Source organism: Lissotriton vulgaris, chromosome 7 (assembly GCF_964263255.1).
Source record: "Lissotriton vulgaris chromosome 7, aLisVul1.2, whole genome shotgun sequence".
NCBI lineage: Eukaryota > Metazoa > Chordata > Amphibia > Caudata > Salamandridae > Lissotriton > Lissotriton vulgaris.
In genome coordinates, this window is record NC_141695.1 from 39,432,761 (window position 1) to 39,721,118 (window position 288,358).

The 288,358-nt window shown below is 44.5% G+C and overlaps 3 protein-coding genes across 3 annotated transcripts; all 3 read right to left on the reverse strand.

The window, feature by feature from the left end:
- Positions 1-39,701: 39,701 nt before the first annotated feature.
- Positions 39,702-40,658, reverse strand: LOC147700645 (olfactory receptor 5V1-like). The gene has a single exon (XM_086929159.1). The coding sequence runs from the start codon at positions 40,656-40,658 to the stop codon at positions 39,702-39,704; it is 957 nt and encodes a 318-aa protein (XP_086785285.1).
- Positions 40,659-73,407: 32,749 nt separating this feature from the next.
- On the reverse strand, positions 73,408-180,860 carry LOC147700646 (killer cell lectin-like receptor subfamily F member 1). The gene is made up of 6 exons (XM_086928464.1): positions 180,589-180,860; positions 131,207-131,302; positions 128,210-128,383; positions 100,290-100,441; positions 77,557-77,669; positions 73,408-74,187 (listed from the first exon to the last, which is right to left on the reverse strand). Exons 1-6 carry the CDS (start codon positions 180,755-180,757, stop codon positions 74,058-74,060), a joined length of 834 nt encoding a protein of 277 aa, XP_086784590.1. The 5' UTR covers positions 180,758-180,860; the 3' UTR covers positions 73,408-74,057.
- Positions 180,861-233,228: 52,368 nt separating this feature from the next.
- Positions 233,229-234,161, reverse strand: LOC147700647 (olfactory receptor 1G1-like). The gene has a single exon (XM_086929160.1). The coding sequence runs from the start codon at positions 234,159-234,161 to the stop codon at positions 233,229-233,231; it is 933 nt and encodes a 310-aa protein (XP_086785286.1).
- Between the last annotated feature and the right edge of the window lie 54,197 nt (positions 234,162-288,358).

Sequence of the window (288,358 nt, forward strand, 5' to 3'; positions counted from 1 at the left end):
GAAATTTTCCAGAGTCAGGGGATTGACGTGGTGCCGTTTACCGCCACATGTGTTGATAATCATATTGTGAATAGTCACCATAGGGGATTGGGTCAGGTTGGTCTCTCTCAACCTTTTGATGACTTAAAAATTCGTGTCTCAAAAACAAAAGGGATAGTAACACATGTTATTCCTCCCCCAATAACAATAAATAGGGGTATAACTGAAAATGAACAGCAATGAAATTGGTTACCTGGTGCCCTGGCGACTAAGGTGACGAACAACCCTAGATTGTTCTCTCACCTTTAGCAGTATCTTTTCTGTTATCTCCTGGAATGCTGCCGGCATCAATAACAATCCTGAAAAATTATCATATCTTTTTTCTTTGAATGCCGATATAATCTGCATCCAGGAAACCTGGTGTACTGATAAATTGAACATAGCGAAGGATTACTACGTATTGGAGGTGGCGGCAACCCCCTCTAGTAGAGGTCATGCAAAAGGGGGAATTGCTTGCCTATTATCCAATACAATAAAGTGGAGTTTCTCTCACCATACAGATCCCAGTAACCTTTTTCAGGCAGTGACTCTCTCCAACTTAGATAAAACTGGGGAGAGACACCCCCTTGTTATAATAAATGCCTATATTCCGCCAGGTGATCTTTTTAATACTTTGATGAAGAACATTTTTATTTTTATTAGACAAATTAAAAAAATAGCTCCTCTCTCTAATTTTTTGTTAGTTGGTGACTTAAATTGTAAAGTGTCCAATCATAGTTTGGAGCTATTTAGGAATAAAGAAAACGAGGAGGTTTTACTGATACCCCAAGCCCTCTTTCCAGATAACATAAAAACAAATAAACGGGGTAAATTGCTGCTGGAAGAACTATATAGCACGGAGGGACTTATAGTTAATGGTAGGCTCCCATCCAATGTTCCTGCAAACTATACTCATAGCTCCTTCAATAGCAAATCAATTTTAGACTACATATTCGTTGACCACCCTATTTTCTCTCTCTTAAGGGATTTGGTTGTTATGGACACTACCCTTAGTGACCATAATGTCATTATACTAACGCTTTTTTTAGAGCCCCCTAATTCTGACACCTGGGCGTTTGATAGGGATGTAGTCACCTTCCAAAAAACAGGAAGATGTTTCTGGGATTATAAAGCTATGAAGGGTTTGGAACCTCTTCTTGAAAAAACACTATCCAATTTTAGCAATTGGCAGGGGGTGGAACAGTCCTCTTTTGATGCTTTCATAAAGGAGATCATCTCTGCCGTTAAAAAATCGAATTTAATTAGGAAAAAAAACACCCTCCCTAAGGCAGTTGTTTCCCTTAATAAGGAAATAAATAAATTGGTGAGGGAACAATACATATGTGGTGCAGTAGAAAGATCTCAGAAAATATCTCTCCTTAAAAGGAGGAGAAGCAGGATAAAGAAAAAAAATGAAAAGAGAAAAAGAGGACCTGTTATGGATTGGATTACGGGAAGCCGCTGTTCATGGGAACTCTAGACAATTCTGGACCCTTATTGGGGAGGGATGTGGTTCTAGAGTGCGTCCACTTCCAATCCCTATCTCCGAACAAACCTGGGTCCATTACATCTTAAGTCTGTATGCTAAGAATGATCTGCATGTGAAACTTAGGGGAATTGAGGAAGATACTATTTCTATAACTGAATACCCCTCAGAACTATCTATAGAATTGGCTATAAGGGACATGCGTCCATCAGGTGCCATGGGTCCTGATGAAATCCCGATATCAGTCTTGAAACAAAATCCAGTATCCTGGAGTAAAATCCTATTTCCCCTTTTTAGGATTTGCTACATCAAAAAATTTATTCCAGCATCCTGGAAGGGGAGTATTTTGGTTCCTATGTTCAAAAAGGGCGATAGAAACTTACCCATTAACTATCGCCAAATAGCTCTTCTAGACGCCATTGGGAAAGTGTTCTGTAAATGTTTATTATCCCTAATTAATGATTGGGTGGCGCAAAAACAAATCTTACCCTTAGAACAAGTAGGCTTTTGTAAGGGTCACGGAACACTGGATAACCTTTCCGCTCTTCAGACAATTATAGATAAATATATAAGGGTACGTGGCGGAAGAGTTTATGTGGCCTTTATAGACTTCTCCACAGCATTTGACAAGGTTGACCGTCCACTGCTGTGGAGAAAGCTCTCTGCTATGGGAATGCCGCCTTATCTTCTAGATATGATCCAGTTGCTACATACAGACACCTGGTGCCAGGTCCTGCAAGGAGGAGATAGGGGGCTCTCCAAGATTATCCCCTCATGTAATGGCCTTAAGCAAGGTGGTCTCCTTGCCCCGTTACTTTTTTCGTTATATATTGCTGATTTACCTGCTTCTCTCTCCTCCTGCGATGGTATAGCTCCAATCTTGGGCGGAAAACACATTTCATGTATGTTATATGCGGATGACATTATAATAATGGATCTCATGCCCAAAGGTCTCGCCAAACGCCTCCTTGCTCTACATCAGTATGCAGTCGCTCATTTTTAAAAAATTAATGCATCCAAGAGCAAAATTATGTGCATCACAGGCCGGAAAAAACATAAATTTATGAACTTTACCTGGTCTGTGGGAGATGACAAACTGGAGGTAGTAAAGAGTTATGTTTTCCTCGGAAAATTAATTTGTGATAATCTAAGCGCTAAACCCCATACCGATAGCAGTGCCCGGAAGGCCTTAGCTCAAGGGAGAAGCTTAAGTGCACTGTACTCGGCATTGGGAAGAAGGCATTTTTCACATTTATTGGAGGTCTTTAGGGCAAAAGTCCCTTCCACCCTTCTATATGGTTTAGATCTAATTGATATTAAGCACTGGGATTTCTTAAATAAGGTGGAGGGAAAATTGCTAAGAAGCATATCCACCGTCAGTTCTGCCTGCTCTGTGGCAGCTTGCAGACTTGAGTTTGGCTTGCGCAGCAGCTGGGTGCAGGGCCTGGCAGCTGTGGTACGTTGGGTCGCAAGCATAGCCAGAGGAGAAGAGGGGACTATGAGGTTCCTACTAAAGACTGAACTACTGGGAAGTCTACAGGAACACTCCCCAATTGTTAACAACTTTAGAAAAGCTGTATCCCTCTTGCAGCTGGAAGAGAGTACTCTTTTTTCTCTTCCTGTATCCCAGCTAAAGTCTGTCCTGAAAGAAGCTACTTGGGATCTTAGCTATAGACTAGACTTTACTTCAATCTTTGCTAAGAAGGGTGTTAATTTTCTTACCGATTCATTCGCAAGAAAATCCGTCCAACCCTACGTTACTTGGAATTTACCTCATGGTATTCGGAGATTTTGGTTTTTATTGAGACAAGACTTGTTACCCCTAAATGATCTTTTGTTTAAATGGTATGGAGTATCTGCAATTTGCAGTTTCTGTCATCAATCTATTCAAGATCGAATACATGTACTCTTTATATGCCCAGCGCTGCGTCCTTATCGCAGCAAATGGTTAAGACAAATATGTCTGCAAATGGGCATTGTAAATGTGAATTCTTTCATGAGTGCCTTACATAGTCCCCCTAATGAGAGATTTTGCTTCTATATTTATAATTTTTTTAAATGTTTTTTAGAAATTTTTTGAATATTGGCATGCCTATCAATGTGTCACTTTGTGTTCTAGTAATTGCTATGATTTGTCTACCCTCACTGTGAATGGTATTTTTGTATTGTACTCTTTTCTTATGTGGACCTCTAAGGAGTTCCAAAACATAATAAAGATTGAATTGAATTGGTAATACCAAGGTTTATTTGCGGTAAAAATCGCCGCAGCTCAGCGGTAAATTTTTGTCTCTAACCAAGCAATAGCGATAATTATCGCTATTGCTTGGTAATATGCCTCTGCATCTTTTACAGAATGTGGATATGCACTTGTGGCATGAAGATTACTATTACATGCCATTTCTTTCCAATAGATTTTACTCTGTTTCTTATTTTGTACTACATATAGCTACCTATTCAAAAATGCATTCTGTCTTCATGGGTATTCATGCCACTCAAACCAATCCATAATAAAGTGGGAATAGAGGGTGCAAAGCTTGACCCCATCCCAATATCCTGTTATATTTAATGTATAGAAATGTTTTTATGGTACTTATTATCTCAACAATTTCCAATATGATTGATGTGTGTGTAAAGTATTTAGCTTTGAAGGTACAGAGATAATATATTAATGCTGTCAAACCAAATCTGTCCTCAATACATGCCTCAAAGCTTGTCACATCTAGTGTTACAAGCAGCAAGTTATAATTATCTCGAACCACATCATTACATTTGTTTAAAAGCCTCAGTGTCATAGCTGTATGATGACATTTTATGATCAAAAGGCTTTAAGTATTGGTCAACAGGCATATGTTTAGTGGAGAAACTTTTACCTGAAACTCCCAGTCTCCAGAGAAAAAGTGTGCCTTTCACGAAAATGTATGAATTTTGGGAATCATATAAAGACACAAAATCTCAATGATTCTATATACAAATACATGTACTCAATTTCTGACAATAACCCTTAAAGTTTCTAGTTCATTAGCTTGAATGAACTTGATTTTAAGTGGTGGACTATCTCAGTAATTGGATTTAACCAATTTTTCATAACAGTTTCATATATCAACAAGGAGTGGAACGTTGGGTGGACTTTGTTTAACGGGGTCCAGTGTACGTTTCCGAATGACTAGTAACAAAAGAAGGGTACAAAGTTCCCCGGTAGGGCTAAGAAGAAAGGAGTGTGCATGTAGCATAGAGGGAGGGGTATTCCCTCTTTGGAACTAGAACCCTTACACACCCAGCAAGCTAGATGTCATGCTTCATCATTTGGGTTCTGCTCCTCGTCAGACTGGCACTGCAAGGTCTGACGGGCACCCACGAAGGGGCTCTTTATCGGAGATCTTTTGTTCCAGCCATATGGTGCATGTGTGTGAGAGGGCAAGTGAAAGTGTAGTCGTGAAGTGGTGGTGAATTAAAAGGAGGTGGGTCAGTCCACAAAAACCTTTCTTTGCGTGGCTGACTCCCTTAGTTAAAATAGTGGGAGGGGAGATAAGTGCCAGGCGGATTAGCGGCAAAATATCTACAACCCTCTGTTCAGGTCAACATGTTTCTTGCATTCATAGCAATTCTTCAGGACCTCAGTGCTCAGTACTACACAGTGAAAATAGAAAAATACAACCTCAAGTCTTTAGGTCTGTAAGGACGCAGGCCAGCTGGTCCTGCCTTTAGTAATGCAACCTAGAGGGGAAAGGAGAGTACACAAACGGAAGGGTAGTCAGTGTGGGACTCCAATGCAAACTAGGTACATTCATCTCTACGCAGTGACAAGACACTCGTTAGGAAGAATAAATAAAAATAAACATAAAACCAGTGGGTATCATTTGAGACAGTGGACATCCCTGGTAGTAATTAAAAATGGGTAAAAGACCCAAGTGAGCTTGCAACTGGTAGGAGATTGGTAACATGGTGTAAAGCTTACCCTAAGTGTTTCCCTAAGGTGCCCCGCAGTCTGCTCCTGTGGGACCAGCACCATTGAGTAAGGTACCTACAAGAAGAGAAATGCAAATGGGGGAGGGAACCTCAGTGGGGGCCGGTATTTAATGGTAGTTAATACGACGTAACCAGGCTGGATGGGCAAAGTTCACTCCTATGTGTATCATACTCCCTGCTGAGAGTGGTACAACAAGCAGCCCAAGCATTTAGACGTCAACAGCAATCCCCCTGTAAAAGATCAGAGGCTGAAGGTGGAGGAGAATAAGGGAAGACAGCGTACACGCTTGCCTGCCAGAGAGCAAACAGGTTCGGATAACTGTGCCCACCATAGACTACAAGTGCTAATGAGCCACGCGTCCGCCGGCAAGTGGTAAGTTTACACATCTGCGAACCGGCACAAGAAGTCTGGATCGTGGCTGTTGCAAAAATCGAGTCTGGCAACCAACTCGGTTGTGAGCAAAAACACTTACCCATGCGGTCTGCGGTCACTGCCAGCAAAACCTACCCCCACGTGTAATCCTGTAGGGATCTGGAGCGACTGGTAGGGAGTTGTGGAATGCACAACCCTCTTGTAGCCATCACTTCCATAGTCCATGGGTCCCGCGGGGGGTGTGGTGAAGTGGACTGTTCTCGCGCATGCGCAATGTCGGAAAATGTAGGCTAGCAACAACTCGATGGAGGCTGACAGCTAGACAGTGCCAAAGCTGCGGCCATCTTGAGTGTATGGATGTGTTATACAGAGGTTTTCAGCGAGTAAGCTGCTTGATTGGGCTAAGTAAAGGGATCCAATCCTTTAATGTGCGCTTTCATTAAAAGAAAGTTTCTCATTGAGGAAGCGCGTAGACTAAAGTTATGATGTGTACTATACAAAGAAACTCTCTAGCGTAAGCTCTACCCCTCCTCATGTTAATGGCTATGACTCGAAAAGACGGTGTTATACCAATGTCCTAGTTATTAGTGTAAGTGCCATGAGTCACGGGCTGCGGTAGGATAATGTCCGCTATCCGGAAAAGATGGTGTCGTATTTGTTGGTAGGTGTCTAATGTATACTAGATGTCCCTAGTGTCTTCATAGGGAGGGTTATGCAGGTATATAGGGGTTAGTAACTACCATCTAGTTCCCAGGACAGGAACAGTTGCTGTGGGGAGCCCACTAAAGAGCCCACGATACATCAGTGTTTGCAAGGTTTGAGAAATTAGCTGCAGGGTAGCAACAGGTGGTTGGCCTGTCCCTGAGCCAGTGCTATCTGCAAAGTAACACAACTCAGTCAATGTATGGAGATGTATCCCCTCGCCTGTTCTAATGAGTAAAGGAGGACCAAGGGACAGCATCATTGAGACCCACTGTATCTATTCTCAAACGATGCACCCATCTTTGCTCAATCCTGAACAGGACTTGTGTGGTAATGTTGGGGTGGGATTCTAGAACCAGCCAGTGGATACTGTCGGCTGGATGTCCTTGTTGTGTATAGTGTTGGTACAGCCTGGTGTGTGTGTCTTAAGACATCTGATGTTGCTTTTATGTTCCTGGATGCGCAGCTTGACTTGTCTCATTGTCATCCCAATGTAATGTTTATCACAGGGGCAAGTGAGTAAGTAGATGTATTTTGTGCTGTTACAATTGGTATGCCTTCTGAGGTGCCAGATAAATGTGTCGGTCAGCTTAATCTCTTTAGTTTGATGCGTCTGTGGACACACTGTACAACCCCCACATGGAAAATGACCCTCTACTGGGGGGAGGCCCTACAGTGTACTCTGGGTGTTAGTATTCTGTTTTTTTGGCCTTGTATGAATCAGCGAGTTCTTAAGATTGGAAGTGCGTTTGAACGCAAACCTGGGACGTGGGAAGTCTAGATCACTGGAGTTGATAATGTTCCAGTGTTTGTTTATCGTTTGCTTGATGAAGGCTGAATTTCTTGTGAAGGAGGTCACACAGGTGATCAAATCCTCTGGCTCTTTCAAGTGTGTCTCCAACAATGTTTCCCTAGGATTGTTGGAAGCCCGTTTGTAAGAGTTGTGGATCAGTCTTGTCGGGTATCCCCTGTGTTGCAGTTTCATAAGCTGTAATTGCCTCAATATCTTGGCATTCTGATCTCTTGATATGAACAATGTTACCTCCCTTATCTTTTTCCCCCATCCTCTGTTATTCTACTAAGGATACCCACGTCCTTATTGTCCTCTCCTGTCAGGTTAATAAGGATGTCTCTGTTGATAAAAAACAGTGCTCCAATACAAACAAATCTTCTGTTACTTTGGTCATGAATAATTCAATATTTATGTCAATTGGATGAGTCAATATGAATTTATATGATGCTCTGAGTCCACTTTCTTGACTTGAAGTCGACTTCAGCCAGAATCGGATCCATATTCTTTACATATGCTTAATCATTTATAGATAATAATGTTCCTTTAGCTCAGATTTTGGCAATTGTCAAAGGGGATATTTCTGGGCTACAGATAATGACAACACAATATTCAGATGTTTGTTTAAGGTAATTCTCTAATGTACGTTTTCTAGTGAGTTTGAACAAGTCAATATGATCATCAGTGGAATTAAAAGTTTTCACTGTACAAAAACCAAGACCTTTGTTCAAAACATTTTTTTCATGTTCATTCAATCCTCAACACATTAGCAATAAAATGTTGATCCTCTTTACTTCTATTAATTGAACCACAATTATCCTGATTTTCTACATGATCTATACTAGATACTCTATCCCATTTCACAATGTTATTGCCTCTTCTTTTCTTGAAATCAGGCTTCCACATCTAAGTTTTTACACATGGTTGAGTTTCTTCCCACTCAAAGGGTCTTCCTTCCTCTCTGTCCACTCTCTGTTATTTGTTCCCTATTCTGTACGTCTTCTAAAAAACCAAAATAAAGATTGCAAGGGTGCTGTACAAATAAAACCCATTAAAGCACCCAGAACAGAATTGGAGAAATGGCACTGGAAGGAATTACTTGAGGCAGTGAAAACTAAAAATACTAAAAGATTCTAGCACAATGTTGCACAGAGGGAACATAATACCCCCAATACACATCCAGAGTAGAGATTAGGTTGTGTAATGTGAAACTTTCCATATGGATCCAGCTGACAAACCTAAGCTTTGATAAGGTGACCTTTAGGGCCCAGGATGATGTTGATGATGTTGATGTCAGAGTGGCCTCGAAAACAGTCCCTGTTGGACACAGAATAAACTACAGAGGTCCAAGCCTCCTAGCCTTGACAACATTCCAGGTGATATTTTTTTACTTCTGAACTGGTGTCTGGGCTCCAATTTAAAAATGATATATCAAATGTCATAGCGCCTGGTGCGCTGATCCTTGCTACATGGAGCAATACACAAAAAGGACAAAACACGTTCATGCTGTGCACCTGACAACTATTCCCCTATTAGCCTAAAAGATAGCCTGCAGAAAAGTCTTAGTAGGCAGGTTTCGGACAGGCTGATATCTTAGATATTAGACATTCTTAGTCATCTCCAGGTGTGTTTTATGGCAGGCACTAGCATGGTCAACTAAGTCTTCTGTTTCTTCCTGATACAATAGAAGATGGTCAACGTCAATGGAGACAGGCTCAATGCAGCCTTCGTTGACCTCCGTGTAGCGAGGGACTTGGTACCAGAAGACAAATTGGTGGAATTATTAGTTTTGAGAGGGCGGCTCCATACCAATACTTTTGTGCATGTCGGGTGGGCACCCAATTTACAAGGGAATTTATGATAAAGTGAGGGGTTCACCAAGGAAGCATGTTTGCCTTTACTCTGTTTCTCCTTTTCATCAACAGTTGTTTGATTCTTTTTAAATGTAATTGAATGAATGATGGTCCTATTCTGGCTGACAAAAAGCTCTTTATTGCGGGTGATACCTTGTGAATTTTGAAGATTAGGAGTGCCTAGAGACAAAACTTCAGAGATTTGCCCTGGTTGCTCTACCCATGGGTTCCCAAAGAGTCCCAAAAGTCTAAGCTAATTGCATTTACCCCCCCCCCTACGAAATATAAATGTAAAATATTGATACATGAGAGCAATCTAGAAAGAATGAGGGAGATTGATTATTTGGGGGTAAGGATATCTGACTCTCACTCTTGGTCTGAACAAAAATTAAAAAGTGCAGCTCTATCAAAGCCTATGGAGATTGCCGTAAGAAAAATATTTATTGTTTGAGGGGGGTGGAAACCTCACTAAGTTGACGACCACAGTCCATGTCAGGATGAACTATACAATTCACTAAATTAAGCTGTGCTTATCCCTTAGCAAGCTTCGCACAAAAGCAGTCAGGCTTAATTTATATATAGTATTCATGTAGTACGCAAGCAGTAATAAACTGAAAACACCACACAAGTAAAAATCCCAAATCAATATAGAAAAATAGAGAGAATTTTAATAAGCAAAGTGATACTAGAGTGACAAAAATCCAATCAGTAGAAAATATTGAATTTTAAAGTTTTATCTAAAAATAGCACCTATTGGCACAGAGTGCTGCCTGTGTGTATCTGGTTGCACTGGACAGGAAGAAAGTAAAAAAATCAGTCTGAATATGTCTGGAAAACTGGCAGGGCACAGGACTCAGTTCGACCTGCTGAAAGTTGTACCTTATAACCTTGTTGAGAGGTCATAATGGTGGTGCTTTGGGAGGTCTCTTTTCTCTGCAGTGGTTCCCATGAAGCTTTGAGCTGCATGGCAAGGCATTGTGGGGCTTTGTCGTGCTCAAGGTCAGTTACGATGAAGCTCTCAGATATGTGGAGAGGCTTTGTGGGGCATTGTGATGCTGAGCATTTGGTTCTGATTAAGTTCTCAGCTGTGTTGGGAAGCTTTGCAGGGCTTCGCATCACCCTGCGACAATTCCAATTAAGCTGTCTGCTGGGTGGCAAGGCTTTGTGGGGCTACATTTCACTGTGCATTGGAACTGGTGCAGCTTTCAGATAGGATCCGTGCAGTGTGGCCCTGTGAGGATTTGCATCGCTTGACCTCAGTTCCGATAAAACCTTTGGTTTATAGTGGCACAGCTTCACTGGGCCCAACATCACCTGGCCTCTCATTTGATGAAAATTAGGCAGAGAGGAGTGCTCTCTAATGGTAGCCAATTGTACACGACCTGGACTGCAGCTCCTAGGGATCAGTACTCACTCCAGGAAAGGCCAGCAGCAGGGCTCAACATGTCCAGTTGGTGCTGGGCAGCTGGGCAGTTCACGTATGGCCTCTAGAAACTTTTTGTCTCCCTGTAGCTCAAACAGGAGGCCAGCTAGCTGACCCCTGGAGTCACTCTGAGTAGCATGGGAGTCAGGTAGGCCGGTCCAATCTTCTTTCTTCAGGCAGTCTTTCAAGCAGCAGTGCAGTCCTCCTTTTGAATTTTCCAGAGGTCTAGGAGTGTTCTGGTGAGTGGATGTTCAATATTTACACCTGGTGCCAGACTTTGTGTGGGGGGAATTCCTTGTCCTGCCCCCAAAGTTCTTTCCCTTCTCTGTCAAACCTCCAAACTGTCTGTGGGTGACAAAAGGCAAGGTAGGAATGGTATGAGGTGCCTTTGTGTGCAGGCAGCAAAGCCTTTTGAAGTGTAAAGTGGGGCTAGGTGTGTCCCCTACCCAGTCAGCCTGTCAGGAGGGCTCATCCTGTCCAAACCTAAGTCCCCTTTGTGTTTCTGTCTGGAAGCAATACACAAACCCCAAAACCCCATTGCCCCAATGGCAGTGTCATTCATAAACATGTGATACCAGGACACTGGCAGAAGGCACAAATGGTTGCAACAAGACAATGGCAACTTTCTAAAAGAGGCATTTTCATAATTATAACTTAAAATACAACTTCACCATTAAAAGGGGTAATAAATGACATAACTTCAGTGCAAACAGCATATCTCTACCCACTCCCAATCAATGTTTAGCACTTATTAGATGTAACAAGGTAACACAGTTTTAGCCAATGGAAGGGACAGGCTTTACAACAGTAAAAAAGGACTGTTAGAGTTTTTCACTGCCAGGACATGTAAAATCTAATTACATGTGGCCTACTTTTTAAATGCAATGTGTCCCTCCCTTTGAGCACTTTAGGGCCTAACGTGGGCACTAAAAATATTCAAAAGGAAGGTATAGGCCTGTTTTAAAGGTTTTTATTATGCCAGATCGGAATGGAAATATAAAACTGCACACACATGATGGAGTGGCAGGCCTGAGACCGGTTTTACTGTGATACATTAGTGGGTGGTACAATGAATGGAACCGTCCACTAGTGGTATTTTATGTGCAGGCCCATGGTACTGGTAGATCATTAACTAGTACTAGACCTGTCAGTCTCAGGGGGTCTCCCCCTTTTTTCCTGCTTGCCTACAATTTTGCTAAATACATTTTTGTTGGCCTTAGGACTCTAAGTACTTTACCACTGCTAGCCAGTGCTAAAGTCCTTGTGCTCACTCCTCTATACATTGTTTGATGAGTATTTGTCAAATTGACATGTTTAATTTACTTGTAAGTTCCTTATAGAGTGGTATAATATATACTCTGGGCCTAAAATTACATTATACCAGGGGGCCTGCAGCACTTATTGTGCCACTAACTTAGGTAGCCCTTTAAAACATGCCCCAGGTATGCCATTGCAGCTTGAATGCAGTGCTATACTGCCATGCCGATGTAGGGCCCAATTCACAGAACTAACTTAAGACAAGATCCTAAACCTACTACCATTTTGGTATTCATAGAAGGCACTTGTAGGAGAGTAGGGTCTACTATCCTATGGTCACCCCAAATTTTTGCTTTTTGCTTCACTGGTTTATGACTTAATGTGGCTGTGGGCCTGCTAATCAGACCCACAGCCTGCTGTTCTCTCTCTAAATTAATGCCAATGCACTCTAGGTGCATTACGAATAGGAACTGGTTCACCTTATAGGCCCCTTTAACAGTGTACCCTAGGTACCCAGAGCATAGGTGTAGCCAAGGCCTACCAAGGGCTGTAGCATGTATTGTGCCACCCCAGGCCTGGCCTCCATATTTAACACAACTGGCTGATCACTCAGCTGGGGTAAGTTGGTGTAATCACCTCTTACTTAGATATAGTATCCCTATATCTAACCTTAACTGGACACATGTTAACTAATAAGCCACTCCTATGGAAGGCCTCTGCAATCCTGGAGGCAGAGTGTGTGGTTACATGTGAGACGGTGCTCTAGCATGAGCTGAGCCTGTCTGCAGCTGTTGGGAACAACTCCCTTAGCTGTTCTGGGATATTGCCATACCATATACTCTTAAGTGCATTATAATCCTCGCGGTTATATGCTAACTTTGGTTTGGCTTTATCAAAACATGTCGAGTAAGGTGTCATACGATTTGGAATACTATCCCATCGACAGTTCTGTCGACGGGGATAGCATTCCACCCTTCTAGAGGGACACGACATGTACATAACCTGGACCCCGGTTATAGTTAAACTCGAGCCTCAGCATCACAAAATGGATGCTGCCACCACAGACACAAGTCTGACCTCCTGCTGCTGGGAGTCCTTCCAGCGAGGGAGGCTTGGACAAAGGGTTTCCTGCCTTGAGAGGTGCGAGCACCATCCCAGACAGGATTTTGTGTATTGGGTAGGACAGGGCTGAATAGAATCAGACATGCCCGGGGCACACAAGGTGTCCTCGTGCATAAGCCAGTCCAAACCGGTACTGGGGCTTTCCAGCCCCAGTCCTGGCATGGAGCTGGACAAAGGAAAGGGGGTGTAACCACCCCCCTTCCTGGTCCCACCCAGAGGAGGGACCTAGCAGGTGATCCACCCCTCACATTGGGAATAAGAGTGGGAGCAGTGCCATAGCACCTCAGATCATCCTGAATCAACTTGAAACTAAGAAGACGACTGGACCTCGACATTCTGCTGCACAGAAGACTGAAGAGCATCTCCCTTGTGGCCTAGGAGTGGCCACCCTGTGAACACAGGCACCATCCAGCAACTCGGCGTCTGCTTTGCTGCCGCCTCCTGCCGGAGCCCGAGCCCAGAGCCTGACAAGACCCAGACTCCCAGACTTCTCACCGCCCGATCCACAGTCTCTGCAAAGAAGGGACATGTGGAGGCACCGAGAGACGTGGGACCGGACATCTCGAAAGACCCCCAAGAAGCTGACTGCGCAGCACCCGAGGCCCCCTCGGCACTGTGCTTTGGGGTTTGAGAAGCCCAACAACTGAGCAACCCTTGCACCGAAGATCATCCCCCCAGCATCTCCACAATCTGCGTGGGGTCCTTTTGCATTGAGCCACTCGACGCGCCATCCCGGCCACTTGCCACGTGGTCAGCGGCCATCTTGGTGATGAAACCTAAAATTTACACTGCAGGTCTGGTTGATCCAGACTTGCCCTCGCTCCTGTAAAAAGGAGCACCCACTCGGACCTTGCTGGTACCAGTGAGAAGCTTGCATCGATTCCTGCGTGGCTTGCATTAGCCAAGGCCTGTTTGCTCCAATCAAGAAGCCGACACCGCCAACAGCTATAACTTTTGTGGGACAGTTCGTGACCAACATCTGGACGTCCTTGACCTCTTCGTGTCCACGTGGCTGCAGAGACAATCTTCACCTCATCGCCTGTTTGCACCCGACATCGCATGGTTCCATCCTGGTTTCACAGTAGTCACTGGCTAGTGACTTTGAACATTGTCCCCTCTGCTTTCAGGTCTTCACCACTTCAGATCCACCCTTGGATCCACCGGAACTCTTCTCGTCTCGACGCCTGCAGCACCTTCAGCTCCAAGCGCCATCGACCAGCGTGACGAAACCTGACACTACTTTGCACCTGTGCACCCGCTTCCTGTGGGTGAGGTAACTCAGCAACGCCAGTGTTCCTACACTGGTATACACCTCTAGTGACTAGGTCTAAAGTTTTGTCCTTCTAGGTCAGCCGGAAGGTTACTTAAACACTAACTTTGTAACTTTTATGAACCGTTGACTTTACATTGGTATATGCGTGCACTTTCCGCACTGCACACGAGTCCCGCGGGACTTTCCCGACTTCTTCACTGTTAGTCCCAAACAGCTCCAGCGATTCCCAAGGCCCTAGGCCTACTTCCTTTCAGCTAGGTGGTTCTTATACCACTATTTTAGTCTATGGTTTAGGTGGCCCCTATGGCTGATCCATATTGTGCAACTTTTGTGTATTTAAACTGTGTTTTGTTTTAACGCATTTGCTTCTGTGTTCATAAAGAGTATAGGGGATTTTGTAGTAAATAAATATATATATTTTCAATATATATCTGTGTGGTGTCCTTTCATTTGGTATTCAAGGGGATTGTGTATGGTAAAACAGCTCGCTTCACATGCCTTTACAGAGTTTAGCCTAAGACTGCTTTGTCCACGCTACTAGGATAGCTGGTCTATAAGGTTTACTTACAACCAATCATCATAAGGGTTGCTTGGCATGGTACAAGGTGATCACTAGAATTAGTGAGCATCACATACCAGGCCAACTTCTCACAGCACTTACTCATTTTGGTATTCACAGAAGGCACTTACTCATTGATTTTTAAAATGCCACTTTTAGAAAATGTGCATTTTCCTGCTCTAAGCCCTGTGTTCCTACAGTTATCTCTGCTTGCTTGTTTGGGTTTGGTGACAACTGTGCTCTATGTATTCCTCCTAGACAGCCACACACAATGGGAGCTTATGTGTGACGAAATGGGCCTTGATGGGCCATCCTGGCAGGATGAGAGGGAGGCGCTGGACACAGCCTCCTACGTACACCTGAAAAGGCTGTATCATGTCCATACACAAAGGGCTGCCTGTTCCCCTGTAGTGAGTCTGGGCAGGCGGAAGGAAGGGAGGACCTCTGTGCACATCAAGGACCCTTTGTTGTAGTCTCTTCTACTTCAAAGGCACTACAGGGTGTAAGAACTGGACAGACTGACACTCAGCTGGAATGCTGCTCTGGAAGAACTGCTATCTTGCTGTGCTGCCCTCAAAGTCTGGGTGAGAAGGACTGGACCTGAATCACTTGACCCCCAGAACCCAGAGTGCCTCCAAGGGTAGCTGGATGGACTCCTGATCTGAAGTCTCAGGTACATTAAAGACTTCCAAGTATCCTACTTCTTCGCCTGGACTATTCCATCTGTGAGTCTCTCCTGCCTACCTGTACCACCCAGTCCTTGACCCTTAGTGGTGGGCCTAAGGTGCTTGCTTTGCTCAAAACCTATGCAGCCATTCAAGAATAAGTGCATTGGTGCAAATGCAGGGATTGTAATTAGTGCATTGCCCCTGTTGCATTGCCAGAACCAGAGCATCTCCTCTGCTGCGAGGATTAACATCAATGCATTGCCTTCAAAATCAGCATTGCAAGACTCTCACCCCCGGTTCAAGGTCTTTGCATCTCTGTCAATGGTGGCCATGACAACGACGTTGATAACTCAACATCAATGCCCCTGCACCCATTCAAACCAGTGCATTGCCGCTTCTGCATGGATCAGGACCAGCGCATTGCCGTCACTGCGAGAACTGAAACCCATGCATTGCTTTGGCTGCATCCTGCATCCTCCTCATCGACAGGATCCTTGATTTAACCTGGACTAAGGTACTTTTATTGAGTGAGGTCAGTGTATTAAGCTTGTGCTCCATTGCGGGCAGCCTGAACCTTTGACTTTGTCCCAGTCTAGAGTGACCAGATATCCCTTGTTGGCGCTTAGTATATTTTGCTGCAATTTTCAATTATTCATCTAAAATTCTATATCTCCGGTTGTATCCTTTTGATGTTTGGCGTTTTGATATTGTTTGATTTGTTATATAATAATAATATTAATAATAATAATAATAATAATAATAAGTGATTTGTGAAGCGCACAGCTGCCCCAACGGGGTGTCCCGGCGCTATAGCAGACAGAGAGCGAGGCATATGAAAATGCAGCAACTAATCATGGTGGCTAAACAGCCAGGTTTTCAGAGACTTTCAGAACTCAAGTTCTGACTGAATCAAATGTAAATGAAGGGGTAGTTTGTTCCAACAGGTAGTGGCGCCCACCTCGAAGGATTTACCTCCCAATCAGGTTTTTAAGAACCGGGGGATAGGATCTGGATTGAAATTAAGGACGGAGTCTCCTCCTGGGGTAGACCGGCCCTATTCCTTTGCCTGCCCGAAAAGCAAATGTCAGAGCCTTGAATTCTATTCGCTTTGCACTACATAGCCAGTGTAGTTGTAGATAGGGAGAGATGTGGTGTCAAAGCTGAGCGCCGCAAACTAATCGGGCAGCAGCGTTTTGTACGGTCTGAAGTCTGCGGAGCAAGCCTAGTGAGAGACCCAAATATAAGCCATTCGCATAATCTAGATGGGAAATTATCAGCACATGGACCACGGTTTTTCAGGTTGCATTGGGCAAATAGTTACTGAATTTTCAGATAATTTTAATTTTGCCAAAGCAGGCAGCCAAAACCATTTGAACCTACGTAGAAAGGGACATATGTTTGTCCCATCTAACGTCCAAATTCTTAACCGAGTCCATGGGTAATTGGGTGATGCCTAGTTCCTCAGGCCACCACAGATTAGAAGAGAGGGGAGAAGATTGGTTGAAAAATAAGATCTCGGTCTTGTCTGCATTGAGTTTTAAGAAATTGCGGTCCATCCAGGCCGCAGTATTCTTAAGACAATCTTTTAGTGGTTAAAAAGTAGTGGCAGATACAGCATTAAAGGTGAACAGTAGCTGGGTATCATCAGCATATGATATAATTTTGATCCCAGTTTTGGAGTTCAACTCTGCCAGAAGGGTTAAGTAAACATTAATAGAAAGCGGGCTCAGGGCAGAGCCCTGCGGCACACCCCATTTAAGTGGTTTAACAGGCGAGAGGAAAAGGTGGGTCCGGACCTGTTGTTTGTGGTCAGATGAAAAAGATGATAGCCAGGTCAGCACTGTACCCTGAAGCCAATGGTCTTTAGTCGATTCAAGACGATCGGATAGGAAACGGTGTCAAATGCTGCAGACAAATCTAACAGCACTAACACCGCCTTAGATCCTCCATCGACCGCCCAGTGTTTTGAGTCCTCCATTTCAATTAGGGCTGATTCCGTACTATAACCGGAACGAAAGCCGGACTGGGAGTCATGGAGAAGGCTGTTAGTCTCAATAAAACCGGCCAGTTGCTGATACACTAATTTCTCCTAGAACTTTGCAGGAGTGGGTAATATAGAAATAGGTCTATAGTTACTAGGGTATTCTGGATCTGCATTTGGCTTTTTTGAGAATGGGCAAGAGAAAGAGATGTATGACGTGACAACGCATACTGTTACCACGCATACCTTTACAACGCGGTATTTACAACGAATACTGTTACAACGCATAGCGCTTAGAGGTGCTTGATAGTGGTAAGTATAATTTTCTATTCCAACTCCAGTCCCCGTGGACACTAGGGAAGGTGTTGGATAGAAAATTATACTTATTCCCTATCCTAGAGCACCCCCAGCGCAATGCATTGTAATGGTATGCGTGGTAATGCCTGCGTTCTAATGGTAGTGCGTTGTAAAAATTCCGTTGTAAACGTTGCATACCAGAGAAAGGCATGTTTCCAAGCTGCAGGGTAAGTACCCTCTCTAAGCGATAGGTTCCAGGTGAGATTTAAGTGAGGGCGATATAATGTGTGGCTGGCCAAGAATCACTCGGAGAACTGGATTTGCACTTCTGCAATTTGAGGAGTGAGGCTTCAACCGATATTTCAACAAAATCTGAGAGCACAATACTTTGAGCCTGCTCCAGATAGTGGTCCTTAGTGGTCCTTAGAAGTCTGGGATACTTCATGTGGCTCGGTGAAGGAGGAGTAAATCAATGCAATTTGGTCCTCAAAGAACGCTGAGAGTTAATGCATTGGTTCTATGAGGGTGGGTGAGTGGGAATAAGTGCAAGTCGGTCAGTAAATGATTCAACAATTTTTTAAATCTCCCTGGAAGAGTTTTTAGCATTATTAATTCTGTTGGCTTTAAAGTCTCTTTTATTTTCAATAAGAAGTCTGCTGTATTCTTTAAGAGCTGCACGATAAACTAATTTACTTTCCACAGAATAAGTAAGTCTCCAGCTACGTTCTAGTTTTGTACAATCTGACTTTTTTAATCTAAGCTGATCCGAGTACCAAGGTGCCGAAGGGGATGATCTAAGAGACTTTATTGCTTTCAGAGGAGCCTGGGAATCAAGCGTGTCGCCAATCCACTTGTTCAAGTTTGAAATGCTGACCTCAAGATCGTTGGAGGGAGTGGGCTTAGAGTCCTTCAGATGTTGCGTTAGAGAATCCGAAGTGACTCTCCTCCAATACCTTCTAAATTTTTTAGGGATAGAAGTGGCTTTAAGGAAGGTGCGACTGAAAGAAGAACAGTAATGCATGATAAATTTCAAGGAGCTAAAAGAGGGATGCAATACGACCGGATAGGCAGTGAGATAGGGAATGCTAATTACCATTCTTAACATCAGGGAGGCCCCACCAGAATGGCGCAGTAACAAGCAATCAGGACAGAGAATAGTAAATAGGGAACTAATAAAGTCAATCAGGCATCAAAATAAAACCCTGGAATGTTGCCGCATTCAGAGAGCACTAAAGCATAAATCTGCCAAGAAGATGCTGCAAGACAGGGACATTGTCTACCTACAAGAAACCTGGGCAACCAAGCTCACACATTTGGAGGGCTTTGCAGGCTTTCATGAACCAGCAACCAGAAATCAACAGTATGGCATACCATCTGGTGGAATTTCAACCCACATAAACACGCAACAACCCTCACAGCAAAAAAATATAATACCAGACTTGGAAATACTGCAGGTGCTTATAGTGGGAAAAAATAGGACAAGGAAGGAAGATATTCACTACTAATAATAAATGTGTACCTCAACGTCCAGGGCAAGGGAAAACTAGAAACAACAAGATCCACGATCACCACACTAGAGGAAATTCTAAGCACGCATCCATCTACTGCTAAGGTGATCATAGGTGACTTCAATCTCCACCATCTAGGAATTGACAGAAGCAGAACAATGCATCTAACATACTCAGAAAAAGTCTTCAACAACTTTTTATAAAAACATCACATCTGCTGAGGTATTACATTTAAACCAAAATCCAAACTCATCAGAAATGTTTACATACAAAAACTGCACAACAATTGACTCAATTTTCCTGTGAAAATTTCTTAGCCACAACATAGCGCATTTTGCAATGGTGATGCATGAAACAAGTGACCACTCAATTCTTCAAGGGATCTAAGTATCCATAGCAAACAACGCAAGCGAACTAGCACCCACACCAGAGGCATTGAAGAGCATTAATTATTCAGAAGGGTTAGATGAAATGAACTTTTGGCGTTCACATTAGCAGCACTGAAACAAGCAAAGGAATGCTGAGACAATTGCACTAGCCCCAAATACACGATAAAAACTTGGGGAGCATGGTTATTGGCCCAGACAACAGCCCTACTGGTAGTAGCCAGAAACAGCTCCTTAGTAAATAACTTAGCCACTATGCAAACCTGGCAAGATATTAAATCACTAAGGGAATCAACCCGTAACTTAAAGTGGGCAAAAAGGAATCACCTGAAAACTGGCACACAAATCACCATGCAAAAGTGGAGAGCTGCATTTGGAAAGCACACATCTGATAAGGACCTTAAAACAGAAGCACCTTGAGGAAGAATGGATTGAGATTCATGAGCAATCCAAGAATCATAAGCACAGGCAGTTCCGGCAATATATAGACCAGTTTGAAAATGACAATGTGGATCGACGTAACACTGTTCAAGCTGAAGTATGGCTAAATCAAATAGCCACTATCTACATAGAAAATAAAGGGTGGGCCCAACAGGCAAACAGAGAAGATCCCACAGTTGAAGAAGCAGAAGGCGATGGTGCACCTAGGACAGAAGCCAGAGGCAAAGACCAAGATGTTCCTGCCATCCAGGAGATAAAAAAGATAAGAAAAGACTGGGCCCCAGGCCCTAACGGACTTCCGGGGGAATGTGGGAGGAGTAATATCCACCTTGTTCACCGAATGCCGACTGCAAGCCAATGTTCTGGAATCATGGTGTGGCTCATTGTTACACCCAATATTTAAGAAAGGAGACAACATAGATCCAAAAAGACTACAGATTGATCGCCCTTCTGGACATTGAAGGGAAAGCTTATGCCAGGACTTTATGAGCAGAACCAAATAGATGGATTGAAGATAAAGAGATCCTCCCCCATATCGAGGGTCGACAATCAAAAGTATAGTGGCATTATCTTATTAGAGCCAGCAAGCAAACATCAAAAAACAGTCTTTGCTTGTTTTGTTGACTACTCTACAGCGTTCAATGGGGTCTCTTGACATAAGCTGTGGAACTAGCTAGGCCTCTTGAATGCAGTCATCTTCTTGTATAATAAAACCTGGGTAAGGCCAAACTAGCAGATAATACAGGTTCAAAAAAGTGCTACACATATTGCGGCAAAAAAACAGGGCTGCATTCCTGCCCCAACCATTTTCAACTTATACACAGCAGATTTCGGGAAGCACCCATTGGAAGAGTAAAGAACAGTTAAAACCCATCTATTAAGGGACAATTAACCCATGGAAAATAATATGCAAACACTAGCCCGGAGACACAAAACTGGGGCCAGGAAGGGCTAAGTTATGTGGCAATTAAAAATGCTCTTAACAAACGAATTCAGCAATTATCATGGGATGCAGACTTATTAAATAATACAGCCGGGGGAGGGGGAGCTTTTTAGATTGATTACTTCATACAAAGAACATAGAATACAGCTGTATTTGAAGCAAGCACTGCCCCTTCCAATAAGATAAATAAATCTTGGATTGAAATCCCTGGCTCCTAGAAACAGGTGCAGAATCTGCAAGAACAGAAAGGAGTCGCAGCTGCATTTGGTGTGTTGTGGTCCTGGTCTGCTGCCGCTACGTCAGAAGTTGCTAAATCCGATGTGTCTCTCTAAAGGGATTTGGACACGCAAAGAAGCAGCGTCTGCTTTGTTCTCTTGCACTGCACCAAAAGAATTGGTCACATTTTGGGAGTGTATGTCAAATGTGTGTGCTCGGCTCTCTGAACAAGAAGGGCCCGGCGATACTTTGGTGGTTTGTTTGAAAAATAAGTAAGCACTAGCCATTTAGATCCAATGTTAACTTTATTATGTGGTAAATGTAAATTGTAAATGTAAATTGATACTTGTATAGCACACTACTCACCCGCAAGGGTCTCAAGGCAATTGTACGAATACCGCTGTGGAACCCATCCTGGCTTTCCCTGTGAGGCGTCCACTCCTGGGCACCCCCAAGGTGGAGGCCAGGCATCCTTAGCGTTGTGGGGGCCATTGTGGAGCTTAAGCAAGCTATTGCCCAGAGTTGCAGAGTGGGACTCCATGATTGGAATAGGCACCGAGGCGAGAACTATCAGGTCCGTGGAATTTTTGAGCCCAAGACCCGCTGAGGTGGGGAATTGAACCCTGGTCCCGGTCTTCTCCATCTCTGCACTTGGGAACTTTAAACTTGAGGCGATAAGAAAACCCAGCAGTTTGAATAGATGCCATCACCTTATGAGGGCCTCAAGCCAGGGAATAGACCTTAACTTGTAATCAATGCTGCTAAAGAGATACCTTTATAAGATAAATACGTAATCTACATAATTTTACTGTGCGATGGGTATAGAATTTTAAATATGCTTTTATCGATGTAAGCAATATTGCAAATGATTTTAAGTAGTTTGTGCACACAATCTCTGCCAACCAGAAACCCGATTTTTAACAACGTCAGACTTACAAGTAAAATAAATGTGCCAAAAGAATTTAGGAGTTTTTCAATACCAAGACATGTACATTTTTTAAAGTGCATGTCCAGCGCTTTAAACACACTGCACCCTGCCCTCTGGGCTGTGCTCAGCTGAGTATCGTTTCACAGCTCTGCTGCTTGCTTTAGCCACTTGCTCACTGCTGCTTGATAGTGCCTGACTTATCTGCATAGCGCTATTGTTGGTATCTATGCGCATTTGTAATTACTGCATTGGAATCGCTTGATCTTTTCAGCGCCGCTCTGCTGCTTGCCCCGGCCGCTGCTACCTGCCTGGCATCGCATTTCATTTGCCGCTTTGCTGCGCTGTGTGTCACAGAGAGCGCGGTCGATTTCGGCAGGCTTAGTCCAGCTGATCGATCCCGTAAGGCCGCCGGCCATTTTGTTGTTGTATTGTTGTTTATTGCCCTGCCCTAGTCTCCACCCCGCTCCCGCCTTCCCAGCTGACCCGCCCTCCCACGAAGCCCTTCCTCTGCACTCTGACCCTAACGCGCTGTGACCGTTCTGCTCCCTGCGGACACGGACGCTCCCCACGCTGCTCCCTGACCTGCCTTGCCTCTCAGCTGAGTATCGTTTCGCAGCTCTGCTGCTTGCTTTAGCCACTTGCTCACTGCTGCTTGATAGTGCCTGACTTATCTGCATAGCGCTATTGTTGGTATCTATGCGCATTTGTAATTACTGCATTGGAATCGCTTGATCTTTTCAGCGCCGCTCTGCTGCTTGCCCCGGCCGCTGCTACCTGCCTGGCATCGCATTTCATTTGCCGCTTTGCTGCGCTGTGTGTCACAGAGGACGCGGTCGATTTCGGCAGGCTTAGTCCAGCTGATCGATCCCGTAAGGCTGCCGGCCATTTTGTTGTTGTATTGTTGTTTATCGCCCTGCCCTAGTCTCCACCCCGCTCCCGCCTTCCCAGCTGACCCGCCCTCGCCCCTCCCCCCTCACCACCTTTTATGACAGGAATATCCACGCCAGCGTCTACGCGCAGCGTCCGCGCCCAACCCGCGCCGAAGGTGCGCCAAAGGTAAGCCCGTCTACGCCCGTCCGCGCCTGTACCACGCCCAGCACCAGACCCCCTGGCCCCCGTCCCTCCCAGCCCCCCCGCATTACCTACGATGCCGCCACCCTCCTAGCCCTTAACCCCGGTCGCGCTCCCAACTGCGTCCAAGCCGCCCCTGGACAAACCCATGGACCTTTCTCCTGCTTCTCCTGCAAATTCAGCGGCACCGACAACATCGCCGCTACGACCACACCACAGACTCCCGACCCCAACCACCTACAATGCATCCTTCTCAACACCCGATCAGTCCACAGGCACGCCATTGACCTATGGAATCTACTAGACACCATTTCTCCGGACATCGCCTTCCTTACGGAAACATGGATGAATGCTTCCTCCGCACCAGACATCACCATTGCCATCCCTGAAGACTATAAGATCACACGCAAGGACCGTACCGGCCACACAGGAGGAGGAATCGCTATCGTCCATAAGAAATCAATCCGCATCTCAACCAGCTCTGACGCCAACCTCGCCAACTCCGAACACCTCCACTTCCAAATACACATCGACCCCAAGACCACACTCAGAGGCACCCTCCTCTACAGACCACCAGGACCCCGCGCAAAATTCAGCGAAGACATCACGGACTTCATCACCCCACACGCGCTCCCCTCCAAAGACTACATCCTTCTGGGAGACCTCAACTTTCACCTCGAAAAGATCAACGACCGCAACACCGCCACCCTCGTGGACAACCTCGCCAACCTCGGACTTAAACAACTAGTCACTTCCCCAACCCACATCGCAGGTCACACACTCGACCCCATCTTCACATCCAGCAACCATGTCTCCTTCAGCCACACCACGGACCTCCTCTGGACTGACCACAGCTGCGTTCACTTCACCTACAACAAACCAAAACCCAGCATCCACCTCCAACCTACCCTGCAAAGAAACTGGAACAAAATCACCACGGACCAAATCTCCGCATCGCTCCTTCAAAACACCCCAGCCCTCTCTTCTAACGCTAACGAAGCCGCCGCCAACCTCACCCTATGGTTATCCAACTCCGCTGACACCTTAGCACCACTGAAAAAACGTCAAAACAAACCTGGCAGCAAGAAGGCCTCATGGTTCAACGATGATCTCAAGAAGTCCAAGAAACTCTGCCGCTCCCTTGAAAAGGCCCGGAAAAAAGACCCAACCACCAGCACCAAGGACGCCTTCAAAAACGCCACCTGCACTCACCACCAACTAATCCGAAAAGCCAAGAAAACAGCATTCAAGGATCGACTTGACAACAACGCTCACAACAGCAAGGAACTTTTCAACATCGTCAAGGAATTTTCCAATCCCTCGGCCAACTCCAACGACATCACCCCCTCTCAAACCCTCTGCGACTCCCTAGCCTCATTTTTCCACAACAAGATTGCAGACATCCACAACAGCTTTGACAACCAACCCGGAAACCAACCCACCCTACCATTTGCTGATCATCTTCCCCCCGTGAACACCCTTAACGACTGGAACCCAATCTCCACTGAGGACACCATCCGCCTGATGAATTCCATCCACTCAGGATCCCCCACAGACCCATGTCCTCACCACATCTTCAACAAAGCAGACTCCGTCATAGCACCGCACCTCCGAGACGTCATCAACTGCTCCTTCAACTCCGCCACCTTCCCGGAAGACTGGAAACACGCTGAACTCACCGCCCTTCTGAAAAAACCCACAGCTGACCCCACCGAACTCAAAAATTACCGCCCCATCTCGCTTCTTCCATTCCCGGCCAAAGTCATCGAGAAAGCTGTCAACAACCAGCTCGCCGCCTTCCTTGAAGCCAACAAATCCCTAGACCCCTCACAATCTGGCTTCCGAGCAAAACACAGCACTGAGACCGCCCTCATCGCAGCAACAGACGACATTCGAACTCTACTGGACAATGGAGACACAGTCGCCCTCATCCTCCTGGACCTCTCTGCAGCATTCGACACAGTCTGCCACAGCACCCTTTTACAACGCCTCAATGACATCGGAATCCAAGGAAAAGCACTTGAATGGATCACCTCGTTCCTCACCGGAAGAACCCAGAGAGTCCGCCTTCCACCATTCAAGTCCGAGGCCTCTGAAGTCATCTGCGGCGTACCACAAGGATCCTCACTCAGTCCCACCCTCTTCAACGTTTACATGAGCCCCCTCGTGGCCATCGCACGCCAACACAACCTCAACATCATCTCGTACGCGGATGACACTCAGCTGATCCTTTCTCTCACCAATGACCCCAGCACCGCCAAAACTAACCTACACGAAGGAATGAAAGAAGTTGCAGAATGGATGAAACAAAGCCGTCTGGAACTGAACTCGGACAAAACAGAAGTCCTCATCCTAGGTACATCCCCCTCTGCATGGGACGACTCCTGGTGGCCGGAAGCCCTCGGAAAAGCACCCATCCCGACAGACCACGCACGGAACCTGGGCGTCATCCTGGATTCTTCACTCTCAATGAACAGACAGGTCAGCGCCGTATCCTTTTCCTGCTTCAACATTCTTCGCATGCTCAGAAAAACATTCCGCTGGATCCCCTCCGAAACAAGGAAAACGGTCACCCATGCTCTGGTCACGAGCCGACTGGACTATGGAAACACCCTCTACGCAGGTACTACCGCTAAACTCCAGAAGAAACTCCAACGTATCCAAAACGCCTCAGCCAGACTCCTATTAGACATCCCACGCAACAAACACATCTCTGGTCACCTTAAAGACCTCCACTGGCTACCCGTCAATAAGAGGATCACTTTCCGACTACTTACCCACGCACACAAATCACTCTACGACATCGGCCCAGAATGCCTCAACTCACGACTGTCCTTCTACACTCCCTCCCGCCAACTACGTTCTTCCAGCCAAGCCCTCGCCGCAGTACCTCGCATCAACAAGACCACCATGGGAGGCAGATACTTTTCATACCTGGCTGCTAAAACTTGGAACTCACTCCCCGCTTACCTTCGCCTTACCCAGAACCACCTAGCATTCAGAAAGCAACTTAAAACGTGGATATTTGACAAGTAATCCTCCTCCCCTTCCTAAGCGCCTTGAAACCCTCTGGGTATGTAGTGCGCTATATAAATTCTATGACTTGACTTGACTTGACTGGAGGGTCGACCCTAGGGGTGACGTATATGTATTAAAAAGGAATTTTTGGGCCTGGCAGGAGGTTTATTTTGCCAGGTCGAAATGGCAAATTAAAGCTGCACACACAGAATGCAATGGCAATCCTGAGACATGTTTAATAGGCTATTTTAGTGGGTGGTACAATAAGTGCTGCAGGCACTCAATGCGCATTTATTTTGTAGGCCCTAGGTACATGTAGTACCCCTTCACTAGGGATTTACAAGTAAAGTAAATACGTTGATTGGGTGTAAGCCAATGTTACCATGTTTTAGGGAGAGAGCGCAAGAACTGTACCTCTAATTAGCAGTGGTAAAGTGTACAGTCTTAAGGCCAACAAAACGAGATCAGCAAAAATAGCAGGACTGAATGCAAAACGTTTAGGGGAAGAGCACCCTAAAGCTGACAAGTCTAACATACATACATGCATATAAATATACAAACATACATACATACTTAAATAAAACATACATACATACGTGCATACATACAGACATACATATTGCAGGGCAATATTTTGTCACTCAACATTGTGACATACATTTCATAATTGCCTCTTAGTCACCGCTCCTTCAGTGTTTTTGAAGCAGGATTTTGCTGGAAACCATTTAGCCGGCAGGTACCTCATCTACAGTGTAGCCTGTTGCATTTGCCCCATCCCTTTGACCCTATTTTGTTACCATATCTTTTGCATTGTCATTGATATCAGCAACTAAACATAACCCCTTACACTGTGCCTTCCATAAAGACTTTCACTCTTTTACTAAATTCCAATTTTTCAAAGATACATAGATTGGGAACAAGACAGACGTCCTTCATTTTCCAGAGCTCTTGTGGCCGTTTCGTAGATGGTTCCTGCCCTTAGTTGTCCCCATGGAATCTGTTATTATTTCAAGTCAAGTCATTATACTTTTATTCGACACATGTATCATAAAAAGTACAAACATGAAATACATACATAATTATAAAAATAATTCATTACATACATAATTACAAAACAGTTCATTATTTTTAAAAAAGACATCTAAGAGTTATGCGGAAAAATTGACTTGATGGGCATTTTTTAAAATCTTAGTCCTAATGATCCAGGCACATGATAAGAACTTTGCAACCCCACAAATAGTAACCATCGAAGAGGTATCGGAGATAAGAATACGCAAAGCTGATTTGTAATCTCTAACCCCAAGGATCTTTAGTACTGGTTTTAGCCATTTCTTCCTAGGTAAGATATATGCCTTACAGGCAAAGAAAAAGTGGCCCAATGATTCCTCGGGGTTTGTACACCCTGGACACATTGTATCTTCTTCCCTCCTATTGTTCCATCTAGAAGTAAAAGTTTTGAGGGGCAGTGTTCCATGTCTAAGTTTAAGGTATAAAGTCCTTTCCCGAGGAACCTGAATAAAGTCCAAAAACAGTTCCAGTTTTAGGGTGCATTTATGGGTCAAAAAGGTCTCAGTCAGATGACCCCAGTGTGGGTTCTGTAGCGCATTGGTCTCTATCCAGTCCCAATATAATTTTTTCACCACTTGTTTTGGTGGAGGTGATTGGGATACCCAAGCATCACTTAAACCCACACTTGCTACAAGCTTTTTTAGTTCATTTAGCCATCTGATTTTGCCTGAGGTATTTGATTTTAGTAATTCATCTAGCACGAGGGCATAATTTGCTAGTTCTGGGGTCCTCCTCAAACGAACCCAATATAAGAGGGGACGGAGTTGGAGGATATCCCGAATAGACTTCCTTCCCAGGTCTAAGAATAAAGGTTTGAGTGGGGTAGAGGATGGGAGCGACACCAAGTCCCTCATAAACTTGTTCTCTGATCGGACTAGGTCGTTGGTGTTCTCATTGCCCCACAGTTCCGAGCCATAAACAGCTGAGGCAATTGCTTTCCCCTCGTAAACTGATAAGGCAGGGGCAACTGGCCTACTTATAGAGAGGCGTTGGTTTTTTAAAATAGTGCCGGAGACCCTTTTAAGATTTAAATTCATTTTACATATATGGGGTTCCCATTTCAAGTGGTTATTGATCTTAACACCAAGATAGTCAAACTCATCGACCACCTCTAAAGGAGATCCATTCAGGGTAACGTGGATATTCCTATATTTTCTCTTAGCGGTCATGACCATTAGTTTAGTTTTAGTCGTGTTTATTGTGAGTCCCCGTTCCTGACAAAAAACACTAAACTGATCAAGAAGAGTTTGGAGACCTGTGGGGGTTTTAGATAAGAGGAGGGTATCGTCGGCGAAGAGGAGGGATGGTATTTTCTCCCCCGCTATAATGGGGGCATCGGCCGGTGTACCTTGCAGATGCTTCACAACCCCATTTATAAAGAGGGAAAATAAAGTAGGGGCCATCACACACCCCTGCCGCACCCCTCTGTTGACAGGTATACTCTTAGTGAGTTGCCCCTGCGCCCCCCAGCGTATCTTTGCATATGTTCCCTCATGGAGTTTGATGATAAGATTTAGCAGGTAAGATGGGAAACCCATATCCAATAGGACATTCCAAAGTTTAGCACGGGGTATTACATCAAAAGCCGTTTTGAGGTCAATAAAAGCCAAGTAGAGGCTCCCTCTGGCTATTGATACTGTTTTCCAGAAAACTGCACAGAATCTGAAAACTTGGTCAATGGCCCCAACATTGTTTCTGAATCCGGCCTGGAAGTGGGACAGAATATTTCCTTCCATAAGCCAACCCTCAATCCTATTAACAATTACCCTGCCAACTACTTTTTGAATAACGTCAATTAGACTAATTGGTCTGTAGTTGGCAGGGTCCTCTCTCTCGCCCTTTTTAAAAACGGTAACAACTTCAGCACCCTTCCATGAGTCCGGTACCTGGTGGCCTAAATGGATAAGGTTCAAAACATTTACAATAAAATCAGCCCAAACCAGTGGGTTAGACAACAATAAATCACCCGGTATTCCATCCGGGCCAGGTGCCTTACCCGGTTTTATTTTAAGGATTGCCTCTTGTACCTCACGGGGCGAAAACAGTACATCAATAGAGCCATCATTCCCATGGACCGTACAATCAGTACCTAGTGTAGGGGATACTGGCGCAGCTTCTAGGGAGCCCACGCCATATAAATTTGAGAAGTGGGAATACCATTGGGACTCAGTAATATGGTTTGGTATAGGCTCAGCACCTCGTCTATCCATGACGTTGATCAGTTTCCAAAATGCAGTGGCATTTTTCCCTTGAGCCGCTTCCTTTAGAGCCTGCCAATGTTCCTCTTCCCAATCTTTTTTGGCTTTCACAATACTAGTGCGGTACTCATTTCTAGCTAATCTAGCAGCTGGGGCATCCTTATTTTTAATAGCTAGTAAAATTGCTTTCCTTTTCTCTCTACAGGAGGCAGTGTACCAAGGGTTCCCCTTTTTTTGCGTGCGATTAGACAGATGACAACCCTTTGTTTTTTTTGAGAAAAACGTACTGATCTCCCCTACTAAGTCTTTATACTTAGTTGCCAGCACCGACCCCTGAAGCTGAAGTGCAATTTGGTTCACTGGGGCCAAGGCGGATGAGGCAGCCAACACTAGAACCCTAATATTCTCAAGTGTCCCCTCATTGCACCTAACCACATTCCATTTAATCCTGCGATTACAGTTAGAGGGGACTAGTTCTTTGGTAATCAGCTCATTGTGAACCTCCTCACCACTGTTGTCTCCCCAGAACATACCCATACAAAGGGGATTGTGGTCGCTATCAATCCTCTGTCTGACCTCCATATCAACCAGGTTAACCCATGACCCTACATCCAAAAGGATGTAGTCAATCCGTGACGGGGAACCTAATCGATTGAAGGTCATAGCGCCCATACGATCGGATGTGGTGCGGCCATTTAAGGCACATAGATCATGTGCAGACACCAGAGCATTCAACTGTATGGAACGAGCCGACCATTTCTGAATTGGGGCCAGAGATAAGGATGGAATTAACTGGTTTCCTGGCTTATTATAACAGCCCAAAAATTCATCCTCATCAAGAGGCTCGAATGTACAATTAAAATCGCCTCCCACTAATACTGAAGATTTTGGAGAGAGGGCAGAAAGCGTATTATCTAACAACTCCAGTGTTGGAGACAATTGGCCCCCTGGGAGCCCCCTGGCATAGATACAAAAAAGTTCAAAAGACTTCCTGGCAGACTGCCTTTTAACAGTTATATGTAGAATATCAGTACAGGGGACATAGTTCACAGTAATTTTACAATTCAGATCTATCCTGATCCAAATAAGTAATCCTCCCGATGGGCGCCCCCTCCCAAGCTGTATTGCAGGGACAAAAAACGTAGAATAGCCCTGTTTGTGTTGTGGCTCTACACACCAAGTTTCTTGGAACATGCAAATATGGAAATCATCAACAAAATTGTTCCATTCCGGGTCAGGCAGGTTTTTCTTTAGGCCGGCTATGTTCCAAGACAAGATTTTAACAAGGGAAGGGGACAACATAGGTGTATTCGTGGCGGCCTGAGTGTCAACCTCCCCTAACAAGGGCTCTGGAATAGTGCTACACTGTTCCGGTACTTCTTCCATCGTAGGAACGATAGAACCGCTATCTACAGTGGAAGGAGCCCCACCACCCCCGCCATCTTCAATACACTGGGGTGATGGTCAGTCCACTTCTTCCAACCCCCCAAATCGATTATAGCAGGGAAATAAAGGGTAATTGAGCTGTGGGCCCCACCCTTCTCCATTGAGGTGTGAATCTCCCTTCCACTGGTGCCCCCTCCTCCTATGGACTAGGTTCCAACCTTCCTCTACTGGCATTCCCCATTGTTGTGGATTCTGGTATGTACCACCTCTACCCAAGCCTTTCCTAGATGGCCTCATCCAACTCCATCTCACATCCCCATGGCCCTCCTGCATATAAAAAAAAGACAGAGGCTTAGCTACTACCACTGACTTACTATCACAGGGAGGAGTTGAGCATATAAATTCTACGAGTCGTGGGTCCTCAAACGTGATAACGACACAATCGCCCTTTATACTTTTCTTCTTCCCACCTACCCAAGGAGCCCGTTCAACCATAAGTATGTTCTTGTTTAGGCCGTGTGGTGGAGGGTAATTTTTGTCAAGCCAGTGGCATATTTTATTTTTAATTGCCCAAAAGGGCTCAGAAGTGGATGTTGGCAGCTCAGAAATCCCTGTCAGAACAACCACATACGGACAAGCATCTGGCGGTAAATTGATGTTGCGCCGCAATGTGGTTTTTCTGGGCTGGGACTGTGGAATAATAGGGGCTGGGTTGTCGGGAGTCTTTTTGGTAGCTGCCTTTCTATTTACTGCACTTGGACCTGTGGAAGTGGAAGGTTTGGTTTTATTCACTGTTTTGGTTGCTGTCAGGGAAGGAGCTGGGAGGGTAATTGCAGGTGCTGGAGCACTCCCCATAGATGGATTTGTAACTTCAATCCCAGTGTTAATAACAGGCGGTGAAACAACCGGAATAGAGGGACCAGGGGTAGTCAGCCTAGGGTCTTGTAGCGCAAGAATAGTAGCCAATTGATGTTCTATGTTGGAAAGCCTATTCTCCAGAGGTGAAAGCAGAGTTTTTAACAAACTAGACATAGATTCCATTAAGGAGTCAAGCCCGTCTCCTGAATTAGTTAGTGAGTCAATGCTTCCGCTCTCATCCAGAAGACTAGCCAGACTGCTATCAGGAATTGTATCGTCCGGAACCCCTAAAGTTAGCAGATGGGGGGTAGAATCTAAGGGGTCAGACTCAGTTTGAACAGTATGTGCCTGGAGAGTCACATCATTAGCTGACACCACACCTGTGTTGTCCCCCCCGGAGTTGGAACCCATAGACCCTTGCGAAGTAATGGCGGGATTGTCCATGGGAGGATTTGTTGGAATCACATCAGTTGAAGTTAACGTAATGATATCTGACCCAACCATAGTGGAGGAGTCAGTAACATCATGATTGACTAACACGGGAACATGGGGGGGATTAGAGGGTATTATGCTCGTAACAGGGGCATTAATAGAAATTAGTGATTGACTGCTGGCGGGAGTAGAATCATTAGTGGAATTCCCAGCTGAAGTGACAACAGGGTTTATCAAACTTGGCGGCGGGGAATGCACCATTGCAATGTTGCCCAGTGAAGATCTTTTTGCGTGGGCAAGATCCAATGATACTCTCCTTTCCATGATAGAAATGCCCTCATCTATCAGAGAGTGTGTTCGAGAAATAAAAATTTTCTAGGGTGCCAATTACTTTTTTAGTTTTAGCGTTACCAGCTCTCTGGCTCCTAGTTTTACGAGTAGACATCTCTGGAAGGTTAAAAAAGAAAACAAACTATAATGAAATATCACAACAAATGATCCAAAGAAAACTATAAACACAAGAAGAGCAAATAGACTACTCGAAGGAAAAGTGACCCAAATAGCTTCAAGCAGGAAGGCAACTATAGCAAACAAAACGAACCAATGGTACAAGGGACTAATGAGGGTGCGCCCAGGCCAGGCACTGCAGGCCACGGAGGGCCACAGAGGGCCCGCCCTTTGCCCGGGCTTAGCCCCGGGCGCTCCCGCGCGCTCCCGCGCAGCGAGTAGCTACCAAGTTTATAGTCCGGAACCTATAGGGCGGGGTTGGGGCGGGGCGGTCAGGGAGAGCAGGGCCAGGTGACACGGCCAGAGACACCGGGACTCCTGGGAAAGCGAGTCCCGGGTCGCGCTCGCAGCCCTGCCGCCTCACCGTCTTACAGAACCCCGCAGGAGCAGCTGGGCGTCAAATCCACCGACGAGTCAGGCAGGTGAGCAGCGAAGCGGGACCCGCGGAGCGGGTACCGCGAGTTGTGGGTGGTGGGTCCTGAGGGAACCAGAAACGCCGTCTTCCAAGTCCGTTTACTGCAAAGGAGTGTCCCACTGCTGAGAGATCCTTCCCTCCTTTTCACCTGGGGCTGCTGGGGGCGGGGCGGTCAGGGAGAGCGGGGCCAGGTGACACGGCCAGAGACACCGGGACTCCTGGGAAAGCGAGTCCCGGGTCGCGCTCGCAGCCCTGCCGCCTCACCGTCTTACAGAACCCCGCAGGAGCAGCTGGGCGTCAAATCCACCGACGAGTCAGGCAGGTGAGCAGCGAAGCGGGACCCGCGGAGCGGGTACCGCGAGTTGTGGGTGGTGGGTCCTGAGGGAACCAGAAACGCCGTCTTCCAAGTCCGTTTACTGCAAAGGAGTGTCCTACATTTGCTCTGTCCTATATGTGGTAGTGGCCTCACCTCACCCGGTAAACACTCAGGTGTATGAGACCCCGCCCTCTCTGTCGGTATCTCCGGCTGCACCTCAGTGTGTGGGAAAAAAAAGTTATTATTTCTCTCTTGTCTTCTGAATAAGTCAAATGAAATTCAAGCTGATGTTGTGCTTCCATCCTGCCCTATCCCTCATCAGGAATACAAAGTGAAAGCGTGGCCCTCCCCTGCCCTTCAATGATTGGATGAATAAAGGATAGTGACCAACCAGAGCTACTTCTTGGACAATCCGGGATCATGCACTCTCTTACTCACTGATCCCTTTAAACAGATCCGTGTAGCATAGGCGCAGCCGGCTGATGCTGCATGCACACCTCCAGCTCTTCAGCAAAGTATGGTGCCCCTACTCTTGCTTCTCAGCCATACCTGGCGCACCACAAACAGTTAGTTTACTCATCATGCCTTCATTTCCTTCATAAGATGCACCTCTGCCACAAATATATGTGATCCAAAAATGTATTTTTATTTAAATTCATCATTATAAGTTCATAAAAGATGGATCAGCATAAAGGTTCCTAAACTCCTTCCACTGTGCTCCTGTTTGTTATGCTGTGTTACCTGCCTATGCACTGTGTGTGAGGAAAAATCATCCTGCAAAGGGATAATTCCACTTCATCATCAATAATCTTTATTCGATTTTATAAATAAAATCATAAAAGCCAAGTCATAAAAAGTACAAACAATTTCACATTACCAAATCCATTACTGTTCTTAGTTTCAAGCCCCCGTCAAAAAACGTACCAGAGAAAAACAAATAAAAGGACTCTTTAACAGCTGTGATACTTCCACTTATGAAACCTCTACTACTGAAGTGTATTCACCTTTTTGTATTCTGTAGTAGGGGAAGTCTCTCTGGCTCCAACTATACATTCACCCACGGTGGGCTCTCTTTTTGAACTAACAATGCTTTACCTAAACACGGCAATACAACGCTTATGTATCAGTATGCAAGTACCTGGGCAGGCAACACCTATGCTTCTCATGCTACCCAGCGAGCTAGGCTAGTTTAATAACTCCTACTTTCTAACCATGGAAGGTTGTTGTGATTTTATCTCAAACTCCACTTATAATATTAAAGGTGAGAAGACTTCAGTTCCTTTTAAGTCTGTAGTTTCACTCACCCAGTTCATGAGGCTCTGGGCTATTCTTCATTAGCACACCTCTTATAGTATTACAGATTGCTCTATCTTTCTTCCAGGCATGCCCAAACTGGATTACTAAACATTTCTAATATGTGGCAGTCTCGGTTAAATGTACACCAAAATACTCACATGAAGACTACTCTCGCGCCTATTTCCCATTCATCCACTGATTGATGAATTAAATGTAATCCTGAATGATACCCAAATCACAGAATCCTCTACGTCATGCAAGATGCAGCTACTTCAATGCGTGTCTCTCATCCATCAGAGATCACCTGAAGAATTGGCATCCACCTCATATGTGGAGTGACACCAGTGGAATGCACTCTCTAGCTCAGTGCAGACCCAAGGGTGGACTTGCTTAAGGAAAAGTCTCCATGGAAATCTACTATTCTTCTGTTCATGTGACATAGTAATGAGTCATATGTAACCTTCTATTTATGGCTAGAGTACTCATTGATTAATATAGAATGTCCAACAAATGCTGCTTCCTATTGAAGTAACCTCCATTCCAAAGGCTAGACAGGATAGATTGGATAGCTACCAAGCAGCGAACAGGGAGACGTAGGTGATCCGCCTTTGCTCGCCACATCCAACTAATATGTTGTAACCGGCGAAGCGCCCACCTCCTGCTTGATGCAGCTCAACTAGAGCTCCACTCCAGTTTTTATTTGCACCCTAATTCTTAGGAGTGCTTACCCAGAAGTATATTTTTCTTCTGGATGACCAAGGAATTAGGACTGGGTGCGTCTTTTAGGGGGCACACACCACCCACTTCCTTGTTTTGGTCCTGAGGAATACCGGGGATTTCCCCATATGGTAGAAACATGTCGACCAACACATAAACTGAGATATGTAGGCCGTAACTTCCCTACTACTATCTCGCCCACATTTTTAATATTGTCCAGTTACTTTTTTATTAAAAACTGTATAAAAGCATTAACCAGGACAATTTTAACACTCACACTTTTTTGTTCGCATCCCACACTTCACTACCTGCTCCACTGTAACACAGGTGTTGAAGCACACCCAAGGGACGCTAGGCCACTTGGGTGGGCCCCGATGATGAAGCAAGTCACCACCAGGTGGTGAGTGAGGGGTTTACTAACAAAGGAACAGTGTTTCCTTAGTTTGGACAAAAGCCTTCATTTACCCTCATCGGGTAATACTCCTCCATTTGTTCTTTTGATACCTTGACCAGGGAATCAGGAGTATTCCCCGTCCGGCTACCACAGACGCAACTCCTTTCTCTCCTTTTGTTTCCTAGATTGGATAGAGGCCAACGAAATTCTGAGTCCCCTCCAGGCTGGCTTCAGGAAAAACACGTCCACCATGCACCAGATTTTCCGCCTCGTCCTGCTGTACTGGAAAACGGTGAGGATTGAGGGGGGGAGGCTGTACATGGTGTTCGTGGACCTGAGGTCAGCCTTCGACCTGGTCCCACGTAAGAAACTCTGGGAGGTCCTGAAGAAGCTGGGGGTACCCAACCAACTATTACATGCCATAATTAGGCTCCACGACAGTAATTACGCGCAGGTTAGGTGCGGGAGGGATGGTGCCCTGTCATCAAGGTTCCCTGTTCTCAAGGGGGTGAGGCAGGGTTGCGTCTTGGCGCCGATCCTGTTTTGCCTCTTTGTTAACAGTGTCATATCCCATCTTAACAATGTTAGGGACAATGACGCCCCTTGCCGGGCAGGCAGGGTGCTATCATGTTTGCCAACGACACCCTCCTGCTTTCCAAATCCCCGATGGGGATTCAACGGATTTTAGATGGATTCTGCCTTTTCTGTAGACAACATGGTCTAGAGATCAATACAGAAACGACCAAATTCATGATATTCAATCCATCCCCTAAAACCAGACCTAACCCTACATTGGGTTTAGCCAGCCTTGAGAGGGTAACAACTTTTCTGTATTTGGGGGTAACACTACATGAAAACTTATCTTGGGACCCCCAGATAGTAGGATCCCGGCTTAAGTTGTCCCAACTGTCGGGCGCAATTTTGAAGGTTGTAAACACCTCAACCTTTAAGCCCATTAGCCCGGCAGTAGAAATGTACAAAACCCAAGCTAAGGCGGCCGCAGCCTATGGAAGTGAACTATGGGGGTATAAAGCAGGGCAAGAACTTGCAATAGTGGAAAATAATTTCCTCAGACGTCTTTTGGCCCACCCTCGAGGCACACAGTTGCTGCCCCTAAGAATAGACATGGGTCTCCCCTCTATTGCTGAGGAGCTCGAGTCAAAGCCATTGAGGTTCTGGCACAGGCTTTGGTCTACCAGTGAACTTGTTCACTACAGGCAAGACCTTATCCATGTCATGAACCTGAACCAACGAGATAGAATCCCCTGGCTTGCTTTTGTAAAAAAAGAACTGTACTCCAAGAATTTGTCTGAGTTATGGGAGGATCCTGAACAAGGCTGCCGAAGGGTTTCCCGCAAAAGACTGGTACAAACCTATAAGGAAAAAAGATTAGCACTACTGGTGTCTGCACGAAACAGCGGCACTCTAACTGACCGTTTCCTGGAATCAAAAAATTCCTATGTATTTGAAAGTTTTATGGATTTTATCTTTCCCATTTTAGCAAGAAAATTGTTTATACAATGGAGGTTAGGCACTCTGCCCATTAAAACCTTCACTTGTAAATGGCTAAAGGGTAATGACAAAACATGTCTGTGCTGTAACATTCCTGAGGAAGATGAAATTCACCTCACGTTTTTCTGCCCTGCATATAATAGACCCTGAAAACACTGGCTGGTGCCGCTTTGTAGAAATTTGGGATTTAGGAGCCACCTGCATGCGTATAGAATACTGAAAACCAGTACTCTGTCCCATATTGTGTTTGCAGTTGCTAAATTCTTAATGGCCATGTGGCAGATAAGAAAAAAAATCATTTAACGTGCGGACAATGCTATGAACTGTTTTTAAACCCCTTTTTATGCCTGGATTAATATGGGAAGTAACTGCATGAACTGTATGAAATGTGTTTTTATAACAGGTAAGTCTTTTTATTGTGTATTTGTATTGCAACTTTTATGGTTTAAAGGACCGAAATAAAGAATTTTTGGATTGGATTGGCTAGACAAAAAAGTATTATTTTTGTTTCTAGCCTTCTCTACTGTCTTCAGTTTTTATTGGGCGCTGTTGCTCTTATACTCTTAGGGACCTATTCCCAAAGGTAAATTTACCCATTAAAATGTACTCACTTGTAAATTTACTCTTACATTTTGGAATAATTCGAACTACTTTTGGCTATTCATCATTTCAGGTGTTTACACAAAATATTGAGTCAAAAATATTGCGTGGACAATATATTGTGTCTAGAATATTGGGGACAAAAATGTTGTGAAGGTAGGTTTCTATGGGTCAGCAAACCTTTACTATACATATATGTACCTTGACGATTTACATATCTCTTCAAGTTATGTAGATGTGTGGTTAAGGATAGTAAATCTATACTTATCTATTTGCACTTACATTCTCAATATCTTGGCCTTCAATATTTTTGACTCGTTATTCTGTCCACATGATATTTTTGTCATTGATAATCTAACACACAATCCTATTTCAAGTATAAATGTACTCTGAAAGGGAGACTTACATGTCTCCACACCATGACCTCTTTATTAGAGACCTGCGCCCTGCATTTACTACTTTACGTGGTGCAAAAGTGACACAGAGCTCGCATAAATAAGCCCCTTAATGCTGTCTACAGACAATGCAAGTTAAACCCGCCAGCGTGCATTCTTTATTGTCCTTAAAAATAACGAAAGAAGCACATCCACTTTATAAACTCTGCTCTGTGCATTCGCTGATAGAACTTAGGTAATCTTGTACATTTTCGTTGTTAAAGTGCAACAGCAATAAATATATTCAGACCTTGAAATTCCATTCATTATTTATCTGCTGTGACAGTATTAGAAAAAAAAATGCATATTTTCAGTTGTTTCACTGTTTCTTCACCTATTGCTCCACAATGGCTACGCAGCTGAAGAGATGAAGGAAAGAAACTACATGAGACCAATTCATGAATGGAAAATGAATTACAACTGCCCTAGAAAAGGGTTCTTTTCAGGAAGGAAACAACAAAGATGGCAAAACAATAAAGCTACTGCTTCACACATTGTTTATCAGCTTAGCAACATCAAGAGTGCTCCAACTCTCTTATCATGTTTGCCCAATTTTGACATGATGTAAGGTATGACTTTCTGTTGATCTAAATTTAATCAAATCCTACCAGACTCTTCTCCGTCCATGCCACTGTGTCTTGCAACTACTCAAGAGCATCAAGGCGTGTGACTGTGTCTGAAAGATCTCACTCTTGTGTATTCCTCAACACAAACACCCTTGGGCATATTTATGGAATCCTTGTGTCAAATTTGTACCACGCAAAAGGGTTCATGCATCACGCAAGGCTGTGAGTCAGATTTATGAAGCCACGCTAGGCCACCCTGCATGGCTTTCAGTCCCCTCACAACTCTTGAGTAAGGCAATGCAGGGCAGTTCTCTGTGTTGCCTTACTCTGTTCCAGGGGGTCGTTCCATGGGCTTTGCAGTGGGTGTGCCCATGCAACTCCCATGGTTTTTGATGCATTTGCAGATTTACAAGGGCTTGTAAACATGGCAATGCAACAAAATCTTACGTCTTCGAGGTGAGGCTAACGAGGAGAAATATGTTTGTTTCTCCTTATTTTTACCTCGTTCTATGTGAGCTGCCTTTTGAAGCACATACAGAAAGAGGAAAAGGCCTCTCAGGATTGTTTTTGTGGAGGAAGGTGTCCTTTCCTGCCCAAAATCATCCTGCTGATGACACAGGAACCACCGGCACCCTTGCACATTGACTTTCTGTGCTGCTCTACGTCAAATCCCCATAAATGAAGGCCTCAGTCATTAATGGTAAAGCAGTCGTTCTCACCACATTACTTCTGAGTAATGTCCACTCCTTTTTTCCGCATTTCCTTCTGACATTTTGCCAGCGTATCCCTGAGCTCCTTGTTCTTCAGACTGTATATCAGGGGGTTGAATAGAGGGACAACTGCACAGTACAAGAGGGCAAAGATTTTGTTCTGGCTCAGGGAGTACATAGAGGGTGGCCGCAGGTACATGACGATCAGAGACCCATAGAACAGAATCACTACAGACAAGTGAGAGGCGCAGGTGGAGAAGGCCTTCGCTCTGCCCTCGACAGACTGGATCCTCAGGATCGCCGAGATGATGTAGACGTAGGAGATGAGGATAAGAAGGAAGGAGAACATCCCTACCACCGCCCCGATGGCGTAGATGAGCATCTCAATGCTGCGCGTGCTGGTGCACGAGATCTTCATTAGGGCTGTGATGTCACAGAAGAAGTGGTTAATCTGGTGGGTTCCACAGAAAGAGAGTGCAGAGGTCATGACGGTGTGTGGTATCGGCTCCATGAAGCTGAACATCAAAGTTCCAGCAGAGAGTTGGGAACACACCGCTTTGCTCATGATGGCTGTGTAGCGCAACGGGCTGCAGATGGCAACATACCGATCGTAAGCCATGACTGTGAGGAGGAGGAATTCTGCGGATACCATGGCCATGAAGAAGTAGAGCTGAATGAGGCATTCTTTCATCGAGATTTGGGAGTTTTGTCCAAAAAAGTTGGCTAGCATTTTTGGGAAGATGGTGGTGGTGAAGGTAGCATCGATGAGCGACAGGTTGGCAAGGAAAAAAAACATGGGAGTGTGCAGGTGAGAATCAAGGTAAATCAATGCCATAATCAGAAGATTCCCTCCCAGAGTGATGAGGTAAATGAGTAGAAAAATAGCAAAGAGGGGGCCTTGAAGATAGGGAAAATCAGAGAACCCAACAATAAAAAATACATTTGTGACGGTCCTATTGTCTGTTTTCATTTTTAGAATCTGAAATCTGGTGTCTGCAGGGCTTTAAAATGCCATTGCTTTCAGATCCTGTCATCGGTTGGTTAGTGTTGATGTGCTGACACACAGTGCACACTTGGTGTCAGTGGTGTTGTCTCCAGAGCAGTTTGTACAACATGAAAGTATTTTACCTGAGCTCCACATAGATCAGGAGTGGACACTGGCTGGATTTCCCTGGAGTCTATGTCTGAAACGAGTTTGGAATTTTTGCAGGGGTGTTCAGTTGATCAGAAGGGTTTGAGCTTTACTTTGGGTATTTTAAGGGGCAGTGTGTTTGAATTGTGTACATTAATTCAGGCTGTGAAGCGCGAAAGTACTGCAATGGCGACAGTTAAAGCTGAAAGGTTAAAAAAAATTCGCAGAAACAGCATCCGAAAAAATGTAGATTTCCAGAGATGCATGGACTGTCTGGCCTCAGTTTCTCTTGACAATGTCACAGTGGGGTGGAAAAATAATCTAAAGAGATGGAGACAAATTTCAATTTGAGCTCATTAATTGCTATGTTGTAGAGACACAAAAATGCTACTTCTTCCTAAAAAACAAAATGTAATGCTTAAATGGTGTATGTTTTTAGACTGGGCAAAATGATACTGACATACCAGCTGTACATTTCTCTAATATTTCATCCACTCTGCAGAAGGTATGGTGGAGGTAAAGAGAATGTGTGCCGCACTCCTCAGCTGTGAAAGAGCAAGACGTAACAACTACAATGCATATATATCCTTATATTACATAGTCATGTTACATATAAAGACATTTCATCAATGGATGCTTATGCTGCAGATGGCTCTGTCTTAAGATCATTCTAATCTACTAAAAATGAAAAGAAAAGCAGGGTATAACTTCAAGTCCTCACTTTAATAAGATATGTGTTTTCCTTGTAATATTATGACTTGTGAGAGTCTCTGACTGCCAGTGTAGGTAAACATAATGATTCTGATTTCAACTCCCGATCCAGAGGGTAGAAAAGAGCTCAGGAAGGCATCCTTAGTAACACAACTCGGTGGAGCAGCCACGGTTGTGGGGCTGAGTGAGGGGGAGGGCAGGACAGCGCCATATCTACCGGACCATAGGCGCTTGCACCGCCCTCACAGCCTTGCAGGCTTTAGTGTTCGAGTGCACACAATTATGCTAAGACATAGGGTGACCAACCGTCCGTAAATTTCACGGACAGTCCGTAATTTTGGCTGTCTGTCCGTTGTCCGTGAAGGATTCTTTAACGGACGCCATTTGTCCGTAATTTTAACCGGGCACAGCTTGCCCCCACCTCCCTTCTGGACTCCGATGTTGTATGAAAGCTCCGACCCCCAGAGGCACAGCGGGATGGCAACCCTCACACCTCCAGCCCTTGATGAGCTGTTAAGAGGTGCTTGAAGGTGACAGAGAGGGAGGGGCTGCAGCTTCAGGAGCAGGGGCATCGATTCACATGTATACAGCCCTGAATGCGTCTTGTATCTGCTATTTAGAGGGGGGCTCACACATTTAATTTCTACCTAGGGCCCCAAACATCCTAGATTCGGCCAGATTACACCGCTGATTACACGAGGCACTACCTGCTTCTCTTCACAGAGCTTAATTACTGTCACTAATTTTTAAGCAAACCTCGGTTCTTCAAACATGCATAATGTAATACAATAAAGAAATGGCACAATCGCACCCACACTGATTAACAAAGTATGGAGGACAATCAGTTCAATCAGTTCTCTTAGAGTATCTCCTGTAAGTACTGTATATCACAGTGGGGGATGGCATTTTGGACAGAGAGCCTGTCTTCTCGTTGTCTTGTGCAGGAGGGGGCGAGAAGCCCAAGGTTATACTAGAATACTGCATGCCCACCCCTGTGCCCACCCTGGTGGATCACGTTCCCTCTCCTGTGATGACTCCTGCTTCTGTCCCCCCATGTGGTGGCTCCAGTCACCCCCCACCCCCCGCCTGTGATTGCTCCTGTCCCCCATGTTGTGGCTCCAGTCCACCCCCGCCTGTGATGGCTCTTGTCCCCCCCTGTGGTGGATCCTGTCTCCGCCCTGGGTGGCTTCTGTCCCAGTCCTGGAATGTCTCCTGCAGCGAGGGTGAAGTTCTTGATGGGCCTCTTCTCAAAAGGGCTCAGCTCAAAATTAATATGGAAAGGTGGGCGAGTAAGTAAGTGAAGGGATGTGTGAATGGCTGGATGAATTAGTGAAAGGGTGAATGGATGAATGAAAGATTGAATAAATGGATAATGAGAGAGGATAGATGGATTGATGAGTGAGGGGAAGGATGGAGAGAAAATGTAAATAGCTGGCTGTATGGGTGGAAGGGTAGCTAAATGATTGATGAGGGGAAAGATGGATGAGGGGAAGGATGATGGATGGAGGGGAAGGATGGTTGGATGAGGGGAAGGATAAATGGATGAGGGGAATGATGGCTGGATGGATGGATGGATGGATGGAGGGGAAGGATGGATGGATGAGGGGCAGGATAAATGGATGGGATAAATGGATGGGTGAGGGGAAGGATGGATGAAAGGAAGGATGGATGAGGGGAAGGATGATGGATGGAGGGGAAGGATGGATGGATGAGGGGCAGGATAAATGGATGGGATGGATGGGTGAGGGGAAGGATAAATGGATGAGGGGAAGGAAGGATGGATGGATGGAGGGGAAGGATGGATGGAAGGATGGATGAGGGGAAGGATGATGGATGGAGGGGAAGGATGGATGGATGAGGGGCAGGATAAATGGATGGATGAATGGATGAGGGGAAGGATAAATGGATGAGGGGAAGGATGGATGGATGGGTGGATGGAGGGGAAGGATGGATGGATGAGGGGCAGGATAAATGGATGGGATGGATGGATGGGTGAGGGGAAGGATGGATGAAAGGAAGGATGGATGAGGGGAAGGATGATGGATGGAGGGGAAGGATGGATGGATGGATGGATGAGGGGCAGGATAAATGGGTGGGATGGATGGATAGGTGAGGGGAAGGATGGATGGATGACGGGAAAGGATGGATGATGAGGGGAAGGATGGATGGATGGATGATGAGGGGAAGGATGGATGGATGGATGGATGAGGAGGGGGTGGGTGAAAGGATGGATGATTAGGGAAAGGGTGGATGGATGGATGATGAGGGGGTGGGTGAAAGGATGGATGGATGATGAGGGAATGGATGGATGATGAGGGGGTGGGTGAAAGGATGGATGGATGATGAGGGGAAGGATGGATGGATGATGAGGGGAAGGATGGATGGATGGATGATGAGGGAAAAGGATGGATGGATGATGAGAGAAAAGGATGGATGGATGATGAGGGGAAGGATGGATGGATGATGAGGGGAAGGACAGATGGATGGATGGATTGATGGATGATGAGGGAAAAGGATGGATGGATGATGAGGGAAAGGATGGATGGATGATGAGGGAAAAGGATGGATGGATGATGAGGGGAAGGATGGATGGATGATGAGGGGATGGATGGATGGATGATGAGGGGAAGGACAGATGGATGGATGGATGGTGGGTGGGTGAAAGGATGGATGAGTGGGTGGGTGGATGGTGGGTGGCTGGATGATGGGGGGTAGGTGGATGAGTGAAATGATGGATAGATTGATGGATTGATAAGTGCAAGGGTGAATGAATGGACATATGAGTGAAAGGGTGGGTGTAAGGATGGATGAGTGAGTGTAAGGGAGGGTAGATGGACAAAAGGATGAATAGATGTGTGAAGGAGTGAAATGATAGATGGATGAGTGATAGGGGCAATGGATGGATTCATGAGTGGATGAGTGGATGAGTAGATGGATTGGTGGGTGGATGGATGGATGGAAGGAAGGCTAAGTGAAAGGGTCGATGGAGAGAGAAAGGGAGGATGGATGGATGACTAAAAGAGTGGATGGGTGGAAGGATTAGTAAGTGAAAGGATGGCTGGATTGGTTAAAGGGTAAATGGCTGAATGGATGGATGGGATGAAGAGTGGATGGATAAGTGTACAGATGGATAGGGTCAAAGGGTGGATGGATGGATGGATAATGGAGGATGAGTGAAAGGATGGATGAGGGGATGGATGAAGGGAATGGATGAGTGAAATGATAGATGGAAGGATACATGATGGATAGGTTTGCAAATGGTTGAATATGTTTGGAAATGGCTGGGCTTACTTATATACTATTGCGCGACCTCTGATGTGTCTGTAAAACGTACCTATAGTCCTGAAGTTTTGTCCTGAATTTAGACCTCCTGTCCTGAATTTGTGTCCTGAATTTTGACCCTTTGTCCTGAATTTTTACACTCACCGTCCTGAATTTGCACCAATGCCAGTTGGTCACCCTAGCCTACTAAGACAGCTTTGTATGTGTGCTATGCAGTAGCATGTATATGTAAAGTTTGAAGAAAAATAACTTCTCTCAAATTGTACGCCTGCCTCAAGGAGGTTTTTTGTACAAAGCCATGTTTACATATGCCACCAAATAGGACATTGGGTAGAATTCCATTGGGTGATTGAACAGGAATTCCCACGTGCCAGCTATTAGACCCCCCCCTACCTCCCTTGACACAAAGTTGTGCAAAACAACGAAAAGGGCTTCTTTGCTTTACGTGTGGGCTGCTCTCTAGTGGAGTGTAAATCCCAAATCAACACTTTCTACAAGTTTGCATCAGGTTTATTGGCACTGCGTTGGCATAACGGTTTGATAATGCAGCCCACAAAATCATTGTCACAGACTGGATTTAATGCCGAAAAGAAGACAAGGAAAGGAGTCCAGGGTAACTAGAATCCATGCTTGTGTGAGAAGTTTCAAACGGACACAATTATGTTGTCTGTTTGTGCACCTAGATTAAAACTAATTTATATGGTTTACCGAATATGAAATCTATGCGCGGGATAGTTAATTAAAAACAAATATAACGAGGTGTGAACATTAATAAAACAATAGATGAGGCACGCATCTTTATGACTCTAACTTTTCAGAATGATTAGCAGAGGTAGATTTTAAATGCACCCTTTTTAACTTTAAAAGAATGAATTTATTTATTTATTTATTTATGGTTTTTGTAGAGCGCGACACTCATCCCGAGGGATATCACGGCGCTTATACCAAGTGAACGCTACTGAAGAGTGAGGCAATAGGACCTACCGATGAATAGGAAAGAGGTGGGTCTTCAGCTTTTTTTCCCGAAACAAGAGATCATTTGTGGTGTGTCTGAGGTCATCAGGAAGCTCATTCCCCCTCCTGGCTGCCAGATAAGAGAATAAGAAAATAAAACTATTGTCAGCGGCATAGCCGCTATTGTAGGATACAGAGAACACTCTCGGAAGGGTGCACATTATTGTGTTGATTCCTGGGTGACACATACGGCTCTTCCGGTGACCACAATTGGTGCAGGGTTGAAGAAAAACATAACAACATGTATGGCATCGGTCCTGCGATCTTTGCTACAACACTTCCAAGCCCAGAGCCCAGAACAGGGGTCTGGAAAGGGGTCACCAGGAATCCGCTTCTTTCACCCATGTATCAGAGTGTGACAGGAGCCAGGTCTCTGTCCTTGACAAAGACAGGCGTGAATAGCTTCCTTCATCTAGGAATAATCCCAGCTGAAGAGCCTCCAGACAGTCATCAGCCCTGCCTACTCTTCCTCATGGAGTCTGGCATAACACAGAGACTCGAGGGCTGCACATGTCGATAAAACTTAAAATGGCTAACGCAGCCAGGCAAGCCTCCCTGGTCACGTCATTTAAGGTTACAGATAAATAATTTAGCCGGGGGCTGCCTGCGAACGAGAAGTGGGCGGGGCTCACCTAAGCCAGTGCTACGTCAGTCTGTTAGATGGTGAAGACCTTGGAACTCCTGGTGTCCAACAAAGGTACAGGAGAGCCAGCTACTTTGGGACGCTTTCAATTTAGTCTCATTTAATTCTGTGAATGTCCAAAAAATCTGTTAGGGACATGGATCACGCCCTGGTGGACCTGTGTTGGACACCCCTGTTTATGTCCAATGTTCTGATATCTACAAACACCCGGCATGGTAATTATTTAGGTGATAGTAAGGAAAGTACTCACTGTCACAGACCCTTTAGCGGTAAGTCACTTACCAGCAGACATTCGCAGATTCTGGGACAACGCCGTCGCTGCCTATGAAAATGACGTCAGCAGCAGCCTCGGCGCCCTCTGGGCTGCTGTGCGAGCGGCCCCTCGCCTCCAGGGCAGCCCTGGGCAGGTGCCAGCGACAAACGAGGGGTGCGGCGGCGAGGAGGGGTCGGGGCCGCGAGTTCACTCCTCAGCTGAAGCCAGATGCAGGGGAGTGGCTGCAGGGGGTGTTTGGGTGTGCTACAGCCCCCTAATAAATATACTATTTAATAAATAGTTGGGTAAAGGGAGGTTTCAGGCTGGTACAATAAGATATCTTGGATTTTGCCCGGGATTTTTAAATGCTCCCTCAAACAAAAGCACAGACGCTTATATCCTCGTCACTGTTTTAAAAGTTTTACAACATGGTTATTTTACAAAACACTGTGTTTGAAGCACCTCTCGCACTGCGCACTCCTCTTTCTTTCCACCGCCTCTGAAGCAGCCCCCCAAGTCTTACTGACCCAGCTAGACCCCCGGTCAGATCCCAGGGACTCTTTCCTGGAGTGCGCACGGATGTCACTCTGGTCAGCAGGTCACTTCCGGCCAGTGGCAGCCACTGCAGTCAGCGCGCGGGACACCTTTATATATCATCCGGGTACCCACCGGGCACGGCTCTGACGTCAGCCTGGCTTCGGCTCCACGAGCGAGCTCAGCTGCGCGTCTGCAGGAAGAGTCTGAACTCCACAGGGTGGTGTCTCTGGGGTTCCGAAGTCTGCCAGCAAAGTCCCCATGAAGAGATCTCAGCCCTCACGTGGATTCAGTCGCCCAGCTGGTGCCTGACGCCCGGGCATCACCAGGGGCTAGCTGTGAGGGACGCCCAGTAAGGCTCGAGCGAGTATACGAAGGAATAACGTAAACAATTACTTTTATAGGGAAACAGCTGTGCAATGCCTTAAACTCAACAAACACAACTATTGTATAAAAGTCCTTTATTGATTTACAATTATCCGCGCACCTGTCATTCTTAGCACAGAGCCACGTTGCTAACATCAGTTTTGGTTGTTTATTTAAAAAAATTCAATAGAGAAAATAACTTTCCCCATGACCTCTGTACTGCAACGGATGAGGGGTGAGGGTTTGGTACCCAAGCCTCGAGCCATCATATATATCCCACCCTGACAGGGCATGCTCTATCGTCTCCGAGGACCCTACCACAAGGGCAGGATTCGGGGGTCTGATCACAGCTGTATTGACCTGTTACTACCTCAGTCTGGCTTGACATGATAAAAGCAATAGCTCTTTTCAACTTAAGGGGTCCATGGAGTGGGGCCGAACGCCCCCTGGTTCCAGATGAAAAACGACATGAAACATAATCAGACCGACGCCCACCAAACTCCCAAAGCTCTGTAGACTTGCTGCTTTCAGTCTTGTCTTTAGATCATGATATTTAAATACATCTCCCCGTTGCCGGTTCTAGCCCAGTGAGTGGTTACAAAATAAAACATGTTCGCCTCAACCTCGCAATTGCCCAAAATAAAGCACTGGTAGGGCCACGGCGTGGCACCACCTGCTCCCATGGGTTATGCACTGATGCTGCTCACACCTCCCCCACCCCTCCCAGATGCCCTCACGCTAGAAGGGTGACCTTATATTAATAGTGCTCCGACCTTCGCTTTCAAAGCGCTTCTCCAGGTGAGCAGCAATGGATCTGATAGAAATGAAACACCAGCAACTCCTTGCACTCTTTAATTGACCTCTTTGAGCTTTTCACATGTTCTACATGTGAAATTATCAGAGAAGTACACTCCAAAATCACCTAATGAAGGTACCTGAAGGCACAAACTCTGGCAGAGGCCAGGAGGTACCACCATGTGGAGGCGCTGGCGTCACTGCTGCCATCAGAGGCCATGAGGTGTCTCACTTCAGGAAGGAGGGTGCAGAGGGGAGATGGGTCACTGGGAGAGCACATGACTACCCTGAGAACACACTCCGCAGCAAGCAGCTCTGGGTCTCTTTCTGAGGGGCAGATAAAGGGCCATTTTGTTGTGCACTGACTGTCGGGCGAAATAAGTGTGTAACTGTGGTTGAAAGGCGGGCCAACAATCTGTGATGTTGCAGCCCGTGCTTACAAGGTGGAGAAAATGCTGAGCCATGTGCAAGAGCTAAGACAAGATGATTTAAAGATGATGGAAGTGAATGTCCCATGGTAATCTCTGGGACACTGTGAACTTTGATGACATGGAAACAGTCGTAATGTTTGATTCATATTAAAGAGAAGCCTTTCAATACACGTGTGTAAAAAGCATTCTAGCGGCTAAGTGGGGTTGGGAAAATGGACTTCAGCCAGGAGTGCTAGCGGAAACAGTAGATAAAAAATGAATGGCTATTTCCATGCCTTTATAGAAAATGAGGGGCATTTTAAAGGATGAAGATTTAGGTAGCTATCAAAAGGGGTCGTCACACTGTAGAAAGTATTTTTGGCCCCAAATGTTAATACCCAGATGTAGGTGGGACAAGCTTTGGAAAAATGCAATGCCTTTTCGAAACAGTACCTCAAGCTTTTCAGCACTAAAATGGGTTGCCTGCAAATTTATTCCCACAGAATAAAATTGAAGGAAAGTGCTACACCTCTGGTGGCCAGACTTTGGAGGATGCCTCTTAATATTCAAGATGCGGTGAAGCTGAAGTTGGCGAGTTTATCTGATGAAGGGATTGCAGTGCCAGTTGTGGTAACAAACGTGTTGGCTCCAATGGTGGTGGTGTAAATTGTCAGCAGATAAATAAGACTGTGTGTGGACCTGAGGTGGCTGGTTATGTAGAAGTGGTGGGTTGGTTTTCACTGGCCAGATTGGTGAAAATGCTGTTAATGATGGAAGGTGCTGGGTTCTTTACCATATTGCACGTAGAGTCTGCGTGTCATCTGGTCAAGTTACATGAGAGTACTCCGGAGCCACCACTTTCATCCTATCAGTGGAGTTGTATACATTTCTCAGGATAGTATCATCAGAAAGTGGTTTAGTATAAAGGGAACAATTGCGCTCTGCAGGATAAACAGCTGTCAAGTGGACATAGAACTAGGTTATATGGTGCTAACAGGAAAGGGGTGACCCTACTATCCCCTTATCTAGTGTTTGGAACTTCAAACCCATACAATATTAGCCAAGGACCTGTGCACACATAAAATCAAAAACAGTATGTTCATATTATGTACAAATGGACAGAAAGGTCGCCACAAATGTTCTTGTTTCTTTTAATGCTTGTTTGCATAAAGACCCGCCAGCCGACACGTGTTTCGTCAAAGAACAGCCAACTCTGACTCTTCAGGGCCAAGTCGAAATTGACAGAATGAGTAATCCCTCTTCCGGTGATAATTCAAACCCGGTCGGGGTCTGGGATAGCGTAGAAAGAATGGCGTACAAAATGAAGATACGGGGTTCTCAGCTGATAACATTACTGATATTTACTGGATCCGTATAGCAACATATGATAGGATAAATGATTACGTCAATCAGAGTTCAAGCGTAGAGGATGCTTTACTTACTGGTAATCTGTGTACGATTTCTGGCCGATTTGGGGTCAAAGAAGGACGGATAGGTCCGTAAGGTAATGATCGCTTTACTTAAAAAGTGGTCAGATAGACTTCAAGACACGGGATAAGCGTCAAGGTTAGAGAGAAGAGGGAGACCCAATGTCTCAGCGGTTTTCCAATCAACCAGGAAGCTAGCATATCGGCCAGAAATTGTACACAGATTACCAGTAAGTGAAGCATCCTCTACGCTTTCTGTCCATTTGCACATAATATGAACATACTCTGTTTTTGATTTTATGTGTACACAGGTCCTTGGCTAATACATTTCTCAGGATGTTGCTGAGGTTAGTCTCTGTGGCATCAGCATTTCAGAGGGTCATGAACACTCTGTTTGGGGACCTTGCTGTAATGAGATGCTTTCAGAATTATGCACTGAATGTTGTCAAAACACAGGAAGGACACAGTGAAAGAGCACATCAGGTTTTGAAACAATGGAGATTGCGGGCATGACTTTGAGGGTGTTTAATTGTAAGTTTGGCAAAAAAGAAATCACTTAAATATAGGATACACACGTTCCCTAAATTGCGAAAGACCAAGCAAGAAAGGAGTTTTATGGATGTCATTTGTAATTTAGACTTCCTGAAGAACAAAGAGGTGGCAGTGTAGTTTTTAGGCTATGTCTACTTCTTTCCCAAAGTGTCTATGAAGTCAGTTATCCTGCAAAGGTTGTGCAAGGGAGAGGTGGGGGTTCACTTGCAGTGTTGTATGTGGAGTTGAGTTTGTATTGTTGAGGAAGAGTTTGATAATGACTCCTGACTAGGTGTGGTTCTTTTACAGTAACTGAAGAGGATGAAAGATCATCCCTTGTTCTTCTAGAGTGCTGAAGGGGGCTGAACTGCACGAACCAGTCAAGGGAAAAGACGCACTCTCTCCAAACTCGGCTGTTATGAAATTGCAGGGTTTATTTTGGAACTGTGCTTTTCACCTAAATGTGTGTATTGCTCTAGTGTGGCCCTATTCACTGACTCTTTAACCCTTTTTTGCAGTGCCACATTTCATGTTTCTTCTAGCAAAAGAGAGAAACAGAGCGAGACAAAGAGAGATAGAAGAAGAGAGAGAGTAGGGGGGAGTGCAAGAGAGGAGGTGAGAAAGAGAGAGAGACAGAGAGAGAAATAGAGAGAGTAAGAAACAAAAGAGATTGGTGAGAAAGAAAGAGAGTAAGAGATGAAAGAGAGAGCGACAATACATGACTGGTAACTGTGCAACATTGTCTTGTGTTGCATTAAGGTATTCTCGAAACATCATGTGGCACGAGACAAAATCTGAGTGATTTGGAAATCTTCAACGGATACCTAAGACGGTATTATAGGATAATGTCACACTTTACCTATTGTACATTGTTTCATATTAATTGTTTATTTTCAAGTAGTAAGCATAAAATAGCACTTTTTTCAAAGTTCAGCTATCAATTTGTAATGATTGGAATATAAAAGTTTAGGTTTAGTTGACCAATCACAGATATGTTTTTGCTAAACAAAATAAAAACTACTGATGGCCAGTCACTTTATGTTGCCTTGTTTTAGTAAAGCTGAACATCTTCAAACTCAGCAAGTGTAACATTGAAATGCATGTATACCGAAATGAATACCCATAAAGATGTATTTTACAGGTTTGTCACTTTATTGAAGTGTTGGCTTTTACTCTTTCAGATAATCACAACCCTTTACTCTGGTCCGATTGTGGTCTATCATTTGTGGCTGTGGTTCTGTTCATACTTTGCTGGTCTTGACTGGTCACGCAATGTCTCCCCCAAATACTTCTATTCTGGCATACACTTGAGGCTATACATATGTTGTGTTGATAACTTCCACTCTTACAGTTTAGGCATTATGAGTACAGATTAGTGATTCCATTCAAGATCTCAACAACAAATGTTTTCAGGTGTAATAATGTGAGTCATAATATGAAGCTTGCATAATATATAGAGATGGATGTTTATAGAATAGTGAAGGACAAATATATCCTTATTTATAGATACAACATAAGAGGCTGAGTCCATGCATATGCAATAACGTTATACAGACCTGAAATGTTGAATATTTTTAATCCTTTTGAATTATGATGACAATTTACAGATGGGTAATTAACCTTCTGTAAAGTATAGAAAGTTGAGCGCCTACATGAGTACTTGATCAGATATACTATTTTTATTGGCACATGTGAAGATCTAATGTTGTTTTTTGTAATACCCAAATGTTTTTGAGATTGTATGTGATCAACAAATGAGATAATGTTGAAATTATGAAATGTACTATGTAACTGTATATGACAAATTTAAGTCATTTTGGTTTTTAATTTTTAAATTATATGTATATTTTATCTACAGAATCAATTGTGGCTAGTCCTGAAGAAGGCGTTAATACGCCAATACGCTCGTCAATAAATATTTAACAGATTTTGCCACTTTAAATTTTTTGTTATAAAGTTGAATGCTTATGTCATATGTTTTTAATGTGTAATACCATATGTATTGTGTTAATACCTTCAAGTGGGATTTTTTAACCATTATTAAAAATGTTGTACAATTCTTTTTGAATTACTGATGATTTAGACTTCACTCATTTACTTGTGCCAATTCTTGAAATTGTTCAATGGTCTATAAATTTTAGATTGCCTAGGATTAATATTTTTCAAACATTGGAAAATATATACTGATGTATGCATTAATTGAAATATCATAACAAGGTACAGTGTCAATGAGATGGACCAAAATCTTAAAAGGAAAACAGAAACCGGAGCTTTAGGAAAACAGTCAACCTTTATGAAGTGATATATTTTGGGATTGTGTTTTTAAATGCGAAAAGCCATCCTTTATGGAAGAGGATGCCTCACACACATAATATTGTCATGCTTCATCATTGACATCCTCTCCTCACCGTGCTAAGATTGTACCTGAATCCAGATAGTCTAATAACAATAACTTAGAGTGCCCCAGTTATCACCTTCATTTGTGAGGACTCTTGGAATATCCAAAAAATCTATATTGGGTGGGTAAATAGAGAACAATGACTTAAACCCGTCTTGCAAATGCTAACATGTTTCTGCCCACAATAACTAGCCTATCTGGTCTGGGGTATTCGTCAGGGCTCTAAAATCCCTAAATCTACAAAGTAGGCTCAATATATCTGAAACAGATAATGATACTACTTCACCGATGCAACCACCCAGGTGAGTTTTACCTGAGTTATATGAAACGTCTTACGAGATCAACCTATTAGGAAAAATTAAAAGGCTTAAGCATATTTTATATGATGCAACAGTTAAACCTTTTCATATTAGGCTAATATATGAAAAAGGAATAATACCCAGATAGCTTCCCAAAACTCCCCATAGGCGGGTCATAAAAACCCAACAATTGAACAAACAAGATTGTGTCAATGTACAACATTTCAAGATAACAGGTGTGATAGGTGAGACAAGTCTGCCCCCACATGCAAAAACAAATCACAACACTATTGTTGTGACGTCTATTACTACATCTCATTGAGTCATCGGGCATTAAAAGAAATATGAAAACAACTAAATCTTACTCTAGACTCTTCTCTACCTGTAATCTGCTCAGAGAGAAGATGGTGTCCTTTGTAGTCAAACACAGATTATGAAAGGTGGATTGCTTTAAAAATAAATGCATAAACATTTTTGTAAGCATGCCATACGTTTCAAAATCTTCTGGACTAGATAAATGCCATATTTCAGCAGTGCCATAGTAGCATGTGCCCTACCTAGAATTAGTAGTTGTACATTGAAGCTATCTTGTTTGTTCATGTGTTGTGTTTTTATGACTTGCCTATGGTGAGCTTTGGGAAGCTATCCGGGTATTATTCCAGTACTGTAGCCTAATACGAAAAGGTTTACCGGTTGCATCATATAAAATATGCTTATGTTTTTCCATTTTTCTAATAGGTTGATCTCTCAAGATGTGTCCTATAACTCAGGTAGGACTCACCTGGGTGGTTGCCTCGGTGAATCAGTGATGCAACATCATTACCTGCTATGATAGATTGAGCCTGCTGTCTACATTTAGGAATACTAGAGCCCTGACGAATTCCCCCAGACCAGATAGGCTAGGTATTGTGAGCAGAAACATGTTGGTGTTTGCAAGACAGGCTTGAGTCATTGTTCTCTTCTTACCCACCTGATATAGGGCCATATTATCAAGAACAGCCATTAAATTATTGCCGCTTTCGCGGCAGGATCCTGCAGCTAAAACGGCGATAAGGTGCTTAATAATATGCCCTTGTGAATTCCCATAGAAGACCAGGTTTGATGTCCTTCGCACCAGAACCTGGGCTTCTATGGGAATTCACAAGGGCACATTATCAAGCCCCTTATTGCCGCTTTAGCAGCAGGTTCCTGCCACTAAAGCGGCGATAATGTGAGGCATCCTCTTCCATAAAGGATTGTTTCCCTTTATAAAAACACAATCCCAAAATATATACCTTTATAAAGATTGACCGTTTTCCTAAAGTCTAGATATTTGCATTTATTATGAGATTTTGGTCGATCACATTGGCACAGTATCTAGTTGTGATATCTTAGTTGTGTTGGAGGGATGTACAGGAGCATTTTTCCTCCAACTCTCTAATCTGTTATAATAGTATGTATTAATTGACCTTACAGCCTTGAAAAAGTCATCTAAGATTAGGTTGGCTGTCTCCCAATGTACAAAATACAAGCACTACTTGATCACTGAACCTTCACGAAGAAACTGACCGAATTCAGAAGCAGACTTTCAAATGAATTTGTAATTTGTACAATTTTGTTATGTTAAGAAGCTTTCTTTTTCATGTATATTGTACTCTATTATGGTGGCACAGTGTTGGCCTGTGGAGCACACACAACGTTAAATTGCCTTTACATACTCTGTATTTGCTGTTAGCAGGTAGAGAATATCTCTATACCACTGCTACCAATTTCCTCCATTCATGTAAGGAAGATATGTTATGTGTCTGCAAAAACTGCACCAAAGTTATTTGCAAATAAATGATTCCTTTACTGTCCCATTTATCATAACCATGTGCCCCTTTGTTGGGTCAGCATAGGAGCTGAGATTCCAAAACAGGTTGCAACTTGCTAATAGTTTTCTACTATATTTCACAAAGATGCATTCAATTTTAGCATATTACACTTTAGCCCCTTGTTGTAAATGTCCCCCCTTAAGGGATTGTTACACCTCATATTTATACTTCGTCATCAATACTTTGTGTTCACTGTTGTAGTGTAGTTCCTATATTCCCAATAAGCTCTGCGTATTGGAATAATATATCCTGTAGCTTAGACGTAGGACTGAGGTCTACTAGGTCTCTACCGGTTATATTAGACTTGATTGTGAGTGCCAGCTAGCTCAGAGGTCACTAGAAACTTTCTCGAATAAACAAGAAGGGATTCGTTTCTGACAACCGCATAAAATATGACAACTTTGTTTCCCAAGAATAAGAAATCAAATCTCTAGAGTCGGGGAAACAATATATAACTATTTCACTCATTCAATCGTGCATGCTTAGTTTCACCAGAGGTGCAAGAGGAATAGAGAGATGGGTGTTTTGAATAAAAAGGTATTTATTAAACAGTCTTCTTTCTCAAGCATTGAAAATGAACTGATACAATAGTAAGGCTTACAATGAAGTACAATGCATATAATATGAACAGTATTATAAAGTAGTACTGTAAAAGCATGATATGGTTTCTAAGCCATAAAGTACATAAAATATATAAAATACATAAAATACATACAATGATAAAAGGGTGACTGAAAAACTCAACTGGTGCTTCTAGAATACGCCTACCCCGGTGTACCTAACCTAAGTCTGGTAAGAGGGAGGGAGTATAAGAGGAGGAGTTTAAGTCTAGGAGTTCTCTGCCAGGAATCTGATTCCGATAATTCTCTAAGAGGTCTAATCAGCTCCGTACCTTTGTTCTAGAATGAAGGAGGTCTTGTATCTCGTTCTCGGGACTCAATTTCCCAGATACCCGCAAGGGTAGGCTGGAAACACTGGAGCTAGATTTCTTGGCAGGAGAAATGACAGAGTCTCGCAGTGCGTCTGCTGGAGGGTCGGATTCCTTCGGCATTTGCTGCTGCAGGGCGTCGGGCAAGTAGATAGTCGAAGATGCTGAGTTTGATGCATGTTTAGACTTAATAAGGTCACTTAAAGGCTCATTTCTTGGAAAACGCCAGGAGTTCAAGGAGAACTTAATATTCAAGCAGAGGGAAGTCCCGAGCTGCTGAAGGCGGGTTTTTACTAGAAAAAGTTGTTAATTCTTGGAGCTTAGTGGAAGTATCCATGCCGTATTTGGGCTGTATGGTTTAGGCCAAATATGGTAATGATTTCTATGCCTATATAAGGAAATGATAAAGTATACCTATATAAGGGCATGAATCGGGAAATTTATACTAGGGTCCGAGATTCATTTACACGGATATTAAGTTCAATAAAGCTAACCTACCAAGCACTGAACATATCTAAAGCTAGTGTTTACAATTTCACCCCAATACAAAGAATGCATTTGAACTGGATATGCAGAAAAAAATATTTTTAGCATTTTCTATAGTACACAATATACTTAAGGGAAACATTTCTAAGCATACAGTCTTTAGTCTAATTTATATAATTTGAAAAGAATCATGAGACTACATTTATGATAACGTCTATTAAATACAGAAGAAAAGTCGATCATCATTTCATAACATAAGATGTCATAGCAATCTTTCTAGTAATAGGGATGAGGCCTAAATAGTTATTTTAGTCAGAGTTCAAAAAATGACTTGTTCTCTAAGAATAGTTCTACTTTAAGCAGATTAGTCTGTGCCAAAAGTTCAATGTTTTGGAAAGAGAGAAAAACTACAACTTTGTTGTGAAAAATAGAGTTCCAATTGTTAGAAGTCATTGTTTTGAAAAAATGAAGGCCGAATTTCAAAGTTCAGAGAACACTGTGTGCATGACTCAAAAGTTATTCTCAGTGTCAGGAGAAAATATCAAGTCGTCTAGGCTGGCAAAGAAATCATCTACCACAGTAGGTGAAAGTGGAACTACTTGATCCAGCAGATCAAATGTGCAGAGATGAGAGGCATTGCCGTCAGCGCTTGTTGCTGCGTTAGCAATGGTCATATCAGATGGTCTTGTGTGCCTGGTGTTTCTCGTACCTCACACTCAGTTAGACTTACGGGTGAGATCTCAATGAATGCCGTCATCAGGATCTGTAGCCATTGGGGGCAACACAATGCATGAGCCATTACAGGACCTAGCAAGGCTTTGACATCTGATGGCAGGACTGATGGACGTGTAAGACAAATGTCTAACACACATTCCTCCCTGCAAAGCAGGCATCGTAGATCAGGTAAGATGCAATCTTGCTAGATTGGTCTGAACGATAGAAGCCATGTCATATTCAGATCTCTTATACGAGCCAAGTCGAGAATCTGTGTTATCCTCTCACGATACCTCTGGGCACGGACCGTTTGTTCCATGAGGTTCTGGGTATCGCCGGTTACTGGACTAGCCCTATCGGAGCAGAAGAAATAAAAATAGTATTCCTGCTACTAGTCCCAAGATGAGAGGCAGGCCGCCGAACTCAGAGTGCACGAAATTTGGGAAAATGCCGAGGACTGCTTCAAATGGTGCTAACAGTCCCGAAAAAATTGTCTTAAATACATGTGCGATGCCACTGGTATCAGACATGCTTAAGATTTGACTTAACATTTCTGCGAAATGTACAGGGCAGTTTGTTGATAATAATGCATGTATCTCTGCAGATGTCCTTGCAACTTGCAGATCATACGTTTCTTTTGATGATGTCAGTGGCACAGATTTTTGCAAAAGAATAGACTTTAGTCTGCTTAAAGTATCAATTCGTATAGAAGATATATTCAATGAAGGCCATATTGCCGTCTGACTGTCTGACTTGCGAGTTGGATACAATACTTGCATCAACAAGTGACCATGGACGACACAGTAACCAGATAAACTGTTCCTGGCATGATGCCACAGCAGCTGTGATCATTTAATATAACGTAACTGCCATTGGATAGATGCCTGAAAACGGGATCGATCAGTGTGGAGGGAGTACCGTGCAGGTGGCATGAAAGGTTATTTGCAGAACCATCGCAGGCTCCGTGTAGATTAATACCCGGGCACAGAAGTGTATCACTAAGTGAATTTTTACAATTTTTCCCACTAAGGAATACTTCTTTCCCCTTATTCCAACAACTGTGTGTATACGGTAACGTCCATGTTGACTTAATGTATTCTTTACCCAACCTTCCATATAGGCTTTCTGGTATATGCTGTAGACAATACTGAAATTGGCAAATCGTCACTGGAATCATGATGGTGCCATGAATTATCCATTCTATTAAAGGTTTCTCAGAAACTGTCAATGGTAATCTTTCCAGCTTTTCAATGCTCAGCACCGTATAGTCTGCTTCTCTTTGTGCCAAAGAGATTTGTTTATCTGTAAGGTTAAACCCAGTAAACAATGACGTTGTGTTGATAAACCTCCATGGCATGTAGCCTGAAAGCAGATTTAGCAATGTCCAGCCTAGCTGCATTATAGACCGTATTTGAGACTGGCCATGTTGTAACATTAGCAAGTCTTGTTCCATTATGTCAATTGCAGAGGACACAATACTGTCCAATGAATATATATTCTGGAGGACAGAGTAGTTAACCAATTGTCCACTGCAGAGAGAGCTTTCTCCAAGTTAATGCAATCAATTTCTCGTATTCTTTCTGCAGTTTCTAATTGTGTTATGTTCCAAGCCTCGTTGTACGCAGCATATTTACTGGTGTATATGAAACATTTTTGCCGAGGTTTGCGAGGCCCCAATAAGAAATCTCACAAATCATAGCTTTCTTTAAGTAAAGTCAAGTGTTGTTTAATTTCTGGAAGTGTAGAAGTTTTTAGCCATTCAAGGCATAGTTTCCCTACACTATATGTTGTTACTATCCCTGGATGTTGTCTCTGGGAGTATGTTGGATCTGGCCTGTTAAGAATTAAACCCTGTGTTTTGCTCAGGAATTTATCTTGACAGTTATTGGTGTGTGTGGACCAGATTAACCATTTTTTCCAATCAGGACTAGTTCTGTTCAATTTGAAAACATATTTTACATTTTATCTCCCCTTCTATCGTTTTGTTATTTTCAGGTATGGGTTTTGGTATAGACGGTTTATTTAAATCTTTTATTTTTGCCATGCCAAGACAAGAGGTTTGTTGCACAGTGTCACTTAAAAACATTATTTGTTCAAGTACAATGCAGGCTCTGAATAAAGCTTCCAGACCTTGCACCTGCAATTCTTTTGTGTCCCAGACAGTTTTTGTCTCGATGTTGTCTTTCCAGAAGTCGAAACCCAATGTGGACAACTTAGCATAAAAGTTTGCAGAATAAATTTGTTTGGTATTAGTCAACATTGTTTTGAATCCTGTCTTATTTACATTTTTGAAATAGAACGTTCTGGATCTGTAACATTAAACCCTGAGAAGGAAGGAAACATTTCATAAAATGTTTTAGAGCTGCCTTTTTGTAGTGTTGGACAATGTTCCCATTGATTACACATAAAAACATTTCTCTGGCTTGCAGATTTGTGTAAATAGTGATGACCAAAATGGTTAAAACAATACATTTGTTCATAGTCTGATGACCATTCTAAATAGTCATGTTGAGTATTTTTCGCAGACATTTCTAAATCTGACATCAGATTAATAATTGTCTCAAAGTCCCAATCATCAGAGAATCTGCTGGGTGTTACAAAGTCATTTACAGAAACCTTGAACTGATGTGGAATCCTCAGCATCTCTACCGGGACATAGATATCATAATCAGTGCTATCCCATACTATCCCTCCTGGTATAGGGATGGCTGTGATGTTTACTGATGACAGTTCTCTTTTTTCAACATGTGATGATTTGTGCGGTTTTAGGACCAAGTTGATTTTCAACTTGCTGTGTCCATTGTACTGTATTTTCCATCTATTATTCGCCCCAGGCTTAAAACCAATATTAGCCTGAGCAGGAGGAAAAATGCACCTAAACCAATCCAAAATTCAGTCCATGATGAAACCAGATATATTTTTCAAGTTCATGAAAAAGTTCTGTCGTTATTTATTTGAGAATTGTCTTTGTTGTTGTATATTCAGGTTCACTTGGATCCTCAGAAAAGTTATCAAAGTTGATGAAATATCCAGTTGCATTTCTGTCAATTGTTTGAATGGCATCGGGGTTTGTTGAAATCGCTGGAACTGATTTCTCCTTTGTCATATTAGTGTATTCAGGTGCTACATCATTGTAGACTGGTGTTTCTGGTCGAACAGATATTTGGGTCTCAAGAGGCACGAGTTCCATTGCTTTGTTGCATAGTCCTTCTTTTCTTACTGCAGGTTTATCAAAGGTGATAAGTCTTTCAGTTTGAACCTCTTGGATTGTAGCAAGATTTGGCTGTCTGCTACATCTTGGGAGTCCACTTGGCCTACTACTTATTAATGGCCACATGTTGTGGTTTTACCAGGTCGATGGACACGACTCTGTTCTCCTTTTTACCAGCAAGGGGTGGTAGTACTACTGATCTTGTTCCTTGGATTGCTAAGACAGGTACTGCTTTTCTGTAAGAAGGCCCAAATTCCTTCTTCACCGCTATCTTTTCCCTGACTAGATCCCCAATTTTTGGATTCCAGACAGGTCTTGATGAAACAGGTGGTTTATCTTCAGTGGCTGTTGGCTTTTGTGTTGTGTCACTCAGACTTCTTCTTGTTTCATTTAAGTCCTGTAAGACAGCCAAACGATTTTTGACATCAAAGCGTTTCTGTATTACCACTGAAGTCTGACAATCGAGATCCTCGATTATCATTCTAGTACCAAATAGTAGCTCATAAGGAGTGATTCCCCCAAGAGAATTTTTTGTCACATTGTTAAGACTACGTTGGACACTTATTATATATTTGAATCACCCATCACCCGAACCTAATACCTTTGCCGTTATGGATTGCTTTATGGCATGGTTTTTTCTTTCCACTACCGCATTACCCTCAGGATGGAAGGGTCTAGAATACCGCAATGCAACACCCAAACTAACCATGGCCTCTTTGTAAGCTGGAGAGCTAAACGCAGGGCCCTGTTCAGAATGTAGCGTGTCTATTGCGTATGTGCTGATAAAGACTCGCAAATCCTTTATAACAGTTCTGGCGTCAGCCGAGCGCTGGGGCCATAACCAAATAAGTCTCATGCAGGAATCCACTGTGACCATGATATATTTATAGTTGCCATCCCGTGTTAAGGTACGACAGTGGTCCAGATAAACACACGCCAGTGATTTATCTGAAATCAAAAGGGGCGTTTGTGCACTGTAGAGACTTTCATTTTCTTGCAGATTTCACATTCTAGTACATAGTCTCTAGTTTGTTTCCTCATGTGTGGCCACCAATATCTCTATGTTAATAATTATACCGTAGCGGAAACACCTGCGTGTGCAGAAGCAAGCCCTTCATGTGCTGCAATGATTAGTCCTAACCTGTGTTCCATGTTTGGCATTGCCCTATCCCCCACTCCGGGTCTAGGAATTCGAGCAAAAGGGACATTGTTTGCATCAGTTATATATGAGTATTTTACTGGAAAGCTTTTCTGGAGTGTCTTACCACTGTCTTTGATTGAAGCAGTGACAGCTTGCATTATTTTGCGGTCTAGTTTTGTTTTTGACCAGGTGGTAGCAGCTACGGAAGCCGTTTGCAGAGCTGCCTTCGCGGCTTCATCAGCCAATGAATTCCCTGCAACGTGAACGGCATCCCGCTGATGACTCAGTGTATGTATCATGTGAGTCTTTTGTAGTTCTTTCTGCAAAAGAACCACTTGCTCCCAAAGCAACTTATGTTGGATTGTGCCACCTTTAGCGTCTTTGAATCCGTTTTGAACCCAGCCATGGAGATACTCATTGTAAGATTGGACGCAGTAATATGAATCGCACACTATAAGTGTGGGGAATTCGCGATCAGTATTTTCAAGCACCATCTTGAAAGCCTGTAGTTCAGCTCGCTGAGCTGTACAGTCTCCAAGTGATTGAGTTTTTGTGACCATAGGTTTAAATTTGCCTTCGGGCCAGCGACCTTTAACAATCACGCACGCAGCACTATAGGCTTGTTTACCCCCAATTGCGGGCTCTGCTGATCCATCTGTATATATTATACAGCCATAATGTTGAAGAGGAAGAATTTCGATCGGCAGAGGACATTCGTGTTCATATTGAAGAAATTCTTGTGTCTTTAGAATAGGGTCAAAAAAGTATTGAACGTCTTTTGCAGCAAGAGAGTTAACCCATTGTATCCATCTCGGATGTAGAGCTTTCAAATTAGGAATGCTTGCTCTTGTCACTGCCTCTAAGGCCGGTACAGGTGTAACGATCATTATGCGTTTACCCTGCACGAGAGCTCTCTCTTTTGCTACAGCAGTTTGAACCGCTGTCAGAATTTTCTCCGTAGAAGTGAAATTCATTTCTGATTGTGTGTACAAGTGTGATTTGTAAACTATTGGTACCGTTTCTCTTTCATTAAAGATTAGGTATGTGAATCTGCATCTTCCTGGGCTGACTCGGATTACTAGGTTGTGCACGTTTTCGCGTGTGTTTAGTTTAGTTTATACTAACATGTCTGTTTGGACTGAACACAAAATTTCTGTGTGTGTTTGAGTCCAATGTGTTGGTTGAAAATCAGGATTGATTAATTTGTAGAGAGGTTTAAACCCTCTCTGCGTAATTCAGAACGTACGTTGTTCCAAAATTTAGGAAACCTAGAATTGATTGTAAGTTTTTCAGCATTTTTGGGGGTTGGAGCAGCGCACATTTCCCTAGAAAGTTTGCTGCTAGGCTTTTGCCTTCACTTGACAACTCATATCCCAAGAATATGACATTGAGGTGGGCAATTCTTGATTTTTTAAAATTGAATGTATACCCCTCCGAAGCGAACCCAAGTATTATGGTAATCACTCTTTTCAAGTGCTTGTCCAAGTCGTCATCCGTAAGATAGCTGTCATCGACATGAGATAATGCCTCATCATCGTACGTTTGGAGTAACTCCGTTACTCTTGCTGAAAATAAACCTGGGCAATTCTTGAATCCTTGGGGGAGACGAGAAAATTGTCATTCTGTCCCCAATATTGAGAAAGCGGTAAAATGCCTGCTTTCTGGTGCAATATTTTGAAAGAAAAATCCATTTGAAATATCTAATGTCGTTTTATATCTTTTGAGCACGATGGTATTCATCAGTGCTGCACTGTGTGAGTTTTGTACTGCAAATGTTTTGCAACAGGAGTTTAAGTGTCTGTGATCCAATACTAAACGATACGAATTGTCTGGTTGGGATACAGGAAACAAAGGATTGTTCATAGATGAGGTGCATGTTTCAATCAACCCTTGGTATTCAAGTTGATTTAAAATCTCCCTGACCTGTTTTTTAGCTTCTTGCTTAACCGGGTACTGTCTTTGTGCAGTGGGCTGGTTTTTCAACTGGATTTTATGGTGAGGAGAACCTCATCCCATCCTGAGTGATTTTTATATAATACTGGAGCGTGGGCTACTGCTCATTTTCTGGCATATGTATATTTTTTATGAATCAGAATGTGATTAGAGAAGGCTGGCATAATTATCTCTTTGCCATGTGGGCACTCCCTGACAAATTCAGGTGGCCAGGCTTGTTCAGCTAGAAGAATGTCATAGCCCTTAGAGAGCTACTCCCAAAAGAGTGCTCTTATTTTTCTAGTTATGTCCCTCTCCATCTGTAGTGTTACTTCATATACCTTATGGGGTATACTAACTCTGGTGTCTGCAGATTCAAACTGAATGAATTCATTCAAGTCCACTGTCTCCAGATGATCCTTCAGGATCTTGCGAACTATTGTTACTTCTGCTGCGCTGTCTAGCATTGTCTGAGCCCACTCCCCGTTTTTGAGTTGTGTCCTCATGATCCTCGGCATGGCTAACTTTTATGCTTGCTACCTTCTTTTTGGAAAACTGAGCTTTTTTACTTTGATGAACGGGTTCCTTGTCTTTGGACTTGACGCATTCTTCCTTGTATTCTGCCCGTCCTCTTCTTTCTGATTTCTGCGAGGAACTCTGAAAAGATAGAGAGGGTTGTGTATCTATCAGGTTTTTTTCAAATTATCCCTATTCCTAAGATTATATCTCTTTTCAGAGGGCTCCCTTTGGGGAGACCTTTCTCTGGGTTGAGAATATTTTTCCCTAGGAATTGTTTGTTTATTACTCTCCCACTTCTTTTTTGGAGTAGTGAGATTATTCTTAATAAATGTTTTTTCAGGATTTTCAGTTAGTTGGGGCTTCAATGTTTTTCCACCCAAACTATCTCTACCTAATTCTTCATATGATTTTTCAATAATTCTGGCAAGCTCATAAGGTTGGTCTGCTATATCTGTTTCTTTTAACTTCTAGCGGATTGCCAGGGATGCTGCTTCACCTCTAATGTTAGCTAATAATATAGCTGAGACCTGTTTGAAATCTTTCAGTAATTTCATACCTAAATTTAATGCTGGTTCTGGGCCATATTCATTCTGAATTTGTGTCAGAACGTCTGCTATTACCGGCCTCCATAGACGGTACACCATGTGTTTTTGTGTAGATCGAAGCAAAGACTGTACCCCAAGTGTCAAAGTCCTCCACATGTGGTGCAATCCCAATTGGTAAACAGATTGTCAGAATTCTGTGTTTTTCATGAGGTGTACTATCGATGAATACTGCCTCTATACAACGGCATCCCTGCATACAGCGTGCGGAAGCTCCAGATTGTCCAGAACCAAGCGGCCCGGTTGGTGTATGGTCTCTCCCGCTTTCACCACTCCACACCCCTCCTCAAGGAGCTCCACTGGCTTCCTGTCAAGGAACGCTCCCTTTTTAAAACCGGCTGTATGGTTTTTCAGGCCCGCCAGGGCACTGCCCCCGCCTTCATTTCCTCTCTGATCAACGATTATGTCCCGATCAGAGAGCTTCGTACTTCTTCTAAATCCCTCCTGCAAATCCCACGTTTTAAACGTAAAAAGTGGGGTGGAGCCAATTTCTCAACCTTGGCTCCCACCTTCTGGAACTCCCTCCCTGACCACCTACGTTCTGCCACACAATATTCCTCCTTCCGCAAAGACCTAAAAACGCTATTGTTTCAACAGGCCTTCCCCTCGTAACCTGTCCCTCCTTGCTCTGCGCCAGGTTCACTCCGTCCTCAGTTGCTGGACCTACCACTATAGCGGCAAGAAACCGTACGGTGAACGCTGAGCTCTACAAATGTTTTAAATTCTAAATTCTAAATTCTCTATTTGAGTAATATTTTATGCTAGCCAAAACGGAATTTGTTCCCTTTTGGCTGGAAACTTGCCAATGACTGACTGTGTAGTCTGTGGTGAAATTTTGTTTGTGTTCCCCTGGTACGGGGTGTGTTGCGGAATTGTTATAGCTGGTTGGACTGTTAGAGTCCTCATGACATATTGAACCAATTGTCTATGTATTTTTAATAATTGTTTTAGCTGAGCTAAAAGTTCTCTATCTGACATTTCTTTACTGTCAGGATGTGGTGTATAGCTGGCTAGAACCGGCCATGTAGCTCCTGATCTACCTAGTGGACCGAGCATGGTAATGTGATTTTGATGTTTTAGGGCACCTTTAAACCAGAGCTGATGCTCTTGGTAAGTTACTGGAATTTCAACTTCCTAGAAAGAAGGGTATTCCGCTGGAGGTTCCTCTATTTTGTAGTAGTGGAACTCCCGTGTTACTGGATTTGCTTGTGGAAAAGTAATCCATGAATCGAATACCTCTGTCTGCCGATATTCATGTGCCTCTATCACAAATATAACTTTACCACCTCTCGATGATACCCCATTTTCCATAAGTTTTATAGTTATGGTTTTCCTTATATTTACCGGGATGAATATAGCGTCCGGGTCATTTTGTTGGTGAGTTGTGTCATCTAAGACTGCTTGAGCTGCTATTCTATGCAAAAAAACAATTGATGGACAAAATGCAGAACAATGTCATACATTCACCCCAGTACAGAGATCTGGGCCTAAATCCATCATTTTTTTGCACTCCACACCGCCCTAGTTCAGACATGGCCATATGCAAATCAGCCTTGACCCTGTGCCTCATGGGAACAGTCCAGCCCGAACTGCCAAGCCATGTCTTTCCTGGGCCGGAATCAAGCATCCCAGAACCGGTTTCTGGCTATCAGCCGTCTTCAGCTAGGATAGCTTGACTCCAGTGGTGTGGACAGCATGGGACTCACGTCTGAGCATACCCATCCCTCTCGGGATGACAAATGCAAAAACAACAATTGATAGACAGAATGCAGAAGAATGTCATACATTCACCCCAGTAAAGAGATTTGGGCCTAAACCCATCGTTTTTTTTGCACTCCACACCTCCCCAGTTCAGACATGACCATATGCAAATCAACCTTGACCCTATGCCTCATGGGAATAGTCCAGCCCGAACTGCCAAGACATGTCTTTCCTGGACCGGAATCAAGCATCCCAGAACCGGTTTCTGGCTATCAGCTGCCTTCAGCCAGGATAGTTTGACTCCAGTGGTGTGGAGAGCATGGGACTCACGTCTGAGCATACCCATCCCACTTGGGGTGACAAATGCAAAAACAACAATTGATGGACAGAATGCAGAACAATGTCATACATTCACCCCAGTACAGAGATCTGGGCCTAAATCCATTATTTCTTTGCACTCCATACCACCCAAGTTCAGACATGGCCATATGCAAATCAACCTTGACCCTGTGCCTCATGGGAACAGTCCAACCCGAACTGCCAAGCCATGTCTGTCCTGGACCGGAATCAAGCATCTCAGGACTGGTTTCTGGCTATCAGCCGTCTTCAGCCAGGATAGCTTGACTCTAGTGTTGTGGAGAGCATGGGACTCACATCTGAGCATACCCATCCCACTCGGGGTTACAAATGCAAAAACAATTGATGGACAGAATGCAGAACTATGTCATACACACACCCCAGTACAGAGATCTGGGTCTAAATCCATCGTTTTTTTGCACTCCACACCACCCGAGTTCAGACATGGCCATATGCAAATCAGCCTTGACCCTGTGCCTCATGGGAACAGTCCAGCCCGAACTGCCAAGCCATGTCTTTCCTGGACCGGAATCAAGCATCCTAGGACCGGTTTCTGGCTATCAGCCGTCTTAAGCCAGGATAGCTTGACCAGTGGTTTGGAGAGCATGGGACTCACGTCTGAGCATACCCATTCCACTCGAGGTGACAAATGCAAAAACAACAATTGATGGACAGAATGCAGAACAATGTCATACATTCACCCCAGTACAGTGATTTGGGCCTAAAGAGGTCTAATCAGCTCCGTACCTTTGTCCTAGAATGAAGGAGGTCTTGTATCTCGTTCTCGGGACTCGATTTCCCAAATACCCGCAAGGGTAGGCTGGAAACACTGGAGCTGGATTTCTCGGCTGGAGAAATGACAGAGTCTCGCAGTGCGTCTGCTGGAGGGTCGGCTTCCTTCGGCACTTGCTGCTGCAGGGCGTCGGGCAAGTAGATAGTCGATCTGCTCCAAACCACTGTGTGTTTGCTTAGGCAAATCAAGGCCTATTTATACCTTGAAGGTGCCGAGTTTGACGCATGTTTGGATTTAATAACGTCACTCAAAGCCTCATTTCTTGGAAAATGCCGGGAGTTCTACGAGAACTTAATATTCAAGCAGGGGAAAGTCCCGAGATGCTGAAGCCGGGTTTTTCCAAGAAAACGTTGTTAATTCTTGGAGCTTAGTGGAAGTATCAATACCGTATTTGGGCTGCATGGTTTAGGCCAAATATGGTAATGATTTCTATGCCTATATAAGGAAATAATAAAGTATACCTATATAAGGGCATGAATCTGGAAATTTATACTAGGGTCCGAGATTAATTTACAACACTGTGACATTAATTATAGTTGCATTTCTTCAGCATGTGCTGTGAATTTAATTATGTTGTATACCACATTCCAGTGTGGATCATGTTTTGCATTCTGCCCTATGAGGCAGTTGCTTGCTGATGATCCTCAAGAACAGATGTGAGCCATGCTGTATCCATTAAACCATTTATCTAATTTTATTCTGAATACTTTAATTTCAACAATGGCGACGAGGTAAAGAACCTGAATATATTCCTGTCTACGTTGCAGCACGTGAACGGAGAATACATCGAATTTTTTATTTTTCGTGTTATTTTCATTTGATTGGAATTCGGTATCTACTATATCTATCTGTGCATATGGAGAGTGTTATGCTTGTGAAGGATTTTCAACTATCGCCTATCTTTGGAGTTAGCTGACTCATTGTCATGTCGTCAGGATTCATATCACAACAAGATCAGCGGAGTCTACCTGTTTGGAATCATCGGCACCGGCATAGGAATCCCCACCGGCTTCGGAACAAAGGTAGATCGACAGTCTGCTTTCTCCACCGCATCACTAACACACACTGAGGCAAACGTCAGACATACCATCATTCAACACGCATTCTAGGAAACGAAAGATGTCTATTGTCATCACGCTGCCTGTGCGTATAACGTACTGGCAGCCTTTTTGGTTGCCATTACAATGAGCCACCACGCTATTACAAGCGGTCGGGCAGAGTGTATTTTAAGTATTCGGAAGTGTGTTTTCAATTGTTTTTTAAAAAGAATAGAAAGAACATAATAAGGAAGAAACTAACAGCAACGGAAGGAACATTTTGTGCACATTTAAGCAGGGAAGTTTAGTGTAGATTTGAATACCATTGAATTGAGTGTTATTTTTAATAATTCTTACATTTTGTTTTATTAGTCTCATTCATGACAAAAGCAAGTTGTGAATATTCTTTTCACCACATATTTTGTTATTGACATTTTGGTATTCATTCTCACCAAGAACATTGTAATAGTGGTATATACAAATACATACAATGCAATTTGAACCCCCTTCTAAATTTCTACAGAGTAAAGGGGAACCACCCATACTCTGGGCGAAATGGAAAGAGGAATTTTTCACCCATATGAAGACAATTGATGGGGAACGCATGGGTGCGGAAAGAAAAAAAAAGCATTTTACTGCATTGTTTAGGATCAGAAGGACAGGATATTTTTAAAACTCGTCCACAAATTGTCGAACAAGAAGCAAGTGGAGAAAATATGAATGTATATGTGGAAGCATTAGCAAGATTGGAAAAAAGATTCGAAAGTGTTACAAATATTGCATTAAATAGGTTTAAATTCTTTACCAGAGCACAGAAAGAAGAAGAGTCATTTGATGATTTTTTTACATCTCTTAGATCTTTAAGTTTACATTGTAATTTTGGAGTTATGTCTGACGAAATGATACATGATCAAACTATTGTTCATGTCAGAAATAAAAAAACTTCAAGAGAGGTTATGGGAGACCCTAATCTTACTAAGGCTATTGCCCCAGAAAAAGCTACTGAATAATCCGCAAAGTGGATGGATATTGTGAAACAAAAATCAAATAAGGTTTCTAACGATGAAGAAGTTTGTGTAGTCAAAACTAAACATTTGTTTAAACATGGTGTTTCACATGGAAGTCTTTTAACATTTATCGTAACAAGAGGTATGAGACGGTCAGTAATTTTGGCACATGCTACAGATGTGGGAGCAAATTTCACATGGCATCATTTCCTGGGTGCCCTGCACCTAATAACGAATGCAAAAACTGTGGTAGGTTTGGTCATTTTGGAAGTGTATGCAGGGATATTAAACGTCTTCCTAATCAAGGACGGAACATTGCTAGCACTTCAGAAGGAAACCATGTCACCACAAATAAGGATATTTCAGTACAAAACAAGGGTTTCGTAGTTTCTATGTTAAACAAAGAACCTGGTCTTGACTTAAAATCTCCAAAGTGCATTTTCAGTGTTATGGAAATTGATATAGAACTTATGGTAGACTCTGGATCACCTTGGACAATAATTACCCTACACTATTTCAAAGAAAAGCTAAGTGAAGTGTGTGATTATAACAATTTACAACCATCTGATTTGTGCGGAAAGTTTTGATGGTTCAAGGATCGATGTTGAAGGTTTCCTACATGTTTATTTGTGTTTCAGATGAAGATGCACTCAAAATAAACTATACATTGCAGTGAAAGGGGTAAATGTTCTAGGTTGGTGTGACCAGTAGAAATGAGGAATTATCCTTAACCCACGGTCTAAAGACCCTGTGTCGTTATGGGAGGAACATATTGAGAGTATTGCAGTTACTAACTCAAATTTTAATGGGGAGGATAGAGAAACAAATCTCATCAACACATTTAATAACGTTTTTTGTGATAAGTTAGGTAAGCTTAAACACTTTACACATAAGATTGTCTTGAAGGACAGTGCTTTACAGGTCAAACAAAGATTGAGAGGGGTGCCCATCAACATAAGAGAAGAATTAAGGGACATGTTAAAGGAATTATCAGATGAAGGCATTATTGAACCAATTGAGTCATCTGAGTGGGTTTCGCCCATTGTTTTAGTACGCAAACCAGACCAGAAACTTAGGGTATGTGTACATTTGAGGGCACTTAATGCCAATATTGTAATAGACTGTCACCCACTACCTAATATAAATGAAGTAGTTTCCTTGCATGAAGGTGCCAAGATTTTTTCCACTTTAGACCTTAGATCTGCGTATCATCAGATAGAACTCATAGAAGAATCTAAAAAGTACACAGCATTTATTACTCTAAAGGGTCTTTTTCAGTACACTAGGATGCCTTTCGGGCTGGCTTTAGCAGTATCAGTATTTCAAAGGGTGATGTTCCAAATATTTAGAGATATTGATAACAATATAAAATGTTTCCAGGATGACATTTTCATTTTTCTAAAAATGAGGAAGAACATGTAGAACATTTGAATGAAGCGTGTAAAAGATTATATTGTCATGGGCTTACCCTCAAGGCCCATAAGAGTAAGTTATTTAAACAGTCTGTGGAGTATCTTGGTCACATTCTATCTGGAGATGGTGTAATTCCGAAGAAGTCTAATGTTGATGCAATAACCTATGCTCCCACTCCAATAACAAAAGAACAACTTTTCATATATTACAGGCATGTCTGAATATTACAGCAAATTTATTGAAAATGTTGATACAAAAATTGAGCTACTAAGGAGACTGTTAAGACAAAAAGTTTCTTTTGAGTGGAAAAAAAAACAGCAGTTAGCTTTTGAAAACATAAAAAAGGACATTGTCAAAGCACCCACACTAGGACCTTTTAGAATGAAAAAAGAGTGCACTATTACAGTTGACACTAGTCTGTATTGACTTGGAAGTGTGCTATGCCAAAAATAAGGCATGAATCAGTGGAATGTTGCTATTGCATCAAGGACTCTCAATTATACAGAACGTAGGTATGCAGTGATTGAAAGAGAACTTGCATGCGTGTGGGCTGTTGAGCATTACAGAATTTATGTGTGGGGTAGCAAATTTTTACTCAGAACAGACCACTAAGCTTTGGTGAATATATTGGCCACGGGAGGAGGGTGCAACTCTACATCCAGAATTTCTAGACTTGTCTCGAGACTTCAATTTAATACAGAATATGTAACAGGAAAGAAAAATGTAACTGCAGATTTCTTATCACGCTTACAGTGTGATCACAATGAGGTTAATTTGATTAAAGAAGTAGATTTTGTAGCGAGTATTAATGATGTTGTTCCCCTACAGTACCAAGAAATTACGGAGGAGTTCTGGGTTGAGAGTGAACAAAAGGATGACAGGTGGAATGATCTCAAGAATTTTTTTTTGAAGGATGGCCCAATAGAAATCACGTAAGATCTGATTTGATACCTTTTTATGTGTCAGATCAATTGGTGTTGGAAGGTAACTTCATTCTCAAATCTGGGAAATGTATTCCTCCAAATAGTGTACAAGAAGCAATTTTGAGGTTATCTCATAAAACTCACCCTGGCATATCTGCAATGAAAAGGTTGATCAGGAATTTTTTTAGGTGGCCAGGTATGGACAGATTCATTGACCGGGTTGTTAGAGAATGTGATGTATGTGTCTTGAGTGAGAGAATGTTAAAGTTACATACACTACCTCTCAAAAATGTTGTAGGGCCAAAAGAACCTTGGAGAAAGGTGGCCTTTGATATATCAGGACCATTTAGTAACTTACCTGAGAATTCCGGTTTTGGTCATGTTTGATTACCATTCAAAATGGCCTGAAGTGAAATCTGTTCCCAAGATCACTACCGATGCAGTTATCAGTTTCTTTAAAGAGATATTTTCACGTGAAGGTTGTCCTTCTACCTTAATTTCTGACAATGGTGTGCAACTCACATCTTTTGATATGAGTGTTTTTCTTAAAAAATTGTGGGAGTAAGCACATATTCACTTCCCTTTATGAACCACACGAAAATGGGCAGATTGAGAGCTACAACAGAGTCCTTAAAGGTTTTGTTAAGGATTCTCGCAAAGAAGGTGGAAATTGGTTAAGTGCGTTGAGAGAACGTTTGTGGACTTATCGGATTACTTCACATACTACTACAGAAGTTAGTCCATTTGCACTATTAAAAGGGAGGGATCTGGCATCTGAAGTGTGTCCTTGGTGGTTCAGAGATAAATGCAAAGATTTTGCAAATCAAAAAGAGGATGTTGAAGAAACTGCCAGGAGAGTAGAAGTCAAACAAGGTAAAACTAAGTCATGGTATGATAACAAATGGAAAACTAAAATACATTTTAAGATTGGTGATTAGGCCCCCATTGGCAGAAACCGCCTGTCTTTCCGTGGCAGCATTACCACCACGGAAAGGCACATCCCTGAACACATGCTAATATGGATGGTGGAGTCTCCCAGACACCGCCACCATGTTAGCTGCTTTTCCTCTCAGTTGACTCTGCGACAGGGCGGAAAACCGACAGACGGTCTTTACGTCTGCCGGGGTCCCCCCCACCATGGTAATCTGGCAGGGGGAATTAGGGAGGGGACAGTGGTTTTTAGCGGACGGATCTCCACCGCCATATGGGCGGTGGCGATCCGTCCGTTATCATAATGGGTCCCTTAGTGTCATGCAAGCTTGGTAGAATTCTGTTAAGTGATTTCTGTCTGTAAGGTAAAGCATAGATTCCCAAAAAAAATCAACTTTATTTTTGTGAAGAGTCATTCAGATTCATCAAATGGTGGCAAAGTTATCAAGCAAAACATAAAACACTTTTCAGTGGAAACACTGCCCTAAAACATAATTATCACAATTACTATCATATGAGTTATTTATAACCAAATCACGCAGTGCAACAAATACCACTACACTAACAGATGAAACAATGAAACCATCCACTCCAGTCTTCATTTGTGTCCATACATATAAAGAGTGAGTTTGTGAGGTCAAAGGTACTTTGAGCTTTAGCATCCAATGGAAAATTATAGAGAAGCAATGGGTGTCATCTGTGCAGCAGTCAAATGAAATCCTTAAAGATTGATCACCAGGTGGACAAATGAGACAGCTTCTGAGCAGCACTGCTTGGAGCTTCTGTCGCTGGACATTTCTACTTCTGTGGAACCGTTCACGTAAGCAATGTGTGCAGCATACTAGGGTATCAAGGATTGTCCAGATCCAAGTATGTCCCGGACTCTTCCTGCGATTGAGGATCCCATGGTTGAGCTGCTTCCTCTATTTTTACTTTTGTCAAATTTGGCTGACTGATGACATGGAGCCTTCAGATTTTGGATACCAATCAATAACTAAACCTTTGTTCCTAATATCAACAAAGGGGTTCATAGGTTGAACCGATAGACTCTTTTCTCGCAGATCCATTTCTTCTGGCTGTTGCAAGCCTCAGGATAGATCTCGTTGTTGGCGAGAGAGGCACAGTAGCTGTCATTCTTCCTCTTCTTCACTGTAAAACTGAACGACATGGTGTTAGCAAGAGATGAAACAAGAGCACAGACCACTCATGTTGCCACAAGCCCACCCGGACAGGAGAGAGAATATAAAGGAAAGCGAGCAGGAGAAAGACAGAAGCCGAAGGAGTCCTTTGTAGAAGCCACACGGGTGACACTATAGAACAAGAGTTGATTGGGTTATTGTGGGTGTGGTCATTAGCAGGCCTGACCCCCACCACCACACACAATATAAACCTATGGTTTATGCACCGCCTTGTAAATCATCTTGATTCGCAATCTAGGTCTTTCACTCAGTTTTCAGTGGTGCTTTGTGATCGGCTTATGTATGTGCTTTACAAGTTCAACTACACACATAAATATATACATTCTTATGTACATACATCTATGCAGGCAAGGTTCAATGAACAATGTGTCATTTTTTTTTCTCTCAGCCTTTGTAATTATAATAAAAGAATTTCAAATAAACATCCTGTGGCTGAGACTCTATTTTGCTTCTTGATATTGAATTCAATGCATGTCACCCACTACACCAATATGTTGAACTGCTTCTAAAGACAAGCACTGTCAGATCAACCTATCATATATGTTACACTGTGGTACATCATGGATGTTAACCATTTCATCCACTTAGAATGTTGTATAGATATAAAACAAGCATGGCAAAGCCAAAAGGTGTGACCATTGACTAAGAGGCACAAACTATTTGGTTGTGCCAGCGCTTTATTTATTTCCCCAGATGGTTGCTTGGGGTGAACATGTATGCACAGCAGCCTTCTTGGATTTAATATTTTTAAAGCAAAAGAAAAATCATTCTAAGATTGCCACTGTGCATGCACACAGCCACAGTGGTCATCTTGATATTACGAAAAATCAGTCTATGTTACTGATGCAAAAGCAAGCATATGAATGTCTGCCGTCTTGCTCTGCTTTTTATTTTACATTTAGAAGCAATATTTCCAAGATGGCAGTTGTGCAGGCGACCATAATTGTCTGCATACGTTAGCAACTACCCCTTCAGTCTAGGTAATGCTCCTTTCCTGGCACTGAAACAACTCTACTTGTGCTATCCAATGACCTTTATCACATTCTTTCTTATGTATCCTGCTGAAATATATTGACATCCAAGGACAATTATTTTGTTTCTAACGCATGTTGTGTTACACAATTATTAGTATCTCTAAGGAAGAACCAGAAGGCTGGGTGGTGTTCAGACTATACTTCTCCACTACCTCGCTTTCTTGTCCGTTACTCCGTTCCTCAAGTTCTAAGTTCTACAAATTGTATTCTGAATAGATACTTTGGTTTATTAAATTTAAAAAAGTGTTGTAGTATTACATAATTTAATTTTAGCAATAAGCAGATTTTGCGTCAGGTAAAACACTAAGGGCAGATGTTAAAGAAAGGCACGCAAGACAGCACAGCCCCTATCCCGTCCTGGTGGAAAAGGGTAGGCGTTCTAACAGAGGCACGGGAGACTCAACCTTAGCAATAGAGGCTTAGCTCACCGTTGTCTATCCCGCCAGGCACTGCTGGTACATGTTACCCCTGACCTCTAGGCTTGGAACATAGTACAAACAGGTATTTTCCAGACTATTGATGTGAACACTGATACTTAGACAGATCAGAAACACAGTAGACAGGTATACTTTAGGTCCTGAAGAATCGCGGGAACTTTGTCCTTAGCGAGAAACATGTCGACCACCTTGTAGTATAGTCTTGAGCACGGAATACATAACTTTCCATTACTCCAAGACTAACTATTTTTTTTAATTAACGCATGGGACCATCAGAATAAAATTCCTTCTGGTACTCTTGCGTTATTTTAATTTCACTATCCGTCTACTATCACCCCTGGCCCCTCACCCACACTTCAACCATGGGCAGTTGGAAAAAGATCTCCGCCAAAGAGCCCCTCTTTTGAGGTGTAGCCCGTTGGGTATTGCACCGCCCACCCAACGAGGAGCACCGTCCCATGATGAAGCATGACACCTCCAAGGGTGTGTGAGACCATTACATCCAACAAAATGGATACCCATTGGATGGTTACCATTTAACCACCCTTCCATATCCACATATTTTGACCTGCGCCCACACCGTAGGAACAGCCCAGTCCTCCTTTCTTGTCCGTTACTCCGTTCCTTAAGTTCTAAGTTCTACAAATTGTATTCTGAATAGATACTTTGGTTTATTAAATTTAAAAAAGTGTTGTAGTATTACATAATTTAATTTTAGCAATAAGCAGATTTTGCGTCAGGTAAAACACTAAGGGCAGATGTTAAAGAAAGGCACGCAAGACAGCACAGCCCCAACAGAGGCTACTCTGCGTTGTGTGACAGGGAGGGAGCAGGAAAGTGCCATATCTACATGGATGTAGTACTTTCCTCCCCTTTCCCTAGCGCCAGCGCTGATTTCGGCTTTCATGCACCATGCACACACCTTAGCGACATAGTGTAGCTGAGGTTTTGTACAGGAAGGAACCCTTCCTATACAAAACACAATGCCTAGACAAGTTCAAACACTTTTCCCACTTTGTATGTGTGCTGCACAGTGCAGCAGGCATGGAAAGTAGGAAAAGAAAGGAGAAATTAAAACATTTCTCCTCTTAATGCCTCCTTTCAGATGGGTTAACTTTTGATTCTTAATCCTGTTTACAATTGGTTGTAGATGGGGTTTTTGTCAAAATGTATGATGGGTGAATGGGAACACCCATGTACCACCCCTGTAATGCCCCCTTGTTTTTAAGTAATGCAAAGCAATACTGTGTGCTTCTTTGCATTACTTGTAGGGTACTTTGCAACACAAAATAAGTTTTGCGCTAATAAGTAAATTGGTAAAAAACATTTTGTGCTGTCTAGCACCAATTGTTTGGAGCTAACCAAGTGTTTGAAAATCTACCGTTATTGCCATATCTATGACTTTAGAGGAGCAGGGCAGTGCAGCAAGTTACTGTGCCACGCTGCCCTGCATCACAGAGAAAGGGCAGGAATGGGCCATATTTATTTATTACGATGCATTTCTGTCTTCTTTCCCTTTGCACTGGTGTCATTTTGGTAGCTTAGTTCAAAACAGGCACCTTTACACCATAGTGCAAGGGTGTCTGTTTTGTCAGCAGGATTCCTCTTGGCACCTTCCTGCACAAAAACAATCCTGAGAGTCTTTTTCCTCTTTGTATGTGTGCTGCAAAATACAGCACACCTAGATAGAGGAAAAGACGAGGAGAAATAAAGATAGTTCTTCTGGTTACGCCTTCACTGGCGAGGTGTGTCATTTTGGCACATTACCAGGTTTACAAGGGCTTGTCAAAAACCAGGGCAGATGCGTGGGACCACTGTATTTGCGGTTGGTTGATTTATAGCAAAGCATACTGTACCTGTTCTGCTCCAGAGGCGCACCGTGGAGCCACACCAGCTGCTCGTCTGCCTCCCTGTACACAAGCCCTATCCAGTAATAATCAGAGGCCTCTCCTTTCTGGAGAATTTCGTCCTGTGCAGGGAAAAACAAATTAGACAGAGGGTAAATCTCTGGGATAGCGGGTGGAACTACTTTCAAGAGTTGTAATAATACATTTATAAAATAACTGCGGTGCAACCCATTTTTTCTGCATTTCACCTTTAAATACAGTTCAATATTCAATAAACTAACCCGTGCATAACCCTCACATCTGGGCTGTGTAAAGGGCACGTGGGCTACCTTATTTTCACCCAGTGGTCTTGTATTTATCAGTTCCAAGAGCGTGGCACATGGAACTCTGCTTATCCAGCAAACCCTTGGAAACGTGAAGGCTGCAGGAAAATGCGGCCAATGTCTGGATGTGAGCAGAGATCCCACAGTGCGTAAGTACTAGAAGCCATCCGGATTAACAAGGTTAATAACTATAGTTATTGCCTCACTTTTGTAGCAGGGTCCATGCACTCACGGTATTCTTACAAAACGCATGAGGTACTGTGGGGCAGATTTACAAGCAGTATAAATCACAATAGAGAACGAGGAACTAGGGTAGCTAGTTCACTTCCCCTGGTTATGTGTGTAGTAATCAATAGGAGCTAGCTACATTGATAACGCTCATGTTGTATGTGTCTTTTGAAAAACATATTCGTTTTTTAGAATGCTTTTTAGTTTTTAAGAACGCCCTCACCCACCAACCTAGTTGGTGGCATATTTCATCATCAGGCCCCACCCGAGGCACCGAGTGTGCCTCAGGGTGTGCCTCAGGTGTGCTACTACGCCTGTTTACAGCAGAGCAGGTTGTGTGAAGTGAGTGTGCAGTGATGGTGTTTAGAGTGGGGTTAAAAATCTCTTCCAGAGGTCCCAGTCGATTAATTTATTAGTTGGCCCTAGTCAGAGTTAAAAACAAGGGTTTTGGACGTGGTAGGAGATACTTATGGTCTCCCATGTCCGGTGAGGTCAACTAGTTTCAGCCAGGCCTTGGGTTAAAAAACTGGACTTCTTCAGGACCTATGTGCCAGGTGGTGAAGCAAGGAACTTAAGTGTCATTAAGCACCCTATGTGAAGCACTCGCTAAGGTGCTGTAACTGTAAGAGGACTATTTCCTCTCGGTTTGTACCTGTAAAGGAAAAAAGACGGGACAAACAAGTAGACACATAATTTGTAAAAACAAGCTGCTCAGGCACACGATCTGTGGTGGCGATACAAGTTGCCTAAACAGTGAGCGGGAATACCGGCAATGTTTATGTGGTTAGTGTCAGCTGGAGAAGTATAAGCCAAGTAGTATTGCAATGCGGTAAAAGTGCAAATACCTAAAGGTGGAGAAAACAAAAAGTTGTTGTGTACAAGGTGAAACAGAATTAAAAAGGTAGGAGCTTACTTCCTAGATTCAAGGGACAAACTCCATGAATTTATAGCAGGGGTCTGAGATACTCATGCACTCTAAGTGGGTAAGCAGAGAGAGGGTTTAGGGGGGAGGGTGTGCAGAAAGGAGGTCTCGTCATGCGGTAATAAATGCTCACTCGGGAGTAGCGGGTGGATTTACAAGCCCCTTGAGCCTCATTTGCGCCACGACATAAACCATGCACCACATTGCGCCTTATTAACAACTTGATGATTGTAGGGAGATGCATCATGTTAGTTATAAAGCCCTGTGCCACATGAATCCTGAGCCAGGTTTCATGTGGGCGTTGCGGCGCAGGGGGATGGCTTTCTGCCGTAGGAATGCCTTCGAAAAGTGCCAGAGTGAAATTTTGTAGATTTCACTCAGGCACTTTTCGAAGGCGTTCCTACGACAGAATTATGATGCCGCTGCGTTAAAACCTTGTGCTTGCTTGAAGCAGGCGTAAGGCTTGGAGCACCATGCTGTACATAGGCAGGGTTGGAGCAGTCCTGGAGTTGCGTCGCACCCGTGAAACAACTCCAGCACTGCGCCAACCTTACACCGGAAGATATGACATGCATCTGTTTATCCTGGGCCAGAGTTCACATTACCCATGGCTTAAAACATTTCTGGTGACACTAGTGCACCTGCAGAAGTATGCACAACTTTCAATGACTGCTCCAACTCACACATAGTAAGATTGAAGTTAGTACCCTTATGACCGCTAATTAGTGATAGTGTAGGAGAAAGGTGTCTACCATCAGGTTTCAGAACTCAATACAAGAGCAATATACCTGTCAAATGAACATCTCTTCACAAAACAGAAGCATGGATTCTTTGGGAATTTCTTGTGAAAAAATTCAAGATGGTGATAGTCTAACAAAGTTTACAAAGCACTCTTCTCTTCCTCTCTACTAGTGTACCGTACATGAAAAATGTATGGCTCTGACCCATCAACTCTTCACAAGCAAATTGTGGCAACATTAGTTTGTGGCACTCCTCCATATGTTGGTCCTTGAAGTCTCTAGCAGGTCGTTTGGTCAGTCATGGCTTGACAGCGCATGGTCAGTGTTTGGTCCCCTAGACGACTGCCTTATTCATGACAGGCTGTGGGCTTTTGCTACACCAATGGTGATGAAAGTGCTGAAAAAGATCAAAATGACAACATCATTCCCACCACCTCCTCCCCAAGGCACACAATGGCTTTCACAGAGCCTGCTACAGACAGTGGATGTCCCAAAGGGTAATTTATGGAGTTATTAATCATGGATAAAAGCATAAGGAGTCTGCTTCATGTACTGAGGCAGTAGTGAGTGAGCCCCAGGAGCAGAGATCAAATCAGTCATGGAAGTGCAGTATGCTGGCTATTGAGAGACCTGAGCAACTGCTGCTCAAGCAACACAAGTGCCTGATGCTGAGATGTAGCAAGGAATAAGGCTTTCTTGATTGAGACACAGCAAACAGTAAGCTCAATGTCCATTTAACAAGAGATAGAGTGTAGTGTAGTTCCTAGTTTTCCAATAGGCTCTGCGCATTTGAATAACATAAACAATAGCTTAGACATAGGACGGAGGTCGAATAGGTCTCTATTGAATATGTTAGACTTAATTGTGTGTGCCAGCTAGCTCAGAGGTCACTAGAAACGCTCTCGAGTAAACAAGAAGGCGTTTAGCTTTCCTGAATAGACAAGAAGGGATTCGCTTCTGACAACCATATCACATGACAACTTTGTTCCCCCTGCAATAAGGAATATATCTCTAGAGTCGCGGAAACAATAGATAGCTATTTTACTCAGTCAATCGTGCATGCTTTGTTTCACCAGAAATGCAGAGAAATAGAGAGACTGGCGTTTTCAATGAAAGTGTTATTTATTGAGCAGTCTTCTTTCTCATGCAAGAGAAATGAATGGCCACAATTGTAATACTTGTCATAAAGTAAAGTGTGTACAGTAAAAGGAGTATTATGAAATAATACTGTAAAAGCATTTATATGGTTTCTAAGCCATAAGATACTTAAAATGGATAAAATAAATACAATGATAAAATAATGACTAAACGTACTCAACTGGTGTTTCTAAGATACGCCTACCACAGTGTACCTAACCTAAGCCTAGTACAGGGAATGAGCAGATGAGTTACAGTTTTTGCCAAGAATCTGAATCAAGACTTCTCTTATGGGTCTAATCAGTTCCGTACCTTGTTATAGAATGAAGGAGGTCTTGTATCTCTCTCTCAGGACTCGATCTCCCAGAAACCCGCGAGGGTGTCAGGGAAACACTGGAGCTGGATTTTCTCGGCAGGATAAAAGACAGCGTCTCTCTCAGTGCATCAGCAGGGAGGGTCTGCTTCCTTTGGCACTCGTATCAGCTGGGCGTCGGGCAAGTAGATAGCCGATCTGCTCCAAACCACTGTGTGCCTGCTTAAGGCAGATGCTGGTATATTTATACTGGGAGGGTGCCGAGTTTGACGTAAGGTTGGACATAAGACGTCACTAAGAACTGGCAGTTCTTTCAGGACTCTCAGGAGTTCTAGGACAAATCAAAACAGAAGCAGGGGAATTTCCCGGGCTGCTAGCGGCTTCGTTTGTTTTAGAATGTGTTGTACTTTCTAGGAATCTATGGGAGTAGCCTTGCCGTATTTGGACTATATTGGCTATGACTTAATATGGATATGATACTTATGCCTAGGGATATGATTTATTATAACCACACGAGGGCATAAATCGGGAATATCTAAGTAGAGTCCTAGATACATTCACAACCCCCACTCCACGTATAATGTCCATCATTACTAAATACTAAGCAATACTAAACATATAACAATGCATGTGTTTTCCAGCCCACCCTAAAATACGTAGTTTGCATTTGAAATTTTGTATACACGAAAAATGAGTATAATACTGTATGTTTTCAAGCAGTGGTATCATTCAGAAATTGCATATTTTGTTCATTTTAGAATTTTGCCTGAATGAATCACGAAAATTACATTCATGAAATGGCTCTTAATGCAGAAGAGAAGGTCAAGACCATTTCATCACATATTTATACAAGACTGTACATGTGCTAGAGGCTAAGTCAAAATATTGTCTCTAGGTATTTCTTTATTTATAAATCTTGTTCTCTAAGAATAGTTCTACTTTAAGCAGAGTATCATGTGCCAAAAAAAAGGTAAATATTTTGGGAACTAGAGAAAAATAATTTCGCTTTCGGGAAAAAAATAGCTCCAATGTTTTTAGAAGTTCTGTTTATAAAAACTGAAGGCCGAGTAGAAGAGATATTCAAAGGCCATATTGCCGCCTCCATTTCTGGTTTGCTGTTTGGATACAATACTTGCGTACAACAAGTGACCATGGAAGTAACGCTCACAAGATAGGCTTTTCCTGGCACCATGCCACAACAGCTGTGGTCACTTATTATAACGTAGCTGCCATTCGAAAGCTGTCTGAAAAAAGGCTCTATCTGTGTAGCAGGGGTGCCTTGCTGGTGACATGAAAGGTTATTTGAAGAACCTTTGCAGGCTCCACGCAAGTTAATTCCTTGACACAGAAGTGTACCGCTTAGTGACTTTTTACAGTTATTACCACTAAGAAATACCTCTTCCTTGCCCCCACTCCAACATCTATGTGTAGAAGGTAAATTCCAGGTTGTCTTGATGTATTCTTTACCCAACCTTTCATACAGGCCTGCTGGTATATACTTTTGGCAGTATTGAAACTGAAACTTTGTTATCGGGATTGTAATGGTGCCATGTATTATCCATTCAATGACTGGTCGTTCTGACATTGTCAATGGTAATTTTTCTAGTTTTTCAATGCTCAGCACCGTATAGTCTGCCCCTCTCTTTGCCAAAGAGATTTATCTATCAGTAAGGTTATAGATAGAAAATAATGATGTTGTGTTGATTAGACGCCATGGCACGTTGCCTGAACGCAAATTTTGTAATGTCCAACCTAACTGTACAATAGAACGTAATTGGGACTGGCCATGTTGTAACATTAGCATATCCTGTTCTATTATATCAATTGCAGAAGATACAATGCTGTCCAGTGAATAAATTCTGGAGGACAGAGTCGTTAACCCATTGTCCACCACAGAAAGTGATTTTTCCAAATTTATACGATCAATTTCTCGTATTTTTTCTGCAGTTTCAATTTGTGTTATTTTCCAAGCTTCATTGTAAGCTGCGTAAATACCGGCGTATATGAAACGTTTTTGACGCTGTTTGCAAGGTCCCAGTAAGAAATCTCGTAAGTTAGCACCTTCTTTAAGTAAAGTTAAGTGTTGCTTAATTTCTGGAAGTGTGGATCTCCTTAGCCATTCGAGGCATAGTTTTCCTACACTGTATGTTGTAACTATCCCTGGATGTTGTCTCTGGGAATATCTTGGGTCTGGCCTATTCTGTTTGAACCCCTGTATTTTGTTCAGGAATCTATCTTGACAGTTATTAGTGTCTGTGGGCCAGATCAACCATTTGTTCCAATTAGGATTCGTTCTGTTTTGTTTTAAAATATGGGACACGTCTAACCCCTCATCTGTAGTGTTGTTTCTATCAGCCATAGGCTTTGGTATAGACGGGTTGTTTAAATCTTTTATCTTGGCTAAGCCAAGACAGGTTGTTTGTTTAATGGTGTCATTCAGGAACATTATTTGTTCTGGGATCATGCAGGCTCTGGACAATGATTCTAAACCTTGTACCTGCCATTCATTTGTACCCTAGACAGTTTTTGTCTCAATGTTGTTTTTCCAAAATTCAAAACCAAATGTAGACATTTTTTCTTAAAATTTTTCGGAATAAATCAGTTTAGTATTTGTCAACATATTTTTCATTCCTTTCTTGTTCATAATTTTAAAATAAAACGTTTCTGGATCATTGACATTAAACCCTGAGAAGTATGGGAATTTTGCATAAAATATTTTCGAACTACCTTTTGGTGGAGTTGGACAATGTTCCCATTGATTATGACTGAACACATTTCTAGGATTAGCAGATTTATGCAAATAATGATGCCCAAAATGATTGAAGCAATACATTTCTTCATAATTCGATGAACCCTGTAAATAATCATGTTCTGTAAATTTAGCTGACATTTCTTAATCTGACATCATATTACTAATATTTTCAAAGTCCCAATCATCAGAGAAAGTACTAGGTGATATAAAGTCACTTAAAGAAATCTTGAACTGATGTGGATATTTCAAGAGCTCAACCGGGCCATAAATTTCGTAATCAGTATTGTCCCAAGCTACACCACCAGGTATAGGATTGGCTGTGATGATCACCGATGATAGTTCTCTTTTCTCAACATGAGAGGATCTGTGAGGTTTTAGAACCAAGTTGATGTTCTGACTTGCTGTGTCCATTGTACTGTATTTTCCATCAATCATTCTTCCCAGGCCTAAAACTAATATGAGCCAGAGCAGGAGGAAAAGTACACCTAACACAATCCATAGTTCAATCCATGGTGAAATCAGATACGTGTCTCTAAGTTGATGAAAGAGTTCTGTAAATTTGTCTTTGAAAGTTTTGTTTGCTGGCTTGTCTCGATGTTCACTTGGATCATCGGAAAAGTCATCGAAATTGATAAAGTAGCCAGATGCAGTTCTGTCAATTGTTTGGATGGCATCATGATTGTTATTAATCTTTGCATTCGCTTCTTCCTTTTTCATATTAGAATAGTCCGAGGCTACATCATTGTAGACAGGTGTTTCTTGACGAACTGTTGCTATTTGGGTTTCAAGAGACACAAGATCCATGGCTTTGTTGCATAGTCATTTTTTATTCACTGCAGGTTTATCAAATTTGATTAGTCTCTCAGTTTGAACCTCTTGGATTGTAGCAAGGTATGGTCTTCTGCTACTTCTTGGGAGTCCACTGGACCTACTACTTATTATTGGCCACATGGTTGTGGTTTTACCAGGTCGATTGATACAACTCGGTTCTCCTTTTTACCAGCAAGGGGCGGTAGTACCACTGATCTTGTTCCGCTGATAGCTAAGACAGGTACTGCTTTTCTGTAAGAAGACCCAAATTCCTTCTTCACCGCGATTTTTTCTCTGACCAGATCCCCAATCTTTGGAATCCAGACAGGTCTTGCTGGGACAGGTGGTTTCTCTTCAGTGGTCGTTGGTTTTAGTTTTGTGTTATTTAGACTTCTTCTTGTTTCATTCAAGTTCTGTAAAACAGCCAAATGATCTTTGATGTCAAAGGTTTTTTGTTCTACCACTGAAGTCTGACTATTGAGGTCTTCCATAATCATTCTTGTAGCAAAAAAAAGTTCATACAGAGTGATTCCACCCAGAGAATTTCTTGACAGATTGTTAAGACTACGTTGGACACTTATTAGATGTTTGACCCACCCATCACCTGAACTTAATACCCTTGCTGTTATAGATCGCTATATGTCTTGTTTTTTTCCCTCCACTACCGTTCTACCTTCAGGCTGGAAGTGGATTAGAGTACCGCAATGCAATGCCCATGCTGGTCATGGCCTCTTTGTAAGCTCGAGAGCTAAACGCAGCACCCTGGTCAGAATGTAGGATGCCAATTGCGTGTATGCCATAATAGACTTGCAGATCATTCGATAACAGTTCTTGGGTCAGCCGAGCGCTGGGGCCACATCCAAATTAATCTCGTGCAGGAATCCACTGCGACCATGATATATTTATAGTTTCCATCCCTTTGTAAGGGACCACAGTGGTCCAAGTAAACACATGCTAATGGTTTGTCTGAGATTAGAAGGGGCGTCTGCGTAGGTCGTTTCACTGTTGAAACTTTCATTTTTTGGCAGTTTTCACATTCTAAAACATAGTTTCTAGCCTATTTTCTCATGCGTGGCCACCAGTATCTTTGTTTTAATAATGATAACGTGGCAGAAACACCTGCATGTGCAGAGGCAAGCTCTTAGTGTGCCGTTATGACTATTCCTAACCTGTGTTCCATGTTTGGAATTGCCCTATCCCCCACTCCAGGGATTACGGCAAAAGGAACATTGTTTGTATCCGTTTTGTATGTGTACTTCCTCCCCAGAGGTAGCTGTTCGCGCTCAATAAGTTTCTGTATTATTACTTTACTGGAAAGCCTTTCGGGAGTGTCTTACCACTGTCTTTTACTGAAGCACTGACAGCTAGCAATATATTGCTGTCTATTTTTGTTTTTGACCGGGTGATTGCAGCTACGGAAGCCGTTTGTATAGCTGCCTTTGCGGCTTCATCAGGCAATGAATTCCCTGCAACGTGAACGCCATCACGCTGATGACTCAGTGTATGTATCACGTGAGTCTTTTGTAGTTCTTTCTGAAAAAGAACTACTTGTTACCAAAGCATTTTATGTTTGATTGTGCCACCTTTTGCATCTTTGAAACCATTTTGAACCCAGTTCTGCAAGTAATCATTGTAGGACTGGACGCAGTAATACAAATCGCACACTATAAGTGTGGGGAATTCCTGATCAGTATTTTCAAGAGCCATTTTAAAAGCCTGTAGTTCAGCTCGCTGAGCTGTACAGTTTCCAATTGATTCAGTTTTAGTGAAAATTGGTCTGAATTTACCTAAGCGCCAACGACCTTTAACAATCGCACGCGCTGAATTGTAAACCTTTTTATCCACAACGTAATGTTGTGCAAATCTATCTGCGTATGTTACGCAGGTGTACTGTTCTAGAGGAAGAATTTCGATTGATATAGGACATTCTTGTTTGTATTCTAGATGTTCTAGCTTTTTCATTGTGGAATCAAATTTGTATATTACGTCTGGTGCAGCAAGAGAATTAACCCATTGTATCCATCTCGGATGTAATGCCTTAGCATTTGGAATGCTTGCTCAGGTGTAACAAATATTATACGTTTACCTTGTGCGAGGGCTCTTTCTTTTGCTACAGCAGTTTGTACCGCAGTTAGAATTTTTTCAGTAGAACTGAATTTCATTTCAGCTTGTGTGTACAAGTGTGATTTGTAATCATTGGAGGTAAGGTATGTAAATCTGCATCTTCCTGGAATGACTCGGATTACAAGGTTGCGTTCGTTTGCGCGTGTTTGCAGTTTTGTTTTAGTTAACATGTCTGTTTGTAATGATCTTAAAATTTCTGTACGTTTCTGAGTCCAAGTAGTTGGTTTAAAATCAGGTTTTATTAATTTGTAGAGTGGTTTAACCCTCTCTGCATAATTTAGAATGTAAGTTCTTCCGAAGTTCAGGAAACCTAGAATTGATTGTAAGTTTTTCAGCGTTTTTGGAGCTTGGAGTACTGCACACTTTTCTAAGAAGTTGTCTGCTAGGCTTTTGCCTTCACTTGATAATTTGTATCCTAAGAATAGGACTGTCTGAAAAGGCCTGGAAAAAAGACCCAACCACTAGCACCAAGGACGCCTTCAAAAACGCCACCCGCACCCACCACCAACTAATCCGAAAGGCCAAGAAAACAGCATTCAAGGATCGACTTGACAACAACGCCCACAACAGCAAGGAACTTTTCAACATCGTCAAGGAATTTTCCAATCCCTCGGCCAACTCCAACGACATCACCCCCTCTCAAGCCCTCTGCGACTCCCTAGCCTCATTCTTCCACAACAAGATTGCAGACATCCACAACAGCTTCGACAACCAACCCAGAGACCAACCCACCCAACCATTTGCTGAACATTCTCCCCCCGTGAACACCCTCAACGACTGGAACCCAATCTCCACTGAGGACACCATCCGCCTGATGAACTCCATCCACTCAGGATCCCCCACAGACCCATGTCCTCATCACATCTTCAACAAAGCAGACTCCGTCATAGCACCGCACCTCCGAGACGTCATCAACTGCTCCTTCAACTCCGCCACCTTCCCGGAAGACTGGAAACACGCTGAACTCACCGCCCTTCTGAAAAAACCCACAGCGGACCCCACCGAACTCAAAAATTACCGCCCCATTTCGCTCCTTCCATTCCCGGCCAAAGTCATCGAGAAAGCTGTCAACAACCAGCTCACCGCTTTCCTCGAAGCCAACAAATCCCTCGACTCCTCACAATCTGGCTTCCGAGCAAAACACAGCACTGAGACCGCCCTCATCGCAGCAACAGACGACATTCGAACTCTAATGGACAATGGAGACACAGTCGCCCTCATCCTCCTCGACCTCTCTGCAGCATTCGACACAGTCTGCCACAGCACCCTTTTACAACACCTCAATGACATCGGAATACAAGGAAAAGCACTTGAATGGATCACCTCGTTCCTCACCGGAAGAACCCAGAGAGTCCGCCTCCCACCATTCAAGTCCGAGGCCACTGAAGTCATCTGTGGCGTACCACAAGGATCCTCACTCAGCCCCACCCTCTTCAACGTATAGGAGAAGTGTGGCTCAGGGGTTAGAGGCGGCAGACCCGGAAGCTGAGATCGGTCCTGGACCAGGGTTCAATTCCCCGCCTCGGCGGGTCTTGGGCTAAAAATTCCACGGACTCGATAATTCTCGCTCCGGTGCCTTCTCGACTCACGGGTTCACACTCTGCGACTCTGGGCAATAGCTTGCTTAATCTCCACAACGGCCCCTCGCGGCGGGATGCCTGACTTTCACCTTGTGGATACCCGCTGGGGCTATCACACAGGGGAATATCAGGACGGGTTCCCTAAGCAAGCGCCGGGACACCCACTGCGGGTAGCTGTGCGCTATATAAGCTCAACTACATTTACACATTTACATTTACATGAGCCCCCTCGCGGCCATCGCCCGCCAACACAACCTCAACATCATCTCTTACGCGGATGACACTCAACTAATCCTTTCTCTCACCAATGACCCCAGCACCGCCAAAACCAACCTACATGAAGGAATGAAAAAAGTTGCCGAATGGATGAAACAAAGCCGTCTGAAACTGAACTTAGACAAAACAGAAGTCCTCATCTTAGGTACCTCCCCCTCCGCATGGGACGACTCTTGGTGGCCAGATGCCCTTGGAAAAGCACCCATCCCGACAGACCACGCACGGAACCTAGGCGTCATCCTGGATTCTTCACTCTCAATGAACAGACAAGTCAACGCCGTATCCTCATCCTGCTTCAACATTCTTCGCATGCTCAAAAAAACATTCCGCTGGATCCCCACCGAAACAAGGAAAACAGTCACCCATGCTCTGGTCACGAGCCGTCTGGACTACGGAAACACCCTCTACGCAGGTACTACCGCTAAACTCCAGAAGAAACTCCAACGAATCCAAAACGCCTCAGCCAGGATCATATTAGACATCCCGCGCAACGAACACATCTCTGGTCACCTGAAAGACCTCCACTGGCTACCCGTCAATAAGAGAATCACTTTCCGACTGCTAACCCACGCACACAAATCTCTCTACGGCATCGGACCCGAATGCCTCAACTCACGACTGTCCTTTTACACCCCCTCCCGCCAACTACGTTCCTCCAGCCATGCCCTCGCCACTGTACCTCGCATCAATAAGACCACCATGGGAGGCAGATCCTTTTCATACCTAGCTGCTAAAACATGGAACTTACTCCCCGCTTACCTTCGCCTTACCCAGAACCACCTAGCATTCAGAAAGCAACTTAAAACGTGGATATTTGACAAGTAATCCTCCTCCCCTTTCTAAGCGCCTTGAGACCCTCTGGGTATGTAGTGCGCTATATAAATTCTCTGACTTGACTTGACTTGACTCTGGTGGGCAATCCGTGATTTTTTAAAGTTAAATTTTTACCCTTCAGATGCGAACCCAAGTAGGATGGTGTTCACTCTTTTTAAGTGTGTCTCCAGGTCATTATCTGTAAAATAGATGTCATCGACATAGGATAATGCCTCATCATCATATATTTGTAGTAACTCTGTTACCCTAGCTGAAAATAATCCTGGGCTGTTCTTGAATCCTTTTGGGAGACGACAAAATTGCTTTTGGGCCCCCATGCTGGAGAAAGCGGTCAAATACCTGCTTTCTGGTGCAATGTTTTGACAGAAAAAAACATTTGAAATATCTAATGTTGTTTTATATTTTTTGCGCACGATATTATTCATTAGTGCTGCACTGTATGAATTTTGAACTGCAAACATTTTACAACAAGAGTTTAGGTGTCTGTAGTCCAAAACTAGACGATATGAATTGTCTGGCTTGGAGACAGGAAACAAAGGATTGTTCATTTGGTAGGTGCATGTTTCAATCACCCCCTGATATTCAAGTTGATCTGAGATTTCCCTGAGCTGTTTTTTAGCTTCTTGTTTAACAGGATACTGCCTCTGAGCAGTTGGTTGAATTTTTTAACTGGATTTTATGGTGAGGAGAATCCTCATCCCATCCTACATGATTCTTATATAATGCAGGGGATTGGGCCACTGCCCATTTTCTAGCATATGTGTATTTTTTATGAATTGGAATGTGATTTGAGAAGGCAGGCATAATCATTTCTTCGCCATGTGGGCACTCCCTGACAAACTCTTGTGGCCAGTCTTTTTCTGCTAGAAGGATATCATAGCCTTTATATAGGTTTCCCAGAAGAGACCTTTTATTTTCCTAGTTTTAGCTCCCTCTATACGTAATAATATTTCATATAGTTTATGGGGCACGCTCACTCGGATGTCTGCAGTTTCCACTTGAATGTATTCATTCGTGTTCAATTACTCCAGAAGATTCATCAGGATCTTGCCAGCTATTGTCACTTCTGCTGCGCTGTCTAGCATTGTTTGGGCCCACTCTCCGTTCTTTAATTATGTCCTCAGGATCCTCTGCATGTTTTATTTTAATACTGGCTACCTTCTTTTTGGGAAATTGTAATTTTTTACTTTGATGAGCAGCTTCTTTGTCTTTGGACTTGACGCGCTCTTCTTTATGTTCTGACCATCCTCTTCTTTCTGATTTCTGTGAGGAAGTTTGAAAAGATCGAGAGGGATGTGTATCAATATCTTGATATCTGTCAGGTTTTCTTAAATTTTCTCTATTTCTAAGGCTATATCTTTTTTCAGAGGGCTCCCGTTGCGGAGACTTGCCCCCCCCCCCCTTCTGGAGATCTCTCTCTTCATTGGGGAGACCTTTCTCTGGTCTGAAAATGTTTTTCTCTGGGATTTGTTAGCTTATTACCCTCCCAGTTCTTTCTTTGAGAATTAAGATTATTTTTAATGAAAGTCTTTTCAGGATTTTCAGTTAGTTGTGGTTTTAGTGGTTTCCCACCCAAACTGTCTCTACCTAATTCTTCGTAGGATTTTTCAATTATTCTGGCAAGGTCAAAAGGTTGGTCTGCTATATCTGTTTCTTTTACTTTTTGGTGGTAGTTTGTACCGTCAATTGTCAATTGAACTAATTGCCTATATGCATTTGTTAATTCTTTTATTCGAACTAGAAGTTCTTCGCTAGACATTTTTTCAATGTCAGGATCTGGTGTATACCTGACTAGAACCGGCGATGTGGCTTCTGGTCTACCTAGTGGACCGAGCCTTGTAATATGATTTTGATGTTTTAGGGCGCCATTGAACCAGAGCTCATGCTCTTGGTAAGTTATTGGAATTTCATTTTCCTGAAAGGAGAGTATTCCGCTGGAGGTTCCCCTACTTTGTAGTAGTGGAACTCGTGTGTTACAGTATTTGCTGCTGGAAAATGTATCCATGAATAGAATACCTCTGTCTGCCGATATTCATGTGCCTCGACAACAAATATTACTGTACCACCTCTTGATGATACTCTGTTTTCTATAAGTTTTATAGTTAAGGTTTTCCTTACATTTACCGTGATGAGTATTGCATCCGGTTCATCTTGTTGGAGACTTGTGTCTTCCGTCAAAAGTTGAGCTGCTAGTCTAGCTCTATCCCTTTCGTGTTCACTCTCTGTCATTTTGTTGACAGAAAGTTTGCAGAATAAGTTTAAATGAAACAAAGATTAGATGCACAATATTTTAGAACACTGTATCCTTCAACGTTGACTAAACCAAAAACTAATACATAGAAATCTCTTCCTACTAAGTTTTGGCGGATATTAGCCTTTTACCCACTCCAGACGTCTATTGGAGTTTTTACGGGAAAAGTGGTCTGTGTCAAAAGCACGACTGAGTTACTCTAGTATCTAGCGTTAAATTATCACCTTACCAAACGTTGGGCGCCATGTAGTGTTGTTCCTATTTTCCCAATAGCTTCTGCGCATTGGAATAACATAAACGATAGCTTAGACGTAGGACTGAGGTCGACTAGGTCTCTATTGAATATGTTAGACTTAATGTGTGTGTGCCAGCTAGCTCAGAGGTCACTAGAAACTTTTATCGAGTAAACAAGAAGGCGTTTAGCTTTCCTAAATAGACAAGAAGGGATTAGCTTCTGACAATCATATCACATGACAACTTTGTTCCCCCTGCAATAAGGAATATATCTCTAGAGTCGCGGAAACAATAGATAGCTATTTCACCAGAAATGCAGAGAAATAGAGAGACGTGCGTTTTCAATAAAAGTGTTATTTATTGAGCAGTCTTCTTTCTCATGCAAGAGAAATGAATTGCCACAATTGCAATACTTGTCATAAAGTAAAGTGCGTACAGTAAAAGGAGTATTATGAAATACTACTGTAAAAGCATTTATATGGTTTCTAAGCCATAAGATACTTAAAAAGGATAAAATACATACAATGATAAAATAATGACTAAACATACTCAACTGGTGTTTCTAAGCACGCCTACCCCAGTGTACCTAACATATGCCTAGTACAGGGAAGGAGTAGATGAGTTACATTTTTTGCCGAGAATCTGAATCAAGAAACCCACAAGGGTGTCAGGGAAACACTGGAGCTAGATTTTCTCGGCAGGAGAAAAGACAGCGTCTCTCTCAGTGCGTCAGCAGGGAGGGTCGGCTTCCTTCGGCACTCGTATCAGCTGTGCATCGGGCAAGTAGATAGCCGATCTGCTCCAAACCACCTTGTGCCTGCTTAAGGCAGATGCTGGTATATTTATACCTGGAGGGTGTCGAGTTTGACGTAAGGTTGGACATAAGACGTCACTAAGAACTGGCAGTTCTTTCAGGACTCTCAGGAGTTCTAGGACAAATCAAAACAGAAGCAGGGGAATTTCCCGGGCTGCTGGAGGCTTGGTTTGTTTAAGAACGCGTTGTACTTTCTAGGAGTCTATGGGAGTAGCCTTGCCGTATTTGGACTATATTGTCTATGACTTAATATGGATATGATTCTTATGCCTTTATAGGGATATGATTTATTATAACCACACAAGGGCATAAATCGGAAATATCTAATTGGTGTCCTAGATACATTCACAACAACAGAATAAAGAATCAGATGATGCCAATGGATGGAGTAAATAGTGCTGCACAGGTGATAGGAGCTATCAGGCTGCAGCAGAGTGAAGAGGTATATTCTGCCCCATATAGATTCCCCCCCCCAGAATGGAGCATTCTCTGATGCAGTGCCTGCAGCTCAACATATTAGTAACAACATAATTGAAACCACAATGGCAATGGTGGAACGTCTGTGTACAAACAAGCTGCATTTACCAAAAGCGGCTGGAGGATAACACACATCTTGTGGAGATGGCCAACTGCCAGTAGACAGCTAAACTTGAACTTATCATAAGAGGCTAGGGGATAATATGCATGCTGTGGATATTACCAACATTAAGTATACAGGTAAGAGACAGAAACCCCAGAAGACCTTTTCTCTCTTTCTGACCTCTCCTCTGGTTTTACGTAAAGCAGTGACATTATAGAGGAAGTGGATAACATTATTAAAATAGGACTACACAGCATCACACATTGCTCCAGTCGGGAAAGCAAGGGGTTGTAGTGAATATCTACGCAGCATGTTGTGACAATTAGCTGTGTAGAACCTACTTTATCCCCTATATATCAACTGATGACATCACATCGAAAAGATACTCATAAAGACAGTCAGGTAAATTGTACTGCTACCAGAATAATTGAACTTGAAGATCAAACACTGGGGGCAGAGTCTGACCTCACGCAAATAACCAAACAGATGCACACAGACATCTTTCCAGATTCCCTATTTTCGTGAAGTGACATGGGAATAGTTAAGGATGAATAACTAGATACTTGTTTATTGCATCCATTGGTGTTGGGAAAATGTGTGCCATAACTGAAGTGGGGCAGAGACGAGAATTATGAAGGGATGATTTGTTAGTACAAGTGATGACATTTGTAAGGGATTGTTAGAAATGGGATTTCTGGTTGGCTAGGGCTTGCGCCTAAGCCAGGCAGAAACCACCACACTAGTCAGGGCAAGAGAGTTACACACTGAAGATAACCCCTGCTCACCCCCTTGGTAGCTTGGCACGAGCAGTCAGGCTTATTCCAGAGGCAATGTGTAAAGTATTTGTGCAACACTCACACACACACAGCAGCGACATACTAGGCACACTACAAAAGAAACTCCACACATGGTTATGTAAAAAATAGCCTTTGTATTCCACATCAAACACATTAGAATGCTATCACATATATGTATATATTTACTGGCACTAGGTATTAATTTACAGGAGATTAAATACAGGACAGGGCCAATCGGGCCGCTATTAGCACCATCAGAACAGGTAAGTAATAAAACCACCAGTATCTACTGGTATTAGCATATATCGCATTATGCATCACAAACATATCATTCTCCCTTAGGGATAAAATTGCACTTTACACTGGTGGAGTGCACACATTAGTACAATGACCCTAGTGAGCATGGTACCAACCTTGGCATTGTAGCCCCTAAGCCTAATCACATCAGGGCATAACATAAGTGCTTCATCCCTAGGCCAATCGGGTCATTAGCACATGAGTAGCAAAACAACCAGTTCCTACTGGTAACCCTGTACTTAGCATAAATGCCCTAGGCATACGTTACCACAATAGCATACACCAGTATGCAGACATCATAGTAATACTGCGCATAGGATGGAAAATATAATCAGCAGAAAGGTGGTACATCATAACACATCAGGCCCAGCTTAGGCCTAACCATCATCAGCAGCGGTGTACCCTATAATTATCACTGCCCACATGGGTACTCCGCATTCCACATCATACCTTCGCATCAGGAATCGTGCACAACAGTAAAACATTGGCAAAGTGCATGCCTTTTTAAATTCACCAACCTGTGATGAGGAGTTCATCTAGCAGACCCTGATGCAGAGGTCTAGCCCGGGACCAGGGTTCCATTCCCCGCCTCGGCGGGTCTTGGGCTCAAAATTCCACGGACCTGATAATTCTCACCTCGGTGCCTATTCCAATCATGGAGTCCCACTCTGCAACTCTGGGCAATAGCTTGCTTAATCTCCCCAATGGCCCCCCCAATGCTAAGGATGCCTGGCCTCCACCTTGGGGGTGCCCAGGAGTGGACGCCTCACAGGGAAAGCCAGGATAGGTTCCACAGCGGTATTCGTACAAGCGCCTTGAGACCCTTGCGGGTGAATAGTGCGCTATACAAGTATCAATTTACATTTTTACATTTTTACCTTAGGCCAGCATCCGCCTCAGGGCACTACCGTAATGACTTCACTGATGTCAGGATGCCGAACATAACGCATGTGTTGCCACTAGGGTTAGTATCCCTAGTTTAATTGCAGGAGGCACTGAGGCACACTAGGGGCACTAGCAAAGCAAAGCGGAGCAAGCACACCATCCCTGGGTGCTCGCACTAACTATTGTGGTGGGTCCGCGGCCCCTCGTTCCTAATCACCACGCAACCAGCCAGAGAGAGAACCCCATGCCCCTGGTGCCCCTCGGTAGTATGGCACGCACAAAACTCTCCCTGTTTTGCAGCAGGGGTCCTGGGGCAGCGGGGAGGCTCCTGTCTTCCTTACCCACACCAGCTCCCGGACCTGATAGGCTCTGAGGGGCCCGCGTCGGCCCAGTGTGGGATCGGAGGCTTCCTTCTCTTGTTCTTGGTCTCCGTTGAGACTTCCCACCACAGCACTCATTCACTGGCCGCGGTTGTCTTTCTCGCCTCGCCTCTTCACTGGTTGTACATGGAGACCGAGATGATCCAGCTTGATCGGGAGGCCAGCTACACCCATAACCAGGCACAGACTTAGCCTAACACCCGGCAGCCTCTCCTGGTGGGCTCCTGTTGGCTCACTATGCAGGGCAATGGTCCGGCCCACCTCAAGAGTGAAGTCTCCGCAGTGTCTTGAACCTGGGAATGCAGCCCTGCATACACTGACCGGTCAAGCGCTGCCTAATGCCAAAGACTGCACGACCTCTCTCACGCAGTAAAAGTACAGGAGCTCACCACTCGCTTCCTGTAAATCCTCTTGGGGTCTGGGCAGTGCTTGCGCTCCTTCACATGTGCTCGCTGCCTTGGAGACACAGATGCAGGCCAGCACACCGGAACCTGGGACAGGGAGGCAGTCCCTTCAGTATATCAGCACCCCTGTCAAAGTCACAGTTGCAGTCCTCTGCAAACACATCAGTTCTCAAGTAAGCACCCAACAGGCCATTTTCATGGGGGAACAGATCCATTACATGCACCTCTTACTGTCTTTGCTCTCTCCCTGCCACCCCCTTTGTCAGTGTACGCTCTGGCCCCAGACACACCACAGGCGGGGGAGCCAGCATTGTGGAAGGCAGGCACAGTCCCTTCAGTTCCAAGTGCTACTCCTCCCATCACTCCAAATGAAGATTGTCCTATTCAGCCTAGTGCTGACTCACCCAGCCCCTGTCACTCAAGAGCCAGACAACGCAATACACATCAGGCAGACACAAAGACACATAGTACACAGAAATGCCAACTTCTAAAAGTGGCATTTCAAACATAGTGATAATAAATCTGCGAACACCATTGTGCAGCATTTTTTACCACTATTCAAAACTATTCAAAACATACCAAACGTGACCATTCTACTGCTCTCAGATCAGGAATTACCACTGAAATATTTATCAGGGAATCCCCAATGCATTCCTATGAGAGGGCAGCCTTACAGTAGTGAGAAACAAAAATGGCTGTTTGTAACTACCAGGACATGTCACCCAATTATGGTACATCTCCTAACTTTTTACCTGCAATGCACTCTGCACATAGTGCTAACTAGGGCCTACCTTAGGGGTGACTGATATGTAGTAAAAGGGGAGTCACAGCCGTGGCACTCACTTTATGTGCCACATCACAGCAGCAGTAAACTGCACGCACAGGCCCTGCAATGGCAGAGGCCTAATAGAGGTTTGTTAGACTACTTTGGTGGGTGGCGCAATCAGCGCTGCAAGCCCACCAGTAGCATATAATTTACTGGCCCTGGGTATATGAGATACCACATTTCCGGGGACTGATAGGTATTAAATTAGTAAAACAAGTGAAGACCAATCTTACCACCTTTCACCATAGAGAGCACATGCACTTTGCACTAGACAGCAGTGATAAAGTGACCAGAGTCCTAAAACCACCAACCTCATGTCAGAAAAAAAGTTCAGGGATGACCCTGCAAAAATGGCCAAGTCCAACAGGGAAGAATGGCCCAAGGAGATAAATTTTCCTTATCAGTTTGAAATATTTGGTAAAGTTTTTTTGGCGCTTAAGGTTGAGGACAGAATACTTATAAATGATGAGAGATTGATACCCACTGAAAGATTAAGGAAAAGAATGAAGTGTGGTGCGCATGAAGGACATTTGGGCAGACAGAACTTTGATATAACACAGTGAGTGTGAAAACTTCTGGTGTTCCCTTGTGGATGAAACAGTTGATGAATATGTGGAGGATTGTATTGTATTTAGCAGTGTGGAGAAAGGGTTTAAAATTAGAACTCTGCCTATGCTACAAATTGATTATCCAGCAAGACCTCAGAAAAAGTGGGCATTGACCTGGTTGGTCCATTTAATTAATTACTTGATGCATCTAGATTTGCTGCTGTTGCCAAACAAAGTTCATTATTCTGAGTGGCCCGAACTCCGGTTCATAAGAGAGCCAACATCTAAAAATGTTATAGACTTTCTGAAGGATGTTTCCCTAAGAGAGGGATTTTCATCTTTCGTTATCTCAGATAATGGAGTACAGTTTATCAATCAAGAATTTTAAAAAAAGCCTCCAACAAAGGGGGGATTGAGCACCTTAAATGCATGAATAGAGTCCTGGGTAACTGTGTTCAGTGGGCGATTACAAGTAATTGTGTTGAACACAATGCTGTTCATTTAATTCTTTGGTTCTAACATACCACCTTGCATTCTTCTACAAAAGTGCCTTAGTTTGAATTATTGAGGGGGAGAAAACCTTAATCTAAGAATTGTCCAGGATGTTTGTAGAGATGGGTGAAACTGAATGTTATAAAAGATGTGGATGAAGTGGTTAGACATAATGTTGGTAAAGCACAAGAGGACCAAAGTAATTATTTTGATTCAAGAAAGAAAGTTGTTCCACAACATTTTAAGGTTCGTGATATTGTGGGCATAAAGGTACCTGTTCACATAAGGAAAAGTAGCATGAAATATACCAAACTTATGGATGTTGAGAAGGTGTGCAGAAATGCGATCAGGGTCAAGAGCAAAAATTGGTGGAATGAAGACAGAGGGATTAAGTTTAGAAACTCTCATGGAACCAGGCATGATGACAACACAGAAGATGTTTCCAGGGAAAGTAGTCAGCAGCAAAGTGTTCCACTAGGATATCGTTCAGAAGGTTACAATGTATTGTTTTGCACAATGGTTTATTGACTGTTGTATAATTTTCTTGCTTATGTAAATATTAATTTCTAGTGATATTTATTAATCAAAATTAACTTACCAGTGGAGGTTTTTAGTTTTTTTTATTCCAATTATTTTTGTGTATAGTTTTGTTTCTTTTTCATGCATGTTAGATCATAAGTTCATATCACTTTGAAATATTCTCATCACTTACAAGTATTGCAAAACTATATGTTTTGTTTTTGTTTGAAATATAAGAGGGAGAGGATAATGTAGTAGTTAATGTTGGTGTGATGCTCTGGTCACCCATTAGAATAGTCACCATGTGTTAGAGCTTTATGATGTTGTTATATTCCATTATGGAATGTAATGTAAAGGTGGGCAATTAATGACAGTTAGAAGCCTTTTGTGCTTAGGCTGTTTCCAGTTGTGTTGTTGCACAGTCCCTATTTAATGAATAAACTAATGATTCTTTAACAAACACTTGTATCATAATCACTACATTATCACATTTCTCACTTAATATTGCGCAATCTTGTATAATTCGGCAGTAGTTCGGCATAATTATGCTTCAGCAAATTATGGGAGTTAAATGTCAGCAGGAAGAGGCTGGTCATCTAAACTGTTCCACGCTGCTATTGTATTGGACCTCAATATTGTATAAGCTAAGTAATTTATTCCAACCTAAAATCTGTATTACAGACTACATTATTATTTTAGGACTTGACCACTCGTGTCCTAAAATACATGTTGTGGCAATATTTGAGGAAATTGTCTGGTAATGGTGGACAATATAGTCAGCTTACTATCATCTAGAAATTTCCATATATGGGTCTTGTTTGAAGACCAGATGGAATGTAATTGTAATTAATTTATTAGAGCACAATGCTTGAATAACATGGTGGAGATAATGTGATATTGTGATATTTATTACCATGCAATATTTATGATTAAGTTTAATGTGATGTCATGGTAAATGTTGAATTGCATGTGGCTATTGGTGTACTGTTTTATTCTGCCTTTCTCCAAGTTTCCCAAAAAAAGAATTGATTGTAGTTTCTCTTAACATGAAGCTATCCATGGCAACCTGTGTAGCAGGACCCAACACCAAGCAACTGTCCCTTCACCATTGGGTTCCATTCACAACAAAATGCACAGGATAAAAACCCAAATCAGGTGTGCAAAGAGTTCATCAGATATTTTTCTTTTGATTGCAAACATCCATCTCCCTGAATATATTCTGACCTCCCTGCTTTGGTGTTTGTAAAACCAGTTCTTAGTCTGAGTTGATGGCTGTTAGTCAGTGGAGAATGCCCATACGTATTTCTCTCCCCTGGACTCATTAAGCCGGATGTGGGTGACAACCCTGAAAGTATAATGCCTGCTGACTAGTCTCTTCTTTCTCATGCAGGTATTTGGGGGTCTCTGTGATTTTTCCAGAGGTTTTCTCATGGTTCCTCAACCCCCTTCTCTAAACACCCACTCACCACTTCAGAGCTGAACTGTGGTACCTTGGTCAACCATCCCTGGAAGTGGAAACAGTATGTAAAGCATAAACACAATATAGGAGCCAGAGAAACAATATGTACAAAGTCAGGACAGTCCTGTGGCACTAACATCAAAAGAGATCCGTTCATTCTCCGGTGTCAGTATAAAGCACTTTCCCACAATGCCAAAGACCGGTTGCAGTACATTACCATCTCATTCTTGCTGTCCAGAGTCATCAGCCTAGAGTCCCGGGAGGAGCAGTATTCCTCACTAGAGGCCCAGCTTTGCTTATCGTTTGAGATATAGTAACACCATTCTTGGGTCTGCCTCCAGGTGTTTGGGCAAATCTGACATGTGGAATCTGTGTGAGGGAGAAACAAGAATTCAAATATAGTAAAACGGGCTTATATCTCGATGTGAGCATTGTAGGTGATATGTATGAAATAGAAGATGAAGTATTGATGACTATAGGGATGAAACAGCACTGAAGAGTTCATATTATGTCATTCTGATTCTGACAAAGATATCCTGTGAGATTTCCGATTTCACATTGACCGTGGGAACCTGTGAACATGATGCATGAAAGTAACAAGTGGGAATCTTAATTTAATATACATATTTATACCAAACAAGTGAAAAGAAATGTGGCACAAAAACACATTCTATTTATAGCACTTCTTGTAGAAAAAACACATTCACATATTTATTCAAAATAGAATCTCCAAAATCAATTTGTGTTGTCAGTATTTTTTATGTGCCTATAGTATAATGTGCCATCTGATGGAGCTGAAACCTGAACAGGTCTGCGAAGTAAGATGGGATAATACAAATATCATCTATGGCAAGGTCCACACTGGGAAGCTTTGCAGGGACCAAAATTATGCACTGAGGAATACAGCAAGGTAAGCAAAAATGCACTGCTTATGACCTCACATATTACATCACTAATGACATGGTCAGTGACATCACTGATGACATCAGTGATGACATCTCAAATGATACCACTGATGTCATCATCCAGTGACTGAGTGTTTTAAAAAGATAATGAATGTTAAATAAATATACCAAGGTGTATTGGTGAATCAATGGGTGCATGAGTGATTGTATGGATGACTCAGTGGGTGCTTGACTGACTGTATAAGTGAGTGATTGGGTGTCTCAGTGAATGTATGGATGAGTGACTGGTTGTGTGAATGTGTGTATCTGTCTGTCAGTTGATGTCTAAGTGGGTGTATGAGTGTGTTAGTGGGTACGTAAATGGCTATATTGGTGATTGAATGGTTGTCTGAGTACCTCTATGGTTGTCTGGGTATCTCTGTTTGTGGGTGAGGAGGTATGTGACTGCCTGTATGGATGAGTGAGTGGGTGAGTCTGTGGCTGGATGGGGTACTGTTGCCTGTGTGACAAGTTGTATGGGAGAGTGAGTTTCTGTATTGCTGTGTCAGCGATTGTGTACATGTGTCAGTATGGGTGAGTAACTGAGTAAACTGTGAAATACAGCATAGGTGAGAGAGGGGGTACATAAGTGACTATGCATGAGTGAGTGAACGTGAGAGCGGCTATATGGATGAGTGCATGCTTCTGTCAGTGACTAAACAGCTGAGTGACTATGTGTTACAATTTGTATGAGTCGGTAAGTGGGAGTGTATGTAACTGGGTGAGTAAGTGACTGTGTGATTGACTGTATGGATGAGTGTCTAGGTGTGTGAGTAGTTATATGGGTGACACAGTGTGTGAGTGCCTGTATGGGTGTATGAGTGGATATTTCAATGGCTGTATTAGTGAGTGGGTAGATCTATGAGTGTCACTATGGGTGAGCGAGTTAATGTGTGTGTAGATCAATGAATCAGTGAGTGGGATTGTAAGTACTGGTATGGCTCTGCGAATGGGGTTTTGAATGGTTGTGTGGGAGTGGCAGTGGGTATATAAAATATTCTATAGGGGTGTGAGTGGATGCATCAGAGATGCAGTGGATGATGTCATCAGTGATGTCATGAGTGATGTCATTTGGGATGTCATCAGTGATGTCACTGACATGAGTGATGTAATATGTGAGGTCATAAGCAGTGCATTGTTAGTTAACTTAGCTAACTATAACGGTTGCATTTCTCTAGTTTTGTATGAGTAAAATCTGACCCGAACTATAACGTCCCTGTAACCTTTGTTTTTTTGTGTGAATTTCTAAGGTTTTTTAAATTCTATTTGCTTACCCTAATGACCCTGTAACCTTTGTTTTTTGTGTGAATTTCTACATTTAAGAAAAAAATCTTTTCTCTAACTGTAACGTCCCTGTAACCTTTGGATTTTTTATTGAATTTCCAAGGTTTTATAACTAGCAGTCATGTTTGCAGAGTGGTGGAGAAAGAGGGCTGGGCTCAAACCAGCCTTCCAGAATTCCGCTGCATACGACTTATAGGAGGTACCAGGAGGGCTTATTGGCTCCCAAGTTCCCTCTGGAGCCAAGGGGACTTTATACCCTACTAGTAGTGCACTGGGAGGCACATTTGCAGAGTAGTGGAGGAAGGGTGTGTGGCCTCCGACAACTTCCCAGCAATCCTGCTGTGTGTGACCTACTGAAGGTAACAGGAGGGGTAGGTGGCACCAAAGGACATCTTTGAGGGCCAACTACCCTTCCTATTACCTCCAGTAAGTCCCACACAGCAGAATTGCTGAGTTCTGATAGCAGGCCATGCCCTCTTTCACCACCACTATGCAAATGTGCCTCCTGATGCACTCTTGGTTGAGGGATGAAGTCCCCTTTGCGGCTGAGGGTCCATATGGGCCAACTAGCCCACCTATCACTTGTAGTAAGCCCCACACAGTGTTATTCCTGAGAGCTGGTTGCTTGCCACAGCCCTTCCTCCACCACTCTGCAAACACGCCTCCTGGCACACTACTCTTTGGGGTATGAAATCCCCTTGCCTCTTGAGGGTCCCTTGGGTCCAAGTAGCCCTTCTGTTACTTCCATTAAGCCCCACACAGCTGGATTGCTGAGAGGTGGTCAGAAGCCACTCCCCCTTTCTCCACCTCACTGAAAACACGCCTCCTGGTGCACTGCTGCTTGGGGGGTGAAGTCCAGTTTAGTCTTAAGGTCTTCAGGACACAAGGGGACCTCATCACCCCACCAGCAGTGCACCAAGAGACGTGTTTTCGGAGTGGTGTAAAAAAGGGCGTGGCCTCTGACCACCTTTTAGCAATCCAACTGTTGGGGCTTACTGGAGGTAGCAGGTGGGCTAGGTGCATTTGCAGAGTAGTGGAGTGAGTTGCCGGCTTCAGTTTTTTTTTTATTTTAGGAAGGGGGGCTGTGTGGCCCCCTTTCCTTGACCCTTTTTGACCCCAGGGACCCTATTCCTAGAGTCTGACCCATTTATTTTGTTTTTATTAAAATAAAAAGGGAGGGTCTGTGTGGCCCATCTCCAGAGGCCAACTTCAGTCCCAGGGACCCCATATGCTGGAGCTAGGCTTTTCTTTATATTTTTTGATTATAAAAGGGAGAGGAGTCATGCCCCCCTCCCTCCCCAGGCCTATTTCGGCCCTGGGGACCCTACCCCATGAGGCCCAATATTTTTTTAAGTGTATTTATTTTTTTAAGGGAGTGGGCTTACTGGCCCTTCTCCTCCAGGCCATTTTCGCCCACGGGGACCCCATCCCCTTGGACCAGGCCATTTCTTTTTTTTTAAATTTACTTTATTATAAGGGAAGATGGCCATGCCCCCCCCTCCCCAGGCCAATTTCAGCCCCGGGGACCCCATCCCTGGGGCATGGCCATCTCCTTTGGGACTGTGCGGGAGCCTGAAGGCCCCTGCAGTACTAGCCGGCTCCCGCCTCCTGATGGAGCTAGCCTTGTTTTTTACCCCCAGGGAGCTGCTAAGATGCTGCTCCCTTGGGGTAAAAAGCAAAGTGCCCCACTTTGAACAAGCAAGCGCAAAATGCTCTTTCTTTTTGAAAGTGGAGCCTTTGTTTGTTATGGGTGCTCCCACCATCCCATAGCAAACTGAAATGTCCCAGGGTCTGCTTGAGCCGGCCCAGTGGAGAAGTGGTCCACAGGGCCATTTACAGCCCCAAGCCCATTTGCTCACTCCTCCCAGGGAGGTGGTGGTCTCAGGGGCAACAGGGGGTGTATGTTCCCTGCATTTTAGTAAACCCAGACACTTCTTTTTTCATTATAGCCCCAGGAAGGTGGAGGTCCCCGGGGCTGCAGGGACAGCGCATGCTCCCCCAATTTTAAATAAATTAGCCCTGGTGAGATGGTGGTCCCCGGGACTGCGTAGGGAGGGTGGAGCCCCATCACATATTAAAATCGAATTAAGCCCCAGGGAGGTGGTGGTCCCTGGGGCTGCAAGGGGCCACGTGGCCCACCAAACTTTAAAAAAATTAGCCCCGGGGAGATGGCAGTCCCTAGGGATGTGGAGTCAATATCTTTATTTCCAATTTTCCCCCTGGGACCTGGCCCACCGTGGGCCTAAAGTAAACAAAGCACAGGAGCCCGCGCTTCATTTTTTTTTTTCCTGTCAGATTTGTGGATCCACCTGGAGTCACACCAATTCTATTTTTAAACAGATGCTTTTTTTGGGCCCTAGGGGTCCCTGTGTCCTCTTTCTCTGGCAGAATACTATGATTTAGTTAAACATCAATAAGCAAGAGGACTCCCAGGTGAATATTACCAATAACTTAGCAGACTTTTAAGTAGCCCTCTAAAAGGTTGGAGATTTTTTGTTGCCACCCATAACCAATATAGGTTTCTGACCTTGGGAATGGACGTTGAGACTCTAGTTACATATCATATTCTTAACATAACAATGTATTCTTTTTATCATTTTATGGTTTATACATAAAAAACAAATAAAGAATAATTACATTTTTTAAACCCCTTGGACATGCCTAGGAGGTCAGGGTGTTTCTACGCTGCCCCCTTTTCTTTTTTTAATGTTTTTCGTGTGAATCGGTTGAACTCAGTCACAAAATGGCTGCAAACACTTCCCGGTTTGAAGTGTTGGCAGCCAATATGATCTCAGGTATGAGATCGGGAGAGTTTGCAGATCTACCGTGGCCACAGTTGTATATATGAGAAATTTAAAGATTTCTCAGAAACTACGGAATGGATTTAAACCATTTAACAAAAAGAGTGCTTTCTAGGCCGAGAGCTAACATTCTGCCTAATTTGGTGTAATTACATTCAGCAGTTCAGGCTGTTGCCATGTCTAAAGTTTCCAGTGAAAATTAATATGGAGAAAAAGTGTTTTGTGACCCCCCTCGTTTTCTAAGCTTCCACTTGATTGATCACTCCAAAACCTTCAACACAAAAGCTGAATTGAGTGGGCCATTAGTTTTGAAAATTACAGGAAGATTTGTCAAAAAGCGCCAAAGTTACGGAAAATCAATAAACGATTTTCCTATGGCAACTAGATCCTAGCTATAACTACCTACTTGCGACTGCCAGTAGGTAATTTATAAATATATATGTATATGTGTGTATATATGTATATATTTACACATATATCCCCAGGATTCTGTTTCACCAACAAAGTCCTTTCAAGAACGGATACAGATCAGAGTAGGTGCTTCAGAGTTTTATTTGTGGATAGTCGCCATAACGCGTTTCAGCTTGCTACAAGCCTTGATCACATGACATGGGATAATGGGATGGTCTCACTCATGTGTACAAAATTCCAATAGACATAAAAGACATTCAGAAATATATATCCATATAAATACATTTGCATGATGCAAAATGTAAAACATAAGATGTACAATGGGGTGAATTTCAAACATTGCTTCATAAAAATGTTTTAAGAAAATATGTTGAAATGCTTGTGCTGTTAACATGATGACAACCTAGAATACAGTCATTCAAATATTTTGAATTGTAGCCATTATAGTTCGAGACATTACCAATTGCGTTTATCAGTAGTAGTCCCAAAGGGGTACTGCTATTTTGTACTTTCAATTCTAAAGAGTGCCAAATTCCTGCATAATACATTTGTTTTCTGACGCATTGGTACCATAAAGTTACACCCATCTTCACTATCGGCTCAATTGCCGGTAATTCTTAAATGCCATTGTTGCTATAAGTGAAAGTGCTGGTGCAAAAATGATAAGTGGTTAAAATAAAATAAGTGCATAGTGCAAAGGTACAACACATGTAGTATTTTTATGATCATTTGTATATTTTTTACTGCGTTCGACTCATGTGACGGGTCCAATGTAAATTAAAATGCCCTGGTTAGGAATTTCCTAAACTGGCAGTTGTATTCAAAATGCCTTCTTCTGCATATATTTAAGTTGAATATATTTCTTGTATCTCCGATACTAGCTGGTGTGAATACCACTATGTGGGCTAATTATGCCCAGGTGATGTAGGAAATGATGTGCAAAGCCGCAAAAGTGTCTCCAAGTAAATAAATACAACATTGCATACAGATATAAATATAGATTAAAAAATATATAATTATATCAATGCACAAAATGAAAAATATTTAATATTAGATAAAATGATGGTAAAACTTTCAAAAAAATGAATATTTGTATTTTCAGTTTTCATAGTCATGTGTAAAGATCCTCCGATATATTCAGTCCTCATGGTTGTTTGAAGTCTAGTACAATAATGTAACAGGTTTTTAATTGTCTCAGTTTAGATTTTCGGGTTATCCCCGCCCCTCCTGCTTGGCAGGACTGAATGAATTACTTAATATCGGAGGTCTTAACTATTGGAATTGTGCTTCTCTCTAAAGTTCCGTGCTACCTTTTATGTACGTGTAATTTGGTGCTCCCCACCTATTGTAACTTGCAAGGGCAGGATAAAACATAAACTGCAAATTCAGTTTTACAGGTCAGTAATTTTGTAATTTTGTAGTGCTTGGTATTGAATGGGGTTTGATATGTGGTCATATTTTTACCCTGCTGGCAGGCTTTACAGGATTTGCATTTGAAAAATCCCCTGTGGGTTTGCAGCCAACTTGTTCCCTCTAGGACCTCCGGGCTTGTTTTTACTAGGCCATCTACTGTACATGATAGATGGTCTCAGTGGAAGAGTTAGGCCAATGCTAGGATCATTGAGTATTAGTGGCCAGTTCCGGCAAATGATAGAATGGAACTGTTTCTGCTGTTTGCTATACTCCATAATGAAACCCCAAACACTGAAGATCCCTTTAAAGATGTCTATCCATATTATTCCCTATAGGGGTTCCACTAATGTAACTGATTGAAGACACATTCAGAAGTCCCATATCCAGAGGGCATTTTCCGATACTTAAGTGCAAGCGAACATCCTAACTGGTAATAAAATTTTGTTATAATTTTGAATAGATACTTATGTATGAAAACTAAGAAATACGAAGTCTGTGATTCAGTAATACACATCTCTGTATACTTTATCACCAGACCGTGCATAATATCCACCAACAGACCGAGGCCATGGTCTAGCTGGGTGAGGAAACCTCAATATAAGAGATTCAGATCCCTATTGCAAGGTCAGTAACCCGGAGTGAGTGGTATGACTGAGTAAATAGATCTGGTCATTAACTACGTTATAACGGAGGGAACTGTAAACTAGCCGAAGTCCAAATCATGAGGGGACATTACTGGATTAAATTGTGTAATATCATGAATTCTATGTTTTCCTGAATGCTGATATGTCCTTAACGCATGTTCACAATCTTTTGCCTAGGATTGAATATTAGCTTAAATAAGTAAATGACATTGAACCATTAAAAGTTACTATATATTCATCAATCCTTTTCTAACACACAGGAAGGATACTTGCTATAACCTCAAACGATTCTGAATTGTCCTGATGAAGGTGTGACCATATCCAAGGACCAAGACACCGAAACGCGTCGACGCTTTTTTCTCGTAGAATTCAGGCCTAGGAGTTTCTTGATATTTTGCACATTGCAATACGGGAAACCTGTTCAAGTATGGTATAGGTTGGTGAATCTTACAATCTGTTACAATAAGAAGTGTTACTTTAGAGTAGGGGTTTCGTTTTCATTTCATTTTAGAAAGAAATTGTCATTCCTTTGTTTTCTTTATATATTCTCTACAATTAATGATAGGATTATGTTGACAATTTAAAATGTGTATTCTCTTTCTCTGCTTGATACATTGTATAAAAAATTAATATGTTTTAACATTCTTTTTAATTTACTGTATAATATGAAATGTTTTTACCTTACATGTATTATTGATTTTGCAATGAATTTTTAATCTATGTTTTTTAATAAAAAGACTGTGAATGGTATAAAGTAGTTTGTGACCAGTGACTTAAATATCATCTGTAGTATTCAGTGAGAGTGAGTGAGATAACCTCCCGTAAAATTATCTTCTCCAGGGATAGTTCTTTGACTTTTCATATACTCCATAATGATCCTGAAATCGTAGATTTTGATCAAATCCTGTTCCCCTATCTGTTGTATGTCAGTATCAAGCCTAATCTGTTTTTCTTCCAGTAATATGTGTCTCTTCTGTTGTATAGATTTTTGGAAAGCACAATTAATAACTTTACTCCTCACTCCATAAATCTTTACTGGCATTTAGAGCATCTATCAGATCCATCCCGTTGCTGTGGATACATCTTAGGCGTAACATCTCCCATGGGGAATGCTGTTTATTAGTGTTTGGGATGCGAACTACTCGCATGCAGCGTGGAATTCCCTGCAGTTTTTTTCCTACACAACGTAGTTTCCATTTTTTAATTGTTGATGTACACCTGTGTATCTCAAAAGTTGACCTGGGTGTTGCTGATCATGGCTGTGAAGTGCAGATTAATTTCATTGGCATTGATGACACTCACAAATTAATTTGCTTCATCTACAGTTCCTTCCCACACCACAAAAAGGTCATCTACAAAATGTAACCACAATTTGGTATTCATTTTAACATGTTGGTCATGCTTGGTTCAAAGGACCAGTTCCTCCCACCAGCCCATGTGGAGACAAGCGTAGCTTCAAGAGAAGCTGGCCCCCATCGCCACATCTCTTGTCTGTTGGTATAAAATGTTGTTAAAAATAAAAACATTGTCTCTTAAACAAAAGTACACCATTTTAATCAACACATCATTGTGTTCTGTTCCATTTCCTGTTTTTTTGTTAAGATAATGTTCCAAAGCTCGTATGCCATGGGGGTGTCTATTGCTGGTGTAGAGTTACTGACATCAAGTGCAATGAGTACATATTCCTTTTTCCGTTTAAACTTCCTTAGTTTTCTCAGGAAGTCACTTGTGGCACGTATATATGATGACAATGTTTTGACATGATCTTGTAAAAAATAATCAACATACTGAGGGGTATGTTCCAACAGATTGTTTCTGGCAGAAATGTGTTTTTTTTTAATCGGATCTTTGTGTACTTTGGGAATAAAATAGATTGTTCGGAGTTACTGCATTTTTATTTTTCAAACATTTGTATTCCTGTGTTGTTATCAGGCCCTTGGTCTTCCATGCCAATAGCTTGTTGTAAAATGCTATGTGTATTGTCTTTAAGTTGGAGCCACTGCTCCTAACGTAACATGTCCTGGTATTTAGTTGAGAATAATCCTCTTCTGTATATTCCTCTTTCGACATTATAACAATATTGCCGCCTTTATCTGAATTGTGGATCACTATTTTTTATTGTCCTGCAATTTTTTCATGAGCTCATGATATTTATGATTTTGTCTGTTATACTTTTATTTGGTGTTTTGAGTTTTGTGGTTTAATTGTTTAATCTGATCCACCACCTGCTCATGGAAGATATTAATTGAGTCTCTAAGAGTAATGGGGTTGAATGTGGATTTGGGTCTAAAGGGCGTAGGTTGTATTATTACTTTCTTTTCTCGTGTTGCCCTTTCTATATTTGTTGATATTATCCCCTGTTCATTGAATCCATCATTGTCCTGGATGTGTTGCGTTGCATTACCTCCCCATAGTTCTTGAGTATCATCGATAAATTGTACACCGATTGGGATAAATTGGCAGGTAACTTGACTGTTGTTGATTCAATGACAACATCTTTTTTGGACAAAAAATATAATGTTTTTTTTAAATTTTAGTTTTCTGACGCTTTTATAGACATCCAGTCTTGTTTGGGATAATTAAAATTCCTCGCTGGACAGTAGGACAATCCTAGGCTCAAGATCTGTTTCTCTGTTTCAGTGAGGGTTATATTAACCAGATCCATGATAGTTTGGTTTTGCCTGAATTGTTAGTTACTCTCTTTTTCTCCAACCAGCATTTCATCTTTTTTGATTGGAGGTGTTTCCTGCTGGCTTTCCTCCTTTGTCTTCACCTGAAATTCCTGTTTGAAGACAGTTGGTCTTATGTATCATTGGTCGGAGAGTTTGCCTCCTGTTGTGGCATAAAAAAACTGAAGGTCATCCTCTAACGTATGTTTTTGAGGTGCTTGGTTTCTATTGGAATGTCTTAATTCTCTATGCGATTCGCTGTCAACAACGGAGCTCATCTCTGATAGTGGGGTACTGAATGCTGGTTCCTCATTTTTTAAAATGCCGGTTTTTGGTTCCCCTGCATTTCTGGATTTTGTTGATTTCAGTGCCTCATATTTTTTTGCAAAAAGAAAAGTTTGTCCTAATTCCTAGTCAGTTTTGTCTCTATGACATTTGTACATCTTCCTTTCTTTAATTTTGTCCTCTTCTTTAATCTCAATAACATTTCATTCCGTAACTTTGTTTTTTTTCTGCCTCACCCATACTCTCTAATTCATCATTTATTTTTTCAATTTCTTCCAAAGGTAATGCTCGATCTATGTCCGCATAATTGATCAATATCAATACCAGCTGCTTCGAGGACTCAAGATTACACTCAGCTCATTCTCGCATCATGAGCGTTTCGGGTTCTCATAGCTAGGAGCTAGGAGTATCCGTAAGCCCCTCAGTATCCTTCCCACATCAATGTAACGCTGCAAGAAGCGTGATTTCCACCATTTGCTCTGCTCGGATTTCATCTTTTTTTTTATGTCCTAAATTTTTCTTTTACCAAGTCAGTTTGATTCATTAGTAATGTGTTGTTACTTTTGATACTTGATGTCACTGATGGGTAGTCATTGAGCATTTTCAGTGCTGCCGCCTCTCGATCGTGTACCAAGTCGCTGCCATCACACATGAATTCTTAATTGTTTTAAGCCGTTGGGCAGTTAACCATAAGAAGTCTTATATATCTCCTGTTTCACGTACGATGCCACCCTCTAATGCCTTTTCAGCCTACCTGGTATGTAACTTGATTCCTTTGGGCCCTCCGACTCAGTCTCTTCGAGTACACCCAGGATTTACGGTGTTCACCGGCTCAGGGGGGTCAAACGCCACAATTCCTTCCGGATTACTTTCAACTTCCAGGTTGCCCCAGAACTTCTTTGTCTCTCCAAGTTCGTTGTCCCATTTGGAAAGGGGGTCCATTTGTAGCTGAAAAGAGACTTGTCGTCCAATATTATCCCCAGGATTCCATTTCACTAAAGAATTCCTTTCAAGAACAGATACGGACCACAGTATGTGCTTAGATAGATAGATAGATAGATAGATAGATAGATAGATAGATAGATAGATAGATAGATAGATAGATAGATAGATAGATAGATAGATAGATAGATAGATAAAGAGATAGATAGATACAGAGATGTGTATGTGTGTGTTTATATAAGTATATATATATATTCACTGAAAAAAACATACGTTTTAGCGGTGTTATCGTTAGCCGGACATTTCACTCGTACAAAACAATTGAAATTCCTCCGATATAGTTAGTTGTACTCACTATATATCGTGCACCCGCAATCCACTGCTGATGATGTCACATATTACATCATTCATGACATGGTCAGTGACATCACTGATGACATCTCAAATGACATCACTGATGACATCACTGATGACATCACTGATTACATCATCCAGTGAATGTGGTTTTATTTGTTCGTTATTTAAATATGTATTATATATATAGCAATTTGCATTGAAGAATGAGTGGATATATAAATATGAATATCTGGATGGAGGATTTAGTAGCAGTGTGATTGACTGTTTACTTGACTAATTTATAGTGTCTCACTAAATATATTGGATAGTGACTAAACTGTGTGAATATCTGTATCACTTTGTCAGTTGTTGTGTAAACTGCTTCTCCGGTTGGTTACTAGCTATTTGAAAGTCTATATCAGTTATTGATTATTTAACTGAGTATTTCTATGGGGGAGTAAATGTGTGTGTGGTTCAGTGGGGGGTGTGTGACTGCCCAAAGATGTCTGAATAGTAGATTCAGTAGGTATATGAAGTTAAAAATACATGTTATAACAGTTGTTAGGGTGAGTGAATATCTTTATAGGTGTGGTGATGAGAGAATATCTTTCTCAATGGTACAAGTCCAACAAACTAGAAAAATAAAAGGCAGTGTATGTGTCAGTTGTTGTATATAAATAAGTATACATAAGACTCAGTGATTGTATGAGTGACTGTATGGATAACTGTATATTTGTGATAGTGATGTTATAAATGATGTCCATAAAAGTGATGGAGAAGTGTGGCTCACTGGTTAGAGCAGGCAGACCCTGAAGCAGAGGTCAGACCCGGGACCAGAGTTCAATTCCCGATGCGGCAGGGTCTTGAGCTCAAATGTCCATGGACTCGATAATTCTCGCTTCGGTGCCTGACCTAATCATGGGTTCACACTCTGCAACTCTGGGCATTAAGCTTGCTTAATCTCCACAATGGCCCCCCCCGCGGCGGGATGCCTGGCTTTCACCTTGGGGATGCCCTGTAGGGGCTATCTCACAGGGAAAAGCCAGGACGGGTTCCCAAGGCAAGCGCGGAGATACCCCTTCGAGGGTCGATTCTGGCGCTATATAAGAAACATAATAATAATAATAACACACTAAGTATGAGTTACTATCTATATGGATAGATAAGGTGGTGTTTGTATAAGTGTGTAGCTAAGTAAATGTAAGTATGATCCATTGTTTGCATAAGTGAGTAGGATGACGTCATAAGTGAATAGGATATGTGCTGGTGTGTAATGTCGATATGTAAATGTAAATTGATACTTGTATAGCGCACTACTCACCCGCAAGGGTCTCAAGGCGCTTGTACGAATACCACTGTGGAACCTGTCCTGGCTTTCCTTGTGAGGCGTCCACTCCTGGGCAACCCCAGGGTGAAGGCCAGGCATCCTTAGTGTTGTGGGGGCCGTTGTGGAGATTAAGCAAGCTATTGCCCAGAGTTGCAGAGTGGGACTCAATGATTGGAATAGGCACCGAGGCGAGAATTATCAGGTCCGTGGAATTTTTGAGCCCAAGACCCACCGAGGCGGGGAATTGAACCCTGGTCCTGGGCTAGACCTCTGCATCTCTAATCATTGAGCCACACTTCTCCACAATATAGGTGTATAAGTATATTTGATAGTGTTCTATTGATCATTGACTGCATGTATGAGTGAATCTATAGGTAAGTGATTAAATGTGTGTATAGATCTAGGAATCACTGAGTGGGTTTTTAGAAACTTGTATTGGTGTGTCAATGGATTCAAATATGGTACTCTGTATTTTACAGTGTGAGATATAGATTCTAAAATTGGTCAACTAAACCAGACCATAGATCAATTAGGCACTATGATTGGAAACGGAAGCAGGATCATTGATGAAGGGACAAAACTACATGCTGAATATAGGACCATATGCACTGAAAATAAGGAAGCCAGTCATGTAGGAAAAACTGTAGCTCATTTAAGACAAGAATCTGCAAATAGTGCGGGAATTGTGGGAAAACGAGCAGATCTAGTAGGGGATAGGGAGGCTCTTAGCAAAATTAACTTCCGAGTAGAGAAGAGAATAGACCTAACTGAGAAGAGAATTGATTGCTCCGAAAATGAAATCCCCAGGGTACCAGTTTTTAGCCCAAAATGGACTGACTTAATTCCGAACTCGGAAGTTCTAAACTTACCCCCGATCTGCATGCCCTTACGTTTTAATACTAGCTGGCGTACCAACCTTGAGGAGGGAACAAACCGAAACCTTGCATAACCTTAGAAACAAAGCTGTGGATTGGCTTTAAAGTTTAAAAGGTTTAGCCCTCATAAAATGAACAAAATTTTAATGGTCCGTAGAGTAGGGTGGGAGGGTACTCCCCAAAAGACATACAAGGTGATTGTATAGTCATAAATTTCAGGCGTCCATACACAGTTTGAAATTTATTGAGAGCCCATGAGGAGACACTGAAACAGAACACTAATATTTACACCTTGCCTTTGGGATACTTTTATAGACCTAGAGGAGTATAAACAATTAGGAATCAGGATAATACTTCTTTCCCTCGTACTCCCAACAGCTTCCAAGAATTATCTTCTTTGGAGGCGGTTGATTGACTTCAACCTCCAATAGTTTTGGGAGAAGATACATTGGCATTATCTATAGAAAGGAAATTAGAGGGGAGAAAGGATGCCCAGATTGCTGTACCCTGTGTCAGACTACAAATTGCAAGTGAGGAAGAGGTTGGTGGGAACGGTTCAGTGCCCCAAAAGTTAACATCAAGTGAGGCTGGCAAAACCGTATTGACTAAGGAAATTGTAAAAATAAGCCAAACTCTGGCAGATGGACCCATGACAGTAAAAAGTGTTAGCAAGTTATCAGAACTGAAATTGATTACATGGAATATAGCGGGACTTGGAAAAAAGGCCAGTGACCCCGAATGGAATGAGTATATCGAAACAAGTGAGATTTGCCTCCTACAGGAAACATGGGCGACAAAGACTCCACATAGAGTGGGGTATAGAACATTTCACTTGGACGCAGTTCCATCAGTAAGAGGGAGGCCCTCGGGGGGGACTTGTAATATGGGTGAAAGTAACACTCGAGATTAGAGTTATACAGCTATGTATAAACTCAATGGACATACTTGGAATAAAAATGACAACGAAGGAAGGAATGGTGTTACACCTATTTAACGTCTAGATTAGACCAGGCCCCTTACCCAAAGAGTCATTAATAATAAAACATTTAGTCTCAGTCTTAAACTCATTAGAAACAAAGACAAGTATAATAATAGGTGGTGATTTTAACTGTAATTATGAACCTATTATAGGGCTTGGTGACATTTTTGAAGACGCAGATAGTGTTAATAATATTCCTATATTACACAATAATAATCCGGTTCCATGTACGGTGCGAGCACTTCAAATCACGATACTGAGAGCTACCCATGGGTTGAGAGCTTGTAATGGCCGTTTTCCATCAGACATACTAAAGGCCCCTACATTTTTTAGGAATAATTCTCAGAGCAAAATCGACTATATAGTGGTTTCCCTTGACATTTGGTCCTATCCAATAGATTTAGAAGTCATGCCCAGAATAGAGAGCGACTATCAACCGCTCCAATTATCATTCCACAATAGTTTATTCCCTGGTACAAATATGAATAACGAAGTAGCACATGTAAGTTCTGATGATGTTTTAGCTAGCAACAACCGCTGTTCATTAAAATGGGCTTACATGTTGGAGCATGGTGAAGTATTAGCAAAAATCTACTGTACACTCACTGATACTTTTTGTAGATATTTGACTACACCACTTGAAGAAACTGTATTTGTAGATTTACACAAGGGGTTTTTCAAATCATTAGTCTCATTGGTAACCAAAATGCCAAAAAGACTCACCAAAGATCAAAAATCAATGTAGAGTGGGAAACACTGGTACGACAAGGAGGGTCGTAATAAGAAGGCTAAATTACTTCAAGCCATAAAAAATAATAATATCGCTGAAATAAAAGATGCCAGATGGGATTACAGGAAAATACAAGAGAAAGTTAAACTAAGGTGGGATGAAGAAAACTGGTCAAAATTGCTTATTGTTGCTAAGAACAAGGACCAGGTAGGCTTCTGGAAACTAGTGGCCACAGGGAACAAAATGGGAAGTGTAGCCAAGGATTTTTTTCTTGATGAGATCACTTGGGTTGAAAATTTTACCAAGTTATATAGAGCACCCGATTATGTCCGGGTTATAGACAAGGATGAGCTACTGCTATGCCCTTGCGAAGATAAACTAGAATTTGATCTAGACGAAACAATATTAGCCATTAATGTAGTTAAAAATGGGAAGGCCCCTGGACTGGCCAAAATTCCGGGCGATCTATACAAGCCTGAAATTAGTGTCTGGGGCCCCTTTATTAACTACTTATGTAATGCTGTAGCAGCGGGCGTGGATTTTCCGGAAAGATGGAGGGGTGCGGAAATCGTATTCATTTTTTAAAAGGGCAATAAGAATGATCCAGCTGACTATCGCCCAATTAGTTTAATGGACATTTTACAAAAAATGTATGCAAGGCATATTTTATATCGTATGAACACATGGATTGAGGAAAATGCTGTCCATACTAAATTTCAGGCAGGTTTCAGACCCAAAACAAGTACTATAGACCGGGTTTTTAGATTTTGTTGTTTATGTTGGAAGTATGTAAACATAAGAAAGGGACATTTGTATGTTGCTTTCATAGATCTCAGGGCTGCATTTGATCTTATCCCCGTGAATTGTTATGGGAATCATTACATCATCTAGGGTTGCCAGTCAGTCTTTTACAACAAATTACGAGGCTGCACGAAAACAATTACGCAAAGGTTAGGTGAGGCCCAAGGTGCGAACTGACAAGCCTGATCCCTATAAAAAGGGGGGTTCACCAAGGATGCGTGTTGGCACCCACATTATTTTCATTGTTTGTTAATGACATCCCATCATATCTGGAGTGCTGCAAAAACGATGCACCGAAACTAAAGGGGGAAAGTGAACCAGCCCTTCTTTATGTAGACGATACTATATTAATATCTCAAATGCCCAGAGGACTACAATGTTTGCTAAATTCGTTCCAGACATATTGCACCGAAAAGGGTCTTGAAATCAACACTAATAATACAAAATACATGGCCATAAATCTCCATAAAACTTTCAGGGGGAATTTGTTTCTAAATGGCCAAAAATTGAAACACGTGGAGAATTTTACATACATGGGCGTTTCATTGGATTCAAAATTATCAAGGAAAAGCCAAGTAGAAAAAAGCAAAATGGTTTTTAAATTCAAAGCCCAGTCTGCTGCATTATATGGAGCAGAAATATGGGGGCCCTAGAGTAAAAATGGTTTTATGACTAGTGAGAATACATTTTATAGAGCACTCCTAAGATTGCCCATAAATACGCCATTAGTACCAATCATGCTTGATCTGCATATGAAACAAACTGATCACTTCACTATTTTGAGACCACTGTCACTCTGGGTAAGACTCTGGTCTACACCAGAGCAGGCAGAATATAAAGAAGGTCTACAAGAAATAATGGAGTTGGATCGGAATAATAATAATATATGGCTAAAACACGTTCGAACATGGTTAAACAGGATTGGTCTAGCACAGTTTTGGGATGAGCCATTGACATTGACCCACAACTCGAAAAGGTTACTGAAATCCTCATTTTGGGCATACATTGAACACAGTGTACTAAATGATTGAGCCGGTGGAAGTCTGCCAATCAAGTTCCTCGCGTTCAAAGATAGCCCTCTCTTTGAGCAGTTTTTGGATGAGGTGCAGCCACCCTTGGCTAAAACCCTATATATGAAATATAGGTACGGAATCTTAAAAACAAATGTGACTGTAGCCAGGTGGTCAAGTAACCATATTGAAAAGACTAATGATTTATGTACTATGTGCCCATGTAAAACAAGAGAAGATGAGTCCCATATTCTTTTTTTCTGCCCAGCTTATGAGGTAGCTAGAAAAAGGTGGATAAAACCTATTTGTTTAAATCTAGGAGTGCGATCTTACAAGGAAGTGGAAAGGATTTTAAAAACTGACACTAGTCAGGTGATAATTTTTGGTGTTAGTAGATTTTTGATAGGAATAAACTTTGAACGTGCCAAAGTAGGCCTGAAACTTTAGAGAAATTGCATAATATGAATTAACACTGGAGTAACTTGTAAGAAAAGGATGCAGCTAATCATGTCTAGAATTTCTATATATATTAACTATTTTAGATATTTATTTTGAAATGGTCTTAAGCCTTAAATTCCATGTGTATGTTATTATGATGCCTTTTTAATCTATTTATACTAAGGTTTTAAATATAATGATTTCCTATCTGTATCCGTGGTATCTTGTAAAATCAATTTGTTAGCTCCCTTATAAAGGACTATGTAATAATGTGACCTTATGTTTTATGTATCTTTTATGGCTCTATTGAACCGAAATAAAGATTTTGAAAATGAAATTAAATGAAATGATTAGATGTGTGTATAGATCTAGGAATCACTGAGTGGGTTTTTAGAAACTTGTATTGGTGTGTCATTGGATTCAAATATGGTACTCGGTATTTTACAGTGAGTGATGAAAGATTATACTAGTGTATGATGAGGTGTATCTGATTGTCACATGGATGAAGTCATCAGTGATGTCATCAGTGATGTCATTTGAGATGTCATCAGTGATGTAACTGACCATGTCATGAATGATGTAATATGTGACATCATCAGCAGTGGATTGCGGGTGCGTGAGATATAGTGAGTACAACTAACTATATCGGAGGAATTTCAATGGTTTTGTACGAGTGAAATGTCCAGCTAACTACAACACCCTTAAAACCTATGGTTTTTTCAGTGAATTTCTAAGGTTTTTTAAATGCTAATTCCTAACTATAACAGTCCTGAAACCTATGTTTTTTTCAGTGAATTTCAAAGGTTTTTTAAATGCTAATTCCTAACTATATCAGACCTGAAACCTATGGTTTTTTCAGTGAATTTCGAAGGTTTTGTAAATGAAAATTTTTAAATGTATTAATTGTTATATTTATTTTTTTATACTGATTTACTACAGTTTTTTAACTATTTATTATTAGATATTTTATTTTTTAAATTACATTATTATTACATTTTACATTACATTACAAAATATACTTTCTTAGAATTAATTACTTTAGTTTAAATACAAATAGGCAATAGACTTTTAAGTGCAGTAGTTACGGTTGTTGCAATAGGCAACACAATTTCAAACACAATACAACATTGACCTCAATCAGAATTTCTAGTTAAATGCAATTAGTTACTTTATGGATTACTTTTCTAACCACAGGACTGGATCCTAGATTCAGTCCTTGGATATCTCCTATAAACAGTTGAGTAAAAGTGTTTTGGTTACAGTAGTGATTTTTAAGGAATATTATTGTGTTTTAAAAGTTGACAGAAATTTGTTCACATAGAATCACTAATGTTATCCTATGGCAGGAAATTCACTTAGCAGGTAAGAAGTGCTATTGTCACTTTTTCTAACTCAGTGGTGGATCCTGGATCCAGCACTGGTGCATCTCCTGTAAACAGATGAAAGAATGCATTTAAGTCATACATGCAATTGTTTAGGAATAAATTTAGTTTGTGAAAATAGGCACTTCGAAACTTTTCTAGTGAAAACCAGACAATGGATTCCTATGGAAGGGAATACAAAGTACTGGTAAGTATGCTTAGAATTACTTTTGAAGGTCAGTGCTGGGCTAAAAGATGCAGCACTGGGTTCTCTCCTGATAACAGGTGAGTAAATCGGAATTCATTGTTTGGATGATTTAAGGTGAATATTTTAAAGTTACAAAACTCCACACTTAGAAGAATTTCCAAGTGAAACCAGTCAATGTTTGCCTATGGAAGGAATTTCAAGTTACTGGTAAATATAGTTAGAATTATTTTTTATGATTAGTACTCAAAGATGCAGCACTGAGGTCTCTCCTGATAACATGTGAGTAAATCAGAATTCGTAGTACATCCAGGAAGCACCACAGAGCTGCGTAGCATAGAGATGTAAAAAGGGGCACGGCCTACACCACCTCTCTGCAACGCAGCGCAGTGGTGCTTCCTGGAAGCACCTGGTGGGCTACTTGGCCCCCATGGTCCCTCAAGTTTGAAGTGGAATTTTTTCCCCAACTTAAAACGCGCCACAGGGCGTGTTTGAGCACATCACATAAGGCCCTGTTTCCTCCCTTCACCACTATGTAAACGCGCCCTGTCACCGTTATAAGTTGAGAGATTAAGTCCCCTTCAATCCTAAGGGTCCCTAGGGTCAAACTAGCTCACTAGGTACCTCCAGTAAGTGCAAAAGAGCTGCGTTGCAGAGAGGTGTAAAAAGGGGCGTGGCCGCTGAACACCAGTCAGCAACGCAGTTCCCTGGCGCATACTGGGGATACCTGTTGGGCTGTGCAAACGCACCCTGTGGCGCATTTTAATTTGGGGAAATAACTCCCCTTGAATAGTGAGGGTCCCTGGGGTGCAACTGGCCCACCAGCTACCTCCAGTAAGTGCCACAGAGCTGCGTTGCAGAGAGGTGTAAAAAGGGGCATGGCCCAGAACAACTCTCTGCAATGCAGCCCACTGGCGCATACTGGAGGTTCCTGGTGGGCTAGTTGGCCCCCAGGGACCCCCAGTATTCAAGGGAAATTCTTTTCCCCTCTGCAAAATCCCCAGGGGGCGAGTTTGCAGAGTGGTGCAATGAGGCAGCGTGTTCTCCGAATGATGCCGGTCTTTTTTTTATTTTATTTTTTTTAGGAAGGAGGGCTGTGTAGCCCCCCCTTCTTTTTCAATTTTTTGGGCGCTGGGAAACCCATCCCCAGGGTGGGCCCCCTAATTCATTTTTTTTTACAAAAAATGTAGGAAGGGGGCCGTGTGGCCCCCCTCCCAATGTCATAATGGGCCCCGGGGACCCCATCCACTGGGGCATGGCCTTTTTTTCATATAGGAGGGGCCGGCCATTTTTAATTTATTATATATTTTTTTCATTTTGGGGAGGGGGGCGCATGGCCCACCCTCCCGGGCCCCTTTTAGTCCCGGGGACACCATCCCCCGGGGCTGGCCCACTCCATTGGGGGCATGGGGGGGCAATGCCCCCATAGTCCCAGCCAACTCCCCGCGTCTTACAGGGGTCGGCATTGCTTTTCCACATGGGGAGCTGCTAACATGCTGCTTCCCATGTGGAAAAGCAATTAGCTTTGCTATTTGGAAGAGAGAGCAGGTTTCCCTGCTCTCAATTCTAAATAGCAAAGCAGTTTGAAATGGCAGGTGCAACAGAATTGTCCCGGGGGTGGGTTCACTGCAGGAGCCGACTCTGGGGGTGGCGGTCCCCAGGCCATCAAGGGATCCAGGAGGGGGCCACGCAGCCCCCATCCCCCTTTCCCAAAGCCCAAGGGAGTGGTGGTCCCCGGGGCTTGGGAGTCCATAACGGACCCCCAAATAAAAAACTTAGTGCTCCGGGGAGGTGGCGATCTCCCGGGGCATGTGGGGGGGGGGCTCAAGCCCCCCCACAGGTTTCTTTATTTAAAAAAAGCCCAGGGGATGGCGGTCCCCAGGCTGCGGGGGGGTGAGCCCTGGGATATTTTTGCAAAAAGCCCCAGGGGGTGGTGGTCCCCAGCGCTTGGGAGGGCCTTTGAGCCCCCCACCCATTTATAATGAAAGCCCCAGGGCTGGGGGGTGCTATGAGGGCCCCCACAATTTATAATAAAGCCCCTGGGGTGGCGGTCCCCTGGGGTGGGGGCTCCACTGTGCCCCCCATCACTATAATATAATGCCCCTGGGATTTGGCCCCCCCGGGGGCTAATTATCAACGAAGCCCCAGAAGCCCGCGCTTAGATCTTTTGACTGGGTGTGAGTGTTTGATTGATTCAGATGCTCCGTCCATCTCCACCATCGGTCCAGGGAAGACATGGCTTGGCAGTTCGGGCTGGACTGTTCCCATGAGGCACAGGGTGAGACTGATTTGCATATAGCAATGTCTAAGCTGGGGTGGCAGAGTGGGCTAAAGAACGGTGATGGATTAAACCCAGATCTTTTGACTGGGTGTGAGTGTTTGATTGATTCAGATGCTCCGTCCATCACCACCCCCTTTTGTACCACTTTTGGCCGCCATAAGTGTGGGGGGGTATGCTCAGACGTGAGTCCCTTGCTCACTTTGCCACTGGATTCAAGCAAGCCGGGCTGAAGACGGCTGGAATGCCAGAAACTGGTCCTCGGAAGCTTGTTTCCGGTCCAGGGAAGACATGGCTTGGCAGTTCGGGCTGGACTGTTCCCATGAGGCACAGGGTCAGACTGATTTGCATATAGCCATGTCTGAAGTGGGGTGGCAGAGTGGGCTAAAGAACGGAGATGGATTAAACCCAGATCTTTTGACTGGGTGTGAGTGTTTGATTGATTCAGATGCTCCGTCCATCACCACCCCCTTTTGTACCGCTTTTGGCCGCCATAAGTGTGGCAGGGTATGCTCAGACGTGAGTCCCTTGCTCACTTTGCCACTGGATTCAAGCAAGCCGGGCTGAAGACGGCTGGAATGCCAGAAACCGGTCCTCGGAAGCTTGTGTCCGGTCCAGGGAAGACATGGCTTGGCAGTTCGGGCTGGACTGTTCCCATGAGGCACAGGGTCAGACTGATTTGCATATAGCCATGTCTGAACTGGGGTGGCAGAGTAGGCAAAAGAACGGTGATGGATTAAACCCAGATATTTTGACTGGGTGTGAGTGTTTGATTGATTCAGATGCTCCGTCCATCACCACCCCCTTTTGTACCGCTTTTGGCTGCCATAAGTGTGGCAGGGTATGCTCAGACGTGAGTCTCTTGCTCACTTTGCCACTGGATTCAAGCAAGCCGGGCTGAAGACGGCTGGAATGCCAGAATCCGGTCCTCGGAAGCTTGTTTCCGGTCCAGGGAAGACATGGCTTGGCAGTTCGGGATGGACTGTTCCCAAGAGGCACAGGGTCAGACTGATTTGCATATAGCAATGTCTGAACTGGGGTGGCAGAGTGGGCTAAAGAACGGTGATGGATTAAACCCAGATATTTTGACTGGGTGTGAGTGTTTGATTGATTCAGATGCTCCGTCCATCACCACCCCCTTTTGTACCGCTTTTGGCCGCCATAAGGGTGGCAGGGTATGCTCAGACGTGGGTCTCTTGCTCACTTTGCCACTGGATTCAAGCAAGCCGGGCTGAAGACGGCTGGAATGCCAAAAACCGGTCCTCGGAAGCTTGTTTCCGGTCCAGGGAAGACATGGCTTGGCATTTCGGGCTGAACTGTTCCCATGAGGCACAGGGTCAGACTGATTTGCATATAGCCATGTCTGAACTGGGGTGGCAGAGTGGGCTAAAGAACGGTGATGGATTAAACCCAGATCTTTTGACTGGGTGTGAGTGTTTGATTGATTCAGATGCTCCATCCATCACCACCCCCTTTTGTACCACTTTTGGCCGCCATAAGTGTGGCGGGGTATGCTCAGACGTGAGTCCCTGGCTCACTTTGCCACTGGATTCAAGCAAGCCGGGCTGAAGACGGCTGGAATGCCAGAAATTGGTCCTCGGAAGCTTGTTTCCGGTCCAGGGAAGACATGGCTTGGCAGTTCGGGCTGGACTGTTCCCATGAGGCACAGGGTCAGGCTGATTTGCATATAGCCATGTCTGAAGTGGGGTGGCAGAGTGGGCTAAAGAACGGTGATGGATTAAACCCAGATCTTTTGACTGGGTGTGAGTGTTTGATTGATCCAGATGCTCCGTCCATCACCACCCCCTTTTGTACCCCTCACAATCATGGTGGGATTGTCTACTACAAAGCACCAAATCACCAGTGTGCCAGTGACAAGTATGGCCAGTGTGCCAGTGACAAGTATGGCAAAAGGTATCCTAAATGAGTCCATGCTCTACAAAGCATGTAGTCCATAAAATCTCTAAAGCAGATGCTGACAATCAGAGAATAACGGGCCAGATGTAGGTGGCCAAATACCGGTAGGTAACAGCCGATTTCGGCCGTTACCGACCGGTATTTGGAGTTTTAGATGTAGGGGGCTTACATTTTACAGAATTGGTAAATTTAACGGTAAATTTACTGATTCGGTAAAATACCGAATCGATAAATTTACCAATTCTGTAAATCTAGATGTAGGTGGCACTGAAAACAGTGCCACAGACCCTTAAGAATTTGTTATTTACCACAAAATAATTTTTCTTGGTAAATAACGAATTCCAGTGTACATGCACATCTGTGCATGTACACCTGTGCCATTTGGCACACAAGCCAGAATCAGGGGTGCAACAGGGTGTCAAAGTGACACCCTGTCCCCCTTGACAATTCGGTAATTTTACCGAATCAGTATTTACATTGACATAATTGACATTGATTCCTATGGCCCTCAAGGCCCATAGGAATCAATGGCAATTACTGAATCAGTAAATACCGATTCGGAAATTACGGAATCCTACCGATTCGGTAAAAATTACCGATTTTTTTCCTACATCTCATTTACCGAATCCAGAATACCAATTCGGTAAAATTCGGTATTCTAGAGTCGGTAAATGAGATTTACCTACATCGGGCCCAACATGCTCTAAATCAGCTTTTTTAAAATTTTATTTTGCTATTCTCTCATATGAGGACTAATAAACTTAAAGCTCTTTCTGGCTAGACTAAAAGATATTCGCTGAAAATGAAGGATAGGTGTAGAGTCACTGTAGTGGTAAAACCAATGAAAAACATACCTAGATGTCTTAGGACCAGTGATATAACTGTAGGTAGATATAGTAACATTCATCCATAATGTACCAATTACGAATCCATTGTATCAGTACTGTGAGAGACACACCACCTAACTGGGGAGAGATTAATGTGTCCAGTTTTTCAGTACTGTGACATCCACAGCTAGGGGCAGGTTAATGTGTCTAGTTTTTCAGTACACTGACATCTACACCACATAACTCAGGACAGAATACTGTGTCTAGTTTTTCAGTATTGTGACATCCACACCACATAACCATGAACAGATTTTTGTACTCAAGCACTGTGATTCCAGTGGGTGCCACACACAGTAGCAAGATGGCTGAATTTACAGGTTTTCGTGGTATTATTTGTTATCTTAGGTCACACTTCCATCATTGTTAGTGAGTGTATTCTTCATAAAACATTTACAAACAAAGAAGGCAATGTAGTAATCCATTGTTATCTGCCTGGAGATATTACTGTCACATTGCAAATGAATGTGCCATAACCTACTAAGCAGACTCCTAGGTTTAAAATAATATGTGGTTATATAAGGGTACCTTGGCAAATGTGATGATGTTGGGGTGATCTGCCAGAAGAGAATGCCAAGGGATGATGGTTGCAGCTTGTGATAAGGGCAGTGGTGCTGCTTTCTGGTGTGGCACCAGAATGTCACTGGAATATCTTCTAACATGAATATCCTCTCCAAGATATTATGTGCCAAAATGTCTCTCTCCAGTAGAATATCGCACCCTATGGGTCAAAATCTTTGTAAACAAGATTTAGAACTCAGTATTCATGTCAGATGATATTTTTGTACAGGCTCTTCTGTCCTTCTACTGGGATTGCAGATGTTTCTCTCTGACATGTGGAGTGGTGTGGCTCACTGGTTAGAGGCGGCAGACCCGTAAGCAGAGAACTGCCTGGGACCAGGGTTCAATTCCCCACGTGGCAGGGTCGTGGACCAGGGTCAACGGACTCGATAATTCTCCCCTCGGTGCCTACTGTAACCAGGGAACACACTCGGCAACTCTGGGCATTAAGCTTGCCTCATCTCTACAACGGCCCCTCACAGACACCGGGGATGCCTGGTTTCACCTTGGAGATACCCAGAAAGGGACCATCCCACAGGGAAAACCAGGAGGGGTTCCCCAGCGGTCTTCAGCGCCAGGATACTCCATGGAGTTGCAGTGCGCTTTACAAGTCCACCCACATTTACATGTGGCGTTGTCATGTCAGGCTCTGTGCACGTGTGCTATGACATTCAGAAGCTCACATGTCTACCATCTCTACCAGTGCTTGTTTCTTTGTCTTCTATTTGACGCATTCTCGGATCTTGCAGTGCTTGCCTAACCCCTTCACAGAAGAGCAGGTACATGGACAGCAGAATTGTGCACACCTATCAGCAGCATTTGTTTAGATGGCTCCAATAAATTGGTTTACACATTAAATTGAATTGATATAACGAGAGCCGATAGGCGTCTGTACCTTGGCACACTACAGCAAGCTCTGCATGGTGTACAAGGAGCCATGTATTGAGAAATAGGAGCAAACCAACGTGGGTTCAATGTTCTGCAAGTTCAGCCAATGTACTTCAATCCAAATTTCTAGCTCCTACTCTGTCCCATCTGTGCACCTGTGTAAGTCGCATTCATAGATGGCTGCACCAGAGGGGGAAACTGTCAACAGAACAATGTGGATGCCTGACTCTTGGGCTCCTCATTATGCCTTCTCCTGTTTATGTCAGCACACAAGCACCTACATTGCTGCATTGAACAATGGATTTCAATGGATCTTAGTAGTGCCACCCAAAAAAGTGGTGCATTGAAGAAATGCCATAGTTCTAGTCAAGGTTTTCAACCACCCTAAAATGTGTAATTGGCTCTGAGAAAATGGGTCCCTGGCCTAAAGTGGCACAAGATCATGGTAGATATCTTCAAGTGGGATATTCACATTAAGGGTTATCTGATCCTGAAATATTTTTGGTCATCTTCCCTTGGTTACCTGACTTGCCTTTTGCGTCCCCTTGCACTGGCTTTGGGGTCCCTAACCTCAGAGGTGGCCAAATCATACCAAGAAAAGATGGGCCTTTAAGGACTTCAGTGGCTCTAGCTTTTCCTGACTTTTTTATTATATTATGGGTGATTAGTCATCTATTATCCACCATAAATTTTATAAACAATGAAGCAATATGAGCTCTAATGGAAATATAAATTGCTTTTAAATATATGCTGTGTATGTTTGTAAGAGTGTGTTTATGTGATAAAGTGTGTATGTGTGAGTCTGCATGTTAGAACATATATGTTTGTGTGAGTGAAAGGGAGTGGGAATGAACACGTGACATTGAGTTCCAATGAGAGTGAACGTGTAAGAATACATAAGTGAGAGAAAGATTGAACGCTAGTGTGTGAGAATGAATAAGAAGGACTGTGAGGGGACATGTTGTCCTAGTTAGCCTTTCAATAGATCCCACGTGCTAGATGTCACACTGGTGAAGCCTTTAACTATTTATTTAGAGAAACATTTTATCCCTACTCTGGTGAAGCTGTTGGTCTTTTCCCGGTTGTAGTTGTTTCATGTAAAACAATGAAGCATTTACCCATTCAACCATGTTACCTTTGCACAAGTAATGGCATTTCCCATCCATGGACTGATTCTGCAGCCCACATAATGTAATTTAATGTAAATATGATTTATGAAGCGCAGCTCATGCCTGGGGGTGTCTGGGCGCTATAGAAGTCTAATCTAGGGTAGCAGCAGTAACTACTATGGGTTAAGCAAGAGGGTAGGGTGCTTTATCAATCCTGTGTGAAAAGCCAGGTTTTTAAGGCTTTTCTGAAGTTGAGTAGGAAAGGAGCTAATTTTAGAGTTCCAGACCGTTTGCAGTGGTCCTGTAAAAACTCCCCCCCCCCCCCTCCCCCCAGTTGGCCTTTTTGAATGGGGGGACCGCCATGTTCCTGGCAGAGCCTGAGTGTAGCGCTCTAGGTGGTATGCACTATTTAAGTTTTCTCTTAAACTGGTCAGGCCCGAGTCTGTGCAGAGATTTAAATGCCAGACAGAGGGCTTTGAACTTGCATCGTTGTCTAGCTGGTAACCAGTGCAGTTTTCTAATGGTTTCTCTCGCCGATTCATATTTGGGCATTTTAAGGATGAAACGGGCAGCAGCGTTTTGCAAAATCTGGAGTCTATTCAGAAGACCTGATGCAAGAGTAAGGTAGAGACTATTACAGTAGTTAATCCTTGTGAGGACCATAGCCATGGTCATTGTTTTTAAATGTTCAGGGGGCAGGAATGTTTAGATTTTTTTATCAACCTTATAGAGCAAAAGGATGCAGATGTAATTTTGTTGACTTGCTCTTTGAATTTCAGTTCACTGTCTACCATGAATCCTAGGTTCTTTGCCATGGTTGAGGTTGCAGTTAGTGAGTCCAGCTCTGGCAGCAACCAATCCTGTGTCCTGAGAGTGGGTTTATTGCAGAAGATGATGACCTCGGTCTTTCAGGCATTCAGCTTCAGCCCATCACACTGCTGATATTGTTCTCCATTTCCCACTGAAGCTAGTGTTACTATGTACAGAAAGCAATGTCAAATCACCCCAGTGAATACAATACCCATTCTTGAAATAAAGTTGTTACCTGCTCCACTGTCTGACTGCACACACAGATGCTTCCTTATTGTCTCCAAAGTGTGTGACATGTTTCTGTAGAGCTTCTCCATCTCTGCCAGTGTGCTGTCATTACTGATGGTACTTGGGGTCCTGGGTAGGTCGGGTGGCAAGGCTATCCGAGAAGCCTTGGAAAGCTGAAAAACTTGGAAATATTAGTGTAAATGTGAGAAATGCTAAAACTAGGACTTGTTGACATTACATTCCAAACACAAGTATCTGCAATAATGATGTATGTGCTTGCACAGCTTCCTGTAGAGAATTGAGGTGTTTGGAGGAAGGGTCTTCAGTTTCCATGAAACATTTATGACAATTGCATTGTGAATAAAACAGTAAAGGAAATAAAAAGGCAAAGTTACTCAATGTCAGATAGAGGTAAAAATGAGAAATGACACAATAAAGAATGATGAAAGAAGAATTTGCAATTACTACTGGTCATAATAATTTAAGTTAAGACTAATACATTCCCTTTTATAAAGTATGCTATAATGATGAAACAATGGCATCAACCCTGACTCATAATAACATTTCTACTGACCCTATTCTTAAGGCTAATTCTACATCCACCATATCCTTTCCCTTAGTGTCTACCTCTTCCTCTTTATCTGCCAGTACACTTTCTTCAGCCTCTAAGTTTTCCACTATCTCCACAAATACTGCTACATCTGCATTTACCGTTTCCTTCGCACTTACTGCTACTTCTACATCTCCAATGCATGATACTGGAATACTTCTGCCTACTGCTACACCTACTTTTATACAACCTCCATATCTACCACTTCCTCCTTTACACCCATCTATAGACCTAACTTTACTCTTACCATTCACTTTACATCTAGACCAGTTGGCACAATAATATCACGAGTTTGCACCTTCCCTGAAAGTAGATCTGTATGTATGAGCCCCTAGAAGTCACATTCTGGTGTTTCTGGGATCATTGTAGATGGTGTAGGGGGCAGTCACCATTTAATCTTTGCCAAAGGTCCATTAGACATAAAAGAACAGCAATGGATGAAACTGGTACAAAACAGGCAGCCAAGTAAGACAGGCAAAAGGATGGACATTGTTTGCAGGGCTGGTATTGGACCTCATCCTCTCCACAATGTCACCCCAAAGGTTTACTGCTTTAATCAATGAGAGAGAGAGGACTAGATAGGCTAGACCGTATCCCCTTGGTTATATGTATTTATATGTATGTATCAATAAGGACTAGCTAAGGTTAAGAGAAGTAGGAGACTCAGAGCAGTACGTTAAATAAGGAGAAACATTGTTTTCCGTATAAAGCCCTCACCCACCGACCTAGTCGGTGGCATGCTTCATCATCGGGCCCACCGCAGTGGCACCGAATGTGCCCCGGGTGTGCTTCAACGCCAGGTGACTGCGGAGCTGGTATGTTGCTGAGTGTGCAGTGAGTTGGGTGAGAAGGGTGAAGTTTAAAAGCTATACAGCTGGTCCCAGTACCCGAGGGTAAAATATTTTAATGAACTGGGCCTCTGTTAGCGGTTAAAAGGCGAGTAGACGTTAATTGGAGTGCTAATTATGACGTCCAGCGTCTAGTGTGGTCTACATGTTTCAGCCAGTGCCTTATAGATTTTATACTGGCTTTCCTGAGGACCGTTTTAATATGTGCAAAACGTGCAGATTAAATAATACAAATTAAATTATAGTGGTTGTGTTATCTTTAGGCTAAGTGAAGCTCGCACTAAGGCGCTGTGACTGTTAGAGGAGGATTCCCTCAAGCTTGATCAGTTTTGTCTTGTAAAAAGCTTCATGGGTCGCCGCGGAAGGATGAATAGGTCCAAGGAGGATCCAGACTGCAACACTTGGCCTCTTTCTCTGCCAGGCGACCCATGACTTTCTACACAGTATGAACTTTGACTAACAGGTACTCACAGCTACAAACTTTAAAGGCAATGCCCTAGATTAGATCTGGTCATTGAATATAACCATTATTAACAGCAAGGTTTCCCCATGTACCTGGTCAGATCATCATTTAATAAAATTTGATATAGCTAACTTCACTGCCAGAAAACCCCCTATTAGTGTTGGCACTTACTCTAGGAATTGGACCCGGGTTCACCTAGATCATGTATGAGGCCCTCTAGCTGCAGCCATACCTACATATAGCAACAACGCAGATGATCAGGAAAAGGCTATAACCTCTTGGCTCAGGGAGCCAGGAATGAATAAGCCAGAGACAGAAAACAAAACCACTTTGCCGCAATGAAGCATCAAAATGGTACACAAAAGGACTAAGAAAAGCCAAACTTGAGATACGCCAGTTCAAGCCATAATGGCGTAAAGCATACAATCGGAAAGCATACACTCCGGACAACAAGGGCATTTTCATTGTGTGACTAAAAGCTTACAAACAATCTATTTGGGAGGCTACATCTACCTATTTGATATGTTTTATAAACAAATAGGGAATCGCAATATCTTGGCAAAATGAATACTCTTTTGGAAATGCAAGAATAAGCAAAACGTCTAATATAAGCAGGAACACATTTACTGATCCCAGATTGAGGGGGCAGGGTCTGTCTCGCCAACTGTGACTCTCAGCTGGTGGTGAGCACAAGAGAAAGTGGCTAGGCCAGGACAGTCACAGGAAGAGCATTTAATCGCCATCATGAATTGCCATATCCTGATTATGGACATTTGGGGGTACCTTCACCCATATTTTATTATCACACATCTGAAAAACTGAAGGTAAAAAATGGGTGTTCATGGTGACTGAGCATAAAATACCAATTCTCCTCCTAGTGCCTTGACTCATGGACTACATTTGCTTTAAAATGAGCCGCAGATGAAAGTGTGGTGTGTGCCTTGTTGAATGACAGGGTATAACAGGGAATGTTTTGCTACATCTCCCCTTCATGCTGACACCAGGCTTTCAGACAAAGGTGATTCAATGCAGAATCTAATAAATGATCATGGTACCTCAAGCATGCCAAACAAATGTACTTACTCAGGACAGACAGGGCAATTACAGTCAGTAACAGCAACAGCGTCGTGATTCCCATGGCCAGGGTAAGACGACTGCAGGCTGGACACCTAGAGAGATCTGGAAATGCAAAAGCATAGTGGCATTTAGGAATGCTTCTCACACAGAGCTGTATTATACAAAGATTCTCAGAGGCACCATGGGCATGTGCGCCATTTGTTTGCACTTGCCGGGTACTTAGAAATTACAGAAGGGGGTGAAGACTTTAGCAGGGCTCTTGATCTGGATCAGACCAGTATAGTAGTGAACCAGTGGTATTACAATAGAACATCCTCATTTGCATGGGGGCCTGGTGCCAGGCAAATGAGGGAATGCTTTGCCATTGAGCCTGCACCGCACCACAGATTGGGAGCACTGGCAAAGAAGCTGTCAGGAGGGTCACTGATTGTCTGCCACAGAGAGGATGGTACAGAGTTAAATACAATATTTCTATATTTCCAATGATGTTCCATAGGGAGTCTCCACCAACAGGGCTGGGATCTCCACTTACTAAAATATAGGAAAAAATAAAAAGGTTTATTTAACTAGACAATAAATAGTACATAAACTTTTATGATAAATATTCATGTAAATTCATTTATTTATGTACTTACTTTAAATGTAGGATAAAAAATGTTTCAGCACTAATAAATTTAAAATTTTAAATGATGGAAATATATTAAATCAAATTAAAATAATTTTTCTGTAGTTTATAATAACAAATAGATTCCAATCATAAGTAAGAAAAATTGTAGTGTGCATTAATAACTATTACAATGATGTATAGAAGTAATTACAATAATGTGATTATTGTTTTACTAAAATGTATTGCTGTACTATTTTTGAATCCAAAACAGACCATTAACATGTTTTATAATTAAATAATAATTTGTGCTATTGTATATATTTTTACCATTAATGTATATTTAGTTACATTTTTAAGTATTTTAAATCATTTAAATAAATGTAACATTATGTTCTATCCATTTTTATTTTAAGTCCCCACCTCCATTACTTTCTGTGGGAGGGTGTTGCAGTACCAGTGGCTGGCCATACGTATTATTGCATTTATTACAGCTTTTTTAAAACAAATTCTTTATAAAACAAATTGTAGTAACATGCACTCGGAGTTAGTGAACAGTGAAAAGTAGTAAACACACTCAAAAGTACTCAAAAGTGTAAGGTACTTTTGGGTATCAGGCCCCTAGCTACCAAAGAATTATGTTTCCTTTAAGAAGCTCATGGTTCGAACTGTAGGATCGATTACTGCCTAGTACAAGGACAACACTCTCTGGCATAGTGGCTTATGATTTCTTGGAGTGTTGACTATCAGCCACACACCAATATGTCTGGCCCTCGACATTGGCTGAATGCCACCACCAGAAAGGTCATGGTGCATGAGTGTAGCAAAATACACACTGCAGAAGAAGAAACAGAAACTCCATACCCACACTGATTCCTACCCATCACATAATGACGAAAATGTGTCCTAAGCGACAATCATGTGATCGACTGAGAAGGCTACTCAGAGAATTAATCAAAAATAGTGCTATGACATGGAAAATGAACAGATAAGCAGTGGGATATACAAAGCCCCATTAGAGAACTTACACACGGATGTAGCAAACACCCCAATCACAGAATAGTTGAAGGCCCTTGTAAAAGAAAAAATTGTCTTACACACCAATCAGAATACACATTACATAAACTCTGCCACAGATATTTTGAACAGGGACAAAGCCAGCCATTAACTGGTTGCCCAGATTACGGAAAGGGAGTTCCAGATGACAGCACTCTCTATAGGGGATGCAGAAGGCCATTTTACCCACAATAAGAGATATAAGGCCTGATTATGTGGATGTGGAGATATTGCAGCAGTGGTGAGTAGTTTTTCCAAATATATCAATACCCGTGTGAGCATTTCGATTGCATATGTGTCAGAAGCACACATATGCATGATACATGAGGAGAAATCTACCCATTGCCAAGTCCGGCCCATAAGTGGACAATCCTGGCAATTAGTATATGGTACAAAAAGGACTCACCTATAGATCGTTGCAAATAGGGTTGCAATCCTCAGTGTGAAGATCCTTCTGTGAAGGGGGATCTGAAGAAAGAGATCCATGTTAGACTCTGCCTGGAAGAACAAGAAAGGGGTGAGCATGCACCCCAAATCATTTGTTTCTGCCATTTTAAAGCAGGCAGTCAGACCGCCGTGGTCCACGTGTGGGAAATGCAACTCTTAATATGGACAGCGGTGCAGGTCTCCTGTACCGCCCTATGGCGTCTCCCTTTCCCCAACTGTGAACAAGGTGGTCAGCGGTCTGCTGGCGGTCTCAGCGGTTCAGCCATGGTCTTTGCTAAGGCAATCCGCCCACCTTGTAACACAGCGGTCAGACCGCTGAGCTCTCCACGGTCAGACCGTCATCGCTGGTACGGCAGTCCACGGACTGGCAAACTCGTAATATGGTCCATAGTGTAGAAATGTAAAGCTTCTTAATCCAGTTGCAAAGTCTGTGGAGCGCAGCAACGATAATACTAGAAGACACCTTCCTTGCCGGATACCCAAACTCACTTTTTTTGATGAAGGCAGAGAAATATTGGATAGGGAAAATACGGTACAAGAAATAGATGAGCCAATATCCTTGCTGCCTAACAGCAAATCACACAGGTATAATGGTTTCCAGTGTCAGGTCTAGAACATTTAGGAAAACACAAGTGTGAAACAGCTACATGCAGCTCTTCTAGAGGCAGAGAACACGGGCTCCATCCAATCTTTTTCTAACAAGGCCATAATAACGATGATCCTTAAACCTGACAGAGACCCTCTAAATAGTTCTAATATACACCAATATCCCATGTAAATTCAGACATGAGGTTTTTTGCAAAGATCCTGGCAGCTACCCCATACTTGATAATTCCTTCCATGATCCATGAGTGAGAAGTGGTTTGTGAAGGAGGGATCTACACTGGTACACCTCTTATGGCCGTCTATAGGCTAGTCGGAAGCCAAAGGGGGGTCCGTACCCTCAACGTGGAGCAATCCTTTCATTGGGGGCTACTTGTTTAGAGTTCTTCTTAGGTTTGACTTTGGAGAGGACATTGGGCCTGATTTAGATCTTGGCAGATGGGATACCCCATCACAAACGGATATCCCGTCCACCACATTACAAGTGCCATAGGATTTAATGCAATCATAACACGGCAGACAGGATATCCCCCACGTTTGACACAAGAGGATGGATGGAGTGCTGAAACATTTCAACCACTCACCCCCGTCAAGAGATCCAGTATTATCGTTCTTTTGCCCACTAATGCAAATCAGTCTTGACCCTACTACTCATGGGATCAGTCCAGGTCCTCCCCGGACCGAAAACAAGCATTCTGGGACTGGTTTTGGGCTAGCTTGAATCCAGTGACAATGCAAGCAAGGGACCCACGTCTGGGCAAACCCATGGCCACTTAAGGCAAACATAGCAAACACAACAAGATGATGGACGGAGTGCTATAACTTTTCAATCACTCACCCACAGTCAAGGAATTGGTTTAATCCATCGTTCTTTTGCTCACTGTTTCACCCCAGTTTAAATCGGGGCCTAAAACAAGGAAGCTAAGTGATTAAATAATAATCTGACAGAATATGTGACAGGCAGGGGAAGGGTTCTTTCAGAGCGATTTCCAATTTAATGGGACATGTTGGACTTGGCCCTTTTTGCAGGGTCATCCCTGAACTTTTTGCCTTTCTCCTCTATTTTTTCTGATCTGTTGTTGGCTGTTTTATGACTCTGGGGGGCATATTAGTAAGAACCTCCTTAAAATTATTGCCGTTTTAGCAGCAGTTTCCTGCCGCTAAAACAGCGATAATGGGCTTTCTAATATGCGTTATAAAATTCCAATAGAAGCCTAGGTTAGATGTGCAGGACATCTAACCTGGGCTTCTATTGGAATTCTATAACGCATATTAGCACGCCCATTATCGCCATTTTAGCAGCAGTTTCCTGCCGCTAAAACGGCGATAATTTTAACGAGGTTCTTGTCAATATGTCCCTGGCCTATTTACCACTGCTTATCAGTGCTAAAGTGCATATGCTCTCCCTATTGTAAATTGATGTATGCATTTGTGATTCCATGATTGGCTTGTTTGGTTTACTGGTCAGACCCTAGTACAGTGCACTGAGTGTGTCCTGGGCTTGTATATTCAAATGCTGCTGGTGGGCTTGCAGCACTGGTTGTGCCACCCACAGAAGCAGCCTGTAAAAGTGTGTCTAAGGCCTGCCATTGCAGAGCCTGTGTGCTGTCTGGTACTGCCATGCTGACTGGGTAAGTGCACCCACTTGCCAGTCCCTATACCCTGCCTTTTCTTCATATCAGACACCCTTATGGTAGGCCCAAGCGCAGGGTACATTGTAAGTATAAGGTAGGACATGCCCTGGTGTGTGGGCATGTCCTAATAGGGAATTACAGCCATTTTCGTTTTTCACTATTGCCTGTTTTCCATAGGCCAGATTGGGCAGTTAGAATATTACATTTTATAATCCTAACTGACTCACTAGACTAGAGCTACTAGGTGCAGCCATTTGGATGATACAGGAAATGAACGGGGTAGACATGGAGGCTTGTACAGTCGAGGAGCTTTTTTTATTGCAGAAGCATTTTATTCACAATGGCGGAACCAGAAGGCTTCCTACTGGTGCTCAAGCAGCTTTTCTGTCTTTTTACGGATATAAAATTAACTGGACAAAATGAGAATCGCTGCTGGGCCCTGATTTGTAAAGACTTTGTGTTGGGTTTCTGTTACTTGCACCAAGGGGGCTACAGATTTGTAGACAGGGATTTGCACCAAAATCCTGCATCTCACTGAGCCAGGGGTATAGAGAGAAATGTTTTTTTTTCTCCTTGTTCATTCCTCTTTCATGCATGCTGCATTCCACAGCACACATACAAAGAGGAAAATTCCTTGAAACATAGGGCCCAAAAAGTACTCTGTCGCTCTGAGGAAGTACCTGCCTGTCAGAATTAAAGATTTCTACTGGCCCAGAGCACATCTATTGGACTTAAAGGAGCAGCTGTTCCTGTAAATACTTTGAATGTTTGAAGGTTGTCTCTTTTAATGGCAGAGCCGTTCATCAAACTTTCAATTTTTATTTTTATTTTAAAAAACAAATAACTCAAAGCAGGATTTTGTTTATCTATATAAATAAACATGTAAATGTTTGTTTTTTCAAAATCTCAAATCTCCAAAAGTTCTTCCCTGATTGCTTTGAAATTTTGACACAACATTGCATTCAAATAGGCAAGTGTTTTTATATACATAGATGTCACACCTGTGACAGGTAAAAGGCCCTGGAACGATTGTGCCATCTTCATATACAGGCAGTCCACGTCATATGCATGAGTACGCTCAAGATGGAATTGCGTATGCTCGTCACTACGGGCGTCCAGACCTATTCATTACATTCACATGCAATCCAGCTTGGGACGATATACAACAGCTCTTACTTCCTGGGCAATCTCCGGTGGATAGGCATGACATCACAGCATTTGTTTTCAGACAGAATCTGAAATCGCTGATGGATTTCATGGTAAAACATAAAGGGCCCCATTAGGATGACGGGCGGACATTGTCCGCCCGCCACCCTATCGAAGAACGGGACCGCCCGCCAAAAGGGCGGGGGTCCCGTGGGGGGAATTAGGATGTGCCCGCCACAGTGGCGGGCACATCCTGTACTTTTTGCATTGTGGGGGGCGGTGCACTCTGCACCGCCCGCCACAATGTAAAAAATGCTGTTTTGCATTTGCATATGCAAAGCGGCAGGCACCACGCGGTGCCTGCCGCTTTGTGTAGGAAGGTGGATATCTGACTATGGTTACCCCCAAACTTTTTGCCTGGTGTTTAGCTGGTTTTTGACTTAGTTGGCCTGGGATCCTCATATTCAGGGCCCCAGGCTGATTGCTCTCTCCTTAAAAATGGACTCCATGCACGTTAGGTGCATAACACAATTGGAACTGGTTCACCTTGTTGGCCCCTGTAACAGTGTACCCTAGGTACCCAGGGCATAGGTGCATCCAGGGCCTACCAGGGGCTGCAGCATGTATTGTGCCACCCCTGGCCTGGCCTCCATATTTGACACAACTAGCTGATTACTCAGCTGGGGTAAGTTGGTGTAATCACCTCTTGCTTAGATATAGTATCCCTATATCTAACCCTAAACTGGACACATATGTTCCTATCAGCCACTCCTATGGAAGGCCTCATCAATCCTGGAGGCAGAGTGCTTGGAAATCTGTGAGATGGTGCTCTAGAATGAGCTTAGCCTGTCTGCAGCTGTCGGGAACCACTCCCTAAGCTGTTCCGGGATATTGCCATACCATATACTCTTAAGTGCACTATAATCCTGGCGGTTATATGCTATCTTTGGTTTGGCTTTATCAAAACATGTCGAGTAAGGTGTCATACGAATTGGAATACTATCCCCTCGACAGTTCTGTCGACGGGGATAGCATTCCACCCTTCTAGAGGGACACGACATGTGTGTAGCCTTAACACCGGTTAAAGTTAACCAGAGCCAGAGCATCACAAAATGGATGCTGCCACCACAGACACGAGTCTGACCTCCTGCTGCTGGGAGTTCTTCAAGCGAGGGAGGCTTGGACAAAGGGTTTCCTGCCTTGGGAGGTGCGAGCACCACCCCAGACAGGGTTTTGTGTTTTGGGTAGGACAGGGCTGAATAGATTGAGACATGCCCGGGGCACACAAGGTGTCCCCGTGCATAAGCCAGTCCAAACCGGTCCTGGGACTTTCCAGACCCAGGCCTGGCGAGGAGCTTGACAAAGGAAAGGGGGTGTAACCGCCCCCCTTCCTGGTTCCTCCCAGAGGAGGGACCTAGTAGGTGATCCACCCCTCAGATTGGGAATAAGAGTGGGAGCAGTGCCATTGCACAGCAGATCATCCTGAATCAACTTGAAATAAAGAAGAAGACTGGACTTCGACATTCTGCTGCTCAGAAGACTGAAGAGAATCTCCCTTGTGGCCTAGGAGTGGCCACCCTGTGAACACATTTACAACAAGGGGTGGTGAGGGACAGAGTCTCTGAATAAAGCAGAAAGCTCTCACCCAGTCAAGAGATCAGGGCTAGATCCAACACCGTTTTTTAGCTCACTGCACCATCCCAGTTTCAGAACCTGGCTGTATGCAAATTAGTCTGTTCCTGTACCAGTGCATGATGGGAACAGGGCAAACCAAACTACAAAAGCCAATTCTTACACTGGGAAGGAAACAAGCTCCCGGGGACCGGTTTCTGGCATTACAGCCGTCTTCGGCCCGGTTTGCTTGAATCCTGATGGTGCAATGAGCAAGGGTCTCACATCTGAGAATACCCTTCCACGCTTAGGGTGGACAAAAATATTTACAACAAGGGGTGGTGAGGGACAGAGTCTCTGAATAAAGCAGAAAGCTCTCACCCAGTCAAGAGGTCAGGGCTAGATCCAACACCGTTTTTTAGCTCACTGCACCATCCCAGTTTCAGAACCTGGCTGTATGCAAATTAGTCTGTTCCTGTCCCAGTGCATGATGGGAACAGGGCAAACCAAACTACAAAAGCCAATTCTTACACTGGGAAGGAAACAAGCTCCCGGGGACCGGTTTCTGGCATTACAGCCGTCTTCGGCCCGGTTTGCTTGAATCCTGATGGTGCAATGAGCAAGGGTCTCACATCTGAGAATACCCTTCCACGCTTAGGGTGTACAAAAATATTTACAACAAGGGGTGGTGAGGGACAGAGTCTCTGAATTAAGCAGAAAGCTCTCACCCAGTCAAGAGATCAGGGCTAGATCCAACACCGTTTTTTAGCTCACTGCACCATCCCAGTTTCAGAACCTGGCTGTATGCAAATTAGTCTGTTCCTGTCCCAGTGCATGATGGGAACAGGGCAAACCAAACTACAAAAGCCAATTCTTACACTGGGAAGGAAACAAGCTCCCGGGGACCGGTTTCTGGCATTACAGCCGTCTTCGGCCCGGTTTGCTTGAATCCTGATGGTGCAATGAGCAAGGGTCTCACATCTGAGAATACCCTTCCACGCTTAGGGTGGACAAAAATATTTACAACAAGGGGTGGTGAGGGACAGAGTCACCCTGTGAACACAGGCACCAACCAGCAACTCGACGTCTGCTTTGCCGCCGCCTCCCGCCGGAGCCAGAGCCCAGAGCCTGACAAGACCCAGACTCCCAGACTTCTCAGAGCCCGATCCACAGTCCCGTGGAGGCACCGAGAGAAGTGGGACCGGACATCTTGGAAGACACCCAAAAAGCTGACAGCGCAGCAACCGAGGTACCCTCGACGTTGTGCTTTGGGGACTGAGAACCCCCACCACCGAGCAGCCCTTGCACCGAAGATCAGCCCCCCAGCATCTCCACGATCTGCGTGGGGCCCTTTTGCATCGTGCCACTCGACGCACCATCCCGGCCACTAGCCACGTGGTCAGCGGCCATCTTGGCGACGAAACCGACAAACTACACTGCGGGTCTGGTTGCTCCAGACTTGCCGAAGCTCCTGTGAAAAGGAGCACTCGTTCTGACCTTGCTGGTCTGAGTGTTAAGCCTTTTTCGATTCCTGCGTGGCTTGCATTAGCCAAGGCCTGTTTGATCCGATCAAGTTGCCGACACCGCCAACAGCGAGAAGCCTGCGTGCGAGAGCTCGTGACCGACTCCGGGACGTCCTCGACCCCCGGTGTCCACGTGGATGCAGAGAGAAGCTACACAACAACGCCTGTTTGCACCCGACATCGCCTGGTTCCAATCTGGTTCCACGGTAGTCACTGGCTAGTGACTTTGAACATTGTCCCCTCTGCTTTCAGGTCTTCACAACTTCAGATCCACCCTTGTATCCACCGGAACTCTTCACATCGAGCCGCCTGCAGCATCTTCAGCTCCAAGCACCATCGACCAGCGTGACGAAACCCGACACTACTTTGACCCTGTGCACCCGCTTCCTGTTGGTGAGGTAACTCAGCTCCGCCGGTGTTCCTACACTGGTACACATCTCAAGGGCCTGTGTCTTAAGTTTCAGCATTCTAGGTCACTCGGAAGGTTCCGAACTAACTAACTTTGTACTTTTTACGCACCATAGACTTTACATTGAGAAGTGCGTGCACTTTAAACACTGCACCCGAGTCCCGCAGGCCTTTCCCGACTTAATCATTGATAGTCTCGAATAGCTCCAGCGATTCCCAAGGCCCTAGGCCTGTTTCCTTTCCAATTGGTATCTCTTATACCACTTTCTTAGTATATGGTTTAGGTGGCCCCTAGGGCTCATCCATATTGTGCAACTTTTGTGTCTTTTAAACTGTCTTGTGATTTAACGCTTGTGCTTCTGTGCTCATAAAGAGTCCAGGGGATTTTATAGTTAATAAATCAATATATATTTTCAATATATATCTGTGTGGTGTCCTTTCATTTGGTATTCAAGCGGGTTGTGTATGGTAATACAGCTGGCTTCACATGCCTTTCAGAGTTTAGCCTAAGACTGCTTTGTCCACGTTACCACTAGGATAACTGGTCTACAAGGTTGAATTACAACCAATCATCATAAGGGTTGCTTGGCATGGTACAAAGTGATCACTAGAATTAGTGAGCATTATATACCAGGCCAACTTCTCACATTGGTGAGCAGCGGATTGGGATCTGAGCTTGCTGTTGTTTTACCATTACAATCTTTGAGATTATCATTTGAAAGATCATACAGGTACCTGTTAGGTACATATAAAACAAGACTAGTATACTTAAGTTCTACTGAACTTAGTTGTTGTAGAGCAAAGGGAGTAGCTCACCCTGACTACAACTACTAGATAGGTTTAGTAGGTAAACACCAGTGTAGGTAGATTGCAACACATCCACCCACACTAGAGCAATGTCTGGAGCAGAGGGTTCTACTGGGAACATCCCTGTTGAGAGTGACCCTCCAAGGGCACCATCCAAATTTGCTATTTTCTTCTTTAAGGAACTAAGACAGCTTTGTGTCTTAAGGGGTCTGAAGACAGGGCCTTCCCCTACTACAGACCACCTAAGAGAGCTCTTAGACCAGTCTGAGACTCTAAAGCCCTCTAAGGCAGACCCCACTGGGAATGCTGATGGAGGCCATCCTTCAGAGGATGACACTGTAGACACCCCTGTCCCTATCATCCTGGTAGATGAGGAAGCCCCCATCACTGGAGCTCCTCAGGTAGATGAGGAGGAAGAGGAAGAGGAAGAAGAGACAGAAGGGGGGAGCAGTGAGTCAGATGATGACAGAAATAGTCAGGTGCTGGTCAGTAGACTGAAGCCTATTTGGGACTGAATCTGGTAACAACCCATTCAGACCCCCAGGTGGACTTAACCAGAAGCCTAGGAGGAGAAGGACTCACTCAGGTGACTCTAACAACTCCCATGCTTCTAGAGGTTCTCATGGTCACTCCAGAAGGGAGATGACTAGCCCTCAGAGAAGGGAACATGAGGCCAAAATGAGAGAGGCTGAATTGAGGATCCAGAGACAAGAATTAGAAGTTGCCCTGGCCCAAGAGAAACTTGCTAGAGCAAGACAGCCTAGCGAGAGTGGATTAGGATCCACTGGTGGCAGCACTATCTAGAAGGATAAAGACAGGTCCTTTGATACAAGAAACCTGAGTAAGATTGTGCCCCCCTACAAAGCTGGGGATGATATCCACAAATGGATGACTGCACTTTAGAGAGCCTGTATGGTACAGCAGATCCCTCAGGAGCAGTGGGCAGCAATCTTGTGGCTCTCCTTTGAAGGTAGAGGCCGAGACAGACTCCTCACAGTTAGTGATGGGGATTCTAGAAACTACCTGGTCCTGAAGAGTGCTCTGATTGATGGGTTGGGCTTAACCACTGAACAGTACAGGTTAATGTTCAGAGACACCCAGAAGACACTTACTCAGGACTGGTCTGAATTTGTTGAATGTGCCACTAAGGCTCTGGAGGGCTGGTTGCTGGGAAGTAAGGTTACTGACTATACATGATTGTATAATTTAATTATGAGAGAGCAAATCTTAAGTAATTGTCAAAATCACCTTCTACATCAGCACCTGGTTGACTCTGATCTGACCTCCCCACAAGAATTGGGTAGGAGGGCAGACAAATGGGTCAGAACCAGGATCAGGCCTAAGAACCAGGGTGGTGACCAAAAGAAAGAGACTACCAAGCCTCAAGAGAAGGGTGGGGATAAAAGTAAGGAAAAGACTTCCCCAGGGCCCCAAAAGTCCAAGAATGGGGGTGGGTCCCAAGACACTTCTACAACCCAGAAAAAGCCTTATTGTCATACCTGTAAACAGGTGAGGCATTACAAAACAGACAGCTGTTGTCCCAAGAATGGCAATAAAGAGAATATACCTCCAGGTAAGGCTCCAACACCTCCTGTCACTGTTAGCAGTGGTCCCCCAGGTGGTGGGAGCACCCCCAAGAATTTGTGTGGGTTTACTTTTGGAGGACAGGTGGACTCTGGCCTATCCAGGTCCCCTAACTCAGATACTCTTGTCTATGAGACTGGCATGGGGTTTGCCAATTTCACTTCTTGCCCAAACACTTTGAGCAAGTATAGACAGGAGCCCCTCATCAATGGCTTGAAAGTTGAGGCCTTCAGAGACACAGGGGCTAGCATCACCATGGTGGCTAAATGTCTAGTCCCCTCAAGGCAACTTTTACCTGATGCCAAATATCAGGTGACAAACATTGATGGCATAGAAACCAATCATCCCATGGCAGTAGTCAATCTTAGCTGGGGAGGTGTCACTGGCCCAAAGAGAGTGGCAGTGTCAGCAAACTTGCCTGTAGATTGCCTACTGGGTAATGATTTGGAAATCTCAGCCTGGGCTGAGGTTGAACAGCAAACCCATTCTAGAATGGTAAATCTACATGGAAAGGTTAGTGGGGCTGTGATGGCTACAGCCCCAATCCAAGATGTTCTTCCTGGAAAGGTTGGGAGGGCTGAGCAAACCTCAGCCCCATCTTTAGATAACTTACCTCCTGAAAAGAGTAGCAGGGCAGTACTAGTAACAGCCCATACCCAAACTGAGTCTCCTCCTGAAAAGGTTGGTGGGGCTGTGATGGCCACAGCCCAAACTCAAACTGATACATGGGTAGTGAAGCCTGAAATGATGGATCACTCCACCCAAACAGAGAGCATTGAGGAGGAAGAGAAATCTCCCTCCCACCAGACTTTAGGAAAGGATCAGCCTCCTCAGGGAACTGATCTTACCCCTGATGAAGGAACTGTCCCAGAGGTAGTTAGGCCTGGCCTGACAGAGCCTCTGATGGCAGTGGACCCTTCTCAGGTGGGACCCAGTCTGGCTCAGGTAGCCTGCCCCTCTCTACCTTGCCTTACTCAGCCCAGGGCTGCAGAGGACAAGAAGGACAGTGAGACCCAAAGGGGCCCCTGTCAAATAAAGCACCCCCATCAACAGATTAGGGGCACCGAAACTAGTAGCCCTAGTGAGGTGCAAACTTTAAAAACTCCTGAGGGATCCCCCTTAAAAGTAGTTAGGGACCTCCCCCAGATGGATATTGTTGGGCACAGCCAAACCTGGGACCCTAAAGGCCCAAACCTGAACTGTCACTCCAGTAAGCCAAACAGAGGGACTCAGCCTCCAGCTTTAGGTAGCCAGAGGTTGACCCTGAGAGCACAGTGCAACTCAGTCAAAGAAAGAAAGGCACACATGGTGGAGAGTGATTGGAAGAAGCTGAGTCCTACAGAGGAATCTCACTTCAGTACTCCATCCCAACACCAGCCTTTAACTTTGCAAAGACACACCACAGGTAGAGATTCCCTATGGTGGAGACCCTCAGATACCCTTAGGGTGAGGGATTGCTTAGTGGACCATGACACAGGGGGTAACCAAGCCAGAGCTGGTACTTCCTTATATGGCCACTTAGGCAATATAGGCTTACCTGGTCAAGGATAACCTTATCTCCTTTCGTTTGGGGGGGGGGGGTTATGTAAAAGGTGGATATCTGACTATGGTTACCCCCAAACTTTTTGCCTGGTGTTTAGCTGGTTTTTTACTTAGTTGGCCTGGGATCCTCCTATTCAGGGCCCCAGGCTGATTGCTCTCTCCTTAAAAATGGACTCCATGCACCTTAGGTGCATAACACAATTGGAACTGGTTCACCTTGTTGGCCCCTGTAACAGTGTACCCTAGGTACCCAGGGCATAGGTGCATCCAAGGCCTACCAGGGGCTGCAGCATGTATTGTGCCACCCCTGGCCTGGCCTCCATATTTGACACAACTGGCTGATCACTCAGCTGGGGTAAGTTGGTGTAATCACCTCTTGCTTAGATATGTATCCCTATATCTAACCCTAAACTGGACACATATGTTCCTATCAGCCACTCCTATGGAAGGCCTCATCAATCCTGGAGGCAGAGTGCCTGGAAATCTGTTAGATGGTGCTCTAGCATGAGCTGAGCCTGTCTGCAGCTGTCGGGAACCACTCCCTAAGCTGTTCCGGGATATTGCCATACCATATACTCTTAAGTGCATTATAATCCTCGCGGTTATATGCTATCTTTGGTTTGGCTTTATCAAAACATGTCGAGTAAGGTGTCATACGAATTGGAATACTATCCCCTCGACAGTTCTGTCGACGGGGATAGCATTCCACCCTTCTAGAGGGACACGACATGTGTGTAGCCTTAACCCCGGTTAAAGTTAACCAGAGCCTCAGCATCACAAAATGGATGCTGCCACCACAGACACGAGTCTGACCTCCTGCTGCTGGGAGTCCTTCCAGCGAGGGAGGCTTGGCCAAAGGGTTTCCTGCCTTGGGAGGTGCGAGCACCACCCCAGACAGGGTTTTGTGTATTGGGTAGGACAGGGCTGAATAGATTGAGACATGCCCGGGGCACACAAGGTGTCTTCGTGCATAAGCCAGTCCAAACCGGTCCTGGGACTTTCCAGACCCAGGCCTGGCGAGGAGCTGGACAAAGGAAAGGGGGTGTAACCGCCCCCCTTCCTGGTTCCTCCCAGAGGAGAGACCTAGTAGGTGATCCACCCCTCAGATTGGGAATAAGAGTGGGAGCAGTGCCATTGCAAAGCAGATCATCCTGAATCAACTTGAAATAAAGAAGAAGACTGGACTTCGATATTCTGCTGCTCAGAAGACTGAAGAGAATCTCCCTTGTGGCCTAGGAGTGGCCACCCTGTGAACACAGGCACCAACCAGCAACTTGACGTCAGCTTTGCCGCCGCCTCCCGCCGGAGCCCGAGCCCAGAGCCTGACAAGAACCAGACTCCTAGACTTCTCAGAGCCCGATCCACAGTCCCTGCAGAGAAGGGACCCTTGGAGGCACCGAGAGACGTGGGACCGGACATCTTGGAAGACACCCAAAAAGCTGACAGCGCAGCAACCGAGGTACCCTCGACGTTGTGCTTTGGGGACTGAGAACCCCCATCATCGAGCAGCCGTTGCACCGAAGATCAGCCCCCCAGCATCTCCACGATCTGCGTGGGGCCCTTTTGCATCGTGCCACTCGACGCGCCATCCCGGCCACTAGCCACGTGGTTAGCGGCCATCTTGTCGATGAAACCGACAAACTACACTGCGGGTCTGGTTGCTCCAGACTTGCTTAAGCTCCTGTGAAAAGGAGCACTCGCTCTGACCTTGCTGGTCTGAGTGTTAAGCCTTTTTTGATTCCTGCGTGGCTTGCATTAGCCAAGGCCTGTTTGCTCCGATCAAGTTGCCAACACCGCCAACAGCAAGAAGCCTGTGTGGGCAGCTCGTGACCGACTCCTGGACGTCCTCGACCCCCGGTGTCCACGTGGCTGCAGAGAGAAGCTACACAACAACGCCTGTTTGCACCCGACATCGCCTGGTTCCAATCTGGTTCCGAGGTAGTCACTGGCTAGTGACTTTGAAAATTGTCCCCTCTGCTTTCAGGTCTTCACAACTTCAGATCCACCCTTGGATCCACCGGAACTCTTCACATCGAGCCGCCTGCAGCATCTTCAGCTCCAAGCACCATCGACCAGCGTGACGAAACCTGACACTACTTCGACCCTGTGCACCCGCTTCCTGTGGGTAAGGTAACTCAGCTCCGCCGGTGTTCCTACACTGGTACACATCTCAAGGGCCTGTGTCTTAAGTTTCAGCGTTCTAGGTCACTCGGAAGGTTCCGAACTAACTAACTTTGTACTTTTTACGCACCATAGACTTTACATTGAGAAGTGCGTGCACTTTAAACACTGCACCCGAGTCCCGCGGGCCTTTCCCGACTTAATCATTGATAGTCTCGAATAGCTCCAGCGATTCCCAAGTCCCTAGGCCTGTTTCCTTTCCAATTGGTATCTCTTATACCACTTTCTTAGTATATGGTTTAGGTGGCCCCTAGGGCTCATCCATATTGTGTAACTTTTGTGTATTTTAAACTGTCTTGTGATTTAACGCTTGTGCTTCTGTGCTCATAAAGAGTCCAGGGGATTTTATAGTTAATAAATCAATATATATTTTCAATATATATCTGTATGGTGTCCTTTCATTTGGTATTCAAAGGGGTTGTGTATGGTAATACAGCTGGCTTCACATGCCTTTCAGAGTTTAGCCTAAGACTGCTTTGTCCACGTTACCACTAGGATAACTGGTCTACAAGGTTGAATTACAACCAATCATCATAAGGGTTGCTTGGCATGGTACAAAGTGATCACTAGAATTAGTGAGCATTATATACCAGGCCAACTTCTCACACTTTGCATATGCAAATGTGGGGGGGTACCATAGGTACCCCCCATGTGCCCCCCAGACAGTGGGGCCAACCTGGGGGCCCTGCAGGGGGCCCCCGCAGCAATCACTGCATGCCTTGTCGGGGCGGCATTGCCGCCGCGGAAAGGCCTCTGCTTTATGCCATTGTAATATGGCTGGCGGTGTCCATTGGACACCGCCACCATATTAATCTATTACCGCCATGGTCGCAAGCCGACCGCGGGGGTAAAGTGGTGGACGGTCTTTCCGTCCGCCGCTGTCCCCTCCGCCATCCTAATCAGGCGGAGGGGAACACGAGAGTGGTTGTCGGGCGGATTGCCTCCGCCTGGGTGGCGGTGGCCACCGCCACCCTGGCGGAGGCAATCCGCCCGATATCGTAATGGGGCCCAAAGTGTTTGGGTCTGTGCGCTGCTGGATGTACTCAGTGGAATGGCAAAAGAGAGGCTTGCCACATGCACATATACTAATCTGGCTCTATAACAAAAATCAGTTCAAACGACCGGTGGATAGGCATGACATCACAGCATGTGTTTTCAGACAGAAGCTGAAATGGCTGATGGATTTCATGGTAAAACATGAAGTGTTTGGGTCTGTGCGCTGCTGGATGTACTCAGTGGAATGGCAACAGAGAGGATTGCCACACACACGTATACTAATCTGGCTCTATAACAGAATCACTTCAAATCAAATCGACGATGTAATATGCGCTGAAATACCAGAGGCCGACATCGATAAGGGTTTGCATGAAGTTGGGATGAAAAATATGATACATAGACCTTGCGGTACACTGAATCCAAATTCACCATGCATGATAAACAGAAAATGCTCTGAGCGATCTCCTCGAGCATTAGTATCCAACACAGTGACAGGGAACAATGGATATCCTTTATACAGAAGAAGATCAGCAGAAAATGGCGGTACATTAGCAACCATACAAATGCTAAACTGTGACATCGAAGTACATAACCGGTGGGTTGATACATATTCACATTTGCTATCAAAAACATACAGAAGAAGTGATAGGAATGCGGTCATACATATCGATGACCTCGCACAGTATTACAAAAAAACGTTGTATACTCACAAGCATTGTGAAATTAAACATATCAGAAACGGGCGCTTTCTCTTTTCTTTCTTTTCCAATTAAACGGACTGAGCCACAGCAATGCGTGGCCGGGTACAGCTAGTAAAACTGAAATAATGAATGAAGGTCATTTTACAGTTTTCCCAATCCCCCGGCAGTGATAAACAGTAAAAATTCGCCATGTACTCGTCCACACAAAGTAGGGTGGTCTGACACCATTGGAGGTGTATGGAGGCCATGGAGGCAGAGTAGTTTTCGTTGCCTTCATATTGAAGTTCTCCCTGACTATAAATGAGGTGGGCCTAACTTGCTTTGGCAGAGATGGTACTCCATCGGTATTGCACCATGAGGTAAATCAGGCCCAATATTTATGTACAGTAAGGGACCTCTTCTTGCACAAAAGCTATGCTTACCACAATGCAGACACACTGGCACTGTGGCGGAAGGGTGCCTGCATTAGTGCTGGCCTGCCAAAAATGTGACTGCAGGCAGAATGCAAAAATGCACCACTACTTAGTAGATATGATGCAGTTCTGCTCTCTCCCATTCATGCAACTCATCACAAGTTTACTTGCTGCTCTGCGTTGCATGAACTCTTTGTAAATCTGATGTCAAGGACAACCACCACAACTGAACTTGAGGGGCACATTTTATATGAAGCATACCCAACTAGAAATACCTAGCACTATCATAAAGACAGTTCACAGCATATGGCACTGGACAATATAAATCCCCTGATCCAGCAAATAAATCTGGATTTTAAAAGTTGGGTGATTCATCATTTGCGATTTGTTGGAAAAGTGTGAAATATATTGATGACGATCGTACCTAGGTTTGCGTTCTTGGTATTGGTCCCATATTGATTCCTCACTGCCTTCTGCATGAAGGAAACTCTGACATCAAACTATTCTTATGGAGCAGATTTAGATCATGGGAGAGACTTGGAAACTATAGAGACACACCTGCAGGTGGGCTCCGTTTACCACATATAGGACCACACTACGCACTGCAGCACCTCTCACAATTAGTACAGAACATTAAGGAGACAGAGTCAATCGCACTATGGACCACCTTGAAACTGAATACACCGATCACACATTTTGGATCAAAGTGTATTCATGCTGCTATTCCTAAAACAATTGTTCCTGTAACCAACACCATGCAGGTAAACTGGTTCTCTATATAGAGAGATATGAAATTTGATCCCTATCTATATGCTGACTCCCGATAATGACATTACGCGGAGGTAATAGTCAGTTGGCGCATTGTTTATTGGAAAACATGAGAATAAAAAGTGATCACACCTGTATGCCACTTGACACACACTAGCAACAGTTGAATTTCAACATCTAACAGAAGAATTTGGCCTGGATGACAACCAAAAGTGGCTGGTCCTACAACTGAAAGACAGCCTATCCCAAATCTTTGGAGGAACCACACTTCTATAATGTATGTCCCACGTGTGCGACTATATTAAACAGTGAGGGAGTCAAAAGGGCAGTGGTCAATGAGCTCTACAATGCGATTACCACAGCCCTTTATTCCATCACATTATCCAAGAGCCTCAGGACACATGGAGAACTCCTTGGCAAATCATTCTTATGGCTGAATATATGGAAGAATGGCCCCTACTTCTAGAGAGGCATGCTAAGGGACTGCGTGAGGTGAGACTTAAATTTACCTTCTACAAGATCTTCCATGGCTGGCCTTGGACCCCCTCACATCTGGCTAATTCTGGCATCTCCTGTGATCCAGACTGAGAAAGAGTTGATCAAGTAGCTGAGTGCCATATTTTGGGTCTGCCCAATGATATCCTAGTATTGGTCTTAGATCTGGGGCAAGTTATATACTATTCAACCATCTGGTCAATTTGCACCATTGCGTGTCCTCTCCGATGTAGATATGATCCCACCCTCTCGCTGCAGATGGGCATCAACATTGCTAAAAAAAGAAAAAATGTCTATATGCCGTCATGGAAAATCAAGAACATCACCCATGCATGCGCAGTGGCTGACCTACTCCAAAAAGCATCACTGGAAAGGCTGATAGACAAGTACCAGAAGCTGCAGAGGTATTCCAGAGGATATGAGCTCCCCTGTGATGTGCGAGAGAGAGGTGTGTAATGACGGGAGACCAGAGGGAAGGACCCCGGGGGATGGTCACGATATGAATGAAGTCTAGACTGATGCTTATGAGTGAGAATTAAAAACCCTGCCCCACCACCTCTTCTTGACACTACTACTACATGACTGTAGGATCCGCCCCTGGGGAGACTGCAGACTACTCCCTCTTACCCCACCCTTCCCTCTCTATTTGGTCCCCTATAGATGCATTCTCTACATTACGGTACATTGAAGCGTACCTCAGTCTGTGTTGATTGCTCACTCTTTTGGACATGCTGAATATATATATTCGGATTATAGAATACAAAATAATCTCTTGGCGGCTAAATCCGGATGTATAAGCCACCTAATGCTTTCTCTTTGTGGGGGGGGGGGGGTGGAATGGTTTCTACTGCAGGGAGACTAGTGTTAGACATACATGATTAGGGTATTACTGCTTAGGATTATAGCAATGGTTAAAATAAAAAAAATAAAAAATGAATGACACAAAATCCACATACATATTTAAAACATGGCATGGGGAAGCCACTTTTTAGGTCTAGTGTAAAAACCACCTTAGCTGTCTGCCACAGCTGACCTCATTTAAAACCGTAAACAGGAAATGAGGCAAATGGGTCAGCTACGTCAGCCAGTGCTTGCTGGAAGGGGCTCTCCCTGAGGTCAGTTTACTGCTGGGAAATGGGGCCTCTCTTGTATGTTTGATGGATCCTGCAACACAACAATGTTGGCCTCACAAAATGCTAAAATATACTTAGAGAGGGCATTGGGTTTACTCCTTGCTCACAACTGGATGGCTTTCTAGCCACTTTCAATGCATTGCTCCCAGTTCAGTGGCTCTCCGCCCCACTGGGCTGTGCTGCCCTTGGCTGATTCATCCTTGCTTTTGATTGGTTGAGTTTTTCCTTCCTTCCCTGACCAGTGGACTATTGTAATTTTTGCAGATGTCTTTGGAGTTTAAACTTTAATACTCTATAAAAGTACATCACTTGCTCCTTTCACTCTCCTTCCCCAAACCACCATTCCCTTTTAGTCACCCGCACATCGCAGTGTCTCCTAAATCTCTCTACCTCACCGATCTTCAGCTCTCCACCTTCAACGTGTGAGACACCGATCACTGCTGAGCGTCTTTCTCTAAGGCCTAGGCATTAAATTCCGTTCCGCTAACGGAATATTGCAGAGTTTGGATAATTTCACGTTCTGGGGGGGGGGGACCCGGAATTGCCAATAATTCCACGATCCGCGGCTTTATGGAATTTTTCGCTTGTTCATGCTTTCAAAATGCGTGCTCGCAAGATATTTCTCCCCGAGTACACAAACAGAATTCGCGAACAGGAAAAAAGCATCGCGAACAAGTGGAAAAAGTAATTCCGCGTGTTTTCGGAACTTGTGCGTGCTCACAGAGATTTTTTACCGTTTCGCTGAGGTTTGCGTAGCGTGACTACTCAAATTCCGCCCACCCCTACTTTCTCTTCTCCTCTTACGTCCTCTCCCCCCTCCTCCAGTAAGATGGGGTGGCTTGATCTACTAGCTGGGCGGAGAACTACACTGTTCTGTGCCGGACTCTCCCCTTCTGTCTACAAAGGATGAACTCTTCGCTGCCCTTGTCTGACATGGTGCTCGGGCGCCCTCTTGAGGTGAGTCTAATGATTGCTGCAGGGCTCTGCAACTTCTGCAAATAGAAATAGCTGCAGATTCTGAATACCTTGTGTGGTGTGTGGCAAGGGGCATCAAAGTGTCACCACACCAGGAATCCCATGGACCAAACCTAAACATATAGATTAATCACTCAGGAAGTCCTTTGTGTGATAGGATGTTTCACAAGAGTGTAAAGTTGTGATATCAGATGTAGTGTTAGTTTCAAATTAGCTTGCACCAAGTGAAGAGTAATTTTACTTTGTTCTACACAAGCGCCTCATACTATATTCCTGTCACTTCTATGCACTGCGCATAACAGATGGTCCCTTCATCCAGTTTAATGCTAATCTAGTTTGCCACTCCAGAAGGAGGGAAGTCTATGTCTGCTTTTTTACATTTGAACTCCTAAGCTTCAGTTCACCAGTGACGTCAACTCACTGAGCCATCATAGTCAGTATGATCCAGGGTTCACCTTGCTTTTAACTGGTGAGCGTGTATCCTTCCACTGCTAACATCAGGGGAATTGTTTTCTTTTTTTCATGTTTCTGTGGCATTTCAGTCTAAGCACTCAGTGGGACAGTATCTTCTGTTCCCTTCACTCTCTGTCCCTCTGTTTCTCTCTCTTTTCACTTTCACGCCTTCCCAGCCATTCTTGCTACTTTTGCTTCAAATCCACTCTCTACCCTTCCCTTTGTCCTCATCCTACCCCCCCTTCCAACTCTTAAGATACCAAGCACTGCTAGCACTGAGTGTTTCTTTCTACTCACTACACTTCCCCTCTCTTCTGCCCGCCGTCTGTAGCTGCCAACACTTACTTTCCCCTGTTCGTAGAATTGTGTCACAAGCACTGGAAAAGCCAATAGTGGTGGACAACAATCTTTGAAAATGATTATGCATACTTCCAAGATGGCCACCACCTGGCATGGCATCTTGATGCAGCATGGTTGCCATATTGGAATGGAATAGCATGCATTGTATATTGTTATAGTGTTCCAAATCCCAGGCCATTCAGCAGGTTGGACAGTTACAGGTACTTCATCAACAGAGGACTAGAGATCCACCCTCCTTGTTCCCTTCTGACCAGGACACATTTTAGGGGCGGCTGTGATATCAGTCAGGGCTGCAATGGCAGCTGCCCATCCCAACGGCAACACGGGTTGTCCTTTCAGGGCACAGTGTGGATGACACTAAGCACAGGCCATCACCACTGTAGTCACTAGTAAACACTGCCTGCTCGTCGGCATCCACTTGCCAAGGGCTAGGGGGGCATGCTCAGGTGTCCGACGCAGTGTCCCACAGCACTGATTGGCTCCTCCTGATTCATCTTGCTCTCCTGAGTGTCCTTGACCTAGGTTCGTGAAGGGACCATTTTGGTAACAAGTGACAATAGCTGCGTCCCCTTGCAGCCGTCTCAGCAACCTTGCTTCTGGGCCCAGACACTGAGATCAGCAGGCCCCACCCACCTCTGATGTGCGGAGTGGGCGCTGGCCCGTAAGTCATAAAGCAGAGTCATGGTGGGTGTTTGTATGACACGGTAGCCACACTGGAGGTACATAAATCAGGAAACTCTCAAAAAGCTGAAAGTCCATGCACCAACCCTCTGCCCCTCCCCTCCCCCCCACACACAGTATTCTCAGCTTCTAAAAGTACCTTTGGTGCAGACTCATGCTCACTGGAGCACACCCTCCCACCCAAAAGAACCTTCTGACCTAAGTGCAAATGTGTTGAAATTGGCTGCAAAATAGACCAAATAATATTCCCTCTAAAGGCACTCCTGATATTGTGTTTTCTATAAGTAGGCCTAATACAGCACTTCAAGAAGTAAATGTAGATATAGTGTGCTCAAAATATAGGTGTGTGTGTAGTGCCCACAAAGTGTTTGTATTGCCAGGGTTCTCTCCTAGGCGTCGCTAACTACAGTTCTGGTATAACATGCTTGGCCTACTATATGGCTTGAAACGTTAAATTTTGACTTGTCCCTCGGAAGGTATTTAGGGATAGTGCCTTGAGGTGTTGCAGTAGGTCATTACAGTCTGTTATCTTGACCTACAGGGGTGTGAGGGGGGACCTAGAAGAGCACCCTCACAAACTGGGCCTGATCATGGGGATTGTGAGGCACTTCAGACAGAGTGCCCTCTCCACGTAGGTCTTACAGATGTAGATCCAGTTACCCCTCCAACGTACATTTGTTCACAGCTGCACCTAGCTGGAGGGGTTTCAGGCTCACTAAGTGGTCATCATTGCAATGAAGTATTCAAGAACCACAGTTTGGGTGCACACATCCGGTCCAAGCTGCCCACCCACACTGTGCCACTGCTTACCATGGGGACTGTCCCTCATACCATGGGGACCGTCCGTCATACCATATGGACTGTCCCTCATACCATGGGGACTGTCCCTCATACCATGGGGACTGTCCCTCATACCATGGGGACTGTCCCTCATACCATGGGGACCGTCCCTCATACCATGGGGACTGTCCCTCATACCATGGGGACCGTCCCTCATACCATGGGGACTGTCCCTCTCAGAAGGCTTCAGTGCCTCTGTTTCTGTGACACCTCATGTGATAATTCACAAACGAATATAGGAGCAGGTATTCTAGACCTTTGTGTCAGCGCAAAGCGACTCAAATTAACGCAAAGCTTTCCTAAGTCTCCCAAGGGGATTTACTGTCCAGAGCTGATGGTGTTTGGCACTGGCTGGGTGCCTTATTCTCTAAACAACCCCCCCTGTCTGCTGCATTGCTTCAAGGGGTGTTACTTGGAAGATCAGAACTGATAGTTTTGCTGCAAATCTCAGTATATTAAAATAGCCAGACTGGCTGTGCATCACAGCTAATGTGTCATTGAAGCCGGAGACAACAAGGAGAAATGTGTACATTCCGGTTGTGGGCAGCAGTGCACCGCTCACATCCAGTGCTGGGGATCCTTCTCAATCTGTTTAGGCTCAGGAATGTGTACAGGGAGTGTACGCTTCCAGTGGAAATCCTATGCTAGACATTGCACACTCACCATGGTGCCACGCTGTGTCACGCAAGGCAGTTTTGTTTGAGCGCCACCACTGGGGGTGACACCAGGAGCAGGCCAATGTGGCTGTGCGCTGTCTTTTTACACGTGTGCAACTCAGGGCACTAATTTTGGTGGCTCAGTCACAGTCACGTTGTGTAACAAATTATTAAATCTCTACACTGAGCAAAGCCAAAAAGCTTAACGTGGACTCTGTAGTCTAATACCTTAGCATGACAGGTGCCACCACCCTTAGTGGCACAGGTGCGGTCCCTGATAAGCACACCGGCTAGCTCCTGTTCTCTGGGCACTTGTCATGCTAGGGCTTAACCTGCCCTGTGTAATCATTGTGTTTTAGTCAATTCATCAGCTGTGCAGTCCTGCCAATTTCCACGCATCGCGGGTTAGCCTAACGCATTCCAATGCGTGGCCCCGCAATGCCCCACTGTAATTACGCATCACACCAATGAGAGCTCCGCGTGGATTGCTAGAGGCGCACTCAGCATGGCAGCTCGAACATGAATACAACTGTCATGCTGAACTCACCCCGACGCCAGAGCAAAGGAAGGGCGATGGTCCTAGGGAACAACTCTCGCTTAGGGGGAACCAGGTTCCAGTCTCGGCAATGTCAATCAACATCCCGTGATTCTAGGCAAATCACTTCATCTCCCTGTGCCTAACAAAAATGAATGTGTCCTTCTGTAATGAAACTAGTGCTCATGTAAAGCGCTCTGATACCCGATGTCTCGGGTCGAGTTCGCGCTATATAAAACTCAACCCAAAACAATATACAGTGGTCTTTCTTAAGCACTTTGGAGCACTGGGCTGTTTTTCATACAAGAACAAGGGCTCATTTGTGAAATGTACCTCACTCACTACAAGGGCACAACGTGTTCCCTATTCGGCTCTCAGTTCTCGGTTTCATTCAGAGCGTCACTCGTAAGAAGGCTGAAAATGTGGAAATGGCACAGATAAAACATCCTCAAACTTGGCAGCTATCTATGGCATCGTGTGTACGTGTCAGAGGGACTTCCGGTGCACATTAGCGAGTCTAAAGTGTTTTTATTCAGGACGGAAGTTGGCTGCATCTCTTGCTCGGTATCTGGGGCACTTCTGATGTGTAAATAATTCAGCCCAAAGCCCAGGGATCTGACTGCCCCGCGCTCTCCGCGGCTGGGAGGAGGCCGCAGCTATTGTGCTCGAGGTGTGCACCACTTCCGGAGGAAGCGTCCGCTGCGGGGCACGGAAGGAAGGCCCTATCACCAGGAGGTCACACATGGAGGCTACGGCTAGTCTTGTATTAAATTGGAATTGGGCGATTGGTTCATCCCACACAAGGGTGTTTGTGTGGATTCCAACCTGTAAAAATTCATAATAAAGGGGACTGATTTAGCATCTGCGCTGCTGTCTGCTGCTCGGCAGACAGAAGCGCATAATTACCGCAATAAAGGGATACACTGGTCAACAGAAGAGCAAACAGACGAACGGAAAAATGTATAAATAAAAAAGTGAAGAAGGAAGGAATTTTAACAGACGGAAGAGTGTAAGAAAGGAATGACGCAAAGATGGATGAATGAGTGGATAGGTGGATGAGTGGGTGAAAGCAAGAATGAATGGATAGGTGACTGGGCAGGTGAAAGAATGGCAGAGTGAAGGGATAGATGGCTGGGTGAGTGAGTGAAATGATGAGTGAATGGATGGCAGAGGTGATAGATGAGTGAATGGATGGATGATTGAATGGCAGGATGGCGGGGTGGATTGGTGGGTGGATTGATGAACGGATGACTGGATGTGCTGCAAAGTGGCTGGATTGATGGATGGATGACAGAGTGGATGAATCGATGGATAGATGTCAAAAAGGATGGGAGGATGGCAAAGTGAATGGATGAATGGTTGGCTGAGTGGGTGGATGAATGGCAGAGTGAATGGATGGGTGGATGAATGGACTGAAGAGAGCATGGATGGATGGCAAAGTAGATGGATAGATTGATGTTTGCAGAGTGGATGGATCAAATGGGTAAACACTAAATGATGGATGAAAGAATGAATGGACTATAGAATGTAAAGCTGAAACAGTGGATATCAGCAGGTAGGTGAAAGAAGAGAGTACACATTTGTGGAAAGAGTTCAAGTTCTTCCTGATTTGACCATGGATCATTCACAAATTTCAAATCAGTATCTGCATAACCCAAATAACCACATTAGAGATTTCCATTGCTTTGTTCCAAAAATAACTTTCAGCTATGAACAATTAAATCTAAAGCCATGAGCCTTCATTTAAACACACCTACCATGTCACAAGCAGGAGTATTATACCACACTCCAGCACACTTCGTGCTAGCTTCTTGTAGAAAAATATGTGTATATTAATATGATTAATATCAAGCCCTCATAGTCAATAATCCCAAAATTAATGGACACCAAATTTCTGAGGACCACAAATCAGGATACACCCCTTATTCTACGCGTTTACTTTTCGTTGTCTAATCACTTCTTCTGAAAATGAGGAGGAACTGATATAACACTATCTTCTAATTGTCCATTTTTGTTTCTGAAGGCTGTGAAAGCAGGCACGGCTGACACAGGTAAGAGCGGTGGGGCAGGGCGGCGGCGGGCATGGTGGGGGGGAATGTGGACAGACAACGGGATAGGTAAAAGTAAATAAAAAAATCTAAAACCACTTCCCTTGCGCTCGCAACGTCCCTGAGTCAGCGATGCAGCGAGTGCAAGGTAGGTGGTTTTATTTATTTTTTATTTAATTTTACCTATCATGTCGTCTGTTGGCTTCCTCTCCAACCTGCCCTGTTCTGCCGCACCGCTTTTACCTGTGCCAGCCGTGCCTGTGTGAAAAAAGGAAGAGCTAGGCAAAGTCTCTTTTGCACATCAAGCTATAGAATCTCATGCAGCATTAGCGATGCTAACTACAAAACTTGCATATCATTGGAGGACAAGATTGGTCAGTAAGGCCCTCAGCCTCAAGGTACTCGGGACATCCACTTCTGTCCCAGACTTTTGAGTTGTCAGTTATTTCTAAGTACCTTAATAGGGCTGTGTTAGATTAAGGGGTCTCTGGTTGGCACAGGTAGGTACTTGTGACAAATAGGGACCCTCTCCTCTAGTCAGAGTAAGGGGGATTACACTCCTAAAATAACCCCTGCTCACCCAAAAGGTAGCGTGGGGAGAGCAGCCAAGGCTTAATTTCCGAGGCGTTGTAAGTTAAGCAGTTGTGACCACATACAGTAACCCAGTGACAACACTACAAATGTACACCACACAGGTTTTATATAAAAAATAAGTAGACTTTATATAGAGTTACCACAAGACCATAAGCAGCAAAAATACACACTATGATTACTTTAAGATGGTAGTTTTAAGCTTAGTTCAGTTCAGTTCTTAGATGCGACACTCTGCGTCAATGTACCTTAGATTGCGTTGTGCTTCCACGACAAGCAATGTCGCAGCGATGGGAAATGCGGCAAAGTACAGATACAAAGAAATAAAGATGTGAAGATATTCCAGATGTGGCACGCTTCTCAGGGATGCGAGAAGTTCTCTGTTTGATGCGTGGACTACAGCGGCGACATCCAAGATGCGAAGGCAGCAGCTCCAGCGGCGATGCTCTTCTCCCACGATGCGTGAAGCTTCCTCTCAATGCGACAACTACAGCGGCGACATCCAAGATGCGATGGCAGCAGCTTTGATGGCGGTGCCCTTCTCGGGGATGCGAGGTGCTCTTGGTCGATGCGGTGCAATGTGACAGTTCCAGCGGTGACACCTCCTTCGGAGTTGCGATGGCAGGCCCAGCGACGGCGATACGCTCCAACCTCATTGCGACATTCTTCTCCTGATGCGGTGCAGTGCAACAACTACAACGGCGACACCCTCCTTCGGAGTTGCGACGGCAGCATCAGCGACGGCGAGATGCTTCCTCTTCATTGTGGCGCGCTTCTCTCCGATGCGGTGCAGTGCGACAGTTCCAGCGGCGACACCCTCCTTCTCCGGAGTTGCGACGGCAGGCACAGCGACGGCAGGCACAGTGACGGCGACACGCTTCTTCTCGCTGAGTGGCGCTTTCAGCTCCTTGCGACACGCAGTTCTTCAGAAGGCCCAAAACAGCAGCAGGCACTTCCACAAGAACTCTGGGGAGCTGGGGGTGGAAGTCTGTTGTCCATGAGAGTTCAGCAGGAGGCAACTTCTTTTCCAATCCCTTGGAGATCCTTCACAAGTTGAAAGCAAAGGACACAAAGTTCCTTTCTCCTTCCTTTGGCAATAAGGCAACCACTGCATGCCAATCCCCCAAGCACACTTTGGGAATAGTCTTTCCTCTTGTAGTCCAATAGTGATCTAATTTCATGGGAGCAAGGTCCCAAATATTTATACCCCAAAATCCTTTGTTCCTTGAGGGTAGAGGGGCCTGTGCCCAGTCCAAACCAGTTCTGAAGCACTCTGTTTACCATACTTCTTCTTCCCTTTCACAGTGCAGGGCAGAAACATCGGACGCCCCACAGGAGGTGGAGCCAGCATTGTGGAAGGCAAGTACAGTCCTGGAGCACTTTGTTGACAGGGCTCCTTCTATTTTTTTCAGTGTGCAGGGCAAAGACATCAGCCGCTCCCCAGGGGGTGGAGCCAGCATTGTGGAAGGCAGGCACAGCACTATTCAGAGTTCAGGTGCACTACTCCCTCCCATCTAGATGCAGATCTCTCTATTCACCACTGGGTGACTCAGCCTGTCTCCTGGAATTCCCCAGCCCTGTCACTCACAAAACCAGACATAGGAATACACAACCTAGAAGAGGCAGGTTTGAATGGTTAGACAAGAAAATACCTACTTTCTAAAAGTGGTATTTGCATACAAAGAATATTATAATAAACTTTACTAAAATGTGTATTTTATTATTCTGAGTCCAGGCATACTAAACTCAAATTTCTACCATGTTCTCTGAACTTGTTAGGATTGTAAATTGTAACAATTCTAACAGCCCATTCTGGCCTATGGAGAACAGGTTACCTTGCAATAGTGAAAAACGAAAATGGCTGTAATTCACTATTAGGACATGCCACACACACCAGGGTTTGTCCTACCTTATACTTACAATGCACCCTGCCCTTGCGCCTACCATAGGGGTGACTGATATGAAGAAAAGGGAAGGTTTAGGGACTGGCAAGTGGGTGCATTTGCCCAGTCAGCATGACAGTACCAGACTGCACGCAGGCTCTGCAATGGCAGATCCTAGACACATTTTACAAGGCTGCTTCTGTGTGCGGCACACCCAGTGCTGCAGGCCCACCAGCAGCATTTGGATTACACGCCCTGGCACACGCAGTGCACTAGACTAGGGTCTGACAAGTAAACCAAATAGCCAAACATGGAATTTTTATACAAGACCAGACGGGACAGTGGGCCACTTATTCAGCTTCAATGCACCTAGCCACACATGGAATCACTAATCCATATATCAATTTATAATAGGGAGCACTCGCACTCTGGCACTGGAAAGCAGTGGCACAGTGCCCAAAGCATCTAACACCAGAAAAAATACATGAGGCAACAGCAAAAATGGAAAGGAGACCTACGCCAATGGTGCCAGGTCTAACAGGCTGAAAATACAAATGACGCTGGGTTTGTTCCCAAGGAGAGGCCACCTGGCTGATAAATTGGGTTGGCTACTCCTTTTTGTGCATATTCCAAGAATGATTTGAATATTTTAGTACCTTTTAGCAATAGCATACAAAGAAAAGTGAATATTGTTTCTGAAAGTAAATACTGGTAGGATTAAGTGGGTCTGGCTATTGCCAGAATTAGCTGCTGGTTTCTAAAGTGAATGTCATCAGTACACAATATGCACAGAGATGGCCAATGCAGAGCTTACTTTAAGCCGGTGGTTTCCAGTGCTCGGCACCAGCCCTTAATTGCCTGAACCTGCACTTATGACAGCTGCCACAAGGTGGCGGCGTTTGTCTAATTTAAAGATGAGAAGAAAAATATATTTTTTTTCAATTCAATATACATTAAAACAACTAATACCTGCCACCCAAGCCATTCTTGAAGCGTTGGCGGCCTCGAACAGTCTGAACTGTCACACTTCAGTGTGATGGTTAGTAGTTGTGTAAGTACAGTGACAATGTGTGGGGCAACCTGCTGTGGCCTCCTGACGAGGGCCTCTGCATTTTTGTTTTTCAAATTAAGCACTGGGGCAATAGCTCTGCTTCCTTCGGGTCCTGTTTGCTGGAAGCGTTATCCTTAGTTTGGAGCAGCCCAGACTAATATCTAAAAACCCTAGACTGAGGAGTGAGAAGGTAGGTAAGTCTCATTGGGAATTCAAGTTTGTGTGGGGACTGGTGACAAGATTTAGTTCGCAGGCTGTGATGGTGATCTATGGCTATCCTGCCAACTCTCAATGACCTATCTACTCATACTGACCCATCTGCTTTAAACAACTCCATCACATGGATGGGGGGCAATACACTCTATTTGAATGCAGAGAAAAGTGAAGTTCTCATTGGCAATGGGTGTGCGGATTTGGAGTTAGACTCCTATTGGCCTTTTGGACTAGGAAACCCTCCTGTCATAGCTCTACTGGTAACAGCTTGGGTGTTCACACTGATGCTAAACTCTATAATTTCAGGCCACTGGAAGGCAGGCCCGTCTGCGCCCGTCCGCGACCGAGCGAGACCCGGGGCCATACCCCCTGCATCTTACTCCTCACCACAAGGGTTTACAGCTCGGACACCCTTCACAGTATGAGGACTACGGGGATGTAGGGCTGTCTACACGCATCTATGTACTAGTGGTGAGTGAGGGTCCTTCTTTACAAGGAAAGAATTCCCCCCTTTCCCTGATCGGCTTAACTGGGTGTATTTTGTCCCCAGTAGTTGCTACCCCCAAAAAAATCCTTTTTGGGAATCACTTGTTTGGGTTAATGGGACTTTAGCAATAACCACTCATCTAAGGTGGTTTTTTTGTTATTTCAATTTTCTTTTTCACACTTTGTCACTCCTTAGTTGTTTATAAAAATTCAATTGGGGTACAGGAGTGTCTACTCTAGCCCTTCCTCTCCTGTTGATTCTCGGTACACGCATCTATGGCCACCGAACTGCCACTGGTCTGCCCGATGTGCAGACACACATTTAATAACAGCCAGCCGCGGGTCACGAAACAGGAATACAATAAGCTGCTGTTAAACTGCAGGTCATTACCTAAACACAGGACAGAAATCGCCCTCATGCTAGAAGAGCGCATGCCAGATGCAGTTTTTCTGACAGAAACTTGGCTGACTCCAGATTCCGAGCCTGATATAGTGACAGCCCTGTCCCCAGGCTTCCGAATCACCCGGCTAGATCGGGCTGAAGGGAGAGGAGGAGGCCTGGCAATTATATTTAAAGAGCAGTATCGCTGCCGAGCAACCCCCGAATCTATCCCAGAGTGCGAGAGCCTTGCATTCAGTATGATTTCTCCCCCAACAACTGCTTCTCTGGCATCATAGTTTACCGCCCCCCGGGCCTACCCAAACAGTTTCACAAATCTCTCCCAGCCATTCTAGCTGAACAGGTCACTACCGCCTCCAATTTCACACTGTTAGGCGACCTTAATGTACACTTTGATACCACCCTTGATCACGTAGCCATGGAACTGGCAGACGACCTAGCGGCCCTTCAGTTAGACGAACGGGTCGAAGCACCCACACATATTAAAGGTCACCTCCTGGACCCAGTTTTTAGCAACTGCACTGAGCTTGTGGTCGGTCAACCAATCTGCCTCCCCTGGTCAGACCACTCCCTCATCCCCTTTATATGGATCATGTGTAAATCACCAACCCCCCCCACTCCTTTGGTCAGGAACTCCAGAAATTGGGACAGACTACCAATTGACCCCTGGCTCCACAATCTGGTGCTCACCTGTCCACCCCATAACTAGGACCCGAGTGTAGCTAACCAAGAATATGAAGAATGGATCACAAAATCCCTTGAAGCTACTCTCCCCCTCCGTAAAGTCACATCAAAACGGTCACATAAAACTGCCCCCTGGTTCTCAAAGGCCCTCAGAGATAAGAAACGTCTCTGTAGGAAACTAGAAAGAAGGTGGCACTTGGACTACTCACCAGAGGTGAAAACTCAATATAGAGAGGCAATCAAAACCTACAAGGGCGATGTAAAGTCTGCCCAATCAGCCTATTTCTCGGGAAAGATCATGGAAGCGTAGTCCAAACCTAAGGAAGTCTTCCACATAGTAAAAAGTCTCACCAAAATCTCCACCTCTGCCACGCTTCCTGCCAAAACCTCAGCTCACTGCAATGACCTAGCAGAATATTTTCACCAGAAGGTCAACCAAATTTACTCCTCCTTCCCGACTGCAGTAATAGACCCTAGAGCACAGGGACAGGGGAACCCGTGTAGAAAATTAGAAATATTGATGTACATAAGCAACGTTCATTTCCCTTTTCCCACTCCTCTCCCTGCATGCGCCATGAATACCGTAAAGCATTGACTGCATCACTCTGCCAGCAAAGGCCTGTACCCATGCGTACATGGCAACCATTCTAAGCACCCTGGCCCTTTTCCTGCCCATTACAAATCACGGCTTCCCTTCTGCGCGTATCTGAAACCCCCTCTCTCTCTCACATGCATGGATTAATGAAACCCTCTCCCTCTGTGCGACCCTGCCCTGAAAGGCAGCCCTCCTGCTTGACCCGCGCAAACCCCCCATTCACTCTTGAAGAGATCACCTTCGCCCCAGCTGACATAGCCCTCCCCAGCTGCACCTGACTACCACCGCTCTCTCATGCATGAGTCATAAGATCTCTCTCTCTCTCTGTGTGCGACTCTGTCCCTGTGCACACCCTGGCTCCCCCTTCCCCTTCTCCCTCACATGGGCAAGTCATAAACCTCCTTCCGCAAGATCCTGTCCTTGGTAGTCACGGCCGCGCCTGACCAACACCTCCTTTCCTTCCATGAATGCCCCTCTGTTGACAAGCCCTCCCTCCGCACTCGATTGTCCACGCGGTATGAATACCACTCCTTTGATGACCCCTTCCCCCGAGTCCGACTGACCACACATGTCCGAGGCCATCGCCTAAGCCAGGAGATACCATTTACTGCCCTTTTTTTGTATGAAGTCACTCCTCTTCAAAGGACCCACTATTGATCCTGGCCACCCCACCCCCTGGGCTATGATCAGGCGCACACATTCTAAACAGTTGACGGAACACTCAGCTGCGTGATTGCCCTCCCCTCTTATCAGCAAGTCAAGGGTCCCTATTGTGAACACATGTGGGGTAGGATTGACACGAGGATTATGGGGATGTCTTTTCTTTGTTTCACAACGCTTTGATTGTAATGCCAAGTGTTTTGTAAGGTATAAAAGACGGAGTCTCAGCTCACTTGTTAGAGCACCTCCCGATGACACCTTGTTTCGTGTCTGAAATGACTGGCTCTCCTCATGAGAAATAAACTCTGTTCTTGTGATTCCTGCTCCCAGCGCCCGTCTCTTTATTTTGGTAACTATTCAAAATGGGAACTAATAGGCGACTTGCGCCAGCCATCCGGGCATCGATACTAGTATGGAAACGCACATGTCGCTCTCTTTTTCTACAATTGGCGTCCCAACGCGGGGTTTATCAGTGACATAAGGTCCAATGAGAGAGATCCAGACGATGAGGTGAACATCTAAATGATCGGAGTATACCTGCCTTGAGAGGGCCCTCGTCCGGCTGCCGATTGAATGAACTTCACCAATTCCGAACGGACCTCTCTCGAGTGACCTACTGTCCTGACTGGAATCCCACAGGATTGCCGCGGTAAAATCATGGAGTAAGAGAACGATCGGGCGCTGGAAGGAGGAAGGCGAAGAACTGCCCACACGGTCCGGTCCGGGTAAGGTCGCGTAAATGCGACAAATTGTGAATTAATTGTTTGGTTTGGATAATACTAGTATTACTCTTTTGATTGGTACCTCTGGAGATTCACCGTCTGCAAACGGAGAAACAACAGGCTCTCCCTTTGCAAGCAGTGAAGGATAGGTAACGCAGACTTTTGTCCCCATTGTAATCCGTCGTGCCTATCTTCCTCCCCCACTGTTTCCCGAACTGCCGTTCGTGGATTATTGTCTGGAGATTCTTTGTCTGCAAACAGGGAGGAACAAGGTCTCTCTTTGCAGGTAGAGAAAGAGTGGGTAACGCAAACTTTTCGTACCCACTTATTCTCCCCACTGATTGTTTTGATTGACCGTACATTAAGTGTTCGGTATTGGTTCTTTTGAGGTATTCACCGCCTGCAAACAACGGAGAATAGAAATATTCTGTCTAGTCTTTGCCCGCCGTGATAAGATAGGTAGTGCAGACTTTTGTCCCCGTTGTAATCCGTCATGCCTATCTTCTCCCCATTGGTTGGTAGCCTGTTTAGCCCGGACCGCTTATTAGAGTTGAACCATCCAGCTCCACTGGAGGGCACACTTAATAAGGACCTGTTCATTAAGTGTGGACTAGTCGCTATAGCTTATAATAGGTTATGGCATAAAAATACAAGAAAAGGAGTTGAGCGAAATCAGTAGGCCACTGAGGAGTTATCAACTTCGCTAAAAATAAAATAAGAAATGTTAGAAATAACCCGTAATAAGAAACATAAAAATGGCGAGGGAAGACAAGCTTGACACCAAGGCAAGCCACGAGGTAACTAGGTTCCGTTGCCTATTCCTGCCCTAAACATGTCTGCCTCATTGCCCACCACGCCCAAATAACGGTCACATGAAATAGATACAAATCAACAGGTACCTACCCCCATTCCGGAAACTCCCGAAGTGCCACAGGTCTGCGGTTACGCCCATCCGGTAGGCGAGGCCTCGAGGCATGCGGGGCTCGCCTGGCCGCAGTCGGAAGGGGAGGCTGTGGGGCGGACGGCCCGGAAAACCGTGATGGCCTCTCCTTCTCTCCTCTTCTGCTGCCCTGCAGGCCACGGGGGGGGGCTATCTTGCCTCAGCCACCGACCACCCCCCCCCTCTGTCTCTCGCCTGGACCGGCCCACGAAGAAGGCCGAAGCCAAAAACAAGAACGGCGGCGCTTACATGTAGTCCCGCCACATGTCAACGCCTGGACAAGTGCAAGTAGTCCCGCCACATGCCGACGCCTGGATAGTTACAGGTAGTCCCGCCACATTTCAAATTCCTGGAGAGTTGGAGGTAGTCCCACCACATGTCAAAAAGGGGGGGGGCTGTCTTGCCTCAGCCACCGACCCCCCCCATCTTCAATAGCCGGCACGGCCAATATCGAAACGGCGGAGCCGAGGATCGGCGAGGGGTCGCTGGAAGGGGGAGGTGGCGCGAACGAGCCTCCCCCACCTCCCTCCAGGTGGAGGCTTCCAGCGACACCCCAAAGCTCTTACTTAAAGAGGGTCCACATCGAAAAGCAGTCTTTTGCCGGGGCGGGCACACGCCCCATGCCACCTCTCCTCAACCTTGAAGATTCTATGAGAGCCGGGGGGCCCCCGACCCCTCTGCATGGGTGCCCCCGTCCCCCTCACTGGGACCCGCGACATCGACACACTCCTGCCGGCGCCAGCCTCAGTTTGGAAATGGCTAAAATACAGCCAAGGCACAGACTTGTTCAGTTCCGGTGGAACACCAGAATGACCCGGTAGGAAAATTGTTGTTGCCCTCCCCACTCTTTGACTGATGTTATCCATTTGTTAGACTGTTACCACATTGCGAAAAACTTTTTGAACTGCCAACGGAAGGTTCTGGTCCGACCATGAGTCATTGGAGACATTCTGACTATACCGGAACCTGCCTGACCTCGCCCAAAATGGCGCCGATACACGAAACGAAAAACTTTCGAACTCCCTGTTCACCTGGATTGCTCGAATAGTGATGCTCTGAGATATGTATGCGTTTTTGGACAATGAAAGTCGATAAGATGGATAGTGATTATGTGCTTAGAGAAGAAAGCAATACAGATATTGATCATGTGTTTTGACAATGAACTGATTTAGGGTGGGTACTTATTATGAATGGGAACAATGAATTGGTGTAATTTAGACAGTGAACGAGCACATGGATAATGAATTAATCTAATATGACTGAATCCTTGACATGCATCATGTTTGCTCTGTAGTAAAGTTTTATACGATTTTATTGCACTGCCGCACTTTATGCAATGAACTGCCACCAACTTCGTTCTTCTTATGTACAGTTCCAATCTGCTCCGTGGCCGGTCCACTGGGTTGTAGGCCTGTATTTATACACCAGCACTTTTTATTAAAGGTATTTTTGAAAACGAAAGCATAGTTGTAGCGGTTGCATTAATGAGTTTTGAATGTATTACTACTGTGAGCAACGAGAAAGTATGATGAAGGCTGAAGGTTAAAAAGGACCCGATATTTAGCAGCTACATTATGTGTCACAGGTAGCCGGAAAAGTGTTTTGGAAGCCTTGAAGCGACACCACAGAAATGCCACCTGACTGCCACCCTTGCACCCAACCAAAAGGGGTTACGACCAAGTAACTCATGTAGATACGCAGATCGTCAGTGATTATCTATCTGACATTTCTGGTCCCTCTAGGCTTAAACGCTGAGATGGCAAGGAAATGCACTACGTGGAGATAGGTCGAGTATGTGGTAGGTAAAAACATTTCTGGATTTCTGCATGCTGATGTGGTTTGAATGCTGCCCCCCACCCCCTTCTTTCTCCTCCCTTCTGCAGGTCACGTCGGAACTTCGACTGAAGTATGGGAGGACGATGACCGAACCACCGACGAGAAAGGGAAGAAGGGAATATGAGCATGGTCCTTATGACAATAAGTTCTTAAAAGACGTAGACTTGACATGACTGTACCTCCTCAGAAGATAGCGACTGGGAGGATGGACTGACATAGAGACTTGACGGGTACTGTATGACGAAAAATTGGCTAGAAATAACACGTTAGAGAATGTAACTAGACGTTTGACTAGGTAGGGAAAGGACAAAAGAAAAGTGCACGGGTGAGGGTTACCAAGACTGCACCCATCTGGGAAGTTAGAAATGTTGCTGATGTTCGAAATGTACTGCCCCCCTTCTCACACTCTCATAGATCTAGCCAAGCTGTCCGACTGTTCTCCCGATCAATACTTGCCGTTGCCTCAGCCGGAAGAACTTCCGACCAAAGGAAGAAACTGGAGAATGGTTTAAAATCCAACCATGGGTAAATAGCGCGACCAGGTTCATTTCTGATCGACTAACCAAGGTGTAAGTATTGGCAATTGAGAACGCTCGAAAAGATAACAGGCGAGCAGGAAAAAGGAGGGAAAGGTAGAAAGAGCTAAGCACGTAGGTAAATAGGATAGTAAAAGATAAGTAGGATATAAAAATATATAGATCTTGTTGGCCAACTATTGTTTTATGTTTTGTTGTGAATGTCTTATACATGTACTGTCTTCCTTCGTCTGAGTTTGTGTGTGTGTGTACTGTAGGGGTTGGTGTTCTTTCTTTGTTTACGTCTCTCCGTTACCTGACCCCTACTGTTCTGTGTTATGAACGCACTAAATGACCTATTTTTGTACACGTCTCTCTCTCTCTCTATCTCTGTCTCTTTCTCTCTCTTTCTCTACATGTCATGCGTGTACCAAATGGCTCGTTTAGATTGCGGACGACTCTCACTCTATGAGAGTCTCCTTATTCATCTTCCTTTTTATGGTAAAATCGTGCCTCGCAGGCACCAGTCTGATTGGATAATTATTGAACGCGAAGGCGTTCAGCGAAATTGACCGAAAACTAAAATAATTGTATATCGCCATATTACTACCTCTCCTTTCTGCAAAATGAATGAACACCAATTGGCTGAGAAGGAAAGGACAGGTAAGACGACTAAGGTCCCCCAATCTGGCCTTTATAGGGGAACTGTATGTCAATGGCACCTTATTTTTCTGTTCATCAGAGACGAACGCCAACGTCCAGCTTGACACCCAACGCCCAGATTCCCTCCCCTTCTTTTTGCACCCAAGCGCGAGCGCCCGAAGCATCCCCGCCCCATTTGATAAACCCCAGCTGCTGTCCCGGGTATAAACATGATGACCATGAGTAACTGTCGTCCCTCGAGAAAAACTTGTTTTACCTGACTCTCGATGATAGCGCCCCCGCCCTGTTCGAAAAGGTTAGCCAGCCTTGAAGGGAAATGTTGAAATTGATGAAATACGCAGTTGATGGGAATATTATTTCTATAAAATTATGTCATGAATTGACGATGAATACCCTTGGCATGAACACAGTAGAAATGTTGACATATGCATTGCTTGGTAATAGACCTCTGTCTGTGGTCGATGAGCGTATCTCCCAAGTGCGTAGGAATGAGGGAGGAATTCATCTGCATAAATGACTTCTTCTATCAGTTCTCTAAAACTTGTTTTGTACCTATTCAAAGATCTGCGATCACCGGAGGAGAAGGGTCGGACGTGCCTGGCTGCAGACCTTGAGATACATGCGACCTCGACCAAAGGTGGAGCTGCAGAGCGACAAGATATGGGACGAGAGAGCAATTTCAAACGTGGAAAATGACGGGCTGCCCTGAAGCCCTCCGTCTGCTAAACCCACGTGTGCCTGGAGTCTCCGTCCCCCTTCTTTGGGCCCGATTGATGGGCCTGCTTGCTTGTTATCCTTTGCTCCCTTGGTCCCTTTTGTGTATCCCAGGAACTCCGACCCAACTCCACTCTCTCTCCTATCGACTATTTGAACGACACACACCCTCTTTTCCCCGTGACTTGTTGCCAAAAGGAAGAACTGCATTCAAATGGGAATAGGGTGTTGCCACAGAAATATAGGTGCCGAGCATAAGGCGCCGCCAAACGGATTGTTTAGGAAACAGGACTGTGGTCTAACAGCAGAGGACTGACCGCACCCTGCGACTTGTAAGGATAAAATCCGAGCTGGACCCGTAGCTCCACCGCCGGTGCTCAACAGCGCCAACAAAAGGACACGGACTAGAGCCTACCAGTGATGGCTCACTACTAAAAAGACACTGTGACGAAGAGATCTTGTGTATTGAACTGAATTCCGCCCTCAACTACTTGATCAAAATGCTCATTGGCCACATTTTTAAGTCAGAAACATTTATGCTATGTAATGCTTTGAAATAACAGGAACTCGACAAATGCAATCTCCTATGTGCTGCATTCTGCCAAACACATCAACTGTCCATGATTATATGCCATATGTTAGTATTGACAAATGCTAATCCTTCAACCGCACCTGTTTATATGTACCCTCATTGATTACGAAAATGAACTTTGCTATGTAAAAAGGGGCGACTGTAGAAAATTAGAAATATTGATGTACATAAGCAACGTTCATTTCCCTTTTCCCACTCCTCTCCCTGCATGCGCCATGAATACCGTAAAGCATTGACTGCATCACTCTGCCAGCAAAGGCCTGTACCCATGCGTACATGGCAACCATTCTAAGCACCCTGGCCCTTTTCCTGCCCATTACAAATAACTGCTTCCCTTCTGCGCGTATCTGAAACCCCCTCTCTCTCTCACATGCATGGATTAATGAAACCCTCTCCCTCTGTGCGACCCTGCCCTGAAAGGCAGCCCTCCTGCTTGACCCGCGCAAACCCCCCATTCACTCTTGAAGAGATCACCTTCGCCCCAGCTGACATAGCCCTCCCCAGCTGCACCTGACTACCACCGCTCTCTCATGCATGAGTCATAAGATCTCTCTCTCTCTCTGTGTGCGACTCTGTCCCTGTGCACACCCTGGCTCCCCCTTCCCCTTCTCCCTCACATGGGCAAGTCATAAACCTCCTTCCGCAAGATCCTGTCCTTGGTAGTCACGGCCGCGCCTGACCAACACCTCCTTTCCTTCCATGAATGCCCCTCTGTTGACAAGCCCTCCCTCCGCACTCGATTGTCCACGCGGTATGAATACCACTCCTTTGATGACCCCTTCCCCCGAGTCCGACTGACCACACATGTCCGAGGCCATCGCCTAAGCCAGGAGATACCATTTACTGCCCTTTTTTTGTATGAAGTCACTCCTCTTCAAAGGACCCACTATTGATCCTGGCCACCCCACCCCCTGGGCTATGATCAGGCGCACACATTCTAAACAGTTGACGGAACACTCAGCTGCGTGATTGCCCTCCCCTCTTATCAGCAAGTCAAGGGTCCCTATTGTGAACACATGTGGGGTAGGATTGACACGAGGATTATGGGGATGTCTTTTCTTTGTTTCACTACGCTTTGATTGTAATGCCAAGTGTTTTGTAAGGTATAAAAGACGGAGTCTCAGCTCACTTGTTAGAGCACCTCCCGATGACACCTTGTTTCGTGTCTGAAATGACTGGCTCTCCTCATGAGAAATAAACTCTGTTCTTGTGATTCCTGCTCCCAGCGCCCGTCTCTTTATTTTGGTAACTATTCAAAATGGGAACTAATAGGCGACTTGCGCCAGCCATCCGGGCATCGATACTAGTATGGAAACGCACATGTCGCTCTCTTTTTCTACACCCGGGGGTGGTCCCTCAACCTCTGGCGACATTAGATCATTTCCCTCTGCTAGACCTTGAGTCCTTGGACCTACTAGCTCGTCAAGTAAAATCGCCAGAGATAATGTTGCTGGCAAGCCAGGCCGTGCTTCACACCATAATGAACCTCCTGAACGCCTCCATCACCTCCTGCACCTTCCCGCCTGCCTGGAAGAAGGCCAGGGTTCGGGCTCTGTTTAAAAAAACAAATCTCGATCCCGTGGATCTCGGCAGCTATCGCTCGATCTCCTTGCTCCCCTGGGTGAGCAAAATTCTCAAGAAACACATCAATATCCATCTAATGGACTTTCTCGAGAATAACCAGCTGTTAGATGCCACCCAGACGGGCTTCCGACCTAAGCATGGAACAGAAACCGCTCTGTTAGCAGTCACTGAGGAAACCCGAAAGATCTTAGATCAAGGGGGATCAGTGGCAGTGGTCCTCCTTGACCTGAGCGCTGCCTTCGATACGGTCAGCCATGTCACTCTGCAGAGCCGTCTATCGGACGTCGGAATAGCAGGCAGGGCACTGCAGTGGCTCGAATCACTTCTGAGCACCAGGTCTTTCCAGATCTTTGATGGAGACACTGTCTCAAGGAGCAGGCCACTGAGCTGTAGGGTTCCGCAGGGCTCCTCTTTAAGCCCTGCGCTATTCAATATCTATATGAAACCACTGGCTGAGGTTGTCCATCCGTTTGGTATTAAAATCATCTCATGCGCGGATGACACTCAGCTAGTGGTCTCTTTGGCGCAGCAGGGTGGTCAATCATCATCAGGACTTATGAAATGCCAGGAGGAAGTCAAGGGATGGATGACGGCATCCTCCCTCAAACTCATTGTGGATAAAACGGAGCTGATGCTTCTGGGACCCACATCTCCGGTACACTTCGATTCCCTCTGGCCCCCTTGCCTAGGCGACCCCCCAGCCCCCAAAGACAACATAAAGAGCTTGGGGTCTGGCTAGACAAAGCTCTCTCCTTTAACACTCAGGCTACGAAACTGTCTGCAACCTGTTTTGGTCTTCTCAGGATGTTGATGAAAGTCCTTCCTCTCCTACCCATGGAGGCCAAACAGGGCCTGATCCAATCCCGGCTGGACTTTAGTAATGCCTTGTATCTCGGTGCCCCGGAATACACATTACGAAAGCTGCAGATAGTGCAGAACTGCGCAGCCCGCACATTGCTCCAGCTGTCCCGCAGACAATCAGCCAAACCTGGGCTGAGCAAGCTGCACTGGTTACCCGTACGACAAAGAATTGCCTTCAAGGCGATGTGCATTTCCCATCAGGCATTTTGGCATACAGGACCAGTAATCGGACGCAAATTAATAACCCAGTACCACCCCACCAGAAATCTTAGATCAAGTCAATCTTTTCTGGCCTTAGTGCCCAGAATAAAAAGTGCAAGAGCTGGAGACAGGATTTCTCCCTCACTGCCGCCAAACTATGGAACTCCCTTCCCCTCCAACTCAGGTCCAACCCCTACCTTCTTTCCTTTCGCAAACTGAAAACGTTCCTGTTTAATGTCCATCACTAATCTCCTGGCCGAACCTCATTTGTTCAGTAACTACACCTCACACTGGCGCTTGGACGCCCCTGGGCAGCAATCGCGCTTTATAAATACACATTTCATTTCATTTCATTATGCGATTCTGTGGCAATTTTCGCATAATTACGGATTCGCTGCATTTGCCACATAGTCCATAACCTGCCACATAATCTGCAGACTTTAACCAACAAAAAAACATGTGTTTCTAGCTCAAACTGATCAAAAGTTACCAAAAATATGGCGACTCAGGTTCCTGCACACCTGAAGGCTATTTGCCTAAGTTGACTGGTCATCTTTGAGTTGCTGGTTGCTGCATTTGGATGTTAAATTGGTCCTAAGGTGAACTCTCTTCTCAGATACTGTTACGAAGTGTAAAAATGACAAAAAGATGAATGCTATCATAAAAGATGCTGCATTACGCCGCACAATTTGCCATTTCTTGTCATATATTTTCGTCAATCCTGGTGCATAATTTGGTCCTCCACTGATGCGTAATTCCAGAGGCCCTGTCTATACCCAATCAATTTTCTTGCTAAAGTATCCACATGTATTCTCAGGGCTTTGAGGACACTCACTCGCTATCTCACTCGTGGAAGCAGGCATGCCTCAGTTTAGGGATTGATAGGCTCCCGGCGTGACTACACTGGTGCAGTTGACCTTGTACAACTAAAAAGTCCATGCATAGGAAACTTCAAATCGTTCAAAATGGCGGTGCACGTCTGGTCTTGGCATACCCAAAATTCAACTCACTGAACCTTTATTGCATAAAGTGCACTGGTTACTGATAAAGCCTAATCCATGTTAATGTGGTCTGTTTGGTGCATGAAGCGCTTGAAGGCAGAGAGCCTGCTTTCATCAAAAGTCTATTTGGAGCTTTGACCCCTGGAGGTGGCCTCACTCCTGTTCAGGGTGTGTTCTAGAGGTTCCCAAAGTCCCCAAATCTATACCAAGGGTAGAAGCTTTTCTTATTGCTTCCCCAAGCTCTGCACTACACTTCCCTCTTCTTTTCGCTCTGAAAACTCCCTCACTTGGGGCCATATTATCAAGAAAGAGCAATATATTATTGCCGCTTTTACCGGCATGAAACTGCCGCTAAAGCGGCAATAATGGGCTTGATAATATTCCCTTGTGAATTCCCATAGAAGCCCAGGTTAACACCAGAACCTTCTTGATAATATGGCCCCAAATTTGAGCGAAATTTGAAACCCAGTTGTTTCCAAGGACTGGAGTCACAGGGTGAGCTGTGCGTTTTCCAGGTGCTTCGAGACCCCTGGTAATAGATCTTCTTTAAGGTACCTATTAACATACCAGGAGCCAGCATTCTTTTAATACTGGGCTGAGAACAGACTTAGATGCACAGCAGCCACGCGACCAAAAGGATAAAAATATGCCTTTAAAAATACACGTTCCAGAGCTTTGATATCATCCCAGGGCAGGGCTTTAAGTGGGCAGGGTCTCACCGGTGGTGAGCACCTGCAGTTTTTTAAAGGGGGCATCGAAACGGGTCTCTATCGGGTTCTGTTTTGTGCCCTGGCACAGCCGGTTCATTTTTTTCCGGACTGCAGTGACCGCAGGCACATGGATGTGCTCACACTGCTCACTTGTCACTTTGACGTCATGCCAGGTGAGCGTTGTAGGGGAACTGGAAATCCTTTAAAGAGTCATTTTCTCTCTGGATTTCACTTCTCACTTTGAAACTCAGGAGCAGCAGCATTGTCCTGGTGTCACCAGGGCTTTAAGTGGAAGCCTTTTCAATAAAATACAAGCCATAGTTGCTGCTTATTTATCTTAAGCAACGAACAATCATTGACAAAGCCAACAGTCCTGAGTTGTTGTAGGCATGGTGTTAGTTGTTGTAGCATTTATATATGGATGCAATGACAGAAACAGCAAAATACAAGTTGGGCGACACACTACGCTAAGCACAGTTTTTGTAGCATATGTGTTTTTAAGCCACGCCCTTATTTACATTGGCCACGCCCCTTTGAGACCCCCCCCCCCCCCCCCAGTTTTTTCAGCCCATTTAAAGCCCTGTCCCAGGGCAACAGGTGCTGACTCTCTTCCCAGCAATAAATAAACATTTTGGAAGTGTAATTAAGGATTGCACTAGGAGACCACTAATAAAATGAGCATTGCCTTAAAATACGAGGAGTTTGCAACATTGGATTGCTACTACATTTAACCTAGTGAAGCACCAGACACAGACGCCTCTGTGAGCAGTGGACAGGTTTCAACAGCTGCTGTAGGAATAGCAGGTCTTCACCTGGTCACCCTGGTTACTCCTTCATAGAACCAAACCCTTCAGACCCCTGACACTCGAATACATCTTTTTAACACAGAGATATATTTCGGCGTTTTGGGGCTCTGGGCTCTGGCTGCTGTTCCACTAGCAGTGTAACTGGTCTCAAAATATTGGGTGGAAACTCTTCTAAAATGCAGTCTTGATAGCTTTAACCAGGACAGTCAAGGTACTGGAAATTCATTGATAAAACAGCGCTCGCGCTGATGAGAAAATGCCAGGACGCACTCTTACCTATTCAAGAGGAGACACGTCACAGACGGGCACCCATGCAGCGATGCTACAGCGATCCCTGTTGGCTTGAAATAGCAGGCGTCATTTTTCTATCACAAATCACTCGTGAAATCACAAGTAGATTGTAATAGGAGAATTACGGACACGTTTGTATACACATAGTGCAGGATTCTACATCTTACACGCTTCTTGCAGGCCTCGGTGCGTGCTGTGTAATAGCCAGCACTCCCATTAGTGTGACAGCGCTGTATATAAATACCCATGCTGGTCCTGCTCGGAGGAATGCCCGGCTGCGCCTCTTTTCAGTGCACAGCTCTGTGATTCACGCCACTTTACTTCCTCCGGGCCTGCTACACCTCGGCTAACTTCCTTCCTTTGCTGGAGGTTTGACATTCCCCTCCACCCTCCGCCACGCGCAGTGAGGGGGGTCTTGTGGCGTGGGATACACGCCGCCCACCTAGCGTGGATGCTTATGGCTATAAAGCAAGGTGGAATAAAAAGAAAGCTAAAAGTGGGCAGCAAAAGGGCCTCACACCCAGGGCCCCGGGCCCCTGCAACGCATGAAGTGATGATAGCCACTCCCCCACCCCAAACCGACGGCCCTCCTCAGCCGCAAGGTAGCAGCGTTTTGAGAGAGATTTATCCACCACTCGTCTCGTTTTTCAGTTCGTCATCTTAACCCTCGTTTCTTCTCGCTTGTCCTCCCGAAGAGCGTCAAGAAGCCTCAGGGATGCACACGGTGATACACAACTGATGCACACGGCGATACACAACTGATGCACACGGTGAGACACAACTGATGCACACGGCGATACACAACTGATGCACACGGCGATACACAACTGATGCACACGGTGAGACACAACTGATGCACACGGCGATACACAACTGATGCACACGGTGAGACACAACTGATGCACACGGTGAGACACAACGATGCACACGGTGACAAACAACTGATGCACACGGTGATACACAACTGCTCACCATCACCACAACGTACCAAGAACAGTGCGAGGAAGGTGTTAGGTCCTCTTCAAATGCATTCCTGAGTTTTGAAAACTGCATTGCAAATTCCATTGGACACTGTACCATTCGCTGGCCCTGCTGACTTGAAATTGGAATAGTTCAGCAGACACCTCCAGTTCCTGATGCCGGGGCGCAGCAGACACCTGTTCCTTGGGGCTGCGGGGAAACACACACCTCCTGTTGCTTGAGGCCAGGAAGCAGCAGACACCTCCTGTTGCCTGAGTCCAGGGTCAGGCAGACACCTCCTGTTGCTTGAGGTTGGGGTGAGGCAGACACCTCCTTTTGCTTGAGGCCGGGGAGCAGCAGACACCTCTTGTTGCTTGACTTCGGGGTGCAGCAGACACCTCCAGTTGCTTGAGTCCTGGTTGAGGCAGACACCTCCTGTTGTTCGAGGCCGGTGCGCAGAGGCACCTCCTGTTGCTTGAGGCCGGGGAGCAGCAGACATCTCCTGTTGCTTGAGGCGGGGTGCAGCAGACACCTCCAGTTTCTTTAAGCCAGGGTGCAACAGACACCTCTTGTTGTTTGAGGTCGGGCGCAGCAAAATTCTCATGTTGCTTGAGGCCAGGTTGAGGCAGACATCTCCAGTTGCTTGAGACCAGGGTGAGGCAGACACCTCCTGTTGCTTGAGGATGGGGTGAGGCAGACACCTCCTGTTGCTTGAGGATGGGTTAAGGCAGACACCTCCTGTTGCTTGAGTCAAGGGTCAGGCGGACATCTCCTGTTGCTTGAGGATAGGTTGAGGCAGACACCTCCTGTTGTTTGAGGATGGGTTAAGGCAGACACCTCCTGTTGCTTGAGTCCAGGGTCAGGCAGACACCTCCTGTTGCTTGAGCCAAGGGTCAGGCAGACACCTCCTGTTGCCTGAGCCCAGGGTCAGGCAGACACCTCCTGTTGCTTGAGGCCAGGAAGCAGCAGACACCTCCTGTTGCTTGAGGCCAGGGTGAGGCAGACACCTCCTGTTGCTTGAGTCCAGGGTCAGGCAGACACCTCCTGTTGCCTGAGTCCAGGGTCAGGCAGACACCTCCTTTTGCTTGAGGCCAGGAAGAAGCAGACACCTCCTGTTGCTTGAGTCCACAGTCAGGCAGACACCTCTTGTTGCTTGAGGATGGGGTGAGGCAGACACCTCCTGTTGCTTGAGGATGGGTTGAGGCAGACACCTCCTGTTGCTTGAGTCCAGGGTCAGGCGGACACCTCCTGTTGCTTGAGGATAGGGTGAGGCAGACACCTCCTGTTGCTTGAGGATGGGTTAAGGCAGACACCTCCGTTTGCTTGAGTCCAGGGTCAGGCAGACACCTCCTGTTGCTTGAGGCCAGGAAGCAGCAGACACCTCCTGTTGCTTGAGTCCAGGGTCAGGCAGACACCTCCTGTTGCTTGAGGCCAGGGTCAGGCAGACACCTCCTTTTGCTTGAGGCCAGGAAGCAGCATACACCTCCTGTTGCTTGAGTCCAGGGTCAGGCAGACACCTCCTGTTGCTTGAGGATGGGTTGAGGCAGACACCTCCTGCTGCTTGAGCTCAGGGTCAGGCAGACACCTCCTGTTGCTTGAGGATGGTTTGAGGCAGACACCTCCTGTTGCTTGGGCTCAGGGTCAGGCAGACACCTCCTGTTGCTTGAGCTCAGGGTCAGGCGGATGCCTCCTGTTGCTTGAGTCCAGGGTCAGGCAGACACCTCCTGTTGCTTGAGGCCAGAAAGCAGCAGACACCTCCTGTTGCTTGAGTCCAGGGTCAGGCAGACACCTCCTGTTGCTTGAGGCCAGGGTGAGGCAGACACCTCCTGTTGCTTGAGTCCAGGGTCAGGCAGACACCTCCTGTTGCCTGAGTCCAGGGTCAGGCAGACACCTCCTTTTGCTTGAGGCCAGGAAGCAGCAGACACCTCCTGTTGCTTGAGTCCAGGGTCAGGCAGACACCTCCTGTTGCTTGAGGATGAGGTGAGGCAGACACCTCCTGTTGCTTGAGGATGGGTTGAGGCAGACACCTCCTGCTGCTTGAGCTCAGGGTCAGGCAGACACCTCCTGTTGCTTGAGGATGGGTTGAGGCAGACACCTCCTGTTGCTTGAGCTCAGGGTCAGGCAGACACCTCCTGTTGCTTGAGCTCAGGGTCAGGCAGACGCCTCCTGTTGCTTGAGTCCAGGGTCAGGCAGACCCCTCCTGTTGCTTGAGTCCAGGGTCAGGCGGATGCCTCCTGTTGCTTGAGTCCAGGGTCAGGCAGACACCTCCTGTTGCTTGAGGCCAGGAAGCAGCAGACACCTCCTGTTGCTTGAGTCCAGGGTCAGGCAGACACCTCCTGTTGCTTGAGGCCAGGGTGAGGCAGACACCTCCTGTTGCTTGAGTCCAGGGTCAGGCAGACACCTCCTGTTGCCTGAGTCCAGGGTCAGGCAGACACCTCCTTTTGCTTGAGGCCAGGAAGCAGCAGACACCTCCTGTTGCTTGAGTCCAGGGTCAGGCAGACACCTCCTGTTGCTTGAGGATGAGGTGAGGCAGACACCCCCTGTTGCTTGAGGATGGGTTGAGGCAGACACCTCCTGCTGCTTGAGCTCAGGGTGAGGCAGACACCTCCTGTTGCTTGAGGATGGGTTGAGGCAGACACCTCCTGTTGCTTGAGCTCAGGGTCAGGCAGACACCTCCTGTTGCTTGAGCTCAGGGTCAGGCAGACGCCTCCTGTTGCTTGAGTCCAGGGTCAGGCAGACTCCTCCTGTTGCTTGTGTCCAGGGTCAGGCGGACGCCTCCTGTTGCTTGAGTCCAGGGTCAGGCAGACACCTCCTGTTGCTTGAGCTCAAGGTCAGGCAGACACCTCCTGTTGATTGAGCTCAAGGTCAGGCAGACACCTCCTGTTGCTTGAGTCCAGGGTCAGGCAGACACCTCCTGTTGCTTGAGTCCAGGGTCAGGCAGACACCTCCTGTTGCTTGAGTCCAGGGTCAGGCGGACGCCTCCTGTTGCTTGAGTCCAGGGTCAGGCAGACACCTCCTGTTGCTTGAGCTCAAGTTCAGGCAGACACCTCCAGTTGCTTGAGTCCAGGGTCAGGCAGACACCTCCTGTTGCTTGAGTCCAGGGTCAGGCAGACGCCTCCTGTTGCTTGAGTCCAGGGTCAGGCAGACTCCTCCTGTTGCTTGAGTCCAGGGTCAGGCAGACTCCTCCTGTTGCTTGTGTCCAGGGTCAGGCGGACGCCTCCTGTTGCTTGAGTCCAGGGTCAGGCAGACACCTCCTGTTGCTTGAGCTCAAGGTCAGGCAGACACCTCCTGTTGCTTGAGCTCAAGGTCAGGCAGACACCTCCTGTTGCTTGAGTCCAGGGTCAGGCAGACACCTCCTGTTGCTTGAGTCCAGGGTCAGGCAGACACCTCCTGTTGCTTGAGTCCAGGGTCAGGCGGACGCCTCCTGTTGCTTGAGTCCAGGTAGAGGCAGGCACCTCCTGTTGCTTGAGCTCAGGGTCACGCAGACACCTCCAGTTGCTTGAGCTCAGGGTCAGGCAGACACCTCCTGTTGCTTGAGTCCAGGGTCAGGCAGACACCTCCTGTTGCTTGAATCCAGGGTCAGGCAGACACCTCCTTTTGCTTGAGTCCAGGGTCAGGCAGACACCTCCCGTTGCTTGAGTCCGAGGAAGATGCTATGTGGCTACAATCACATCCGGCTTTCTTGCGAGTTCCTAGAACTGCCCACATGACCGGCTTGTCATATTGTCCAGGGTTTAAAGTAAATAAAAATAGACTCAATAAAAAACTAGATAACTTTATCCAGAAAAAAATGGCAACAAAAACAGATAAACAAAAGTTGAATGAACGAAGAAGAAAAGTCATTACCGGTTTTTTAAAGCGCATTCTTTCACGTTAGGTGCCATTGTAAATGCAATTGAAGGTCGATGTTACATATCGATTGAATAAACGAAAAAAAGGGTTGGGGGTGTTGTGGAAACGTCAGTGTCCCGAAGTTAAAACGAAATAACAATGCCACCATGTTAAAGATCACTTCTTCGAGAACATGAAACTACTTAATGTGCGTCTTAATAATGATGTGTCCAACAGGAAGGGGAGCCGGTGCCAAGGAAAGGCTCCGTTACTACAAGGAAGTGCGGCTTCCTGGCTCTGTGCGCCACCTCCCCTCCCCCCACAGAGCGCTGTGAGAAGCCCCCCTCGAGCCTCGGACAGCCCCGGCCCTGGCCCCTCTCTACCCGGCCTCAGGGTACCTCTGCGCGGCGCTTCCAGGTGGAGGACCGTGTACGTCTCCTCCTCCTCTTCCTCCCTGGTCCCCATGTCCAGCTCGGTGTAGGCGCCTTCCTCCTCCTTCTCCTCCTCCTTCTCCTCATCCTTGGGGTTGGGGTCCAGCTCGGAGTAGGTGTCGAGCTCCACCGCCATCCTCGGAGCTGGTGTCTGCGCGCCGTGCGCAGCCCGTGTGCCCAGAGCGCACACCTAGCAGGAAAGGGAAACCGCGTGCGCCGGGACCTCTGCTCCGAGGCTGCACCCGCCGAGCTGGCAGGTCAGAGAGCGGCCTCGGGGAGTCGCAAGCCTGCGCCCTGGCACTGGACACACGACAGACAGGCAGAGGAGGCTGGGCGCTGAGCGGCCTTGGGTGGTCGCACGCCAGTGCCATGGCACAGAGAGTGGCCTCGGGTGGTCGCAAGCCTGCGCCCTGGCACTGGGCAAACGACAGACAGGCAAAGGAGGCTGGGCGCTGAGATGCCTTGGGTGGTCGCAAGCCAGTGCCATGGCAGGGAGAGCGGCATTGGGTGGTCGCAAGGCTGCGCCCTGGCACTGGCCACCGAAAGACAGGCTGAGGAGGATGGGCGCTGAGCTGCCTTGGGTGGTCGCAAGGCTGCGCACTGGCATTGGATACACGACAGACAGGCAAGGGAGGCTGGGCTAAGAGGTGCCTTCGGTGGTCGCAAGCCTGTGCCATGGCAGGGAGAGCGGCATTGGGTGGTCGCAAGCCTGCGCCCTGGCACTGGACACACGACAGACAGGCAGAGGAGGCTGGGCGCTGAGCTGCCTTGGGTGGTCGCAAGCCAGTGCCATGGCAGGGAGAGCGGCATTGGGTGGTCGCAAGCCTGCGCCCTGGCACTGGACACACGAAAGACAGGCAGAGGAGGCTGGGCGCTGAGCTGCCTTGGGTGGTCGCAAGGCTTCGCCCTGGCATTGGATACACGACAGACAAGCAAGGGAGGCTGGGCTAAGAGGGGCCTTCGGTGGTTGCAAGCCTTGGGCATTGCACAGAGAGCGTCCATGGGTGGTCGCAAGCCTGCGCCCTGGCACTGGCCACCGAAAGACAGGCTGAGGAGGATGGGCGCTGAGCTGCCTTGGGTGGTCGCAAGGCTGCGCCCTGGCATTGGATACACGACAGACAGGCACGGGAGGCTGGGCTCAGAGGTGCCTTGGGTGGTCGCAAGCCTGCGCCGTGGCACTGGACACACGACAGACAGGCAGAGGAGGCTGGGCTCAGAGGTGCCTTGGGTGGTCGCTAGGCTGCGCCCTGGCATTGGATACACGACAGACAGGCAAGGGAGGCTGGGCTAAGAGGGGCCTTCGGTGGTTGCAAGCCTTGGGCCATTGCACAGAGAGCGTCCATGGGTGACAGACAGGCAGATGAGGCTGGGCTCTGAGCGGCCTCGGGTGGTCGCTAGCCTGGGCCAGGCTGAGGAAGAAGAACTCTTGTAATTTACCACCTTAGCACACACAAGGTGTCTCAGGGTGGTCTTTGTTACGCACGTGCCTTCCCTGTCACTAGACTCAGACAGGCAGAGGAGGCTGGTCACAGACCTGCCTCGGGTGCACGCACACGGGTACAAGGACAGGCCGTGGAAGATGTGGGCAAAGTGCCCCGTTACGCACATGGCCTCACTCTGGCACTGAACCCTGCACAGACGGGGCTCGGAGCTCCATTGCGTGCGCGCATTTCTGAACGTTGGCACCGGTGCGCAGGAAGAGGCAGTGAAAGAAGAACTCTTGTAAGTTATAACTCTCACACACACATAGATAGCTCGGGGTGGTTGTGGATGGGCATCCTGGGACCGTGACTCAGAACAGACAGCATTGGATGCTGTGCTCTTCTAGTGTGCCACCCTGGCACTCTGACACGCGCGCAGAGAGGCAGAGGAAGCTGTGCACGACGAGGCCTTGGTCAGGCACGTGCCTTCATCTTGGCACCAGGCCGTAGACAGGCAGAGAAAGCGGTCATGTTTCATTATTTCACATTGGTGCAGGAGAAGCCTCGACACACAGAGGCACGAACCGCAGGAGGCTGGTCCGTCCATCGTTTGAGGGTTTCAGCCCCAGCGCCAGAGCTCAGGAGCATGAAATGCGGTTCCCCTTCGACTCACAGGCATCAGAGCACAAAGAAAGTTTCCGTTAGTGCACAAATCTGTTGGGCTGTATGAATATTAAACTGACCTGTCGTCTATCTTTGGGGTACACTCTAGTGATCTGCACCTGAGGCTGGCCTAAGCCAGGAGCCATATTTCGCGTGAAAGGCACAAGAGAGAAAGGGGGAGGAAGATGGCACTGAAGGGATACCCACCTTTCATTAAACCCCAAAGGAAGAACACAACCCTATGAGGGTACTACCTCTAGAATGGGTAGTATTTCATAATGCTGTGGTATTTCAGCACTTTCTTTCACTTAAAAGATTAGCACTGATCTGGATAATATTTGATTTTGTTTGTTAGTTCATTGTTGAGTTCTGAACCCCTAGCCCCCGTACTTCCCAGAGAAGCCTGCGAAAGGAAAAGGTATTTTCCAAGGATTAAGAAAGTTGGAATTTCATTATGAACTCGCCTCAGGTGGATGTAAAATAACTGAAAAGTGGGTAATCCACTGGGGACTGTTCAAATAATTTCCCTTTATTGTCCAATAATATCCACAACACCCACATTCATAACATCGTTCCTCTTTTGAAACAATCAAATTATAAAATTGCTACATATTTGATACCTTCATGGTTAAAATGTTCTATTTGTTTACACCATTTTCATGCCTTATTTTTTGTATCACTGTGACCTCAGAAATATTTGTTAGTGAGGTCGCTAACGGTGACAGGTTTACAAGAGTGACACACAGCACAAGCACACACATGTTTTGTGATGTCTGATATCTTCAGACAAAATGGTTTTGTAATAGTTTGTTCATTAGGTATCTGCACATCAAAACGGGAGAATAAGATGTGTCTTACAACAAAAGGAAGTTCGAGGGTGATTGACTTAAAGGTGAACACTATATAAATAGGATTATTTATATGAGGTTCAGGATCGTTGTCTGCACGTTCCTCAAGTAAATAATGCTAATTGATGCCCAGTTGGAGATATCTCACTTGTAAACAATAAATATCTGTGAGTAAAACAGATGAATGCACATGCAGATATGTGAGCTTTCATTAACAACAAGTTCACTTGTTTTTCTGCTAAGACTGCAGTGACGTCTATTGACGAAAGGCTGTTTACTGGGTTGGATTTTAGGAGCCTCACATCAAAGACAGAAAGTAAATGTGGATTTAGTGTTATGAAGCATCCCCTGATTCTGATGCTTACCAGAATGCATGTTTGTTGTCGCTCCTCTATAATGTTCTTAAAATGTTATTACCTGCTAACCAGAGTTGTACATGGAAGACCATTGGAAAAAGTACAGATGATGCACTCTGTGTTGTGGCACACAGCCAAGGTGTTCCTGTTTCCTCTTATAGGTTAATTTTGGACAATCTGCTCCTTTTTATGGCTACGCTGGTTAGATTGATAGTTCACGCAAGACGTAATACGTAAGGGGACGCAAGGAGGAGGACAATGGAAGAAGGGAGACACCGTGACGAGGAGGAGGCCAGGCAGAAGACAAGGTTTCAAAAAAATAATATTTAAGGCTTTTCTGGTCCCAGAGCAGAGTTCCCCGTGGTTCCACATAGTTTTTTTTAACTCTATGGAACTACGTGGAGTACCACTATGCATACTCCACCCAGGAGCTAAAATCAAAAACTGGAATGCATGGAGGAATGATGAATTGTAGGGAGAAGTTGCACAGAGGTGATCTGACTCCAGGAGCCCTTACGTGTGGGGAAACTGATTTATGAGGATTTTATCATTTTAGATTGTAAAGCAACACCTTCAAGGAAGGAACATGCAAGGGTGGGCCGGGATGTCTACTGTCTACTAAGATTCAAGGGAGATTTAAATGTAGCAAAGATATGAGTAATTTATTCTTGGCAGTAACTTTGTTCAATTTTGATGGAGATAAGAGAATGCTTCTACTGATGCTGATAAACGCTTATATTCCTCCTGAGACTGCATATGACATTCTTTTAAGTGAGGTTTTTTCTTTTATTAAAAAAGTGTTTAATACGAGTTTTCCTCACACATAATCATTGGCTGGTGATCTCAATTTCAAAATATCAAATTCTGCCTTAGATAAAATCCAGGACAAAGAAAAAGTGGAAGCCATGCAATACCACAAGCTCCCTTTCCCTCAAAAAGAAGGACTAATACGAGAGGGAACATCTTAGCAACTGGTTTGAAAAAGGTGGATGGTGTTATAGAAAATGGGAGGTTACCTTCTGACTCCACCGCATCCTATAGATATATAACTCCAGTGGGAGCATCCATTTTGGACATTGTGGTGGTAGAATGTGCTTCCTCCTTTTTATTGGGTGTTTTAAAGGTTACTGATTCCCTTCTTAGTGATCATTAGCTTCCAACTCTTCTTGTAAACTTTAATACTTCCTACATTGCTTCTTGGAGGTTGGACGTTCAGTTTGTTAGGTTTAATAATAAAACAAGGAGAAGTTTTTGTGATTACAGAGCAATTGTAGGCCCTAGAGGTTCTTTAGAGGCTTCTCTACACAAGCTCACCCTTTGGGCAGGGAAATAAATAGAAAGTTTTAACATCCTCATGAAGCAGCTAGTTAATACTGTAAAACAAGTGAATCCAAAGGAAAGTTTGAAAGGGTTCCCACTTCCTCTTCTCTGGTTAAATTGTGAAATAAACACTGTGGTTAGGGAACAATATTTTGATTACACCCCTGTAAGATACATTGTTACTAAAAAAGAGGAGGAGTCGGCTACCCATAGAGCTGGAGCAGGGAGGCCGTATTGAACTTTACTGGTAGCCGTATTAAAAGACCCTTTCAGGAGGACTTCCCCTGAACATAGCGCACCTTAAAAAACCTGCAACAACCTGATCATGAGACAACGTGTTGCCATCAACTCCAATTAAAATCAAACCAGTTTTTTAATTTGAAGATATCGGTGGCTCCAGCATACATTATTTCATGTTGGGATCCAAATTGTCCAAGTCTTGCCGAGGTGTTCTGAAGAAAAAGAAGACAAGCCCCCAATCACTTGTCCTTGCTTTAAATAAGGCTGCGAACAGGTGTGAGGGGAACAGCCGACATCGCTGCGCTGCCCACCACCCTTTGAGCCGTGAGGTGAACGGCGGCATTGTTCCACTCGTCTTCTCGAGCCGCCAGGGGAACGGCGGATAAAGAACTTCATCCCATGTAGTCGCTACCGAAATAGAGAGACGCCTATCCATTACCCCAAACCTCGATCTAGAAACATCGACCCATAGCCCCACTGCAGATACAGAGGTTACATCTCTACAGCCTCCCAATACCCCAATAGTAGATCTAGAGCAGTAGATGCAAATTACAGTAAACTTATGGTGGCATCATTGACCTTCTTTTTTCCCAATGCTACCCTCAGACCCAGTAGGCCCCCCAGTCATCCATGGTATAACAGTGAATGTCGTAGGGCCAAGAAGGCACTTGTGGATTCTATTAAAGGTAAAAACCACCCCCTTAATTAAAACCTCAAGGAAGTCATATAAATTAACGGAGCAAACTGGGTTCAGGAGTTAGAATGGAACGAATGATAACATGACTGCCCCTCAGGTAATACATATAAAATATTTTAAAGTTAGAGGGGGAATTGGAAACACAACTTTTATCGCCTTCTCCACACAACCTTCATACTGATACTTGAGTTAGATTTTGATTGGATGGAGATAGGGGTTTAGCGCAAGCTATCCCTTCCACAAATGGGCTAAAGCAATGGTGCTTTATTGCTCCCTTGTCTAATCAATTAGGGCAAAGTGAGGGTATTGCCCTGATAGTTGGGGGAAAGGTCTAGTGTGGCCTACTTTATGCAGACAGCATACTAATTTTTTATCTAACACACAAGGGTCTAAATAGCCACCTGGAGACACTTAAAAAATGTGGCGAGGAAAAATTACTTAAAGATCAGTGTATGCATGGGAGAAAGAAGCTGAAATATGGACATTTTTTGTGGTCTTTGGGTGGTCAAAAATTGGAACGTTTAAAATCATATCCTTTTTTGGGGAAGATAGTGTGCGAAAATTTAATTGACAAAGCTCACATAGATATGAATATGTCTAAAGACAATTCCCAGGCTAAATTCCTGAGCTCCCTCCATAAGTCCACCAGGAGAAGACATTTTGCAGCTCTATTGGAGTTCTTTCATGCTGACACCTGCCCCCTTATTATAAGGCACAACATTGATTGATGTATCAAAATGGACCTTCCTAAACACAATGGAAGGCTGAATTCTAAAAAGCCTGGCCTCAGTTAACCCAGCTCTTTCTGTGACCGCCTTAAGGCTAGAATTTGGAATGAGAAGTACTTGGGTGCAAGGCCTTCCAAGGGTAGTGCATCAGGCCATCAGTCTAGCAAAGATCTACCATGGTATACTTAGGTTCTGGTAACCAAAATAAACTTTAAATGGTCTAAAAGAAAATTCACTAATCTATAGAAACCCTATAATTGCGTTAGACCTGCTGCAACTAGACTCACCTTTGATTTTCACTCTGACACCACACCAATTAACAGCTACTTTAAAAAAGAGTCACCTGATCCCTAAGTTTTCGTATGGACAGGGAGGCCTGTATTTTAAAGACGGGTTACCATCCTGCCGCCCGCCACCCTAACGGAGAAGTGGACCGCCCGCTAACAGTGCGGGGGTCCCGACATAGGCATTAGGATGCGCCCGCCATGCAGGCGGGCGCATCCTGTATGTTTACCATTGCAGCGGGCGGAGCAGAATTCTCCGCCCGCCGCAATGGTAAAAGTGCATGTTGTGCTTTTCAAAGGGCAACATGACAGGCACCGCACGGTGCCTGCCATGTTGCACTTTGGAATGGGGGGGGGTACCATAGGTACCCCCCATGTGCACCCCCCCAAGCCACGGACTCCCAGGGGGCCCGCAATGGGCCCCCGCAGGGAGTCTTTGCATGCCTTTCCGTGGCGGCATTGCCGCCACGGAAAGGCATTGGCCACAGCCCATTGTAATATGGCGGGCGGTGTCTAACAGACACCGCCACCATGTTACTGGTTTTGCGCCCCGGCCGCCAGGTGACCGGGGCGGAAAACATGCGGGCGGTGTTTCTCACCGCCGCGGTCCACCCCGCCATACTAATATGGCGGGGGGGAATTGGGCTGATGATGTCGTGCGGATTTCCTCCAACAGGCTGGCGGTAGCCACCGCCAGCCTGGCGGAGGAATTCCGCCCGACATCATAATGGACCCCTAAATGTTAATAAAATGAGACTATGGTTTTTAATCCTTACAAATCTGTTAGAGCAGGTATTTTGGTGCAGGGCGTTGCTTTATAAAAAGTGCAGGAGTTTGTATAATTGAGTGTCTGCCTGAATCACAACATGAGCTGGTCCTCACATATCAAGACATATTCACTAAAACTCCAACAAGAAGTTGTTGCTGTAGCCAACCAGCCAAACAGGCCCATGCGTACTCTCTAGAACCAGCTGTGGAGATCTATAACATCGAAGCAAAAAGAACAGACTTGAATCGTGTAGAACAATGGGGACACGTCAAAAGAGATAAACTTGGTTAAACTGAAAAAAGGTTTGTGAGGAGCATGTTCAATCTTCCACAGAACTTCCTAGAAATCAGTGTATTGTGTGTTGCCCTATCTTGTACTGGCTTGGACGGTAGTCTACAGATAAACTGTAATCCCATGGAATTGTTGATCAGGGCTCTTCATAAATCTCCAGGTTGTGAGAGGATTGCTTGGCTCACTTATATACAAGCCACATTGTATGAGATAGGCTTGCACTTGCTCTGGGAAACCGCTTTCATGGCAAAACAAGTCTCTCGCTCCCTGGTCAAAGAACGACTGAAAGAGTTTTTGTTGTTGAGGGATCTGAAAGGTGTCAAAGCGGTTAGGTGAAGCCTTACTAAGTATTTTTTTAGACATCAGGCTTTCCCCCACTTTGCCAGGTTTCATTCCCCTGCAACTCTTTCTAAAATAGAGGCACAGGGTCTTACTGCTAAATAGCTTGTCTGTACACTGTGGTCCATAGCATTGTGGTTCTAATGTGTGTCCTGTATGCAAGTCAGTGCAAGAAACTCTGCATCATTTTACCAAATCTTTTCAACTTTTCTCACTGTGCTGAGGCACTGCACACTTTACTATTGGACATGAGAGAGGCAATTTCTTTTGGGGTGGCAACATTTCTGTACGCTGCCTGGATCCCCCACATGTGGATAGTCAGGTCTCGAAGCAATAATGCATATTAGTGAACCATCTGACATTATTTATATTCCAGATGCTGCATTTTCTCCCTTGAAATCTCCTCTTTTATGTTTTCTATTTTTCTTTCCATTTCTTTTCTTCTTTTTCCTACTTTTTATCCAGTTAATTGTTGTACTGTGTTTTGTGGATCCTTGCATCCGAAATAAACATTTTATAGGATACAATATGAGTATTCAAGTTCTAAATTACTTTGTACTGCCCAGGACTGAATGGGTCATACTTGCACGTGATACATGATATATGCTTCAGATTTTACTAGAAAACAAGAGGTTGGTTTTCCAGCAATAAGGACTTAGTCAATGTACCAATCCGAATTGGAAACCCAGTGTTACTGTACACATAACACAACCCACTGAGCAGTATCTGAACAAGATTTCCTCTAGGTAATGATCAATCAAAGGAGATGTTACATGGACAATAATTGTAACCTCAAAGTTGCATCATCTCACTAATGCATGTACAGTGTTGTTGCATGGATTGTGCTGGTAACGCAGAACTGTGTTTTAGGAGAACAGGACATCAGTATGTAAGGACTGAGGGGCATATTATAACCCCTATCGCAACAGGAACATCAATGTTTAAGACGTTCCTGTGGCAATATAGCCTTTGCCTTATTTACACGGCAGTGTTAAGCCATTCCACGTGGCTTAATGCTGCCATGTTAATAAGGCACCCTTTCACAGTACACGTTGCATGAGGTTTGTGCAGTGGGTGTTTCAGTGGGTGTTCCTCCGCAACACCCATTGATTCTGACGCTGTCCTCTATTTACAAGGATGGCGTAAATAGGAGGCATCACAGACTTTTGAGGCAAAAAACCCTGCTCTTAAGATGGCGAAATAAGGAGAAATGCTTTATTTCTCCTCCTTTTTGCTGTGTCTATGTTTGCTGCATTGTGCAGCACACGTAGAAATGGGAAAAGGCAATGAGATATTGTTTATGTACAGGAAAGTATGCCTTCCTGCACAAGCAGCGCAAATATACGTTACAAACCCCAATTTAAGATTGTTTATGTGCAGGTAGGGCCACTTTCCTGCACATAAACATCCTTCCCCTAATGTATGCACTCTTGCACTATGGTGCAAGGGTGCCTGCATTGAAGCTAGGCAGCTGAAATTAGCACCAGGGCAGGGGGAAACACAGGGCTGCACTGTATTGTTTTAAATACGATGCAGCTTTGCATTTCATAAGTGACTCAGCACTGCGCTAAGCCAAGTAGACTAATGCCGCACTCCATCACCGCTTTGTAGATATGCCGCTGAGTCTCTCTAACACATCAGTGCCTGTCAGCCCAATCCTGGCTAGCTGACAGTGCCCACCTCAACCCCTAACCTTCCCAGAGTAACAGGTGATTTTGGCAACCTCAAACATGACTCTCTAGTCTCAAGGGAACTGGGAAACAGATATTCTTCCCTTTTGTTACTCACTTACTCACTCATGCGTATCAGTAGTAAACAGGAGAAAGACACGGCGCAAGTTTACAATTCAGTTATTAAAAGTTTCGTAGTATATTATGAAGCAAATGTGCTGCAATCATTAAGGCAGATGCCACTAAAAAAAGTATTTAGCATTACTAACAGAATCCATAGGAAAAAATACAAATCATATCAAATTATATGTATGTTTAGGTCTCCCCTTACTATGGGAGCACAGGGATATGTTTGCAATTTCTGGGATTGGCCTAGGACCTCATAACTGGTGTATGCAGTTGGTGGTCTGCTTCATGTGTGTAAACTTAGCTTCCTCAGGGCTGCATGTCAGGCACTGCTGTCATTCCAGAACAGTTCCCTCTGCCCGAATTCTCCTCTCTGTCCCCAAGGGGATGGAGCACAGTTGTGATAGAACTATTGTGCTGTGCTGGAGATGCAGCTGTGTGTTTACTTTATGTCTAGGCTATAGGAACTAAAACTGAACCAGCAGAAAGAGCAGTAGACTACGGTGTTGTTCATTCCCAGCAACCTTGTACAAATGTGTAGACTAAATTCCAAAAAGAGTTCCTGAATAACAAACAACATGGGCAGCATGTTCTATGAAATACTGTCACAAAAACAAATGTATTGTAGGAGGCTATGCAAAGCGAGCCGAGGCAGCTTAAAAATGCAAAACTAAGGGAGAACCAAAGTGGGCCCAGAAGGAAAATCACTACAATATTTGGATTCATTGTTTAGCACATGTAACTTATTCGGGGGAATGATCAAAACAGTAAAGATACAATATTAACAACAACATTCTGCCACACAAGTGTTTTGCATGGAGTCTATACCTTGAGTGTAGTCTTAATCAATTGAGTAGTTGCAAAAAGGTGGGCTAACTTCTGTTCAGCGACTGCCTCCACATTAACATGTATAGTAGTGTGGCTCACTGGTTAGAGGCGGCAGACCCGAGAGCAGAGGATGGCCTGGGACCAGGGTTCGATTCCCGGCGCGGCAGGTTTCTGGACCAGGGTCAGTGGACTCGATAATTCTCTCGCCTCGGTGCCCACTCTGATCAGCGATCACACTCGGCAACTCTGGGCATTAGCTTGCCTCATCTTCACTAACGGCCCCACCAGACCGCCGGGGATGCCTGGTCTCACCCTGGAGATACCCATTAAGGGACCATCTCTCAGGGAAGCCAGGAAGGGTTTCGCAGCGGTCGAAGCGCCTTGGGACCCTCCGGGTAAGTAGTGCGCTATATAAATGCCTATACATATACATACACATATACATATAAAGCCCGAACCTGTGATACCTGTGTAAGTGAAAGTACAGCTCTGCTGTCCGAAGTTTCAACTTGTAGGATCTTTGTAACTGAGGAGTAGCTAGTCTGCATGAGCTAGGACAATGTAATACCCATTAATCCTTGCAAGTGACTGCTGGCTTAAGCCTGAGACCATTGACGAAGTTTAACCTGAGTAAATGTTCACAGGGGGAAATTTGAAAACTGAGGAGAGCCTTTGGAAAGAGAATTGATTAGCAAGTTATTAATTAAGCATTACAGTCTGTTGCAGAAAGGAGTAGTGATTGTTGGAGGCCCCAAACCCGGTTAATAGGTACGAGTCGCAGATAAGGCCCAAGACGAGTGTGAGGGTCTCTAGCAAGACTTATAGACTGAGACAGAAGGGTTCTAACGCTATTATTGCGCTCTCTCCACTGGGGGTAGAATCCAAATAAACTGGCATTGATAACGTCAATTGGTCTTGCCTAAAAACACCTAAATTAAGCTGTGGCCAACAATTGCTGAATATCATGGGTAGGAGAGGAAGGGGCATATGTATCAAATGATTTTGTAGTCTCAAACACTGCGATTCGCAAAAAAACAGCGTTTGCGAATACAAAATCACTAAACGCGATGTATGAGACATTTTCGCATCGCATTGTTAAGGAATCGCTAATTTTGCGATTCTCAAATTTGCGAAAGCATTTAAGGAATTGCAAATTGCGATTCCTTAAATGCGATGTAACAAGCACCCACGTTGTGCGATTTCTCATTAAGGAATCGCAAAATACCACCAAATTCTAAGTTGGTGGTAGTTTGCGATTTCTTAGCAAAATGCACTTTTTGGCATTTTTCAAGATGCCCTGTGGGGCACATACATGCCCTTAGGGCATATATTTGCGCCATATGCGCACACATGCTCATTTCAGGGGTGCATCAGGGTGTCCTTGGAATTATTCTCAATTTGCGATTCTCTAATTGCAAATCGCAAATTGAGAATGACTTCGCATTCATTCCTATGGGCCTCCTGGCAAACCACACTCTGCTCTGCTCAGCATACTCCAGCCAGTACCCAAGCTGGGAGAAGTGTGAAGCCAGGAGTAAAGTCACTACTCTGCTACCCAATCGGCTCTCCTCAGCTGGGCCTGCAGGTTGGGCCATATTTTTGCAACTCTGTCTAGGGGAGTGGCAATATTGCAGAAGCTAAGCGGATTTAATTAGGAAAAAGGTTCTTACCAACCTACGCAAATCATTGGCTGGACATGCAACACATTTTCAGAGACAACTGCAAATGACTGCATCCGAAATATCCTGTGTACTCAAGGGAAGCCTGTTCCAGCCATACAAGTCCCCCAGAAACACCGGCCAGACATGTGACTGCCCCAATCTCACAGATCTGCCAGAAACAGGCTAAATGTAGGACAAATTCTGTCCTCTGTCAGCGCTTATAAATAACAGAATTGTGATATGTATTTGATCACTTACTAATATAAATCAAATTACATTTTGTTATTATTTACTCTACCCCTCGTAGGGCCTGAACTAGGGTTTAGGTACACAAACAAGGAGTTCCCTGCTCACCAAATCCTAGGTCTGCCCTCCTCATTTAAACATGAGTGGACCTTTACCATTCCATCCATGGAGCCCCCTTCTTTCCATCAATGGAATACCCCCGCCATCAGCCAGAGATGAAGCAGGGGCCATCAGAGGAAGGGCATTACAACATTTTTCCTGATTTGGTTGGACTATGTAATGCCTCCCCCCCCCCTCCCCCTGTGCCTCACTGACAGGAAAAACCTGTCAGCGAGATACAGGAGAACAACAATTGTCTCCCTCATCCTGGGAGAAATCTCCCAGGCTTTTGGGGTCATTTTGTTTTGTTTCTCAAAAATAAACTTCTACTTTGGGAGTTTGCTTTTGAAAAACAAAAACAATAATTGAAAAGTTTTAGGGCTGGCTGTAAGGGAGGACGGTGCTGTTTGTCAAACTTTCCCTGCGTTGAGAGAGCCGCCATGGGAGCGGTGTCTCTCAAGGTACAGAGTTGTTCCTGGGGCAGCCAAGGTCCTTTGGGGTGCAGCAGGTAAAGTCCCCCCCCCCCCCCATCCCAAGAGCATAAACTCTGTCTGCCAAGCTCTAAATCTGCCTCAGAGACCCTTATTCCCACACCTAACACTGTGCTACTTCCTTGCAGCAGAACACACATCCACCAGGGGTTTATTAAAAAAAACTGGCAGGAAACCAGATAACTAGGAAAGAGACAAAAACTAGTCATGACCTAAACAAACAAACATTTGAGAAGGTGACAACACCAGAAGGCAGTGTAAAACAAAAGGTGAAGCTGTTGGTGTTACTATGGTGTCAGTAATAATTGGGATAGTTTTCACTCTGGAGCACAGTAAAATGCAACACTCCTTTTCAGGGAGGCGAGGGCGCCCAATGCATCATTTAAAGCCTCTGCTAACCCAGCCCAGGCTGATTTTGTTATGTAATGGATGCACATTTTTCCAACCACCTTTACAGTCATAAACAACCCAGGCAGTAAAAATATTAAAAAAATAGGTTTTACCATTTATTCACACAGTGTTAGGATACATATCACAAACGAAAACTATAATTTTCTAAATTCACTTTTGAACACATTTGTGAGACTAAATATTTCATAAATTTGAAGATGCCACAAATGTGAAGGCATACTCCTCTCACTTCCTTCAATGGAAACGACATTACATCTCACATCACTAAAAAGGAATCCTGCAACGTCACAGTGTAACTATAGTTGCTGTGCTACGCTGCATTACGCGTATGGGAGAGACCAGAGCAGCATCTTATCTACTAAGATGTGGCACAATGCCCCTCCCTCCCTGCTTTGGCACACTCTAAGCTCCCATGCGCCAACGCACACACTCTTGCACCATAGTGCCAAAGATGTGAACTTGTGTAATTTCACTGGTGCCAATGTAAAATGCTCCAATACTGGGCTACATTCCTGCTACATAAAAAAGTGCAAAAAGAAGGGGGTGTCTTCGATGTGGTAAGCAGAGGTTTTATTCAGGAAGGGGTCCCTTCCTGTACCAAAACTAAACGTGTAGGTATTTTCCTCTTTGTATGTCTGTTGTAGAATGCAAAACACATGCAAAGCCTGAAAAACCAGGTCTCCTTATCTACAATCCTTTGTTGGTAGGATTTGCGTCTAAACGCGTGGGTGGTTCCACACGAATGCCCAAGCAAACAACTCATGTTGCCAAGTAACACAAGGAAGCACATTGCAGAGCTCTGCATTACTTTTGGCTACAATCCAACACAAATCTCGAATTGCATTGAATTGTAAATGTCAACACAGCACTCTGCTTAACACAAACAAGATGCAATGTCTTTGTAAATCTGGGCCTAAAATTTGGAGTAAAATAGAAAACGCGCGATTGTCTTTTGCTCATAGTTGTTATGGGTTCCTAAAGCTAGAAGTCCTAGGAGGCTCTCTGCTCTTATACTAATGACTACGGAAGCCCTGGTGCTCACAGCCTGCACAGAGGGGATCTGGCGGGAGGAGAAGGGGTGGGGGAGTCAAAGGAGGAAGCATGGCCGTCGCTGGAAGTGGCCCTTTTTAAGGTCAAGGGGAGCCAAAGGGGGCAGCATGACTGGGCTCTCCAGGCTGCTGTGGGGCAGCCGGGCAGGAGGACAAGGGATGGCCAAAGTTGGAACCATGACAGGCTCGCAGTCACCTTTTTTTAGGACATCGCAGTGCTTAATTTGTACAAAAAATAAGTACCATGGCCCCCATCAGGACGGCACCTCAGCTTGCATCTCCCATTGTCACTGTCAATGACAGTAAATACACAACTGCTAACAGCCACGGCTCGTGGAGGGGGTTTCGGTGGGGCTGAGAGGCGGGGCGGGGGAGGGGCGGGGTGGGGGTGCTAAAAACCGGAGTATGAATAATTGAAGGTAAGTAAACAATTTAATAAATAAACGAATTGAGAAGCCTGGCAGGAGAACAAAGAGTGCCAGACGGGGAGGGGCACCATGATAGGTGCATGGCAAGGGGCGCTCAGCTGCCGCAGAGAAGCCTGGCAGGAGAACAAAGAGAGCCGGATGGGGCACCTTTATGGAAACCTGTCAAGGGGCGCTCAGCTGTCTCAGAGAAGCCTGGCAGAAGAACAACGAGTGCCAGATGGGGGCCTGGCAAGGGCGCTCAGCTGCCGCAGAGAAGCCTGGCAGGAGAACAACGAGTGCCAGATGGGGGCCTGGCAAGGGCGCTCAGCTGCCGCAGAGAAGCCTGGCAGGAGAACAACGAGTGCCAGATGGGGGCCTGGCAAGGGGCGCTCAGCTGCCGCAGAGAAGCCTGGTGGGAGAACAAAGAGTGCCAGACGGGGAGGGGCACCATGATGGGAGCGTGGCAAGGGCGCTCAGCTGCCGCAGAGAAGCCTGGCAGTACAACAAAGAGTGCCGGATGGGGGCCTGGCAAGGGGCACTCAGCTGCCGCAGAGAAGCCTGGCGGTAGAACAAAGAGTGCCAGACGGGGAGGGGCACCATGATGGGAGCCTGGCAAGGGGCGCTCAGCTGCCGCAGAGAAGCCTGGCTGGAGAACAAAGAGTGCCGGATGGGGGCCTGGCAAGGGGCACTCAGCTGCCGCAGAGAAGCCTGGCGGGAGAACAAAGAGTGCCGGATGGGGGCCTGGCAAGGGGCGCTCAGCTGCCGCAGAGAAGCCTGGCGGGAGAACAAAGAGTGCCGGATGGGGGCCTCGCAAGGGGCGCTCAGCTGCCGCAGAGAAGCCTGGCAGGAGAACAAAGAGTGCCAGACGGGGAGGGGCACCATGATGGGTGAATGGCAAGGGGCGCTCAGGTGCCGCAGAGAAGCCTGGCAGGAGAACAAAGAGTGCCAGATGGGGGCCTGGCAAGGGGCACTCAGCTGCCCCAGAGAAGCCTGGCAGGAGAACAAAGAGTGCCAGATGGGGGCCTGGCAAGGGGCACTCAGCTGCCGCAGAGAAGCCTGGCAGGAGAACAAAGAGTGCCAGACGGGGAGGGGCACCATGATGGGTGCATGGCAAGGGGCGCTCAGCTGCCGCAGAGAAGCCAGGCAGGAGAACAAAGAGAGCCGGATGGGGCACCTTTATGGAAACCTGTCAAGGGGCGCTCAGCTGCCGCAGAGAAGCCTGGCAGAAGAACAACGAGTGCCAGATGGGGGCCTGGCAAGGGCGCTCAGCTGCCGCAGAGAAGCCTGGCAGGAGAACAACGAGTGCCAGATGGGGGCCTGGCAAGGGCGCTCAGCTGCCGCAGAGAAGCCTGGCAGGAGAACAACGAGTGCCAGATGGGGGCCTGGCAAGGGGCGCTCAGCTGCCGCAGAGAAGCCTGGTGGGAGAACAAAGAGTGCCAGACGGGGAGGGGCACCATGATGGGAGCCTGGCAAGGGCGCTTAGCTGCCGCAGAGAAGCCTGGCAGTACAACAAAGAGTGCCGGATGGGGGCCTGGCAAGGGGCACTCAGCTGCCGCAGAGAAGCCTGGCGGGAGAACAAAGAGTGCCAGATGGGGGCCTGGCAAGGGGGCTCAGCTGCCGCAGAGAAGCCTGGCAGGAGAACAACGAGTGCCAGATGGGGGCCTGGCAAGGGGCGCTCAGCTGCCGCAGAGAAGCCTGGCAGGAGAACAAAGGGCCCGATTCACAGAATGAACTTACTACTTTTGGCATTCACAGAATGAACTTACTCATTTTGGTATTCACAGAAGTTAGAACTACTAACTTTAGGACTCCAAATGCCTTCTGTGAATACCAAAAGTCTTAAAATTAGGATTTTTCTCTATTTAGTAGTAGTAAAGTTAGGACTACTAACTTTACTACTACTAAATTGAGAAAAATCGTAACTTTAAGACTTTCGGTATTCACAGAAGGCATTTAGAAGTCCTAAAGTTAGTAGTCCTAACTTCTGTGAATACCCAAATGAGTAAGTTCATTCTGTGAATGCCAAAAGTAGTAAGTTCATTCTGTGAATCGGGCCCAAAGAGTGCCGGATGGGGGCACCATGATGGGAGCCTGGCAAGGGGTGCACAGCTGCCACAGAGAAGCCTGACGGGAGAACAAAGAGTGTCAGATGGGGCACCTTGATGGGAACCTGGCAAGGGCCACTCAGCTGCAGCAGAGAAGCCTGGCGGGAGAACAAAGAGTGCCAGATGGGGGCCTGGCAAGGGGCGCTCAGCTGCCGCAGAGAAGCCTGGTGGGAGAACAAAGAGTGCCAGACGGGGAGGGGCACCATGATGGGAGCATGGCAAGGGGCGGTCAGCTGCCGCAGAGAAGCCTGGCGGGAGAACAAAGAGCGTCGGATGGGGGCACCATGATGGGAGCCTGGCAAGGGGCACACAGCTGATGCAGAGAAACCTGACGGGACAACAAAGAGTGCCAGATGGGGGGAGGGGGCAATTTGATGGGAGCCTGGCAAGGGGCGCTCAGCTGCCGCAGAGAAGCCTGGTGGGAGAACAAAGAGTGCCATACAGGGAGGGGCACCATGATGGGAGCCTGCCAGGTGTGGAGGCTCTTAGGACTCTTAAAGCTCAGCAGAGAAAGAGGAAAGTCAGGCTGTGTACACTACCTTCACACTGTTTACCTCTTTAAAACGCTGTGGGATGGCACCGTGGCTGAGGGACAATGCTGTTAGCCAATGCAATGCCTGCATCCATCCTAAAGCCTACCGAACGACACTAGCCAATGGCTGAAAGGGTCTTTCCAGGCACCCCTTTCCATATCTATGTGTATGTCTGTGTGTATGTTATAAATCTGTGCCTACATTTTGCAGCAGGCGTGTCATGTCCAATAGTGGTCTCAAGTACAGCAGCCACGTGTAGCAGCTGTGTTATGTGCAGTAGCCATGTGAAGTACAGGTGCTGTGTGGGGTGCACTGGCCATGTGATGTGCTGCAGGTGTATTATGTGTAGTAGCTGTGTCAAGTGCAGTTGCTGTGTCATATGTAGCAGCTGTGTTATGTGCAGTAGTAGCCGTGTCCAGTACAGTTGCTGAGTCATGTGTACTGGGCATGTCATGTGCAGCAGGCGTGTCAAGTACAGTTGCTGAGTGATGTGTACTGGGCATGTCATGTGCAGCAGGCGTGCCAAGTACAGTTGCTGAGTCATGTGTACTGGGCATGTCATGTGCAGCAGGCGTGTCAAGTACAGTTGCTGTGTCATGTGTACTGGGCATGTCATGTGCAGCAGGCGTGTCAAGTACAGTTGCTGTGTCATGTGTACTGCCCATGTCATGTGCACCAGCCATTTCATGTGCAGCAGTTGTGTCAAGTGCATTAGACTCGTCATGTGGAGTGGCCATGCCAAATACAGTTCCCATGTCATGTACAGGAGCCGTGTCGTGTGCTCTAGCCATGTCAAGTGCAATTGCTGTGTCATGTACGACAGCCGTGTCATAAGCAGTGGCCATTTCATGTACTCTTGGTCTTTGGCAGCCCTTTAAACCACAGAGGATCTCTGTGAACACCTTCTTAAATTTTGAGGAGCCCAAGATTAAGATTACAGAGTTCACAGCTGGGAAGATGGAAATTATACATGAACATATTGAAAATGCTAGAGTGCCTGGGAGGACACTGTGTAACTGCTGAAAGCACTGAGAGAGAAACACCAAGGCATAGAGCGTAAATAAGGAAATTATAGTTTTTATGGCCCCCAAGTAAACTGCAACATGGGGGCTCCTAAATCCATCCATGCTCTGCCCCATGCGTCGCATGTGATTGCAGAGGAAGGCAAGTATTGTTGCAGCAGCAAAGCTGAGAGTCACCATACACAACGCCGCACCAAAGCAGTTCATTAGGAAAAGGCTGTAAAATTGTAACTCATTCAGATGGGTGTTTATAGTTTCTTCACTTGAGACATTGGAGGCTGTGCTGGTTGAGCTGTTGAAGAATGCATCATTTATGGTTCCTTCACTCAAGACATTAGAGGCTGTGCTGGTTGAGCTTTTGAAGAATGCATCACTTATGGTTTCTTCACTCAAGACAATAGAGGCTGTGCTGGGTGAGCTGTTGAAGAATGCATCACTTGTGGTTCCTTCACTTGAGACATTAGAGGCTGTGCTGTCTGAGCTGTTGAAGAATGCATCACTTATGGTTCCTTCACTTGAGACATTAGAGGCTGTGCTGGGTGAGCTGTTGAAGAATGCATCACTTGTGGTTCCTTCACTTGAGACATTAGAGGCTGTGCTGGCTGAGCTGTTGAAGAATGCATCACTTATGGGTCCTTCACTTGAGACATCAGAGGCTGTGCTGTCTGAGCTGTTGAAGAATGCATCACTTATGGTTCCTTCGCTTGAGACATTAGAGGCTGTGCTGTCTGAGCTGTTGAAGAATGCATCACTTATGGTTCCTTCACTTGAGACATTAGAGGCTGTGCTGGGTGAGCTGTTGAAGAATGCATCACTTATGGTTCCTTCACTTGAGACATTAGAGACTGTGCTGTCTGAGCTGTTGAAGAATGCATCACTTATGGTTCCTTCACTTGAGACATTAGAGGCTGTGCTGATTGAGATGATAAGGATTTTATCACTTGTGCTTCCTTCACTCAAGACAATTGAGGCTGTGCTGGTTGAGCTGTTGAAGGATGCATCACTTATAGGTCCTTTACTTGAGACAGTAGAGGCTGTGCTGGGTGAGCTGTTGAAGAATGCATCACTTATAGGTCCTTTACTTGAGACAGTAGAGGCTGTGCTGGGTGAGCTGTTGAAGAATGCATCACTTATGGGTCCTTTACTTGAGACACTAGAGGCTGTGCTGGGTGAGGTGTTGAAGAATTCATAACTTATGCTTCTATCACTCAAGACATTAGAGACTGTGCTGGTTGAGATTTTAAAGAATGCATCGCTTATGGTTCCTTCACTTGAGACACTAGAGGCTGTGCTGGTTGAGCTGTCAAACAATGCATCACGGATGGGTCCTTCACTCGAGGCGTAAGAGGCTGTGCTGGGTGAGCTTTTGAAGAATGCATCACGGATGTGTCCTCCAGTAGAGTTACTCGAGGCTGTGACAGTCAAGTTTTTGAAGAGCTCATCACCACTGGCACTATAACGTTCATATAAGACTACAGGAAGAGAAGTCGCAAAGGCAAATAAGAGGTGTCCCAAGAGCAACCAGGGCACGGCCCCTGGGAACCCCTCCTTCAGCCTCCTGAAGAATGGAGTATTAAAATTCACAATCTTCACACAGCAGTTGACGCAGAATAGGGTGGTGAAGGAAAGGCATGAGGAGCGCAAACAAAACATGGTGATAAGAACAGGTGCAGACACATTGACCAGTAAGTAGAGTTCTCCACCAAAGATGCTGCAGACATTGTAGACAAAGTAAACACACAGGTGGGAAATGTTGGCGAAACCAAGGCTGGAGAGGATGAGGTCGCAAGAGTTGAGACCGCTGCGGCTCTTGAGCCAACCTGCGAGGCTTACAGCGAGTATGAACATATTGCCTATGACTCCGGTGATGAAGCAAACACTGTGAATAAGTACTAATGAGATATCTGTGTAAGTAAGCATATTGCCACCCGGATGGCCTGCCTTCAGACCTATGTTCTGATTGTAAAGAATGCCTTTTGTGGCATCAGCCTGTCTTGCTTTGTGCCAAACAATCAGCTGTGTCTAGGGGCTAGGCTGATCATTTGACTGATGCAAATGGTGGTGCCATTGCCTTCTTCTGAGCCGCTTCACATTCTGCTCAAACATTTGAGTTTGTTCCAAAATGGAAATAAACACTTATTTTTATCAGTGCAATTCAAATTCTGCCACCGAGATGCAGGTCATGGCAGAGCTATATCTGGCTTTGGAGTTAGATGTCTGTGAATGGATTTGAATCAGCCACTGGTCTGACATATCCACTTTGAATTGATTACCCCTGCGCTGCTTGTACTTTGATAGTCAAATGCATTATTATTCTTTCATGTTTTGATCGTTCTGAGTGAATAAAGCTCATATACTAACAGAAGTGGAAGGCTGTCAACAGGGATTGTTGGTAAAAGCACTCACAAGGGAGGCACTAACCAAAGTAGGCCATCTAAGCAGGGCACAAGGCCGATCCATGGCAGCAATGATGTTAACAAAGTGTTTAGTGAGTCTAGCCCACCAATAATTCAGATGTGTTACACCTTCCACCGGCCTCTGCCCCATACGTAATTGTTCTAAGTGGCGTCCCAGCGCTTAGAGAGGGACAGAGGGAGTCCTGGTCCGATTTGCAAAATAAGTCGGTAGACTGGCTCCATAACATAAAAATTTTGATCCACATAAAAGGGAGGATATAATCAAGCCAGGAGAGTAGGGTGGGTTGGACCCTCAAACAAATGCATAGAAGAGGACTGTATTGTCCTAAATTTTAGAAGGCCCTAGTTGTTCCGTCACCTTTTATCTGTTACTGACGAGACATTGAACCCCGACTAACATTAGTACACTCCCTCTGGGTTACTTTTACAAGCCACCGTTAACCCAACACAGAGGCTCTAGAACAGCTATTCCCCTATCGAATAATTACCAGGCGTTTTCTAGTTTGGATCTGCAAGATTGACCATCAAACATGCTATCTGTCGTAGATGCTAGTGACACGCCAACCCTAAATACACCAGTCAGACCTAACTGTGCCCAAGGGAGGACAGATTTAGTAAAAAGTAACAATAGAGCTAGTCTGAGTGTACTGAGCTGGAACGTGGTAGGTCTCCGAACAAAACTTGACAACACCGAATGGGTAAATTGGATAAGGCAATATGATATTCTCATGTTTCAGGAAACCTGGGCCACTGAAGACTAATATATTGAAGGCTTTCATTGTTTTAGTGTGCTATCCCAAACACCCAGGATGGGAAGACCATCGGGAGGATTGTTTATGGGGATTAACGTGGCAGTCGGGGGAAGTTTCAAGGTAATCACAACTCATAGTTTAGATTATCAGGCTGTATTGTTTAAAAAACGGATCCACTTTAATCTGATAAACTTTTATATTAACGATTTTCAGTCATTTCCAAACAAGAGTTTTATAAAGCTTTTTGATTTTATCTCAGATTTGGATGACCAATCTAATAACGGTGTACCCTTGGGTATTGTAGTTGGGGGTGATTTTAACGCTAAACTCAATGATATGGGATCTAATAAGGGAACAACATATTTCGCACAATCGACAAGTAGAGGTAGAGAACTCGAACCGTTGACTAAATCGCATAATTTATCCAACGTCATGGATTTGGTCGCCGGGACAACCATGACCATTCGCCCAGCTTATAGGGGAAGGGGGTGTAGATCCATAATTGATTTTATTTTTGTATGCCCTCTGATCGAAAAACAGTTGGTCTCTGCCAAAGTCGTACCCTCTGACTTCGGAGATCATAACCCCATTATGGTAATGATACACACAGCCCAACAACGGATCTTTCAGACCGAATGTGGGGCTGCAAATTTAGTAGTATCAACCGATAACTTAAGATTCTGCCTGAAGGGGGCCGACAATTCGGAAACTTTCAGAAAATTTGTAAAGGAGAATATGCCTCTCATTGATTCCTGCCTCCCATTAAAATCACCATCAGCGCAGATAATTGAGGACTTTGGGAAGATCTGTCAGACAGTTAAATCCATCCTCTCTAAACCCCCCCTAAGGTGGTACCCATTCCCAGATGGTTTAACCACGATTGTTCCCAAGCGAATAGGAACCTATGTAGGGCTTTAACTACCACCCCTAGGTGCTCAATAGGAGTCAAACAGGCTAGAGAGGAATATAAGGAGGCTATCAGATGTAGGAAGAATGAACTCCTGAGGGAACTATGGGACAAATTGTCCGAGGTTGCTATTTTAAAAAATAGTAACATCTTCTGGGCGGCGGTCAGGGAAGTCCAGTCTCTGACGCCAATCAGTTGTAACAACGCTAGCGGCGCAAGGGTTAAACATTTCATAGCTATTTATTCCACCCCATCCCCATGCGAATCAACCTTTAACCCAGGTACCCCAATAAATATAGATATAAGTATTTCAGAAGTAGTTGAAGCGATTAATCAGATTTTAGGTAATAAAGCGCCGGGCCCAGACGGGCTCCATTTCAACCAAATTGAGTGGAACCCGGCCTTCTGGGCCCGCTGCTTCTGAATATTTTCAATAACCTGACATTGGCAAAGATACTTGAGACTTGGGCTAAAAGTATAATAGTCCCGATATTCAAGAAGGGAGATAGATCTCTTCCGTGCAATTACCGACTTATCTCCCTAATTGACAATACCCTTAAAATCCTAGGAAGAATCTTCTATAATAAAATTGTGGATTGGACAGAAGCAAACGACATCCTAGATCCATGCCAGTTGGGTTTTAGGGGCAAGGTAGGAACCAAGGAACAATGCCTCAACCTAAACCTAATTATTGGTAAATACGCTATCGCAAAGAGGTCCCCTGTCTACATGGCTTTCATGGATCTGTCCACAGCCTTTGACCTAGTGAACAGGTCAAGGCTGTGGGCAATCCTTTTGGCTGGTGGATTGGATGAAACCCTGGTAAATTTTCCAGCATATTTGCACAGAGACCTCAAGGCCCAAGTAAGGATTGGGGCGGGTGGAGAGGTTTCGGGGCCCATCGATATTGGAAGGGGGGTCAGACAAGGATGTGTGTTGGCCCCCTTGCTTTTTATCATATATGTCAATGGCCTCAATGCCTCTCTGAAATGGGCTACTCAAGACGTCCCATATATTAACAAAGAGCCCATCCCAGTGCTGCTTTATGCAGATGATGCGGTTCTTATAGGTCGTACTCCAAATTCACTGCGTCTTCTTGTTCAAAATTATAATAACTATATGAAAAACTTTGACCTGCGGGTACATTTTAAGAAATATTTCTTAATGAGCAGTGGTCCGGGGAAGCGTGACATAGGCCCGATTACAATAGATGGCCAAAAACTGACATCAGGTAAATCTTTTGTTTATTTAGGATTGGCCTTTGCTGCGAATGGCTCCTGGAGTGAGCATCTAGCTCACGCCAGGAGTTGTCATATGGTTACTGCGTTTCTATATATTGTGTTAAGTTAGCATGAGTTTATTAAATGTTTAAACACCATATTTTCCTTCGGCTTCAGTTTGCACACGACACCTAATTGTTATTGTAGATTTCAACCTAGACGAAAGATGTGATTTATTTGAGAATAATATGTTATTGCTCTGATATCAGTTGTGCTTGGTACACTTGGTACAACTGTCTGCACACTGAGAACTGCACCCTCTAAGAATAACCTAACACAAGGTTGCTGAAGGCCTGATCCTCGCACCACATTAGACATAACACAAATAATGTTGCTGCCAACATTGGGCTCTACGCTGGTTTAAGATAGAGTTACAGGGAATGAGTCAAAAACTGACATCAGGTAAATCTTTTGTTTATTTAGGATTGGCCTTTGCTGCGAATGGCTCCTGGAGTGAGCATCTAGCTCACGCCAGAAGTTGTCATATGGTTACTGCGTTTCTATATATTGTGTTAAGTTAGCATGAGTTTATTAAATGTTTAAACACCATATTTTCCTTCGGCTTCAGTTTGCACACGACACCTAATTGTTATTGTAGATTTCAACCTAGACGAAAGATGTGATTTATTTGAGAATAATATGTTATTGCTCTGATATCAGTTGTGCTTGGTACACTTGGTACAACTGTCTGCACACTGAGAACTGCACCCTCTAAGAATAACCTAACACAAGGTTGCTGAAGGCCTGATCCTCGCACCACATTAGACATAACACAAATAATGTTGCTGCCAACATTGGGCTCTTCGCGGGTTTAAGATAGAGTTACAGGGAATGAATCAACACACTTGATGCTTCGCATGCAGAAGAGCTGGTAGCTGTTGATGTGATCTTCTACTACTGATATTTAGAGGTATGGGCCCGCCCTGCTAAAAACCCAAATGAGACCTTCTTAGATATAATATAATATGCTAAAGAGGGTGCGCGAAATATAGGTGATACAGATTTCTATAGAATTTTGCATTATAATATGCTATCACCTTTTGCTTACTATGGATTAGTGACTATGCTGATAACTCTGATTTTTATAATATGTATGTTGGTATTATATAAGATACTGCGTTTGAGAACCTTGCATTGAAAAATAAACATTTCAAACTTGCACGTGTGTTCTTTGACTCCCAGTTTGGGTTTGCAATGATTATATAACAAAAGAGTGTTCATGTGTTCCACGATACCTGAGGTACCCTAAGTTCATGTTCTGGATTGTCTAAGTCATTGGGAGTTTATGAGAACCAATGAGACACTGTAGCTAGCTCGGTAAGGGGATTTCTGACACTAAGATGAGTTTTGGGTCACCCTAACTCACCCAGGTTCTAGATCTCTGTGCACAGTTCTGTGGGAGAACGGAAGCCCTGCTACAGAGTAAGTTCTCAAAGGCCACCAAATCGATTTTAAGCTTACCCCGTTCAAAGACCACGGATGCAATTTTAGCGGTGCAGAAAATCTATAAACTTCAGTGCACCCCAGTGGCCACATACGGTGCCGAGATCCGGGGCCTTTTGGCCCATAGGAATGGATGGGGAGTTATTCCTTATTTGCGATTAGCAATTTGCTACTCGCAAATAAGGATTGTGTAGGAATCGCTATTTATTTAGCAATTCCTACATGAATCCCGTTTTGCAGTCCTTAATAGCGATTCCTTATGAATCGCTATTAGGGGCTCGCAAAACGGGAGATTGATGAATCAGGCTGTTAGTTTGTTTTCCAAAATATGGGGCGTGGACTAATCTCCCCAAATCTGTTTATCTGTTATAACATTAATGACAATGGCCATAGGAAGAAGGAAAAGACTAGCATACCTTGAGGCCCTAACCTATGAGACATCAGCGTACTTTGCTAGTTCCTAGTCTGATCCTGTAATATGAATGTTATCATCCCCATGTCAAGCCACACGATCAGAAATGATCTTTTACACCCCTATTTAGGCCTCTACAGGTCACCAAGAGATGGTTTTACGCTGCTAAATCACAATTGCTATGGGGAATCTGTACGGGAAATCTGTATCTGTATGTGAATATAGATTACTTTTAATTTATTTTGTGATTACAATGTTTTTATTGTATACTTTTTTAGTTTTATGCTTATAAACTGAATAACATATCTGTTTTCCCCTGGGCCAGTTGGACCCACTCACTCTTTGTATGTCCCTGTGATGGTTGTTCTCACAGCTTGATGCACTTGGTTTTATTTTGCAGATTTTATGATTCTCTGTGCAAAAACGGTACCTCACAACACTTTTAAAAAACAGGGTTTTCTTCAATTCCGGCCAGCCTTTTTATTGTTATCACCTGATCATGCTGTGATGTTGGCAGTCTTTTTTTATTTGAAATGTGCTCTATATGGAATAAAATTATGAATTCTTAATTGCTATATTTTGATCTATAGTTTACCCTGTTTTTCCTATAAACTGTTTTGGCTTGGAGTAGAGACAAGCACTTGTTTTTCTGTGTTTGGGGTTTATAAAATGTATACATTTTGTACTCTGAATTTCTCCCCTAGTTAATGCATGAACTTTAGACAGCATAAGTTGTAAACAGAGAGAGACAGTCTCTGCTTACTGCTTTTGACTTGTGCTGACTAATGTACCTAGTAGAAATTCTGACTTGTATGTATGAACTTTAGCAGTGCTTTAAGTGAGATAGAAAAGGAGAAGTTCTTTGAAGGGGGTGTGCCCAAGTAATCTTAATCTAACTATGAGTCCTTTCCAAGAGGAATAGCTTCTGTGATTAAAAGGTGTGGCTTAACAGGTTATCTAAAAGCCAGTGCTTGTCACCGTGTGCTAGCTGACCAGTATTTGATTGCCTCCCAGTTATCTTCCTAATATTGCATCCAGACCAGTGCTTAATTTTCAAAGAAGTGTGTGCCAGGGGTCAGTGTAAATTATTGGAAGCCACTGCTGCTGAAACCATCAAGAACCCCAGACAGTGCTGCTGGGATCCAGTGCCATTGATTCCTGCCACCATCACACACCAATATATGTGACTATTCTGACAAGTCCATCTCGTCCCAATAAAAATACCAAGTTGGCCTGACAGTGAGAATTGCCTGGGTGACCTGGTATGTTTTACTTTTTAACATACATTTATTTTTTATACACTCTGCTGATGGAAAAATAGACAGCTAGTGTCAAAAATAACTACCAGTGTTAAGAAATAAGTGCTGGTGCTGAGCACTGGCACAAATTAATCCCTGATCCAGACATATTACTCAATAATGGGACATACTTGAAGCAAGCCACACCTATCGGTTTTGTCACTCCTTGTATCCACATTATTAAATGGCTACTACAATGATCTTGTTGCGAGCAATTAGAAATTAGTAGTTAGTTTGTGTTTTATAAAACACAGTGGTCTTTGGGGAATCTCAATTACTCCCATTCTCCCCTTCTCGCCTCTTTTCTTATGCAGTCTCTCACTCTAGGACACTATGGGGCATGTACAAAGTTTTAACTCTGCCGTAGCATTATTTTTTGGATGCTATGCCTGCTTTTTTAAATTGTCTTATTTACAAATTGCCGCAAAGCCCCGTTAGTGAAAGTTTTATAAAGTTAGCAGCAATTTTTCACCGTGCCACTTCGGTCAGCGTGACTTACTGAAAATGAAATGCAAGTTATGCGTTCCCGCAGAAAAACTCCTGCAAAACACACAACGCGACATTTACAAGGATTTCCTTGTATGTTGCAAAAAACAACTGGTGCTAGGTACTCTTTGTGGCTGATTATAATGCTAGGAATTATCTGATTTAAAAAACAATGCTAACACATTTGGGGCCTAATTTAAGAGGTTTTTGTCCAGGGCAGTGCCGCAAGGAATCTTTCCTGTGACAAAACAAAAGGGCAAGGTTTGGCCGTAACTACAAGATATGGCGCATTCCTGTCCATTTCCCCTGCACTGGCACACAATGGCAGCCATGTGCCAACGCAGACACCCTTGTGCCATGGTGCAAGGGTGCCTGCATTGCGGTGCTGATTGATTTTACACAGGAAGGGACACCTTCCTGCACAAAATAAAAAAAATCTGGAGATAATCTTTGTCCATGTGTGCTGCAGAATGCAACACCATAGAAAAAGGAAAAAGTAGGAAGAAATGAAAACATTTCTCACCATTGCTGCTCCCTAATGCCACCCCTAGGATGGCATTTGAATCTGCCGCATTACAAGGTTTACGAATAATCATTAATTTGGACCGTCTTGATCCCCCATGGCAAAAACGAGGTGAGGAGTGATCGGCCCTGGCTTCCCTGTGACCCGTGGGAAAACCATAGGCCGTGGGGGACGCTCCTCCATCCGGGACCGGGTGTGCACGCCCTGTGATGAAATGGGCATGCCCACTCTCTGACCCCCATCTACAGTCCGGGTCCACTGAGACGCCACCACCCGGGGGCTATCATTATACTTCTCGGAGGAAACTCGATTCCCTCGCCAGAGACCGTTTTTAAATAGTTGGCTAAAGACATGCAATATCCCTCCTGGCCTTTCCCTCCAGAAACTACGCAGTGGATGGAGGGTTGTGGGGAGGAGTTGAGGGCCTGGGGATTGAAGATAGTCGGACAGTGAAACCTTCGAGTGGCTGTTACCACTAGCCCTGCAGGAACATTCTTTCCAGGTTCTAGCGCTGTGCAGAGACGAGAAACAATGCCTCGCATAATTTAGGGCAAACACAGCAGAGCGCATAGAGATGTGATGCCTGATTCCAACATGGCGGCCGTCCAAACCACGAACGATCCACTTTAGAGCAGGTAGCGGCGTGCTGTTGCTGTCTGCAGGGATACCAAAGGGGCACATAGAGGCTTAGTGAGCAGTTTCCTCTGGTTGATGGAGGCATCTGGGGGCACCGCAGGAGGTATCTAAAGAGGGTGGTGTGGCACTCTGTGGGTAATCCAAAAGTTTGGTGTACTTCTGATTGCTTAGGTGCTGGCCGGTTTGCTCCCTCTGACCATTGGGGAGTTATCAGTAATATCAATTAGAGGCTGTCAGTTTTGACAGGTTATCCAGTTGCACTCTTCTGGGGAAATCAATCCCTTCTATTTAAATGCAGTTCAAACGTGAAGGTATTCATCGACATATACCGAAGGAAACTGTGGTTTGCACAAAACTTATTCTTCTCATTAAATGGTGCAATCTTTTTCTCAACATTAAGCTGTTACATCACAGCTATGTGGAAATTCAACTTTATTCCAATAGACAATTGTTGTTGTCCACAAGTTCAACCATTTGCCCAATGCATTTCGTGCTGTCCGCACTTCATCAGGGGACATACATTTCTATAAAGTAAGATCAAAATGAAGTATAATCAATGAGGAGGAAGCAGGTCACAGTCTGCTTGTAATATTAAAGCAGCGTAAGCTAACTCTGAGTGAAATCTTTCTGAAAACATGCTATGCCAAAGGTAAAAATATGAGAAACATTGTAAGGGGAAACGTGCACAGCCCTAAAGAATATTAAAAGGAATATCTCAGGATATAGACACTGGACTTGTGTGTTAATGGGTCCTAGATTGTGCATGATTAACGTGAATCCGGTAACATAATGCGCATTAACATATTAATGGGGAAAAAAATGCCGCGATGGCGTGTGCTGTTAAACCGGTAATACAAACAGTTCAGTGAGGAAAAACACCGCGGTGACGTGCAACACGGCACTCATGTTGGTGGAAGGTGAGATTACTGTGCGCCGATTAGAGCGCAGTGCTCGTAAAATCAAAATCAATCTGTGCGTGTTACATGCAAATTCGCATGCAAGATGGGTTACTCACCGGTTTAGTGTAGCGGGTTAAACGCGTGGTAGGTCCGGCTAGTGTGTGTTTACGCATACGCAAGGAGCGCGTTATCAAGAAAAACCTCGCGTGACCCTGAAGTCAACACAGTGTTAGGACATTACGTTCAGTGTTGAACGAGTGAAAAGAGAGAGATAATACATTCAAGTGACATTAAATTAAATAACGTAAAACGGTGACTTATAATAACAGGACACGTAAATCAATGGAATCGTTAGAATGATTAAGATAAACAAGAATGTGCCGTATTATGGGCAAAATCGCGGCCATCTTAGAATGTTCAGTAACATAATGGTGAATATGCAAGGTAAAACCAATTATCATTAAAAACATAAGCATAATCAAAGGTAAATCATAAACCAACATAGGTAATGGCCGTTGGGGTAAAGGTGATTAAGGTAGAAGCAACAAAAATAATAAATGGTTGTGAGGCATGTAATCAAACAAGAGGTCGATATCTTAAATATTGTAGTAGCTCAGGTGGCATGTTGGCTGCTAATCAGGTTTATAAGAAGCTACTGTATTCGAGACGTTCATTTAACCCCGTGGGGTTACAGGAATTCAATTTTTTCAACCAGAATATCTCCCTTTGGAGCAGTCTTTTTTTGTTATCACAGCCTTGTCTCAAAGGAACACACTCCAAAACCAAAAAACGGATCTGACTGATGTTATGGCTGTTGGAAATGTAGTGTGCGGCTACTGGGGCCTTAGTAGATTTGTTCCTGATGGTGCTTTTATGCTCTGTCATTCGAGTTTTGATTTTTCTCTCTGTCTTTCCCACATAAGGGAGTCCGCAGGGGCATTTTAACAGGTAGACCACATTCTTGGAATCACATGTGGCGTTGGTGAAAAGGTTGATGAGTTTTCCTGTGGTAGGGTGGTTAATGCTGGTGCCACGAATAATGTTATTACAATGGCCACAGTTGGCACATGGAATTGTTCCAGTGTATTTCTCAGATTTGTTGCGTACCTCCTTTTCAATTAAATCCTTTAGATTTTTAGATCTTTGGTAAGCAAACAATGGTTTGCTGAACAATCCTTTAAAATCCGGTTCTTTCTCAACCATGTCCCAGTTTTTTAACACCACTTTCTTAATTTGTTGGCTCAAGGTAGAGTACTTAGATACAAAAACTGGTCTGCTCTGGTTCATGTCCTTTGTGTGTATTTTAAGCAATTCTGCCCTAGGGAGGGCTTGTGTTCTAGCTTTAGCTTCTTCAAGAATGGTATCTGGGTACTTTCGTTCTCGGAATTTCGTGATCATCAGTTTGGCATTCTTTTCATAGGTCTGATCGTCTGAAGAAATTCTTTTCATACTTAATAGTTGTGAATACAGTAGATGCCGTTTCAATGACATCGGGTGACAGCTGTCAAAAATCAACATGTTCTTCCTATCCGTCTTTTTGGTGTAAACGTCTGCAGGAGGGACATCTCTGCATCTGCATACCTGACTACAACATGGCCACCGCACCCGGTGCAGGAAACAACCACAGGCACACTGAAACCTATCTACAATCGCAGACCCCCATTTAACCATCAGACAGTGGCCCCAATCACCCCCAATAAACCTAAACAATGCTGAGGACCAGGTACGGCGAAGCGCAGTGAGGGAGCCGCTGCTGCAATTGGAGACACCCTACTTGATGTGAGCTCAGCGAAGGTGTGGTGATGGGCAAGATGCAATACAAGTGGCGCGCCCATGCCAAATAAGCTGGAGGCTGGGTTGTCCTACAATTCACCGACCTTGGAATCTGTCCCTTCGACCCCTCCTCTCACCACTTTAGTCTTGGAGGTTAGCTGGATAACGTAGCAGGCGGAGCTTCCCAGTAACACCAGGATCGGTGCCTTTCAATGGAACTTTGACGATGCCCCCTGTGCGGATTCCATAACTGTTTGTACAGACCTCGGAGCCCGAGCAACCGGTAGAGCTATTGTATGCTGCTATAGAGGAGGTTTGGCTCTGGTTCACCCCCTCAGCAAACACCTACCCAGCGGACATCTGACATTATTTTCCTCGTCTCCTTGTTGTCTTTCCTTCCCTCCCCGCATATCATGTTTTTGTTTTATCCTTTGTCTTTACTTGAAGCCTATAATTGATGTAACTATGTAACCTGTAACACTCTGATCCTCATGTAAAGCGCTCTGATGCCTCTGGGTCTAGCCAGCGCTATATAAAACTTCACAAATAAAGAAAATAAATACATTCCTTGAGTGTTGCATGGGAACACATGTGTAAACACCCATAGAACATATTTCCAAGGGCATGAAAAACCACAAAAATGGCTTTATGTGGCCTTGTAAATTTGCAATGACACTTTGCAGCACCAAAACCTCCAAAAAGTGATGTCTGGAGGTGCATATGTTACACAAGGGTACTCATAAATGAGGCCCTTGGATAATAGGAGAACTCCCCCAATTCATCCTTGGCAAGCTCAACGATGCCATGGACCTCCTGCTATTGCAGCCAGGAGCACCAGGGAGACCACCACTACGGTCTTGTGTCACTCACCTGAACAACTGCTCCTTTCCCTTTGGGGAATGACTGGACACGATCTCATCTAAGTGCTGACCTTGGTAGCAGTGATGATAGTAAGACAGCACCTTCAGAATCTCTCATGGGAAGGGGGAATGAGAAGGAAACAATAAAGATAATCCAGGACTTGTGATCTATGTCCGGACAGGGACTGGATCAAGGGTACCCTGGATCGGGGTGTGGTGGTCTTCTGACTGGCCCTCTTATGTCAGTGTTATGTTATGTTATGTTAAGGTATGCTTGTAAAGCGCTCTGTCACCGTGGGTTTCCTGGCGCTGATCTGATGCTGAGGGGGCAAAGGGATTTAGCTGGATTGTGGGAAAAGCCAAGTTTTTAGAGATTTATGGAATTGAATGAGAGAATTGGAGGTTTTGAGCGGGGGAGGGAGAGAGTTCCAAAGTTTAGGGGCCAAATGTGCGAATCTCCGAACTCCAGATCTACAAAGTTTGATAGAGGGGACAACCAGGAGGTGGAGATGAGAGGATCTGAGATTACTTGAAGGACAGTAGGGCCTGATGAGGGATTTCAGGAAGGCAGGGCAGGGACCGGGTAAAGATTTGAAGGTGAGGCAGCCGATCTTAAAGGCTGCCCTCGAAATGACAGGAAGCCAATGTAATTTGGTGAGGAGAGGTTTGGCGGATTGCCATTTCGGGATCCCGAAGGCCAGTCTCGCCGCTTGGTTCTGAACAATTTGTAGTCTGAGGAGGAAGGATTTAGGCAGACCGTGATAAATAGAGTTCGAGAAATCCAAGCGGGAGAGGACAAGAGCCATGATAACTTGAAGCAGGGCTTCGGGAGTCAAGAGATAGGCCACCTTCCTGATCCTGTGCAGCTGATACATGCAGGAAGAGACCACCATCCCTATCTGGGGTTTGAGGGATAGCTTCGAGTCAATAGTGACCCCAAGACTTTTCACCGAGGCCACAGGGGTGGGGGGGGCCAAGCTCTGCCGGCCAGAAGTGCGGACCCCAGTGGGTAGAGCTCTTACCCGGGAGAAGGAGCTCCGTCTTCCCGGGGTTCAATTTGAGTTGGTTCTGGCACATCCACTGGAGGATGTGGGACATGGCCGCCTGAAAATTAGGGATAGCAGAAGAAGAGTTAAGAGGAAAGATGAGTTGCAGGTCATCAGCGTAGTTGAAGACGGTGACGTCCCACTGGCTCCGAGAGAAAAGAAGAGGTCGAAGGTAGAGATTGAAAAGAAGAGGGGATAAGGAGGAGCCCTGGGGGACCCCGCAGAGTGAGCGCTCCCTAGGTGCCCTAAAAGTGCCCAAGCTGAGTGTCTGAGACCTCCTGGTCAAAAAGGATTCGACCCATGCCAGCGCCAGGCCCTGGATGCCGGCCTGCTCCACACGATGGAGAAGGATGTTGTGGTCCACCATGTCGAAGGCGGCCAACAGATCTAAAAGTACCAGGGTCTGTGGGGTACCCTTGTCAGCGCCGTCTCTCAGAGCATCCAACACGGCCAAGATCAATGCCTCCGTGGAGTGGCCGGGTCTAAAACCGGCCTGGTTGGCCTCGAGAAAGTTGGATCTCGATGAACTGTGAGAGACAGGCGGTGACGTGAGCTTCCAGGATTTTAGAGAAATAGGGCAGGAGGGAGATAGGTCGATAGTTCGCCAGGACAGTGGTAGGTAATAGGCAGTAGAATAAGAAATGGTTAGTACCCCTGGAGTCGAAGTGCAGTGAAAGGTTCTGTACATATATACAAGGAACAAACATATCAAGCAAGGTTATTCATGGCACTAGTTTGACATCTTGAAAGACCCTTTAGTGGAGAGTCAAAGTGATCAATATTAAAGCTGCAACATAAGAATGAGCAGAAAAACACTAATCTTAACTTACTGTACAGACTGAATTCTGCAATTCGAGAACAGCACCCACCTATGTCCACTGCTTTACACAAGAAAAGAGGGTGCCAGGAAATTCACAATAACCAATTAAATGAAAAACAATTAACCCCTTCCATGCTGGTGACGAACCCCAGCCGTCATGCACTACGGTGCTCGTGTGCTGATGACGGCTGGGGTTCGTCATGGCCCGCCCGTGTTCTGCCGGCGGCCGCACACGGGGAAAATCGCGGCCGCACGGAAGGGGTTAAGCGAATCTGTCCTTGAAAACCATTTTTTAGCAAAATGTGGAAATGCCTTTACATACTCTATTTTGTAATGTCCGCTCTTTGCGTTGTTGAAGAAAACCTCTATCATGTGCTACAGGAAGGCAGTCATGTACTGCAGAAGGCAGCATAACACAAAATATTCACATACAGAATGGCACAGTTCAAATAATATAATGTTCCACACATGAATAAATGTTCAAAATAAACAGGACAACTCTATGACAATATTTTGATGTTAGAGGCAGTTCAAAATGACAAGTGCAAGACGGTGCGTCAAGAAGACCTGAAAATGTTCTTTGTCTGTTTGTTTTTAACTATTGCAGGTTCGAGGGCAGTTGTGTCGGATGTGCCGACCTAGGAAGACCGGAACTTCAATAACAGAAAGTTGGAGACAGGAAACCTCGGAAAGCCAGAGACTGTCTGGAACTGCCTGGAACTGTGGAAGAAGGAGAGAAGTGAAACCAGAAACCATTGGGATAGTAGGGAAGCCCAGCCGGGAAGATTGCCGCTGAAGACGAAAGGCACTCAGGTCAGGTGGCGTTGATGAGGACAAACGCGTGCAGATGGTTAGAGGATTTTCTATAGCCTGGCTCTCAAGCTGCCACACATGGAGGTGGTACAAAAGGGGGTGGTGGGGGGTGGTGATGGACGGAGCATCTGAACCAATCAAACACTCACACCCAGTTAACAGATCTTAGTATAATCCATCACCGTTCTTTAGCCCACTCCGCCACCCCAGTTCAGACATGGCTATATGCAAATCAGTCTGACCCTGTGCCTCATGGGAACAGTCCAGCCCGAACTGCCAGGCCACGTCTTCCCTGGACCGGAAACAAGCTTCCTGGGACTGGTTTCTGTTAGGAGGCATGCATGAACTGTGAGGGGGCTTGCATGGAGGTGTGCTGCCTATGTTTCTCCATCAATTAGGCCATTTGTGAGTGTCTCTGGTTGTGTGAATGCGTACCATGATTACAAATGAAATAGGCTCAATGTCTTTTGAGTAACTTATGTTCCTCTTGTATACAATCATTGTTGGACATATCCAGAGTGCCCTAACATGTAACTGATGGAACAACCCCTGAAACCGGGGATTACTCAGATCAGTAGTGCACTTGATTAATTGGGAAAGTTAAATTACCAACATGCGGGACAGTTCCATAAAACTAGCACTATTTACACTGCAGTTTGCGTGAGTGCACACAACGTGCAAGGACAGGGAGAATCATGGTAATTACAACCACCACCATGGCAGTGCAGAAGAAGGGAGGAGATATACTGCCAGAGGATCACCTGCATTCACCTCTGGCAAGAGGAGGTCATAGCCCATTCCATTGTCAACCTCCTGAACCAGATAGCTCCTGGGCTGCAGCCCACATCTCAGCACTGCACCAACAGCCCTTTACAGACCAAGCTACTCGCTGTCCTCCACAAGCTGTCATCAGGAGCGTTTCCACATATCACCGCCAGAGTGGCAGGAGTATCACAGGCATCCTTTTCCAGGTTCCTCCCCACCATCCTGGATGGCAACATAAGCCTGACAACTAACAACGTCTCCAAGGGCATATCGTGATTGTTATAGAGGAAATCTGCACTGCTATTGTCAGTACAGACAATGAATGAATACCAAATACTGCCAAATCCCCCCAGTGTGTTGCACTTGGCCATAGTGTAAATTACTTTTGGTTTCTTCCAGCTCTGTTTTAGGTGCCTTGACATATCTGGCGGTAGACGGTTATACTCACCATCCCTGAGATGCAAATGTATACTTATCTGTATATGGCGCAACATATGTGTCTGGACTAATGCTCCTTTGACCAAGGACAATGTTGATCAGGATATTCCAGAGGCTGGAGAAGAGGAAGAAGAGGACCTGAGGCACCATGCCAGTACAACAGCAGCAACCCAGAGGATCGATGGAATCATCAGTAATTTCTTTGCAGATTGACACATTAATTTGATATTTACTCCAACATATGGACTAATTAAAATCATGAGTATGTATATAAATGAACAGTCACTTAACTAACATCTTGTAAGCTCTGTGTATCTTATTTGATAAATTACACTTCTGGCCTATTGTATTTGATCCACTTAAGTCTGTCACACATATCATTCATCTAGTGGCGTATATGACGCTATCTATGACATAACGTGTTACCAGTAAATATGTAGTGCATGTTAACTACAAAATGCATATGGGGCACCATTGGGAAATACTATGTGATTGGTGTTGTGACATATGCAGCACCAGGTCCATCATTCATTTGAATTTAGGAATCAAGACATCCTGCTTCTGGTGCATTGATTTATCTGGGAAATTTGCTCTTCTCACTGCCAATGGTGTGTGAAATCATCTTGGTGTGGTGCCTCTCGCATAACATGAATGCAGACAGAAGTCTCATAGCTACATGGCATTGGTGAGCAGCATTGTGAGGAGGCTGAAAAAGAAAAGGATGAGGTAGTGTTACAAAGTCATCCTTTGGCCTGGGCGCCCCCAAATGATTTGCTGACTGGTACTGGTGGTAACTGACTCTGACTGACACTGCCCTCTGCCGTATCAGTCCCAGTGCAAGTGCTAGGCTGAAAACACACTTAGAATACATTGAAAACATCTACATACACTTGTTACACTATGGGTTTGGGTACCCTTATGATTGGCGTGGCCTCCCCTATAAGGACCTAGTACAGAATATAGCAGGGGGATTGAAACTATCTTTGAGCCCCTAGTATATAATAGGACATGACAGTTTAGAGGCCACGTGCCTTTCTGAACTTGCATGTGTTCACTGACGAAGCCTGAGGTCAGTGTAAAAGCAGCCCTATGCGTGCCCTTGCACCTGTTCCAACAAACCTGGGCAGTGCCAGTGCAGGCACACTAGTGCCGTGCAGCAAGGGTGTTTGCACTGCATGGTTATTCTTTCTGTGAATGAAGGGACACCTTCAAGCACAAACATAATCTAGAAAGGGAAATTGCCTCATTCATGTGTGCTGCAGCATGCAGCACACATGGAATGAGCTGAAACACACAAAAACAAAGTACATGTCCCCCAGTCTTGCCTGTCTAATGTCACATTTTCAGAGAATTTGACACAGCCTCAGATATGTGGATCTGGAGCTGCATTATAATCTATGGATGTTGTGGTAGAATGTCCAACCCAACACCAATTGCCTGTCCCTTTGCTGTAGCGGATTGCTGTGGTAATGCAAATATGGACAAGGTGGCATAAATCCAAGTTAAGTGGCTTTGCAGAACCCTGTAAATATAGGGATGGGTTTCATACCATAAGCACATAAACAAAAGTGATGTTCCTTTGGGGTTTGTGCCTTGTATGCATGCCCACAAATCTTTGACATGAGTAGTAAATGCTTGGTTGACACATATGTGTGTGTCTTAACCCCATGACAGTGGTACACATCTTGCTGGAATAGGGTAAGCACTTGCCACATATGTATTCACACATACATCACATGGAAAACAGTACACATTTTCTGTGCTTCAAAGACAGAGGTCAAACGTCAAGCAATATCTTCTGGTAAATTGCTGTTTATTCTTTTAACATGCAGATTGGTGTTTACTTTAAATGCAAAGCGATATGATTTTCTATAATGAACTATTTGGCAATCTTGTAGATGTCATTTTTTCTAATACATAATATAGCCTTATAGCCCACCATAGTGGGCTATACCAGCCATTAAAGGCCCCCTTCCTGCACCTCCTGGGGCACTTTTTCACTATACAAGGGCCTGCAGATGCTTTTACAGCTCTTTCTATAATTTATTTTCTGCACATTTTTACTAGCACCGACACGTGGGGGCTGGCTCTAATTTTGAGCAGTCATGGAATTGAGGCAACTCGTTGCCTGTTCCTGCCATGTCATATCACAGTTGCGGACACAGGGGCAAAGAGCCTGTCAGGAAGGGCACTGCCTGTTCAGCATATAGAGTAGGGGTCTCTAAACCGGTCCTGGAGGGCAGGATCCATGCCAGATTTTTAAAATTACTACATGTATCTCAATGGGGATATCCCAAAAATCTGGAATGGATCCGGCCCTCCAGGACCGGTTTGGAGATCCCTGATATAGAGGTTTGCACAATTAACGCATCTCTCAAGGGACTCCTTGATATTCCACCTAGACATTCCCCTTCTGGCTGCATCTGCCTGCTAGTGGATCTCTCTCCCCTTTGAAACACAGGCTGGTTGCCCCTAGGTCATTTGAAACAGCTGTACTGCCTTTCACTAATGGGCCATTGAAAGTGGAATATGTCAAGTCAGTGCTTGGAAAATTGAGGCGACAGGAACTCCTTTCTACTCTGGAAAAGATAGTGAAAAAGGAAGTGGCATGGGTTAAAGCCCAGTTCTTAAATATGCTTTCTGTAGAGAGAGATGCATTGGAGATTGTGAAACCCACAGTGAGAACCCATTTGCTGTTAAACACAGCCCCACGGATAGAACTGTACTTGTTAATTGTTACAAAACCTTTTCATTGATTTCTTCTGATTAGGTTCCGTTTTAATCGTATTCATTGTCTTTTAGCAGATGTACAGGGCTGGAGCAGGGTACAAGATCTAGGTCCCTGTACATGTGATAATTTTTCTTTGCAGGACACCATGCACTTTATAATGCTTTGTGAGCATTTTAGCCCCATGAGGAGAAAGTGTTTATGACCCATTTTAAAGGGGAAGGGATATGTGCACGTCAGACCAGCCCAACTATATCTGCAGTTGCTAAATAACACATGGGAGATTTTTATTGTTGCACATATTTTCGTGGCCACAGTCAGACATAGAAAGAAAGGGTGTTAGATATTTTAAAGTGCTGACCGAGTTCATATATAGATATAATTGCTTTTATCGCAGGAATAATGAACTCTAAGTCACTTGTTTTTATTGGTATAATTTTATTGTTTGTATGTGGTATATATAGATGAATTTAAAATGTATTAATATGTCTTTATTCAGCTTTTTTATGTAAATTGTTCACTGTGGTGTACCTTTATGGCTTTGGTTAGTCGAATAAAGTGGTTTGGTTGATCATTGAAAGTTTGAAGTGCAAGTTTGCACTGGCACCTTAAAAGGTGCATTCACCATCTTAGCGTGTACACTCACAGTCTCTGCCTGTGTGCGCAGTTGAAGAAACGCTGTGGTGCGGACTGAGGCAATGTGCTCGAGGCACTAGAGGTCACTAGAGGTGGAGAAGTGTGGATCACTGGTTAGAGGAGGCAGACCTGGAAGCAGAGGTCAGCCCGGGACCAGGGTTCAATTCCCGGCTCGGCGGGGTCTTGAGTCTTAAAATGTCCATGGACTCGACAATTCTTGCTCCAGTGCCTACTCGATTCACGGGTTCACACTCTGCGACTCTGGGCAACAGCTTGCTTAATCTCCACAACGGCCCCTCGCGGCGGGATGCCTGGCTTTCACCTTGCGGATACTCTGCCGGGGTTATCTCACAGGGGAATTCCAGGACGGGTTCCCTAAGCAAGCGCTTAGAGACCGGTTGGTGATTTGCGCTATATAAATTCCTGCACATTTACATTTACATACAGACTGGTAGCATGGTCCCTTAGATACCATGGTAGCATGTTAGCATGGTCCCTAAGACACAACAGCAACATATTAGCATGGTACCTAAGATACACTGGTAGCATGTTTGCATGGTCCCTAGGATATGCTGATAGCATGTTAGCATGGTCCCTAAGATACACATGTAGCATTTTACCATGGTCCCTAAGATAAACTGGTAGCTTGTTAGCATGTTCCCTAAGATACACTGGTAGCATGTTAGCATGGTCCCTAAGATACACTATTATCAAGTTGGCATGGTGCCTCAGACACACTGGTAGCATGTTAGCATGCTTCGTAAGATACAGTGGTAGAATGTTAGCATGGTCCCTAAGATACCCTGCTAGCATGTTAGCATGGTCCCTAAGATACACATGTAGAATTTTAGCATGGTCCCTCAGACACACTGGTAGCATGTTAGCATGCTTTGTAAGATACATTGGTAGAATGTTAGCATGGTCCCTAAGATACACTTGTAGCATGTTAGTATGGTCCTTAAGATACACTGCTAGCATGTTGCCATGATGCCTAACACACACTGGCAAATGCAAAAACAACAATTGATGGACAGACGTGAGTCCCATGCTCTCCACACCACTGGAGTCAAGCTATCCTGGCTGAAGATGGCTGATAGCCAGAAACCGGTCCTAGGATGCTTGATTCCGGTCCAGGAAAGACATGGCTTGGCAGTTCAGGCTGGACTGTTCCCATGAGGCACAGGGTCAAGGCTGATTTGCATATGGCCAAGTCTGAACTGGGGTGGTGTGGAGTGCAAAAAAACGATGGATTAGGCCCAGATCTCTGTACCGGGGTGAATGTAGGACATTGTTTTGCATTCTGTCCATCAACTGTTGTTTTGCATTTTGGCACCCCGAGTGGGATGGGTATGCTCAGACCTGAGTCCCATGCTCTCCACACCACTGGAGTCAAGCTATCCCGGCTGAAGATGGCTGATAGCCAGAAACCGGTCCTAGGATGCTTGATTCCGCTCCAGGAAAGACATGGCTTGGCAGTTCGGGCTGGACTGTTCCCATGAGGCACAGGGTCAAGGCTGATTTGCATATGGCCATGTCTGAACTGGGGTGGTGTGGAGTGCAAAAAAACGATGGATGTAGGCCCAGATCTCTGTACTGGGGTGAATGTATGACATTGTTATGCATTCTGTCCATCAACTGTTGTCTTGTATTTTAAGATACACTGGGAGCATGTTATCATGCTCTCTAAGATACACAGGTAGCATGTTAGGATGGTAGGTAGTTAGCATGTCCCTAAGCATGTACATAACATGCTAGCATGGTCCCTAAGATACACATGTAGCATTTTAGCATGTTCCTTAAGATAAAGTGGTAGCATGTTCCCTAAGATACACTTGTAACAGGGTCCTAAAATACACTGGTAGCATGTTCCCTAAGATACACTTGTAACAGGGTCCTTAATTTCACTGGTAGCATGTTCCCTAAGATACACTGGTAGCATGGTCCCTAAGATACACTGGCAGCATCTTAGCATATTCCCTAAGATACACTAGCAGCACACTGATAGTATGTTAGCATGGTCCCTAAGATACATCGGTAGCTGTGGTGTTCACCACATGTAAATGAATGAATCTTTAAGAAGGAAGTTCCAACATGTAGGTTTTTATTAACCTCAGCCACAAACGGTCACAAGTCAACTGACTTCAACAGGGATGGACATTCCATAACAGAATGTATTATGTAGGAATCAACTTACACGTTCATTCTATGACCTTAAAGAAACAAGCATATAATATACATGAAACAGATCATCACATATCTTCCTTCTTTACAAAACACAAACAAAATGAAAACAAAAATAACATTGAGGCCTATTATCAAGGGATTTATCTCTACTTTTTGGGCTTTAAAAGCCAAGAAAGCGGAGATAAAATTATCTCCCTATCAGCAACAGGGTGCTAACACGCAAATTCGCATGTTAGCACCCTTTTTCTCTCCGCTTCCCGTTGCATCTCTAATGAGATGCAAAGGGGGCATTCCAGAGAAAAATAATAGGAGAAGTGTTGTTAAGAGACATTTCTCCTATTATCCAGGATATCGCTAACCCTGTTAGTGATAAAAAAGCAGCGCTAACCGCGGTTATCGCTGCTTTTTTTACACCTGGTATTTTCCTGACTTAGCCATGATACCCTATTGAAGGTGGATATCATGGCTAAGTTTGTGAGCCCCTATCATCAAGCCAACGCCAAACTTTGAGAGATTATGGTTGGTTTTCCAGCGATAATCTATCATTTGGCAGTTAGCACGAGGATTTTTATCACTTCTGAGATAAGCGTTGCTGATAGCACGCTATCTCAGTGATAAAAATCCACGCTAACCAGCGATAATTATTCTAGCACTAAGTGCGCTTAGCGATAATTAACGTTGGGGCTTGATAATTTGCCCCATTATTCCAAAAGCTTAATGAACTCAACACAGAATAAGAATACATTTAAAGCAAACAAAAGATCACACATATTCTTTCATGTACACTGGAGCCCTACATGTTCTTTGTCTTCTTTTGGCACCATTAAATAAGGACGTGGAACCATCAGTAGAGAAATTACTAGAATTAAACAAATTGTTATTAACATCAACATCATCTTGACATGAGCTTTTAGATTTCACAACAACTACACGACTTTTGTTCCTAATTCTCCCATCTTGTGTTTTTACTGCATTTCTAAAAACTTTAATAACATATCTTACATTGGTATATTTATACCAAGGTTTACAACCAACAGGTGTTTTTATTTTAACTAAATCACCTACATTAACCACTTGAAATTTCACACATTTTTTTTCATAGAAATACCTCTTCCTACACAATTGTTTACTGAACTCTCTTTCTCTCCATTTTCCTATTGCATTATCAAACAAACATTTATTCCACTTCATCCATCCAGGACACCACAAAGTATTAGGAACCCTTCCCTTAAACTACTCAAATGGGGATCTTCCTGTTGTGGAATGTGGAGAACATCGATACGCATTAATCCTGTCTTGAAGAATCACCTTCCAATTCAACCCATTAACCCTGGCAAGCTGTATACATTCCTAGAGAGTCTTGTTAACCCTCTCCACCTCACCATTAGACTCAGGATGGTACAAGGAACATCTTTTATGAACAATTCCACATTTATTAAAAAAACTTTGAAACAAACTAGAACAAAATTGCTAACCATTGTCTGACAAAATACTATTAGGAAAACTTTCCCTCTTCAAAAACATCCTCCAAAAACTTAAAAATGGAGTTAGAAGAAATGTCTCTAACTGCACATACTTCTATCCACCTAGAGTACAAATCTATGAGTACTATCAAATTAGGAGTATCAGAAACACCACTCAGTGGACCTAAAATATCCATAGCAACTTCATCCCAAGGATAACATGGCAACTCTCTGCAAACCATTGGCATCTGCTTAGTCTTAAGAATTTTATCGTTGGCACAACATTCACCACAATCCCTAACCATTCTTTCAATTTCTAAGTCCATACCAGGCCACCAGAATTGCGAGCGCATCATCTCCTTAGTTTTAACAATCCCTAAGTGTCCACTATGAGCATGTGACAACAGTCTTTTCCTAATACCAAAAGGGGGCACCAGTTTAGTACCGCGTGCCAACATGCCATCTGTAATTGAGAGTTCTTCACCAACAAGAGACCAGTGTTTTTCTAAGCGTTCATTCTCCTTCAATAAAATCATAACTTTATTTATGTATTCATCCTTTTTTATTCTTTTTTCCATTCTCTGTCCTCCACAGCACCCTCTGTAACTTCACACACATTAATTACCTCTTCAACATCATACAACTCCTCATCATCAACACAATTCCTATTCACTAATCTTAACAAACAATCAGCAGGTTTATTTGCCACACCAGGAATATACTGTACGTCAAAATCAAATTCTTGTAAAGAAATGATCCACTTCCTATTTCTTGATGATATCGCGTCTAAACCCTTCTTCAAAAATACCTCTTTCAAAGGTTTATGGTCAGACATAACACCAAATTACATGTTTTTATATTCTCAGTGCCCAAAAAATAGCCAAGGATTATTTCTCTATTACAGAATAGTTTAATCTTGAACCTCTTAGGCACCTAGAAGAACAACCAATTAAAAATTCCTTCCCATTTTTTTTATCAGCACTGCGCCAAGCCCTTTGTCCCTTGCATCAGTGAACACTTACGTTTGAAAACCAGGAATAAATGCATGAAGTGACGAAGCTTTCTTCAACTCCTCCTTTATACTTTCAAACTCACACTTACACTCACATGTCCATTCAAACACAACACTTTTTGCAGTAAGTGTTCTTAAATTGTGGGTCTTATCTGCAAAATGTGTTATAAATTTTCCATAAAATTCTACCATACCAAGAAAAGAGAGAAGTTCCGCCTTATTAACTGGCTCCGAAACTTTATCAATGGAATGAACCAGTTCTCTCTTCGGAAACACACCATCACACGTTATTCGATGCCCCAGGTAATTGACTTTTTTCACACCAAACCTACATTTCTCTTTTTTGAGAGATAACCCTGCCTCACTCAAATGTTCCAACACAGCACACACACGATTATTATGTTCCTTAATGTTATTACCACAAACTAACAAATCATTCTGGTAACACTTTACACCCACCAGGCCCTTGAGAATTCTAGATATAATGCGTTGGAACACTGAGGCCGCAGAAATGAGTCCAAAAGGCATCCTCCTAAATTTAAATGTGCCCATCGCAGTAACAAATGCCGTAAACTCCTGCAAAACTTCATCCAATTCCACCTGATGATTAGCGGATGCCAAATTTAGTGTTGTAAAATACCTTGCCCCCTCCAGTGTTCCAACCATCTCATCTATGTTAGGTAATGGGAATTTATCCACCACCACCTCCCTATTTAGAGAACGTAAATCAATTCATAAGCGAATCTTCTCAAAACTGAACAAGATAATCTGCAAGACACCCTGTTTACAAGTTGCCTGGAAACAACAATGCACCACTTCGTTTTTGCTTGAAAGACTGGAATCAGGCTTTTAATTATACGTCACAATACACACTAGACTCTGTGTTTATAAGTTGCCTGGCAACCACAATGCTCTTTTTCGTATTAGCCTGAAAGACTGGAGACAGGCTCAGTATGCCACGTCACAATTTACTCAACGTCGATAACGTCAGTGAAACGCACAACCGAAATATGTGTCTTCAGTGGAACGGAAACGACTTACTCTCCTCGCGGTTCTCATGTTGCTTGACTTGCGCAACCTCACTGACACTCACAACGTCACTTTAACCCAAATGTGGAACGCAAAAGTCAATTTTCTTCTCTTGTTCGTTGCGACGTCACTGACCCGCACAACGTCTCTCTCTATTTCTTTTTATTTTCGGCCCTTCAAAACATTGCGGACCTTCTCCTGCTGTGACCGTTCACTAGCCTCCCACCATACTCCTCACCGTCAATAATTTTCTGTGTATTTTTCTTTACTACAAACTGCCGCCGAGAAGACTACGCTTCGCTTCACACCTGCTCAGCCGCTGGAGGAGTAGGTAAGACTCATCTTTGTGTTGAGGTTATAATGCATCTCCCGATCGTCGCCAAATTAATGTGGTGTTCACCACATGTACATGAATGAATCTTTAAGATGGAAGTTTCAGCATGTAAGTTTTAATTAACCTCAGCCACAAACGGTCACAAGTCAACTGACTTCAACAGGGATGGACATTCCATAACAGAATGTATTATGTAGGAATCTACTTACACGTTCATTCTATGACCTTAAAGAAACAAGCATATAATACACGTGAAACAGATCATCACAATAGCATGTTTACATGGCCCCTCAGATACACTGGTAGAATGTTAGCATGGTCCCTAAAATACACTGGGAGCCTGCTAGCATTGTCTCTAAGCTACACTGGTAGAATGTTAGCATGCTCTCCAAGATACACTGGTAGCATGTTAGCATGGTACCTAAGGCATACTGTTAGCATTCCAGCATGGTCTCTAAGATACACATGTATCATTTTAGCATGTTCCTTAAGATAAACTGGTAGCATGTTCCCTAAGATACACTGGTAGCATGGTCCCTAAGATACACTGGAAGCATGGTCCCTAAGATACAATGGTAGCATGTTTACATGGCCCCAAGACACACTGGTAGAATGTTAGGATGGTCCCTAAGATACAGTGGGAGCCTGCTAGCATTGTCTCTAAGCTACACTGGTAGAATGTTAGCATGCTCTCCAAGATACACTGGTAGCATGTTAGCATGGTACCTAAGACATACTGTTAGCATGCTATCATGTTCCCAAAGATACACTGGTAGCATCTTAGCATAGTCCCTAAGATGCACTAGCAGCACACTGGTAGTATCTTAGCATGGTCCCTTAGATACACTGGTAGTATGTTAGCATGGTCCCTTAGATACACTGGTAGCATGTTTACATGGCCCCTCAGATACAGTGGTAGAATGTTAGCATGGTCCCTAAGATACACTCGGAGCCGGCTAGCATTGTCTCCAAGCTACAATGTTAGAATGTTAGCATGCTCTCCAAGATACACTATAGCATGTTAGCATAGTACCTAACACATACTGTTATCATGCTAGCATAGTCCCTAAGATATACATGTCGCCTTTTAGCATGTTCCTTAGGATAAAGTGGTAGCATGTTCCATCAGATACATTGGTAGTATGGTCCCTAAGATTCACTGGTAGCATGCTAGCATGTTCCCTAAGATACACTGGTAGCATCTTAGCATAGACCCTAAGATGCACTAGCAGCACACTGGTAGTATGTTAGCATGGTCCCTAAGATACACTGGTATCACCCTCTGGGTGATGGGGGCGAAAACTCACACATAAGTTATGGTATTTATATATTAGCCACTTGGACATGGTTTATTCCAATGACTTGATGGTCCTGAAACTTAGGAAGGCCAGTACGGTCTGGATACGGTAGTAGGAAAAGAGCAGGTAGGGCAGCTTACACACAGACCGCATTCACACACATGTTCCACGTCAGCAGTGCTGTTCTCAGGAGTATTGTGTCCACAAAACTGCTCTAATTCCTGATACACAGGGGCTGATGTTTGTTCTCTCCTCTAGGTGGGACGTGAATCCTACTCAGCCAACCTAGTAAGGACCCCTGTCCGTGCATAGGGCCTATTACAGAGGAATCATGCAGACATTTAGAAAGGAAGGTGGTGGGTGCCACAAAACCTCCTGCTCTCTGCAGGAATGGAGACAAGTGCTAACAGAGAAGTTGCTCAACAATTAGGGCGCTGTCAGTACTGTGTGCTGGGATGGAGCAAGAATTTACGTTATAATTTGCATAACAGGGTAGGATTTGGGTACCCTTGCCTAAGCCTTCTAGGGCCATCCTAACTACCTGGACTTATCCTAAAAGAAACTTTCGTATGTCACTCTGAAATCTCTGTATTTTCAGAAACTGGTAAGCTGATGTTTAAGACAAAGTGATTGCCTTTCTAAATTATATTTCAAAATTATTTAAGCTGATATTTGAGGAAAAATGAATGTAGGGCGCAGTAGGCTGTGTGCTAATTTGGGGTGCTAACTACCAACCCCTGCTATTGTCTCTGTTTCACGGGTTGTATGATGGCATTTACTCATCCATAATTAAAGAAATCAGGTCCAGCTTTGTTGATGATGTGAGCTGGCACAAACTGGCACAAAGCAAAGTCTCACAAGGGTTTTCTCTTGGATTTAAAATGATGTATGTGTAAATTACGAATCCGATGTGTGATAGCTCACACTCGCCTCCACACCTTGGTGTGAGGATGTGCATCATGAAAAGCAACCTTTTGAAAGAGCAGCACATGGATGACAGCAGCAGAAGTCCATAAATGTTGCTGTGTCTGGGCTGTTTGCTGCCCCTTGCACAATAGAGTGCATCAACTTTGGCTGTGGTGCTGCTCTAAAAATAAGGGGCTTTATTCATGAAAAGTGTTGCATCGCGGGTGCACCCTCCTTGCGACACCTTGGATGCGTCATATTTGCTGTGCGGTGCTCCATGTTTGAAGGATTGACAGATACGCCGGAAATCTTGATGTATTGGTCGTCACAAAACCCACGGATAGCTGGAGTTATGCCGTAAGCATGACGCAACTCCAGCAAGTCATTAGGAAGCCCTATACTTATTGCACTGGGTCACTTTTACAGCAGGCATAAGGTTTTGACACAGCGGCGTACAAAAAGTGGCGCAATGAAATCTGATAGATTTCACTGCACCACTTCTATGAGGCTTTTTTTGCAGGGGAACGCCTACTCTGCATGCATTATACCTGACAGAGGTATAATGTAGTGCAGGTGTTTACAAAATGACGCATCTGCTTAGATGGACAGGCGGCCCAAAAGTCCTGCGAGGGGCTCATGAAAAAGCCCACATACAAGGCGGACTCTCTATGTCAGTCACTGCTCCTGTGTGAGGCCTGAACATGAGTGGTTGGTTTAACCTGTATACTTGCTGGTCATGTATGACACAAATGTAATTGAGCAGTGGTACTGGTGAATTAACATGTACTATATTTCTACCCCTTCCCTCCATGGCATATGATTGTGAGATCTGTATAAACTTATACATTTTAATTTCTTTCACCCTAATTCTTGCAAGCAGATTTTTAGAACCCCTTTCAAAGGCAGGAAAAAATGTGCTAGACACATTTGGCTAAATGATAGGCCATGAAAAATGTAATATTCAGATTTCTTTCAACTGTAATGCAAATTGATCATTAGACTTTAGATTTTATTTGAATTCGAGTAGAACAAAATAAAAAATGTTGTCATGGATTTTTCATTTCAATGAATTTTTGGGGAAAGGCAAGCTAGGGTAAATCCAGGTAGTAAACATCAAAATAATGAGAATCTTTTTAATTCCCTTTTAAAGCCTCTGTTTGCTAGTCCTTTTATGTGAAAATTGTACTTTAAATTTTACAACTTTGGCACATTTTTTTGAAAATATTATATAATCAGATTTTATCATATCAAACTCCCCTCAGGACAGCTTTGCTCTCCTGCTTAAATGCTGCTTATGCATTGTACCCCACTGCATTTTAAAGATTAACAGAAGCCACTCATCTAATTGCTAGATTTGTAATTTTACTTGGCCAGTGTATTTTGGTACTCATTTGGATAATTTTTGTGAGATGCAAGCCAATGATTAAAGCAGCCTTTTAAAACACCCTGCATCCTAAGAAAACTGGGCACATTCACTAACTTATTTGTTTAGGTTTTAGCAAATTAAGCTCTGTGGCCTGCATCCCAAATGTTGACTTTTGGACAGTTTCCAGATCCATCCTCCAACAACTGTTTGTATGTATGTATGTTAAGCATGGGCGGAAAATCCGTTTCGCTCGCGGATTTTCGTGAAATTCGCAATCCGCGAGATTCGCAAATCTCCCGCAAAATCCGCAAATCCGCGAGCAGCGGATTTTGCTCGCACTGCTCGCACTGTTCGCGTGAGTTCGCGGCTTCCCAGTACAACTTCGCGCCCCGCGAATAAGTGCTAAATTGCAGAAATACGATCTTAGCAAAACTGAAACTACTTACCAGGTTCAAAAGTTCAGGCTCATCATTAGTAGCCATTTCCTGTAGTGCTTCCTGAGGGGCCCCTCCAGAGTTCATTTGCCAGTTGCAACTATTATGTGACCCTGCTCTGAACCTCAGAATAGTTACACATATGCCACAAAGGTCCTGAATTACAGCTAAGGGAGACAAGCAGGAGCCAGGCTGGAAGTTAAAATCCATTAATCAGCCCCTAATTCATTATTGTCAGTTGGGGCAGGGCAGGTGTTGTAACTAATTTTGCAACAATGAAAGCACTTAGCAAGTGCAAAAGATCACTAATCAGGGCGCACTAAGGAAGCAGGTGCCAGCTAAAAAAATATTCTGTGACACATTAATCAGCCCCAAATTAATTCAGGTCACTTGAGGCAGGGAAGGTGTGCTTTGCTTTGCCGAAAATAATGTACACTGGACAACCAGAGGGTGTGGTGATGAAACAGAGGGTGGCATGGGTGGGCCAGAGGGTGGCATGAGTAGTCAGAGAGTGGCAGTGGTGACAGAGAGTGGCAGTTATGAAGAAGAGTGTCCCAAACAGGCTGGACACGTAGAAACAACAAGTTCGCAAAACTTGCGACTCGACAGGTAAGTTCGCAAATTGCGAAATTGTAAAAACCCTCGCGAACTGGCAGAAACACGGGCGAACACAAAAAAAAAAAATCCGCAAATTCGCGGGAATTCGCGGATTTTGCGGATTGCAAGTTCACAAATCCGCAAAATTCGCGAACGCGAGATTCGCAAAATTCGCCCATGCTAATGTATTTATGTATCGCATATTTGCACAGCGCTAAACTGTCAACCAAAGGGTATCCTGGCGCTTTGACTCTTTAAGACCATACACGATGTTACACTGCCACAATGTTTACATTTTCCTAGAAAAACATTAGTTTTTAATCCTTTTTAAAAAAAGGAAAATTCCCCAACGCTTCTAAGGGACAAAGGTAAAGAATGCCACAGTTTGGCTGCAGTGAATCCAAAAGAGCATCCGCCCATCCGAATCCTCAAAATCTTGGGAACTACCACCAGGCATGCCGACGAGGATCGCAGAATTCTGGCTGGCGTATACCAAGAAAACAGCTCCTGCGTGGAACAGGCCCCTGACCATGAAGGGCCCTAAAAACTAAGCACAATGCTTTAAAATAGGTGCACTGGTGGATTGGCAACCAGTGAAGATCCATAAGCGCCAGAGAAGAGGACTCAGATCGCAGCCGAGAAAGAGCCAGCCATGTTCCGTATTCGCTGCAGCTTACCAATCAGGGTGTCAGGCGCGCCCAGAAGTAGTGCTTTGCAGTAATCAAGCCTGCTTAAGATGATACTACGCATTACCTCTGGTCGGGCATGAGCCGGAAGCATGGGAAGGATCTTGCGTAACGTGCAAAGCAGCATCATATAAGTAGCAACTGTTTTATTCACAAACGCATCCAGCTGTGAGTTAGATCCAAACATGACACCCAGATTCTGAACAGAATCTGCCGGCACAACGGTACCCTGGGAAGAGGTAGGCCAAAACTCCGTCGGCAAGGGCCGTGGGGAGCGGTCCGTGGATCAATGCAATATCTCAGTTTTTGAGCGATTGAACTGTAGAGAGTTTTGAAGCAGCCATTCCGCAGTGGCCGTCATGCAGCAGTGGAAGGTCTCCTGAGACACAGCATCACTACCCTCAAAAGAGAAGATGAGCTGCGTGTCAACAGCGTAATTGATGACCGCAATACCAAAAGACTTAATCAGCCTGACCAGAGGACGGAGATACAGATTAAATAAAATAGGGCTGATAGCCGACCCTCGGGGTACACCCTGCCCTACTTTCTTGATGTCAGATCTGTAGGGCGGCAAGGCTACCACCTGGTGTCTATTACCAAGATAGGAGACCAGCCAGTCCCGAGCCAAGCCGGCCACCCCGATTTCCTCCAGTCTGCTGACCAGAATGGCATGACTGACCGCATCGAACACGTCCGACATATCGAGAAGCACTAAAAGGCTGCCCGACCAGAGTCGACTCGCGAACGTAGGTCGTCCAGAACGACCACAAGTGCGGACTCAGTACCATGAGCTGGCCTGAAGCCAAACTGAGCCACATCCAGGCAGATATTAGTCTCCATGAAGCTGGACAGGTGTTGAGTGACCAGTTTCTCCAAGATCTTAAAAGGAAAAGGAAGCAACTAAATAGGCCTATAGTTCGCCGAACAGGTGGGATCCAGCGTTGCCTTCTTCAAAAGAGGAGAAACTACGGCCAATTTCCAGCATTCAGGGACTCTGGCGTTGCTGAGGGACACGCAACAGATAGCATGAAGAGGGGGAAAGAGTTCCTCCTGAAACGTTTTCCAAAATGTATGAGGTAGCGGGTCCAGGGGAGAGCCTGACGACACACCGTTAGCCAAGGAGCAGAAATCATCACAGGAAGGGAGGGGAAAACTATATAGCCGTGCCTGCCTGTAACCTTACTAATTAACCTTACAAATTGTTGACAACGCAAGAGAACAATTGTTTCAAAGAATACAAACAGACAATGGGCTGTCAGAAACCTCCACATCCTTTAACCAGATAACACAAATATCTTGTGGACAGAATATTGTGTCAAAAGTATCAAGGACAAGAATATTGAGAAGGTATTTGCAAATAGCTAAGTATACATATCCTATTCTTAATTCCAGATCTACGCACCACATATATATATATATTGTCCAGGTACATATATGTGGAGTTATATTTAGTAAAACTTTAGAAAATTACCCACACAATATTCTTGTCCTTGATTTTTTGGACACAATTTTCTGTCCCATGACATTTGTGTTTCCGACATTTTGTCTAAATACCCCTTTTAACAGGAAAACATGCAACAATGTCTCTGATAGTTATCAGGTTGTCTCCCCAAATTAGCATTTCACCCGACTGCTTCTCCCTGTGTTTACCTAGGATGTCTTCAACTGTGCAGAATTGACAGAAATGCCCTGTGATTGCTAAAATGCTTCCCCACTCCACATACATTTTACCTGATTTTAGATGTGAGATCCTGATCACACCTTATTGTCTCTTCAACCTTTTTACTTTTCTCAGAGTGTTTTTCAATTCTTGGTTCTTCAGGCTGTAAACTATAGGATTACACAAAGGAACCACACCAATGTACACAAGAGATAAGATTTTGTTCTGTGTCAGTGAATTTGCTGAAGGTGGACGCAGGTACATGACCAAGAGAAAGCCGTAGAATAACACCACCACAGTGAGGTGTGAGCCGCAGGTGGAGAACACCTTGTCTCTACCCTCGATGGAATGAATCTTCAGGATGGATGAGATGATGTTGAAATAAGAGGTGAGGATGAGAACAAAAGAGAAAAGTCCAACTAAAGCCCCACAGATAAAGGTCAATGTCTCTATGGCATGGGTGCTGCTGCAGGAGAGATTCATCAGAGCTGTGATGTCGCAGAAGATGTGGTTGACTTGACGTGACTCACAAAACGAGAGCGCAGATGTTAGGACCGTGTGTGGGATTGGCTCCACCAAGCTGAAGATCCAGGATCCGGCAGCCAGCCGGAGGCACAGAGTTTTATCCATGATAGACATGTAACGTAAAGGATTGCAAATGGCAACATACCGGTCATAAGCCATGGCAGTGAGAAGAATGGTCTCCGTACACACCATAGCGATGAAAAGGTACAACTGGATCAGGCACGCAGCGAAGGAGATGCGTGGCTCCTCTGCAAAAAAGGTGGCCAGCATTTTTGGGAAGATAGTGGAGGTGTAAATGATGTCTACCAAGGACAAGTTCACCAAGAAAAAATACATAGGGGTGTGCAGATGGGAATCAGAATATATGATCACAGCTATGAAAATATTTCCCGAGATAATAATAAGATAAACAAAGAAAAATGCAACAAAAAGAGGAACTTTGAACTGAGGAAGGTCAGAAAAACCAACAATAATGAATTCTGTTGCAGATGTGGAATTTTCTCTCTTCATTCTGGTGCACAGAAAGCTGGCAGGATTTACATTCCTGGGGAGCTTCCCATGTGCTATGTAAGAATTTAATTTTGGACTAGCTGTGAGCAGCAATAGATGGGGAGTGAACTTCTCTCAAGTACACTCCATGGTTTTCAACTATAGGTGTGTAGGAAGGCCAGATTTCAATCTTCCAGAGCTGTTTCTGCAATGCCTCTTGCTTTTAGTCACTCTGCAGCTGAATATACAATATATACATTGATTGCAATGTCTACAGAGATGTTGTGAAGTAGCTTGATGTGCACTTTAGCTTTCAAATTTCTCCAGAGCTGTGTTCAAAGAAAGAACCTAGATTCTCCAGAGTGGTCTGTTGAATATTAGCTCTCTGGGTCTACAGAAGTGCAAGACTGCATGCTCGCTGTGTGTAGCAGAGGTGCTTATATCCAAACCTAGGTCTTCAGGGCGCTGGACCTTCACCTTTTTTCAGCTCCTCCACTGATAATATCTGCATTCACGTTAAACAATAACAGAACATTGCATTATTTATTAATTTGTAAACAAGCATTGAAGACAAAATGTTAGCTTCTGCAGCACAGAATGATTGAATTTTCAGGCAACGTATATTTAAAAATATTTTCCCGGGATGTAATTCCTTTTTTTCTAAGTGCGCCTATCAATCAAATTTCAAGGATAACTTCACAGATTGTTCTATATATATATTAATTGACTCCAATGAAAACCCAGAATGACCAGACCCATGTCAGATTTGCTGGGCAAGCAAGTCTGTAATTGCATTCCATTTAGATTAATCAAGTTAATTTATGTGGACTACCTGAAAATCCTTCATGAATCCTGCATTTATTGATTTTTGCTAGATATTTTAATCAATATCACCAGGTTTTTAATTCAAAAGTATTGGCCTATATAGGCAGAGATGTCTGAGCTCCCTCTGTACATACACGCGTAACACGATTAACTTTCCCTTCACTCACAGAGACACTCGATAAGTTGAGTACTTAAATTGCGACAAACACAATATAATTTAAACTTGAAACCAAACTTTAGATATTCCGTTTTCTATTTAAAAAAAAAATCCAACATGATTGGTAGTTGAGTCCCCCACCCTAGTAAAACAATTATACTAAACAAGGGGACTGATTCACAAATGTGACTTATGCTTCTGAGTAAGTTTACACTTTTAAGTAGGGTAACTATATTTTGGCATTCAGTGTAAGTTACCAACGACAGGGCAAACAGTAGAATTTCCAGCATCACACATTGCTGCAACACCTTCCCATAAAAAATAATGGAGGTTGGGACTTGAAATAGAACCCATAGGAAATAATGTTGAATTAAATTTAAATATTGAAATAGTAACAAATATAAATATTTATAAGGTAATGTTAAAAATATATAAAATAGTACATATGTATTTTAAATTATAACATCTTTCAATATATTATTTTGTATGTAAAACATAATATAACAATAAAGTTTAATAAATAATAATTTAACTCATTGGAATGACTTCATAGTAATAGGGCAAGGGTGCCAGTGTTATGGGCAAAATTGTTTTTGGGCAGCAAAGGTTACCTCGACAAACCTTTGTAAATCTGGTTTAGACAAAATACAAGGGTAGATGCAAGGGAATACCCAAGCTCCACCCATGTGATACTTACCAGACCCAAAGTTCCGCAAGTTAGTGTTTTTCATAGCACAACCGCTAATATGAAAGGCATTGCTTAATGTCAAAGAGTACATCTATATCCTTAGTATTCATATGCTTGCTATGAACAATATCTTCATACATTACTTGTCTCATAACAACAATTTTACGCCACTGTCATCTCTCATGAAATCATTTGTAGTAGTGACTTAGGGCCAGATGTAGGTAAAAAACATTTACCGATTTTAAAATACCGAATTGTACCGATTCGGTATTTCAAAATCTGTAAATGGTATGTAGGTGTCAACATCTGGATTAGTTACCGAATCCTTAACACTTCTTTAATTACCGATTCCGTAAATACCGAGTCGGTAATGTCCATTCATTCCTATGGGCTTTGAAGCCCAAAGGAATGATTAGGCATTACCGATTCGGTATTTACTGAATCGGTAATTAAAGAATTCACAAGGGTGCAGGGGGTGTCACTTTGACACCCTCTGGCACCCCCAAAACAGGCACAGGTGCCATGTGGCAGGCATACCTGCCCTAAGGGCAGGTCTGCCTGTCACATGACATAGGTGTGCATGCACACATGTGCATGCACACCGGAATCGGTATTTTACCATCAAATTGGTTTTGATGGTAAAATACCGATTCGGAAAGGCTCCTGGGACTCTGAAGAGTCCCACCTACATATGGGTGGCTTAAAATAGGTAAATTTACCGATTTTTTTATTTTACCGAATTGGTAAAATTACCAAATCGGTAATTTTACCAATTCGGTAAAATATTGCCCCCTACATGCCAAATCTTGCAAACCGGTCGGTAACGGCCGAAAATACCGATTTTCGGCCGTTATTGACCGACCTACATCTGGCCCTTAGAGCCATATGTACAAAAATCAAGAATTGCAATTTAGGGAAATTGTGATTCTTAGAGCAAGGCAATTAGGAAATTGCAATACGTAATGTAAAAACACTTACATCTATTAAATTGAGATTCCTAGTGGATCGCAAATCGACCTAACCTCGTGAATAATAATGAGGTGGGCAGCAATTTGCAACCCATTAAGAATGGGATGGGGCCTGCTGGGGGTCAGCATACCACCATATCTGTGATTGCATTCAAAAAAAGCATTTCTTTTTCAAATATAGCACATTTTGCTTAGAGGAAAATGGGATGCACTTTGAAAATGGAAAAATACACTTTTGTGTTTCATTTCTTAAGATCCCTGTGGGACCACTGCCTGCTCTTAAACATATTTTTGCGTAAATTCTCAAAGGGGAAGGGGTTCTCTGTGAACCCCATCCTATTATCCTGTTCCTCCCTCTTCCACACCACCAACAGTAGCACATAACCCGCAACTTCAATTGGTAATACTTACACTCATGCAGCACAAATTCTCTCCACCTCCAAAAAACAAGTACCACATATTCAACCTATTGATAGACTCACAGTCAGACTTATTTTTCATTAGAGAATCATGGCTTGGGGAAGACATGGCATTTATATTACATGAATCTGCTCCACCCGGATATAAAACTGATACACAAAATTGCATAGGCAAAAGAGGAGGCGACTTAGATGTCATAGTTAAAGAAACAACAAATCTCACCTAAGCTTAGGATGTTTCTTTACAAGGTGGTGAGACCCTCCTTGTAGGATGCAACCCTACACCAAGATTTCATGTTAATTTCTCCTTCTCCACGGACCACTACCTAGTAATGCTACGTTTCCAGATACATTGCTGGACACAATCTCAAACCTTCTTACAAAATAGTCAAACCCATGCATCCCTGGTGACCTCAGCATAACAAACCTATTATGCCACACCCCACAACTATCCACTTTGGATTGGATGGTCACAACCTACAGCAGCTCATTAAAAAACCCACACGCATCGCGGGCCACACCTAAATATCATCTTTGCTAACAAAACTTAGTAACACTGAAAAGAATTACTCCTGTTACGTGGCCGGACCACATCCTCATTGCCTCATAATTGAAGACACTAAAACACAGCACAACTAAAGCCTTCCTACCCCAACAACGTACCAACCATGGAACAAGCTGAATTTGGAGAACTAGAAATTCTGCATATCTCCAACAGAGATCTGGTCACCTTCCATTCTTTACAAACACTCTATGTTCTAGAGAGATTCTGCTCTCTTAATTCCTCTGAAGAAATCTAAGCATAACAAAAGAAAATACACCCCTCTGGATGAATGCAGGATTAAAAAAGATCAATGAAAATGCTACCCTTCAACCCAACTGGCTCAAAACAAACAACCCTGAAGACAAGATCTGCCTACATAGACACAACAACATATAGAGGTCTCCAATCAAAATAGCAAAACATTATCATACTGTTCAAACAGAATCCACAATGCAAAGTGTGTCAATGAAGAATTCTATAAAGTACTCACAGAATTCCATAAGCCAAAATGCACTGGTGCTACCAATCCCAAGATTTCTGTGACAAAATGGCTAAATATTGCACATTAAAGGCAAATATTGTGGATACCTACTTAAACAACAAAAAACAGCAGCCCCTAACCAGTTTCTCATAACACCCTTCGGCCAAAGGCAAACCCAGAAACTATGCTCCTTCAAAAACTATCACCAACTAAATTACTGAAGCTTGTCAAAGTAAGCAATCCAGTCAACTGCTTCCTGATCCTTGTCCACCTCAAATATTCAAAAATGTCCTACTAACAAGTTATGGGGACATTTTAAAATGTCCTACTATCAACTTCAGCGGCCATCCCAGAAAGAACTCCAGTTGACAACTCCTTAAATACAGGAGCTTTCACAATGCAAACGTAGACCCCCTTTTTAAAAAAAAGATCCTTAACCTTAACCAGACCCCAACGACTACAGGCCTATAGCGAATAGACCATTCCTGGGCAAACTTATAGAATAAGCAGCATTTGCCTAAATGTCTCAATTCATTGTAGATTCTGTCCAGGAAGAGGCTCTGAATTGACCCTAATCTCTATCTGGGATGACCCTAAAACCACAATGGACCAGAAGGGAGATGTTTGCCTTCTACTTTTAGACCTTTCCAGCAACATTTGATACAGGGGATCATTCTTTTCTCATCCAAAGAATGAATGAAGCTGGAATAGAGGGCACAACTATCATTTGTATCACATCCTACATGCACAACAAAACAAATATTATACATAGCCACCATTCTCTTCTAAACCATAGAAAATCAGCAAGAGTCCCTCAAGGCTCAATTATCTCACACTAGCTTTTCAACATCCACATGAAATCTTTACCAGAACTGATAACAGGGTTAAACATTACCTGCTACATCTACCCAGATGAGATACACAAACTCCTCCAAATGGAAAACCCCAAGGACACCAACACACCAAAACTCCTCGATTGCCTCTTTACTGTGGACCAATGGATAACCTGGAACCATCAAAAACGGAATGCCTCCAAAATGTATATACTCTCCTGTGCGACTGAAAAACATATGACCCCTCTCTGCATCTGGCCTGATGATCCAGGATCACCTCCTTAAGTATCTAAGGAGGTAAAAAAAATTGAATTACCATGGACACCAAATTGTATATGAATTCAAAAGTGGACAAGGTAGTCAAATTAAGCTTTATCACAATGAAAAGCATGTGGCACATCTTCCAGCATCCAGGATTTCCACACAAAGTTCAAGCTACCATCTCTCTTGTCCTATCTAAACTGGAATACTCTAATGTCTCAACTTGGGCATTAATGAGAAAACGACGAAGAATTCAGAACACTGTTGCTGGAATCCTCCTTCATGTAAACTCACTAGCACACATCTACCCAGCTTTGAGAGCCCTACACTCTTACTGACTACAAGAAGATCCAGTTGTTATATCACAGACAAAGCAGGACATGTCACAAGAGCATTCTTCATTAGGAATAAAATCAATAAATATATACAAACAATCAAACCTATGCTCAAGAATGGCTCCCCTCTACATAATTCTACATACGAGAAATAAATCATAGGTGGAACATCTTTCCGAGTTCGAGCAGTAAAACTATTGCATTTCTTCCCACATTCATAAGATCCACAGACAACTACCTCCACTTCAGAAGATTAGTCAAGCGCTGGCTCTTCCCCCACATGATGACTATACTGACAATTCAAGATTATTCCAGAACAGTAAACTGAGACCTGATATACTCATTACATTTAAAGAAAATAGCTGCATTGTACGTTGATGTCACCGACTATGTCATAAGTGATGTAATATTTGAGGTCCTAAACAGTGCACGGGGACGCAAGTAATAGTTAGCTCAGGTAACTATATCTGCTAAATTTCTATGGATTTGTCTGTGTAGAAACTGAACCTAACTATAACGTCCCTGCAACCTTTGTTATTTTCAGTGAATTTCTATGTTTTTTAAAATTCCATTTCTTAATTTTAACATTCCTGTAACCTTTGTTTTTTCAGTGAATTTCTGTTTTTTATGCTATTTCCTAACTATAACGCCCCTGTAACTTGTGTTTATTTTGTAAATGTGACTGTTTTTTTAATACAGATTGTTCTACAATTACACCAATAAGTTACATTTTAACATACAGTTTATAAACACATTTTATAAACACATTTATTCTTATTATACATTTGAAAAGTAACAACAAATGAAGGTAAGGTAACTTATGTGGTCTTTCTATGAATGTAATATACCAAATCATTCCCTTTTTTTTATTAATTTCATGGATCCGCTGATTCACGGCAAATGTGAGAAGGGAGCCCATGCGAGTTCTTCATTGTTTCTAGTTCCTGCGATGAAATCACAGATTCAATAAGACCTTAAAAAAAGAGTAACATCATATATAGGCCTCACAATTCTTTTTATATTGGCATCAGAGAACCCATATTTATAAATTCATGTTTGGAAAGCCTATTGTGCTTTACAACATACTCATTCATTTTTTGAGGTTAGTGATACCACCCTAGATTTTAAACAATGCCACTAACACACCTAAACAGCTACATCTCATTGGATACAGTAAGTGTCCACCCATCCACATTGCAAACCACACCCTGAATCAGTTATTTAGGTTTCACATCTCTCTGCAGACAGACTCAAAACTAACGCCCCAAAGTTTTGGGGGAATTACCCCAAAGGAAGAGTTTTTAGAAAATCAAGATGCAAAGTTGCTGAAGATAAAAGACAAGGGGAATAACAATATGAAAATGAGGATTACTTTTCACCTCCAAAAAAAGCATTAATGTTATTGGGACTTGTAGAGCGCATTGTTACCAGACGGTGTCCTGGCACTGACTATTGATCAGACAGTAAACAGGTATCTTACCAGACATCAGATGCATTAAAAAGTCATGTTTTCAACTCCCGACTTAAATTAAGAAGGAAGGTGGAGGATCGAATGGGTAACGAAAGTGTGTCCCTGATTGTTGCCTTCCTAGATAGAAACTTCTACCGCCCCAGTTCTTTCTAATGAATATCGGTACCACCATGATGCTCAAGTTAGATGACTCAAGTATTCCGTTAGGTAGGTCCATCTAGGTTTCTGGCCTAGATATTGTGGCCCTTGTTTATGCAAGGCTTGGTAAGCAAAACACAAATCCTTGAATTGGACCCTCTCCTTCATTGGTGGTCAGTGAAGCTGCTTGATAGTTTTCCTGACTGCGACTTGTTTAGGGGTACAAAATAAAACTCTGACTGCAGTATTTTGCAGTACCTTAAGTTTCCTAAGATGTTGAACCTGGAGATTAAGATATAGACCATTACAATAATCTAGTCTTGCCAGTACCAATGCTGATTTAACCAACTTTTGGATATTTTCTGGAATATATATACTAGAATCTCTATGATTTTTCCTACGATAAAGTAAATGGAACATGTCAAGGCTTCGATCTGGTTTGCAAAAGAAAGCTTTTTATCTATAATTATCCTGATATTTTGGGCTTTTTTGACTGGCTCGGGCAGTTTGCCTAGATTCGCTGGCCACCAACTAGGGGACCAGAAAGAAGGGTCATTACCAAAAAGCACATCCTCAGTTTTTTTTCTCTTTAACTTTAAACAGTTAGAACTCATCAAAGAGCTTACTGCTGACATGCAAACATTAAATTGTTTGCTAATGGTGTGGGATTGATTTGTGACTGCTATGCAAATTTGCATATCATCAGAGTAAAAAGTTAGAGTGAAGCCAAAAGATCTTACGACTGGAGCCAGAGCTGCGATGTATACGTTAAAATGGGTAGGGCTCATAGAGGTAGTATTCTATGTATTCATGGCTCTCTCAATGAGTTTGGTGGGGAAATGTAGTCGTGCTATGGGATGGTAATTATTAACGTCCCCTGAGTCTAAGTTTTTCTTTTTTACTAATAGGCTGATTTGAGGCTGTTTTCCATACCTTTGGGAATATTCTTGTCTTAAAGATAGAATTAAACACTTTTAACAGGTTATCTGCTACTACCTCTTAGGCCAATTTTACCAGAGCCACGGGGCAGGAGTCAATTGGTGATCCTGATTTAATTGTTACCATTAAATCCATTACCTGCACCGTGTCCAGATCAACAAACTTTTCCACACTCGGCTCCCAACAAGTCGGGCTGATACAAGCTCACTGTTGGGAGGAGATAATTTCTCATTTGAACTGAGACTGACTACTTCTTTGAAAATACTCTCTACTTTATGCACATAGGGCATGGTGATCTTATCGCACAGAGATTGAGTTGGTACAATATCTGGAGTGTGTGGTGAGGTGAGGGACAACACCATTCTTAAAGTTTCATTAGAGGACTTCTTGACTCTTTCTATTTTTTGGGAAAAGAATATGTTTTTTTCGCTCCTAATCATTTCTTTATGTTCGCTCAAGATTTGTTTGTGTTTCTGTCTGTCTATAGAACCATAGGCTGATCTCCAGATAGGTTCCTATTTTTTGCAGTTTAATTTGCATTCCTTTAATTTTTCTGAGTACCATGTGGCCGTCAGACTGCTGCCTCGCGAGCGTAAAGGGGCCAAAGTCGCTAAGGAAGAGACATTTATGTCCAGCCATTGGTTGTATGAACTGGTGTTTTTATCTACATCTTCCCCATACTCTGGTAGTGAGCTGGAAAGAATTTCTTGGAGTTTCTATTTGTTGACCCTATTCCAAGCTCTCTAACTGATCTTCTCCTTGCTACCCCACCAATTTGAGGGACAGTTTATAATAGGCTGATGTTAAATAGGATAGCTGAATAGTCTGACAAAGTAAGTGGCAAAATCTTTTACTAAAATATGAGTTATTAGAAAAGCAAAAGTCAAGCGTGTGACCAACCCAGTGGGTGAGCGCCTTCACAAGTTGTCCATAAGATCATGGAGATTTGCTGAATGGAAAGACTTCTCTATCCCATCAGAAAAGGAAGTTGTTGTAAAAACTGTGCAGTGCAACATATGCATCAAACAACTGTCAAGAGCTACAGGGAAGAAGTATTCGCATGGCACATCCTCCATAGGGAAACATCTCAAAACCATTTATGAGAAAAAGCACTCTTTAGTACAATTTTAAAGAATTTCTTTAGGGTTTCAAACTCCACACTCAGAAACTTTTCCCAAAAAACAATCAGTGTTATACTATGGCGGAAAATAGTGTTATCCGTTTTAGGGTAAATATTCGGTATTGTGAGTTGAGGTTCTGGTGGTAGACTCTGGGGTCCTGCAGGATCAGGGATACACTCTCGTTACACCCTCAGCAGCACTAGGGCGGCCGGCTGAGAGTGCTGAGGCCCAATATCATCCAATTGGGGATAGGGGCCCTCAGGTTGGTGACTGCTAACGTGCAGGCCACTTGGTTGTGGGAGAAAATCTTCTGGACTTTAGTTCAGGGCAAATGGAGAAACAAAGTAGCACCAAAGGTGCACCCTCAGTGGCACCAGAGCAGCTGGGTGCAGGGTGCTGTTCCGCAGTCCGGAGCCCTATTGTTTGCAATAGGGAACCTCCGGTTTGCAAAGGCCCTGCGGGCTCAGGGACGAAGGTCTTCTGGGTGAGACCACCACTTCGAGAGGTAAGTTAGGATGTTGGGTGTGATTAGGCACCGTCGGTTGAGTCACCCAAGGCCATGGGGTGCAGGGATATCTTTTAGGGTCGGATCTTCTTACCAGCTCCTATGCCCAGTTGGGGGTCGGGCCTTCTATATTTAGGCTGCAGGCGTCGGCTGGAGGATTGAGGCAGGTCAGGAGTCACCGGATCTCACGTCAGGATCGCCGGGAGACATCCTCGTGGTGTTTGCTTATTTGATCCCAGGCCGTGGACGGCGGGTGCATAGTGGTGCAGATTTGCACTGTCCGACCGGAGCCAGAGGCTAGAGGTTGGAGATTAAAAAAATCCAGTATTCACGGGTGACACAGTCTTTGTGGTTGAAGGCATTCAGGTCCTCTGGGGTTTTAAAGGTTGCTGGCTGCAGTACACACAGGGATTTTGCAGGTGCAGGTTTGAGGTGAAGACAGGCTGGTAGGGCTGGGGCCAAGTCAGTGGGCGTCTTCCTCTTGTTAGCTTCAGGATGGCTGTTTGGTCCTTCTTCTTCTTCTCTTGTAGTATCTTCTGGTCTGATGAAGCACGGTTTAGGAGTGCCCCTAAATACTTGATTCCAGTGGATGGGAGGCATACGCCTTTGCTTGGTTGGCTGAGTCTCCCCATCTGCACGATGGCAGGGACTGAGAGTTGTGCATCACCTCACCCTCCCCACCTGAGGGTTGGAGTTGGCAGAGGTGGGCACACCACTCTTCCTCGCTTGTTTTCCCCCCGGTTCTCCCATCCATAGAGGAGGATCAGAACCAGTGGGGACCAGTTGCTGAAAGCAGCAAGTGGCCTGGGTAAGCTCACAAATGTGGCAAACCTATGAAGCTTCCTATTCGTGAACCTTGCCCATCCTGGGGGAGGAGGCCTGGCATATCGTCCCAGGATGTGCCTTATTTCAGGCCCCTGAGAGCGGCAGGCTCTCGACCCAGGGGTCCAGAAACATGTCTGGTGGTGGCAGCTGAAAGCAGCTACTCAGCCTGGACACTTGTGATAGGTTATTTTTCAGGGGGCATCCCTACAATGCCCATTGTGTGACTTTTTAAATTAAATCACAGACTGGCATCAATGTGGGCTTAATGTGCTGAGAAGTTTGATACTAAACTCCTCAGTTTTTAGTGTAGCCAGTAGGGTGCTGTGGAGTTCGTAATGACAAACTCTGAACATTAATGGCAGCACTGCACTCACAATTTCTAAGAATGAACACTGTAGGGATACAGGGCTCATGCACCTGTATCCTCACCACTCGTATAGGGCACCCAGCTAGAGGGGTGGCTGATCTATGCCAGGGTAGTGGGTTGTAGGCATGGTACACAGGGATGTGTGCCATGTTGACTCTTCACTTTCTTTAGCACCAAAACATGCAGCCTGCAAAAACAGTGTGTGAGTGTGAAGGTACAGGACCTCTAAGGGTGGCACAATAAGTGCTACAGCCCTTAGAGGCCTTCTCTGGTCACAATGCCCTGGGTACCTGTGGTGCCATTTACCAGGGGTTGACTTGTGGCCAGAGATGGGTTTAGCTTAAATGCAGAATTAGGAAAAACATAGACCCTAAGTACCTGGTTAGCAGGAGCCCAGGGCACACTCAGTCAAAGTACATCAACAATTCAGCAAAAAGTGGGGGCATGATGCAGAAAGAGGACACTTTCTCACACAAACACCCCAAACAAAAGAGGATGAAACTAACCTTTCCTTAGAGAGTCTTCATTTTCTAAGTGGAAGAGCCTGGAAAGTCCATCTGCATTGGCATGGGCATTTCCAGGTCTGTGTCCCACTATTAAGTCCATTCTTTGTAGGGAGATGGACTACCTCAACAGTTTAGGATTGTCACCTTTCATCTGCATTAGTCATCTGAGAGGTCTGTGATCAGTTTGAACTAGGAAGTGAGTAACAAACAAGTATGGTCTCAGCTTCGTCAGGGACTAAATCACAGCAAAGGCCACCCTCTCAATGGCACCCCAAAGCTGCTCCCTGGGGATAAGCCTTCTGCTTTTAAAAGCAACAGGTTGGTCTTGGCCTTCATCATTGGCTGGGATAGGATCACTTCTATCTCTAGCTCAGAGGCATCAGTCTGCACAATGAACTGCTTGGCATGGTCTGGAGCTTTGCAAATTGGTGCTGAGCACATAGCCTCTTTCAGGGTGTCAAATCCTTTTGACAACTAACTGTCCAGTTTACCTTTTTGGGCATCTTCTTGGAGGTGGGTTCTGTGAGGGGAGCCGCAATGGACCTATATCCCTTCACAAAGCTCCTGTAGTACCCAGTCAAGCCAAGGAATGCCCTGACTTGGGTCTGGGTTGTTGGAGCTGCCTAGTCCAGGATGGCCTGGATCTTGGGCTGTAAGGGTTGTACCTGGCCTCCACTAACAAGGTGGCCCTAGTACACCACAGTTCCCTGCCCTTTCTGGCATGTGGATGCCTTAATATGTAGGCCTGACGTTTGCAGGGCTTTTAAAACCTGCCCTTTCTGGCATGTGGATGCCTTAAAATTTAGGCCTGACGTTTGCAGGGCTTTTAAAACATTCCCAATGTGATCCTACCAAGTGGAGCTAAAGACAGCAATATCATCTAGATAAGATTCACCAAAGGACTCCAATCCAGCAAGGGCTTCATTCACCAACCTCTGGAAGGTGGCAAGGGCATTCTTTAAACCAAAGGACATAACAGTAAACTGATAATGCCCATCAGGTGTAGATATTGCTGTCTTTTCTTTTGCGCCTGGGGCCATGCCAATTTGCCTATACCCTGCAGTTAATTCAAAACTCGGCTGCACCCAATTTATCTATCAGTTCATCTGCTCTTGTGATAGGGTGAAAATTGCAAAAAACACAGTAGATGGACAGAATGTAGAACAATGTCCTACATTCACCCCAGTACAAGGATCTGGGCCTAAATCCATCGTTTTCTTTGCACTCCACACCACCCTGGGTTAGACACTGGCTATATGCAAATCAGCTCTGACCCTGTGCCTCATGGGAACAGTCCAGTTCGAACTACCAAGCCATGTCTTTCCCAGACCGGAATCAAGCATCCAAGGACCGGTTTCTTGCTATCAGCCTTCTTCAGCCTGGATAGCTTGACTCCAGTGGTGTGGAGAGCCTGAGACTCACGTCTGAGTATACCCAGCACACTCGGGGTGAAAATTGCAAAAAACACAGTTGATGGACAGAATGTAGAACAATGTCATACATTCACCCCAGTACAAGGATCTGGGCCTAAATCCATCGTTTTTTTGCACTCCATGAGGCACAGGGTCAGACTGATTTGCATATAGCCATGTCTGAACTGGGGTGGCAGAGTGGGCTAAAGAACGGTGATGGATTAAACCCAGATCTTTTGACTGGGAGTGAGTGTTTGATTGATTCAGATGCTCCGTCCATCACCACCCCCTTTTGTACCACTTTTGGCCGCCATAAGTGTGCCAGGGTATGCTCAGACGTGAGTCCCTTGCTCACTTTGCCACTGGATTTAAGCTAGCTGGGCTGAAGACGGCTGGAATGCCAGAAACCGGTCCTCGGAAGCTTGTTTCCGGTCCAGGGAAGACATGGCTTGGCAGTTTGGGCTGGACTGTGCCCATGAGGCACAGGGTCAGACTGATTTGCATATATCCATGTCTGAACTGGGGTGGCAGAGTGGGTTAAAGAACGGTGATGGATTAAACCCAGATCTTTTGACTGGGAGTGAGTGTTTGATGGATTCAGATGCTCCGTCCATCACCACCCCCTTTTGTACCACTTTTGGCCGTCATAAGTGTGTCAGGATATGCTCAGACGTGAGTCCCTTGCTCACTTTGCCACTGGATTCAAGCAATCCGGGCTGAAGACGGCTGAAATGCCAGAAACTGGTCCTCGGAAGCTTGTTTCCGGTCCAGGGAAGACATGGCTTGGCAGTTCGGGCTGGACTGTTCCCATGAGGCACAGGGTCAGACTGATTTGCATATAGCCATGTCTGAACTGGGGTGGCAGAGTGGGCTAAAGAACGGTGATGGATTAAACCCAGATCTTTTGACTTGGAGTGAGTGTTTGATTGATTCAGATGCTCCGTCCATCACCACCCCCTTTTGTACCGCTTTTGGCCGCCATAAGTGTGGCAGGGTATGCTCAGACGTGAGTCCCTTGCTCACTTTGCCACTGGATTTAAGCAAGCCGGGCTGAAGACGGCTGGAATGCCAGAAACCGGTCCTCGGAAGCTTGTTTCCGGTCCAGGGAAGACATGGCTTGGCAGTTCGGGCTGGACTGTTCCCATGAGGCACAGGGTCAGACTGATTTGCATATATCCATGTCTGAACTGGGGTGGCAGAGTGGGTTAAAGAACGGTGATGGATTAAACCCCGATCTTTTGACTGGGAGTGATTGTTTGATTGATTCAGATGCTCCGTCCATCACCACCCCCTTTTGTACCACTTTTGGCCGTCATAAGTGTGGCAGGGTATGCTCAGACGTGAGTCCCTTGCTCACTTTGCCACTGGATTCAAGCAAGCCGGGCTGAAGACGGCTGGAATGCCAGAAACCGGTCCTCGGAAGCTTGTTTCCGGTCCAGGGAAGACATGGCTTGGCAGTTCGGGCTGGACTGTTCCCATGAGGCACAGGGTCAGACTGATTTGCATATAGCCATGTCTGAACTGGGGTGGCAGAGTGGGCTAAAGAACGGTGATGGATTAAACCCAGATCTTTTGACTGGGAGTGAGTGTTTGATTGATTCAGATGCTCCGTCCATCACCACCCCCATTTGTACCGCTTTTGGCCGCCATAAGTGTGGCAGGGTATGCTCAGACGTGAGTCCCTTGCTCACTTTGCCACTGGATTCAAGCAAGCCGGGCTCAAGACATGAAGTTGGAAGGAACCTCTGTCTGAACCCACCTCCGTAGGAAACCCTACCCTGGTGAAGACACCAATGAGGGCCTTGACTACTGCAGGTGCTGCAGTAGTCCTAAGGTAAATTGCCTCAGGATACCTAGCGGCATGATCTACTTCCACTAGAATGAATTTATTTCTTGATGCGGTGGGAGGTTCATGTGAACCCACTATGTCCACACCTATACTTTCAAAGTGATGCCCAACCGCTGGTAGTAGAATCAAGGGGGCCTTTGGCTGGTTACCTGTCTTGCCGCTGGCTTGATAGGTTACACAGAACGTGACAAACTCCTTCTCCTTCTGAGACATCTGGGGTCAGAAAAAATGGCTAGCTAGCCTTTCCCAGTTTTGGTATGGCCCAGATGCCAAGCTAGAGGGATGTCATGAGCTAAAGTTATGAGGAACTTCCTGTACTTCTGACATACTACCACTCTCCTAGTGGCTTCAGGCTTGGAGTCTCTGGCCTCAGTGTCCAGTAGTCCCTCTCCCCAATAAACTCTGTGGGTACCACCAACATCTACCTTTTCCTGTGCAGCAGCTCGCTGTCTCAGGCGTTCAAGGGTTGGACAGTCCTAGCTGTCGAAGGCACAGCTCTTTCCTAGAGTGTCCCCTGGGCCAAAGAGTTCAACCTGGTAAGGGTCAAGCTCCATGGGCTAAGTTCCCTCTTGGGTGTTCAATTCTTCTCCCTGAGGAGAGGGTTCCTGATAGTTTTGCTGTACAGAAGCTGGTTGACCAGTCTTCATACCTTTCCTCTTGGGATTTTGGACCATACTTTTAGGCTCCAACACTTATTTTTCACACTGTTCCCTGTTCTGTGCTCTTGTTTTTACAAACACAATCTCAGGGATCTCTAGCATTGCTGCATGGGTTTTCAGTTGAACCTCGGCTCATGCTGAGGTTTCCAGGTCATTGCCAAGCAGATATTCAGCTGGTAACTTTGGAGAGACCACTACCTGTTTCAGGCCAGTTACCTCCCCTCCAGTCTTATTTAGTCACCATACCCATTGCATAGTTAGTGGTAACACTGTCTGCATTGGTGTCTGGGTAAGTTCTCCCAATCAAGTATTGCTCAGGGGAAACCAGGGTATCTCTCACCATAGTGACACTGGCTCCTGTATCCCCAAGTTCCATTAAGCCAAGGGTATTGCAAATACTTCTTTAAGTTGGGTGCCCACAAAGCTACAGTGGCAAACTCAAATTTCCCTTCTGAAACAAGAACTGCTTCTGTGTGAAACCCGATTTGCTCTTGGCACACTGTTGATCCCATCTGGAGACTTGCTACACCAGGAGCAGCTGTACTAGGATTAGGGGGCTTCTTGGTAAGACAAGCAGCATCTCCAGTTAATGTCCCCACCTTGTTACAGTTCTTACACCAGGCCTTTAAAGGCTCAACGTTATTTTCTCTTTACCTATTATTGGACTTGAAAGAGTTTTGGGATCCACCAAGCCCCCTGTGCAGATTTTTGGGGCCCTTTTGAACACTCAGGCCTTTTATCTTGGGATTCTAACCACCTTTTCCCTGGGTAGGTTTTGTATCCCCGTTCTTTTGGTCACCCCCAGTGGTTGTTTTTGTCACCCTTGTTGTGACCCAGTAGTCTGCCTTCTTTCCCAATTCTTGGGGAGAAATTAGACCTAGGTCTGTCAAATGCTGATGTAACATTTCATTAGTGCAATTACTTACTGTATGTTCTTTCATAAACAGATTGTAAAGTGCATTGAAATTATGCACATTGTGTTCGGTTAACCAACCACCTAGAGTTTTAACTGAGTGGTCTATGAAGTCAATCCAGGATTGGTTTTGGGTTTTGTGAGCCCCCCTGAATCTAATTCTATATTTCTCAGTTGTGAGTTCAAATCCCTCTATCAGAGTTCTCATCATGAGGGCATAAGAATCAGCATCTGCCCCAGAAAGGGTCAGGAGTCTGTTGCTGCAGTTACCAGAGTAGAGTTCCCAAAGATGTGCCCGCCAGTGTGGCTTCTTCACTTTTCTCATTTCACAAGCCCTCTCAAAGGCTGTGAAACATTTTGTGATACCATAACATTCGTCATATTTAGATACAATCTCTTTGGGGTTTTTAGGATCATAAGATTGCTCTTCATCCTTATTAAGTAAATTGTGGCCACCATTCATAGGAGCTAGGCCCATCTCTGCTCTCTATCTCTCTAGATCCAGCAACCTGGTCTCTAGATCCAGTCTTTTGGTCAACCTTGCTAAAAGACTGTCCTCCTCATTGAGGCTTTCCTCTAATGTCCTGACACACCTGTGTGGGATCTAGGTACTGAGAGGTTGATTCTTGAAATCAGGGCCACTGGGGCCCTTTTCTCCATATGAAGTAGTGCAGGAGGATCTATCTGGTCATCCTCTCCCTCTTCTTCCTCATCTGATTGGTCTTCACCATTTTCATATGGGTGATCCTTAGCATACCCAGCCAACAGCTCCTGGAGCTTTTGTTGAGTAGGATGGAACCCCAAGGCTATTTTTTTAATTTTACATAGGGGCCTCACCTCCTTGAAAGACAATTGAAATTAAGGGGTGAGAGCAAGCTCCTTGACCAGGTCCTCTATGGCATTGTGGTTATTTTCACTAAAAGCTGTGTTCTTGTTTTGAGACATTGTTAAAAAAAGATTTCTAACCCTTCTAACCCTAGCTAAAGTGACTTTTTATTTTTCTGAAATACTAAAGGTATTTAACCAAGACCCTAACAAGACTTTTAATAATTTTGCAAAAATGCCAATTTGAAAAATCTGAATTCTAAAGACAGCTTAAGAGTGATCAGGTGTATAAAGTAATAAATTAAACTTGGACATGTTAGCAATGTATAACATTATATAAGCAATAAATCAATACGCATTCCCCATGGTCTAATGCTATGTAATCATAAAAACAACATTCATTTCCCATTTTTACTGTTCTAAGACTTTATACTTATACAACATAACAAATGTACTGTATGAACAATCATCCACAAACATTGAGGAACAACCAATCAGATAGACAATATTGAAAACACACCTGCATAGCATTTCACTGTAAATAGGCAACACAGTGCGGTGCACATACTACAGTTTTTAAAGATCATTTTATGTATTCTTGCAGTACTAATCCAAAGAAACATATGCTGAAAAATTAGAGCTTCATCATTAAAAGCATGACTGTAGAAGTACTAGATATATAAGTCACACCTTAGGAACCTGCTAATGTTAAATACATTAAAATCTCTGTTCTGTTTGTGTAGTTGATGTGTATGAGCAATGTTCACACTCATGGTGCCACGGGTAACTAAGTCGAAATAAATAATTAACAGGTATCTCCTCTTGTTCTAACACACCACTGTTAGAAAACCCTGAGCATCCTCTTGCATATATTGAGTAAACTGAACGGATCCACTGCAAATATCTACAAGGTCTCAAAAGCCTGATGCACAATGCGTTTTAGTTCTGTCATTAAGCAAACCACACAGTGTAGAACACAATACCTTCTGTTGTTTCTTGTGAATTACTACAACACAAGGTAATGCAAACAATATGTTTACCACAACATTAGCATAATAGGTCACACTTGGGGGGATTGACAATTGCTAACCAACAATATCTCCCTAATTTTCAATTTGTTGTTTCTTACCAACTTCCTTCTTCTCTTTTATTTCCTCCCGCACAACAGCATCACTACGCTGCTTTGAAAATTTCCGCTTTGGACAGGAAGAATATTTCTTATAAACTGGATACTATCCTAAATGAGGAGCATTCAGACTTCGTAATTGGTTGTATTGTTTAGCACAGCTTTAATCTATGTTTACTCTGCTTGCATCAAATGCAACTATATACCAACCAGCCAATGTCCTAACTCGAGACAAAGCTACATATGACATATCTTCCATAAACACTGTACTACCAATATTAGCAAATACTGCATTTCACTTTAAACGTTGTGATTTATGAATTGTTACAACAAATGCTAGATGTTGAACCCGTCCCACTTGGCAGATTCACCCCGAGACTTGTTGCTTTTTCCAAGCCTGTTTGTGTGACCTGGTGTTGGTGATTCTAGGCCTCTGCGAACTTTTTCACTGTGGTACAGTTTAAAGTGCGTGAGCTCTCTGTGTATGTGTGGTGAGTGACCTGCCCTCCCATAGGAATGCATGGGGAATATGTATGACCATGGTAGTTCCTGATGTGTGGGGAGTGCAGGGTCGAGTTTGGTATGAGTAAACTCGTGAGATTGAATGCTGCGCAATGATATATGTGGCATGATTGTGTCTAGTGTAGAAGTGCCACTTTTAGAAGTTGGCATATTTGTGTAATTTGTGTCTGGCGTGTGATTGGCTGTTGAGCCTAGCTCCAAGAGTCTGGGCGGGTCTGCCCCAGGTGGTGAATGGAGGGTTTAGCATGCTGATGTGAGGGGAGGGGTGCACCTGGGCTTGAATAGGGCTGGGCTTTCCCCACACAATGCTGGCTCCGCCCCCTGTGGTGCCTGTGAAAGGAGTTCCCTATAACCAGTTGTAGCTGGTTCTCACACTGCCTAAACCCTGCTAGACAAAGGATTTCTCTGTATAAAAAAGGGCTGTGTCCCCTTACAAAATGTTCTTGTTCCTAACTTGAATCCTGCCAGGGGCGTGCTGCTGCTTGGGCCCAGGGAAAGGCTTGCCTCCCTGGGCCCTGCCCAGCCCCTGTATGCCCTCGATGGCTGAAGGACTTAATTGTTGGACTTATGGACCTTTACTTGTGCTCTAGCGCCTGGGAGCGCTTGATTTTGTCCCCCAGCGCTCAATAGCTCTTTACTTCGGTTCCTCTAGAGCTGGGAGCGCTGAATTGCCCTCTAAGGGCCTGGAAGCGCTTTATTTGCTATTTTAGCGCAATGAGCACTTTAAATTTCCTTTAGCGCTTGGGAGCGCTTCAATTGTGCTAGCGAGAGCCCACCTCGCTGCTTTCTGCCCGGATTCATGTTTATGTTGCGTGGGCCGTCCCGCTTCATGGCCGCCAACATGTATATTTAGCTGTGATGGTGCCCACCCCTCATTGTGCCCCAGAATCGCTGCTGCAGCCCGGCCGCGGCCGCCCCGAAGTCAGGCGAGTTGGTCTGCGACTGGGGCAGGTCCCCGGCCTCACCGGAAGCTGTGCGGCGGAGGGGGAAAGGAATATGGCGGCCCTGCAGGGCTCCCATGAGCGGAGGGAGCCCTGAAACATGGAGGGGTTGTCCTGGAAAGAAACGCGGTGCAGCGGGACCCGACGAGGCTCCCCCCGAGCGAGAGAGTCCCGCCCGCTGCTGCCGCGCCGAGTGCCGCCCAGCCATGGTCCAGGGAGTGAAGAGATCCCTACAAGGGAAGCAGAGACCGGCAGCATCAAGATACCGGTGAGTGGGGCCTCAGTGTGTATTGTTGTGCAGGGGGCGTCGGGGCATATTGCCGGTGCACACCCCTCCCCTATTGCCGGTACTGACTTCGAGTGAGAGCCACGAGGCTCAAAGGGGGCACCGTTGTTCTTTAAAGGCCCCGTAGGGGCCCAGGCAGTTATTAGTTTAGAGCCTGCAAGGCTCATGGGGACAGATTTACCTAGAGGGCCCAGTGGGGTCCTCAGGGGTCAGTGCTAACCCCGGTTGGGCATAGTTGTACAGAGCCAGAGAGCTCCAACCATTTGGGGACATGTTTTGTTCAGAGCCAATTGGCTCTAGAGGGGCATAGTTGATGTGAAGAGCCAGAGTGCTCCAAGGGCTGTATATGTATTCCAGAGCCCAGATGGCTCCAACACCCCTCAGTTGTTTCAGAGCCTGTGTGGCTCCAATGTTTGGGCACAGTTTCTGTCCTGAGGGCTAGTGACAGCCCTGTCGCAGTTTTGTCTCCAGCTGCCTAGCAATTAGTGGGCAGCTGCACCGTTTAGGCGCCAAGGGAGAGAGAGTCCCTGTGTGGGACAGAGATGGCACAGTGGTGCCAGGCCTTCTACAGCTGTGCAGCACTTAGTGCCAGCTGCAACGTTTCGGCCTTGTGACTGTTCTCAGCTGCCCAGCAAGTAGTGGGCACCTGCAACGTTTAGCTTAGCGCTGGTGGCGCACCCCTGACTGGCGCTGCATTGGCAGCGCACCCTGACATTCTGGACACAGGGCTCTTTAGTCCCTTTATTGAATGGCCAGTTGGCCTGGGGGGCTGATAGGTGAATAGGGCCAAGGCCCTAAGGTGAATTTTGCGCAATGTGGTTACCTGCTATGTTTATGATGGTAATTGCCTAATGTGAGTTTTGCGCAATGTGATGTGGTGCTAGGAAATGTAATGCATTTAATATGATTACGCACCTTGTTCTTACACCTCTGAATGTGTTGGTTTAAGCATCATGTGTCTTCCTTCCCTGCACCTCTGAATGTGCTTTTGATGCATCATGTGCCTTGTTCTTACACCGCTGAATGTATGTTTTATGCATCATGTGTTTTTTCCTTCCCTACACCTCTGAATGTTGTGATGCATCAGGTGTAATGTGTTCTTGCTGATACCCCTAATTGAATTGTGATACTTAGGTGGTTGTTCTTTATAGCACAGGTGGTCCTATTGAGACATTCTACTAAGGTGGTTAGGGTTGCGTAGGTGGTACTTACCTGTTACCAGTGGTTACTGGTTGTGTGTTATATTTGCTAATTTGTGCTACAGTGATTTCATATCCTATATTCAATGTTCTAGAAGTGCTATTTCTACTAAGTGCTGATTCTGACAGGCGCCCACGTGGCCCTGTCCTGTGTAAATAATCCCTTGTGAATATTGCCAGTGCCAGTTGGCACCATGTATATGTGCGATTACTATCTGATGTGTTTTGCAATACAGAAGTTATTTTTATATAATCTTGTGTGGAGTTCCTTTTGTGGTGTGCCTAGGATGTTGTTGCTGTTGTGTGCGTGCGCAAATGCTTTACACATTGCCTCCGGGTAAGCCTGTCTGCTCGTGCCAAGCTACCAAGGGGGTGAGCAGGGGTTATTTTGGCGTGTGACTCCCTTGCCCTGACTAGAATGGTGGTTTCTGCCTGACTTTGGCGTCAGCCTTAGCCAACCAGAAATAGCCAGTTCTAACACTAGATAAACTGGAAACTGTTTCAATTGAACATATAACTGTTTCACATGTAAAAAATATGCAGTACATTGTCCAGTTTGCTTTGTGTTGTCAATCTGATCAAATTTAATCAGAAGGTATTTTACCGCATTCCTATTAGGATAATTAATAAAATTAACAACTTTACCCAAGGCACAATTAACCAAACCTTCTTCAACATTTAACTTTAGGTGTAAAATTACTTTACTTACACAGACTTAAACATTTCTCCAATCCTGTAGTTCATGAAACAAAATTTCAAAATGAATCCAGTTTTGCTGGTAACGTTTCATTTAGGAATACAGAGACACCTTGGTTTTCCATTTTATCTAAAGCCTTCAGTTGCCAAATCTTTTCTTTCTCCAATTCCAGAAGTTAATTTTTGAACATTCATCTGACCTCCTATGTACGCATTAGGCACACAATATGTTTACCATTTTTCATAATACTGACCATTAGCTCTGCTGCTTTCTTCATTTTAAGATACACTTCTTTAACAAGTTGACTTCAAAAACACACCTTCCCTCTTTTTATAGATTATCTACTGTTAGACCTGGCTCCTTGGCATGGGTCTCCCTTCCATCTTTGCTGTTGCCTCATGTGTTTTTGCTGGTGTTAGATGCTTTGGGCACTGTGCCACTGCTGTCCAGTGCCACAGTGCAAGTGCTCCCTATTGTAAATTAATGTCTGAGTTCTTGTTTCCATGATTTGCTGGTTTGGTTTACATGTCAGACCCTAGTACAGTGCACCAGGAGGGCCCAGGGCTTGTAAACCAAATGAAGCTGGTGGGTTTGTAGCACTGGTTGTGCCATCCACAGAAGCAGCCTGTAAAAGTGTGTCTAAGGCTTGCCATTGCAGAGCCTGTGTGCATTCTGGTACTGCCATGTTGACTGAGCACGTACACCCACTTGCCAGTCCCTAAACCTTCCCTTTTCTTCATATCAGACACCCCTATGGTAAGCTCAAGTGCAGGGTGCATTGTAAGCATAAGGTAAGACAAGCCCTGATGTGTGTGACATGTCCTAATAGTGAATTACAGCCATTTTTGTTTTTCAGTATTGCACCACTACCTATTCCCCATAGGCCAAAATGGGCAGTAAGAATATTACATTTTATATTCCTAACTGACTCAGGGAACATGGTAGAAATTCAAATTTGGTATGCCTGAATTCTGAATGGTAAAATACATCTGTGTTTGAAAATACCACTTTTAGAAAGTAGGTATTTTCTTGTCTAACTATTCAAGCCTGCCTCTGCTAGGTGTGTATTCCTTGTCTGGAGTTTGAGTGACAGGGGGTGGGGAATTTCTGGAGATAGGGGGAGTCCGCCCAGTGGTGAATCAAGAGATCTGTATCTAGATGGGTGGGAGGAGTTGCACCTGGGACCTGAATAGGGCTATGCTTTCCCTCCACAATTCTGGCTCCGCCTCCTGTGGTGCGTCTGATGTCTCTGCCCTGCATTGTGAAAGGAAAGAAGGAGTCATGTCAACAGAGTGCTCCCGGACTGAACAGAACTGGTTTGGACTAGGCAAAGGCCCTTCTGCACTCAGAGGACAAAAGATTTTGGAATATAAGTATTGGGACCCTGATCCCAACAATTTAGATCACTTTCGGACAAACAAGAAGAAACCTTTGCTGAGGAGCGGAACCTGAAGAAACTGAGGAGAGACTATCCCTAAGCTGAAGTGCTGCTTGGGGGATTGGCCTGCAGTGGTTGCCTGACTGCCAAAGAAAGGACAAAGGACTTTGTGTGCACTTTATTCAACTTGTAAAGAATCTCCAAGGGCTTGAGAGAAGAGCTTGCCTCCTGCTGAAGTCTAAAGGACACTCGACTTCACCCCCCAGCTCCCCAAGAGTTCTTTGATAGTGCCTACTGCTATTTTGGGCCTTCTGAGGAACTGAGCGTCACAAGGAGCTGGAAGCATCTCACAACAAAGAAGAAGCGTTTCACCGTCGATGCCCGCTGCCGTGGCAATGTGGATATTGCCTCTGTAGCTGTTGCATTGCACCGCATCGAGAGAAGCATCTAGCAATGAAAAAGGAGCGTCTCGCCGTTGCTGCTGCTGCCACCACATTGTGTATGTCACTGCTGTAGATGTCTCATTGCACCGCATCAAGAGAAGCGCCTCACATCCACGGAGAAGTGTGCCGCTGTCTTTCTTGGCTTTGTAAATTTGTTTTAAAGTCACCATTGCTTTTATCATCTGTCCCATTAAGGGTTTAGAGTGACTTTTGTCAAGATAGTTTCTAGACTTTGCTGGGCGAGCTTTGCTCTCTCCGAGGAATCCAGTACCTTAAATTTGTCTCTGAAGAGGGTGGTGTTGCCACGTTTCTGTTGGTTATCCCACCAGAGGATGCTAAGATTGTAATTACAAGTAGATATGTCCATGTTCTTCAAAACTGTGGAATAGAACTCTTGTTTCTCAAGATTACAGCATGGATTACTTATGCTTTGTTATGGTGTTTAAGTGCAATCTGTAGATGCACGTTAAAAATGAAATAAATAAATAAATCATTTTTCTCATATCTGTTTGTCAAGAGTCTGTGAAATTGGTTGGCCTTAATATGAGTCTTGCTTTTAGTAGTAGCGCCAAAACTGCTAACTCCAAGATAGTAGACAAAAAAATCACTTCATTCACATAGAAGAAATTTGATTTTGAGCACAGGAACTTCCTGAGAGCAGACGTATTTGCCATCTGCTAGACCTCTTTCAGTGTTCATGAGCTCATTCCATTGCTGACAGATCTCATTCTAGCTCTTGTTAACCTCCATCGAGTCCAGATAGAAAAAGTGGACTTCAAAAACAGAGATATCAAAGTAGGTAGGATGTTAGTTAATCTCCTAACGTGTATACACATGAACAAATATACTTCACTGCTCTCAAAAAAACCCAAGGTATCATGTACACTTCCTCAAAAGATATTTCAATAAATTTGATGAGGTATTTACCTAGCTGTAGTCAGAAAACTGCGTATATTCTGACAAAAACTTATCTAGTGTCCTATAAATGTGTAATCTGAAGATCTTGGCAGCCAGGAGGGATTTAATCTTGAACAAAAAATAGTATGACATTCTAGAAGCAAAACAAAACATTTGCTGAGCAATGTTCGTAGGCACAAGGCCTAGTGTCCAAATTCTGCTGTATTTCAAAACCCTCTCCTGACCCACATGACTCTTCTGAAACATTCTATTGGGGCTTGTTTGCTGGCTTTGTATTTGTTTTCCAGCTTGGTGTTTGTTTGCTGGCTTGGGCTTGTTAGTTGGCTTTGTATTTGTTTGCTGGCTTGGTGTTTGTTTGCAAAGCTCCACTTTCGACAGCATTGTTTTTAGGTCTCGGCCTAGGCAGTGTATGCGCTGTCTCGTCAGAGAGATGCTGTATACAATATAGTGGGGGAAGCTCCGCCCACTCCCCCACCCACATTTTCATTGGCTTGTGGCTTTGTCCTTACTTCATGCTGCCTAAATGCTTCCTTCTGATTGGTTTACGCGCTGCTAGTCCCGCCTTATGACGGCCATGTCTCCTTCCACGGCTATTAACCCCTTTACCGCGTGTTTGCTGAGCACTACTTTGGTCCCGTACCACCCCTCCTGCTGTCCGAGCCTTCTGTCCCGCCCCCCCACATCTCTGCTTGTGACTGTGTGTGTTATCACCACAGGCTTGTGTTCACACCATTTAAACTTGCCACAGAACAACGCCGCGGCCCCAAGCTAAATTGTTACTCCAATCGCCCTTGGGATCACCGCCGCCAGCTCAGGAGCCCCGGGAACCCTGTGGTTGCACCTCTGACATCAGGGAATTGCCGCGCTAGGATTGGTGCCGGCAAGCGGGTTGCCCAGCAACAAGGGGCTCGTCCCGGAGAGGAGCTGCGGTGAATACCAGGAAGTGCAAGGCATCACCAAGCTACCTGACCTCCTCCCCCTTTCAACTGCCTGATGGTACGGAAGAGACCACAACGCCCGAAGTCCAGGGAGCGGCAGTGTGCCATCGCCTGGGGTGGGGGCAAGAGTGTGGGTGAGTCGGCTCTCGGACATTGGCAGTGAGAGCCTGCTCATAGGAGCTTGCTTTGGGAGCATTATCTTAGCTCGGGCCGCGGTGGTCATCTCGGGGCATTGCCAGTGCTGGTTTTTTATTGTCAATGTTCGCATATGTTAGCTAAAAGCACAGCCTTATTATAAGAACAACACAAAATGCCCCTAGAACTTGTATCCTAAATACCCCTTCTCACTGCCTGCGGCTCACCCCGCCATACACGTAAGAGCTCAAACTGGAACATTTTCCCGCGAGGTAAAAATAAATTTTTGCTCTGATCTTATACGTAAATAGACAGCAATCAGATATTGTTCATCTCTCTTTTTTACTTTATTTTATTTTACTAGTTTGCATCTATTAAAATTGTAAAGCCACAATCGTGTTTTAAAGTGATTACGTAAGCACTGTCTCCCATACATGTCGTTGTTGATGTATGTCTCCAGCTCTCCCACCCAGATGTGGCTCACTATAAACCACATTTAATGCCAAAACTTTCTCTGGAATGTCCATGAATGAGTGGGGGACTCCGATGCTCAAGACACACCCGACAGCGGACAGCCAGCAGCTACATTAGTTAGGAGCTCTAACAGACTAGAAAACTTCACTGCAGGGGACATCCCGAGGGGGAAGCAAGAGTTTACCCATTGTTTGTAAATGTGTTTTTCTTTTTTCATCCGGTCATCTGGGTGTGATGGCTTAGTGGACTAATGAGTCACCTGTAGGAACCTGTGTTCTACCTCATGGTCACAGGTTCAAATTCTGGCGGGTCGGCCTTTCATGCTTCTGAGGTCGATAAAATGAGTGCCATTGAGTTGGGTAACAATAAACATTTGTTATTCAGCACCAACACCTGACCTTGGGTGAGCATGTTCTTTACAAATACTTATGTTAAAAGGAATTGTACTCTAGAATTTTATTGGAAATAAAACATTAACTTTTTCTTAAATGCTTCATGGGTTTCACATCAGATGGGACTAAAGATGCGCTTCTTTATAGTCGCTACAGTGTTTTTCCAATTGCTTAAGATGTCCAGAACAGCTGCTAGAGAGCAGAGTTGACCTTCCTCCCTACTTCTTTCTTGCAAACCCCTAATAAAATACCCGGATACATTGTTAGATAGGCAGGTGTGTGAATCCCCTGTGCTCTCTAGATGTTACTAGACCTATTTACTCCATTTTCCAATAGTCTGTAGCATCCGCTCTTTGTTTCCCTTGCAAGCTGCTAATTTGGAGGCCCATTAGTTAGAAACCCTAGCCTATTGTTTCGAGCCCCTCTTCATTGGTATTCGCTGAGTTGGCCTGCACAGCATTCACATTTAATTTACTTTTTCCTTAGCGGTGCTGACCGCAGGGTCTGCAAATCTGTGCAAACCCTCAGTGCTGCGTATTACACGGCACACGCTACTGTTTTCTGATTCATCCTGCAATATGTCTTCTTACGTCCATTGAGTGCTTCTAACTTTGGGTTACACTGATCATGGCCCTAAACACAACAGATAGAACCTAAAACAAGGACCCAGATGTGGCGATTTCAGCCATGGCTAAATACCCACCTCCGAGCCAGAAGTTCCGCCTCCAAGCCGCAAGCTCTGCCTCCGGCCCAGAAGCTCCGCCTCCGGTCCGTAAGCTCCGCCCCCAAGCCGGAAACTCCGCCACCGGGCCGGAATTTACGGCCCGAGTGCGGACGTAAAGTTAGTAGTCTTAAATCTATTCTGTGAATACCGAAAGTAGTAAGTTCATTCTGTGAATCCCGAAAGTAGTAAGTTCACTTTGTGAATCCCGAAAGTAGTAAGTGCATTCTGTGAATACCAAATAGTAGTAAGTTTAGGATTTAGTCTTAAGTTCATTCTGTGAATCGGGCCCACAGAAAGGCCGACTAACAGAAGACGTGAGCTTTTGACGCTTTGTGCAGTGCTCTATGATCATTTACAGAACTGTGCAGATCCTCTCAGCTGCTGTGACGGGGCAGATGGACTTGTTTTGCAACTCATTCTGCAAAAGGAGCCCTCTTTTCCTCTCTTGTGGTTCATTGGTGAGAAATTAGCGTAGCACAATGGGCCGCTCTACATTACTTATGTTTGAGTCTAGGATAAAACTGTGCTTTATTTCATCCACTTTCTCCCAACCGAAGAAGCTTTCAGGGTGTGCAGAGTTTTTCAGCCCTGTCATTTGCACATCACCATGGCATGTGTACATGCCGCATTGTGCCTACAAGGGAAACTGTACATTTCCTGCCATACTTCTAATGTACTTTGCTTAAGACATTGGTTTCGTACTATCATCCATTCTACGTGATCTTTTTTGAGTGGGTCCACATGTTTTAATCTAGACTACAACATATGTTCTTTCTCATGTACCATCTTAGGTCAGGGGAGATTGCAGGCTCTACATAGCCTTCCATATGTGCTTTACTATGCATTTGTACGCTGTTTCGTCTACAGCTCATGTTTCCCCTCCTGGCTTCTACATTTGCAGCCCGGAGGCATTGGCATTGTACTATGGCCTCACAACTTACAAATGACAATGCCTTTTATTATTGTTTTTGATTTTGAAACCTAAATAAAAGGCATTGCCATTTGCAATGCCAGTATCTTAAACTCGTTTGGAGTTTATCACTGCTATTCTTCTAGCTCTGCAGTCACTGATGTGAATACTCTGTTGCTTCTCATACTACTAACACTAATGTTATGTTACGGCTCTTACGACTTTTTTACAAATTATACTGTTACTACTAATGTACTGATGCTGCTGTCACAAAGCTACTCACGCCCCTATTACTGCTCTCCTGCGGCTATTCTGTTCTTCTCCTTTAGTACTGTTACTGCTAATACTGCTGTGAGTGCCTACTGCTGTGTTTGCTATTCCTGGCACTTCTGTTACTGTGTCCTACTCACACTTCTGTTACTGTTGTACTCCTCACACTACTATCACTACTGTTTTACTAACTACTATTAATGCTCTCTTGCTAACTTTTATAACTGCTCTCCTAGGGCTAGATGTAGGTAATAGCAAATTACCAAATGGTAAATACCGAAATTTACCGATTCAGTATTTACTAATCGGTAATTGCTATGTAGGAAAAAAATCGGTATAAATACCGAATCGGTAAGATTCGGTAATTACCAAATCAGTATTTGCCATTGATTCCTATGGGCCTTGAAGCCGATAGTATTCAATAGCAAATACCGATTCGGTCATTACCGAATCGGTAAAAATACCGAATTTCTCAGGGGGACAGGGTGTCACTTTGACACCCTGTTTCTGGCTTGTGTGTGTGTCACATGGCACAGGTGTTCATGCACAGATGTGCATGTACACAGAAATTCGTAATTTACCACCCAATAGTATTGGGTGGTAAATAAGGAATTTCTAAGGGCCTGTGGCACTGTAAACTGTGCCACCTACATATTGAATTACAGAATCAGAATTTTTACCGATTCGGTATTTTACCGAATTGGTAAATTTACCGAATCGGTAAATATACCGATTCTGTAATTTTCTAGCCCCCTACATTACAATACCCACATACCAGTCGGTAACGGCCGAAATCGTCCGTTACCGACTGGTATTTGTGCTCCTACATCTGGCCCCTAGTAACTTAACTGCTATCACACTCTATTGCACATGCTTACTGCTTCACTAGTAAAACTGCTGCATTACTATTATGCTACTTCTGAAGTCATTGATAACCTGCTAACTTATTCATCTGATACAGTATATTAATAGTAGTAGTAGTACAACGCTTTATTTCGATATGAAATATCTTAAAAAGCACATTGGCAGTTAAAAATACAATTCATTTTTAAAAGACATTAGATAAACACTTAAACAGGAGTACAGCAGTATATTAATATATTTATAATAGCAACTACACCACTAAGCTCATTAATATGCCGAGACCAATTTGCATGGCCAATGCTTGTTTTCTAGGCCGGCACACTTAGCACCAGACTTTCGCAAGCTTTCACATGATGAGGACACTCCAAATTCACTCACATAGTCTGAAGGATAAAACCATGTATTCTCAATGAAAGTACCATCCATTAATGTGACTTTCTGTACTTGTACTCCTTGGCATGATATATCACACGAGTAGCCTAGCTGGTACAAATGTAAATCAATCTTGTATCTTTACATATTTTAAACAGTAAATATAAAGACAAAACACCAATGTGCTTGAGAGCATCTTAATAATTGCTGACTTATTACATAAACAATGACAAAAAGAGTATGTCAAAATAAATACAGACAATTTTATATTAAGTTTTGGGTAATAATATCCTGAGCTTTGCAGAATATTAAAACATGAATAAATGGCTGGTATTTTTCAATGAGAAAGGCGGCAACTCTGCACGTAAGCTATCCCCTACTTTAGTATGACTAGAATAATAGGCTTTTTTGTGCCCTGCCAAACTGAATCCGTGTTAGTCAATATCTCCTTCTGTATTACGCTGCTTGGCCTTTCAAACTAAGGGGCATATTTACAAGCCCCTATTGCCTCAGGAAAGTCACTTTTTGCGACGTTCCTGTGGTGATAGGGGCTTTGCTTTATTCACAAGGCAGCGTTAAGCCACTTAATGTGGATTAACGCCACCATGCGAGGCTTAGCATGAAAGGCGTGAGCAATAGGTGTTGGTGTGAGAGTTCTGCCGCAACACCCATTGATTTTGACGTTGCCCCTTTTTACAAGGGTGGCGTAATTTGGAGGCAGTGCAAAAATTAAGACCAGGGAAAACATGGTCTTAACATGGCAAAACAAGGAGAAATGCTTTATTTCTCCACCCTTTGCTGTTTGTATGTGTGCTGCATTGTACCGCACACATAGAAATAGCAAATTGCCATGAATGATTGTTTTTGTGAACAATCATTTAAAACATAACGATTTGCAAATTGTATATGCGCTGCACAATGCACAACACATAAGAGATGCAAATCTCCATTCTGGATTGTTTATGCGCATGAAGGGTCACCTTCCTGCATATAAATCATTCCCCAAGCGTACTTGCATTGGCGGTAGGCAGCCGAAAATTAGTGCCAGGACAGGAAGAAATGAAGGGGTGTGCCGTAATATTGTAAATATGGCACATCCCTGCATTTTGAAAGTGATGGTGCACGGTGTTAGCAAATTTGGGTGAAATCGCGGCCCTTCACATTCTTGTAAATATGCCCCAAAATCCTTCTGATCTCCTCCCACAAGACTCACCGACCCAATTGGCATAAACCTGACTCTAAATACACATAATTACATATTCTAAAACAATAGACACTGATGAATTCAATAACAGCACTACTGCTATCCAATATGACAGTGAAATTGGACAGCCAAACAATTGAATAATACACTCTTCCTCCATTCCATTTAGTCACAGAGACATAATTAGAAATATAAATTGATAGATTATTAAAGCATCTGCATTATTTACAACAATTAAAAACAGATTGTGTAATTTAGATTAGGGCAAGAGACATGTTACTCCATCAAGGAGACAGAGTACATTATTCTGTAGCCCTGACGGAAGTGCTGCTCTCTGAATTGAGAACTCACCGCCAAGCAGATGGTAACTTCTTAAATCATTGTCCGGAACTGCCAACATGGTGGTTCCTATCAATGCTTTTTTGAAGTTTGCTGCACAGCTCCTTCAACATGATGGAGGCTTGCACCAAACTCCTTTTTTTTTTAGTGAGGCATAATTTTCTTTTTGAAATTTAAAAAAGAATCTCCCCTCACCATGTGAGACTCCTCCCATGATAAGGGAAGGATTTGGCAATTTTCACCACCTCTTAACGCCAGGGTTCTCCTGATAGTGACAGGCAGTGAAATCTGACTTAAAATACTGCCCATCTCAATCAGGTGAGTTGAATTAGATTTCAAAATCAGATGGCCCTCACTCTGTTGCCCATGGGAGGGGTTTAATGGAGAGAGCGTGCTCTCGACTGTGATTAATCCTCATGCCCACCTGCATCTGAATCAGGCCGACAGACCTCTGCCTTGGCAGTATGTATACTTCGGTGCCATTATGATGGAGTACATATACACAACAACAACAAGTGAGGAGGGTCTGAGGGCAAGTTTACCGACCAACCAGATATACGCCCCTAACACAATATATCACAACAATTAATATCTGGGGGTCAAAATTAGAAAAGCAAGTTTGACAGTAAGAACCACTATACCGGACAGTAACAGTGAGAAATGATAGTTGGAGAGTGGTCGAGTCAAGACTCAAGGGTACCAGGAGGGAAATATTGTTCCCATCAGAAGCCACACTGTACCGCCCTTATTATCATCATATGGGATCTCCTTACCCAGGAGACAAGACGGCCAGTAAAAATTACCGTGACCGAGATGTAGTATGAGGTATGAGAGCAGAACAGAGGAGTGTGGTAGTGGCTAATGAAAAAAGCAGTGTATAGTGATTTGGAGTGGAAAAGTGAAGGGTACTAAAATTAGGTGAATGGGTGGTAAAAAGAATTTTAATAATAACCCCCAAACCCTAAGGTTAAAAGGCAGGTGTGGGTGCAGGTTTTAAATAATAACCGCACTTATTGGTAGTCGACATGTTTCAGCATATTATAAGATTTTCTTAATGCATTCCTCAGGACCTATATATAGTACACTACTGCTTTCGAAAAAATAAATTAAAAAATGTCACCTGAAAATCCAGGCGTGCTCAACCGTATACTGTCATTGAAATGGTAAGGGATCCAACATGTAAAACAAAGCAACAAACAAACAGACAAATAACACAAAGCACGTTATTATTTGTATACATAGTGGCATTGCAATATGTTCAATCATACCTGATCATTATTTCGGGTATGCACTCACCCTTACGTGTAGGCTGAGGAGCTTCACCCCACCTGGCTGCAGCGCAGGTAAAAGGAGCACCGCTCTGTGAGAAATCACATAACGTTTAATCGAGCGGCTAGTGATAAGACACTAACCCATTTGAATAGCAAAATATACTTTGAGATGGCAGGTTATCTGAGCCTCTTATAACCAGGCTGGGCGTAAACGCCGTACTCTGTCATGACTCAGGAGCAACGACCACACAGAGGGGATAAGTAGAGCAAAAGGGCCGATCCACGTCAGTTAAAATTGGGAGACACTGACTGAATTCGCTTCATATTATAGATCGCGGAATAACATCTAGCAGCGTGTCAGTTTAGCTACAGGAAACGCACACAAGAAATCCGCTACGTATTGTTGAGCAGCATACAGAGTGGGGAAGCGCGCATGAAAAGCGCTGCGTGTGCTCGATAGCAGGCTGGCCTCTAGCGGCATGTACGCGCAGGGCGAGGCAGCCGAAAGTAACGCATAATGCGTTGTCTAATGCGTCTACTCACCTATCCGTCGGCGTCTCCAGGCAGTCTTCAGTACTGCTCGGGGGGGCGCCGACCGCCGAGTGAGCTAGTGTTTTGTGTGCTTCACAGACCAAGCGTGATGACGAACAATCACGTGACAGTAGGACTTCTGGGAGTTGTAGTCCACTAACGAGTATTGTCGTATTGATGGTTCTGCCAAAGTCTAATGTAGGTCCTACGATATGTGTCATGATGCGAAGTGGTTAACAAGTAACTGTAAGTAATACATTACTTGAACAAAGTCATAACGGCATAAATCTTATGAAGTGTGCACATGTGCGCAGTGGGTTATAGATGGATGTTGAAATTACAGACGACTGTTCGTATTGATGTTAATAATAATGCGCTCTTCAAAGGGATTATGATGCGCTATTAATGCTGGCTCTTCATAAAGCGAAGAAACCTTGTTTGATATGTGCCCTAATGTGCGATGGATTACCAATATCTGTTAATAGGCAGTGGAAACAGATTACCAACGGGTATTTGTTTTCTTATACAGTGTGAAGGCGTCAAAGAGTGGAACATGATGATTACGACCATTCAGAGGGACATCCAGGGTATGGGTTCGTTAAGGCCCTCCTTGTCACTGTTGATGCGATATACCCATTTCTGTTCTATCTTAAACAAGAACCTGCTTATGTCTGCGCATGAGTCTGGGATGTGCGGTTGTTCAAGGACTGTCCAGTAAAAATCTTCGGGACCATGGCCCTTCTCCAGGAAATGTGCGGTCAGTCTGGTTGCTTGCTTGCGGCACCGCACAGTGCTTTTGTGTTCCTGGATACGTGTGCGTACCTTTCTAGTAGTCATACCGACATACCGTAGTTCACAAGGACATTTGATCAAATATATCAAGTTACTGCTGTTGCAATTAGTAAACTTGTTCTGTGTCCATGGGCGATTAGTGCCAATGTCAACTTCTGTAGATTTGTTAGTCTGAGGGCAGACAGAGCAATTACCACATGGGTGGTGACCAACCACAGCCGGTAAATCCCACAGGGTGCCCACTTGTCTCTCTTCTTTGCTGCGTGGGCGTGTGTGAACCAGTTGATCCTTCAAGTTAGGTCCTCTTTTGTATGCGAACATGGGCTGGGGAATGTTGTCACCTCCAGTTTTTAGGATGGACCAGTGTTTCTTTATAATTTTCTGCAACTGGTTGGATCGGCTGTTAAAGGTATTTACAAAGGCAATCCGGTCTGATTTTTCTTTCGGAGGGTTGATTGCAAGAAGGGCGTCCCTATGGTTGTTAGAGGCCCTCTTTTTGGACCTACGAATGATTTTCTTAGGGTATCGTTTCTCCTTCAGTTGTTCCTCCAGGTTTTTAGAGTGTGTTTCGAAAGACTCCTTCTTGGAACAGTTTCTTTGTACCCTTAAGAACTGGCCAAAAGGTAAATTGTCCCTCAGGGCTTTTGGGTGGCAACTGTCATACCACAACAATGCGTTCTTGGCCATGGGTTTGCGATATAACTCAGACTCGATGCCGGTTGGGGTTGCGTGTAGTCTCAGATCAAGGAACGCCAGTGAAGTTCTACTGTGCTCGATGGTGAACTTCAGGTATTGGTTCACACTATTTAACCAGCCATGAAATGATATTAATTGTTCTTCAGTGCCCCGCCACACTACCAAAATATCATCAATATAGCGTTTCCACACATGTATTGATGATAGGTATGGGACACAGAACAAGTTTACTAATTGCAACAGCAGTAACTTGATATATTTGATCAAATGTCCTTGTGAACTACGGTATGTCGGTATGACTACTAGAAAGGTACGCACACGTATCCATGAACACAAAAGCACTGTGCGGTGCCGCAAGCAAGCAACCAGACTGACCGCACATTTCCTGGAGAAGGGCCATGGTCCCGAAGATTTTTACTGGACAGTCCTTGAACAACCGCACATCCCAGACTCATGCGCAGACATAAGCAGGTTCTTGTTTAAGATAGAACAGAAATGGGTATATCGCATCAACAGTGACAAGGAGGGCCTTAACGAACCCATACCCTGGATGTCCCTCTGAATGGTCGTAATCATCATGTTCCACTCTTTGACGCCTTCACACTGTATAAGAAAACAAATACCCGTTGGTAATCTGTTTCCACTGCCTATTAACAGATATTGGTAATCCATCGCACATTAGGGCACATATCAAACAAGGTTTCTTCGCTTTATGAAGAGCCAGCATTAATAGCGCATCATAATCCCTTTGAAGAGCGCATTATTATTAACATCAATACGAACAGTCGTCTGTAATTTCAACATCCATCTATAACCCACTGCGCACATGTGCACACTTCATAAGATTTATGCCGTTATGACTTTGTTCAAGTAATGTATTACTTACAGTTACTTGTTAACCACTGCGCATCATGACACATATCGTAGGACCTACATTAGACTTTGGCAGAACCATCAATACGACAATACTCGTTAGTGGACTACAACTCCCAGAAGTCCTACTGTCACGTGATTGTTCGTCATCACGCTTGGTCTGTGAAGCACACAAAACACTAGCTCACTCGGCGGTCGGCGCCCCCCCGAGCAGTACTGAAGACTGCCTGGAGACGCCGACGGATAGGTGAGTAGACGCATTAGACAACGCATTATGCGTTACTTTCGGCTGCCTCGCCCTGCGCGTACATGCCGCTAGAGGCCAGCCTGCTATCGAGCACACGCAGCGCTTTTCATGCGCGCTTCCCCACTCTGTATGCTGCTCAACAATACGTAGCGGATTTCTTGTGTGCGTTTCCTGTAGCTAAACTGACACGCTGCTAGATGTTATTCCGCGATCTATAATATGAAGCGAATTCAGTCAGTGTCTCCCAATTTTAACTGACGTGGATCGGCCCTTTTGCTCTACTTATCCCCTCTGTGTGGTCGTTGCTCCTGAGTCATGACAGAGTACGGCGTTTACGCCCAGCCTGGTTATAAGAGGCTCAGATAACCTGCCATCTCAAAGTATATTTTGCTATTCAAATGGGTTAGTGTCTTATCACTAGCCGCTCGATTAAACGTTATGTGATTTCTCACAGAGCGGTGCTCCTTTTACCTGCGCTGCAGCCAGGTGGGGTGAAGCTCCTCAGCCTACACGTAAGGGTGAGTGCATACCCGAAATAATGATCAGGTATGATTGAACATATTGCAATGCCACTATGTATACAAATAATAACGTGCTTTGTGTTATTTGTCTGTTTGTTTGTTGCTTTGTTTTACATGTTGGATCCCTTACCATTTCAATGACAGTATACGGTTGAGCACGCCTGGATTTTCAGGTGACATTTTTTAATTTATTTTTTCGAAAGCAGTAGTGTACTATATATAGGTCCTGAGGAATGCATTAAGAAAATCTTATAATATGCTGAAACATGTCGACCACCAATAAGTGCGGTTATTATTTAAAACCTGCACCCACACCTGCCTTTTAACCTTAGGGTTTGGGGGTTAGTATTAAAATTCTTTTTACCACCCATTCACCTAATTTTAGTACCCTTCACTTTTCCACTCCAAATCACTATACACTGCTTTTTTCATTAGCCACTACCACACTCCTCTGTTCTGCTCTCATACCTCATACTACATCTCGGTCACGGTAATTTTTACCGGCCGTCTTGTCTCCTGGGTAAGGAGATCCCATATGATGATAATAAGGGCGGTACAGTGTGGCTTCTGATGGGAACAATATTTCCCTCCTGGTACCCTTGAGTCTTGACTCGACCACTCTCCAACTATCATTTCTCACTGTTACTGTCCGGTATAGTGGTTCTTACTGTCAAACTTGCTTTTCTAATTTTGACCCCCAGATATTAATTGTTGTGATATATGGAGTACATATACAGCCAAGATATAAATTAGGTCCTAACAATCCTTTAACTAGAAATTGTATGCAACTATTCAGTATACACCAAGACACCTAAGGGTATACGTGCGCTATACAAATTAAATTAACATAACATAACGTATACCAGCTCTCATAATGTTGCATAATGTACGACTAACTGCAATGCTTACAACTAACAGTACAAGCTAACTCTGGTCTCCGTGGAGGTTACTACCTGTATGTAAAGCACATTAACACCTCACCACTGATAGAAAGTACTATTCAACGTGACAGTAGGAATCAGGAGGTGTGAATCTCAAATTTCCCAACTGGCACAGCATTGGGCTGCATGGTAGAGTAGTGAGATGATCTGGGTTTAGCATGGAGTGTTTGCATGAAGAACAAGGTCAGTACTGCATTTGGGGGGACTCTGTCTACAGTGATCAGTGGTTGAAAAACAATGGACTGGAATGCTACCTTGAGCAATTGCCACTGGTTAGACGATTTGCACGCAGTCATCCCAGTACTTCCATGGGTGCAGATTTACTAGTTTTTTGGTAAACAAGTCTCTATGGGGCAAGTTTAATATGATTTTGCATTGGGGTTGCGTCACATTTGTGGCGCAGCCCCTGCCTAAAAACTATTTTATTAGTATTTATTAAGCCACGCAAAGCTGCGTGGTTTAGTGAATACAATGTAATGCAACACCGCTCATTACGCTGCCTTCTGTCACCTTGTGTTGAGAAGGCATTACATGGGTTTTCACACCCATCCACTCACAGATTTTGGCGCATGCCCTGTTTGAATGAATGAATGAATGATTTTTATTGTTTGGTTACTCAAAACCATTACATTAAAACCGAAGTACAAAATTACAAAAATTAAAGCAACAAGTAAGTCAGCTGGCAAGTTTATATGATGGATCCCTGAACGCTGGTAAGCTCAAAGGGATAGTGTCCATGATAAGGCGGCCCAGCGTGCATCTGCAAAGTCTCTAATCATTTGTGCCCTTAGTGGCCATCAGCTTGGACTGTGTCTGTTTGATGAACTTGCCAAATGAGGCCATCTGCTTTACCATGAACAATGTGTATAATTGATAAACCACCTCCTTTGCGGTACGTGTCCCCATTTGACTTAAGGTGGGGGTTCACTTTGACAGGCAGGCACGTGGAAGCCCGCTGTGAACGCAAGGGCCCTAGCATTTAATAGAGCAACTGGTGCTCTTATGAGATTTGCAAAAAAAATAGTGAATAGACCAGTCAGGGAGCTCCTCCAAATATTTCAAGCTAAATGTGTGGCCACTGGTATTTATGTGGCGGGCATTTGGGGCTGGCAGCAAGTGGAGGCAATACAGCGAATCGAGAACAGGTTCCTGCGATTTTTAATAGCTACATCGAAGAACACTGCTATATATGTCTTACACGCCAAAGTTGCCCTCCTTCACATCACGGATATTATAAAACTAGCCCCTGTTTTACTTTGGCACAATGTCTGGATTAACACTGCCACAGAACTGAATAGAGCCATTATAGAGGACTGTTTAAGCTGTGATGGGGCAAAAAATATTAAATGGTTTAGTTACATCAAGAACTTTGTTAGTGAGATTGGTCATCCTGAATATTTTACCGACCCGGCCTCACTGGAACAGCTCTTGCGATCCACGCTAAAAAAGACTCTCCTAGAACATTTGGAATTCCAAAGATGGAAGGGTGAAAGGACCAAAACAATCTGTCATGAGCCACGATGAGGTGACATCCCAAAGGGGCACTCAGCTGTATCTTGTATTAGACCAACCCCTGCAGCCTCGTAGGCTCCTGACATACTTTCGCCTGGAAACTTTTTATAGACTTGTATCATTTCCGAATTGTAATGACTGGGCGAGAGAAAAAAGACGCTGTCCTTGTGATGATAAATCATACCAATCAAACATTCTTTTCTGTACTTTATATAGCCATCCTAGGCAACAAATTTTAAAACCTCTCTTGCTAGTCTGGGGCTTAAGAAAAGCTAGAGATGCCTATAATAAACTAAGGTCCTTAGACGACTGCCTTACCATTAGTACAGTGAGCCTCTGCTTGAATAAAATCTTAGGAGTGAGAAGGATTATAATTATGGAATAGCAAAAGCCAATTAATTAACATGTATCTCACCTGATTGCATTGTTTTATATCTCTTTTTAACTTCTTTTTAAAAAAACTTTAAAAAAAATGTTTTTAGTAATGTTTAAGTCTGAGCGAATAAGATGGAATTTTAACTTTGATTTTATTTGTATACTTTTATGAATTGTAAATTCAATTCGAATAAAGTTTTTTGAACTGAACTGACTTAAGATAGGCCTGAGATAAAGGCTGCGTGCTACGTGCAGCCGGAGAGCAGAGTAAAAGATGTGCCACCGACTCATGTTTATAGTTGCAGAGCCTGCATTTAGAAGCATCCAATCCTGCCCGGTCATGGGCATATAGTTCTTTAAGGGGCAGGGGGTGTAGTCTATAGTTTTGCCAATGACTCCAAATCCAGTTCCCACGAACGGATGCAAACTTGTTTTTTAATCGTTTTTTTAATTGCAGTGTAACTGACTAGCTCAGGGTTCCAAAGATCGATGGCGAGGTTGAGGAGTTCCTTTGCCGCGGTGAGGGTGACTGACCAAGGGTTCCCAGATTCCGTGAAAATATATTTCAGAGCTGCCTTCAGTGTCTTGTCTTCTGCCGCTGTTGTGAGAAAGTAATATTTGCTCAAGGCAGCCATCTCTTCCAGCATTTGTAGGTTGAGCGAAAATTCGAGGCAGACAAAAGTGTTTCTGGTGCACTTGGGTAGATGGAATAGTCTCTTATAGGCTCTGCAGTTGACTTTTTCCGGTTCCTTATTGAGTTTGCCCGGAAACGCTTGTTGGGCGTAATTGAGGGCCGGCATTAGTTTTTCCTTGAGTACTCTTTGAATGGCCATTGTGGATGGGCTATATAAGGTGGCTTGTAATTTGCAGAGGGCGTAGGTGATGGTTTTCCCTTTGCATTGGATTTTCTTTAAATGAGCACCAGAAAGCCCCGATTTGTGGTAGCAGACGCCAAAATAAGTATATTGCTGTGTGCTTTCCAAAGCCTCCATTTGGCTAGTTTTGTTTTTGGATAGCGCCCAAATATTACTATTTTTGACTTGGAAGGGTTGGCTTCCAGCCTGTTTTAGTCATTATAATTTGCCAGGGCGGTCAGCGCCTTTTGCAAGCCTATCTTAGTGTAGTCAAGGAGTACCAGATCGTCGGCGTATTGCATGAACTGGATTTTGGTCCCCCCGATCCTTGGAGTTGCTAGGGCTGCCCTGGACAGGGCTGTCTCCATGTCCGCTGTATATTGATTAAACAACAGTGGTGCTAAAACACACCCTTGTTTTAGACCTCGATCCGTGTCAATCTTCTCAGATGCATACCCTGATTGCTAAAGGTAGTAAACTTGGAATGCATCAAAATGCTATGTCTTCTCCGGTGAGGTGTACCGAGGAGAAATGTCTACGTATTGATTCCAGGTTATCTATTTTTAAAATTCAACCACCCCATATCTCTGTCTCTCCCCATTTTTACATCAAAGTGCACTATTCTGTCTTTTATTCTCGATGCATGGTTAGAAATAGACACAGCAGACTCGACTCAGGGTGCCCTGACCCATCTACCAAGCCAGCAGTGCATTTATTTGGAGTGTATCTACCCAAGCACCCCCAGATGCTGCGCCCAAGCCTCTGTGTGTATATCTAGCAGGGAGGATGAGGCATGTTAAGCTCCAGGCTGACGGGATTTTACAAGCACATGGTCGTATTTATTAAGTTTACTGTAGATATCTGTAGAGAGTGCGGTGTGAAATGGAAGATGGTGTGGGGGAGGCCTCATGGGTACTGGATAAGCCTGTCAGGAGACCATCAGAGCGATCGTGGTGAGGAGGGGGTTAAATGGGAAAGCTTACTTTGAAGGTGGTGAGAGTGAGTTTTGTGAAAAGCGTGATTTACAAGGCACATGGATTTCAATATGCTTCTTTTGCAGACTGGAGTTGAGTGAAGGCACAGGAAATAGAGTATTGCAGAATACTTTTATTGCGGGCTGAAGCTTGCTATAAGGTGAGACTTTGTAACTAGGGCAGGAGGAAGACAGCGAAGCTGGGACATTTTCTGTGGTCAATCTAGACCATAGTCTTTGAGCTACAAGGTGGTGCCTCCATTGTGAGGTGGAGTGCCTGCCCTGTGAGGTGGCATACCTGAGCCGTGAGGTGGCGTGCATGAGCTGGGAGGTGGCGTGCATGAGCTGTGAGGTGGCATGCCTGCGTTGTGGGGTGGAGAGCCTGCACTGTGAGGTGACTGCCTGCACTGTGAGGTGTCTTGCCTGCATTGCAAGGTGACATGCCTGCTCTTTGAGGTGGCGTGCATGAACTGTGAGGTTAACAGGCTTAATATTAGATACATTCAGTAACAAAAACAGAAACAAAGTGATTAAATCATCAACCAGGACAAGGGACGGGGTGCCACAGTACACTTGGCGCTGTGCGACAAAATAAAGTCCAATAAGTGACCATCTTGGTGGGTGAGGGCACTGACTGACTGAGACTGTGTAAGATTGACAGTTACTGTGGAAACTAAGGGGTCGATTAGGATGGCGGTAAATCCGCATCCTCCGGACCGGCGGAAGCCACCACCGGCCCAGAGGATGCGGATTCACCGCTGCGGACCTCCAAAACACCACCAGCCACATTAGGATGGCGGCGGGATCAGCGGCGGACGGCAAGTCCATCCACTGTTGATCCTCGGGATGTTGACCGCAATTTGGTGGCGGTGTCTGCAAGACACCGCCAGCCAAATTACAAAGGGTGAGGAAACATGCATTTCCGCTGTGGATTTTCCGCCATGAAAAAGAATGTGGACCAATGCTTCTGGGGCCCCGTTGTGGGCCCCCAGGGTGTTGTGGGGTGGGGGGTGCACATGGGGGTACTATGGTACCTTCCTGCATATGCATGCACAAAGCGGCAGGCACTGCGCGTTGCCTGCCGCTTTATGCATGCATATGCAAAGCATGCAATTTTAACCTTGCTGCGGGCGCTGCTTCAAGCAGCACCCGCCGCAAGGTTACAGATACGGGATGTGACCACCAGAGTGGCGGTCACATCCTAATTTGCACGGAGAGACCGCCGCTCCCCCTGCGGACGGTCCCTCCACCTCTGGGGTGGGGGACGGACATAGGTCCGTCCGCCATCCTAATGAGGCCCCAAGTGCAAAACCAGAGCACTATGCATTTAATTCTTATGTATTCATGTATATGGTTTTTACTATCCCTAGGCCTGCCTGTGCCTTCTGCACAGATGCATCTGGGATCAATACACATAATTCAGTCATGCGCAGTTCCATAAATTTGAGCAAACAGCAGCTTCTCTCATCAGGTATCACATCAAGCAAATGTTCTGAGGGAGAAGGTCAGGAATGAAGGACAGGTAACTCACCGAGCTGCATCCAAGGCTCTGGTGGAGGCAGCAGTCTGGGGTCAGACTACAGGTTCACAACCGATCTCAAGAGGGGAATAATGATGCAGATATAGAGGATGAACCTGCTGAGGACCTTCAGGAGTGCCCACACACAGCAGGATAAGTAAAGGTGCATGAGTGCCCACACACAGCAGGATAAGTCAAGGTGCTTGGAGGGAGACAAGGCATGTCAGCCATGGGACAAGAACTGATCAGGAGTTAAGACATTCACATTTCAGAGCATCTTCGCCCGCGACTGCCCTCGTGCTTACCTCTCTACATTACTAACTCTTATATTATGCAAACTGCTGATAACTATTAGCAGCTTTTCCCTAAAGACAAATTCCCAAAACTAATGTTTAGGAGACAGTGCACAATGAATCAGCTGGAGCTTCTAAAGTTGTATTCCACCTTTTGGGATGCTTATTAGAGGCTTCCAATCTCCAATTAGCATCTCCACTGTTACTTTGTGATTGCAACAGATTGCACATCCCTGGTGGCTATAATGGGAGGCAATGTTGTCAGAAAGTAACATGACTACATTCTAAGGAAGTCCAATATTTTATTTCATTTTAATCTGTATTAAACAATTATATGTTCTTGAATCCAAGAACGGTCCCTAATTTCCAGCAGGTAGCTGGAATGGCAGTGTGTGTGTGTGTGTATGTGTGTGCATATGTGTGGCTGTGTGTGTATATGTGTGTGTGTGGGGTTTGTTACTATTTATTGTGGGGACTTGAGTTTGATAACACGCTCGAGCTGTGGGGACCTACACCCGGTCCCCACAAGGCAATGTCTTCTAAATGAAAAAAAAATGACTACAGGAAAAGCAGTGCCAATTTTCACAACTTTTGAAAAAATTACGTTGTGGGGCCTTGTGTTTCAGCAAGTGTGTTTATATTTTTGTTCAGACCTGCCCCTGTGAAAATAGGATGTGGTACTGCAGTCTTAAAAACACTTTGCATTTAAAACACACTTTGCTAACCAGAAACACCCAGTAGCAGCAGAAAGGACAGACATTTAAAATGAAAAGCTCCATAACTTGTGCCTAACCAAATATTTTTGATTCATACTAAACTTTTCTCTATTTATTAAAATAAACCTTTATTTACATGAAGCTATTGATTTTAGAATTTTTGCATTTTATGAACATTGCTTAAATCAATTTGGCTCAGTTTCAAATCCCAGCTCTGAAAGACAAAAACCCCTACCTGACCTTTGACACTTCCCACTCCAGCTGGTGGCTTTTACCCCTGGCACCTGGTGTCTGTAGATTTCCATGAATTGAACTCACTTCTCAAACTCTTACATTCCATCAGCACACAAACTAAAAATCATTGTATATTTTGCAGTGAAAAATAAAAAATGTCAATGCTACTACCGCTTAAGATTAATTTTTTTATCCTAATATATATTTTTACCAATTATACATATACAATTTCAACAGTGGCATTCAGATATGGTTACAGAATACTGTTGCGCATACTGAGTACAATGGCTGTAGTCTTATTTTTAGGAGTTACATTCCCGCCTCTCCAGAATGTGATAAAACAAAGCAGCCCCATAATATAGGCGAAGTGGGCTGCTGAAGACTTATTGTACGTCTGCATTTTTCCTGACTAACCTATCTTTGACATGGGAGGTGGATTGACTGGCTCAATCGACATCTCCCTATCAGCAAGGATTCCCCTATCGCTGCAGGATTATCGCTGGATTCCCAGCGATAAACCTGCATTTCGCGGCTATCGCCAGATTTCACATCGCCGTGTAGATAAGCGGTGTAAATAAGACGATATCTCGGCGATCTGATCCAGCGATAGCCGGCGTTAAGCTAAATCGCAGTTAGCGCGCCCTGCGATCTTTATCGCAGTTTGTTGCTAATATGCCCCTTTACGGTTGATGAACTATTTAACATTCTTTAACTTATGTGAAAAGCCCAGGCCACAGAGGTAAACACACAATAAAACATATTTATATCGCAATTCAATGTCAACTTTTCACCCGAACCGGAAGGAAAACCTATAGCTGTGACTTAGATATACATTTATATACAAATATTCACTGCATGCTAATGTTTCTGTGCTTTTTATAAGCAGGCCCTTTACATTCTAATGGTCTTCTTTTTCTTATAATTCTTGTGTCATTTCCTACCCTTTAGAAGATCACCTCATGAGCAGCATTTCTTTTATTTAAAAGTGTTTCAGTGAACTGGTCTTTCCACATCTCACAGTGAACTTCTCCAAAGTCAATGACATATATACATTAATAGGCAGTGTCCCTGTCTGTAAAAAAAAATGGTGCATATCGCCAACTCCAATCATTACCATTTGGTAAAGAGCGGCTGTTGGTTGTGCCACTTGTTCTATGTACTTACTGCAAAACTCTTTTCATTGTCAACTATAGCAGTAGATAATGAATTTGCATTTGCTAAATTACATGTGATCTTGCATAATTTCACAAACTTTTTTGCATAATTACGCAAAAGCAAATGATGTGACGTTCACACAATCTATGATTTTACATGTAACAGGATTACTGCCTTGCAGACGTTGCCAGATGGATTACTAGGCCTTCTCTGATATCACCCTGCTGTCCCTCTGACTAGGCTAGTGCTGTGTTGCTGCCTATATGTTTTAGCTCTAACTACATTATCATTTGTGTGCCTACCTCTCACAGCTCCTGCTCCACTCCAAGGCACCGTGCCCCAAGACAAGATAAGAGCACCTCTCTGGCCACTCATCCATGAAAATAAAACACGTACTGCATAGGATAATAAATAATGCAACTCACAAACTCCCTCATGGTGTAGCGTGCTACCTGGCCACGAATGTGCTTCGACACCCCACATGAATCACTGTACAATACCATAGCAGCGCCCCACTCCTTAATGTCAGGATCAGGCTTCTGTTGGAACTTTATCCTTCCCCAGCCCAGTTCCACTGTACCTGCTGCACTTATGATAGCTGAGTCATTATGCTCCATGCCTGGACTTGGAATGCACTGCAGTGGGCTCTTCACCTCTTTTAGCTCGAGTGCCTTTGCCCCTGCTGCACTAATAACAGATGTGAAATGAAATGAAATGAAAAGTAAACTTATATAGCACAATTGCTGCCCTGGGGCGTCCAAGCGCAACAAGAAAGAGGCACCACTTGTCAAGTGTCCCTGTGAATTGCCCCGGGAGCCGTTTGCACTTTGATACTCAGGGGCATTTTTACCAAAGGGTTGCATTGCCCTTGCACCACGGAAGTAGGCACAAGAGCAACGCAACTCCTAAGTTAGAATAATCAAGCCATGTAAGGCCACCTTGTGTGACCCTGAGTGGGCTGGCAAATCTAGAGTAATGCAACACAGTGCAAATCGCTGTGATGCATTACTAGTCTGCCCCAGGGAGGGGTTCCTTGGATGATGTGTAGGAGTTCCCATGCAACTCCCATGGATTTTGGCGCATTCCCAGACTTACCATTGCGTATAAATCTGAGAATGCTACCCCATCCCCTGGGGAGACCTAACAAGGCCAATGATCTTTATTTCTCTGCATTGTTTCCTCTTTCTATCTGTCCTGTGTTTTGCAGAAAACATAGAATTAGGAAAATGCCTCAGGGGATTTATTTTGGTACAGGAGGTGCAAAAAACAAACCGGCTTACATCTCAGGAAACCTGTGCCTGCACTGGCGCTAGGCAGCACATTGTGCAGCAGTGCTGGGAAAAGACAGGAATTGTCATAGTATGTTAAATATGGCACATTCCTGTCCTTTCCATGTCAAGCAGTGCAGCACAGCACAGTGGCTTGCTACACTGCAGTGTATATATGCCCCTCAGTCTAATAGGACCTGGAAGTAGGGTGCATTGGGCGCTTCACACCCTTACGCCCTGATGTGACTCCCATCTACTACACTAATGCTAGACGCATTCTTGTGGTGGAAGTAGTCTGCAGAGGGCTCCTCAAACATACGAACCTGGTGCCACTTAACCTGCTCAATCCCTATCTCTAGGGTTTCAGAGCTCTTCTCTAAGATTAAGAAAAGTGGTGATCGGGTATTGCCTTTACTTCAGTAACCATCATATCATCATCGAATGATTGCATGGCAAAATCTCGGGTGGCTCCACTAGCATTTTTCTCCTTGTAACTGAATATACTCTCATAGCTGTCCTAATTACATTTGGGGTGTGCATATGTTGCGCAATTGATTTTTGCTTAACTCCACAAAATTTCACAAAAATTACACAAAATGCAAATCCAGCATTTAGCATTATATCTTAGTGCAAAATGCTTTTTTGCTTCCATGAAAAAAGAAAAAAGAAAAGTTCAGAGAACAACATCTGCTGGTGCTGTGGTTGTTTGCCAAGTTCCCATGCTCCTGTAATATGATTTTGGTACAAACAGGGTATAATACCCGGATGTGATGTTAAGGGGGACTTTCGGAAATAAACTTCATATAATAATAAGTATAACTTGAAATTCTTGAAAATACGTGAATTTACACTAGCATGATGAAAATTTCACCCGGGTCTAGAGTAAACTAAAAGAGGAGGTTTTGGATTATGGATTATGGCATCCTATACTTCATATCATATATGAAAACCCATGCCTTGGTCACGTATCTGAATTTAACCTATTTGGATTTTCTCAGACTTGACGTTTAATGTCGTATAGCTGAGTTTGGGACATCGAGTGGGACGGTTATGCTCAGACATGAGTCCCGTGCTCTCCATGCCACTGGAGTCAAGCTATCTTGGCTGATGGGGGGTGAAACCCCGTAAATGGTCCTAGGATGCTTGTATCCAGTTCAGGGAGGACTTGGCCTGGCAGTTCGGGCTGCACTGTTCCCATTGGGCAGAGGGTCAAAGGTGCCCCGTACTGCACAAAAGCAATCTGCCAATGACGCAGGCATCCTTGCACGATGGTGCAATGGTGCCTGCGCCGGCGCATGGCAGCAGTTGGTGTGCCAGAGCAGGGGAGAGCGCAGGAATACGACATATTGTAAAAATGTTGCATTCCTGTGCTCTGAAAGTGACTCAGTGCGGTGCAGCCAAAGGGCTTGCTGAATGCAGGGAGTAACTTTCTCGTAAATCTGCCCCTTAGTGTACAATGACAACGCACACTAAGGAGCTCTGTTTTAGCAATATGTTAGAGCGTTGTATAGGGGCACCGACAAATCACACAGCTTCTTATGCTGAATGGTTGAACAGAAACTGATATCGATGATGACATAGCTTGTGATCCTTATATTAAATAAATATTTTTTTAGAATCATTCTACATAGTAGTTACTGACCTGTTTGGTTATTAATTAGTATTACTAATACTAGGTATTCGGGAACGGGCAAGGTGCTGCCTTGGGAAAATCCCTAATATACCAGCATCCTGAGCTGGCATATAGTTGATTAAGGTGAGACATTAGGATTATAGTGTGCATTGAATGCGACGATATGGGATTAACATAGGACTATACCGTTTTTATGCGCACTGTGTATGTCTTTCCATTTTACTATCCCCTCTCTATCACTTCTTGCCATATTATCTTCGATTAACAACCATGTCCCCATCTGTAAAGGGCAAATTATAGTTTACGGTTTCACCTTTTAGTTGCTTAGATGCCAAGTTCACATATTGTGATAGTCAGTTCACACGGCATATATTTTCGACTTTTCAATTTATGATTCGCTGTCTCACAATTTGTGCTGGCCTATGTACGTTACTGGTTTGATAACGGTGGGTGACTTTGTGTCTTACTGTGGCTGCTTTGTATGCATATTTGTTTCATTTTTTAATTTTTTTATTTGTGGTTGTGTAACTATGTTTTATATTTGTTTTCTTTATATATGCTGTTTTTATCAATGTTGTTCTCTGTGTTTCTCTCACTTTTTTAAATATGCAAATGCTTTTTTTGTTATGGCCCCTTAGAGTGGGTCAGTCATTAATGCAACATCAGTTTCCATTCCACATATTAACACTGAGGGACCTATATGGTCCAGGGTGGAGACATGTTCTAACATGTATATGTCTACATGATTGTTGTACGCATGTCTTGTGTCGTTTGTGTCATATTTTGGTTCTCTTCTTTTTGTGTTTGATTTGTTTTTCTGTTTTTTCAGCCCTGATGAAGTTCCTGCTCTTTATGGAATGAAACGTGTTGGCTGGACAGTATACATAAGTAAGGAATTAAAAGCGATGAAAGAAGTGCAAATAAAGGTTTTGATAAAACAAGATTGACTGTACTTCCTTACCTGGTGCACCTCCTTTTGCGTTATTGACTATAAGAGGAGGTGTACTCACAGACATTAGGAGGATTTTCTTACACCAAGATTCATGGGCCAGTCAAAGATGATGATAAGAAGGCCGAGGTTAGTTTGCAGTCCTGCATCACAGAATCTGACTTCCTAGGTAGTCCTACAAGGAATCGAGATTCATTCCTCAATTTGTAGAAAATTATGTAAATTCAGCGCCTGAATCATATGGGTTAATACAATTAAATATTAAATAAGTTCTATATTCATGTATTATCCTTAATTTAAATTTAACTATTCTTGTGACAATTTTTAGTAATTGAATTTAAGTTAACATAATTTCCTATGGGGTTTAATTTCAAGTCCCTACCTCTATTATTGTCTATGAGGGGGTGTTGCAGTAACATCGCTTGGCCCGGTGTTCGGCTTACTACAAAAGTGCAGTTTGTGAATACTAGAAAGTAGTAAACTTACTCAAAGATGCAGTTTATGAAGCATTCCTTCAGAGGAGATACAAGTGCTTCAGATAATACTAGGATCTATTCTCTTTTTTCCTTGAGAAATAACTAGCAGTCTTGGACCATATTTCTTTATTCTTAACCCCAGTAGTATATGGCTAAGTCAAATCTAAGGCTTCATACAATATATCGGTCCAAGCCAATGCAGTAGCACACCTTTAAAGGCCAATGCAGAAAGCTGCAACACTACCTTCCCCATTCAATGTGTAAACTGGACTGAATCCTATTCATCCACTTGACTGCACCAATTCATTGTCAGTCAACAGTCTCTGCAAGGTCTGTTCAACTTTAGACAAAAACGTAAGCTAAAGTGAGAAAAAAGTCTAACTTTACCACCCGTAATTGCCCTTTATGAATACCGAAAGTCAGGCAGGATTCCGCTCAGGAACGGGCACCATTTAGCAGGTTTTTAGATTAATGCTTCTGCACTGGTAGGTGGTGGAGCTGGGCAAAGGCAGTCTTTATTTGGCCTTCATTGACCTGAGGACTGCCTTTGACCTGGTTCCTAGGGAGGAACTCTGGAGGGTGCTGCAGGGTCTTGGACTCCCCCCCTACATTCTGTCGCTCCTGATCAAATTACACACAGACAATTATGCTCAGGTGTGCTGGGGCCAGAATGGGGAAACGTCTGATAGGATCCCGGTCCGTAGGGGTGTCAGACAGGGTTGCGTGTTAGCTCCCACCCTATTTTCCCTGTATGTAAACGGCGTGGTAGAGCACTTGCTTCAAGAACCAGCGGATGCACCCTCCCTGTGGGGTGTTCGGATCCCCACACTGTTGTTTGCAGACAACACCCTCCTTATTGCCAAGACCCCCCCAGGGTCTTCAGAAGCATTTGACCCGTTTTCAGGATTTCTGTTTGACAAAGGGACTGGTTATTAATGTGGATAAAACCAAATACTTGATAATGCATCCACCACGGAAACTAGGCCGACCTCCTGTTTTAAATTCAGTTGCTCTGGAGAAAGTCTCCGAATTTGACTATCTGGGAATACGCCTGAGTAACACTATGACTTGGACGCCACACATCAACAAGATGGTTCTCAATCATAAAAGGATAGGGGGTGCATTATTAAGGGAATATCGAGCCTCACCCAAACACTTTGTGGCACCTGCAATTGACATCTATAAAGCAAGAGGAGTCACGTCAGCACTCTACGGGGCAGAGCTGTGGGGCCACTGCAATTTGGACTCCCTATCTAAGTCTGAGAGCAAATTTTTGAAAGACTTATTAGCTCTCCCCTTGAGCACCCCTACAGTTCCTGTGCTCTTGGATGAGGGCTGCAAGTCGATTAAGGACCAGGCCCGTCTCCGGCCTTTGCTTTTATGGGCTCGCCTGTGGAGGGTTCCAGAGTTAAAATCCTATGCTGATGGGCTGACCGAGGTGATGGGAATGGGGGGCTGGCACAAGATCAAGTGGCTGAGGGACACTAAAAACCTCCTGGGGGAGCTGGGTTTGGGAGACTGTTGGGTTACAAAATCAGCTCCATCAAAAGCTGTCCTAAAAAAACTGTACTGGGACTGGGTCCCCTGCCAACTCCTCGGCAATCCACGCCACTGCAATTCGACCGCGGTATTTTTAAGAATTAAAGACGTGGTGGCCTACAAACCCTACCTGGATTTAATCACCAAGCCAGTGGATAGGGCTCTCTATTTTAAGTTCAGAATAGGCACTCTCCCGATTGGGGACCTTCTTTCCAGATGGAAATCGCCAGTTCAGCTATCGCCTTTTTGTGCCCTTTGCTCTACAAGGCGTGAGACGGTGGCTCATATCCTTTTTGAGTGCCCAGACTACATTCGTCCAAGGAGACATTGGCTCAAACCCTTATTCAGAGGTTTGGGGACGCGCCAGCATTTGGTGGCGCTACGCATACTGATAACTGACACTTCCCCTCTTATAGTTTGTGGAATCTCCAAATTTGTAATGTGGACATGGTTGATTCGCTGCAATAGATTGTCTATCTCAATTTAATCTACTTTTTAACTAATTTATTATTGTATAAAGGGTACTCTTTCCCTTTTTTAATAATTGACATATTTGTACTATTTTGATCTGCAGTTTTAAATGTATGTAATGCTTTTAAGATATCTTTGCATGTCGAAATAAAGCTTTCAACCAACCAACCGAATACCGAAAGTCATAAAGTTAGACTTTCGTCTCAGTTTACCTTTGTGAATCGGGCCCAAAGTGCCTTAGCTTAGCTCTATTACTTTTTTATTGTCATTTTCTTCTAAAGTTGTTTTAGCATAGTTCTTTTGCATGCATGATGAATGTCAAGTCAAGTCAAGTCAAAGAATTTATATAGCGCACTACATACCCAGAGGGTCTCAAGGCGCTTAGGGAGGGGAGGAGGATTACTTGTCAAATATCCACGTTTTAAGTTGCTTTCTGAATACTAGGTGGTTCTGGGTAAGGCGAAGGTAAGTGGGGAGTGAGTTCCATGTTTTGGCTGCCAGGTATGAGAAGGATCTGCATCCCATGGTGGTCTTGTTGATGCGAGGTACAGTGGCGAGGGCTTGGCTGGAAGAACGTAGTTGGCGGGAGGGGGTGTAGAAGGACAGTCGTGAGTTGAGGCATTCTGGTCCGATGTCGTAGAGTGATTTGTGTGCGTGGGTTAGCAGTCGGAAAGTGATCCTCCTATTGACGGGTAGCCAGTGGAGGTCTTTCAGGTGACCAGAGATGTGTTCGTTACGCGGGATGTCTAATATGATCCTGGCTGAGGCGTTTTGGATTCGTTGGAGTTTCTTCTGGAGTTTAGCGGTAGTACCTGCGTAGAGGGTGTTTCCGTAGTCCAGTCGGCTCGTGACCAGAGCATGGGTGACTGTTTTTCTGGTTTCGGTGGGGATCCAGCGAAATGTTTTTTTGAGCATGCGAAGAATGTTGAAGCAGGATGAGGATACGGCGCTGACTTGTCTGTTCATTGAAAGTGAAGAATCCAGGATAACGCCAAGGTTCCGTGCGTGGTCTGTCGGGATGGGTGCTTTTCCAAGGGCTTCCGGCCACCAAGAGTCGTCCCATGCAGAGGGGGATGTACCTAAGATGAGGACTTCTGTTTTATCTGAGTTCAGTTTCAGACGGCTGTGTTTCATCCATTCGGCAACTTCTTTCATTCCTTCGTGTAGGTTAGTTTTGGCGGTGCTGGGGTCATTGGTGAGAGAAAGGATCAGTTGAGTGTCATCCGCATAAGAGATGATGTTGAGGTTGTATTGGCGGGCGATGGCCGCGAGGGGGCTCATGTATACGTTGAAGAGGGTGGGACTGAGTGAGGATCCTTGTGGAACGCCACAGATGACTTCAGTGGCCTCGGACTTGAATGGTGGAAGGCGGACTCTCTGGGTTCTTCCGGTGAGGAACGAGGTGATCCATTCAAGTGCTTTTCCTTGTATTCCGATGTTTCTGAGGCGTTGTAAAAGGGTGCTGTGGCAGACTGTGTCGAAGGCTGCAGAGAGGTCGAGGAGGATGAGTGCGACTGTGTCACCATTGTCCAGCAGAGTTCGAATGTCGTCTGTTGCTGCGATGAGGGCGGTCTCAGTGCTGTGTTTTGTTCGGAAGCCAGACTGTGAGGAGTCGAGGGATTTGTTGGCTTCGAGGAAGGCGGCGAGCTGGTTGTTGACAGCTTTCTCAATGACTTTGGCCGGGAAAGGAAGGAGCGAGATGGGGCGGTAATTTTTGAGTTCGGTGGGGTCCGCTGTGGGTTTTTTCAGAAGGGCGGTGAGTTCAGCGTGTTTCCAGCTTTCCGGGAAGGTGGCGGAGTTGAAGGAGCAGTTGATGACGTCTCGGAGGTGCGGTGCTATGGTGGAGTCTGCTTTGTTGAAGATGTGGTGAGGATATGGGTCTGTGGGGGATCCTGAGTGGATGGAGTTCATCAGGCGGATGGTGTCCTCAGTGGAGATTGGGTTCCAGTCGTTAAGGGTGTTCAAGGGGGGAGAATGTTCAGCATATGGTTGGGTGGGTTGGTCTCCGGGTTGGTTGTCGAAGCTGTTGTGGATGTCTGCAATTTTGTTGTGGAAGAATAAAGCCAGGGAGTCGCAGAGGGCTTGAGAGGGGGTGATGTCATTGGAGTTGGCCGAGGGATTGGTGAATTCCTTGACGATGTTGAAGAGTTCCTTGCTGTTGTGGGCGTTGTTGTCTAGTCGATCCTTGAATGCTGTTTTCTTGGCCTTTCGGATTAGTTGGTGGTGTGTGCGGGTGGCGTTTTTGAAGGCGTCCTTGGTGCCAGTGGTTGGGTCTTTTTTCCAGGCCTTTTCAAGGGAGCGGCAGAGTTTCTTGGACTTCTTAAGGTCGTCGTTGAACCAGGAGGCCTTCTTGCTGCCCGGTTTGCGTTGACGTTTTTTCAGTGGTGCTAGGATGTCGGCGGTGTTGGATAGCCATAGGGTGAAGTTGGTGGCGGCTTGGTCTGGGTTAGAAGAGTGGGCTGGGGTGTTTAGAAGGAGCGATGAGGAGATCTTGTCGATGGTGATTTTGTTCCAGTTTCTTTGCAGAGTTGGTTGGGGGTGGTTGATGGGTTTCGGCTTGTTGTAGGTGAAGTGAACGCAACTGTGGTCAGTCCAGAGGAGATCCGTAGTGTGGCTGAAGGAGACATGATTGCTGGAGGTGAAGATAGGGTCGAGTGTGTGACCTGCGATGTGGGTGGGGGTAGTGACAAGTTGTTTAAGTCCAAGGTTGGCGAGGTTGTCCAAGAGGGTGGTGGTGTTGCGGTCGTTGTTCTTTTCAAGGTGAAAGTTGAGGTCTCCCAGAAGGATGTAATCTTTGGAGGGGAGCGCGTGTGGAGTGATGAAGTCCGTGATGTCTTCACTGAATTTTGCGCGGGGTCCTGGTGGTCTGTAGAGGAGGGTGCCTCTGAGTGTGGTCTTGGGGTCGATGTGGATCTGGAAGTGAAGGTGTTCAGAGTTGGCGAGGTTGACGTCAGAGCTGGTTGAGATGTGGATTGATTTTTTATGGACGATAGCGATTCCTCCTCCTGTGTGGCCGGTACGGTCCTTGCGTGTGATCTTATATTCTTCAGGGATGGCAATGGTGATGTCTGGGGCGGAGGAAGCGTTCATCCATGTTTCTGTTAGGAAGGCGACGTCTGGAGAGATGGTGTCTAGTAGATTCCATTGGTCAATGGCGTGTCTGTGGACCGATCGGGTGTTGAGAAGGATGCATTGTAGGTGGTTGG

Excerpts from the sequence above, each read along its gene's own strand:
- LOC147700645 (XM_086929159.1), bottom strand. The coding sequence starts at position 40,658 with ATGAAAACAGACAATAGGACCGTCACAAATGTATTTTTTATTGTTGGG.
- LOC147700646 (XM_086928464.1), bottom strand. The coding sequence starts at position 180,757 with ATGGCGGTGGAGCTCGACACCTACTCCGAGCTGGACCCCAACCCCAAG. Across the intron at positions 128,384-131,206 it reads AATTGCCCTGTCTGTCCTGA|TTTTTCAGCTTTCCAAGGCT; the intron begins GTAAGTACATTT and ends AATATTTCCAAG. Across the intron at positions 77,670-100,289 it reads TGGACAGCAAGAATGAGATG|GACGAAATTCTCCAGAAAGG; the intron begins GTAATGTACTGC and ends TTCCCTGCACAG.
- LOC147700647 (XM_086929160.1), bottom strand. The coding sequence starts at position 234,161 with ATGAAGAGAGAAAATTCCACATCTGCAACAGAATTCATTATTGTTGGT.